General features: G+C 44.0%; 1 protein-coding gene and 1 long non-coding RNA gene across 2 annotated transcripts; one reads left to right on the forward strand and one right to left on the reverse strand.

The window, feature by feature from the left end:
- Positions 1-55,209: 55,209 nt before the first annotated feature.
- On the reverse strand, positions 55,210-204,692 carry LOC146353878 (uncharacterized). The gene is made up of 4 exons (XR_014788201.1): positions 204,178-204,692; positions 203,966-204,083; positions 91,725-91,881; positions 55,210-55,448 (listed from the first exon to the last, which is right to left on the reverse strand). It is a non-coding gene; the product is annotated as an uncharacterized LOC146353878 (long non-coding RNA).
- A 13,031-nt stretch (positions 204,693-217,723) lies between these two features.
- Positions 217,724-223,349, forward strand: SOX9 (SRY-box transcription factor 9). The gene is made up of 3 exons (XM_084837549.1): positions 217,724-218,663; positions 220,595-220,848; positions 221,754-223,349. Exons 1-3 carry the CDS (start codon positions 218,233-218,235, stop codon positions 222,566-222,568), a joined length of 1,500 nt encoding a protein of 499 aa, XP_084693675.1. The 5' UTR covers positions 217,724-218,232; the 3' UTR covers positions 222,569-223,349.
- Positions 223,350-288,358: the final 65,009 nt, after the last annotated feature.

Genomic DNA, 288,358 nt, shown 5'->3' on the forward strand with positions numbered 1-288,358 from the left:
TGAGGGATTCTTGTTCAACACTGTGGCCATTGGCCTGTGTTGTCCCTCAGGGTTCCAGCTTATCCCCCATGCTATTTAACTTATATGTGGAACTGCTGGGAGAGATTGTGTGGAGTACGGGATTCAGTGCCACTAGTATGCTGATGACACCCAGCTCTATCCTTTCCATCTAAATCCAAGAAAGCTGTTCGGGTTTTAAATCAGTGCCTGATAATGGTGATAGACTGGATGAGGACGAAGAAACTGAAGCTTAATCCAAACAAGCCAAAAGTGCTTTTGGTCTGTCAAAAAGCAGATTAAGAAACAGGAATTCAACCAGCGCTGGATGGGGTTACACTCCTCCTGATGACTCGGGCTCGCAGTTTGGGTGTACTGTTGGACTCAACCCTGATTCCCTGTACCTGGATGCCCAGGGTCTTGGTGGTGGCCAGGAGTGCACTTGCGCAGCTGAGGCTAGTGCTCCAACTGTGTCCATTCCTAGAGATGTCTGATCTGGGCATGGTCACGCATGCCTTAGTTACATCCCATTTGGACATTATGTGGGCCTGCCATCAAAAACTGTTCAGAAATTTCAGCTGGTCCAAAATGCTGAGGCCAGACTATTGACTGGGGCCAGTTACATAGAGTATGTTACCAGTAGCTTCACTGGCTACCAGCCTGTTTCTGGGTGAAATTCAAAGTGCTGGTTATAACCTGTAAAGCCCTATATGACTGGGGACCAGGCTACCTGAACTATTTCCTTCTCCCATATGAGCCTGCCTGGGTCCTAAGATGTTCTGAAGAGACACTTGTTTCAAGACCACCAACTTCAGAGGTGCATTTGTTAGTGACCCAAGAGAGGGCCTTTTCAGTGGTCGCTCCCAGGCTGTGGGACTCCCTCCCAAGGGAGGCTAGGTTTGCTTCCTCTCTGCTGTTCTTCCACGAACAGGTAAAGACCGCTTTATTTAAGAAGGCCTTGGGCCTGTAAGTAGGTCTGTTGGGTTGGGTGCTGTTTTTAATAATTGTTTTTCCTGTAATCGTTCCGTTTTTATTGTATTTTAATGTATTGTTTTATTGTTTGAATCAGTTTTAATTGTTTCTGTAAGCCACCTTGAGTGCTACTTTTTGGTAGAAAGGTGGTATACAAATAAAATAACGTAACGTAACATAACATAAAGAATAAAATACAGTGCCCTGCTATGGCTGGATCAGGCTGAGCATTAGGGCAAACTAAGGGGCAATCGAAAGGTAAGTCAATAAACAGTCAATGATCAAAGGCAATGATCAGTATTACCAGGCAAGAGGAAGAATTCAAAGAGAAAGGTCTGAGGAGCAGCCAAGGCCCAAACACAGATAAGCACTCAGATACAAAACACAGTCCAAGAAGCAGAGTCAAGCAGGAGTCCAAGGGCTAATAACATGCAGGTCCAGTCACAGAGCAATGCCAGAGGAGCAAGGTTGGAGGTGCAAGGCACTGGAGCTGGTAGAAAGACTTTGTTTCCAGCAGTTCCACTTGAGAGCTGATATAACCAGAGCTTCCAGAGTCCCACTCAAAGGCACCCTAGGATTGCACCCTAAATTTTCTGTGTGTGTGTGTGTGTGTGTGTGTGTTTGCACTCACACACACACCTTAGGTTAAATAAAAGAAATAAACCTGAGTTCAAAGCTGCTGTGATGGATTTAGTAGCTGGAATAGGACGGTCTTCCTCCTCAGTCTCAGTTCCCTAGCTGAAAAATGGGAATAATACCCATCTACTTCACTGAGTGATTGTAAAGCTGTATGATATAAGGAAATATTTTTATCCACCTTGAGACTTCAGGACAGAACACGCCAAATGTAAAAACAAATAAATGGTGCCGGTGCTTCCTTTCGCTCTTGGCTGAAGCCTTCGTTTTTCCATCTTTCAAGTTTCGTCTTACATTTTTATAACCATAATACATTAACTGCAATAAAATAGAACCTTGAGCCACTGGCAGTGTCTGATGTGGGTTCAGGATGCAGACTTGGCTTGCTAGAACATTGCACCCAGAAGACTTGACATTTAGGACATAGTTACCCAAGTGGAAGGCTGGAAATGATGTGTCTGATTTGTCTATAATGTTAGTCACTCTGCAACAGAGCTGTATCACTCTGTTAGCAGCTTTCTCCAATGTAGTATGTCTTTACTACCGCAGACTGTCGCTGAACGTACATTTCAGCAGAACGCTTTCAGGATGAATCACTGCAGCTCGGGTTGGTGGACATGCCTGGTTGGCAGCCCATTATAATTTTTATGAAGTCTTCTCTGAGATTTATGCTACGTTTTCCCCAACATACCTACCTCCTCCAGAAACATAAAAATCTTTCAGCAATAAGCAGCTTGGTTGTTTTGATTCTTCCCCCCCCACACACACACACACATGCATTTTGCTACAGAAAAGTCAGTCCTTTCCTCTTCTTGTAGGCAATTGCTTTCTTCTCTGTAGCACCCAGCCTCAAATATTCGTCTAAAGACACACCTACTCTTCTACATAGACTGACACTTTGGTGTTAGAAATGTGGCATGTCCGTAAAAGGCAGAGTAAGAGAGACGGGTGGGGAAGTGCTCATCCTAAGAGAAAACAAATGTTGTTTGTCATGAAATGCCACTTAACCATTAGACAGGGTGGGTCTATTTTTCCAACAGCCTTTCTAAGTTGGGCATGCCAGTGAGAAGGTCCTCATCATGCTTAAAGTGATATGTGCTCTCAATGTACACAGCATCAAGTCCACAGTCTTGTCCTGCCATTTCACTGCAGTAGACACTGCAAGGTCTTGTTCTATGCTGAAGCATCCAGTTATCCTGTCTCAGCTGTATATTCCTGTCGCGACCCGTGAGGAGGCCACTGGCCTTGATCCATCTGGACACATGCATAGCCCTGGTCAGATTATTGAGAGACCACTCATCATCCCATGGGAGTGGGGGGGAGGAGAGGGGCTGAATTCTCCTGCTCCTTCCTGAGCAGACAATCAGGGTGATTGACTTGTCAGAGGTGTGACTGGGGCTATATGAGAGCCAGTCTGGTGTAGTCATTAGAGTGTTAGACTAGGACTCAGGAGATCTGGGTTCTAGTCTCCACTCAGGCCATGAAGCTCACTGGGTGACTTTGGGCCAGTCACTGACTCTCAGCCTAACCTACCTCGCTCATAGAGTTGTTGTGAGGATAAAATGGAGAGGAGGAGGATCATGTAAGCCACCTTGGGTTCCTTGCAAGAAGAAAAAAGATGGGAAATAAATGCAACAACAACAACAATAATATATGCGTGCAGCCCACAACCAACCCAATGCTTAAGCAAACCGAGTCATTGAACTCAGGTGGCACTTTTCAGAAGCAGCAGATTTATTAAGTTTATTAGGCTGGGTTGTTGTTGCTTTTTTAAGAAACACAACAGGCTTGCTTGCTGCCACTGCTGCTGCCACTTATTCACACACACACACACACACACACACACGGTTTGCCTCCTCTTTCTCTCTGCTCCTCCTTTCTAATTTAAAGCAGAGTGTGGCCTGCCATTTCTCCATTCCGCCACCTGCCTCCTCTCTTTCCAGGCCAGTTGGAGATGGTGAGAAGAACTGAGAAGCAGAATGGAGCAGAAGCAAGACACACCGATTGGCTGCTGGCCTCAGAAGGTTGAAAGTTGCATTGGGTTGCCATGTGCTCTGGCCAGTTTGCTCATGCTCTTTCTCACCCTCATGTTGCGCAGGTTCAGCAGCAACAAGAATGGGAGGAAGGCGGTGCAGCACCCATCTGGGAAATGTGCAAAAGGATTGGATGGCACTGGAAATATGCAGGGTGGTGCTGGAGGAGGAGTATCTGAAAAAGGTGTGAGATTTGGAGTGGGAGGGGTCCCATGCCCTTGGGAGGACAGAAGAGGGGAGGAGGCTGTGTTTGAAAGGCAAACAGCTTTGTGGTTGCCTGGTGCTGTGTTTGCATTCATAGCTGGAGCGTTCTCATTCATACAGAAGACTGCATGCATTCACATTGCAATCAGAGAGCCCAGCAGGAAAGCTGGTAGTTATGTATACATGAAAAATCTTGGGTGTGCAGGGCAGAATAAATTATATTAGGTATAGGTGTGCGCATGTATGTATAGAGAGGAGAATTAGAGAATAACATTTCTATCAGCCTCTGCATTGGATCGAGTTTAGAAGCCTGGTTGTTGATGGGCAAATAATGGGTATCTAATTTGCTGGACAAATCTCTCTGTGCGTGGTTTTGGTCCACTTGGGGTCTACTCTGTGTATGTGACACTACATTCATTCTTCTTTGCTGTGCATCCAAACAGTTGGAATCATCACTTGTAGAAGAGAGTGTGGGCTTGTGTATCTGTAATATTTCCGGAATCTGTTTTGGTTGTTGCTGAACGCATGTAAGGTTTGTGTGTTGTGCTTCTGTAGTGTAGCATGTACTTTGCTTTCCATTTTCTTCATTAGTCTGTCCATTCATGCAGCCCACAGCCAACCTGACCATGAGGCAAACTGAGCCACTGAACCCAGATATGCCTCCACATATTATTTTTGGATTTCCCCTTCCATTATTCTGAATAATTTCTATCCATCCATTTGTCAAGCCATTTCTTTGCCCCCAACCAACTCAGATTTAATGGGGGAAGGAACACATCATCCCATGGTGGGCAAGAAAGTGAGTATGTGTGTGAGAAGGACAGAGTGGAAGGGGAAATGCAGATTAGTTCTATGCAAATATCTACTCAGAAGTAAGTCCCACTGAGTTCAATGGCACTTACTCCCAGGTTAGAGAGTGTAGGATTTCAGGTTGAGGGAGATAGGGAGGACAGATGACTACAGGAGCTGGTGTCTGAATGGTGCAGCAAAACTTCTTAAAGTATTGGCTCTAGCAGTAGGGAAGGCATTTGGGCGTCACCTTAGGCAGCAAAATGTCTTGTGTCAGCATTGACACAGTCCCAGCAGCTGGATTGGAGCGAAAAACAGTAAGCAGCACCCATTTGTGCAAACAGTTCTAAAGAAATGTTTGAAACTGCAGTGGTCTGTCTGGGTCTGCTACAGGGAGCAGTTCTGTGTCTTCCTCAGCCAGGTATTAGAGCAGCCTTCCCAATTTGCTGGAGTACAACTCCCACCATCCCCAGTCAATGTGGTTAGTGTCATGCTGGCTGGGGATGATGGGAGTTCAATGAATGTCTGTTAGTAGCCACGATTTGTGGCTGGAGGCAGTTGGTGAGAGGCAAACCCAAACCTCAGTTTTCCTTCCTCCTCCCCTACGTATTTGTTACCTTCTCAGCCGGTGATTTGCCCAGGTCCAGCACTGGTGTCAAAAGTGGATTTGGCCAGAGTGGGGACACATTGTCTTGACTATTCAGGAGGATTAGCAGAGGTTAAGAATTTATAAGTATACAAACTTGAAAACTGCCAGATTCTGATATAACTCTTATTTCTTTTAAATGCACCATGTGCTCTTCTTACTGATGTAGAAAGAAAACCCAAGATTTCATCACCTTACATTACTTAAGATTTACTTCATAGCAGCTGTTTGGGGAAATTGGTTTTATATCATGATTCTGTCTGTACCTTTAACATACTCAGTTGCTCCTGCTAAGTCAAGTTTTTCAGGCTTGGGTCTTTTGAGCAGCTGCACAGAGCATCTGCAAATTGATTTATCGTCCGACGATGGCTTTAAGCCGCTGCCCCAAAATTGTTAGAGGTGATTTGTTTTCTTTTAATTTACTCTTTGGACCAGATTTAACCAGCTTCTCTTTCCTACTTTAACATCTGTATATGTTTTGAACCTAATCTTCAAAGTTTTATATTTAGTTTATCTTATAAATATGCATTGCTACAGCTATCCTGGCTTCTGCTCATATATAAGTTTCACACAGCATAAAAAAAAGAGTAATACAAATCCTTATTTTCTGGAGAATTTGTTTTTAATTTGGAAAGATCCCCCCCCCTCCTCCCTGTCTGTGTATGTGTGAGAGAGAGAGGCAGAGGCAGGGAAATAGTGTTTTGGGACTTGAGCATGCTTCACAGGTGACATTATAACACCTCAAACCTAAACACATTCATGTATTTGGAAATAAGCCCATATATTTCAGTAGCACCTACCTGTTCATTTCCAGGCTCAATTCAAGGTCCTAGTTCTTACTTTTAAAGTTCTAAACAGTTTGGGACCTGGGTACCTTGAAGTACCACCTTTCTTTATCCATACCATACCATACCATCCATTCAACACCTGAGGTCCTGCTTCAGGTCCCCAGGCAACTAAGGTTTAGCAGGTGGGCTCAAGGAACAGGGCCATTTTGGTTGGAGTGCCAACACTCTAGGATGCTCTCCCTAGGAAGCCTGTATGACCCAGCCACAATATGCCTTCTGGCACCTGGTGACGACCTGGCTCCTTAAAGAGACCACTGGGGGAAGCTGAACTAGCCAATCTGTTCTGTTTGCTGATTCTTTTTTAATAATATTTGATCATGCTGTTTGGTATTGTTTTGATTGTTTGTATGTGAGCTACATTTGAGTTCTCCTAGTGCAGGTGTGCACAACGTTTTCTCCACTGAGGGATGCATATGATACTCAGAGGTTGGGGGCCATGTATACACATACTCACATACACGAACAGGTGCATACATACACAGGTGCATACATACCCACTCCAGCAATCCTGAAACAGATTACTCTTTCTTTGCTGCTAGTGATCCATAGGAGGATCTCTGAGAGAGGAAATGTAGAGTACAGGTGGTGGAGAAATTAAGGGATGAGTGTCAAGGCACCCATGGGGGGCCTACATGCAACCCCAGGACATGGTCTCCAGACCCTTGCCCTAATAGAAGAAAAATGGGATAGAGATTTCTAAAATACTTACATAAATATATGTAAATGGCTAGGATCACAGCTGCAATTCTGCATACAACTACCCTGGAGAAAGTTTCACTGAATTCAGTGGTACAGTACATCTAAGTAAACATGGATAGGCTCAGAATGCCTGGCTGCAATCTTATCTTTTATGGAAGTGCACAGTTACATGGAAATATTCCATTATAAACAACGGGGCTTATTTTCAAGTGAGTGCATTTATCTTCCCTCGTCCCCAGACTTGTGAGTGGATGTGGTACCTAAAAAGGTACATAATTCCCTTCCATCCCAGGGTAATACTAATAGCCCCATCCTGATAGAAAAGTCAGCAGGAAAGAAGGGGCTGAAATGGGGAAAACTTGTCATGTAAACACTTATAGTGGGGGCACATCTGAAGTCATCAACTGAGATGAGCGTAAATTGTGCTCTCAGTTTCCATGTAAAAAATGCCCTAGTCTTTCTTCCTGCACCTTTAGCTCTTGAATCCTATATCGTTTTTCCAACCTTGCTGCCCAACAACTGGCATTTCCACATCAGTATATTATTTAGCTTTACAGTCCCTTAGATTACATACCAAGATGTAATGATGTGTACTTTTATATGACTAATCTTACAACTATGTGTATCTCTCCTGCATCTGTGGATAACTCATTGGAGCTGTTTCAGACAGTATCTAATTTATTGCAAAACCCCCAAATGTCACTCTGGGTTTTTTTGTTTTTTTAAAAAAAGTTGTTTATTATTATAAACAAAACCCAGGGATTAAAATAAATCACAAAACTAGGGGAGCTGGGGAAGCATTTCTATCTAGGAGATTAAAAAAAAAAAAAAACACCTTCACATTTAAGTTGATTCTCTCCTTGATCCTCAGATAAGCCAGTATAGCACACTTAACACTGTTGGCTTGCATTGGACCAGTGACTTCATGAAGCACTGACCCCCATGTTCATTTCTCAGAAATGCTGGACACCACTGAATCTGACACTTTCCAGTCCATTGACGTCTCTCCTTTATCACCCACAAATGTATTTGCATTTCCAGTGGAAGAGTCTCCATTACTTCTCTGGCCTGGCATGTCTTTGCACGGCTGGCCCAATAGATTTTGCTGTCTGAGGTGAAGGACAAGTTGGCGCCACCATCCTTTCCACCTACAGAAGCTGATCAGACTGCTAGTTGAATCTTCGATACTGCTGATGACACAGCATCTTCCACCACATCTGGGGTGCAAGGTAGGCTGTGTGTCACACAGCTCTGACCTCCAACAGAAGAGAAAGGCAGGAGGAATGGCTTGGGGGACTGCCACAACTGCCCCCCCACACACAGCTGAGGATCAGCTCCTCATTCTGTTTGTGTCACCAGATTAGATATAGATATAGATATATATTTGTGCAAGGTACAGTTCAGACAATTAGTTTGCAAAGACCTTCCCCCATTACCATCTTAAAGACTAAAACAAACTGCAGACCAGGGTAGGGATGTACAGATTTTGTAAAAGCCGTACCGTCTGCATTTCATGGATTGTCAGGTGCCTTTTGTTCCATCATCCCCCCACCAACAGAATCAGATTTTTTTTTCAGTTTCCCAAACTTGCATTTGTGCACACTTGTGCAAATTTGCAATTGCGCAATTTACACTTGTGAAAATGCACAAATCCCCCCCATATGTGGAAATCACACCCCAAATGTGCATTTTCACACTCGATCCCTGTAAAATTCTGTGAATGAGGCAGAGTGATTGCACAGTAAAAGCCTCATCTGGAAGCACCTCAGGGTTAATATCATGCTTTCTGTCAGAAACACCTTTGCCTGTCAGAAATACATTTAAAACAAAAACAAAAAACTTCTAGCTTAAGGAACAGTTCTATGTTTGGGAGTACACATATTTTGACTGTTGCTGCTCTATATCATCAGTGTTTACCTTTTGTCATGCATATGCTACAACACTATGGCCTTTGCATTCCCATCAAACATTTTGTAATCACCATGACTGCTACTACCAGTAGTAGCACAAGCCCAGCAAAGGAATGGGTGGTGTGCAATGGAGGATATGAAGCAGTGTGAGGCCACAAAACATTTCTGGGGAATTGCCATGATGGAAATATTTTCTATAAACTGCCCAAGTAAGTCAACTCATGAGAAAGTGCATGCACTATTTTTACCAGGTGCTTGAACCCAAGGTATAGTTTATTTTCCTTCAATCCATATTTCTTTTCTTGGGGAGACATATGATGAAGACTCCCTTGAAAAGATGATTTGCCTTTTACAACTAAGGATGCAATCCTATACATGTTCAGACACAAAAAGGTCCTACAATCCCCAGCATCCAGGCTGGGGAATGCTGGGAGTTGTAGGACCTTTTTCTGTCTAAACACGCATAGGATTGTGCCCTTAATTTACTTCTTTAAAAATGGATGCTTTAATTTCCAAAACCAGCAGCATGAATCAGGTACTGAAAACTTCTAAAGGCACAGCTCAGTACACTCCTTTCACTTTATGTCAAAGCTCAACAAAAATAAGATGCAGCAGATGAACAAAACAGGGACAGTCCAGTGTAATGGTTAGACTGTATAACTTGGCCTGGGGTGACCTAGGATCAAATCTTCACTCAGCTATGAAGCTCACTGGGCAACCTAACTTTAGTCCAATCACTAACTACCTCACAGCATTGTTGTGAGGCTAAAATGGAGGGAGGGGGATATGAATGACACTCAGGGCTCCTTGGAGAGAGGATAGGATATAAATGTAATACATGAATAATATTTTTACATGTTGCCAGAAAGCGATTTCTTGTATAAACAAGAGATGTGCAAAAACACTTGGTATACTAGTGCTAGAGTTTATTACCACCATCCCTTATTCCCACACATGAACTTCCACAGAACATAACAATTGTCCTGTGTTTCAGCTCAAAAATGTACTTTATTTTTTTAAAAATTCCAACCAAGCCATTGTAACTAAAACTGACTGAAGCTGCTGATTTTTCAGCAAGCATTCAATTTGTTGGAAGTCAGCCTAGTGGCACAGAGCTTCAGCACTCCTCTAATAAAGTCGAGAACATAGTTTCATTCCCAGCACAAGAGGCACACACCCCTATCCCCCCCTCAGCTCGGGTCTGGTATCAGGAGCTCTGGCATTTCTTCTTTAGCAAAGAAGCAAGCCGGCATAACAATCAAGCTGTGATTGCGAATGGAGTGCAGTAGTTAATTAAGACTGTGTCTTTTATTCTCAGGAGGCAATTCAGCCTGGCTTGAATAAGCTGGAGTGCTGGGGCATGGTGGGAATGTCTCTTCAGGCAGCAAGAGAATTGGGTCTCCTGGGCTGCCTCGTTAGCATAACAATGTCCCCCAGGATGCACTTGGCATGATGTAATCCTCAGAATTAGTGAAGGGAGATGGGAAAAAAATGCTCCTTGCAGGGGCCTGCAACATTTGCAGCAGAATTTGTTATTTCAGTGCATGGAGTCTCTCAGGCTCCCTTTCTGCAAGAGATGTTTGCTAATTGAGAGAACTTAAGCAAACAACATGCCATTAGTCTTCTCCCCCGGCCCCCGCTGCCTCCCCCCTCCCAGCTTCTTTTCTCGAAGCAGCAGTAAGTAACATGGCTTGGGGATGCTCTCCATGCAAGAGATTAAAAAGGAGAAATCACAAAAATAGGAATAAACCTCAAATTTTGTTGATATTGTTCTTTCCTAACCCTTCCAAATGAACTCCACTTTCATGAAATATGTGATAATGCCCTGCCGTGTGTGTGCATGCATGTGTGTCTGAGAGAGAGAGAGAGAGAGAGAGAGAAACTACTCAGGCTCACAAATGTTTGTTCTAAAACACAATAGAACAAACCAATTCCATTTATGATTAGGAAAATATACAAGATTGAAAAGACAGTCTATTCAGTAATATGCATTTAACACAGCAGACCACGAATGGGAACCCTGTGGCCCTCCAGATGTTGTTGGACTACAACTCTTGTCATCCCAAACCTTTGGCCATGGTAGCTGAGACTGAAGGGAGGTGGAGGCTGGAGGGCCACATGTCCCCCACCACTGCAATGGACAAATTATGCTCTACCATCCTTGTGAGGAAGCCCCAAAGATGCAGCCATTTGCAGGATGTAAAATAGGAGCCAGTACTATCATGCTGCCAGCTGCCACTTCCCAGCTACTATTTGCATGAATGCCATGACACACATTTCAGCCATTACGGAATGGTGCCTATGGACATGGTTGCCCAAGCTCAAATGTCACCGCCTTCTGGTGGCTATACCCACAAGGCCACCCTGCACTGAGAATTTTAGAGCATATGAACTGGGCTACACAGAATAGGCAAAGGTCAGAGGGAAGAGTTAAGGGTAAGGAATGTGACAATACAATCACCTCAGGCTCAACTTTAGCTTTTATTAAAAAAAATGCTAAGCATTTTTATGGTGGCAGCAAAATCTCTGGCACCAGTTGGGCGAGCTCATGTCATTTCAACTAGAGCTGTGCACAGATGGTCTTTTGAATTTCTCCACTTTACTTGTGGGCAGAGAAATCTGGGAGACAATTTCACCAAATTTCTCCAGGGGGAGGAGAAATTCTCAACAGTTTCTCCCAGGTTAGGCTCCCCATTGGCTTTTAGCACTGCTTCTTTCTTTTTTGGTAAGGGTTTTGGTAAGGCTGCAACTCCCCTTCATGGATCACTGCCTTGTTGTGGCGAAGGGGCTTGCGTAACTCAGTGAAGCCATAAGCTGTGCCATGCAGGGCCACCCAAGATGGACAGGTCATGGCGGAGAGTTCTGACAAAATGTGGTCCACTGGAGAAGGAAATGGCAACCCACTCCAGTATTCTTGCCAAGAAAACCCCATGGAACGTATCACAAGGCTAAAAGATATGACGCCAGAAGATGAGCCCCTCAGGTCGGAAGGTGTCCAGTATACTACTGGGGAAGAGCGGAGGGAATTTCCAAGTAGCGCCAGAAAGAGTGAAGCGGCTGGGCCAAAGCTGAAAGGACACTCAGCTGTGGATGTGTCTGGTGGTGAAAAGAAAGTCCGATGTTGTAAAGAACAATATTGTTTAGGAACCTGGAATGTAAGATCAATGAATCAAGGTAAGCTGGAGGTGGCCAAACATGAGATGGCAAGACTGAACATCGACATCTTGGGAATCAGCAAACTAAAATGGACAAGCATGGGCAAATTTAATTCAGGTGACCATTATATCTACTACTGAGGGCAAGAATCCCTTAGAAGAAATGGAGTAGCACTCATAGTCAATAAAAGGGTGGGAAAAGCAGTACTGGGGTACAATCTCAAAAATGACAGAAATCTCAGTATGAATCCAAGGCAAACCATTCAACATCACAGTAATTCAAGTCTATGCCCCAACCACTGAGGCTGAAGAAGCTGAGGTTGATCGGTTCTATGAAGACCTACAACACCTTCTAGAACTAACACCAAAAAAAAAATGTCCTCTTCATCATAGGGGATTGGAATGCTAAAGCGGGAAGTCAAGAAATGACCGGGATAACAGGCAAGCATGGCCTTGGTGTACAAAATGAAGCAGGACAAAGGCTAATAGAGTTTTGCCAAGAGAACACGCTGATCATAGCAAACACTCTTTTCCAGCAGCACAAGAGGTGACTCTACACATGGACATCACCAGATGGTCAATATCGAAATCAGATTGATTATGTCCTTTGCAGCCAAAGATGGAGAAGCTCTATACAGTCAGTAAAAACAAGACCTGGAGCTGAATGTGGCTCAGATCATGAGCTGCTTCTTGCAAAATTTTGGCTTAAATTGAAGAACGTAGGGAAAACCACTAAACCATTCAGGTATGACCTAAATCATATCCCTTATGAATATACAGTGGAGGTGAGGAATAGATTTCAGGGATTAGACCTGATAGACAGAGTGCCTGAGGAACTATGGACGGAGGTCCGTAACATTGTTCAGGAGGCTGCAACTCAATCCATCCCAAAGAAAAAGAAATGCAAGAAAGCCAAGTGGCTGTCTGAGGAGGCTTTACAAGTAGCTGAGGAAAGAAGGGCAGCGAAAAGCAAGGGAGAAAGGGGAAGATATATCCAATTGAATGCAGAGTTCCAGAGAATAGCAAGGAGAGACTAGAAGGCCTTCATAAATGAACAATGCAAAGAATTCGAGGAAAACAATAGAATGGGAAAGACTAGAGATCTTTTCAAGAAAATCGGAGATATCAAGGGAACGTTTTGTGCAAAGACGGGCATGATAAAGGACAAAGAAGGCAGGGACCTAACAGAAGCAGATGAGATTAAGAAGAGATGGAAAGAATACACAGAAGAACTATACAGGTAAGATCTTAATGTCCCTGATAACCATGATAGTGCAGTCACTGAACTTGAGCCGGACATCCTAGAGAGTGAAATCAAGTGGGCCTTAGGAAGCATTATTTATTTATTTATTTATTGCATTTATACCCCGCCTTTCTCCCTCTCGCAAGGAACTCAAGGCGGCTTACATTATCCTCCTCCTCACCGTTGTATCCTCACAACAACAACCCTGTGAGGTAGGTTGGGCTGAGAGTCTGTGACTGGCCCAAAGTCACCCAGTGAGCTTCCATGGCCAAGTGGGGACTAGAACCCGGATCTCCCGGCTCCCAGTCCGTCAGTCTCACCACTACACTACACTGGCTCTCAGTGTACTAACAACAAAGCTAGTGGAGATGACAGTATTGCAGCTGAGCTATTTAAAATCCTAAAAGATGATGCTGTTAAAGTGCTGCACTCAATATGCCAACAAATTTGGAACACTCAACAGTGGCCACAAGACTGGAAAAGGTCAGTTTACATTCCAATTCCAAAGAAGGGCAACGCCAAAGAGTGTTCAAACTACCGTACAATTGCGCTCATTTCACATGCCAGCAAGGTTATGCTCAAAATCCTACAAGCTAGGCTTCAGCAGCATGCGAACCGAAAACTACCGGAAGTACAAGCTGGGTTTCGAAGAGGCAGAGGAACTAGAGATCAAATCGCCAACATTCACTGGATCATGGAGAAAGCAAGAGAATTCCAGAAAAACGGCTATTTCTGCTTCATTGACTACACTAAAGCCTTTGATTGTGTGGATCACAACAAACTCTGGCAAATTCTTAAAGGGATGGGGGTACCAGACCACCTTACCTGTCTCCTGAGAAACCTGTACAAGGGACAAGAAGCAACAGTAAGAATCGGACATGGAACAACCGATTGGTTCAAAATTGGGAAAGGAGTACAACAAGGCTGTATATTGTCATCCTGCTTATTTAATTTATATGCAGAGTACATCATGAGAAACGCTGGGTTGGATGAATCAGAGGTCGGAATTAAGATTGCCAGGAGAATTATTGACAACCTCCGATATGCAGGCGATACCACCCTAATGGCAGAAAGCGAAGAGGATCTCAAGAGCCTCTTGTTGAGGGTGAAAGTGGAGAGTGCAAAAGCTGGTTTGAAACTCAACATTAAAAAAACTAAGATCATGGCATCTGGCCCCATCACTTCCTGGCATATAGAAGGGGAAGAAATGGAAGCACTGACAGTTTTTATTTTCTTGGGCTCCAAGATCACCATAGACGGTGACTGTAGCCATGAAATTAAAAGACCCTTGCTCCTTGGGAGGAAAGCTATGGCAAACCTAGTCAGCATAGTAAGAAGCAGAGATATCACTTTGCCAACAAAGATTCATATAATCAAAGCTATGGTTTTCCCAATAGCAACGTATGGCTGTGAGAGCTGGACTATAAGGAAGGCTGAGCGCCGAAGAATTGATGCTTTCGAATTGTGGTGCTGGAGAAGACTCTTACGAGTCCCCTGGACTGCAAGGAGGTCAAATCAGTCCATCCTAAAGGAAATCAACCCTGAGTGCTCATTGGAAGGACAGATACTGAAGCTGAAGCTCAAATATTTTGGCCACCTAATGCGAAGAGAAAATTCCCTGGAAAAGACCTGATGCTGGGAAAGATTGAAGGCAAAAGGAGAAGGGGACGGCAGAGGATGAGATGGCTAGATAGCATCACCGATGCAATGAATATGAATTTGAGCGCACTCCGGGAAAAAGCGGAGGACAGGAAGGCCTGGCGTGCTATGGTCCATGGGGTCACAAAGAGTCGGACACGACTGAACGACTGAACAACAACAAGGCTGCAACTGTATCAACTGACTTGGCAGGCCGGCCCTCAATTTTCATCCACCCCAATGCAGGTGTGAGTGGGGAGGAGTGTTGTCTCTAGCTCCAGGGATAAGGTGGAGTTAGTGCTCTGCCAAAATCTGTCCTCTGATTTCCTGAAAGTTTACTCTCCCCCCGCCCCTCCATGACAGAGCCTTCCCTTTTCTGCCTCATTCACGATGTTTTATAATTTATGTTTGTGGTGTTTGAGCTTACCTAGCCTCCCGGGCTGCCTGCACTGCACATCCTGATCTGAAAAAGCCCTATCGGAGGAATTACTTCATGGTGCCTTAAACTGGACTTTATTGAAGTGTGGGAAGCTGAGGAGGATACAGGCAGCCAAAGAGATTATTGTACCTTGAAAAACAGGACACTTGTGCTCACTCCTCAGCCACCTCCTAAGTAAGGTAAACCCACGAAACCCAAACCCAACCCTTGATAATTTCTCTGAAATTTCTACACCATTTAATTTCTTTTTGAAAGCAATTTCTCCTCTATCAAATTGAATGAGAACGGTCAAAAAAAATGTGGGAGAAATTTCGGCACAACACTAATTTCAATCTACTGTTCAACATGGCACTGGGGACTGCCTTAGCTTTTCTGCTTTTACAATACAGTTAGTGTTACATCCTCAATGAAGTCAAACCTGTCTACCCTGTTTTGCTTGATTTTCTTTTCAGTATGGATCAAGTAGAAGGGTGGATGCCAAGGTCACAAAAAAGAGGTTAAATCTCCCCATTTGTGATTTTCAAAAATGGTCAGGAATCAAAAAGATCCACTGAAAGTCTTCTTGATTATAGAACCAAATTCAGCAGCTTGCTGTAGAGCCATGCTTGGAAAGGGGATGTAAGGACTTTCCCCTTAAAATCAGAAGCTTTTTTTTTTTTTTTTTTTAAGGAGGAGGCATTCCCCCATCTACACACAATCCCTTGTTCCTTGTTTTGCAATCTGGTTTAGGCTTGGTTTGTGCCAAACCAGGCTAACAGCAAATTATGTTGGAAACATATTTCACTAAAGTGAAATTGTACTCTAAAATAGCTAGCAGATTTACAGAGATTCTAAATTTTCAGTCAAAGTTGCAGCGTGTTCATTCTTCCAAAAAATGCTACAGTGTTTTTGGTGTGGTACCACAGCAATGAACGTTTTCTGTTGTCACAATATCTTTATCTTTGAGAAATTTCAACCCTTCTGTGCCAAACTACTGCCTATAATCCTGATCCTATGGTAATTTTTCCAGCAAGAATGATTCCATGCATGCTTATTCTTGAACAATTATATTATTAACCAAAGGGGCTTTCAGACAACCCCTCACCTCATGCATATACCCAACATGTGCATACGGAAGTGGGACACTCCCACCTCCCATTTGGTATCTGAGTGCAACTGCAACCTGGCTCTGCCCTTGAAACCACTGAATGTGTGGATGTTGTTAGCATGTCTGCAGAAATTAGACATAGAGCAGGTGATCCCACTGCAATGTGACTGTAAGAGAAGGGAATGTGAAACTACCAACTCCATGTTTCAAAATGACAGTTAAAAAAATTCAGGAAGTGCAAGACTTTGACTGGAAGCAAGCAATTAATTCCTTGAACCAACCTGCGGACAACGTCTGAGACCTGATTCTGTTCCGTCCACTGCCTGAAGTCACCAGGTGTGTCCTCTGCAGCTGCAGAGCCTGGACTCTGGAATTCTCTCTCATCACAGGCCCATTTGGCTTCTTCACTGCTTAGTTTTAAACACGATGATTTCAGAGGGCATAGCGATATCTTAAACTGTTCCCACTTTTTAAGATGCTCCTGGTTTTGCGGAGTACTGTGTTGATGTTTCTGCTATGTTCTGACTGCTGTTCATGTCTATTGGTTGACATTTTAAAATCTGATTATTATTTTTAACTGCTGTTGTCAGCCACTTTGGGGGTCCTGCTGGACAGAAATATGAGATATAGATATGAGATATAGATATCTATAGATATATGAGATATAGATATATGAGATATAGGCGTTCCCCACTTGCTTCTCCTTCATGAAGCAGGGACTGGGCCCCTTCTCTCCTCATAGAGCCCAGTGGAGGCTGGTAGCTCTGATTTTGGTGGTGCTGTGAATCCATTCTGGGTTTCAGTCAGAACCCGCCAGAACTCTAAAGGAGCTATCCAAGGTTCTGAACCTATTTTGGACCTAGGATTCAGCACCTTCTTTAGCTTCTTTAGCATTCTGGCTGGTTCTGACTGAAACCCAGAATGGATTCACAGCCCCACTGAAACTGGAGCCATCAGCCTCCACTGATATTAGAGGGCATTCCAACCAACTGTCCTGTGAGCAGGAGAGGAAGAAGTAAACTGTAACCATCTCTTCAAATAGCATTTATTTATTTATTTATAATTTTTAATTATAGATATCCTCCCTCACTCCCAATCCCTTATTCCTTATGTGTCGCCTCTTAATTTAGACTGTCAGCGGGTCAGTGAATCCACTCCAGATTTCAGTCAGAACCCTGAAGTTGCTACCCAAGGTGCTTCTGCACTTTGGATGGCTCATTCAGAGTTCTGGCTGGTTCGGACTGAAACCCAGAGCGGATACACTGCCCTGCTGACCTCGGAGCCACCAGCCTCCACCAAGCCTGAGTGCACAGACTGTCATGTCACGTGCACTCTGTAAGCTGCTCTGGGAGACCTTTCAGCTAAAGGGTGTAGGGTGGCCACATGAACTGCCAAAACACAGGGTGCATCACCCCCAAATGAATTGCGCCCTAGAGTAACAAAGGAACTGGTAGAAGAACTCTCAGAACCGCTGTCTATGAGGACAGGGGAAGTGCCAGATGACTGAAGGAGGGCTAATGTTGTCCCTATCTTCAAAAAGGGTAAAAAGGAGAAACCTGGGCACTACAGACCAGTCAGTCTGACATCAATCCCTGGGAAAATTCTGGAGCAGATGATAAAGTGATCCCTCTGTAAGCACCTTGAAAACAATGCAGTGATGACTCGAAGCCAACATGGATTTGCCAAGAACTAGGGATTGCCGGAACGCTTACCTGACGTTCCGGCGGGGGGGTCTGCAGAGGGGAAGGAGATCCGTTCCTCCCCCCCGGAATCCTCTTCGGCTGGCTCTACTCAGCAGCAATTCCGTGGAGCCATCGGCCGGCTCCGAAGCTGCAGCGATACGGCCACCATGGCCGTATCGCTAGGGTAGGCAGGGTGAGTCTCCAGACGCAAATGGAGTCCAGGACGCCATTTGCGGCTGTAAAAGCCTCAGTTTAAGGTAAATGCAGCCATAAATGGCTGCATTTGCCTTAAACTAAGGCCTTTATGGCCGCAAATGGTGTCCTGGACGCCATTTGCGGTTGTGCTTTTCATTAACGTGATAGGCTACGCAAATATTTGCATAACCTATCATGTAAAAACAGGGACATCCTGCTTTTAGCGTAGCCTATCACGTTAATATTTGCGTAGCCTATCATGTTAATGAAAACCACAGCCGCAAATGTCGTCCAGGATGCTAGTGGCTGCCTTTACTTTAAACTAAGGCCTTTACGGCCGCAAATGGCGTCCCGCACACCATTTGCGTCCGCAGTTTTGTAAGTATGTAAGTCCGCAGTAAGTCCGTATTGCTGGGGCTTCGAAGCCGGCGGCAGGGAGGATCCGCCGGTGAGGACTTCGACCTGCAGGACAAGGTAGGAGATCCAATCCTCCACGGACTCGGGGGGCTGGATTCAATAGAATCCAGCCTCATTAGGGTCTGTGGAGGATTTCTCCAACATCCCTATCAAGAACAAATCCTGCCAGACGAATCTGATCTCATGTTTTGATCAGGTAACCTCCCTTGTGGACTATGGGAATGCTGTGGACATAATATACCTCGACTTCAGCGAAGCTTTCGACAAAGTGCCCCTTTGATATCCTGATGAGCAAACTAGCTCAAAGTGGGCCAGATGAAACAACGATCGGGTGGATCCACCGTTGGCTACAGAATCGGACTCAAAGAGTGCTTATCAATGGGACCTTCTCAAACTGGGGAGAGGTAACGAGTGGGGTACCACAGGGCTCTGTCCTGGGCCCAGTGCTCTTCAACATTTTTATTAATGACTTGGAGGAGGAGGTGCAGGGATTGCTTATCAACTCTGCAGATGACGTAAATTGGGCAGGATAGCTAATACCCTGGAAGAGAGAAACAAAATTCAAAGTGATAAGCTGGAGTACTGGGCAGAAAACAACAGAATGACATTTAATAGGGATAAATGCTTCACAACTTCGAAGCTTCAAAGATCATGCCTGAATTAGAAAAAAAACATCGCGGAGAAGCCCCGATTCTGTAAGGATAATGCCTTAATTTAAAAAAAAACTTCCTGAGCAGGGGATAGGAGGGGGTAAAACTTAGTCTCATTTGAAGGGCTAGAACAACCCCCTGCTCAGTGCAGGAAGCCTGATTCCCAGGCGGTCGCCCATCCAACTACTGACCGGGGCCGACCCCGCTTACCATCCGAGATCAGACAAGCGCGCGCAGGAAAACAGCAGGAAAACAGCACAGCGCTCGAGTGTGAACCGAGCTTGCACATTCAATGAAGCACCGCAATGGGGAAAATGGGTGAGTGTGAATAATCACGTTTTAATGCGAGAGCGTTTAACCTGACGGGACACCGAATTCATTGCGATGGTGGGCGCAATGTAGATTGGCCCTTGGATTCCTTCACTGAGCAGGGGGTTGGACTCGATGGTCTTGTATGCCCCTTCCAACCCTACTATTCTATGATTCTATGAAAAAAGAAGACAAAGGCAGATACCGTTTTGCATAAAATTTGCATACACTAATTTATGTGTTGATGCAAACCTAAAAACAATTATTATACTTATTAATTCTGTAAATAAATAAAACATCTTTGAAACAAACACATTTTGAAGGAATAGCAGCATAAAGAGAATTTGTATGGGCGGATGGATGTTTTGTTTTGTTTTTGCAGAAATTCATTGCTTGAGGTTGGGGAAATGGATTGAATTCCTCTTGTGGGTTTCACACATCCTTAGTTTAGTCTTCATTGTCAGCCAAGCTTAGGACTGGCACAACTGCATAACTAAAAATATACTAAAGGGTTTGGATGATTCATTTGGTGCCTTTATGGTGCTGAAGCATTCTGCATGGTACTTTGCCCTTCAGCCAGCTGAAAGCCACTGGAAATTAGTAATGAGAAAAATAGAAAGAAAAACTCTAATAAACTGTGTAAGCTCTTCAAGACAATAAGGGGGGGTTTGCAGTATACGTCAGTCTTTTTAAATGGTTTTGCTATTACCACTTCAGAGGAGCTACATGCATTGGGGACCATTCATGGATAATAAATACGTGTTGATAGATGTGTAGGCAATGGAGCCTCCTGCAAAAAAAAAAAAAAATAGAATCAAAATGTTCAACTTTGCCAAAGGACACAAAAGGAGAATGACTGCCTGAGATATCAAGCATGAACAAAGTAGAGATGACAGGCATCCATGATAGTCTCCTTGTGTTTGTATATAAAATCCAGGAGTTCATATATTTTGAAAGAAATCCTCTAAAAAAATTTTTTTCAGACACTGAAATGGATTGAAGACTTCAGATGAAAACATTCAATAAAATGGCACCCACTGTGAGTCTGTCACTCTATTGTGTATGTCTGAGGGCTGTCTTGCATCACTGGCCATGAAACTAGAATGACTATTCAGTCCTGGTTTTCTGATTTGCTAAAACATTCTGTCTCACAGACTCTCCTTTTTCTATACAAATGTTTATTTATTCAATTTTTCTAAACTGTTACAGGGTGGAATATCCCATAAAATCATTAAACAGTAGATATGCAAGGTTGCATATAAACACAGTGGATATGAAATTATTCCCAGTAGCTTCCCTTGCAGAATCCCAAACATAGTGCTGAGGGAGAGAGAGAAAAACAGACTTCTTCATATAAATAATGATGATGATGATGATGATGATGATGATGATAATTTTAGAATCTCTCTCTCTCTTCTGATTTGGGAGTTGTTGAATACATAAACCAACAATTTAGTTAGGCTGCAATCCTATACATCGGGAGTGTACAACCCTTTTGGCTCCAAGGGCCACATGTGGTGTCAGTTGTGGTGTCATACTCTTCCTACACACACAAACGCATTTTACCTCAAAACTTGGAAACAGGCCCTCTGAGAGCTAGTTTCTGGATTGTCCTCCTAGAAGCAGGCCCTCTGAGTATTGATCCTAGTGCATCCTCTGAGAAGCAGGCCCTCTGAGTGCTGATTCCTAGAGCATCCTCTGAGAAGCAGGCCCTCTGAGTGCTGATTCCTAGAGCATCCTCTGAGAAGCAAGGTCTTTGAGCAATGGCAGCAACAAATTAGGTGGTGGTAATTTTAGCTGAGGGAATCATGGAGGGCTGCAAATAACACCTTCTATACACACTTACCTGGGTATAAGTCCCAATGAACTCAGTGGAACTTAATTCTGAGCAGACATGCATTAGATTGCAGTGTTACTATTTTTACAATAACAAGAAAATGATTCTTAAAAGATTTTCCATATATGAGCTACTTTTTCATATAACTAGATGCTGTATCGATGGTGGCTGGACATTTTCATCTCAATGGTTTCTGCTCACTTAAGGCCAAAGCACGTCTGAATAAAAAGTAGGTTTGTCATCCATATGTGAACAACTAGCTAGTAACAAGGATTTTCCTCTTTCTTAGGGACTACCTGTGGTGCAGGTGAGTGTTTTACAGTGGGGCAGAATAAAGAAAGGCAAAATAATCCATCTTGCTATAAAAGGACCTGATCAAAACCACATTGGTATGGTCTCAGCCTTTTACATCCATCATTTTCCACAAGATGTTGTAAATTCTGGCTCTTGATAATAACTGTAATTAAGGTGGAACATGTTCCTTATAAAATGTTTGTTTCCATTTTGTCGGTTGTTTCAGCAAATGTTGGGGTGTTATGTGTAAGTAATAACCCCAGTAAGAGTCTGAAGGGAGAAGGGATTGGATAAACCCCATATGGAAAGAGTTAGGTCAGACTTTATAGCTGCACGGGAGGTAGAGCCTGGCATTTAAGGAGGACAGAAAGGTGACATTTAGAATATGGTTTCTCCAAACTCAGGTACAAAGAAAGCATGTAACATTAAAGGACGCAGCATTGCTACCTTAAAATTTAGCAGTCAGAAGCTTTATAAATATTATTGTCTTGCAAAATGAACAAGAGGGGTGGTTTGGGCAGGGGGTGGGGGTAATGTATTTTGGCATTAAAATAATTTCTCCACTACCTCAATTAGTTCAAATGATCTGGAAAGGTTGTCTCTGGAGAAATCAAACTAATGTGCAGACTGCTGGAGGGGCTGATGCTTGCTTCTGAGGTGTTGATATGAGCATTAGTCAGCAATGTAGATTGCAATGAAGTAAGTGAATAATGCTGTCATTGCAGTCTTTCAGAGCCATAAATTAATTAATTATACCACAGTGGTAATTGAAACCATTTAGGATTCAGATTTGGAGAGTGACTGGCCCAATGCCGCTTAGTAGGTTTTGTGACTGACCCAGGCCTCCACAGTCCAAATCCAAGACTGTAGCCCCTACACCATATTAGCTCTCTCATATACAGCACTGGCCTTAGAAAGAACCATTGACTGTGTCAGGGGCTCTGGGATTTGAACTAAGAACCACACGTTCTGCCAGTGTGGTGTAGTGGCTAGTGTTGGACTGGGAGTCGGGAGACCTGGGTTCTAGTCCCCACTTGGCCATGGAAGCTCCCTGGGTGACTTTGGGCCAGTCACAGACTCCTTGCCCAGCCTACCTCACAGGGTTGTTGTTGTGAGGATAGGATAGAGAGAAGGAGAATTGTCTATGGCACCTTGGGTTCCTTAAGGAGGAAAAAAAGGTGGGATATAAATGTAATAAATAAATAAATGTTCTGGGGTGAGAACCCAAGCTAGCAAGCTACACTGGACTATGTGTGTTCAGGCTTACACTACAGTGTAGGCAGTGTAGGCACTACAGTGTAGCCACTTCGGGCCCATGTGTGTTCCGGCCTACTGCTACACTGGACAATGTGTGTTCAGGCCTCAGAGACTCAGGTATGGGAGAAAACAAAGGTGCACCACATTGACCCTTAAACTTGGCAGGCAGTATGATGACTCTAGTTTGGCCATGCCTGTTATATGAGGAGTTTGTCTCTCTGCCCCCCCCCCCACTTTTCCAGACTTACAGAATAGTCCCTTCTACTTGCTGCACCTCAGGGACCTGAGCTGGGAAGTCTAGCTTCAGGTTGGCCACCTACAGCCCCAGCCTGGCACTGGTGGGCTAAAGGACCTTTTGAAGGGACCTCTTTTTGTCAGCACACAGCAGCAGGACTATTCAAAAGGTTACATATGGCTATATTTGCAAGTATTTGGACATATGCGAAAACTATTCACAAGATCAACCACTATGTAATCATGCATATCACACTGACCAAGGTTGCTTCCAGACAAACTAGTGCTACCAATCAAAACCCTATTCCATCTATCCCTTCTTAACAGATTTTCTGTCGTAAGAAAAAAGATGGAAGAAACGGTGAGAAAATATGGGAAGGTTACAGATGATAGATAATGACATCTGGAAACCCCACAGACATTCCATGAATGACGCAGGGTGATTGCACAATAAAAGCCTCACCTGAAAGCACCCCAAATAAAGGATCTACCCAGCTGGAAATAACCATTCTCCAAATGGTTAGCTTTCAGTCTTTGACTCACAGCAAACTTTTCCTGCCCTTTCATTTTCATTTTTATATCTGGAGTGGTGATTCCTAACAGTGTTTGTGACTGTTGTTACAGAAGGTGGGATGGTGATTAATCTGGGTTAATTCATGTGGAATTAAAAGGTGGGGTTCATCTCTATGTATCATATGGCACTTATTCCCTGTCAAGAACACAGTGAGGAAACCTCAAAGGTGCCCAGAGGATGGTTTATTGGCCCATTTGGCCATTTCTTGTAAAAGCTTAAATCAGTTTCCCCTAAGGAACAGTCAGCAGATTCAAAAATCATTGGGCCAATAAGCCATCATCTGCACCCCTTTGTGGTCTCTGCTCTACATCCTTGCATTTGGTACCCTCCCATATTTTCTTCACATATTTCCTGCCAAACATAAATTCAGGCCCAGCTCACAGATGCAGTTCACAGTGCAGTTGCCACTTGGAACTACATCTCCATATGGCTATCACTGTGTTCTTGGGTGATTTATTTTTCGGTCATGCCGATACAAGCCCTTTTTTTTTCAGGGAGTTGCAATGGTTTCATTGAAATCATCACAAAAGTGTGGGGACCCACTTTACAAAAAATGTTTGCCCCATGGAGGTGTAACTCATGTGGTTGTGTTCCTAGTGAAAACCAAGTCAGGCCAGTAACATTACCCAGGAAGGTAATATTATCTACTGTACACAGTAATAATATACAGTATGTAATTATAATCTGATACTGTATTTTTGTACATCACTTAGAAATTTCTTTTAATGTAAGTGGTTCATAAATACAGTTAATTAAATAAATAATATGCAGTTGTATGGAATGAGCTGATCTGAGCTAAATCTTGCACATGCCATTGGCAGGCACCCGGCCACCTCAGTACAAGCTTCTTACTTCAGCGTTCATGGACTGAGAGGGCCATGAGAAGACACCCTTAAGGTGCGATCCCTATGTGTCTAGGCAGAAAAAAAGTCCTACAACTCCCAGCATTCCCTAGCCAGTACTGCTGGGTGGGGAATGCTGGGAGTTGTAGGACTTTTTTCTGACTAAACATGCATAAGAACATAAGAGCCATGCTGGATCAGACCAAGGATCCATTTAGTCCAGCATTCTGTTCACACAGTGGCCAACCAGCTGTCAGCCAGGAACCCACAAGCAGGACATGAGCAAAAGAGCACCCTCCCGCCCATGTTCCTGGTGCACACAGGCTTACTGCCTCTGGTACTGGAGGTAGCACAGAGCCATCAGGACTAGTAGCCATTGACAGCCTTCTTTTCCAGGAATTTGTCTAACCCTCTAAAGCCATCCAAGTTGGTGGCCATCACTACATCTCGTGGTAGCACATTCCTTAGTTTAACTATGTGCTGTGTGAAGAACGGTGCATAGGGTTGCACCCTTAGTGTTCTTCCACTCATTAACCCACCAGAGGCTTCCTGTATGGCTTGAATGTACAGAACCAAAACAGCCAGAACACCATGAGCAGCTTACACTCATCAAGGTCTCTATTTTAGTTTTGCCTCTTCAAAGTGTATATCATATATCCATATAATGACTGTATTGTCTTCACTGGACTGCACTGTCTTCAATGGTCTGATCTTGCCACAGAGGGAAAAGTTATAAATTTCCTTCTAATCCTGCTTCAGGAGTCTCTTGCCCATTAACCATCATCATGATTTTAATGAGCAGGCTAAATGAGTAATAATCACATGGCTGAGCCCAGCTGTGAAACCACAGGCGATAGAGAGCAGAGCACAGAGCATCCCATTGACTTCTTCCCTTTGAAGTCCCCAGGATCCCCACTCCTCTGTGGGAGGCTCCCTGGCTGCTGCCTGGGGGCATTTTCAAGGCATTGTGTTTACCTGGTGGGAGAATCAGGAGACAGAGCAGATACAAGGGGACCGTCTTCCTTCACTGCGTTAGAAATGCTCCCTCAGGTTATTAGGAGTCATGATGCTTCCATGCTGTACCAAAGTCTCAATTAAAAAATAATCGGCAGAGCGTGGCAACTTGAGAACCGGTGCTTACTTCCACTGATTCTATGGCCAAAGGCTACAAATGCTCAAGAAGCCAAATTAGTTATCTAATTGGGATTCTCCCTTCTGTCTTGTCCTGAGACCAGCTCACACGCCTAGGTTATGCTCTAAAGAAACTGCTGGTTTGGCAGCAAGAAATCAGCCTCTCTGTTTTCCCTTGTTCCTAACAGTCATCCTGATCTCTCGTCTATGTCTCCTTGTCTTTTGCTGTGCACATCAGTGTACAGCATGGTTATTTTAAACAATTTCAAAATGCTATGCAGGATTAACACTGGCCATTCCCTTCAGCTGCTCCAAGGTCTTCAAAGAGCTTGAAGTGGGCTTTGGCCCTGATCCCACTTCACTTGCTGCTACTCTGATCTCCTAGGGTCTGAGACCAGGCCAAGCCCTCAACATGGCTGGCATTCCAGGAGACTGGAGGGTTCTGGGTGGCTTGGCCAGGATCACAAATGGTCATTGTAGCCTTGGATTCCTTTGGAAATGGCAGGGGCAGTCTTCTGCTCTTATCAGTCCTTTTCCTGACCACCTTGGGTGTTATTAAGGCAGTGGAATGAGAGATGGGCAGATCTGACCCATAGGCTACAAGCCACCAGGAAGATCTCATCTGCAACCCCCATTGGAAACACATAGGAGCTCTTCAAGAGGACTTCAATTTCATTGCAGCATGTGCAAGAGCGCTTTCCAGAGCACAGTGTTCCATGCTAAACAGTGGAGAGGTGAATGTCATTTGCATTTTCTGTCATGGGCACCTAAATGTCTTGGGCCAGCCCAAGAGAACCAAATTCATGGAGGCCACTTCAATAACTGCTTTATATCCATTGCTGGTGGCTTTCACCTTCCCAGTTGATAATATTACCATTTGTTCAAGTCAAGTCCTCTCTCCCCATGCTAGCTCTTTCTTCCTGTGCAGTAACTGACAAGGGTCCTCCTTGACATAGGGATGGTGGAGAATTCCACCACGGACCCAACTGAGACCGGATGCTTTTGAATCCAGCCTCTGGAATCTGCAGTGGAACGGATCACTTACCTCTGCCTCCCGAGGATTCCCTCTGGAATGGTACTTGCAATATGGAAGTGGTACTCTGGACCACTTGCGATATGATAATGGCAGCCCCCACTATCATATCGCTGTGAGGAATACAGACGCAAATGGCGTAGTGGATGCCACTTGCAGCCATAAAGCCCTTAGCTTAACCTAATTGCAGCCATAATGGAGCTGCTCCGGAGGATTCCAGGGGGGAGGAATGGATCACACAAACCCCAACAGACAATGCCACGGAACGGACAGTAAGCAATCCGTCCATCCCTATAGTGACATCCTACATGAATTTGCTATTGGCCTTCCCTATTACAGTACCTACTGTAGTAATGAGCGTAGGCTTTGTGAAGGGGCTTTTTATTATTGTTATTTTGTGGTCAAAAGGTTGCGTGCACGTTTTTTCTTATGCAAAGGCTTAGAAAGGGTGGAAAGCAAAATATTTGGATAATTATTCAGGCCATCAGGTTACATAAAAGGTTCCATAGCCCTCTGCATTGAGTCTTAACAGTTAAAACCACAAAATCTGTTTTTGCAGTCATAAAACATTCAGAGCAAAATGTGTGTGTGTGTGTGTGTATACATAATAAAATAATAAAATTCATTTTTCCATTTGCTTGAAACTTGTAAAAGTTAATGTGATTTTTTTTTAAATGACAGTTTACTCCCAGAAGGAAACTGCTTAGAAAACTTTCTTTCAGCTACACAGTGGTTTAAACAAATGATATGTATTTGTGTCAAACTTTTTTTTTTTAAAGGAGTAATTAAATGCTGAAAGAGGATGTCCCGGCATCAAGTGTGAACAGCTAGTTTAATATTTTAAAGGAAAGCCTTTCCTCTCATATGATTGTTGAAACAGGGATACGTGAGCTTTGCAACATGTAGCTGCCAGCGCTATCATATAAAAGGGTGACTTCAGCACTGAGTGGGACAACAGCAAGGTTGGCACTGGGGAAGAATAAATGGACCATCACCACACTGGCACATCATCTTTCAAAAACCATTGACATGGTGGGGCAGACCAATGGTTTATCACCTTCATTATCCTTTCTATGGACAGTATCCAGATAGGCTCATAGTCTGGGAATGTGATGATATGTCACCCATGTTGCACTCAGAGCTATCAGGGCCGGCCCTACCATTAGGTAGAGTGAGGCTGTTGCCTCAGGCAGCAGATCCTGGAAGAGGGCAGCAAGGTGTTGTAGGAGAGAGCTGTGGGACATGCAGCCTGCTCTGTGCCCCATAAACTAGACTACTGCTTTCAAGTGGGTTGGAGGATGCTGTGCTGTCCCATTGCCAGTGTTGAAGAAACATTCAGCATCAACTACCAGTCCAGTCAGCTTCTGTATATGGAATAGGAGGGGTGACATCTTGTCCTTTGCCTCAGGCAACAAAATGTCTTCGGCTGGCCCTGAGAGCTATACTGTGGTTCCTGGGTAGGACATTGATTTCTGGCCATTGTGTCTAGCAGTGGTATAGTGGAGCCAGAGCTCACAGAACTGAAGTTCTGGGGCTTTTTTTTATTAGCAGGGACTGTGACATCATCTGCCATCACCCCAGGCGTCCTGCTCCCTCTGAGCTTAGCTGCAATACTAGCGGTAGCAGGGAGTAAAATATTTTTTTTTCCCAGCAACAATATATTATTGTGAGCTATCCCTGTTGTAATGCAAAGAATTCTGGGGTGGCTTGGCCTTGAGTGTTAGAACTGTTGATATGGATCCATACAGCCACCTGCAGTTTTGGACTGCCCTTGGGGGGCATAGCTGTGGGGCCTGTCATGATGAACACCTGTCCTTCAAAATGTAGCACTACACCACTGATGTCTACTTGGCCATGCTTCATCTCTAAAAATAGGTAAGCAAAGCCTCAGGTTTGCCTGAAATTAAAGTCTTTCTGTTATGGTTACTCCACGTCAAGGGAAAAGCGCCCTGCCTATGCTCAGGGGTGCTATCTTTATTATTACCTCATGGAACCAACACTGGAGTTTTGGCATTGAACACCAGTTCAAGGATTGAACTCATATTAAGGAACCGTTTTCCATCGGAGATCCATGACTGGAACTCCCAATGCACTTCTCTTCTTTGGGAATGTTATCCTTCTGTGAGAAGCAACACTTTGAGGGACCTTCAGGGTGGGGTGGGGGGTTAACCCTCCACACAGCATTAATTCCCTAACTTACATTGCCTCCTTGCAGATGGGGATAACCCTTCATCCTTGCACCAGTTCCTTAGTTTACATCACCTCTCTGAAGGCACCTCCAGGGGGATTTAGATCGGAGCTATGGCATGTGGGGAAGGGGTTAGGCCCCTACTGACCTGCACTCTAGGCCCAATCCAAACCCTCACACCATGGAAATGACTCCTACAGGTGCATAAAAAGATAAAGGTGTCCCCAACCAGTCGTGTCCGACTCTAGGGTGCGGTGCTCATCCCCGTTTCTAAGCCGAAGAGCCAGCGCTGTCCGAAGACGCTTCCGTGGTCATGTGGCCAGCATGACTGAACACCGAGGTGCACAGAACGCTGTTACTTTTCCCGCCGAGGCGGTACCTATTTATCTACTTGCAATTTCTTGCTTTCGAACTGCTAGGTTGGCAGAAGCTGGGACTGAAGACGGGAGCTCACTCCGTCATGCAGCACTCGGGTCTCGAACTGCTGTCCTGCCGACCTTCCAGTCTGCAGTTCAGCGTCTTAACCACTAAGCCAAAGCTGCACCCAGGTGCATAGGCGCAAATAAACATATTTTGCAAATAAGCATTTGCTTACATTTGTCTTCCAAGTTTCATAAAAGTGTCCATTGGTCTTCCCTTCCTGCTGCATGTAGATCAGAGAAGGGAATTGGGGAAGGGATATGGCTTGTGATAAAACTGCAGTTTCCCTATTGCAAAATTGGCTCAGCACATCTGAACTCATCTTGAATTGAACGGCTGTGGGCACTTTGCATATTTTAGTTCCACAAGTGGGACTTCAAACAAAAAGTTTATTGCATCCTCATCTCTAGGGTTCCAGTTGGGCAGGCAGCCATGTTCTCTTCCAAAATGCTGCATACAATGCCCACCCCCCCTGCCTGCAGTTTTTCATTTTTTTTCTTTTCCAACTGACATTCAAGGGCTTTTCTACTTGAGGCTTTTAACCCACCACTTTACCATGGCTTCTGCTTCCAGATTCTTTGTGAGATTAAAATAATCTCCTCTACACATGTCCCCCCCCCCGCCAGGAATTTTTCTTTTTCTGCTTTTCTATATGATCCATTACACAACCAGCAGATGGCACTGTGGTATAGCGGAATTGTGCAAATACATCAGGATTTCATGGGCCATTCACAGAAATACCAGACTTTCCTTGTTAGAACGACAAAAAAAAAAAAAAATACTATAATGGTTGCAAAGCACAGGAGAGGCCCTGGAGGATGATGACTTTGTGTAAAGCATGTGCAAGCTACTGTTAGTGAGGAATCATGAGTCCACAATAAATGCCTTGTGTAGAAAGGCTCCAATGTTCCTTGGCTGCTAAGCAGCCACAGAATATTGCAGGGAGGTTGCCCTCCTAGGCTGGCTTTTTAAAAAAGATTAGTTATGCATCAGCAACCCTCAGGATACCCCTGAGCATCCTGATACCTCACTTCTTTCTCAATGGCCATATTTTGGCTGCAGTCTTAATTGGCACTCACTTCCCATTTGGTATTAGAGGGAATGATGCACTCAGTGTGCAACCAATGTAAGCTTCATTAAAATTAAGGGAAATCTGTACAATAGTGAGGCTTGCTACATTGCTTTAACTTTGAACAAAGACAGGCTCTTTTCTGTGTTCTTGCTGCATACAGAGTACTAAAAAGTCATCCAATCTGCTTGAAAGTACAGGAAGATGAAATACGTTACAATTCCTAGTAGTCAGCCACAAAAACACATACTATTACCAGCTAAAAACTAACATTATTCTCCCTACATGTTAGAATTTGACACTTGTCAATGACACAAAAAAATTAACTGAGCTTAGTCTTTCCTTAGTAAAACAACTTGTTAGGAGTGTGTCAAGACCAGGAGGCAGCTGGGAACGCTATATAGGATATGGGCCCAAAATCTAAGGGATGAGTCTGTTTGGGTAGTAAACTAAGGGCAGGCTTGGGAATGCTGCGGGTTGTGGGACGTTTTTCTGTCTAAACATGCATAGGATTGTGCCCAAAATCTGTCCATGAAGCTTTGTACACTGTTTTGCAAGTGAGGAAGCATTCCCATTCCACTCCTTTCAGCTACCAGGAACTACTTTACTGATGTCTGGGCTCTGATAAAGCATTTGAGAGACAGGAGCAAGTACCCTATCCCTGTCTCAAAAAAACAAATTATCAACAACTATGAAAAGTGCCTCAGATGCGAGAGCTACTTTAAACACAGTTTAAGGACTGTGAAATTTCATGAGCGAGTTGGGGGAAGGGACTGTTTTGAGGGGGGAAAGGGTTGCAGCCCTCCCCCAAAATAGACTCTTCTCCTGGCCCTGGACCCACTCAGCAACCTCTATCCCCAATGATTTCCTTTCTCCGCTCAGATTCCCCATACCCACCTCTACTGCTGCTCTTCATTCAACCACACGTTCTACCCCCACCCCCCACCCCAGCCCCGTCATCTCTACAGCTTTCCCACCAAAGTTAGTTTTGCTTTTCACACAAGCCAAGAACTGGCTTTAGGAACTGGTGGGAATTTTCCCATTAGCATTGCATAGACTCCATATCCTCACTCCTGAAGCTAACTCCCCTGTTTGATGAGGTGAAACTTCATGCATCACTCCCACTCCTTCCCCTCCCCAGAACGAGCTGCCTTGTGTGTTTGTAGGGGAAGCAATGTAGTGTAAGGTCTTTATGGAAGCCGTGCATGAAGCCACCAGCCAGTTATGGCCTGCGTTGAGGCCTGCATTGGTTGCCCATCACTGTTGAGCAATGCCTGAGTGGGACGTGCATGTACTGAGCTACTACAGCTATATAAGGACCTATTATGGTCTGCAAAATAATAGTCTACCAGGAGCAGGCAGATCATTTGTTGCATTTTTATCCTGCTTTCCTCCAAGTTGATCAGGATAGCATACATGGTGCTCTACTCCTAGTTTGTTCTCATGCATACCCCCTGTGAAGGGTTGTGGCTGAGATGTTGGTGACTGACCCAAGGTCACCAAGTGAGCTTCTTGGCTGACTGGGGATTTGAACTCAGATCTTCCCAGTCCTAGTCCAACTTTCTAACCATTGCACCACATTAGCTTGTCACCAGAAACAGAGTAGATGACATACAGATGTCAGGCAGGGTTAGGGGGTTATCCTGGAAATGATTAGAAAGCATAAGAGTATTCAGAAAATGGCTGGGTTGGGAGAGTTATGCTGGATTGCAAGTGCAAGGAAGCTGTGAAAAATGAAAACAAGAATGAAGTCTTTTTATGTGGACAGTACAGTGCAATTCTTACAATTCATGCCCTCCTTCTGTCATTACCACTCTGCATGGAGGACTAATGCATGCAGGCTAAGCCAGAGCAGTATGCAGGGTAGGGGGGGCAGTCCAGCAGCAGGCCCCTGTTGCACCTTATGGCTATGAACAAGGCTTCAGTGAAAGATGGTTCTTGAAGGAACTGGGTATGTTTAGCCTTAGCCTTGAGAAGAGAAGACTTCTGAAGGGAGATATGATAGCACTTTTCAAGTACCTAAACGGTTGTCACACAGAAGAGAGCCACAACCTGTTCTCTATCATCCAAGACTGTAGGACATGAAATAATGGGCTTATGTTACAGGAAGGCAGCTTTCAGCTGAAGATCAGGAAAAACTTCCTAATGGTCAGAGCAGTCAGACGATAGAACCAACTGCCTAGGAACGTGGTGAGCTCTCTGTTTCTGGAGGTATTCAGGAAGAGGCTGAACAGCCATCTGTAAGGGATGCTTTAAACTGGATTCCTGCACTGACCTGGGGGTTGGACTTGTTGGCCTAAATGGCCCCTTCCAAGTCTATGATTCTATCATTCTGTGACTAAAGTGTTAAGAGATAAGGGTCAAACTACACATTCTGTCATTATGTAGTGTGCACCTCTTTCTCTCTCTCACTCACTTTTGCTTACTCTGCAGTAATTGCACAGGGCGCAGGATTGGATTCAGGCCACTGTGTGAGGGGAGGTCTAATCTTTCCCTCCCCAGCTGCTTCCTCCAAATCCACCCCTGCCCCAGCGCAGTAGTTAAATGTTGTTAAAAGCTTCCATTGGCACCAATAGAGGTTACTCTCACCCTTTTTAACTGCTGTAACAAGGGAGGGGATTTCAGGAAGGGAGAGCTTGAGGAGAGAATGACTAAACCTCCCCTCCCCATGCTCAGTGGTCACAGTCCACAGCAGGGACCGATATTCTGTCCTTAGAGTAAACAATAACAGGATAGGGATCTGCACAGTATGTAATTAATATAACATGTAGAATGACCCTTGGGGCATCTCTACACCAGCCTAAAATCCTGCGTTTAAAATGGGGCTTTCTGCTTCTGTTTTAAATGCAGGATCACAACTACTCCCTTTTTCACCCACTTTCCCCCTCCTACTCCCCGTATCTGGGTCTTCCATTATCTTTCATTGATCTCACTCCTCTTCTTGCCGCTTTTCCTCTTTTCATGGAGGGGACTCATGCAGAACACAACGGGGTAATTTGATAGCTCATTTTCTGCAACCTATTTAAAAACGGAACGAAGGGCATTTAGTGCAGGAGATGCCTTGGAGGGTCACAGCGTCATGTAAAGAGCCTGCTCCCCCTTCCGTAAGGAAGCAATCTCAATTGCAGGATAAAAGCTCTGTGCGAAGAAAGCCTTAAACAGACATAAGAAGCTATATCTACAACTTAGAAGGAAAGGGATCCAACCCTTCCCCCAAATATTGTCCTTCTCCTGCTTCCCACTTGCATTGCTTCATCCCCTCCTGTCCTGCTCCCCTACTTCCAAAGTTTACCTCAACAGTGAAACACATGTTTTGTTGTATGTCAAAAGGTTGTCTCAGTCACACAAAGTTAAAGATACTTAGGTAGTAAACCAGTGAAAGACCTCTATATGAGAAACTATAGAGAGCTTCTTCCAGCCAGCCAGAGTTTATAATACTAAGATAGGTGGATTGCTGGTCATATCCATTATGCCAGTTCTTTCTATCCAGCCAGATAACTGCTTTCAGTTTAAGCTTTGAAATAAGACTGTAGCAGGTCAAAAGGCAACTTTTAAATTAGACACTTTCATCCCTCACTAGTGCAGAATACTTCTCATTTCATCCACATCAGCCCCAGAATGCTTTGGACATTCTACAAGAAAAGAGTGAATATGAATATGGATGGGGAAGGTGATGTGATAGGTTGTTACTTCCTTCTCCCCACACTTGGTCCACGTCCAATAGAAAGAACATTACCACAGTGCCATCTCTGCAGTTGCCAGGTGATTTTCAGTTCCACCTGAAGATAAGAGAGCCGCTGATCTACAGAAAAGGAGTTACAACAGCAATTCTTTCCATGTCTGCAGAAAAATCACAGTGTGTGACCATCCATTACAATGAAAGAACATGGATTATGTTGCAAGACATCACTTTAGAGATGCTAATGATCATGGGGTAAAAGCACAAACAAGCCCCCTTCCTCTCCTTCTCTTGTTCTCCCACTGTTCTTTTCCCTTATTCCACTTCTACCTGGCAGATATTTGATCTCAAAGGCCATTGAATTCACAGGCCTTCTGAGGCCACTGGAGGCTGACTGATATGTGTGGGAAAGTGGTGGCCATTTTGGGTGCACCTGTTGTGTGGCTAACCCTTTCCCTTCTTTCCCTTCTACATCTTCTATTACTCTCTGGCTCACTTTGTTTCAGTAAGAGTGAAATAGAAATCTAGCACCTCACATTTGTACAAACAACCCTGCCTCCAAACCCACATAGACATAAAAAAACCACCCTTCCAATAAAAGAATAGAAGAAACTTTGGCTCTGAAGAGACAACTCAATGGTGGATTTAGCAACAGTATCACTTTCAGAGTCACTGAAAAGCCTGTACTGGTCCTTTCGGAGTGAATGCCCATTTAAATGTCCCTAAGAACAATAACAGTAGAAAGATGACTTTTTAAAAAAGAGAAAGTAAAAGAATAACAAAAGCAAAATCTCCTTGTATCTCCCATAACATCATATCCATTACTTTGAGACTAGAGTTCAAAGTCATCTAGGATTTCTTATTCCCAAGCAAATGGTGTACCAAGCAATTGACAACCTTATTGTAATAGTTCTATCTTCTTCCTGAATACCTGCATAATTATTCTGGGAAGAAAATAACAACAACAACAATAATAAATTTAAAGAGAAGCGACAGTTTGTAAAACCTAGCTTCACTTCTGCATAATAAAAGTATTTGTTTATTATTATACTTTTTTGTTTACTATATTTGTTTGCTTGGTAATTGCTAATTTACTGTGCTGTCATCCTGCCCTGCCTCCAAGGAGCTCAAGGCAGCAGTCTCTCCCTCCCCTGTTTTTTTCCCTTCCAACAAGCCTGTGAGTTAGTTTAGGCTGAGAGATAATGACTGGCCACTCAGTGACCTTCATGACTGAGTGGAGATCTGAACTTGGGTCTCTGCAACTAGTCCAACTCTAGTCCAACTCCAGATCCAGCAGAAGAACTGGATATAGTAATGGATAATACCCTGATCTTGAGGTTCAGAGACAATTATATGCTAAGGAGAAAAACAGCTATGGGATGAGGTGGTAATTGTTGGAAGCTGAGGAAAGGGATAGTGGATAAATTCCCAAGAATAGGCAGAATGAACTGGGGAAGAGACAGAGCAAGAATAGTATGCACACTGTCTCCACCCCACCCCACACCTAAAAAGGGCCAGAGCAACCCCAGCCCAGGTTAGCTGTTTTATACATGAAATCATTGGGAGAGGTTGTCCGGAGTTTGGGGGTTTGTATGCTGATGACACCCAACTCTACTTTTCCTTTCCATCTAATTCCAAGGAAGCTGTTGGGGTGCTAAACCGGTGTCTGTCGGCAGTAATGGACTGGATGAGGGCAAACAAATTGAAGTTTAATCCAGACAAGACAGAGGTGCTCCTGGTCAGTCGAAAGGTAGATCAGGGAATAGGGATACAGCTTGTGCTGGATAGGTTACACTATCCCTGAAGACACAGGTTCGCAGCTTGGGTGTACTTCTGGATTCAGCCCTGAGCCTGGATGCCCAGGCTTTGGTGGTGGCTAGGAGTGTATTTGCATAGTTAAAGCTAGCGAGCCAGCTGCACCCGTTCCTTGAGATGTCTGACTTGGCTGCAGTGACACACGCCTTAGTTACATCCCGTTTGGATTACTGTAACGTGCTCTACATGGGTCTGCCTCTGAAGAGTGCTTGGAAACTTCAGCTGGTTCAAAGAGCTGCTGCCAGACTGTTGACTGGGGCTGGCTACAGGGAGCATATAACTTCCCTGCTAAAACAGCTCCACTGGCTCCCAGTCTGTTTCCGGGCACAATTCAAAGTGCTGGTCATGACCTATAAAGCCCTATACAGCTTGGGTCCAGGTTGTCTAAAGACCATATTCTCCTCTATGAGCCTGCCCGTGACCTGAGATCTTCAGGGGAGGCCCTTCTCGCCGTCCTGCCATTCACAGGCATGTCTGGTGGGAACATGGGAAAGGGCCTTCTTGGTGTCTGCCCCAAGGCTCTGGAACTCCCTTCCCAGGGAGGTGAGAGCAGCACTCTTCTTGGTATGTTTTCACAGTATGTTTTCACAGGCAGGCAAAAACTTTTTGTTCCAGCAGGCCTTTGGGGATAGCTAGTCTGGACCTCTGAGAATATGACAGATGGATACTATGGTTATATTTCTTGTTGTCTTTCAACATTTTGATATTTTATACAATTTTAATATTATTGATGATTTAATTATATTTTTAACTTTTGTATACTTTTATTTATAGATTTTAACTGTACAAGTTTTAATGTTGTAAAGCTGCCTTGACATCCGGCCGCTGGGCAGCCTGCAGGGACGCAAATGGAGGCTGCTGTAGCCACTGCCATTTGCGTCCCTGTATTTTGCTGTGATAGGCTATGTAAATATTTATGTAGCCTATCATGGCAAAAAAACCAAACAAACAGTGGACGCAAATGGCGACGGCTACGGAGGCTGCCATTTGCGTTCCCTTTTTTTCGCCGTTTTAGCCTACGTAAATATTTATGTAGGCTATTACGGCGGGAAAAAAGGGAACGCAAATGGCGGCCGCCATAGCCGTCGCCATTTGCGTCCGCTGTTTTTTTGTGGGGTTTTTTGCTGTGAAGGGCTACATAAATACTTACGTAGCCTACCACAGCCTCTGCAGGGACGCAAATGGCGTCCCTGCGTTAGCCGTGATAGGCTACGTAATTATTTACATAGCCTATCACAGCTATAATGAGGAAGCGAATGGCGGCAGCAGACCCGGCTGCCATTCACATGTCAGCACGGACGGCAGCAGATAAGTGCTCCGTTTCGCGCGCCTTTCGTGAGGTGTGGGGGTGGGGGGCTTCTTTCCACCACAGGTTTCGGGCGGCTGAATGCACTGGCATTTGGCCTCACTGAGATCCATGGCGGAATTCTCTGACATCCCTAATCACCTGTTTTTGCTTGGACTGGAAGAGGAAAAAATCAGAAATTGGACAGGGAAGGTGGGGAAGAAACTTCCCCAGCTTGGAAATCCTCAGACATAGGAACATAAGAAGAACCATGCTGGATCAGACCAAGGGTCCATCTAGTCCAGCATTCTGTTCACATGGTGGCCAACCAGCTGTCAACCAGGAACCCAAAAGCAGGGCATGAGTGCAACAGCACCCTTCCCCTCCCATGTTCCCCAGCAACTGGTGTACATAGGCTCATTGCCTCTGGTACTGGAGGTAGCCATCAAGACTAGTAGCCACTGATAGTCTTTTCCTCCAGGAATTTGTCCAACCCCCTTTTAAAGCCATCTAAATTGGTGGCCATCACTACATGTTGTGGTAGCAAATTCCATAGTTTATGGGCTGTGTGAAGAAGTACTTCTTTTTATCTGTCTTGAATCTCCCGCAGATCAGCTTCATAGGATGACCCCAGGTTCAAGTGTCTTGAGAGAGGGAGAAAAATTTCTCCCTATCCATATCCTCCACACTATGCATAATTTTGTAGACCTCAATCATGTCTCCCCTTACCCTCCTTTCTTCCAAGCTAAACAATCCCAGCTATTGTAACCTTCTGTCATTGCCCTTTTCTGCACTTTTTCTAGCTCTACAATATATATATATATATATATATATATATATATATATATATATTTAGGTGTGGTGACCAGAACTGTACACATTATTCCAAGTGTGGTCACACCATAGATTTGTATAGGGGCAGCAGTATGATATTGATATTGATCTCAATTCCTTTTCTAATTATGCCTAACATGGAGTTTGCCTTTTTTACAGCAGCCACACACTGGGTTGACATCTTCATTGAGCTGTCCACCAGAACCCCAAGATCTCTTTCCCAGTTGGCCAACACTAGCCCAGATCCCATCAGGCTATACTTGAAGTTGGGATTTTTTGCCCCAACATGCATCACTTTACACTTACTTAACACTGAACCACTTTTGCCATTTAGAAGCCCATTCTCCCAAATTGGACAGATCCTTTTGGAGCTCTTCACAATCCCTTTTTGTTTTAACCATCCTAAATAATTTGGTGTCATCAGCAAACTTGGCCACTTCACTGCTCACTCGTAATTCCAGATCATTTATGAACAAGTTAAAAAGCATTGGTCCTAATACAGATCCCTGTGGGACCCCACTATTTACTTCCGTCCATTGAAAGAGTTTACCATTTATTCCAGCTCTCTGCTTTCTGTTATTTAACCAGTTACTGATCCATCAGAGAACCTGTCCTGTAATTCCATGACTGCTACGTTTGCTCAGGAGTCTTTGTTGAGGGACTTTGTCAAAAGCCTTTTGGAAGTCCAAGTAAACAATGTCTAGTGGATCACCCCTGTCTACAAGTTTACTGACCCTCTCATATTGAGTGGCCAACCTGGAGGAGTGTCTGAGCCCTGCCCTTAACTTTTTTCACTTTGCTCTGTGATGGACCCTAGCATCCCTCAAGTCACGCCTGTAGCTCTCCTCCTCCTTCTCCTCTGAAACCTGAGTTCTCATGGTGGAGGAATGGGGGAGCCATTCAGGCTGGGCCATTAGTGTGTCAGGGTCTCAGGAAGAAAGTCTTGCCATATCTGGGCTCATTAGGGAGGGTGCCTCTCTCTGTACTTGCTGTTCCCATTCTGATTCCAAATCTGAGCTGCCAGACAATTCCACACACTCAGATTCATTCCTGACAGTGGTAGATACAACAGATCAACAGCCTCCTGTAGAAAAGCTCATACACGTCAGGAAGAGGTTTTTTCTTATTATTATATTCTCCTGACTCATTGACCAGGGCAATGGGAAGGGCTATTGCTCTACTTTCAGGCTGCACCCATGCCATCAAGGTTTACCATTCCCTTCTTCTCTCTGATATGACCGTTGTGTATGTCTGTGAGTCTGTGGCACACTGACTGGGCAAGTGGGCAGACAGCTACAGAAGGCAGCTGAAAACAAGAGGTTGGGAACCCCACAACTACCTATGCTGATGGTTTTCCAGCTGGTTACCACCTCTACCTTAGGGTTACATAAAGAGAATACAATGAAATTCTATTTATCCATAGAGCTGGGAAGAGATCTAGAACATTACAATAATAAGGGGTATGGTTGAATAGCTAGACCTAGAACTACATCGCTGGGTATTCCAATGTTTTTGCTGCTTATATGGCATAGATAGATGTCATTGTGCCATACATCCACAATTCTCCTACCAAAAACCTGAACCATCCAACTGAACTGTGACTCAGATGGTGCAGTTCTAATAGTACTTTAATTATTCATAAAAAACCAAATACTTGAATCCAACCCATTTGTATATTTAACACTGCTTTCTACAGTCTTGTGCTCTTGAAACAGGCCTGTTCTTCTTACAGATGGATTAAAGAAAACACAACCAAATCTTTTGTCTCCATTGGCACCAAAAGCCTTTAGGCAAAGTAATGGTGGAAATATAATAACATGGGCTAAGATGGAATAACCCCCAGTCAACACAGATGTTGTCTGCAGACAGAAAAGCCTCTCAGTCTGGGGAGGAGAGCAAAGCAGACTCAATATGCCAGTTTTTATGACCTATAAGCAAATGAATAGCCAACAAAGGTTTATAGACCAATAAATAGCCTAGTTCTATATTTGTGTGTATATTTACTGCATTAACACAAACTTAATGTGACTGGTATTATGGAAATCACTTAACAGAAGATGTATGACTTCATTTGCAGGAGAAAACTTTTCACCAAAATCGTATTTTGAGATCTGGACATCTTCCCTGAAATTGTGTCCAGTTGATTATCCTCCACTCCTTCCTTCCTATTGCACAACACAGAGGAGCACAGAGGAGCAACTGGCAGAGAGGGCCTGACAGGGCCACAAGAAACACCAAGCCCTCTGCCTCATCTGCTGCTGTTACCTACTAGCAAGAGTGCCTTCTTACTTGCCTTTTTTCCTGGCTTGCTGGCTTTGCTGTACTGTTTTACTCTGAAGCTTGTTGCTGGTGGGGGTTTGCAGCTGGGGACTGTGTGGTGGCCAGAGTGGGCTGGAGCCTCACCTGTGAGTGCAGCAGCTCTGGGAAGAGGCTCACAAAGAACCAGCCCTGCTGTGGGTTGCCCCTTTGGGTTGCCATGTGAGCGACAGTGTCCTTCTATTGGTCTGGGAGTAGGAAGGTTGCCAGGCTCCTGTGTGGGAGACAGGCCTGTGACCCTCACCTAAGGTGAGAGCCTGAGTGGGGGAAGTTTACGGTGTGTGGCGGTCCTCCCTAAGTGAGAGTCAGGGGTGGAGAACGATCAGCTCCATCCAACTAGGGGTGGGATATAGCCACCTGTGTAGGCTTGTAACTTGGGTGAGCTACTCACGGGGAGCCACAAGGGAGCAGAGGGCCTGAGTTATAGTTTTTAAAAATTGTTGGTGGGTGGTGGGCTTATGGGGTTATGTTTGTGATTTTAGGGGTGGGTTGCCCACCTGATAGGCGGAAGCAAGGGAGGCATGTGTCCACCTGGTGGAGGCAGTGGGGGGTGTTCTGAGGCCAGAATATACCGAGGCTGGGCGGCAGATGCTGGCGGAGCACTAGGGGCAGGCCATGCCGGGTAAGGGGAACAGGGGAGAGATGTGTAATATCTGACCCCTGTTCCAGGCCTGTCCAGAGCTGAAGGATGGCCGGGGGATACGTGACTCCATCCTCTGGCCTATGTCTGTTGCTGTGCAATGCCCATTGCCCAGAAAACATCCCTCATCGATGACATGATTTTGGATGAGGGTGCGGACCTGGCATGTATTACGGAAACCTGACTAGATGACAATGCTGCTCCTACTCTTGCAACCATGTGCCCAGCCGGATTTTCATATGCACAGCAGCCAAGGGCTCGGGGTTGGGGAGGGGAAGTAATTGTTATTTACCGGGAGTGCTTGGTCCTTACCAGACTCCCTCTCCAGGAGACCAGGGTTGCTGATTGCATGTATTGGAGGTTGGGCCCAAAGGGCAGTCTGGGGATTCTGCTCGTGTACCATCCACCCCGCTGCACAACAGACTCCCTGGCCAAGGTGCTTGAGGTTATCTCTGATGTACGTGTGCAGCCCTAACTTGTTGGTGTTGGGGGACTTCCATTTGCATCCGGAGGCCATCCTGGTGGGGGCACCTCAGGACTTCATGGAGATCATGGCTTCCTGGGAGCTGCACCCTATTCCAACTGGATGGTACACGAGCCATGGTTCTGGCCTGGTCTATCTTAAGGAGCACCTTGAGCAACACCAGGGATGCCGCTCAACGAGATCGGTCTTGGAAGGCCTTCTGTCTGTCCCATCAGCCAGGGCAGCTAGGCTGGTGAGGACTAGGGAGAGGGCCTTTTCTGTGGTGGCCCCCACTCTGTGGAATTCCCCCTCTAGTGACCTCCACCATGCCCCCTCTTTGATGAGTTTCGGCCGGGCTTTGAAAACCTAGCTGTTCAGGCGGGCATTTGGGATGGGCTAGGGTTTTTTAGAGCAGTTCAGTTGATTATGTAAATTTGTTGTATTTTGCACTGTTATTTGCATTGTACACTGCCTAGAGTAGCTGGATAGCCAGCCAGATGGGCACCTAATAAATCCAAATAAATAAATAAAATTTTTGTCAGCTTCTCCTTATTTTAGCTGTCTCCTGGTTTTTTCTCATTAATTTATAGAAGTTCACAGTTTGCAAATATATAGGGGAAGTTGTAAATTACTGGGCAGAGAAATCCTATGGAGGTGGGGGGGGGCATTAATGAATGGCAGGGCTAATGCCAGTTCCTATGCCCTGCTGGCTCTAGGTGGTCAAGATGGGAGGTGGGGCCATGGCCTTTCTTGTTCCCTGCATAACCCCCCCCCCCATTTCTCTTCCAGTGATACTCATTGGGGACAGGGAAAAAGTTAACTACACCAGGTCCAGGGCTGATGTAGTTGTTGGCCCTTTGCAGGGTGGGGAAGATGTTTGGGAAATGGAGGGGGCTTTGGATGTGGAGATCCAAGTTTGCCCCTGACACGCCCCTTTGTACTGCTGGTGAAACATCACCAACGGTCCATGTATGCCTATGGATCTTTTCATGGGTGTGGGGGCTCTTCCAAGGGCATGGGTGTTGTCCTACCGGCAGATCTCCTGTCTGCCATCGGAGAGGCACTTATATACATTCCAAATATGCATTTCAAAGGTTCCTGAGCCTTCCTCTGGTCAGCTGTAGGTTTTTCCAGCCTTAGTGTTTTAAATGGGGAAAAAGTGATATGAAAGTGAATTGGGAGATTTCCCACTTTTTTTCTACTAGAACTGCATTCAAATGTGACAAATAATTAATATGCACTGGCATACAGTATGATCATTACTTTGCCATTCCAGAAACCAAATTTATTGGTCAGTGATCATAGCATGCTATCCTCCTGAAACAAATGGATGAACTAAAAGGGAAAGCAAAACTACAGGTGAATAAATTGGAAATTAAGAAAATACATTCACGATACACCCATTTTTGCTCTGGCCCACCCATTATTCTGCCGTGGCCCCACCCCCTTTTGGGTGTGGCTGCGGGCTTGTTTCCCAACATCAAAAGTGTCCCTTGGAAGTTACTCACCCCTGCACGAGAGTGATGGGATGTCTGGAAGGAAATGGTTTGTTAGCCAGCTCTCCAAGAAGCAAACCACAGATACTCTTGTTTGTATTGAAAAACTAGAGTGGAAGAACTCTTCTTAGTGTTTAAATATTACATACACAGATGTCTGTCATGAAACCCTGACACCTTTTTATATAGAGAGAGAAGATACTGTGGGATAGGGAAATGTGGAGCAGAGAAGTGGAGGGGTTGTTAACTTTCCACGTCTGCTTTCCTCTACTCCAAATCACCTTCTTTCTCCCTCTCTCCTGCAGTGGAATGCACTGAAAGGAAGAAGAAATCCTTCCTCTGGTTGCCTAGGTTCCTGACTCTCTGCTGATGTGAGGGACCTAACAGGTGTAAAATGGGGGGGGGGGTGGCAGAGGCACCTCAAACTGGCATGCCACAGTGTGTTTGAGGGCAAACATGAATTTGCAACTCAAGGGGAACCAGCTGAGGAGCAATTTGGAGTGGAGGAGCAGCAGTCAAGGAACAGATTAAGCATTCCTCCCTCACTCTTCACTCTAAATCTCCCCATCTCAAAGTCAAAGCACCTTTCTGCTAAAGAAAGAAAAGGCTACTAATAATTTGGGCTCCTTCACACTGAGCTTTTATTCTGTGATTGAGTTTGCTCCTTCATGGAAGTTTGCGGGCTCTTTACAGGATGCTGTGATCATTCAAGGCGTCTCCTGCACTAAATGCCCTTTGTCCCGTTTTTAAATATATCGCAGATACTGAGCCATCAAATTACCCCATTATGTCCGCTTGGCTTCAGTTTCCTCTGTGAGAAGAGTAAAAGTGGCAAGAAGAGGAGCGAGATCAATGAAAGATAATGGAAGACTCAGATACGGTTGGGGGGGGGGGAGTCGTGATCCTGCATTTAAAACAGAAGCAGAAAGCCCAATTTTAAATGCAGGATTTTAAGCTGGCATAAAGATGCCCTTTGTGTGAAATATTTCATTTGAACTTAAGCATCTTTTTGACTTATGGGAGGCTTGTGATACTGGATAGCATTCTGGCACTATGACTACAGATAGCGGAGGACTTGCCTGCTGATACCAGAATATCCAACATTGAAACCAAATTCAAATGATAGAGGTTTTATACAATTATGAATGGTATAGAAACAGTGGACAGATCTCTCTCTCCCTCGCTCTTAGAATGAGTTCATCTAATAAAGTTGTAACGCGGTAGGTTTGGGATAGTGGAAAAATACTTTTGCACACAGAATCTTCTACTGTAAGTAGGGATGTCCGCGGAATCTGCCAGACTCCAATGAGGCCAAATTCCAGTGAATTCGCCCCTCCGAACTCCGCAGCAGAACAAACGCACTTACCTATGCCTCTCCGGACCAAATATCCGCCCCCAGCCGGTTCCGTTCCACCATCTGTGCAGAACCCGGAAGTAAGTGATCGGACACAAATGGCGTCCGCTACGCCGTTTGTGTCCCAGTTTTTCCTCATGATAGGCTATGCGTCTCTATTTACGTAGATACTTACATAGCCTATTGCATGAAAAAAACAGGGACGCAAATGGCGTGGTGAACGCCATTTGTGTCCCTGGTTTTTCACACGATAGGCTATGTAAGCATCTATGTAAATAGAGACGCGTAGCCTATCGCAAGAAGAAACAGGGATGCAAATGGCGTAGCTGATGCCATTTGCATCTGGAGAACACTGTTCCACACAGATAGGAGCCAGGATGGAGCCGGCCAGCTCGGATTCCAGGGGGGATGAATGGATCACCTCCCCCCCAGCAGACCCCCCTGCGGAAGTGAGGTAAGGGGATCCATACAACCCTAACTGTAAGATGTGGTAGCATCATTTGCTTATATACCTTTTTTTTTTTAAAGAAAGAATTAGACAAATTCATGGCAAATTGGTCAGTCAAAATGGACCCTGCTATGCATGTTTGGGGCAGCATTCAGGCCTAAATCCTGATGCCAACTATTGCCACACAAGCCGTGTCTCATTATGTTTTGGTGAAGAAGGAGCAGTGGCTGGCAGGGAGGGCTTGCAGTAGGGTTTGGTGGCAGCCCATTTTACTCCCGATGATGCTACGGGCCTGATTCTGAATGGGACCAAATTCCAATGAATTATTTTTGAAAGTCCAGTGGACATTCTTCAGAATCATTCATTTCAATTATTATTTCATAATTATTTCATTATTCCAAACTAGGCTAGGGGGAGTTTGCCCATCCCTAGCTGCATCTATTCTTTTCATTCCAATTATTTTTTTTCCTGCTCTGCTTGTCAAATGATGCTATGTGCAAAAGCAGACTTTCAAAACAGCAGACCATAGCCTGAGGTCTTTCCTATAATCAAACTCTGTTGCCCACTCATGGCTAATTGGAAATTAGGGTGATGTCAACAGATTGATTTAGAACAGTCCTGCCTACCACCTACCAATGAAAGTAATGTAGCTCATTCAAAAAGACTTAGTAGCAATGGGTAGAAAGTAGTACCAAACGGATATAGCAATGGTATTCCCTTAAAGGACAGCAACTGCGAAATATTTCCAAAAAGACAGTATGTGAAGGCTTCCTTAATTAGATTTTTACTGACTTGCCCATACAATACACAATTATATTTCAGATGTTAATGTCACATAACCCGCAGTTCCAATTCAAGCATGATCATATGTACTAATATATTCGTTTACTCAGTTATAACACTCTTACAGCATCTGATATAATGATCAAAGATCACTTTCTTGAGTCACCACAGATTCCCTTTGGAATCCATTTGAAGTTTAGAGCTGAAATATCAGCAGTATCTCTACACTGGGATTATTAGATCAAGGCTCTGTACATTGCAAGCAGTCGAGGGATCTCCAACCCACAGGGTATCCCTATCTGGCCCATCACCTTCTTCCCCAGGCCACACCCCATTTCCCAGCAAGGAAAAGCTCTTATCCCTGATCAGCTGCTTGCTCACAGATAAAAGCATTTCCCTGCCAAAAACAGGGGGTGGGGCTTGGGGAGGAAGTTGCTGAGTGATTGACTCCTGCTTTCTTCTGAGGCTTGTCCTGCTGAGTAATACTTTCTACTACTGTTACTTGTATTGTCAGCTCTCTTGCATGCTCACATTTAACCCAATCAGCACTCCGTGCCAGTCAGCTTTTCATCCCTACTGGACATATTCTCTTCCAGCAATGTAGACAAGGAGCCAGTCTACATGAATAATTTAGTGGAGAGGGAGAGCAGGTTGAGGTCCTTTGCATCACATGATATTGTTGCCAATCCACAGCCAATCAGCAGCTTCCCCCCTGAAAAGCCGCATTTTCAGGAAGTCCTTTTACTCTGTATTTTTTTACTTAAAGCAGCTCCCAGGCAGTTCCCCTGCAGTATGCCCCATCCCCAGGATGAACATGTCTTGGATTCCTGAGTAGCATGTTGGATTTTGGTATAGCTTCCAGAATTTACAGGGCAGGATTTGGAACTGGAAGTATTGGAACCATAACGTTCAACTTGAATACTATTTTTAAATGTTGCTTGTTTGCTTGCTTGTTTGCAGACTTGGTGAAAAGTCTAGTGGCTGGCTTGTACTATGGCTGAAGGCAGAGAATATTTCTCATTGCATTACACTGATTGCACAGCACAGCCATCTCCCATCTGCAAGAGAGCTCAGAGCATTCCCAATACATTTGGCTACAATTTAGATACAATTTCTCAAAGCCTTCCTTTGCATTAATGATACCTTCCCTCCACCACTACCAACACCAACACCTCCTCCTCCTCCCTCTCAATTTATGGTCCAGAAACACACAAAATTGTCTTGATGGATTAAGCAGAGACAAGGCTGTATCAAGTAAATTAAAAATGAAATAGTTACAGCTGTTGGAATGGTTTTGAATCTATAGGAGGTAAAGTTCTTTCTGTTCTCTGGGGGATTGCAAGTAATCCATGAAGCACCACAAATATAGCAGGTTGAGATGAGGGCAGTAGCTGTCACTTAGAAGGAAAGCGGCTCGGTCTAAACCTTGACCTTGGTTTGAGTAACCGGAACGCGATGCTATGCATTATTGCCTTCCAATTCCTGCCATACTTCCTTTACCCCACAGTAAAATGAAAGTGGGTGATCGCTGGAAGACAATAATATGGACTTACCTGGAAAGGCAATTTAGGGACCTCATTTTTCTAACAGAACTTCCTTGTCTACATTGACCAACTTGGGTTACAGACTGTTGTCTATGAAGTTGTGCAAAGCTCACAGAAATACTGGAAAACATGGAAATATTTGTGCGCAGTTTAATGATGGAATTGGACACTATTCAGAGAACTCTGGGGTAGGAATGGCGGAGAATTTCTCCCCGAAACTTCGGGGGGCCGAGCGCCAACGTGTTCGGCCCCCCGAACAAGTTTCGGGGAGAAATTCTCCGCACCCCCCCTGCCCCCTGCACCCCCCCCCGGGACGGGACTTACCTTTGGCGAATGTCCCTCCCGGTGGCGGGTCCAGCCGGCGGTTCGTCGGGTCTTCGTCCGGGGCGGGAGCGGCAGCTGGTCTTTCGACCGGCTGCCACCGCCGCCATTCCAATAAAAGAAGGGAAAAAAAGCCCCCATGATAGGCTACATGACGATTAATGTAGCCTATCACAGCTAGATTTGCAAAGTCAGCCATGATAGGCTACGTAAATCGTCACGTAGCCTATCACGGGTGACTTAAAAAAAAAAAAAGCGCGTACGGATAATGGCGGCCCCCATAGGGAGCCGCCATTCCCATTCCTTATTTGGTCGCTGTAGTCTACGTAAATCTTTACGTAGACTACGGCGAAAATAAGGGCAACGCTATTATGGTCAGGCACCTTTCATTCCATCGTCTGCTTATCAACAGAATCAGATTTTTGTTTTGTTTTTTAGTTTCTGAATTCATGCAAATTCATGCTTGGCCAATTTGCACTTGCAAAAATGTGCAAATCCCCTTCCCCCCGTGCAGCCTAGGGCGAAAATGCATATTTTAGGCCGTTTTTTATGTTGCATATTTTTCTATTACTAAGTTTGTGCAGCATTCCAGAAAGTTAGAAAATGGTCCAGAAGTCCATGGAGTCCGCCCAACTGGGGAGAAGCTGGTCCACTACAGAATCCATGGGTTGGATTCATAAAAATCTGAACTTATTTGATTCCATTGCAGATTTCACCGATATCCCTGTGTGTGGGTTGATTATGCCTCTGCCCATGCTCAGATGTTTTTAAGCAGAGGATGGGTGGCCATCCAATCAGGCATGCTTTAGCAGTGGGTTTTCTGCATTGGCAAGCTGTTGGGCTCAATGATCTTTGAGATCCCTTCCACCTCTATGATTCCCTGATGTCCAGCTCCACAAGGTTTCTTCTGACCCTGGTAAATCCCTTCTGGCAATCAGGTAATTGTCCCCCATGCACAATGGTGTGTAGGGTTGCTTGGGAAGGGGAGCTGACTAATGACAGGGCCGGGAGACCTAACCCCCATTTCAAGCCAGACCAACATTGAAAGGGGACTGGGCCTGATTCCAAATGAAACATGCCACTTTCAAAGGAGGGGAGTTCACATTCCAGCCCTCCCCCTATTTCAGAATTTGCCACCCCCACTCCAGCTCTTTCTACTCCTCTCTCTCTCTCTCTCTCTCTCTCTCTCTCTCTGTGTGTGTGTGTGTGTCTCTCTCTGTCTCTCTCTCTCTCTCTCTCTTTCTGAACAGTTCTCTGTCCTTTTCCTCATGAACATATGAAGGCTGTCTTTGCATCCAGCACCTTGTCTAGACACCTTCTCCCCAATCCGCAGATCTATGAGAACAACATCACTTCTTGTGGATCTCATGGGTCACTTCACGTTATTCAGCAGATGCTCATTGGAGGGGATAAGGCCATTCAGCCACTGCACGTCCTCAAAGTTCTGGGGGAGGTGCTGAAAAGGGACGGGGGAAGTTCATCTGGTTTACAGGCCTTGTGAAGTCAAAGCTGTAAACCCTTGAAATATTTGTTGGGGAAAAATATTAGGGGGCAGCGAAAATTTAGGGGGGCAGCTCTCCCAGTCCACCCTCCCCTCTGGCTACAGGTCTGCCCTTCCCTACTAGAAAAGAGTATTACTCCCTGTTGCTTCAACATAAGAAGAGCCATGCTGGATCAAACCAAGGGTCCATCTAGTCCAACATTCTGTTCACAGTGGCCAACCAGCTTTCAGCAGAAAACTCACAAGTAGGACATAAGTGCAAAAGCAACCTCCTGCCCATGTTCCTTAGCAACTGGTGTACATAAGAATACTGCCTCTGATACTGGAGGTATAATAAAACTCTCAGGACTAGTTGTTATTAAAGCTTTCTCCTCCAGGAATTTGTCTAACCCCGTCTTAAAGCCATCCAAATTTGTGGCCTTCACGACATCTTGTGGTAGCAAATTCCATAGTTTAACTATGTGCTGTATGAAGAAGTACTTCCTTTTATTTGTCCTGAATTCCCACCAATCAGCTTCATAGGATGACCTCAGGTTCTAGTATGATGAGCGAGGGAGACAAGTGTCTCCCTGCCCACATTCTCCACATTATGCATAATTCACTTCAAGGAGTGGGAAACTGCAAGTGCAATTCACTGGATGAGGGAAAACACTCTCCCCTCCCTCCTTCCCTCCACAACAGTCTCTTTAATGGGGGGAAGGGGTGTAATCTAAGGGCAAAAAATCTGCTTTGTCCGTAGATCCCTTGTCACCACAGTGAGTGATGAAAATCCATGCATTTATTTATTTATTCTCTCAGTCCCAGCATTATTGGAGGCATGCTAAGTGGGGATGCAAGACAGGGCCTTCTTGGTGGCAGTTACCAGACTTTGGAGCTCCCTGCCAAGGAAGCTCTCTCTTTGTTGTCCTTCCGCCAGCAAGCAAATATGTTTTTATTCACATAGGTTTTGGGCATGGAAGCTGGCTTGTTGCTGAAGGGAATTTCCCATTGGTTGGGTGCTGTCTGTTCTTTTTTAGTTGTTGTGTTTCTGATGGTGCTTTCAGTTTATTTGTTTTTATGTTGTAATCAAAACTTTGTTTTCATCTGTATTTTCAGGGGCTCTCGGGGGCCGCATTCCACTGGTGGGCAAGGCCAAAGGCAAAAGAGGAGGGACCAAAACATAGAAAAGAAATCAGCATAATGTAGCTTAAAGCTCTTGCTGCCTGCCAGTAGCTAAGCCTTGGGGGAGGCATGTCAACCTTTAGAATGGGGGATAAACTGCACAAAAGCCAGGAAACCCCCAAACAATCAGTGGTTGCGGGGAAGGGATGAGGCCAGGGAAAGGAGGTGGGGCCATCTGGGGAGCCCCAGAAGGCCAGATTTGGCCCCCAGGCCTGATGCTCCCTACCCCTGGTCTAGACCCATTTCAATCTAGTTTCTGGGCTGCTTTGGCACAGAAACTGCCTTGGCCCCCTGAAGAGACATAGGTTAATTGGCCTGTTAATTCTCCTAGACCTTGAGCTTGAGGTGGTCTTCTGGACAGGACTTTGAGATGGGGATTGGGAGCACTATGTGCTGGTGGTTCCATTGCTACCTGGAAGGCCAGTGTCTGAAGGTAGAAATTCTTGCTTGGCCCATGACACTTGTGGAGGAGGATAATGTAAGCCGCCTTGAGTTCCTTGCGAGAGGGAGAAAGGCGGGGTATAAATGCAATAAATAAATAAATAAATTAGTCCCCATGCGATTCCACATCTACATGAAGCTGTTGAGTGAGGCCACCCAGAAACTTGGAGTGAACTGAAGTATCATCAGTATGCTGATGAACCCAGCTCTGTTTCCCTTTTACATCTCATTCTGGTAAGCCAGAAGTGCTGAAATGGTGTCTCGGTTTGGTAATCCACAGCAGGAGGGTCATAAAATGAAACTCAGTCCAGGCATGATGGAGGTAGTGCCATTGCTTGGAGAGGTTAAGCCTGTCCTAGACTCACAGTTTCTGACAATTTGGAGGTGCTCCTGAATCCAACTTTATCACTGTTGGTCCAAGTAAGGGAGATTTTCCCCACTTTATTTATTTATTTATTTATTTATAGTTTGGCCAATAGAAATGTGTCAAAATATGGTTTTGAAATAAAGATGTTTTCTCTTTTTTTTAAAGCTTAAAATACCAATATATTTTGTGGGGTGTAGTGTGTGTGTGTGTGTGTGTGTGTGTGTGGTGTGGGGAGGTATATATAATTGTTTTTCTGAGTTCTTAAAGAGATTGACAATGATCTCTCATAACAAAATTAAAAGGTAGTGTTTTAGTGACAGAATATGGTGATAACTCATAATAATTACTTCCTTGAAATTGTGGAGAATAAACTATAGCCAGAACTACACTTAATGTAGCAGAGAATGTTGAGAAGTTTGGGAATAAAGTTAAAACATTGAGGCCTTTATTGTGTGTCTTTCAGTCTACAAATAGAACCTAACAGGGTGGTATTTCAGCACAAAATGACAGACAAAGTTTCAGTGTAGATTTTTACTTTTTCTAAAATTCTCTTTCCTCTTCATCACACAGTCACACAGGGAGCCATAAAGCTCCTTATTAGAAAATATGTCTCATGTTTTTGTACGTCTACATATTTTTTTTCTGGAGGTGACGGACTCAACCTTGGGGGAGCTGGGGGTAGCGACGGCCGACAGGAAGCTCTGGCGTGGGCTGGTCCATGAAGTCACGAAGAGTCGGAAGCGACTGAACAAATAAACAACATAATTTTTTAGGTGGAACACGTCTGAGTGGTTGTAAAGTGTCACAGATACATGGTTGTGTATCAAAACATTGCCATTACTGCATCTTTAACTGATCTGAGACCAGGTGGGAATTACTGACCAACCATAGAAGGCTGGTAGACTGTATGCCCATAATGATATAACATGCACTCTGTCCCTCAGGCAAACTGTGATACTTCACCATTTCAGTTCCCATCTCAGGCACCATCTTAAATCTATGTTCCTGTGCTCCTGAAGAATGAAACAGTGTGGCCTATGGATCAGAGAACATGGGACATTCTTAGAATATGGTTTAGCACAGGGCTTCCTGTAATCCTTACCCTACACATCTTGTTTATGTTTGTGCACTTCTGACACATAAACCCCATCTTCACCATAGGCATTTGGTGCATCTCCCAAAATGCTTATACTATTAGGAGAAAAGCTTGCATTTTAACCTGAATTTGTCATTGGTGAATTTTGAACCTGCTGAGAACTGAAGTGGCAATGGCAGAGGCTTCATTTCTACATCAGCTAAATGATGCACCACCAACCATTATAAGGCTCGTATTCTGTCACTAGAACACAACCTTCCCCAACCTGGTGCCCTCCAGAGTTTTGGACTTCTACATTTGTTATTTGCAGTATTTTTGTCTGGCTCCTCAGCCAAAAAAAGGCTCCTGAAGCAGCTTACATATAATCAGCAACACAAGACAATCCCAACCGGCAGGCTTGCAGTGTAAGAAGGCATGACACACAAGAAAAAAGGAATGGGAAGGGAAGAGGGGAAAAGGAGGTCTTTCAGCAGGGCTGGTGGAATGGGCCTGCTTCCCCCTCTCATTTCTGTCGGTACAGCCTCCTGGAATTGCTGCTGTTTTAGAAGCAATATTCAGCCCATGCTTCAACTCCCATCAACCCCAGCGAGCATGGCCAATGGTCAGGAATGCAGGGAGTTTTAGTCTAAAACATCTGAAGGGCACCTGGTTCAGGAAGATTGCTGTAGCAAGTGGAGAGCACACCCTGTGACTATGTGTTCCACTCACACACCCGCTCTGTATGCTAGGGGTATTCCGTCGAGGGAAGTCGACTTTCCAGCTTTATTAGTCTGGCATGAAATTAACATCCACTTTAAACAAAATGTGAAACAAATGGTGACTCAATGTGCCAAAGAAAGCAAAAGCTCTTGGATTTTGCAAAGGGTAGATGAAGCCATAGAGCCGATCAACATACTCTTCTGTTGATTACCTTGCACCTTCACAATTAAATTTGCGGTGCCTCTCAGGCTGTTATGAGTGCTCTGGAATGAGTTCCCTGATTGCACCACACTCCAGCAACTCCCTGGAGTCACTGGTGGAGCAGACAATAGGATGCAGATTTTGCCTGGAGGGGTTGGCAACCTTCACAGGTGAATGGGAAAACCTTGCCAGCATGCACACATGCCAACATGGAAAATCACAGCATTAGCCTGGGATGTGACAGGGAGAGAGAAGGCCTTTTAGTAATGGGAGTCTCTCTGTAGTGATGAATTGTTCATGACTTCAGCCTCTCTGCAATATGAGGCGGACGGTCTGAAGAAAAAACATTGGGTCAAGGGCCCTTAGCTCTGGCACACCATGCAGGGTGTACTTTGGGTACAGCTTTGTCCTATTCCCACACTGTCTTTGGGCAGAAGAGCATTTACACTGTCAGTTTTCATTATTTAAGTGTTTTTGCTGTGCCTTTCAGGCTTCCACTGCAAATTCAAAGTCAATAAAATCTGTCAACAAAACAAAAGAAAGCCACCACAGTATCCAAAATACACTGCATGAACATCAGGCTTTGACCCCAAACATCATTCCCATTGGGTGGGAATGAAGGGAGATGCAATCCAACACATCCAGAGTGCACCAGTTTGGGGAAGGCTGCATTATATCATCCATTATCCTCAAACGGGTTGGCAAGGTTTGATATTTCACAGGCCCAGAATGCTTCAGTGTATACCTGGTGCATTCAAAGCCACTAGGCACCATGGGAACTGCAGTTTGTGTTGCACAGAGTACCCAAATGTGGAGCATTTGGGCCTGTTTAGAGCTGTCAGCCAGTCATACGCTATGATCTGTCTCCTTCTACCATCCTAGCCTGTCCCTTCAATGTCAAAGTTAAGACTTTCAGTTTATCATCAATGCTTCAGCAGCAGCAATGCCAGGGGAAAGGAGGGGAGTTCTGTCTCCTGTTCCCCTCTCTCTAATGACTTCCACACTGCTGTGGCTGTGTTCCAAACAGAAGCAGTGGTGCAGTGGTAAATACTGAAATGTACGCACTCATAATGACAGCCCTCATGACACTGCCAAGGAGAATCCAAAATGCAGGCAGCTGTGTTGAACCATCTCTCTCTCACCCCCCCACCTCTGTATTATAGGGAGAGGAGACCTTTTTGCCTACTAAGAGCCTTTCTACATGAGGCTCGTGATTGTTCACTCACAGTAGTTTGCTGGTCCTTTACATGATGTCATCATCCTCCAGGGCTGCTCCCGTGCTTTGCAACCATTATCGTGGTTTTTTTCTTAATGTGGAAAGTGTGGTATTTTTTTCTGAATGGCCCATTTAACACCATAGAAATCTCGTGCAATTACACAATTCTGCTATACCACAGTTTCACCTAGTAGCTGTATAATGGAATGTATAAAAAGGCAGAGAAAGACAAATCCAGGGGGTGGGGGAACATGTAAAGGATCTTAATCCCACAAAGAATCCAGAAGCAGAAGCCTTGGTAAAGGTACGATTTAAAAGCTTCAGGCAAAAAAGCCTTAAATTGGTCTCAGTTCTTTGGGGATAAGGCTATAATCTACCCTGAGCCCATGGTTTTAGGTGGGCTATAAATATAAACTATTAATAGACACCGAAATATGGCTTCCTAAAAGGGCATGATCTATCTGTGTTGACATGTTCTGTTGTACTCCAACTTCTATGGCAACCATGAGATTTTAGATAGAAAGAGACCACTAGCCAGAGAAATGCATGCCTATTTCAATGAATCAGAGCATGAGTAATACACTTCTCCAACATGATAGTTCATAAGGCTGAGAGATTCTCTTGTTCCTGTATTAATGTATGTCACAAACATGAAAATGCAAGACGAAGTGTACTGGAGGGGGGGGGGAATGATGGGACATCATTGTGTCATGACAAAGGTGATATAATCATATAATTCCTTTCTCTCTCTCTCTCACGCACACATGCACATCTGTAGTGCAGATAGAGGCAAGCACAGCCTGGACATGAAAGACATGAGTGACTTGACTTGCCAGGATAAAACACAATGCAACAGCGCATCCAACAGCCAAATCATTGCCTAGACATACGCACCCTGTTCAGTTTCTAGGAGATCAGGAGTTCTATGATCCTCATTCTGAGTTCTAATGCGTGATTCAACCTGGAAAACCTGTATACCCCATCCAGCCACATCCCTAAAGACTCCCACCTGCACACAGATGCTCCCCACCCACACCCCCATGGGCAGCTAAGCACTTTTCCATACATTCAGTTCTTTTGTATTCTTAGAAGCATAAATCATTATGACTTACAACAGCATCCCCAATTTACTGTATTTGTTTTATTTGTGACTTTATGACTTATTCCACATTTTCTGTATTTTCCATGTGCTTCAAGTCACTTTCATCCATTCAGAACTCTTTTACATGGAAACCTGGGCTCCTCTCCACCAGCTAATGTGTTGAAGGCTTTATAAACAGTCTTGTTTCATTGTTTTCTCTTCATTTTTCAATCCCAAGGGTGTGTGACTCAAGTTATGTTTGGTCCGAGTCCGAATGTTCTGTAAGGCAGAAAAGAGGGAAAAGGGGAAGGGGGTGAGGAGGTGGGAGAAAAGGAGCTATGAATGTGATAAGCGATGGAAAATAAGAATTGTAAAATTTAGTCAACCCATCTGCCAATAAGGAAAATATAAAGGAGGAAGATTTCAACACAGGGAATTGCTAGATAAATAAATCATGTTAACTAAAATAAGACTAGACTTTCTGCCTAGACCTTCCTTCGGTTCCTTTGAATGAAAAGGAGGTAACTCCTAGTTATAATTGAAATGGTTGAAATGGCTTGGAACCTGGTATCTTAAGAAGCGTCTTCTCCTGTATGTATGTCTCTTCCTTCCCTCCCTCCCACCGCCGCCGCCAAATTCCCCAACCAACAGCCAAGGTCCAGCCTTGTGTTCCTTGTCTTGGTGAAGCTCAGCAGGTAGCCACAAGACAGAGGAGCTTTTCAGTCAAGGAACAAGTGTGTTTGAATGCCCTCCCCAGGGAGACCTGCTGGGTGTCATCATGGTTCGTTTTTGTCCACTGTTTTTTGGTTAAGGTGGTTATTTAGAGAAGCATGTGGTACTGTGTATGGCTGGTCCTCATTTTGATTATTGGTGCTGGTTTGCTTTTCCCCCTGTTCTTTTTATTATGTATAATTCTTCGTTATCCAAATTATTATCACCTTTGGTTTCTTAGGTGTGATTAATTTAAAAAAAAAAATCATAAGCAACCTTCTGCCACTAAGCAACTACTCCTTTAACTGTTACAGTTATCTAGCTTTTATAAGCAGAACACGTTTTGATCTGCTCAGGTTTAACTACTAGAGAATCCACTTATTTTATTTATTTAAACGTATGTGCCACCATTCAATATCAATACTCTCAGGGCAGCTTGCACAATGAAAAGCAACATATATGGTGCCTTGTAGTTGGAGAGCTCTGTACTGGTGCCATTTTGCGTGCCCAGATGCTGCTATTGTTCAAAGAAGGTAAGGGTTGTATTTCTGTCCCACTCGTCATGGTGCTATGGCACTGGAATACCAAGTGTGTTTTGAGTTTTGCCGTTTCAGACAGTGATAAACTAACATGTGAGGAAAGTGAGAGTTTGAATTGCCAAGCCTTTCAAGAAATATTGTGGGAACTAGGGATGATTAGCTTGGAATTCATGAGATAAGCATGATAAGTAATTTCTGCTATGCAAAGGAACCTGTGGTTAGAAGTGCCAACCAGTTGTTTTTGCTTAAACATACAGTGTTTAAGCGAAAGGCTTTTATCATGCAATGGCCCTGCCTTGTGTAATGAATTTTACAATGAGTCCAGTTGGCATTGTCTTCAGTTTGTAGTGCTCCCATATTTTCCCGCCACTTCTTCCATCTTTTTTCTTACCATGGAAAATTAGTTAAGGAAGAAAAGATGAAACAGCTGCACAATGCCTTTTGACTGGTAGCGCTAGGAGCCCTCTGTCTGGAAGCACCTCTAGTCTGGCACAAGGCACAGGTCAAGGGTTAAAGCCGGAAAATCTTCCACACAGCAAATAAGCCAGAGGAGGCGGAGAGTGGGTGTGTGATGGTCAGGAGCCAAACAGCATCAGGTATTGCGGAGAGATGAGAACTGCCAAAGGTGGGGTCAAACATTGATGGTCACAGAGGAATGTGTGGGTGTTGTAACATGGGAGGAGGCATTCATTTGGAGACCAGTCGAAAATTCAGCTAGAGTGCTGGTTCACTAAAAGGCTTCATGACAAATCTAATTACTGAACACAGAACATTGGTAGCTTGGCTGTGTGAAATTCCTCACCCTATTTTATTGGAAAACAAGGGAGGAGAGATAACAATATGCTGTGACTGAAAATGACACCTCATGTTGTGTGTGTGTGTGTGTGTGTATGTGTGTATGTGCGCGCACGCACACACACGAGCCCTTCAAAGTAGCTATGATAGTGACTTGTGCCGGATGGTCTGATAACATGTTTTAAAACATAATTTCCTGTGTCTTCAATTGCAGGGTCATTAATTATTTTATGTTTACATTACTTGTGATTGAAAATAAGTATACACTGTTTGATACATACACAAAAACCAACCCACAAGAACTTTCACTGCTTGGTGAAAAGATATTAGGGGAGTGTTTCCACCAGCAATTTAGTCCATGCCGGCTGTGTGTTGAGGTCGTTAAGGATAGATGATGCCGTGGCCATCCAGCAGCCACCCCAGAGCTTATCAGGAAAAAACCAGATTTCCTGAGACTGCTTAAAGTCTAATTCTTTTTCTTAAGTTGGGTTCTCCCCGCTAAGGTTGTTGTATGTTCCAACCCCTGCATTTAGCTCAGGTATGCTAGCCCTGCCGAGGGCAGGGTGTCTTTCACCCTGACCCTGGTCAATGAGTGTTTCCTCCCATTGTGCTTGATGAGGCTTTCCCTCTGAATGAATTTATTTATTTATTTATTTATTAAATTTATTAATCGCCCATCTGGCTGGTCACCCAGCCACTCTGGGCGATGTACAAGCATATAATAAAACAATTTAAAACACTAAAATTCTACAATAAAAACATTTTCTAAAATACCCTAACCCACCCCAAATGCCTGCCTGAACAACCACATTTTTAATGCACGACGGAAGCTCATTAAAGAGGGGGCATGGCGGAGTTCCCTAGGGAAGGAGTTCCACAGAGTGGGGGGCACCACAGAGAAGGCCCTCTCCCTTGTCCCCACCAGTCTAGCTGTCCTGGCTGATGGGACAGAGAGAAGGCCATCCGAGGCTGATCTTGTTAAGCAGCCTGTCTGGTGTTGCTGGAGGCACTCCTTAAGATAGGCTGGGCTGGAACCATGTAGGGTTTTAAAGGTCAAAACCAACACCTTGAATTTGGCCCGGAAAACAACTGGTAACTAGTGCAACTCCTTCAGCACTGGAGTGATGTGATCTTGCCGGCGGCTGCCTTTAATCAGGCGAGCTGCCGCATTCTGTACCAGCTGCAGCTTCCGAACCATCTTCAAGGGTAACCCCATGTAAAGCGCATTACAGTAGTCTAAACAAGAGGAGACTAGGGCATGTACTACCGATGGGAGCAGATGGTTGGGAAAGAAGAGGCGCAGACGCCGTATCAGATGGAGTTGATACAGCGCTGTCCGGCTCACAGCTGACACCTGAGCCTCCATGGACAGCTGGGAGTCCAAAATGACCCCCAGGCTGTGGACCTGGTCTTTCAAGGGTAGCCGTACCCCATTCAACACCAGGTCAACATCCCCCAGCCTCCTCTTGTCTCCCACCAAAAGTACCTTGGTCTTGTCAGGGTTCAGCTTCAGCTTATTCCTCCCCATCCAGCCACTCACCGTCTCCAGACATTTGGACAGGGATTCTACGGCCAACCTTGGTGAAGATTTGAATGAGAGGTAGAGCTGCGTGTCATCCACATATTGATGACTCCGCACCCCAAACCTCCTGATGATAGCCCCCAGTGGCTTCACATAGATGTTAAATAGCATTGGGGAGAGGATGGAACCCTGTGGCACCCCACAAGTGAGTGGCCACGAGTCCGAAACCTCCTCTCCCAGTGCTACCCTCTGGTACCTGCAGGAGAGGAAGGACTGGAACCACCGCAATACGGTGTCTCCAATGCCCAACCTCTCCAGGCGGTCCAGGAGGATACCATGGTCAATGGTATCAAAGCTGCTGAGAGGTCGAGGAGAACAAGGAAGGAGCATTCACCCCTATCCAGAGCCTTCCTCATATCACCCACCGAGGCGACCAAGGCCATTTCTGTCCCATGCCCAAGCCTGAAGCCCGACTGAAATGGGTCTAGATAATCGGTTTCTTCCAAATGTGCCTTCAACTGCATTGCCACCACCCGCTCAATCACCTTGCCCAAAAACAGCAGATTCGAGACTGGGCGAAAGTTGTTCAGAACTTGGGGATCTAAGGAGGGCTTCTTTAAGAGTGGTCTTATCTCTGCCTCCTTAAGGGCTGATGGCATCACTCCTTCCTCAAGGGAAGCGTTCACCACTGCCCTGATCCCCTCACCCAGTCTCTCTCTGCAGCCCATAATGAGCCAAGATCGGCAAGGATCAATGACCACAGAAATACTGAGAAGCCCCTCAATTGACATGGCACATTTTAAAGCCCAATTCCTTAAGTGCCTTAGGAAGTAACTACTTCATAGTTTCCTTATAGAGATCCTGTGCATTAAAATGGGTACTGGTTTCCATCTCTTTCCCACAACAAACCCATTACTGTCTCCTCAGAAGTAACTCCATTGTGGTCAATGAGGTCCTGTGGGTTAAAATGGGGGCTGTTTTCATCTTTGTGTCCCCTCCCTCCCCCAGCACAAGCATATGTGGGTCTACTCGGAAGTAACTCCCATTCTGCTCAATGAGGCTTGCTTCTGAAATTTATTTATTTTTTTATTTCATTTCTATACCGCCCAATAGCCGAAGCTCTCTGGGCGGTTCACAAAAACTACAACCAAACAACACACAATAAAACAATTTAAAATATATAGAACATTAAAACCACAATGCAGGTGCATCTGGACTTTCAGGGTAAAGGAGAAAGGGGGGAACCCTCTCTTACTGGTTGAGCAGCCCCTGCAGTCAGGAAGTATGTCCTGTGAAGTGATTTTTACTGGTCTGGAGAATCTGCTCATGGAATCCTGCTCACAGCAAAGCTGATTCCTTTTCAAAAATCTGGCACTCCTCCATTAGCTTCTCCTTCCATTGTCATGGAAACATGGCCTAGGTGTCTCCGAAAGCTTGAGCTTTAAAACATTGCTCAGGTAATATGTGCATTGAGTTTTTCAATTAAGTAAAAGATCCCACTGCAACATAACCCATTTACATACTGGCACTTCAAACATCTGTGGATGTATTTTAGTAGCACTGAAAGTTTCCTCTAATGTCACTTGTCCCATTCTACAATTGTTTCATACAGGAGAGAGAACCTCTAATATAACAGGGCTCAACTGCTCTCACCCAGACCAAGTTGTAAGTAAACCTGTATGTTTACCATGATCTGACTAGACCAAGGTCCAGGCCTTAATAAGTTCTCCAGATAAGTAGGCTGAGGGGAGGAGCAGTCATGTGAGCCCCTGAAATCCGAAATGGTACAGCCCAGACAGAGCTCAGAGTTACATCCTCACTGAAAACTAGATCTACAGGTGAGGTAGCGAAATCATTTAACCAACAACTAAAAATGTAGATGTACTGGTGCACATAAATCACTACTTGTCAGGAGCTGGTACCCAGACAACTACCTCAAGTGACAGAAATAGTCAGTCCTGGCTCTAGGTTTTGGAGGGCCCTGGGACAAGACACTCTCAATATCCCCCTCCCTCAGCGAGTCCAGCTTCTCACCACCATTGTCACCAGCTGCTCCCGCTCCTCATCCTCTTTCTCATCATTGCTACCACTTGCTTGCTTGACAGGCAAGAGCCAGCAAGCAGGCAGGCAGGCGCATCTACTGTTCCTCCTTCTCACCACCACTGTTGCTTGGGCCACAGCAAACGGCCAGTGAAAAAGCAGGTTGCAATGGTGAAGAGGAGGAGCAAATCCAGGAGGCTCTTATTAGTGGGTCCCTACTGGGCTGTGGGCCCTCAGCAGGTGATCAACCATGTCTACCCTTGATGGTGGACCTAGAACTAATGGAGGCACCTTTCAGCCACACTGATGATCAAGAATGGAAACATCTACATTTTTCCTCTGCACCATTATCTGCTCCCTTGGCCCAAAGGCAGCAATATCAGCTAGCAATTTTGGACAGGCTGTTCTTCCGACTTTGCAACCTGTCGCAATCTGCTCCCTGGATCTCAACCTAATTTTTTGGTGGGAAGTGGGAAGTGGGGTGGATGGTCACATCTTGGTGTCAGGGCATGGAGTCAGTTCAAGCCATATAATAACATTTGCTGGATTCCCATTATGTTCCTTTTTGGTGAGGTCTCTTGACTCTCCTCAGATTTTTCCCTGACCTTTGTATGTTCTGCTGTTGCTGCAATGTTCACTTTATCTTTAGATGGGCTTTCCACATGCTTTGCAAGAAAAATCAAATTGTTATTGTCTTGTAAATGCCAAGTGAAACCTGGCAAATCTTAGCATAATTCTTTTGACATTCCTTCACATGTTCCTACACATGTTTCACCTGAGCAAAATATCAACGTTCACCTGGAGTTTTGATTTGGGTGAGATTTGGTGGCAAATATAGCTCCATTCTGTTATTCATCTTCCTGCAAGTTTCATGCTGTAGAACAAGGGGAGAAACTGGATTTTAGGGCACAGGAGGAGTGTGACGGAGGGAGGGAAAAGTCCTAAATTAAAACATCTGGCTAGGTAATTACATGCACTAAAAAGTTTACAGTCTAAACTACCCATACGTAATTGATCAAACTATAGTGATGTGTCACTTTCACTTACCCATATTAAGCAGTGGGGTTCACCTAGCCATACCCCATGCTAACCTCCACTGCTGACCTGCTACAGTACACTTATTAAAGCTGCAATTATGAGGTGATCCTTAATAGCTAGGGTCTTGGTTCAGAGGGGGATTTTTTTTTCTCTGCAGCTCACATGCGACAATTAAAGATAATTTAAAGTGTAAGTAATTGAGCTCAGTTTCTAGAAACTACTGTAGAGGTCTTGTCCCAAACATCTGACAGACGAAGTGCTGTATTTTGACAAGTTTTCTGCAGACTTCCATTAAATACCAACCAGGAGTTCTATTTTCTTTGGAGTCACTGGTCAGGAAATGGCGCTCGCAAAAGGTTAAGCCTCGCGAGGGTTGAGGGTGTTGTTCTCGTTCTGTACCCGGGGATCCAATTCCAATATAAATCTTAATTTTCAGTCACAGGGGGTATTGCCTCCTGAGTCCTGTGTCATTTTTGAGCCCCAGAAAAAGTGAGTGCTTGGTCCTTCCAGTGCTAACGGGGATTTTAAATTTGGATCCATTTGTCTTCCACGGAATCCTCACCTCTTGTGGAGGATCTGGAGGATCTTTTGAAGATGCAAATTCAGTCCTGTGTGAAACTCTGGCCTCTTGGGCCTCATTGTTGCCCTCTGTGAACCATGTACACACCCAACACAGAACAGACCCAACACAGCAGGCTCTTTGAATGCACAATCTGTGCAAGTGAACTGTGTTCTCCTTTTCATTCTTGTGGCTATTTGACTGATCTGGTATCAGAGGTCTGTTCTGTTTGGGCAGGGCGGCGGCGGGGGGGCGGGATGGGCTCTGGGAGATGCCTAATGATGTTGACACTTGATCCAGGATCTGCCTCATTTCTCCAGAAGTCCCAATGATTTGAAAGACCCCACAATTCCACCAATGCCACCCCAACGCAAATGAGCTGTAGCCCTGCAATGGCTTGTCCTGGTGTAATTCCTATAGATGTTCTCTCTCCCCCCCCCCCCGCCCTCTCTCTCTGTGTGTATTGCTTTTTAAAAAAAAATTAAAGTTACTGATGGCACTTATAAGACGTAGCCTATGTGGTGTGATGGATAGAGAGTTGTCATTGGACCAGGGCAACCTGGTTCAAATCCCTGCTCAGCGATGACATTCACTGGACAGGCCTGGCAATTCATCCTAACCCAGCTTTCCCTCAATCTGGTGCCCTCCAGATGCTTGCTGGGGGATGCTGAGTGTTGTACTCCACCACATCTGGAGGGCACCGGGTTGGAGGAGGCTGCCCTAACCTATCTTACAAGGTTGTTATGACAATAACATAGGATAACCCCCTTTGCACACGCACTACCTGAACACCTTAGAAGCAGACAGACCTTACTGCCTGAGTTATTTGTGAGCAAGGTATTATACACTTTGTGTGAACACCATGCCTTTTACAAGCACATTCTTGGAGGACTAACCATTCCAATGTGCAAAAAGGCCAGGCAGGTAATATCACAAGAATATGAGAAACAGCCGGAGTGGTAGGCTTTTCTTTGGGCATACTCTGGCAACTTGCAGAAGGGTGGGCTTCCCCCCCTCCCCTTAGAAGAGAGATAGGCCAAATGTGAATGATGTGAATTTAAATACTGTACCGTTTTAGAGTGCTATTATACCTCTAACCTCAAATTCTTTATCTAAAATGAGGATGATCACTTAAACTACACTCATAATAATTTCAATACTCTGAAATCCTTCCAGCACGGTACAGAGCATTAAAGTTCAGAGAAATGCCATCCTTTAATTGGGCTTGTCAACTCTTGAATTAAAAACATTCTTGTAAAGAAATACACAGCTGAGAACAGGCCAACAGATATTATGCAATCTGGAGTCCAACTATGCCATAAGCACAAAGCAAGAACTCTGCTTGCAGAGCAGATAATTCCAGCAGGTAAGCACAGCCGTGGACTGCAACCCAAATCACATTTCTGATAGTGCTGTGCCGAATTCTGCCCCCTATTTTGGGGAACTTTTTCTCACCCTTTCTATCTTGTTTTTTCTGCCTCTTTTGCAGGGAGGGGGAGACTTTCCAAGAATTTTCTCCTCTGGGAGGGGGACAGGGTTTCCATATAGCTTTTAAAGTGTAGGCAATTATTGAGGGGGTCTTCTGTTTTTTTTTAATAAAAAAAAACACCCCCTGCACTTGGAGGAGCCCAGGACTTTTCTCCAGCTGGGAGTTCTTCCTGAATGCCTATTGGAGAGGGTGGGGTCACATGGTCTCCTGGGAGTTCAGAAAGAACTGCCAGGCTGGTGAAGAGTCGTAGGCTCCTTTTATAAAAAAAAAATAGGAAGAAGACCCCTCAAGAATCACCTACACTTAAGGTATGTGGAAACCCTGTGCCCCTCCCCAAGGAGAAAATTATCTGAAAATCTCACCTCTCCCAGCCTCTTTCGCCAGAGTTTTCATTTTGTCTTTCCTCCTCCAATGCTGAAAATGGAAGAATTGAAATTTTGGCACAGCACTAAAATACTGAAATACATCAGTTGCAATGGGTAAAGCAGACAGGTGGGAAAACTGGCTTTCTCCTCTCTTTTCCAGCAACAGGGGCCCTGATGGCCCCAAACCATCCTGGCCACCCCCCTCCCCCAGTTAGTTGGCAACCTTATTCTTAATTGTCCCTGATACTTGAAAATTTGTCTGACAGTATCAGATGTCTCAAAGAGGTTTCTTCAAATAGGCACCTAATTGCTGTCCAAGACATCATGCCTCCTGAAGTTCCGAAGCATCACGAGTTGCTAGTAAACAATTAAGTGTTATGATTTGGACAGCAAACGCCATTGCCTGAGGCTGTCTTGATGACGTTAGAATTCACGTTTCTTAATTAAGGATCTAGCATTTGACCTTTGTGATAGGAAACATATGGTCAACGGCTTATTTGTGTACATCCTGCTGTTAGTGCTTCCTCCTCTTTTCTCTGTCTTCTTTTTTCTCACATCAGTCTCTTATTTCTATAAGCCTGGCCTGCAGATCTGATAAAAACTATCATCTTCTGGCCAGGCCTGCATGGCTGGGGCAGCATGGCATGGAACTACATTTGCACTGTGGTGTAACTACAGAGTTCCTACATTATGCCAGTACAAAACTCTTGAGCCCAGTGTCAGTGTCAGGTTTGTTTGTTTTGCCCTGGAGAGGGGGGGTCCTTTGGGCAGGATGCCCTCAAGGTATCCCTGAATAGCCCCACATCCTCCTCATTACCATTGGGGGGCCATGTGTCCTCTTTTACACAGGACAGTCCTCTATTTTGAGGGTGTCCTGTATTTGAAGGGCTGTCCAGTCCAAGTCTGGTTTTAAAGATAAAGAACCATCGGAAAGAGGAGCTGGGCCTTGAAGTTGCTCATTAGGAGCACTTGAACAGCAGACTGAACAGGCAAACAAGTCACTTGGGCCCCATCTACATGGGGCTTTTACTCCAAGTCTACTCCATCCCCAAGTTGATAGTATCAGACAACGTACGCTGCCCTCCATAGCTAGCCTGGCATTTCTTGCCCTAAAGCCGTTTTGTTTTTCAAACTCATTTCGTGTCAGATTTTCCTCTCACAGTGGCTTCAGTGCTGTTTGGGAGGCCGTGTGACCTCAGCTGGCTTCGATGCGGGCCGGCAGAAGTGGGGCTGACTGGTGGAAGGGAAAGTAGTGTGAGGCGGGGACATCGGGAGAGCAGAGGGGTAAACATGTCTACCCGGAAGTAACTCATTGCCTGCAGTTCCACTTTGCCAACCCTGCTGTTTTAAAACTGTGCAGCTATGAAGGAGAACAGTGGATGCCAGTGGTTTCGAAGCTGCGCAGCTAAGAAGGGGCGACTGCCAGGGTGGATGATTTTCATGAACATGTACTCAGAAGCACTTACCTGAGCCTGTGTTAGTGGAGGGGGGGGGAAGCCCATTGATTGGGCAGTTAAGGACAGTCGAAGATAACGTGCTAGTCACTCCCCCTCCTCGCTGGCTCCGCACTCTCTGCTCTCAGTGCATCTTGCACTCCCGTTCATTCTGCCAAGTCTCCGGGCAGTGGCAGCCACCTACTTGCCTGCCTGCCTCATAAATGTGTGTGTGTATGTGGGGTTGTCATGAGTGTCCACTTGTACGCAAGTCCTCCATTGCACTTCGTTGAACATGCAAAGGAGGGGGAGCGAGCCTCTGCTCATTGGCTGCCCTGCACCTACACAATTGCCGACGTTCCTTTGTACTTGTGGCAGGACTCGCCCACCCCAACTAATGCAGCTTCAGTTCCCGTGTACACCGCAAAAGTGGAGAAATACAGTACCGCATGTACTGTATAAAGAGCTAATTTGATTCTGTGAAAATGCAGATTTTGCCCAAATCGCTTCACAAAGCATTTCCATTTAGATTGGCCCTTGGTCACATCTTTCCACACTATGGTGAGTTGTACTGTGTTTCCATTAGCAATGTCAGAGAAGTCCATTTGGGGGGCTGGAGTCTGATAAGTTTTCCTAGGCTCGGTCCCCTGGACTTCATTTTGGTTACCGCTGTGGTGCCTGACTCGCTCAGGCCATTTCATGGATTTTGCATGAATTTTGAGCATCGGGGGGGGGGAGCTTCTGCAATTTGAGCAAATTATATTTGAATTTGTGCAGATTATGGTCAAATTTGCACAAATTCGGCTGTAATTTGCACAAGTTGCTTAGACATTTGTGCAAACTGCAGAACCTCCCCCCCACACACATGCATTAAAAACTTCCCAGAGTTTGGGGAACAGCTAGCTCGGCAAGCAGACACAACGTGAGTCAAACACGCTACAGAACTCTGTCAAGCCAAAAAAGAACTGGATTTCCCTGCTACGGTCATCTCTAATTTCTATAATTTTATTTCTACATTTGCATCTACACATTTAAATTAGCATATGCACACTTTATGCAAATTGGTGTCCTTTTTTGTCCTCCTGTTTGGGGATGTATTTCCTCTTTTCTGATGATTCATAAGGGGCCACCCTATTGCCGTTGCTGCTGCCCTTTTGCTCACCCTGTCCCTCTGGTCCCAATCCGTTGCACTGTCCAGCAGGAGAAGGCAAGGTGAGTAAAGGCTGCTTCTCCTTCTCCTGGATCCTGTCACTGCTCACTTCCTTGGTAGTCAGGATAGGCATGGAAAAAAACATGTTAGACAACAAATGGTTGTTTCTAAGTGAGCATAAAATAATTATATTGTATTGTCTTTTGTGGTTGGCTAATTTGGCAAAGAAATCTGTGGAAAACAGTGAAGTGGAATTAGGTTCCCCACCACTCTCTTTGTGACCTGACATGGTTCTTATAAGCAATAACTGAATTACAGCAAAAATACTAATATAGATGCAGCTTCAGGGATATATCCCAGAAAAGCATATTTGATTATGCAGTGTATTTGACATTAACTTTATTTCTGAAGCAAGAACAGATGATGTAATCCTACCACAATTTATGATTTTTTAAAATTTACTTTAAAGCATGTTGTAGAATGGAACATTACTGGTGATGATGACATTTCCCACTAGTCACATTTATAATTGAGCGTTCGATATTTTCCTCTTAACTGTCTGAAAATGGAGGACATGATCCAGCCAGAAGTGAAGTACGTTGAAAGCTCATTGATTTCAAGGGAGAGAGTTAAGTATGTGTTTACTAGTGGAATTACTAATTAAGGGCGCAATCCTATGCATGTTTACAGAGAAAAGGCCTACAATTCCCAGCATGCCCCAGCCAGCTGGGAATTGGCTGGGGCATGCTGGGAATTGTAGGCCTTTTCTCTGTCTAAACATGCATAGGATTGTGCCCTAAGTTTGGCTGGCACATATCTGTAGAGTTCTCCCCTCCTACCCTCGTGGATATAGCATGTTACATTGTGACTGGTAAAAATGATGGTGAGGTGAAGTTAAACGAGTGAAGTTAAATGGTGAAGTGATGGTGAAGTTAAACGAGTACTGCTTGTGTGATGATCAAACAGGGATTGATACATTTGGGCTAGAGAACAGCAAAAGTTGTCTGTGAAGAGAATTTAAGTCTGATATAATATTCTTGGAACCATTATAGACCAAAGTATTTAGTATAATTCTATCATGGGGAATCTCAGTTTGGAACAATTGGGAATATAGTTATGTCCACCTGTCAAAGAGTTGTGGGTTTTTTGGTCCAGTTTCACTTTCCTTTCCTGCTGTTATTAGTTTTAGTCAGTTTAGTCAAGGCAGGAAGTAGGACTGGCCCTGCCCTGGTTCAAGAAAAGTTGGTCTAGCTCTATCTGACTTGTTCGCCTAGGGCTGGGCTTGGGAATACATGGCCAACAAGCCACATGTGGCCTGCAGCATTTTTCTCAGTGGCAGCAACGGTGCACCATTGGGGCTGTCACCAGCCGTGGGGAGGAGGAACGGAAAAGGCAGACCATACAGAGATGACCATAGAGCAGGGGAGGGTAACTTGTGGCTTTCTGGATGTTTTGGCTTACAACTCCCATCATGCTTAGTCAGCATAGCCAATGGTGAGGAATGATGGGAGTTGTAGGCCCAACTATCTGGAGGGCCACAAGTTGCCCATCCCTGCCATAGAAAGACCATACAAAGAGAAAGTCAGGTGACCATAAAGAGAGAAAGAAAACAACTTTCTAAGATGAGCCATCCCACTAGCTGAATTTCAAGCACTGCTCTCAGCACTGCAGGCTCCAGTGTTGGCAGAGAGGGAGAGAGGTGGGGGCACTGGTCTCACCTACATTTGGTTCTAGGTCCATCTACTGGTGGCTCAGGCCCTGACAGATTTCTTTCCATGGGTCGGGAGCCCTCCATATGAATAGGGTTCCCCACCCCTGGCCTTGGGTATGATGATCACTTAGGGTATGAGAGGTCCTGGGTCCAAATCATGCACAAACTCTACCTAGGGGGAGAGCTTGTACCTTTGCCTGACCACAGGGAAGAGCCCAAACTCAGTAGAAGAGATATATTCCTTTTCCTGAAGAATATACCCAATTTCAATTCTCGGCAAGCCCAGTCAGGTAGCAAGTCCTTGGAATGACCTCTGCTTAAGGCATTGGAAAGCTGATGCCAGTCTAAGGCAGCTTCATGGGTTCTAAATTCTTACCTTCTTATACCACATGAATACAAATATCATTAATGAAGCTGAATTTATTTGTAGGGGCATGGTGTGGGCACTTTAATTAAATCATTGTCACAGTAGTAGCCTGTTAGATTCAAGAAGGTTGAATTTCCTTTCCTTTCTCCTGATTTCTTAGTATATCCTACTTGTAAATACTAAGCAGTTTTCCCTTCAGTTTCATCTGGATGATTAGGTGACTACTTTGTTGAAACTTAAATTTGTAGTGCAAGATGGAAGTTCCTTGTTTTAGCCTGAGTTTGGCTTCCTCAAAATGTATTCCTCTTCTTACAGACACTTATGCCATTTTCCCTTTTGATTTTCCTTGTTCTCCATTGGTTGTTGGGAAATAAATGGTCATATACTGTATAATTAGGGTAATAAATAATCTTCCAGTCCATTCCAGCTGTGCAGTTCTCTTTAAATATAGCCAATTAGTATTTAAATAGAGCTGAAAGGAATATTGAAAATGTGTCCATTTCCCCAATTTTGCTCTTTAAATCTTTGAATTTGAAATCTGAAGAGATTAAGATTTTTAATTCAAAATTCAGTGCTTTAGATCAAGGCTCAGCAGAAGGTAGATCTGCAGATGCTTTGGCCTTGAAGCCCTTGCCAGCATGGCCAATGGTCAGGAATTCTGGGAGTTGATGTCCAAAACATCTGGAGAGCTACTCTCTGCCCATCCTTGCTTGTTTGCATCTTTTGACTGTTTTGATTTTGTCAGATTTCATATATGAAATCTCATCAGGTGTGGTGTAAACTATGGCATGGCATCTATCAAATACTGTAAAAAAGTATAATGCCATTAGGAACATAAGAGCTAAAGAATAACCATATTAAGATTCCAAATCCTCAATGAGAAGAGCAGCTGAAAGACAGGTTACCCTACCGAACTTCTGCAATGACAGATCCAGGGGAACGTCTGCTGCATTCAAAGACAAACTCTCAATTCATGGTGAGGCCTGCCCTTGGGTCTGCAAGGTTCCATTTTAATTTCCCCAATAACTTGGAGTGACACTACATTGGGTGCGCCAGGGTATTGTGGGAAATTTAAATGGCAGCTCTGTGCCACCCCTGGAATGCTGCTGCCACTGCCAGGTAAGCCTGAAGGATCCATCAAGGTAAGAAAGAACCCACCCAGGGCTCCTCATACCTGGAACTGGCCCTGTCCTAGTATATGTCTCAGAATCCTCTTCAGAATGGCAGCCATGCAGTAGTTCTTGTCAGCCATTGATATGAAATGTTTTCTCTGAAAGTAGAACCACTGTGATATACCACTGCCTATGAGCTACTACATCCTGTTCCATGTGGACCATCAAATACTGCAAATTATCAGGTGTCAATTTGGATGTTTCCCAGCCTGCTGCACCAGCTCCTATATGGCTGTCCAACTTGTCACCCAGATTATACAGGCAGTTACCTACCTCAAGCTGCACCTGCAGCTACATCCTACTACAAGTAAGGTGAGTAAACATTCCACCATTGTAAACATTGTAGCTGCCCCAACAGGCATCATCAAAAGTGGAGCCCCCCCTTTTCACAGCCAGTGAATAGGGCTGTGAAGCTGGGGTGCCCGTTGGTTGTGAGAAGGATTTCCCATGAAATTCCCCATTCCCCAACCAGCTGGGGATATGCACATGGAAGCCCACATCCATGCTTGGAGTGCCCCCAACCTGGATTGAGGTTTTAAACAGAGACCTGTACTTACTTACATAGTGTCCTTGCATGTGTACAGAGCGAGCTCAAGACACATCCTTCATTTCAGAGTTGAAATTAACTGATTCTCTAAACATAAGTAACCCCTGTAATGCCATGCAGAAGGCATATGGGCCACGACAGACTTTGGATCACACTCCCAGGAAGAGTAAGGCTCTATTTCAAGGATGTTGAACATGTTTTAGCCTCAATTTCAGAGAAGCTCTTGAGGGATGCATTGCAGTTGTGGGTGGGGCCAACGGCAAAATAGGGCAGAGCCAAAATGCCCCAGATACCAGCCTCTTTTAGCTTAAAGCTGTTACTGCCAGTAACTAAAGAAATTCAGCTTTTTAGAATTGGATGGGGTGGGGGGAGGGTTGCACAAAAGCCAGGACAGCACCGAACAAACAGTGATCAGGGGAAAAGGTATGGGGGGAGGGGCCATAGTGATCTAGGAAACCCAGGTGTGCTGGATTTGGCCTGGGGGGCTGAGATTCTGCACTCCGGTTCTAGTTGATTGTGAACCAACATGCTTTAATTGTTATAGCAACCAATTAATACATGCACTTGTCCAGGAAACATGAATGACAAAATCAGACGCTTGATTTAAATCAATGATTTCAATAGTTTTCTTTTTGACCATTTTCTTGACTCTTAAGGAGTGGTTTCTACTTCTTGCAACAATATGTTGTAAGAATGGCTTCTCTCTACTCGGAAAGAGAGTGGGGATAGTGTGTGTGTGTTTGTGTGTGTGTGTAAGAGAGAGAGAGAGATTTGGCAAGTACTTTAAGAACGGGAAGCTGGCTAGGGAATAGCAGGCTAGGAATATTGGCATCCCCAGGACCCAAAACTCAATGCAAGGGGGCTGCCTGCCTCTTTTCTGGCACTTTCTCCAGGTGGCAACCATTATTTATGTTGGCTCAAAACCATTGCAACATGTTTCTGCCGATTTCCCCCACCACTACCCCTGGCATCTCAGGTGAACTGTTGATTAAGAACAAGTTCTCTTTTGACCGAAGTTGCAGTTAACATCCTTGGCATACTTTTTGCTTTTGTCTTGACTGGTGTCTTGGCTCTTCCAGATGAAGGATAGAATTACAATAATAAACAACATATTGTTTCAGCTAAATTCATTTTGGGCAGCGGGTGGGGAAGAGCATTTAGTATCAGATTGGAAGTGATGCATCATCAGTATGGCTACTTTTACAAGCTTGCCCCAATTATGATGTCCTGTTCCATAGAACTTCACACCTTAAATAGGGGGTGTTTTTCTGTATTCCTGAGCCATTTAACATTTTGGTATTAACATTTAAGGAATTCAAAGATAGCTGGATGGCTCTTTGTGTAATTAAGTAAATAAAATATTGCAGTGGTTTGGGGCTCTACATAATTTAGTGGCTAACTCTTTCCTAAGTCCTGTCGCTCAGGTCTGGCTCTATAGAGTAGTATGGTTGGACAGTAAGGTTGGGCATTTTCCAGGCATCCAAGGTAGTCAAAAGTCAGCCCACCCCACCAAACTTGCTATTTGCACTTTGCACAGAAGGTCAGAGAAAGCATGAGAGAATTCACAGTATGTATACCGTTCCTCTTCCAGGTTAATGGGGTCACTGAAGGTGCCTTGTCTGAAGACACACACACACCCCAATCCTAAACTTCTCACTATCTCTACAGCCTGCTAAGAATGGCCTCTAGATGGTAAACCTGAAAAGATGTGTGCATAGAGAGAGTCATTTTCAATTAGCAATGCCCAACTCTGACACTTCATACTTCTAGATGTCCAGGAAAACCCATGTCCAAAGTATCTCCCAGAAGCTTTTAAAGCCCTAAAGGTGCCAGACGTTCAGGACACAAGTGCTAGAAGGTCAGGGCAGGTGGCTATAAGGGGCCTTTCTAAAGAATTCTTTGCCAAGAGACATTTCTAGGCTATTTTTTGGAGAGTGGTTACTATTCACCTCCAGTGCACCACCACCACCCCACCAGCCATTGTTGCTAGGAGGTGGCTGTTATGGCTTGATATATTGACAGTCAATGAATTTTTAGTGTTTTGGGGTACAATCCTATGTTTGCTTAGACAGAAAAAAACCCTACAATTCTCAGCATGCCTCAGCCATCATGCTGGCTAGGAAATGCTGGGAGTTGTAGGACTTTTTTCTGTCTAAACATGCATAGGATTGCACCCTTACTTAGTTGGACACCACCCTTCAGCCTTAGTTTTTCAGGGTGCTTTGCCAAATTGCAAATAAAAATAAAGCACAATGATAGAAAATTATTATCATCATCATCATCTCTATACCGCCCCATAGCTAAAGCTCTCTGAGCAGTTTTTACAACAATTTATAAAAATACACAAGCATTACCAAAACACATAATAAAAAAATCTAAAGTTTTTAACAGAAAAATTAAAACAATGTAAACAGCTAAAAGCAATTTAAGTTTAAAAATATTAACATCATAAAACAATAAAGCAGTAATTACAGGCAGCATAAAAACCAATGCAACTCAAACAATTTTTAAAGCCTGGGATAATAATAAAAAGGTATTTGACTGGCACTGAAGTGATAACAGCATGGGCACCAGGTGAGCCTCTCTGGGAGGCAGATGGCAGAGAGAAGATGCCTTCTCCCTTCCTGCCAGCCCCTTCGCTCAGATGCAGTTGGAAGAGAGTATCAGCAGATGATCTCAGTGCAAGGAGGCCAATGCAGGAGCAGGCATTCCTTCAGATATCTGGGTCTCCAGCCACATCAGGCTTTGCAGACAAGCTCCAGCACCTTGAATTGAGCTCAGAAATGGACCATGAGCCAGTGGAGATCTTTCGACACTGTTGGGATCTGTTCCCAATGACCAGCCACGATTAGTATTCTAGCAGTCACATTTTGTCTTATGTGTAGTTTCCAGGCAGTTTCAGGGGCAGTCCAACATATAGCACATTAATAGTCCAAACAGGAGTTTACCAGAGCATGTATAAGTATGGCAAGACTATATCCAGGAGAGGCCCGCAGCTGGCACACCAACTGAAGCTGGTGGAAGGAGCTCTGGGACACTGAGCTTACTTGGGCATTTCATGCCAGCACCGGCTCTAAGAGCATTTCTACTGTTTTTATATAATTTAAGGGGTTTGTGTTCATTTTATTAGCAGCTATTTGCAGGCTGAAATGAGAAATATGCATTTTTAAATAAATAACAACTAAGCTTACACTGGGAAGCCATTGTGCAGGTGTGATCAACTGTATGGCCATTGAGGGCTCCACTGTGGACTGAAATCCCCCCAGCAGCATGTGGACAGTAGAGATCAGATGAGCTGTGCAACTGCATGCGATTCTATGGAAAAAAGTTTTGCAGGTATACCCAGGCAGTCAGTGATGATGGCTGTGGCTGCATCCTACACGCACTTTCCCAGCAGTAAGCCCCACTGAATCCAGTGGGATAGATTTCTGAGTAAATACGCATAGGTTTGTATTTTGAATGTGCCATTGGCACCATTTATTTATTTATTTAGTGGCATTTCTATACTGCTGAATATAATAAAAATCACTCAGTGGTTCACAATATTAAAATACAGTATTTAAAACACAACATTAAAACTCAGCATTAAAAACTCTTCCAACTACAGTAAAAATCAAGGAGAAGTAAAACGGAGCAGGATGATTGATTTATTTACAGCCCAGGGAAAGCTTGGGTGAACCAGTGTGTTTTCAGGAGGCGTTTGAAAGATGTCACGTTTTCTCCTTCCTGAACTACAAGAGGAAGGGTTTTCCACATGGTGGGTGCCACTACAGAAAAGGCTTTAGTACATCTTAGGTTATAAAAACCATAGGTTTACACACATGCATGCACAATGACCCACATAGTTTGGGGTGCTTTTATTATGTGGCTGTGCTTATGTGGGGAGGAGAGCATGTGGCCCTCGAGATGGTTGTTGGACTGCAACTCCCATCGGCCCTAGCCAGCATAGCCACTGGTGAGGGTTGATGGGAGTTGCAGTCCAACAGCGCCTGGTGGGCCACACGTTCCCCATCCCTGGCTTATAGGCTAGGGCAATCAGCATGAGAAGTAAGACTAAAAACAAAGGTCTGAAGTTGGGAATGTAAAAGGGGAAGAGAAATCAGCTCTTGTATTTATAACCTACCCAAAGATTCTGTGCCCAGGGAGGCAATGACGGTTGCTACAACTTGAGTGTAATACTTGTTGCCTCATAGGTGTATAAATGCTAGGTTAGTTCATGCCTACTTTGCCACACCCACATTCTGACCCTGGTTATATGTCTAACAAGGAAATGTAAACTCCTTTCAAAGAGCTAAGAAACAGCCAGTCTGGTTTTCCAGACTGTTATGGGCAAACCCACAGGCAGGCATCTCCAAACTATGGTTCTGGCACGGGGCAGGATACCACAAACCGATTTGAGCACCAGCCCTCTGGGCAGGCGACAGACTGTTTACTCGTGTCACCGAGAAAGGTTTGCAGCACCGCAAGCCATGTCAAGCCTGACATGTGGAAAGGCAGGTGAGGTGATTTCTAATTATACCTCTGGGAAAGGACTTACGTCGTGAGCTAACACACCTAGCCCATGAGAAAGAAATCCATTCTGAGTAGTTTATCCACCGTTCTTTCCTGGCATAACTGGTTATATACCTTAAGGAGACTCCAGGAAAGGGCTGAGTGGAACGTAACATGATGATGAGTAACCACTTACTCTGAAGCACCAACACCATTTGTGTGGCTAAATAAGCATGCAATAACTTGATTGTTTACATATGCATTGGAGAAATAAGTTTTCATGACACCAGTGGTGAGAGGTGGAAGAGAATTTTATTGGCATGGCCCCTGGGGCAATATTTCATTGATCCTGTTGTAACATACCAAGATGAAGGTATTTAATTTTACAGTTGCAAGAAAACAATACATCCCACAAAGCCTCACTTTGCTTGACTGATAAACATTTCTATGTTTATTAGCCAAGTGACATGAGGCTTTGGTTGAACTGATAAGTTCATCCTTTTCAGTTTGTGTATTTGTTTAGAACTGACACCTCCCTTGGATAGTATGAGTAATAAAAATCGGTGTGTGTATGCAGGACATAATTCAACACTTCAAATTCAAAAAGCGGTCAGTCCCCACAACCATTTTCAAGAAATACAAGAAAGAGGTAAAACATGTGCCCAGAGTTGACTTGAACTGTGCAACTTGTAGAAAAGCGTTCAAAGATGGATAATTAAAATAGAGGGAGGAAGGAGACCTGAGCCCTGTTTTAGAGGGAAATTCTCATGGATCTTTGTGTTAAAATTAAATTTTAAATTGAAGTTACAGATAACTCAACTAAGGCGTCTCTCACTTTATGCTGGTTGTTACAGGGAGGGACACAAGCAGTTATTGGGGTTAAATTTAGAGTCACCACTGGCAACCATCTTTGTGAATCCTGGCACACATATCTTTATGAGAAATTCACAGTTAGTGGATGATAGGATTTATTTTGTTGAATCATTTTGGTTCAATCATACTATAGTGAAGCAACTGTTGCTGCTGAGAGAGAGAGAGAGAGAGAGAGAGAGAGAGAGAAAGAGAGAGAGAGATTTCAGTGTATGGACCATGTTTAGTAACATTCAGTGCAAGTTTTCACTCAAAGTTCAACCATACAGCTCTAATGACAAGAACTGGGTATACTGTTCTTGTGCATCTGATCCCTACAGTCCATATGTAAGGAATGCCAGGGCCATCTTTAGTCCATATGATTTAAAGCAGTTAACAGTGATAAGTCTCGTCTCAGATCTGCCTTCCCATAGGAGTTTCCTACACACCTAATAGCCTTATTCACACCTTCTCCATGCATGGGATAGCAGTATAGTCTCATTTCCCCCCTTCTCCTTGTATTTCTCCGATGCTTCCCTCTTCTCCATGCATGTGGCCTATACACGGAAAAGGTGTGACTACGTGCGGGACATCACCACCGCTACTGCTGGCCCTGCCCTCTCAGCATCTGTGCATTCAATGCAACTTCTGCAAATGGGTGCCTACAAATGCGCAGTTGTCCACACACAGACACTCCATGTGATAGGGACCCCTGTATGGTTGGGGTCTTGATTCTGAGGAGCCCCTACAGGCATTCAGCTGCTCACACAGAAGTGTCCCCTTGCAGAACACGCAAACATCAGTGGGATGGGGCAAGAGGCACATGGGTTGTCAGGAGTGGGGCCAGTGGCACAGAGCCACAGAGCCACTCCCCACTACTCCACACATTTGCCCTACGTGTGGAAAAGGTGTGAACAGGGCTAGTGTGACATTGTTATCTGGAGAGCCAATGTGGCGTAGTGGCGAGAGTGTTGGACTGGGAGCCCAGAGATCTGGGTTCTAGTCCCCACTCGGCCATGGAAGCTCACTGGGTGACTTTGGGCCAGTCACAGACTCTCAGCCCAACCTACCTCACAGGGTTGTTGTTGTGAGGATAAAACGGAGAGGAGGAGGATCATGTAAGCCGCCTTGGGTTCCTTGCAAGAGGAAAAAAGGCGGGATATAAATGCAATAAATAAATAAAATAATAAACTTTCCATTATGCCTCTAATCCTCAACATTCTCCCAGTGATTCCTAAATGCAAGCTAACTATGTGGAACTGTGGAAGAGACATAAAAGTTTTATTGTGTGCTCTTTGGTTTTAATTTTTGTGAACCGCCCAGGGAGCTTTGGCTATTGGGTGGTATAGAAAGAAAGAAAGAAAGAAAAAAAGAAAGAAAGAAAGAAAGAAAGAAAGAAAGAAAGAGGCTCTCAGCAAAGTCACATTCTCTTAGGGTGGCCAGGTGTTCTACTTTACCGAGGACAATCCTCTATTTTGGAGCACTGGCAGAGGACAGCCCTCCATCTGAAGGTGTCTCCTGTTTGTTTTTTTATTATTAGATTTATTAATTGCCCATCTGGCTGGTCACCCAGCCACTGTGTTTATCAGAATATCAAGTTTATAGTTTAAAAAAAACGTAAGAAGGAAGAGCAAGTTGCCCATCAACAGTTAGCCCATCAACCTGGACAGAAGATTGAGAAGGCACAGAGGTCTGCTGGTCACAGTCTTCCCACCTATTGTTAGATGTATTATATTTCTATTTAAATTATAGTTATATTATTTGCACCTATACATATACATTTGCATATGCAAATGTTATGCAATTTGTGTTCCTTTGTGTGATATAATCCCTCTTTTTTGGTAATGCTTAAGTGGCTACCCTAAATCTGTCGGTGGGTATATCTCTAAAAATGTTTAGGAGACTCTGTCAGCATTATCAAGAAATCTGTTCCACAAGCAGATGGAAAATGAATGGCAGCCTACAGGCAGTTCTTCTGTTCGAAGATTATTGACTCATCAGGATGGCTGAGGGTGTGTAACCTTGTCATCCTCTTAGCAAAAACTATTTCTGTCTCTCAAACAAACACAGGGTGAAAAGCAGATGAAAAATTACCTTGCGGCTTCCCCTAAGGAAAGCCTCACAGGTCCCATGTGAGGAGGCCATCAACAGGGCCTCTCCCTTTTGATCTGCTGAATCGTAAAGCCAGCTTTTTCCAAAACCTCCTCACAAATACCGGTGTACTAACCTCAGGAAAACAAACTAAGAATGGTTGGCTGAGATCCTAGTGGGGCTGAAAGCTTTTGAGTCCAAGCCAGGCCGAATGGAGCATTCTGTTGTTGTTTTTTAAGAGCCCTCAATTCATTAAGACCAGGAGTTGGGTAACGTTTCCCAGATTGGCCATCAAGCCCCTGTACTTTTCTGCTATTGCTACTTATCCAAGGCAGGGGAAAAAGAGGAAACCTTTTTTTTAAGGTTGGAAAAACTGTATTTGGCATTGCTACTCAGACTAATTTGCATTTCATTAAGGGAGACTGTATTTGCCCAAATATTATTTGGCTTTGATCTTTTCCAACCACATCGGGGTTGCTTTAAAAAAAAAAGTTTAAGTGCACCCCTTTTGGTGCAAGCATTTATAATGATAATTGTACCTTACTATTATATGGAGTAACAGATTCAAAAGTGTTTTGATTGTCAATAAGATATGAGGGAGAAAAATCTAATTAAAACAAATATACAGCATGATCCAACCAAAGCTGAATATTTTCTAGTTCATTTCATTGCAATGGGAGAAGTAGACATTTGCTTAAGTCTTTCTCATTGGAATGAATGGATCATAAAAGGGCTAAGCTTTGCTGGTGCTTAGGTGTGAGCTGAAACATTTCAGTTTTGCAGTAAACAGGGCACTTTTCACAAATACTTTTCCATGTTTCAGCAACTTTTTGAGAAGGGGCTCAAAAGTGGCTGAAAGTGTTTGTGCATCTCTCCTCCCTGACTCCCATTCAGGTAATACTCACACTCTGTCCCCCTAATAACCATTCAGTAAGCAATAGAACTCCAACAGCATAAGAGGCGACTCTACACATGGACATCACCAGATGGTCAATATCGAAATCAGATTGATTATATACTTTGCAGCCAAAGAAAGAGAAGCTCTATACAGTCAGTGAAAACAAGACCTGGAGCTGACTGTGGCTCAGGTCATGAGCTTCTTGTTGCAAAATTTCGGCTTAAAGTGAAGAACGTAGGGAAAACCACTAAACCTTTCAGGTATGACCTAAATCATATCCCTTATGAATATACAGTGGAGGTGAGGAATAGATTTCAGGGATTAGACCTGATAGACAGAGTGCCTGAGGAACTATGGACGGAGGTCCGTAACATTGTTCAGGAGGCAGCAACGAAATCCATCCCAAAGAAAAAGAAATGCAAGAAAGCAAAGTGGCTGTCTGATGAGGCTTTACAAGTAGCTGAAGAAAGAAGGGAAGCGAAAAGCAAGGGAGAAAGGGGAAGATATATGCAACTGAATGCAGATTTCCAGAGAATAGCAAGGAGAGACAAGAAGGCCTTCTTAAATGAACAATGCAAAGAAATCAAGGAAAACAACAGAATGGGAAAGACTAGAGATCTCTTCAAGAAAATCGGAGACCTCAAGAGAACGTTTTGTGCAAAGACGGGCATGATAAAGGACAAAGAAGTCAGAGACCTAACAGAAGCAGATGAGATTAAGAAGAGGTGGAAAGAATACACAGAAGAACTATACAGGAAAGATCTTAATGTCCCTGATAGCCATGAGAGTGCGGTCACTGAACTTGAGCCGGACATCCTCGAGAGTGAAGTCAAGTGGGCCTTAGGAAGCATTAGTAACAACAAAGCTAGTGGAGATGACAGTATTCCAACTGAGCTATTTAAGATCCTAAAAGATGATGCTATTAAAGTGCTGCACTCAATATGCCAACAAATTTGGAACACTCAACCATGGCCACAAGACTGGAAAAGGTCAGTTTACATTCCAATTCCAAAGAAGGGCAATGCCAAATAGTGTTCGAACTACTGTACAATTGCGCTCATTTCACATGCCAGCAAGGTGATGCTCAAAATCCTACAAGCTAGGCTTCAGCAGTATGTGAACCGAGAACTACCGGAAGTACAAGCTGGGTTTAGAAGAGGCAGAGGAACTAGAGATCAAATTGCCAATATTCACTGGATCATGGAGAAAGCAAGAGAATTCCAGAAAAAACATCTATTTCTGCTTCACTGACTACGCTAAAGCCTTTGATTGTGTGGATCACAACAAACTGTGGCAAATTCTTAAAGAGATGGGAGTACCAGACCACCTTACCTGTCTCCTGAGAAACCTGTACGAGGGTCAAGAAGCAACAGTAAGAACCGGACATGGAACAACTAATTGGTTCAAAATTGGGAAAGGAGTATGACAAGGCTGTATATTGTTGCCCTGCTTATTTAATTTATATGCAGAGTACATCATGAGAAACGCCGGGTTGGATGAATCAGAGGTCGGAATTAAGATTGCTGGGAGAATTATCAACAACCTCCGATATGCAGACGATACCACCCTAATGGCAGAAAGCGAAGAGGATCTCAAGAGCCTCTTGTTGAGGGTGAAAGTGGAGAGTGCAAAAGCTGGTTTGAAACTCAACATTAAAAAAACTAAGATCATGGCATCTGGCCCCATCACTTCCTGGCATATAGAAGGGGAAGAAATGGAAGCACTGACAGATTTTATTTTCTTGGGCTCCAAGATCACCGCAGACGGTGACTGTAGCCATGAAATTAAAAGACGCTTGCTCCTTGGGAGGAAAGCTATGGCAAACCTAGACAGCATAGTAAGAAGTAGAGACATCACCTTGCCGACAAGGTTCGTATAATCAAAGCTATGGTTTTCCCAGTAGCAACGTATGGCTGTGAGAGAGCTGGACTATAAGGAAGGCTGAGTGCCGAAGAATTGATGCTTTCGAACTGTGGTGCTGGAGAAGACTCTTACGAGTCCCCTGGACTGCAAGGAGGTCAAATCAGTCAATCCTAAAGGAAATCAACCCTGAGTGCTCATTGGAAGGACAGATACTGAAGCTGAAGCTCAAATATTTTGGCCAGCTAATGTGAAGAGAAAACTCCCTGGAAAAGACCCTGATGCTGGGAAAGATTGAAGGCAAAAGGAGAAGGGGGCAGCAGAGGATGAGATGACTAGATAGTATCACTGATGCAATGAATATGAACTTGAGCACACTCCGGGAGAGAGCGGAGGAACAACAACAACAAGCAATAGAACTCCACACCCTTGCCCTGACGTCTCTTCAAAATGAGGACCATTTGATAAAGGAAGCATTGCTCTTCCTCTGAATTGGCTTCATTTGCCCTCTGTAACAATGCCACACTGCCAAATCTAATTGGCTGTGTCACACCATTACATCATCCTTGATTCAATGCAATCACCTGGGAAAGATGCTCTAGCAAAATGGAAACAAAACTGGTGTTGAAGCAGAGGAAATGGTGAAGGATGAACAGTAGCAAACAGGCATTAAAAAGGTGAGCAACACTCCAACCACTACGCCACACTGCCTCTCTTATGGGCAAAGCAAACAGGTGCTCAGTGAACCATTTAAGGTGCTCCAAAAGCCACCTCCCCTTTTACATCAAAAGTGCTCACTTGAACAATTTGGTGCTGTTCTCATTTTGAACTGATTATAGCTGCTCATTTTAAAAAGTTGCCTCAGTCTTTCTATATCCTTCACCCACCATCTTTATTCCATATTTCTTATGCTTCCTTTGCCAAAGTGGCAGCAGCTTCCTTTACGAACTGCCTGCTGCTTATTGCCTTGGGGCCAACACATGATATGACAGCTATCCAACCTAATTACTCAACTGATGAAGATGAGGGCCCCCTCTACTATAAGGGTGGAGAACCTTTGGCCCGCAGAGGTTCCCCATCCAGTCTGTGGGGGCTTGGGCTCCCTCCATGGGCCCCATCCACTCCCCTCTCCAAGTTTTCTACATTATGGTGTAAGCACCTCATAATGCTTAATGCTCTTGCCCTAGCACTAAAATATTCAGACCTGGAATACCAGTGTATCCTCACATGGTTAATTTCCACAGTGTTTTTTTCTCTCTTCCCCCCCATCCCATGCTCACATCCAAAAGGTGTGAGCTTTGCTTGGGTATGCATACTGCGGCAAAGTATCTGGGTTTCCCAAAGGTGGTAGCAGGAAATATAATGCACAAGGAAATTGTTTAAAGATCCCAAAATCAAATAAATCCATCCTCAAGGAATTTTGAGTAGTAGCAATTTTAAAATATTTCCCATTCCTTGCGGGGGGGGGGGGACGGGTAGGAGACAGACTCCCCCCCCCCTTCATTTAGTGAAGAGCAAAAAATCTGTGAGAAATTAAATCCAAGGAGGACAAGGCCAGATGATGTTACTGGAAAGCAGCTCTGTTCACCTCTCCTAGCCCTCAACCATGGGCAGCGTGGGCGGTAACAGGAAATATAATATGCTGGGAATATTAAATTAATACTATTATGTCTAGGCCAAGATGAAGTATGTTCCATGGGAGTAAATAATCCTCAACTACCAGTTCAGGTAGAGGATTTTTAATCAGTAGGTTAATATCAGGACAGGTTTCCAGCTCCAGGAATGCAGCCCCAGGGAAAGAGCCAGAGGCATGCAAGCAAGGGTAATTCATTGCAATGAGCAACCATGTCTGTAACATTTTGCATTTCCCATTAGGGCTTTTGGTAAGTTATATAGGGGCTTGTGTCTGCAGGAGGCAGTCATTAAGTCATTCCCCTGGGGGAGGGCTACACCTTGTCTTCCAAGCTACAGATAGCCAGCAATAGGTTTATCACAGGAGCCAGGTGAGCAGCACCTGCTTGCTCAGCCCTTAAGAGAGGAAGCATGGTGTAGGGGTTAGAATGATGCACAAAGACTCAGGTTCAAATCTCCACTCAGCCATGAACCTCACTGAGTGATTTTGGGCCAGTCACAGTCTCTCTCAGCCTTAGAGGGTTGTTGTGAGGATGAAATGGGAGCGGGACAAAAGAACCAGGTACACCATCTTGATCTCCTTGGAGGAAAAGAAGGACATAAATGTAATAAGTAAATAAACTGGGCTGCTTGGCTGTCCAAGTCTAATGATATGTTTGACACGTTGATCTAAATGATTTCTCTTCCAATTCCTTCAAGTCTTCCTTGCCAGCCACCTCCCCACCACATCTCCATGGAAAAAATATGTTTCCCTACCTTGGGTAAGATGGATGGGGTGCAGGAGAGTACAGGAGAGAGGACTGCCTCAGTAGCGAATGGCAAACTCAAAATGGAGGCAATCCAATAGAGTAGGGGGGGCTTGTATTTTCTAGTTATTTGCCTCATCTCTGTTTATGAAACTGCTTTCATCAGTACTGTAACATCAAAAATCTACAGTGTTATGCCTGTATGACAGAGCTATTATAGGTAGATACAGCAGCTCAAACATTATGATCAAATTACTGAAAGAATTTTCTAAAGAGGGTTGCAACAAATATTACCGAATTCAGATTCTGGGGAGAGAGTAGCAACTTCAGTGAGGTGCACTCCCCAAATCTCACTCAAGTTGTGTAAATATCCACCTCCTTGCTCCATCCTGTTCAGCATCCTTGTTTCTCCTGGCTGCTGGTTCTTTCTTCTTCCTGAATTAATCGTATGAGTGGTCTCACCCTATCAGAGATCACATAGTGAATAAGACTACTACACAGCCAGTCAGATTTGGCTTCATGATGAACAGGGGGTGAATCCCTCACCTCAGGCAGTAGCTCTGGAAAGGCTCCCTGTCACTGGGGTGGTCATGGGCCCTGCCGCAGCTGCCTATGCCTCTCGAAGTGAACCATAGGGTGGGTGGCCACTCCAGAGAGCCTCGCTGGCTGCTTTCCTGCGGCAGCAAGTGCTGGAGCAGGAAAGCGGCCATTGCAGCTTCCTGGAATGGCCGTGGCCACCCACCCTATGCAGTGAAGCATAGGCAGGCGGTCCTGATGTGGCAAATTCTGCAACAGGTTAGCACATGGCAACAGCTCTCTGGAGACACCTCTCAGTAGATCCGAATCTAAGTTTTCAGTATTGCGCTTACAGGCTTTCACGTGTGGTTAATGCATTTGCGTCTGCTTGTCACACGTGTTGATGTGAATGTGGTTTTCCTATACAGAATCTATATGGCCTTTAGAGAAAAGAACTGTGAGCAGGAGACTGGATTCCTGCTCACCCTTGTCAGAGATCTTCCCTACAAACTTTGTGCAAGTTTTGCATCCTGCTGTGGAGTTTATGTCCAGTGCTATGTGGAATAAAATGTCATATCAAGATTTAGCATAAACTTAAAAGTGATTTTGGATTTATTGCTGGAATTGTCAGAAAAGCCATTTGTAAAAAAAACCACACACACATGAAACTGACCCAATGATCTGAAGAGAAAGTTTCATGAAATGCCCTCTGCAACTTCGTTAATTTTGTAAATTAATCAGTACATTGGTTTGAGAATAAATCTCATTGAACTCAATGGGGCTTGGTTCTGATTAGACATGCATAGGAATGCACTATTAATGTCTGATTTCCTCTTCCACACAAGAACAAAGTTACATGGGATGCCTTTTTAATATTTGGGTTTGCTTTCAAATAAAACATCCTTGAGTTTTGGCAAGGCATTCTTATTCATTTTGCTGAAAAATCAACAAATTGAAACAACCCATTTTGAAGTGAATGAAACAGCTTCAAAATGAGCATTGCCATTTTGAGTTGGCCTTACTTACCTGTAGTAGTTTTTCCCCTCACTAGTTTGGGATTATACCATGCTACATTTTCCATGCAGGAAGGGAGATGAAAGACTGAATTCCTCATCACTTCTGAATCAAATGTTCTTGCTTATGTTTGAAAACATGAAACCAATTGTCTGTTTTGTATTTTTCTGCTCATTCCAAAGAAAATATTGTTTGCTTTCAGAAGGTAGGCTGCATTTTATGTTATGAGATCCACTGTCCTCTGCTCCTTACCAGTTGTCCTTTGGTTTACCGCTGAGATCCACACCATGATCAACTCTCGTTGCCCCTTCACCAGATGAAAATAAGAAGCATGACAGCTGCATACTGACAAGCCTCCTGAGAAGGAACCGCTGAAGCCACAAGAAATAATCAAAGCGGGTGTCCAGAGTTCTGGCTGGTTAATGACAGACATATGGAGCCCAGAGGGAAAGAGAAGGCCGCAGGTAGAGAGATGCAGGAAGGGAGGGGAAGAGTATAAAGACGGTTAGAAAGCAAAATCATATTTCAACTTGCTGTAGGTCCCTTGGAATTTGCCTATAGATCATGGAATAGGCCTAACACGTGGCTCTAATTCCAGGCCTTGCTACACCTCTACTAAATCTCGACAGCCTTGGAGTTCAAGCTCTTCTTGATTTACATGTGGTTTCTGGAAGGAAGACTTGCAGAGAGGCAACCAGTAGACTCTGACCCCCCCCCTCCTTTTTGTGGCCTTTATCCTTTTTAATGTCTAACCTTCATGGCTCAGTTCATAACATGTGTGTCTTATTTGCTGTTCCCTTTGCATCTGAGGTACATGGCTGATAGGGCAAGCAGTGCTGAACTGCTAAAACATGTTTGTGATTGCTAGCAATTTTAATAAAGGCTTTTGACATATACAAAATGCAATCTTCCACAGAACTCCTTCTCTAACTATCCTGCCAGTTTCAAGGGTGAGAGATTCGTCTTCCTTTTTGTTTTAAGACATATGCAATAAGAACATAATCTGGAACAACAGAACCTGGTTTCGGTGTTCCAAAAAGAACAACATTCATTTTTTAAGAGCAGGTCCAGGATGCATCCATATCTGCTATGTATGATATAGTTCTTTTATTGCATGGTTGAATAACTGGTCTCTTATAAATTATTTAGAGCACAAACCTATATATTTCTATTCAGAAGTAAATCCCATCGTATTCAACAGGGCTTATTCCTAGGGAAGTGGGTATAGAATTGTAACTTTAATCTGTCAATTTTGAAAGCTAGATGGTCTTCCATTTGTCTGAGTGGGAGGAAAGGAGATTCGCTTGCTCCCATGCACTAGCTCTCAGTATGTTTCTGGGCTCAATTTAAGGTGCTACTTGTTACCTGTGTAATCTGCAGGTTTATTACCTAACATATATTTTTCAGGAATGTCTGTCTCTATATGACCCTCTTCTCTTTATGGCAACTTCTGAAGGGACCTTGTTCAGAGTTCCTTCCTACACCACCAATGAGAGGAACATTTGCCTAGCAACTAAACTGTCAGTTGGGATATGTTATGCCTGCGGTATCTGGCTTAGAGTCTAGACCAACAGAAATGTTCAAAATCAAATGTTCAATGTACCCTGACATTTCAGCTCAAAATGAAGTGTGGGGCTATTTATTTATTTATTTAAAAGGTGTATAGGCCACCTTTTAGGCGAAATCCTCCTAAGTTGGCTATGAAGGGACCTTGTGTTTCCCAGGTATCGGGGGAAATCTGAAATCAGCAATCAGGTGTCACATATGCATGACTGTCTTTAAAATTACACAAGTATTTACAATTATATTCTCTGCACATGTATTTGCACTCTTTTCTGTGGGCAGGCAGTGTGTTTTGTTTTTCAGCCCTGGAGACTTGATATTTGCTTGCTTAGTGTCTCTGTCGATGTTTAAAAATATATGATTTCTGAGATGACATGCTCTCAATTTTTGATCTTTAAAGGCAGATTCTAGATGACACAAAGGTCACAAAAATATCAGACAAGACTCCTTGGTTCCCATCAGCTGATGACACCTCTAGAGTTCCAGGCTGAACAAGATTCTGAAATGATTAGGACTCTGTGCTGATGTACTAAGGTGCAAAGATTGGAAACAGGCTGCTTTTTGTCCTATGCCATGAGCATCCCAGTTTCCTATTGGGGCTCATTTTACCTTCCTTCACTTCTGACTCCTCCATTTCCCCTTGAATGGGCATGCTTATATTATACCTTGAAGGGTAGCTTTTGCTAAATGTGTTATGGTTTGGAATGAGCCTATAACTTGGATGGAAAAACGTTCATTAATTGAATTAGGGATGGGGTCTCAGTCTTTGAAGCAACCACAGACTCGATTTTATGAGATGATGAAAAGATAATTATTTGTCCAGTTGGAGTAAAACTTGGTGATGGTTGTTTTTATTCTATATTTTTTTAAAAAATCTGTTTTGAAAGGAGTTTCCACTGCAGCTTCCTATTTCAACCCATGAGGCTCAACTAAGGTCAGTAGAAGGCACCATGTTGTTGTTGTTGTTGTTCAGTCGTTCAGTCGTGTCCGACTCTTCGTGACCCCATGGACCATAGCACGCCAGGCCTTCCTGTCCTGCGCTCTCTCCCGGAGCGGGCTCAAGTTCATATTCATTGCATCAGTGATGCTATCTAGCCATCTCATCCTCTGCCGTCCCCTTCTCCTTTTGCCTTCAGTCTTTCCCAGCATCAGGGTCTTTTCCAGGGAGTTTTCTCTTCGCATTAGGTGGCCAAAATATTGGAGCTTCAGCTTCAGTATCTGTCCTTCCAATGAGCTCTCAGGGTTGATTTCCTTTAGGATGGACTGATCTGACCTCCTTGCAGTCCAGGGGACTCGTAAGAGTCTTCTCCAGCACCACAGTTCGAAAGCATCAATTCTTTGGCGCTCAGCCTTCCTTATAGTCCAGCTCTCACAGCCATACCTTACTACTGGGAAAACCATAGCTTTGATTAGACGTACCTTTGTCGGCAAGGTGATGTCTCTGCTTCTTACTATGCTGTCTAGGTTTGCCATAGCTTTCCTCCCAAGGAGCAAGCGTCTTTTAATTTCATGGCTACAGTCACCGTCTGCGGTGATCTTGGAGCCCAAGAAAGTAAAATCTGTCAGTGCTTCCATTTCTTCCCCTTCTATATGCCAGGAAGTGATAGGGCCAGATGCCATGATCTTAGTTTTTTTAATGTTGAGTTTCAAACCAGCTTTTGCACTCTCCACTTTCACCCTCAACAAGAGGCTCTTGAGATCCTCTTCGCTTTCTGCCATTAGGGTGGTATCGTCTGCATATCGGAGGTTGTTGATAATTCTCCCAGCAATCTTAATTCCGACCTCTGATTCATCCAACCCGGCATTTCTCATGATGTACTCTGCATATAAGTTAAATAAGCAGGGTGACAATATGCAGCCTTGTCGTACTCCTTTCCCAATTTTGAACCAATCAGTTGCTCCATCTCTGGTTCTTACTGTTGCTTCTTGACCCTCGTACAGGTTTCTCAGGAGACAGGTAAGGTGGTCTGGTACTCCCATCACTTTCAGAATTTGCCACAGTTTGTTGTGATCCACACAATCAAAGGCTTTAGCGTTGTCAATGAAGCAGAAATAGACGTTTTTCTGGAATTCTCTTGCTTTCTCCATGATGCAGCGAATGTTGGCGATTTGATCTCTAGTTCCTCTGCCTCTTCGAAACCCAGCTTGTACTTCTGGTAGTTCTCAGTTCGCATACTGCTGAAGCCTAGCTTGTAGGATTTTGAGCATCACCTTGCTGGCATGTGAAATGAGCGCAATTGTGCGGTAGTTTGAACACTCTTTGGCGTTGCCCTTCTTTGGAATTGGAATGTAAACTGACCTTTTCCAGTCTTGTGGCCACTGTTGAGTGTTCCAGATTTGTTGGCATATTGAATGCAGCACTTTAACAGCATCATCTTTTAGGATTTTAAATAGCTCAGCTGGAATACTGTCATCTCCGCTAGCTTTGTTGTTACTAATGCTTCCTAAGGCCCACTTGACTTCACTCTCGAGGATGTGCGGCTCAAGTTCAGTGACCGCACTATCATGGCTATCAGGGACATTCAGATCTTTCCTGTATAGTTCTTCTGTGTATTCTTGCCACCTCTTCTTAATCTCATCTGCTTCTGTTAGGTCCCTGCCTTCTTTGTCCTTCATCATGCCCGTCTTTGCACAAAACGTTCCCTTGAGATCTCCAATTTTCTTGAAGAGATCTCTAGTCTTTCCCATTCTGTTGTTTTCTTCGATTTCTTTGCATTGTTCATTTAAGAAGGCCTTCTTGTCTCTCCTTGCTATTCTCTGGAACTCTGCATTCAGTTGGGTATATTTTCCCCTTTCTCCCTTGCTTTTCGCTGCCCTTCTTTCATGAGCCACTTGTAAAGCCTCATCAGACAGCCACTTTGCTTTCTTGCATTTCTTTTTCTTTGCGATGGATTTCGTTGCTGCCTCCTGAACAATGTTACGGACCTCCGTCCATAGTTCCTCAGGCACTCTGTCTATCAGGTCTAATCCCTGAAATCTATTCCTCACCTCCACTGTATATTCATCAGGGATATGATTTAGGTCATACCTGAACGGTTTAGTGGTTTTCCCGACGTTCTTCAATTTAAGCTGAAATTTTGCAAGAAGCAGCTCATGATCTGAGCCACAGTCAGCTCCAGGTCTTTTTTTTTTTTTTTTACTGATTGTATGGAGCTTCTCCATCTTTGGCTGCAAAGGACATAATCAATCTGATTTCGATATTGACCATCTGGTGATGTCCATGTGTAGAGTCGCCTCTTGTGCTGTTGGAAAAGAGTGTTTGCTATGATCAGCATGTTCTCTTGGCAAAACCCTATTAGCTTTTGTCCTGCTTCGTTTTGTACACCAAGGCCATGCCTGCCTGTTATCCCGGTGATTTCTTGACTTCCTACTTTAGCATTCCAATCCCCTATGATGCAGAAGACATCTTTTTTTGGTGTTAGTTCTAGAAGGTGTTGTAGGTCTTCATAGAACCGATCAACCTCAGCTTCTTCGGCATCAGTGGTTGGGGCATAGACTTGAATTACTGTGATGTTGAATGGTTTGCCTTGGATTCGTACTGAGATCATTCTATCATTTTTAAGATTGTACCCCAGTACTGCTTTTCCCACCCTTTTGTTGACTATGAGTGCTACACCATTTCTTCTAAGGGATTCTTGGCCACAATAGTAGATATGATGGTACCCTGAATTAAATTCGCCCATGCCTGTCCATTTTAGTTCGCTGATTCCCAAGATGTCGATGTTCAATCTTGCCATCTCATGTTTGACCACCTCCAGCTTACCTTGATTCATTGATCTGACATTCCAGGTTCCTAAACAATATTGTTCTTTACAGCATCGGATTTTCTTTTCACCACCAGACACATCCACAGCTGAGTGTCCTTTCGGCTTTGGCCCAGCCACTTCACTCTTTCTGGCGCTACTTGGAAATACCCTCTGCTCTTCCCCAGTAGCATATTGGACACCTTCCGACCTGAGGGGCTCATCTTCCGGCATCATATCTTTTAGCCTTGTGATACGTTCCATGGGGTTTTCTTGGCAAGGATACTGGAGTGGGTTTCCATTTCCTTCTCCAGTGGACCACATTTTGTCAGAACTCTCTGCCATGACCTGTCCGTCTTGGGTGGCCCTGCACGGCATAGCTTATGGCTTCACTGAGTTACGCAAGCCCCTTCGCCACAACAAGGCAGTGATTCATGAAGGGGAGAAGGCACCATAGAACCAAACAAAATGTCTACCCCTCTTCCTATAATCCAGCTGGATAGTTTGCTGTATTTCTTCCCTGATGCTCTTCAAAGTAACGGCGTTTATTCACAGATAATATAATCACCGACTGCTGTAATTAGAATGCTTGAGTACCAGGATCTTTGTTTTAGCATGTCACTGAGACTTAGGGATACTGGAGAAATCCACAGCAGATTCAAATTAGTTCAGATTTCTATGAAACTAACCTGCAGATTCTGTAGCAGACTAGCTTTTTCAAAGTCACATGGATTCTGTGGACTTGCAGACTGTTTTTTTAAATTTTGGGGAGGATGTGAGCTAATACATACTTACACTGATGCACACTTGTGCAAGTGACACAATATTCTTGTATATCCCTAAAAAATCTGATTCTGTCATTAAGCAGACAATGGAATGAAATACACTTGACAATCCATGATTTACCAAACTCCGTACATCCCTACATTTTGTTTATACATTATGTTAGACTAAAGCAATAGTTCTCAACCTCAACCTAAGGAGGGAACATTAAAACATTTGGGGCTTTTTAGAAAAAAAATGTAACTAAAGGGTGGGGGTGGACATTATAGAAGTATATGGAAATTATGCATATTGTGGAGATGATGAATAGAGGAATGTCTCTCTCTGTCTCTCTCTCCTATAATACTAGAACCTTGGGGTCATCCCATGAAGCTGAATGGTGGGACATTCAGGATAAAAGGAAGTGCTTTTACAGAGAGCTTCGGCTATTGGGCGGTATAGAAATGAAATAAATAAATAATAAAAAGTACTTCTTCACACAGTGTATAGTTAAACTATGGAATTTGCAACAAGATGTAGTGATGGCCACCAATTCGTTCAGCTTTAAAAGGGGGTTATTAGACAGATTCTTGGAGGATAAGGCAGTTGATAGCTACTAGTCATGATAGCTATAAATCACCTCCCATATCAGAGGCAATATGTCTCTGTACACCAGCTGTTGGGGAACATGAGCAGGATGGTGCTATTGTGCTCATGTTCTGCTTTTGGGCTTCCCACTGGTGTCTCATTTGCCATTTTAAGGAAGAGAATGCTGGACTAAATAGGCCTTTGGTCTGATCTAGTTTGGCTTTTCTTAACGTTCTTATGTACGCAAACGGTTAACCATGGTCTCCCTTTTGACAAAAGACTTACCTTTCAGGAGAGCTTTTAGAAAATACCGCTTTAGAAATATACACATGGAGAAAATCGTACATGTGAACTGGTTACTTACTGTGGCAATCCTGTAGTTCTGGCAGGGTACCAATCTCACGGGATAATCCAAATGGTCTGCCCACCAATGTGGTTGCGTCATTCACATATATGCCTCCCTATGGCAAGGGATCATACCACTCCATAGTAGCTGGCTTTTATAGGTGCCTAAGTAATACCTATATAAAAAAATAGGATAAAGAATGACAATGTCGAATGAAAATCCAGAACATGGAATGTGAAAGGGGAGAAAGTGAATGGAAACTAGATTTGTTCAAATGTAAAGAAATATTTGGTAGGGATAAAGAGAATGGACTCAGCAGCAATGTGGTGAAAGTGAAGGCCATAATCTTAGTTCACTATGCTGAGCCTTTGAAATCAATGGACTTAATAGTGCAATCCTAAGCATATTTACTCAGAAGTAGGTCTTACTGAGTTCAGTGGGGCTTTCTCCCTAACTTGTGCTTAGAATTGCAGTGTGTGCCTTTGTGCTGAATTTTGACCATTCACAGAAAAGGGACACAACAGGAACAAAGATACTGCTAGAGAAATAAGGAGAGCCAGAAAAACAAAGGGGGGGGATGTTGCTGATTTTATTTAACATTAATTGCAGATTAATGTTATTTTATTTAACATTATTTATTACAGATTTATTTAACATTAATTGCAGATTATAGGGAAAGCCTATAAATTGTGGTAGAAACTGTTAAGTACTGCCAGATTTGTGCCAGCTAGCCATCTGAAACAGGTGTATTATTTCTAGTTCATTTGGTTCAAATAAATGCCTTTTCCATGTCTATATATGGGGCATAGGATTTCACTGTTTATCTGCTTCCATATTGCAAAAGGGTTTGATTTCATTGGAATGAATGTAAAGTCTGTGTATGAGTGTGTGTGCATGGAAGCACAGATGTCTATGCATAGATGCTTCAATGAGGGCCTAGTACTCTCATTGGTTTCAATAGAAAGGGCCATGACCTTGCAGTGCTGCCACTGTAATGATCCCATTATAGCCCATTGCAGTAAACAGCTCCCTCTGTGTTTGATGTTCTCCTGCCATTGCTAGCCCTGGAAGCCCTGGGAGGGGTCTTCTTTATGCCCCATTTTGTTCTCAAGTACACGTAGTGAGTAAAAACGCATAAGGATTTAACATTGCATTAAATAAGAATAGCATATTCTTGTATTATTTTCCACTTGTCTCTTGGAGAAGGCATTACATGTTGCCTAGTGGTTGTCCCTAAACCCATGTGTGTTTTCATAGTCAGCTCTTCCTTTTGCCCGCAGTTTTCTTAGTCCCCAAAAGCATGGGCCAACCTTCCATTATAATAGCAAGCAATTTGTTTTATCCCACTACAGAAAAGCCTGTGGATTTTCACAGTGTTGATTTAGTGAAAGGATATTTCCAGTGCTTCCTTCCTGGCCATACCAAGAGGTCCCCTAGCATTTCACAACGGCTAGATGCTACCAGGGTTGGGGAACTTCTTTCAGCCAGAGGGCCAATGCCCATTTTGGAGAAGCTCTCAGGGACTACACACCAGTGGTGGGCAGGGCCAAAGGCAAAATGGGTGGGGCCAAAAATACAAAATAATTACAGCATATTGTAGTTTAAAGCTCTTACTGCTAGTCACTCACATTTAGGAGAGGCATGTCAACCTTTTCAAATGGAGGGAAACAACATAATAGCTGGAAAACCACCAAACTATTGGTGGTTGAAGGAAAGGGGCAGGGCTAGGGCAAGGGGTGGAGCCAACTGGAGAACCCCAGAGGGCCAGGGTTGGCCCTTGGGCCTGAAATTCCCCACCCTTGCTCTAGATGGCTGGATAGATACCGTCCTACTGTAGAGGATTATCATCCCAACTTTGAATCTTACTGTTTTATTTTAACCAAGAAAAGAGGACAAACAGACAGAGACAGAGTGAGGCAAAAAGTTTCTTTTACATTAAGGATTAGAAACCAAGCATGTCTCATTTCTAGATTACCTAAGCTTCCAGGGATGGTTGAAGTTTATAGCTGCTGTTGCCGTGGTCTCACACTTGTAACATCTGTATCCATTCATGGTGCCAAGTCGTTCTTTTTCTCATGCTTGTTATTCCCCCCTCCTTTCACTCCTCATTCCCACCCCCTCAGCGTGCATGTAAATCTCCAGAGGGAAACATATGTCATAACTTTTGGCCCAAACACGAATCCAGAGCAATATGTTATAGCAACACCTGCACTGCTGCAGTCTTTTCAAGCCAAGACTACTGTTAATATAGTGCAGATCTTCCACCATCTCAGCACAGGGGACCAATGGAGAAACTTAAGGTTATTAGCTTCAGGGTAGACCATGAACATTACTGCCCTCAATGCAGGCTGGTTGTCCTGCATTGGCTGCAGTAGACTCTGAGCTGGAGCAAATTATGGGGCAATCCAAAAGGCAAGGCAACAAAGCAGGCAAATGGTCATGCACAAAAGTTCCAGTCCAGTATTGGATATTGCAGAGGCAGGAGTGGTCCAGATACAAGCAAAGGTCAAAGCAAACTTAAGCAGTAAGTTACTGTACACAGTCCAGAAGCAGAGTCAAACAGGACTCCAGGGATCAGTAGCATGGAAGGTCAATTACAAGGCAAGGTCCAGAAAGCAAGACACAGAAGCTGATGAACAATGTTGTTCCAACACTTACTAGGTCTACAGTGAAGGTTTTTAACACCAAAGCCTGCCAAGCCCCACCCAGAGCTCAGCTGCAGTAATCAGAGTGCACTGTTCAGCACCCTACTCCTGAGGAGTCCTTCTTTGCAAGCAAGCACTCCTTCTTACTGGAGCCCTACTGGCCTGTCACTTGAGGCGATGATGCTCCTGGAGGCCAGGGGCTGCTCAGTCTCAGAGGCAGAGTCCCCTCCCCTGATTGGGATGGACCTGCAGCCATTTCCCCTGTGGGCCCAGGCTCCTCCTGGTCTGGTGACAGTGACTGCCCTGGGGTACCTTCAGTTTCTGGGAAGTCCAGCTCTTCCTCTGAGGAGGATTCCTCCAGTGGGGGCATGACACTGGTTTTGTTCTCTCCTTGGACAATGAGAAGCAATCATGTGACTAATGACTTGTGCCCACTGTGTCAAGCAAAATGGCAAACCTTGAATTTGTTATCATCCTTGCTCAGGATACGTATCTTCTGGAACACAAAAGACTAATTTAGCTCAAATGTGCCGGGAGGACTGTTTTCCACGATAATCCTATCTTTTTTTCTGCCAGTGGAATCTAGGGGGTGGTGAGAGTTCCATCTTTCCTTCCTTATGCTCCATCCAAAGCACAGGGAGGGAAAGCAAGGATACAAACCAAAAAGAAGGTAAAAAAGAAGAGATTTTCTTCTGCCGTGGCAAGTCTTTACTGGAAGTGGGAGTATGCAAAAAGAATGCTCAAAGCCAGAAGTCCACAGCCAGTCATGATGAGTTTATCTCATTAAGACCTGATCTGGGATCACCTAGAGTTTAGGGATTTGGAGGTTCAATAGAGGGCACTAAGATGGAAGCTCTACAAACTTAGGGTGCAGTCCTATGGGGATAGTTGGCCACTTCCAAACTTGGCGGCCGCATCCAATCCTCCCCTCCCACCCACTGGAACAGCCCCTTAGAGACCTCTCCTTTGCCACCTCGGAAAGCAGCCATCATGGTTCTTTCCACAGTTCGGGCAGGAGGGGGAGGATCAAATTCCAGAATTCCTCTTCTGAGGTTGTAGCAGTGTCTATGTCCTCAGAAGCGGGACTCCAAGGAATCCTATCCTGCCTGGGACACTCTCCTGGTACCACAGGATTACTCTCCCAATAAATAAAAAAATAAATTGTTTGTTTGTTTGTTTGTTTGTTTACAATATTTATATACCACTCCACATCTAGAGATGATTTCATAGTGGTGAACACAAAATATAATAATAATAATAATAACAACAACAACAACAATAATAATTTATGTAGTGCTTTGTCATAAAGTGCTGTACATAAAAGAAATAACTCGACAATTTAAAATACATAATTCTAATAAAACTTAACTCAAAATTACAATATTAATACAACAGTCTTAATAACCCCAATAAGCATAAAATCAGCACACTTTACCTTAAAAACAACCAACCACTCCCCCTCCTTCTCAAAAAGATACGTTTTCAAACCTTTCTTAAACACCTCCAAACTCTCAGTTAACTGTAATGGTAGGAGAAGGGAGTTGCACAGCTCTGGGACAAGGTTCTGGAATGCACGATAACGAGACACCACAATCTGTGAAGTAGAGCGGGTCAGAAGAGCCTGGCCCATGTATCTAGTAGCCCAACTTGGGACATACCAGGACAAAAGAGAGGATGGACAGGCTGGGTAATGCAACCTTAGGGCCTTAAAGGCCAGGACCAAAATCTTGTAAAGGGCCCTGGCCTTCAATGGAAGCTAGTGCAAGGCCTTACAATAACCAGTAATATGAACAAAACAGGGAAGGTCCAGAACAATCCTGACAGCATTGTTCTGAACCAGGATTAAAGGACAGAGGGAAGAAAGAAGGGGGCTTGCTAAAAGACTATTACAAAAGTCTAGACATGAAACAACTAAGGCCCGAACCAAAATGTCTGCAGTCACCTAAGACAGGAACCTGCAGATCCGGCAGATATTTATTAAGTAGAAATTATAAGTCCTCACTATGCTCTCAATAAAGGAGCACAGCGAGAGACAATCATCCACCAGGACCCCCAGGACCCTGGCAATGGGGACTGGGACAAGCTGAGTACCTTGAAGGCGGGGGGGGGGGGGTAAGGAAGGAAAAGGAGAAGGACTATCAGGGCAGAAAATCAAAATTTCAGTTTTGTCCATGTTCAACTTGAGGCGGTGGGCAGAAATCCACGAAGAAATCACTAGTAAACCATCTCCTGCCGATGCCCACTCTCTCCCCCAAAGCTGGTCAAAAGTCTGATAAACCTGGGTATCATGATGCTGAAAACAACAATCAAAAATAAGGGAACCCAAGGGAAGGGTATAGAGAGAAAAAAGGAGAGGTTCAAGGACAGACCCTTGAGGCATCCCAACTGTGAACAAAATGGGGTCTGAGACAATACCAGAAAAAAAAACTGAAAAAGAACGATTTGACAAAAAAGAAGTAAACGAGGAAAGAGCAACACCCCCAATGTCCAGAGATGCCAATCGAGCCAAAAGTATCCCATGGTCCAACATAAAACATACATACATACATTTAAACAAAGCTATGCTAAGTCCGGAGGTTTTACAATATTGTCCTGTGAATCTTCTTTTCAGTTTTGTGTGGTGAATTCTAAGAGGCTTGGGCACATTAAAATGAGCAGGATGACAACACTTATATTTTATTTATGCATTTTATTTTTATTCTTTATTTCCTATTTAAGTTAACTACTTACATATCCATTTTTTTGCTTAGTGATTTTATTTATTTATTTATTTTTATTTATTGCATTTATACCCCGCCTTTTTTCCTCTTGCAAGGAACCCAAGGCGGCTTGGAAAATGAAAAAAAAATCAAATAAACAGTTAACAACAAAAATGGGCAGCTAATAGCGGCTTCAGTCCTAACTGTATGCCCCCTTTTCCATGTAATCAAAATATGTCAACTCTTAAACGCCATTGTGGAATGGACAATGCATAGGAAGGAAGGGACAACCCTGCTAACAGTGATCCTATATACACATATACAATCCAGGCATAGTCCTGTGTAAAATGCACACCAATCCCAAGTGCAGATGAAAATCACACCCTTTATTTACATTTTGTAGTGGAAATGGGGGCTACACTGGAGGAGGAGGAGGGGGATTATCACTATGCATTGCAGTTTATATGCACTATTGGAAAATAACTTCAAGTTCATTAATGATGCAGATATTCTGGAGTATTTTTTTTCTTTCTTATTTTGAAAAGTGAGTTAAATGTGAGCAAAAAGATGTCAGTTATTGTTGCCCCTGGAAAAATGACCCTTGCTGATCAACAGGCTTGGCATCTTTCTCCTGTGTCTTATGTTTTCTTTCATCTCATATCCTTCGGTAGGAGGGATGATTGAAATGTTCTGGAGCTCCCATTTCTAACTCTGGAACAGGGCTCATATTACAGGGGAGCCAGAGGGAGCCTGCACCACTACCTTTTGTGATTCCCCTTTAGCTAGTCTTTTCAGAAGGATGGAGAGGGGCATGACTTGGTTAAAATTAGGGGAAGTCGGGATTCAGCTTGTGGATTTCATTAAGGGCCCCCTTGCCTTGCCACCCATAATTTGAGCACTGGCATGCAGAGACTCTAGCAATGTGGCTTCCGCCCTAGCTTGCTGTTCACCTTTCTAGGCTACCCTCAGTATTCAGTCAAAAAGACGTGCAGTAAACCTTTGTCAGTAGAGCCATGTTTTCAGGACCCACAATTCAGCGGACTCTGTGTCACATTTCCTCTGCCTGCACCCCTAGAAGCCCAAAGAGGTAGACATACACCCCCTTTCCTGCTAAACAAGCATGGTATTTGACTCCCAAATAAGTTCGCTTCCTCCATTTGGGGTTTTCCTCCCTCTCCGTCTACATTGCAGTCTTTGATTCCTCCATTTATGGACAGCTCTCAGTTCTGCCCATGGGAAAATTTTACAGTAACTTCTCAGTGTGTCTCCCACTCCCCTGTCACTATTCCATGCCATTGAGTTATCATTGGGCTCCTTTTTGGAGTGGGTTCTCTCCCTTTAAAAAAAATTTTTCAGAATTTTCATACCACAAAAAACTTGGGGTTACACCAACTCTGCTGATACCTCCCTCGGGGCGGGGGGGATGTGTGGTTTTGGCTACATTTGCGTGAGCACAGGAAAACCAGAATGTTGGAAACCAAATCCTCTAACAGTCTACATTCAGAACAAATTATTCATACTGTTTGTGTATATATTTGCTTGCTCTATTGCATTGTTTATTATGCTCCAATAAGTTGTTTGTTTTGCAAAGAGAGGAACAGATGCTAATTGGAGAGAAATGAATGGGAATGAGTGGCGGGGGAGTCTTGAAATTTGTGGCTTGAAAGTAAGGATTGTCAGGATCCCACTTTCTACACCAATTGCTATACAAGTTGTCTTTGTACTTGCTTAGAAAAATTGAAAATGTGTGGAACTTGCTGCCTCAGGCCTCCTCTTTCACAAAGAAGTACACTAACACCCTGATCCTAAATTTAACGGAAGTCCTATTGATTTCAGTCAAATCTGCTTCAAGGTGATTAAGACTGCCACTCTAAGATAATTACACTATAGCAGTACTGGAATTCCTGCTCTATAATATATTTAGCTTAATGCTTAATCGAGCTCTGGCTAACTAATGACATAATTCAGTCTTCATCAGTGTTAAGCTTCAGAACCCCCTGCTGTTTGGCCACACACCGTCAAGTCATAGCACCTCATTTTGACCTCCCACAACCATCTGTGTATAGAAGATGCGGTCAAAGTAGTAACCATCACAGAAGAGACACTTTTTTCCTCAAGAGATTGGGGTCAAATGCTTCCATTCTGCTGTTTGTTTGTTTTAATTGACTTGGTATAGTAAGATGAACATATTTCTGATATGTCTCACTCTGCTGTAAAAAAAGAAAACGTTTCCAGCAAATTTTCTGAGGCAGTCTGGGGAACAAGAGTGGGCATAAAAGATTCCTGAAAGTCTTTTGAATCACAGAGAGATAAATGTGGACAGTATAGATGCTATTATTGTGTATTAGAGAGAGGGAGGGGGAGAGAGAGAAAGAGAGACAGAGACAGAAAGAGAAAGAGAAGAAAAGGTATTTGATGTATGTTTGCCATAAAATATTCTGGGATATTAGGGTCTGTGGTTTATTTTACTAGTGGTGACTAGTTCAAGCCACATTTAGCCAATAAATATGAGATATGAGGTCACTCCACCATTTAGTTGTTACCCTGTCTACGCATTGCACAGCTGGGGTAGTAATCTTTTAACTAGTGTCTGCCTCAGTGGGGAGTCCATTAAAATAAGAGCCAAAGCCCATTGGTCTTGGTGGGGATTGAGAATGGAACAGGCTTTTGACGCTTCTGAAGAGCATGAATGACGTAAACGAGCATTTTGGATCAGGTTCTTCTTCAGTGGACCTTAAAAATGTATTCTGCATAAAGTACATAATTAACGTTACTAATTTGTGGAGTGTGCCTCTGAATTTGTCACTATATTTGGTGAGTGGGAAAATCTAAATTCACAAATGGGCTGTCAAGCATCTTCTGACACAATTTGTTATTTAAGTTTTGAATACCTAGAGTTTCCTGGCAAGTGCCTAATATCGATAAACTTGCTTTAGCATTCACTTGCATTCACCCCCTTGCAAGCAGTCTGGGGCAAGTGTGCAAAATGGGCTTCCTTCCCTCTTCTTTCTACTATCTCATTTGTACAATGGGCAACCACGAGCTGTGCTGCTCACGAATTCCTTTTGCATATTCACAGAGGTCCAGGCCTAAGTACTTCAAAAGTAAGATCCATCAATTGGGCTGGACTTTGGGGCTCAGTTTAACTCAGAAAGAATGGGAGATTTTCAGTGACAAAATCGTATTCTGCTTTCCTGGGCCACATCTATATGGCACTGCTTTGACCCCCCACCCCACTGCAACTGTGCAGCAATGCAGCTTCGAGTCAGCATGCCCTGCAATACACTCGCAATGTACTGCATGCTTCCCTAAGAGACTCGCCGTGCCCTTTATTATGGCCATTATATTGAAATGCGCAGCTGTGCAGTCCTGTGAGTGTGGGGGTGCAACACTTCAGTGGCTCTTCTATATTTGAGGGGCTCTGTGGTGTCTTTCTGACCCTGTTTTAGGTAAAAATTGGGTGTTTTGTGCTCCTTCATATCCACACCATCAGTTTGTCAGTTCCCCAGCCTGAGACTCTTGCGATGGTTCGCACTCACAAGCGTGAGCACTAGGTGCCTAGCCATGGCTCTGAAATGGTGCCCAGAGCAATGTTGTTCCTCCACAAGACCCTCTGCAGCCCTTGGATACTGAGGCCAAAAGCGACCATTGTGAAGATACGAAGCTGCTAAAATGTGCGAAAGTGCGTTTAAATAAATGAAAACGCTCCTCTGTGCCTCTGTAACTGTGCAGCTGTGAAGGGATGGGGGAGCAAAGGGCACTAGGCATGCCTACAACACGCCCACTGTAAGATGCGAAGTCAGGTTGGGGAAGGAACAGACGACCCGCAACCACGGGGGGAACCCACAGCAAACCCCAAAAATGGCAGTAAAATCCTTGGATTTTACTCCTTGGAACTCCACTTTTTCTGGGCGAAAACCACGGATGGCTGTGAAGTCGCAACTGCATCATCTATCACTAGGGACCTCGCCTCACACCTGCCCCAAAGTAAAAGCCCGGTGTAGATGGGGCCCTAGTGGAGATTTTCTCTCTAAAATGTCAGGTGATTAATTTGAAAACTCAAAAATTGCAAATAGCTATTTGAATGAATTTTTTTTGCCAAAATTCGTCAATGGAGCCCATTTTTCAATTTTTAGTATTTATTGCAGGAAAAATATTGAGCACAATTCAACCAAAATTAAGTACTTTAAAATCCAGTCACTCCATCTAATAGCAAATTCAGTTGGTGAGTGCCAACAGCTTTGTAGCCAAATGCGGCCACTAAGAAACAATAGGGAATTATGCATACTGAGGGGCAACCCCAAGGTTTCCTCAAATACAAAAAACCTCATGAGGTGTTTTTTGCTCATATGCCACAGAATGCTGTTGGGGAGAAACAAAACTGGGGAGAAGGAAGATATAATCAGAGTAGGGGTGTGCACTGAAGACAAGATTCACTTAAACCTGCTTTCGCACTTCAGATAGCAGGCCACTTCACCTTGGACCACCTCAGGCATGACCTGCTTCACCTCAGGTCCAAACTAGAGCCTCACTTCAGACAATCCAAAGCACCATTTGGGCCACTGACTGTCATGGGGAAATGAACAAATGGCTATAAATGGGATTATGCCAGGGGAGTCTTTAAAGTTTGGGGGCTATAAGGAATTAGCCCCTCCCCTTTTTTGTGGGCAATTTGTATGAAGATGGCATGCATCATAGAGGTGTCCCTAGGTAAGCAAGTTGCAGCATTTCAAAAGGACTAGTGAGGTATGATGAAGAGTTTTAGGAGGGGTGTGTGTGTTTTGGTTTGGTTTCTGCTCAAAGTGGGCACATAAGGGGGATCCTTTTTGTTTTTCATTTTGAAGATCTGAGAAGCCCAACTCATCATGGTGGCTTTACATTAAAGCAAGTGTGCAACTCTGATCTAAAACCCTCCCTGCTTGTAAAGCCTTCAGAGCACCCCTTCCCCCTATATACTTTCAGGCAGGTTGTCATTCCCACTCTTTGTTTCTGAGCGAGATGCCCAGATCATCACTGGCTTTACATGAAGCAGCGGGAGAGGGGGTGGCAAGACCAGTGTGTCCCCCCCACACTGCTACTCTTGTGGCCCTCTATTACAAGTTGCAGGCAGGCCTCACCTTTAGCAGGAAGGTGGGGCTCTGCCCTTTCTGTACCAGCAGCCAGAGGGGAAAGGCTGAGGGCGACTGAGTCTAGTTTGAGGAACTTGGTGGAATTCCACATACCTGGTTGGGGAGCTGGTGTCAGCAGTGGGTACAGGTATCTCCCAGTTGGTGTTGTTCTCTAGCCATTCCTAGAAGCCCTTAGTGTTGCTGCTGTCTCTGCTGACACAGAAACACGCAGTCACAAAATACAGTGAAAACACAGGAACAGCCTCTGGCAAGTTCCTTCTAACAACCCTTCCTAAAATACTGTTATGGGAAGTAAAAAGGAGAACCCTCATAAAGTTATTCCTTAGTTGGAAGCTAGAGCTATCAGTCACAGAACTACACCTGTCCCTCCTCCCTGCTGCCTGGCATTTTTCTTTTATGGAGGGCTTGGAAGCGAGGAAATCTATCAAGTTTTAACTGACTGCAGACTATGCAGTTCTATTCTCCAAAGTAGGTCCAAAGCTTCAAGAACGGAGCAGTCCATTTCACTTCAGAGGACTTTAAAGAAGATCCATTTTGCTTTGGACTAGGTCCAAGTCTCTCTGAAACAGGTTGTGTTGGTTCTGAATTCAGGCTTTGTCCAAAGTGAATAAACACCCTTGTAATGAAGTATCTTGGAAATGGGCATGATTGACCAGTTGGAATTCTGAAGAGGAGCATTCTACACTGTAACATTTCATTGTTGATCCAACTTGTTTATTGTAGGGATGTCGGAGGAATCTATTGGGTGGTGGGGTGAAGCTCGGCACGTTTTCACCAGCTCAGCCCCCCAGATTCCAGCTCAATCATCCACTAGGTGTCCTGACATGGGGTGTGCCAAGTCAGACCAACTCAAGGATGGGGGGGGGGTGTTTAAATCGTAATTTGTGCAAAATCTCTGACATAAATAGTGCAATTTGTGCAAAATATGGCTGTAAATGTTCTAATTTGTGCAAATTAGACCATTTATGTCTGTGATTTTGTAAAAATGTATGCTGTGATTTTGCGCAAATTGGCCCGTGATTTTGTACAGCCCCCCCAGTATAGTTCCCAGGTTTCAGGAACTGTCACACAGCTCAGCTTGCAAATGCAAGTTGAGCTGGGTCCATCGCGGGGATCCGTCAGGCCCAAAAAGGGCCAGATTTCCCTGCAATTGACAAGGCTAGTTTATTGCAATGGGGGAGGGAGGAATTAAGTACATGCTGAACTGAGCCACTGAAATCAATGGGATTGAAGAGCTTAGCTTTGGCTAGATCATATATAATTCACAAATCTGAAATTTTGGCAATTCTGTTACACTGATAGTACAGAATTTCCTGCCATTATCCACACCTTGTCAAAACAATGGACCTAATTTCTGACTGTCTATAACCACTTATGCATAAAAGATGTGCTCAAATATCAACCACAGATATCTTTTGCACCAGCTGTACACTTCCATCCAGCAGTGGATTTTGGTCTTCACTTCCACCTGCAAGGAGGTCAAATTGGCCCATCTTTCCCTAGGCCACAAAGATAGTTCTGTTTAGCCTGGCTTTTGGTGGATTTTATATAGTTTTATTATGCTCTCTGGGGTTTGGATCCAGGTTCCTTATTCTGCCAGAGGAAGGCTTGCAGAACAGAGGAGATTTGGAGAGTGCATGGGGGGTGGATGCAGGAGGGACGACAGGATGCAGAAGTCCCATTCTGCAAGCAGTAGCCTTCTGTTGGCAGAACAACAAGGACTCTGGATTCTGGATCCAACCCTGAATGTTTTAAAGTTGGTTTGTGCTGTTCTTAATTTGATTGTTTGGTTATGACGTTGTTTTTAAAGTTGTATATCGCCTTGGGGGCTCTTTTGGATGGAAAGGTAATTCATAAATGTTTTAATTAATTAATAAAATAGCAAACAGCTGTGTGATGTGCACTTGAAATCCAAAACCCACAGAGGCTACTCCATGTGGCCTGTTTTTTGTAGCTTTTGCACAACTTTGGAAGGAAATAACCCATACTTGTGGGGCTATTTTATTTTCCAATCAAATTAGAGAGTGCTGGATGGAAAACCACAACAGAATGATGAAGATCGATAAGGTATGGTGTTTGTTTTCTTGTTTTTAAACAAGGTTATTAATTTCTTGGACAAATATGTACTGTCTAATTTAATTTCCTTACAGTGCACAAGGCAACCTGAGAGTTTAGAATACGAATGAAAGTATTGTCCTGTATCTTCTGAAGACATTTCTTGGTGGTTCGGCTTAAGGACTTGTCTTTTTTTCTTCTTCTAGAATTTTGTGTGTGACACTTAAGTTGAAGTCTTCCAATTTCCAGCCATTACCCTACTACGAGTAGGATTCCAACCCTGTCAAATGAGACTCTTTGTTGTGCCATAGCTATTGCTTTTGAGCAATACATGGTCCTTCCAACTACATATCCTTTGCAGCGTATGGTATACCTCAAAGAATTACTTCCAAATTCAGTTTATGACTGAGAAGCCAATGAACCAATACTCCTGGTATTCAGTAGCTGGCTTCCAGAATGGTAGTTTCCAGGCTTCTAAAATAGGGGAATCCATCATCATCCAAACTTTTCTTTGTGTGTGATCCACATATCATCCTTCTCCAGTGGTGTGGTGGTAAATTTAAGTGCAGGTGCTCATCATGGCAGGTCCCACAGCCATGTCCTCAAGGAGAGTCCAACAGTTCAGGCAGCTGTGTTGATTCATATCAACGAACCAGTTCTAGCAGTTCTCATCTCCACCAGGGAAGATAAAAGGTCTTAGTTGCCCATTCAATACCACCAACACCCACCCAGATACTTTGCATTACAACAGAGATAGCTCACAATTATATATTGTTACTGGGAAAATTCATTCCCACCCACCCACCCATCCAGCTACTATGAGGATTGCACCTAACCTCAGAAGGAACAGGAATTCTGAGTGGGTTGGCAGATAACATCAGCATCACTGGTAATCAAAGCATGCCAGTGCTGGCTGCATCCCTGTGATCCCTGGCTCCACTACACTACTGTCCTTCTCTGAGCATAGAAATTACTATGGTCATTAGCCTTATGAGCAATATTATGCCCAATTATCATGACAAGCAAACTAAAGGACCTTCAGGCTCTTGTTCACTGTGGTATAGGCATATCCCATATGTCATGCAAATATCCATATCTAATAGTAGTAGGAAGAATTACATGGGAATTATTCTGCTTGCGTTTGATTATTTGGCTCCTACTCAATGTTGAGGCTGCAATACTATGCACACTAATGTGGGAGTAATTCCCACTGAACTGAATGGGCCTTACTTCTGAGTAAATATGCAAAATAGGATTGTGCTGCATGTCCCATTGATTCCAAGCAGGTGCTTGACTCTGGCAATGGCTCCTTAAAGTATTCAAACATGACTGGATTGTCCCATCTTAATGAGACTCCTGGATATTGGCAGAGATCTACACATCTAAGGTCAATTCAACAAGCCTGACTGCAGTGCCCCGCATTTTGTATCAGCTTTATTCCCAGAAGTTCATTTTCCCCTGCAATTTTGGCTTGAGGAAATAGACTTATGAATCCGCTGATGTGGTAAGACCATAGGGCAAAATGACCCAGTTTGCATAACACAGGGTAATCATGGGTTGGGCTGTGTTTGGGTTATTTGAGGGTTAAACAATCCTTGCATAACCTTGGATTAGTAGTAGGGTTGTACAGGGGTTATTTAACCCTTGAATAGTCTGCTGCCTAGATTTGCATGACACAGCCCAACCCCCAATCGCCCTGATTGGGGATTTCATATTCAAAATGGTGGCTGCACACACCCAGCATGTGTCACAGCTCGTCAGGGGTTAAATAACCCATGCTGCCCTGGCTGTGTCATGCGAACCAGCCCAGTGCATCAAACAATGTTTGAAAAAACAGGGTTGAGCCAGAAGTAATGATTCTTGATCCCACGACATGCTGGGAAAATTCACAAGATCCTCTGCTGAGGGCAAAATTACAGGGAAACATCTTCACCATATCCAAAAATGGCCATGCGAACCAGCCTTTGGGCTTGGAAATGGGATCAAATGAGGATGTAAATGCTTTGAAAATATTCCATAGAATGGAGGATCTTACCCTCATTAAGGCAGTACAAGAGCAAGGAATTCCTGAGGGATAACAGGACTGACCTTAATGGCATGCCAAGACAGAGGTGAATACCCTGAGTATGGACATTTGAGAAGTACTAATTCATACCAGTGCAGCCAAAAGCCATTTTAATACTGCCAAATTAGGAGGAGTCATCAAATTCAGGTTGGTGCCTGGAAAACCTTTGTGGAACAGGCGCCTCTTGCCTACTTTACCCTGGCAGTCAAAATACCTAGGGGAGGACTTGAGCCAGATCATAAAGTTACCTTTAAACACATTGGCTAAGCATCTGGCACAGTTGCCAAGGGCAAGGGGTTGTTTATTGCCATAAAACAAAATCCATGAGGAGGACATGTAGGCTGAACAAATACCTGGGGCTCTAAAAACATCTGTAGCCATCTGCATCTATCCCGTGCCAATGTTCTCCCAGTTGTTAATAGGACCAAAGTGAAACTAAAAGCCAAGGTAGGCCAAAGGATAATAGGGAGGGGTCTTGTTCGAGCAAAGGCAGGCAAGTAAGTTGATGGAGAGTCCTGTCCAAGTATTGCACAAAGTCTCCGAACAGGGACGCCAAGAAAGCTTTTAGGGTTTCTGGCAAATCTAGCCCTGGTGGCTTGGACAAAGACTGTTGCTCCCTCCCTCTGGCACTCTGGGAATCCCAACCTGTTTCTTTTTGACGTCATGGGCTTGAACGTCGGCACCAGGGACGAGGTACCAGCTTCAGGAGACTGAGCCAGCCCCGCCCGCTTGAACTTGCTAAAATGGGACTCTGCGGTAAGCTGCCTTTTATAGAACTATAAAACCAAAAGTTCATGTTCAAGGACTCGAGCCAGTTAAGTTGGAAAGGGGGCCAGGCTTTCCATCCTGACACTACCATCACCATCGACGCTACCGCCTGACTGTGTGGGTCTCGGCATATTTACAGATGGCTGATTTCTTCTTCCAACTTCCCCTAAAGGAACATTAAGGAAAAGGAAAAGTTGCTTCTTTCAGACCATGTATATGCTTTGCATTTAAACCAGATTCATTCCTCTTTAGCTGCTATGGCTCCCAAGCTCTGTTTCTTTCGACTTCTCGTACAAGGTATTGTCAACACTCTGATCAAAATTACCAATATTGTTTTCCAATGATTCCTCAGAAGACTTAAAACTAGGGATGTCAGAGAATTCCGCCACGGATCTCAGTGAGGCCGAATGCCAGTGCATTTGCTCCCCCGAAATCCATGGTGGAATGAAGCACCCCCACCCCGTGAAAGGCACGTGAAACGGGACACCTGCCTGCTGCCTTTTGCACTGCTTTGCAAATGGTGGCCACGGCCACCATTCACTTCTTCACTATAGCCGTGATAGGCTACATAAATACTTATGTAGCCTATCACGGCTAACACAGGGACGCCATTTGCATCCCTGCGGAAGCCGTGATAGGCTGCGTAAGTATTTACATAGCCTATCACGGCAAAAAAAAGGGAACACAAATGGCGACGGCTACGGCGGCCGCCATTTGTGTTCCCTTTTGGGGTGGGCCGTGATAGTCTATGTAAATATTTACATAGGCTATTACGGCAAAAGAGAAGAGCGCAAATGGCGTAGTGGCTGCCATTTGCTCCCATCTCTTTTGCCTTAATAGGCTACGTAAATATTTACGTAGCCTATCACGGCCAAAAAAAAAAAGGGAATGCAAATGGCGGCCGCTGTAGCCGCCGCCATTTGCGTTCGCTGTTTTTTTGGGGGGGTTGCCATGATAAGCTACGTAAATATTTACTTAGCCCATCACAGCAAAATACAGGGATGCAAATGGCGCCGGCTACGGCTTGTGTCCCTGCAGGCTGCCCAGCAGCCGGATGTCTGGCTGTGGCGGCCCCGGCCGGGGGCTCCGCGGAATCGCTGCGGAGTGGAGCCAGCTGGAGAGAATTTTGGGAGGAGGGACAGAGCACCTCCCCCCCCCACCGTGAATGTCACCCTTCGAAAAGGTAAGTGACTTTCATACATCCCTACTTAAAACCACTTTCCATGTCTAATATGGATGTGCCCAAATAGAGTTTTGTGAGCTTAGAATGAAGAAGCTCACCACAATTAGATTCATGTCTTTAAGGGTGCCTCAAGCTGGCAAATAGAAGTGTAGACAATAATGTGGATCCATTTCCTAGATCTCTCCTAGGATGCTTGTCACTCTTAGTCAGCCTTGGTTGGGCCAGCTGATAGAATTTCTGCAGAATTTCTTCATTTATTTATTTTTGCATAAAAAGACATTTGCACAAATTACAGCTGTAAATTGTGTAATTTGAGCAAATTACAGCCAGAAATTGCATACTTTACACACATTATGCAATTTTGTGCAAATTGCACCTGTAATTTGCACAAATCTCTATTTGCACAAATTATGGCTGGGGCAAAAAAATGCATTAAGTCCTTGAAACTTGGGGAAGTCATGCAGCTCAGCTTACAAAAGCAAGCCAAGTCGGGCGCCTGCAGAAGTCCAGCAATCGCCAAAAGGGCCAAATTTCCTGGAGACGGACATCCCTAAAAAGAAAGCAGCAGGCTAGTAATGGTTGAAAAACCCACTTCTCAGGCAGAAGGACAGCTTCCCTCTGTTTTCCCTGAAGGTGAACAAGAATTGGCCAAAAATTTTGGGCCTTTTTATAGAAGGTTTTTTTTTGCCACCACAAATAGCACAGTCTCTCAATTTAAATGGTAGGCCAATAACTACAAATGGCCTGGCATTTAGTGACACATGGAACAATTTAAAGTGGCCTCCATGTGATGTCCACAACATCTACACCACCCCAATGATCATCCCTAGAAAAATGATGCTGAACAGAAGGGGGCAGCTGTCCCTCTGAAAATATGACACCTACAAAAGGCCTGAGCCAAGGGGGTGGGCATGTTGAAAATGTGTACCTCAGGGCATTTGGAGGCAACAAAGTTTCATAGCTCACATACTGGGAGGAGGGGAAAGTTTGTGTGTGTGCCCTGTTGGTTTTCCAGCCTGCCACTCAAGCTGATACCACCTTTTGCTGTTTGCTCTCAGATATTTAGGGTGTAGCAGCCACAGGCAGTGCCTCTGCACATGCCTCACCATTGCACAAACACTTGGAGATGCACGCAGGAATGCACTGTGGATGCCCCCCACCATTTTCCTCAGCAGATTCCTCTCTTGGAATAGAGCCAACCTATGAATGAGCGGCTGGTGTCTAAACTGACTCCACAGTATTTCTCCCCTCCACAAAAGATTATTGGTTTGTTTGTTCTACCACTGTAGGATTGTGTTAGCTAAAGTAGTCGTGGAGGGGAGACTCGGTGGCTGGTTCAATTTAAATAGGACCACTGTTGTAACGTGTTTTTGCTTCTGTTTTAGGATTTTTATCTTTATTTTTAATGTTTTATGGAGTACTGGTTGCATATGGTATTGTTCGTGGTATGCCTGGGTGTGCTCTGAAATTGTTTGTCTCTGGCTAGTTTGGCAATGCAGTAGTGGCTATCTGAGGGGTATTGTGCCTCCTATGTGAACAAGCCCTAAATGTCTTTTATGTCTTGTGGGGCAAACTAAGACAATGCCAGTAGCTTTTGGTTGTTTTGTCAAAGTGCTCACTAGTGCAAGCAGAGGATCTAGGTGGTACAATTTTAAAAAATAAGAATCTGTTGATGGAAATGATTATCAATTGGAATAAAACTGTGAATTCACTCATACACTAGCCAAATTGTCCAACCTCAAACATTAGGTGGACAACGTTCACAACTGCTCTCAACACACACACACACACACACACACACACATTGTATGGAATTCTATGCTATTTCTGGGAACAGACTGTCCTGATACTTATGATTATCAGGCTCCATTAATAATGTGCGCACTTGTAATGTTGGGCTCCATGACAAGAACAACATGAAATAACACTGCACCCACCCACTAAGAACACCAAATGTGTCACAATCAGTTGTGTCATGCTTTTAAAAATATCTCCACTGACGGGGCCCTTTAAAACAAAATTGAGGGAGAGGGGAAAGGGAGGAATAATTATTTATAATGTTTTGTAAATATCTGACTCTGCCAGGTGGAAAATCTTTGCATCAGAGGAAAGGACACCGGTGAAAGCTTGTTCCTTTTGTGCCAAATTGGAGTGGGGAGTAGACTTTGCAGTTGCATGATCCTTACTGAGAGGTGTGGTCCATAGCAAAGAGAGAGGGAGAGGTCCCACCCTTAAAACCACAGGGACAGAATCTAAGGGAGGTGACTTTCTTGGCTGGTGAAAATCTACAAACAGGGGCAGCCTGGAGCAGAGATTTTATGGGAGTGAAGGGATTAGAGACTAATTGAAAGGTTGGGGAAGGATTTGGTCCCTCCAAAGGTTTCCGCTTTTTGTTCTTCATTTTTGCCCAGAGGTGTGCAGCACATTTGGCAGCACAACCTGAAATTTAATGCAGGGATTTAGAGCCCAATCTAAATCTGGATCCAAATTTCTCAGAGTGGTGTACAGGAAGTGGGTGGTTTCTTTTTTTCACAGAGACTGTAAGTGATGCTTACTGTGCCTGTGACTGAAGACTTGGATAGAATGCCTGCTAGAACAGACACCGTGCCTAATTGCTCCATCTGCCTCTGGGCTTTTCCTTTTCTCCTTTCCGATGAACACAGGGTGTGTTCGCACTACCACTGCACTGCTGGCTGGTTGCTGGAATTATCACTGAAAAATGCCACACTGCTGTAGAGCCTGTGACTTCTCCAGTGGCAGTTTGGTGCTAAATCAGATTTACAGCTAGGCCATGTGGTGGGCAAAATAGGGCTTCAATGCCAGGGTGGCAATAGCTTCAAACCTATCTACTCAATCTCCTTTGAGGGATCAGCTAAACAGGCACAGCAGGGTAGGAGAAGGCCTCTGCTGACATTAGAGACACCCTACCCTTGCAGGAAGATTTTGGGGGTATCAAAATTGCCCCCTCCCCCTTAAAACTAGCTTTGGCCATGGGTGGTGCATGCACTCTACCATCAGAGAATATCCCTGGCCGCACAGGTGTTTATGGTGTTGACGGATGGAAGCAAACATAGTTTGCGTTCTTCGGCCAACACAAGGGTGCACATAAGCTTTCCTGCAATGGTTCAGGAGGGGAGGGAGGTGGAGTCCAATACTCACCCCAAAAGTAACTACAGGGAAGGTAAGTTTGAACTCCAAGAAAAGAACGTCCTTGGTGTGCTGTCTCAGAGCTCAAATCCCTCCTCCCATCTGTTGCCTCCCAGGCACACAGAGGCTGAGCTCTCCCCTAACGTTGTTGTGTATGTGGGCGGGGGGGGGGGGAGATTTAACCATGCACATAAAATTCACCACCCTACGAATTTCTCAGGTTTCCCACTACTTGCTATTAGGTTGTTAGTTTATTCTTAACACAGTGTTTTAGAATCCTTCCCTCATTTCTTCTGTAAAATGGGTTAGGCTTGGAGGCAGTGATTTTAGGGGTGTCACAAGCATTGCAGTAGGGACACTCACAAAAGCAAGCATCCCTGCTCAAAGGCACTCAAAAAGGATCAAGATGGACACAGCCCTGCTCATAACCTCAGAGGGGCTTGTCCCCTGCAGAGGTGACACACAGAATGTGGGTTTCCCACTGGAGATTCTGGGACTGGTCCTGGTGGATGTGGAGATTCTGTTGACTCCACCACAGCCTCCATGTCCACTACCTCCTCCACCTTGCCCCACCTGCCACTTGCGGGGAGGGGGGGCAGCAGCAGGCCATTCAAGCAAGTGCTTGCAAAAAGGTTGAAGCTTTGTAAGTGTTAAACTGGAATGCTTGTACAGGTTCAAGCAGTGGGATGCTTGTGCATCCCTAAGTGAGTTGCTGCAGACCATGCAGTGAGCTTTGTGTTTGAGTAAGAAACTGAACATGGTTTCTCACACAGAGAGCAAACACTCTGCTCACCATGCCACACTTTATTTTAACACCCCCCTTTTTTTTAGCAGTCAAAGTGGACAAAACTCAAGACTTTAATCAGATTTAGAGTGGTAGCACTAGGGATGTAAGAATTCACCCCAGTTCACTTCTCTGTGCACTCACCGAAGCCGCGCCCCAGCTCGCTTCCCCCTCGAACCTGTGCTCGAGCCACCCACTATTTCGGTGAATTCCCAGCACTCACTGCGAACCTGTTTGGCGAGCACCACCATTTTCGTGCCTTTGTTTTCTAGGAAAAAAAGGAAAGTTTAAAAATTCGCATGTTCAGATATGTGCAGTTTGGAGCTGGGAAAGCTAAGTAAGCACAATATTAGAGGGATTATACCTCTAATATTGTGCTTATTTAGCTTTCCCAGCTCCAAACTGCACATATTTTAATATGCACATTTTAAAAACTTCCTGTTTTTCCTAGAAAGAAAAGACAAAAATGGCAGCGCTCGCCGAACAGGTTCACGGTGAGTACCTTGGAGCGCGAGTGGGCACAAGCAGGGGGTGAACAAGGACAGCATCTCGGCGGGCACAGTTTGGGGGTCACGGGTGGGGGTTGCTCAATGAATTCCTGAACCCCAAACTGCGCTTGCGACATCCCTAGGTAGCATCCACAGAAGGCTGCAGTGTGATAAATAAATATGTGTTGCACTGAGTGTCAAGGAAGGAAGAACTTAATCCATGCCCGCATGGATACTACGTGCCCTGGAAATTAAAAATGGACATGCCCACTGTAACTTGCCTGCAGCCACATGTGTCTAACTTCTGTTGATGCCAAACACATGGAGGGTGTGTAATTCTGTTTTTTCCTAGCAATGTGGGATTGTGAAGGCCTACCACAGTCTCAGAGTTTAAGCTGTCCCAACTGTGTGATTGCTGTTTTATAGCCTTTTCATTATTAACCTCTCTTTTACAGTTTAAAGTGAGTTTGGCACCAGTGGAAATGGTTGAGATGTGAATCCTGGATAAATGAAGTCCTTAATGTAGAAGTAAAGGCAAAAAAGAGAGCAAGATTACCGCACACCATAGCCCAAAGGCATTTTAATGCATCTGGAAATTCGCAGGCCACTTTTAAAGGCAAGACGGTCAACCAGGTCCATTCCATCAGTGGGTCAATTTTCTTTCTTCGAATCCTCCCCCCCTCCCCCTTTTGCTAAACCAAGTCTGAGTCCACATTGCCACTTCAGTGCTGTTGAACAGCTGTCAAATTGTATCTCTAGGCTTTCCCCAGAAATGAGCATAATTTTGAGTTTTAAAATATATGTCCACCTAACAGGCATAGTTCCACCCCAGATAGCCTGAGAAATGTTACCTGGTCTGTAGAGCTCTAATGAAATTTTACAAATTGCTGCTCGATGGAGTCAAGATCACTCTGCAAAGCATCGCAATCTTAGCTTAATCACAGCCCACAGCATGCACTCCAGGATGATTTGCCATCAGCAACAATCTTTGTTTTGGTTTATATCTTAATTGGGTTTCTCTATGTTTTTTCCCCTCCCGCCTTAAGATCCTGTTGGCACACCTGGGTTTTGGCTGGCACTCACTGTAATTAGATTAGAGGTTACTGGGAAGGTCATCAAAATGGAGATGATCCTCAACTTTAAAAAAAGAATCCTTTGAGAAGCTGATAATACTGTTTGGCATTAAAACATGCCATTTAAAGTTCTGCTCATATAAAACAAAGTTCTGTCACTGAGAAGAAATGTCACTGAACATCTCTATTTTACACCCTGATCCTAAATGAATTTATCCCTATCTAGCTGTTCCTTCTAGACATGGGGGCTTTCCTGGGGGGTGTCTCCACGACAATGGTGGCTTATCCGGGTTTTTCAAGCTGGCTTTGGTCCACCAGCTTTGATCTGGGTAAGCCAGCTTTGGTCCACACAGGGTTCCACGAACTAGTGCACCGCACCATTCTAAATTGTTTCGCGGGAACATACTTCTGGGTGGGGTGGGGGGTGAAGTGAACGTCATCAGACTGGCAGGGGCTGCTCAACCAATAAGAGAGGCTCCCCCCTCCAGGCTCTACCCCCTGCCTCTTTCCCCTGAAGCTCCTGTAATGCGAAGGTTCAAAGCTTCTCATTAATTACTTCCTTACTGCAACAAAGCAAGTAGTAAAGAAACGCAGCATCGATATTTAGGGAATGAGCCTCATTGACCACAATGGGAGCTACTTCTGAGGAGACACCTGTTTCCCCAACCTATGCCCAATTCCACCTTTTTTTATTTCTTTCCCTTTAAAACTGCATTAGTAAGTGCTACCCATTATCTCACTATCTCGTATTTGCCAGCAATTCTTATACCCCCTAACTCACTATCTCAGTATCTCACTATTGTATTATAGTGAGATAGTGAAATAGTGAGTTAGGGGATATAGGAATTGCTGGCAAATGCGCAGTAGTGAGATAGGAGGTGTAGGTACTGCTGAGAAAAGCACTATTTCGCTTTAATGCTTTACTTTTAAAAAGAAGTTAGAGGCTGCCCGGACCACACCTATACTCTTCATGGATGGCCACCAGAGTTTAGTGGTAGGCAAGGTGGCTTAGTGGTTAAGATGCTGAATTGCAGACCGGAAGGTCAGCAGGACAGCAGTTCGAGACCCGAGTGCTGCGTGATGGAGTGAGCTCCCGTCTTCAGTCCCAGCTCCTGCCAACCTAGCAATTCGAAAGCAAGAAATTGCAAGTAGATAAATAGGTACCGCCTTGGCGGGAAAGGTAACAGCGTTCCGTGCACCTCGGTGTTCAGTCATGCCAGCCACATGACCACGGAAGCGTCTTCGGACAGTGCTGGCTCTTCGGCTTAGAAATGGAGATGAGCACCACCCCCTAGAGTCGGACATGACTGGCTGGGGACACCTTTACCTTTTTTTACCTTAAGGTGAAGTAAATGCCATGAGGTAGCTCAGAACGCTGATGGCCAGCCATGAAATGGCGGAACCATTGGGGAAACATCCCTTGACCAGGTCAGTGAGTTCATGGCCAGGTGAAAGACATCCCCCGCCCCCCCAGGCAGGGAAATCATGCTGGAGTAAATGCAAAGGGTGGTGCACACCACAACAGAAGCGCAGACAAGCCAAATTAAGGAAAACAATCGGACTAAAAGTTAGTCTCAGAAGAACCGGGGGTTTTGGCACAAAACTCCAGGATGGCTGCAGGATGCAGCCATCATGCGCCCTGAACAACCTCCAAAGGCAGCAACCTCACAGTAAATTGCTTGTGGAGACACCCCCCTACGCACTTCTCCATTGACTTTAACTCTATGTGCACGTGGAAGTTGCAACCGAAGTGAATGGGAAAGCTGCATTTATAGGAGCTCCATGTCCACATCATCAGGACTCTAGTCTTATGGTATATATTTTGTGGCATATCATAGCAGGAGCAGTTTCAGTGGAACATACCATACAGTGGAACATTTTAGAAAGTTTTGTCTGCCATATGTAGGTAACAAAACTTGATGGAAACCAAGGCCAAGGGCTGTGCCACAGATGAAGCTGTAAACCTTTTTCTAGGCTTGGCTATACAGCTTCAGACTGCAGGTGGGGGATCCAATGCTTTAATGCTTCTCAACATGTAAAAAAAATGGGCTCTACACAAAGACAATTAGATGTCAGAGATAAGGGTTCTAGCCTAGCCTTCCCTCTAAGACATTAACTTTTTTGTGTATAGGAATGTTTAATGAGGAGCATTCAGCCATATGAGTCCAGGGCTGGCCCAAAACATTTTGCTGCCTGAGGCAAAGGTCAAGTTAGCACCTCTCCTCATTCCATGTATAGAGGCTGAACAGACTAACAACTGGATCTTATTCAATGATTTATTTATTTTTTTACAAAAACTACTGGTGTAAGACCAGAGTTAAGGCTATCTCATATTGGCTCAAGTACCACAAAGCCAGGAAATTGGAAGCTAAGTCTGATGCCTTAACTGACATGCACAATATCATTACTGATAACAGTGCAATGTCACAAATAGTGCTTGTTTATGACTTAACCTCCATGCACCCACATTTTTTCTTGGTCTTTCAGGCCCAAATCCAGATAGGGAGGTGGAATGCCTGGCACCAGCAAAAATGACCCACTGTTCCTTTTATTGCCTTATAAAGCATCTGAGCCTTACTGTGTTGTAGCCCAGCATATCTGGAGGGTGCCAGGTTTGGGAAGTCTGGTTTAACCCATCCTGCCAGTGACTGATGTAAGCAACAAACAGGCATGGGTTACTCTAGCAACAGAGTAGGGCTCAGATTTTTCATAAGGCAAGAAGAGACTAGACAACACAGGTCATTTTTGCTGGTCCTGGGCTCCCTGCCACTCTGTTTTTGTTTTGCTTTTGCTTTTTAGTTTTTGTTTTACTTTAAAAAAAAATTAGCTTGGAGACTGTCAGTGAAGCACCAGCCTTCAGCACCACACAGGCCTAAGAGCCATTCTTACAAAATAAAAATGGTGGCTGGCTGAACCACATTGAACCACATCCAGCCACCAAGAGAAGAGAAGGGAAGGGAAGGGAAGGGAAGGGAAGGGAAGGGAAGGGAAGGGAAGGGAAGGGAAGAGAAGAGAAGAGAAGAGAAGAGAAGAGAAGAGAAGAGAAGAGAAGAGAAATCTAGGAGTGGGATAGAGCATCCTTGAGGGCTAGAGGGGGTGGCAGGGAGCAAGGGGGGCATTTTGCCTGCTGTGTGTGTATGTGTGTTCTCCTTGTTTGGGGTGGAGGGGGTAGCTGGTTTGTTTGCTTTGGTGTAGTGTGTGTTTTGCCTGCATGTGTGGTGAGGTGTCTTCTGCCTGTTTGTGCGTGGGGGGCGGGGGGAGTTCACCTGGGGCTTTTTGTGTGTGGTCTGTGTGTATTTTGCCTGTGGTTTTGTTTTTGGGTGTGGGTGTATGGTGTAGGTGGAGTTTTCTTTCCCATCTATGTGTAAATTTCTCTGAGCATCACCAATTTGCCTTCTGCGAAATAGGTATTTTGTTGTGCTATCTGGAGTGAAATAGGTGAATTGGAATTTGGGTTTCAGACCCCAGCTCTGCCTTGTAATCAGTCTCACTCATCAGTTTGCCTTCTGTGAAATGCGTGTTGGAGTAGAAAACTGTGGGCTCAAAAGAGTGGTTTTGTGTTTTGGAGCTTAGACCTCACCTTTGCCTTGTACTTAGGTTCTTGGACAAATTATTTTACATTTAGCCCAGCGGTAAGTTTTCCTTCTGGAAAATGGGTGTTTTCTGACTTTTCCACATCCACCACGGCAGCCATTTTGTGAATGGGCAAGCTCCCCCAGTGGTAGACATTTTTTTAGAGCACTTACTACATCCTCTCGAAATATGTGCCCATTGGTACAAAAAGGTTGTGGACCCTGCTTTAGCCAGTCACTCAATCTGGATCAGGATTAGTCCTTTTGGTTAATCAGTAGCTGACGTCCAGTGAATTATACTAGAATTTTATGGCCTGAGGGAACCTGAAGGTCGTGCTTGTTTGTGTGTGTAGTCTCCTGCAATGATACATAATCAAACATTCCTGAGAGATTAACCTGAATCTTTCCAGTTGTAGTATATCACACATAGGAAGTCGAGTGTAGAAAGTGTGCCTGCCTAGGACATGAAATAGGTTCAGAAAAACTCCACCAGGTAGTGCCATCAGGGTACGTCATGCTAACTAGCTAGACTCATCCAGCCATGTTCTGGATGAAAAGAACCAGGGTGGACCTTTGTTTTTTCTTCCACAAGGGATGCCAGTTCCACCTCTCTTGTTTTGGGATAAACCCAACATATTGCTCATAACTACTGAGAAGAGAGTTAAAAACTACATCAAGATATGCTGTGCTCGGTGAATTCAGACAGAATTAGAATGACAAACATCAGCAAGAGAGTGTGAAAAGTTCTGCACTGAAGGAAAAAAAGTTCTCATGGAACAAGAACTGATATTTCCTAAGCAGAATTTTGTTTGGACACATGCACATGAAATGCTTTTATCTGAATTATCTGACTATATATAAGGCTTCTAAAATTAATCCATGTTGCTAAAACTAATGGAATAATCACAGCTATATTCACTGCTGAGTGAAAAGACATGGAGGAGGCCATACAATTACTCATTCTGGGGCCGAGTCTTCACCATGGTTTAGCTCCAGAACCTGTCTGCTGTGCCAGAGCTCAGCCCTTGAACTTATTAAGTAACAATAAAGTGAGTATCTTTCAGCAGGTTCAAAGTGCCCTTTCTTTCCCACTGGAATGAGTAAAAAGCCCCAGCTTTCGGCATGTTAGAAATGAAACACTGTACTTAACCTAGGAGCTTAGGATCAATTTGCACAGTACACTTTTTCAAATGCTAGTGTGAGTTTTTGAACATACATGATGAACATGCCAACAGCCCCAATTCCCAGTTCTGGATTTCATACACATTACACATATTCATGTCTGCAAACATGAGAATAATTCCCAAATCTTCAAATGCATAAAGTGTCTTTTCTTTTTTTAACATAAAGTTACAGTCAAACTAACAAACAAAACACACTGCTTTCTCAGTAAAACACAGAAGAAAAACAACCCACTAGGGATTTATCCTGTAGACCCATTTGTTTACATGGAATTTCTAAAGGAGACATCACATGCTCTGTGAATTATACTCATAGACATGTATAGCTCTTTTGTACACCTGTATTCTTTGATTCCTTGTGCCGGGGTCTTTTAGGGATGGAGAAGATATGAAATGGGCATTCAGAAATTAAAACATCCAGTCTGGCAATTATAAACCAAGCTTGCACGCACGCACGCACACACACACACACCGTTTTACTTTGGCTCATAATGGCTGAGCTCCAGCACTCTTATCAATCGGCTGGGGGGGATTTTTTCTCAGTGGAAACAACGCATGCAGTGTCACTTTCACATCATGGATGCTGGGACTAGTACCAGTTCCTGACAGGAAAAGATACTCTGCCACCCACTTTCCTCTACCCCTTCACCTGGCTGAAGATAATATTGGGGGGGGGGGGCCTTCAGGGAAATGGCTGTTTACAGGCTGCAACAAGGAATATGTTCACCCTGAGACTGTTCATGAGCATTCAAGGAGGTGTATTCACCTTTGCAAGCACTTCGGGTATGCCAAAGGCCATTTTTCAGTTTTGCTACTAAATGAACGCTTGCCAAAGAGCTGCCACCAATTGCTGCTCTCTGACAAGTGCACCTGTATGACACCCATGTTTGTTGCATTCCCATGTCACATTGCTAAATGTACATCTTAGTCATACACCTATACACTGTAATGTGTGAAGCAGCTGGGCATGGGGTAGGAAAACATTGCTTTCAGACGTACAAACAAAACCTTCTTCTGTGTTAAGACCTGGCAAGTGCCATTTTGTTCCTCTAGTTAGGCTTAATTTAATTGTACTGAGATGTGATGTGCTTCAAGATGATCCTTGTACTGTGCCTCCTTCACAGAGTGTCATGCAGGTGGCGGGGAGGTCCAGACTATGTCTTCTTCCACTTGTAACCTTCTTGAGTTTTCCCACTACTTCTTCCATCAATTTTCTTATGACAGAAAATCCACAAATGAAGAAAAGATGGAATAGCCACACAATGCCTTTTGATTGGCAGAGCAAGGAGCCATCTGTCTGGAAGCACCCATTAAATTGCATCCAGAATCATGGAAGTGCCCTGCTCAGTTTTCAGTTCTCCCTTCTCCCCACACTGCAGGCTACCCCCTTCAGCAGGGTCCCCCAACACTCTGTATAGCATTGGGTGGGGGAATGGAAAAGCTGCCAAGGGGAGGACAGGGAGGGAAATTGCTTCAGCCAGCCCAGTTGCACACACTTAACTCTGGATCCAACCTATGGTGTTTTCTAACATTATGATGAATATTTATTTATTTATTAATGGGGCACGATGACCATAAATGTTGGCAATTCCCCATTTCCTTCCTGCCTCTTCACTTTTTCTTCTGCAAGCCATCCAGCGTGTGGCCTTTGAGTTGCTGCTTTAGGACAGGAAGACACAGAAAAGTGAGCAGGGCCCAGAATGCTGCGTGAGAAGCTCTGCTGCAGTCACCTAATCCGGTTTAACTTCCTGTTTTCTTTTGTAACTGTGGATGAGGAGAAACATAGAAGCAACTAATCTGAGCTTCTGATTTGCTGTTCTTGGCATTTGGCCTTCCTGACAAACCCAATTCAACAGTGGTCAGAGTACGTTCTCAATTCCAGCCTCAACCGCTAGACCTGGTCAACATCAAACTTTAATGTATTTTGTTTATTACAAGGAAGCTGTTACAAAGTGTACTATTTGGCTTTCCCCAGTGAAATCACAGCTCTGGGACATCCAAAGTGGCCAACTTCAAGTGTGTGTTTTTTTTAAAAAATACACAGACAAGTTTGTTCCTGTAAAATAATGAGAACAGCTTAAAAATCATGAGATATGCAGGAGGGAATTGGGTTCTTCTATTTAATTTTCTCTTGGTTTCTAATCCCTTCCCTCGGATTTTGCTGCAGTAAAACAATATCTTTCCAATCAGATAGTAATTATTTGTGGTAAAGGAGGATGGCAGCTTTTGCAGTGCATGAACATTGTCTGATGAAGCTTTCTGTGTAATTTGAAAGCTTGCATCTAATCCTGCACAATCCTACAACAGATACTATCTGACCTGTTGGCATCTTTTATTTTCTGGGAATAGCATAGCCAGCAATTTTTGTGTCATGAAATGATCTGGCCATTGTTTCATAGCCATAGAGGTTATATTAGTGCTGTGCCAAAAATTTCTCCCACATTTTTTTTCAACCATTCTCATTCAATTTGACAGAAAAGAAATTGCTTTCGAAAAGGAAGTCAAAGGAGAAATTTCGGAGAAATTCTCATGGGCTAGTTTGGGGGTTCTTGTGCTTACCTTACTTAGGAGGTGACTGAGGAGTGTGCATGAGTGTCCTGTGTGTCATACAATAATCTCTTTGGCAGCCTGTAGCCTCCTCGGCTTCCCGCATTTCAGTTAAAGCCATCTTGAGGAAGAAGTTGAGGCAGTTTCTCCCATGGGGCCTTTTCAGTTCAGAAAGTGCAGGTGAAATGCGGTGAAATTGTTCCCCCAATTTCTCTGCCTGCAAATAGGCTGGAGAATTTTGAGAGGCCATTTGCACACAGCTCTAGGTTATATATACAAGTATTCTCAGGATTCCAGCCACTGGAGATATAACATGTTTTTTGTCATGACTGGTCTACTAAGCACTCAAAAGGCTCTGATGATTTGATAATCCCAAACTATTGCAAGTCCCAGAAAAAAAGGTTAGCCCAGAATATGCTAAGGCATGAGCTGGATATTTGAGAACAAATTGCATCATCCTTCCCTCCCCCTCTAAATCCACACCACCACCCTTCAAGTACAATGATGACATTTCTTAATTAATTCCTCCAGGCTTCTCCCAATTTGTACTAAAATAAATAAGGAAATGTGGCATACAGCTGAAACGAATTGGCCATATTGTGCTTGCATGTAAAATTTGGTTATTTGTACAAGTGAATGCATAACTGAATTTGACATTCTCATTTCTTTAAAAGCTCAAGAATGTATTTCCTTCACATTCATTGGTACTTTTATTGCTGCCTTACAGCACAATCCATTCAAAGATAAGTACTCTGAAGTCCTCTTGACTGTAATGTTTAGATCTCTCCCATTGAAATGAATGGGACTGTAAAGGGCTCAACTTTGGTTGGATTGTGCCCGATTATTTTAGTCTGTTAATTCCATGCTTATATCTCTCACAGTAAATTCAGTGGGACATAAACATGTTTATCTTTGATATCATATTGTATGACACAACCAAAACCCACAAACACATGAAACTAGGGATATATGAGAAATTCACTTCAGTTCATTTTTTGATCAGGATTTTACCCAGTTCACACTTTCTGGACCAAACATGGACTCGGATGCAATCTGTGATTGAAGTCAGTACATTTCTGAGCTTGCAATTTGATTCATGGACCCCCAAAAATGTGTTCAACAGAATGCATGCAGTTGAAAAATATGCATGAAAACAACCGTGCTTTTGAAAAATGTGCACAAATACACTTTAATCAATGGAAGGAGAATGCATACAGTTCAAAGATGTGCACAATTGATGTGTACATTTGAAAAAAATATGCACAAAAATACATGTGGATTTTCATGTGAAAAGAAAAAAAAAAGCTCACAATCTGATATGGACTTGAGTTAGAAGGAGCTTTGAGAAGGAATGTGGAGAACTTCGGTGAGCTTGAGTTATGCTGATTCACGCAGCCCTACATAAAACTGGGGGTAAAATAATCCAACTGAATTATTAAATGGGAAATTAATCTCAAACAAGAAATAGCATTATCCATACAACAAAAACCAGAAAATGATAGATTCTGAAAACTACGTTTATATGTCAGCTGCAAGAACTCTGGGCAGGAAATATATCCTTTCTACTTTCTCTATAGAACGATCCGTTTTTTAAAAGCTGTAGTTGTAAACTGAAAAATTACAATTATAGCTGATTGATTAATGTAAATTTGCTTCAGATTTTCATATCTACTGCTCCCGAGAAGTATAGTAAAGGACAGCAGATCACTGCCGAGGGATGTACTTGTACTTTGCTACCCTGTATCAGCAAAGTCGTTTACTGCTGCCTGGCAGCCAGTTCCATCAACGACACAACGTCCACAACTTAATACTGTATGACGCTGTGGTTAAGGACTTCAAAGAAGATGGGATTATTGTCTAATTGGATTTCTGTTCCCAATTAGGAAAAAGGGGAAAGCCAAATCCAAGGCTGACATGGAAAGCTTTAAACATCTGCTGGATAATTTATGAAGTACCCATCACATAATTTGTAACCTGAATTCAGATGTTTGCCTAGAGGTACATTGTGCCTACCTTTTCTTAGCACGTATGCATTTGGAGGGTCAAACCAGTTCACAAACAATCTCAGAAAATACCCCACAATGCTTCCTTCCCTCTGCCAGTAGAAACAGTGCAATTAAGAGGATTTCAAGACTCCTCTCTGCTCTCTTCCTATTTTCAGAATGCAAACTGGACTTGGCACCACATGTTTGATTTTAAGGGGCATATGACTGGATGAGGGACCCCCGTCCCCTCTGCCAGTTTGTATTTTGGTTGAGAAGCCATAGGAAAGCCTGAACAGTTTAAAACTGAAATCAAACCAAGATTTGAAACTAACAAGCGGTTTAAAGCAAGGATTTGGGTGTCAGCCACATGTTGCAAATCAGAGGGGCCACGTGAGGCTAATCATTTCGGCCCAAGGGTCTGAATGGCTGCTGAAGCATTTCCACATGGCATTCAGTGAGGCGCCTCACCTTGGAAGCAACCAGGGAGAGAGACAGATGGAGTGTGTGTTTGGGGCAGAGGTGGATTAGGCACACAGGAATACCGAATACAACTACATCAGCGACTTAGGAGTTTTTTCACATAGAAGTGTACAGAACCTGGCATGCCTGGACATTGAGGGAAGTGACTGTGTCAGACAGGTAAAAGCAGAAACCATCTCAAAATTATGTGGCAGTCAGATTTAAGTGATGGGCTGGCACTCTGCACGCTTGTCATCAGGTAACCTGACGAAGTAGCCTGAGGTGATCTTTTTGCTACCGTAGCAAATAGAAAGGACTTTCCCATCCAAGTGTGGCCTTGGTTCACGTGCCTCGGGAGCTAACTACACAACACGTGCAAATCAAAAGTTATACACAACCATCTAACAGACTCTAGATCAGGGGTGGGCAGACTTTTTGCCCCCGAGGGCTGCATGAGAGGCTGTAAGCCAGTTTAGGGGGCTGTAAGCCAGCCAGGTTAGGTGAGGTTGAAGGGAGTGGTGAGTTGGTCCGGAGCTGACAATGGATGTGGCCATGAATGGCATGCTCCTTGGCCCTCAATCCTACTCTCTCTTACTCTCACACACAGCTTCCCCCCATTCACTCTGACACTAGGGATATCAGAAGAATCCAGTTGAGGGGTGGAGCTCGACGAGCTTTTGTTGGCTCGGCCTCTAAACTCCTTTCCAACTTTGGCCAGCTGGCCCAACTCAGTCTGAACCTAGTCAGACCAGCTGGCAGATTTTTTATATCTACAGAAATAGACATTTGTTCAAATTTTGGCTGCAATGTGCACAGATTATGGCTGAAATTTGCACAAATTACACAAATTGCAGTTGCAATTTGCACAAATTTCTATTTATGTAATTTAAAAAAAACTGAAGAAGTTCCCAGATTTCTGAGAAAGCCCACCATTCAGCTTGCAAATGCAAGCCAAATTGGGGGCACTATGGAAATTCAGTGAGCCCAAAAACGGTCAGATTTCCCAGAAACAAACATCCCTATCTGACACACATGCTCACACACACACACACTTCTCCCTCCCCCCCCCCATCTCAGCACATGGGAAGGTTTAATTTTCTCCTCCGTGCACACCGAGATCACATTATGCCTTCACTGCCCAGCACCAATCTTCTAGACAGAGGGAAGGTCCACAGAAAAAATGGTGAAGACAGTGCACAGGGATGACTCTCCCCCCATGCTATCTTCCCCCTTGAAATTATGCCCTGTCAAACAACTGGAGAGGAAGCTGCATGGGGAGAGACATTGTAATGTGCCACCTTCCCCATTTCAATCACCCTCTCCCCAGCCCACCCACAGTTGTCATGTGAGCTGGTAGGAGCATGATTCTGCTAGAGAAGACAGCACATGGAGATGACTCTCCCTGCACCCTGTCCTCCCCAACACAAACATAGCAAAAGGGGAAGAGGACCAGAGTGGCAAAGACAGTGACCATTTCTTTACAGTGTCAGCCATTTTGTTTTTTCCAGAAAGCCCTATTCTGAGGTGCTTTTGAATGCTGGGAAATTCAAAATGGCTGTCACCATAAAGAAATGGTCACCGTCTTTGCCACTCACTTGAGGCTGCCGTTATTGTGGACAGCCATTGAATATCTACATAAAAATCCACATTTTACAGATTGGCAGGATCTTTCTTCTGCGAACTCATTTTCTTCGAGACGTGAAGTATTAAGTGGTATCACCAATGTACTTAAATGTCCTCAGAGTTCCTTCCTACTGAAATTGCTCCATGCAGACAACCATAGTCCCCAAACAAAGTGGGAAGGGGAGCGGTCAGCCGACTGCTTCCTGCTCCCCCCTTCCCAGCTTAACATATCTCAGCCAATCCAATCATCCCATGTATCCTAACCTACCGAGAGAGTAGCAGCTTGAGGCTAGCATTCAAGACCTAACGATGGGATTGTCTTCACACAACTGAAAATATTTGACAAGGCTAGAGGTCTTTCAGGCATATAGGGTTAGCAACATGGTGGGTAGGGATTCATAAATTAAAAGCAGTCATAACAAATCAGAACAGTGATCCATTAAGCCCAGGGTTGTCTGTTTATCGAGCCCAAAGCTGCTGATTAGCAGAGGGTCTCTGAGGTAGAAGGCAAGAGGTCCTGCTGTCTGAAGTCTTCTGAAGGGGGAGTCAAAGTTAGGTATGGAACTTGGGACAAATGTCTACTCTGCTGCTGAGCTCTGACCACTCCTTAATAGGAAATGGAGAATAAGACATTGTCAGACAACGATATCATTCTGAATCTGGAAAAAAGCACAAAGGATCTTCATGCCCCCCATAGTCCCACCCACTCAACCGCACTATTTTGTGACAGTACTACAAGGTTGCCATTCTCAAGGGTGGTAGCCATGGAAGAAGAACTGAACCACAGGTTCTGAATTCCTAGTATACTTTCTCTGTGAGCAAGAACGCTAGATTAGGTTTGTGCAGCATTCACATTTACCTTAAGGGCTACAGGCGGCATTGTTTAAATACTTGATTTAAAAACTAATGTTTACACACACTTACAAGCCATAGCACATATTTACATTGACTGTTTATGTACCTTGGGGCTAAACTATCATTTTAATCAGTTGCCTTAAGAAGCCAAGAGATGTTACTTTCATGGAGTTATGCCCTGTTTACTTTGGTGTTTAACTTGCTAGGTACATACATGACAAATTCAAAAGTAGAATACCAACGTTGAGCTAAACTCAGCATTTTATACTGACAACTGTTGCACTGGAATTTATTCATTTATTTATTTTGCCTCTGCAAATAAAAATTCCCGATTCAAAAATCCAAAGTCTTAATTTTTGTCAAAAATGTGATTGTAAGTGAAATACTAAGCCAGTAACAGAGCTTGTCAGGAATGCTTTTCACACTTTTGAATCGTCGGTTTTCAATCGCAACAGAGTAGCGGTGGGGAACTTGCAGCCATCCCAATGTTATTGGACTCCAAATCCTATCAGCCCCATGGCCAATTGTCAGGGATAATGGAAGTTGTAGTCCAACAACATCTAGAAGGCCACAGGCCCTCCATCCCCTGGTACAGAGCTACATCCGCACATCTGAACGTATGAAACTGCCTTCTATGAACAAACCACTAGTCCACCTAGTCCAGTCAGAGGTCATCCAAGGTCTCAGGCATGAGTCTTTTTAACTGAGACCCTTTTAACTGGAGATGTCTTAACCTAAGCCCTTCTGCAAATAAAACAACACATGTTCTACTGCTGAGATCTGTCCCCTCCCTGTGAGCTATAGCCCCTAAGTGGTCCCGGTATTTGGGGGTCTGCTCTTAGAATGTGCCCCTCTGTTGCTCTCCCCCTCTGCAATTTCTACTGGTCTATCCCCATCAGCCATTTCAGAGTCTCCACACCCCACTGCACCAATGCGCCCTCCAAAATCCATATTTATGGCAGCAAAATTATTTTATTGCAGGAATCAAAGAGAAAGACCCCAGTCCAGGCATAGATGGACTCGGCAATGCACATACAGCCTGAGACAGACTAGGGATGATGCATGTTTCCAACAGTATTGTCATCTGTGGGTGTGGAAACTGACACTACCCTAAATATCATTTAGCATGAATGCAGGCCACATTGGATGCCTCTTGTGCAAGTGCACGTCCCATTGAAGATGCACATCCACATCCAGTGTACCATGTGTGTTTCTCAGTCCAGCAGAAATGATGGACGAAGCTGCTTCCATATGAGTATCTCCCTTGCTGGATCTGGGTGAATCTCTCTTTTATTCCTGCTCGTTATATATCTGCAATACAGAGAATACTGGACCCCTGCTACCAGTCCATTTCTGAATAACTAGCAAACCTAGTCCCCTGGCAAAGCAGTCTGCCACCCCAGCCCAAAATATGCTTAGTTGGAAGATACCTGTATTGGTTCTAATGGAATTTACTTTCAAGTGAGCATACTTAGGGCAGCCTTCCTCAACTTGGTGCCCTCCAGATGTTTTGGACTGTAATCTCCAGCATTCCTGATCACTGGGCATGCTGACTGGGGTTGAGTGGAGTTGAAGTCCAAAACATCTGGAGGGCATCCGGTTCAGGAAAGCTGCTTTAGGGTCTGTCCATAAATTACATCAGGGGAAGGGACATAGCTGTGGCAAAGAATGGACTGAGTCATGGCAAAGGGGGAGCAAAGTTCAACAAGGAATTGGGGGAGGTTAAAAAAACAAACCTTTTAAAAGTTTGGCGTATTTTATTAATAGTCCTTAGGAATGAGATTGCATTTCAAGCCTTCCCAAAGTGAGTGTTAGCGACGAATTCATTCCACCGCCATTGCTTTGTCACTCAACATGCCTGGCAAGGTAGAGTCTGCGAGCCACATCCTTCCAAAAGGCTACAGATCCGATTATGCTGGCATAATTTCCATTCCTTGGCATGTCTCCTGAAACCTCTTTCAGGGATCTCCTGTTGTGGTGACAAACACATGCACACACCCTGGTGCAGTCTGGGACTTCAAAAATCCGTCTGCTTCTTAGATCAATTTTGGTTAGCTTCAATTTGTATGCAAAACACTCTGGAATGGTTGCCCTGACTGCTGATGTCACAGGGTGTCTGGCACGGTGTGGGGCAACCACATGTTTATGGCATGGGTTGTGATGATTAGCTGCAACAAGTGAGGGACTCCCAATGTTTTCCATACCCAGTACCAAAGCATGTTCAGTGGCGGCTATTTATAGTACCCACAAGAAACTCCCATTCAGCTGGATGAGAGATCAAATCCTCAGCACTCTAACTATGACCAATTTGCACAGTAGACAGATTACGCAGGCTTTACAGTGGCTACTTCCAGACACCATCATCAACAACAACAAGAAGCAGCAGAAGCAGAAGCAGAAGCAGCACGTTATGGGATTTAAAGATCTTACTTTAAAGAAAACTATACTTTGTTTCTTATGACATGTCTTTTGGCTTCTGAGCCTTTTGGATTCTTTGAAGGTATACTTTTAAACCCTTCCTTGCCATCCAGTTCAGAGGCGGGGTGCAGGGTGAAGGTTTAGGACATTTCTCTTCCCAAAAAATAATAAGCTGGAACATTTATAGGTTACAGCAAGTTTCTCCATCTGAGGCTTTATGAAATTCCACAATTGCAAGTCATAAGATGAATCAGAATGAAAGGACAAGAACCTTGTGATTAAAACCTGCTGGGAATATCTGATGGGATTTGTGAGGAGCCTCTCTAGTGCAAACTCCATTGAAATGAATGGGACTTGCAGAGGTGCAAGTCTACACTAGAAGTACATAACATGCTCTTATGCATTTTTAATAGGGCTTGCAAAGGAAACATTCCTTGGGAATTGTGCCAATACAATCATGATGTGTTTGTGTTTTTTAATTGTTCCACTCTGCTGCCTGATTTTGTACATTGCTGTTTGTTTCACTAAAATCACAATATAGATTCCATATCAGTTTGACAAGGTTGCACCCATCCTCCTCTTCTGTGCAAAGAAGAGGGAACAGAGAAAACAAGAGTAGAGGCCAAACTAGATGTGATGATAAATGCATTTTTGCATTTAACATGCATCTTTTTAAAAAAGCAAAGAGCTTCTTCTGGGAGGCTGGTAATTATCATGATTGTAGCAGGCTGGGAGAGGAAAGTTAACCCTTTCATTCCCTGCTTGCTCTTAAAACAAATCCCTCATCTTCAGCTGCTATTTGCATTGGGAGGAAATCCCACATTGCCTCCCAATGCAAAATGAGTTTCATGAGTTAATTGCATGGGAGGAAAAGGTTAAAGTCTCCTTCCAAGCCTGCTGCCATCCCTATAATTATTATTTCTTCCCTAGTTGATGCTATTTGCATTAAAACAATGATGGCAGCAACCTGCATCTTAAATGCAAAAACACATTTAGCACCAGGTCTGGCTTGGCCCTAAGGTGTTCTTTAAACATTCCTCTAGCACCTGGTACCCTCCAGACATGTTTGCTGGGCATGATGGAAGTTGTAGACCAATCTATCTGGAGGATGCCAGGTTGAGATAGGCTGCTCTAGTACTATGGGGCATACTTTTCCATGGCATTTGTTTAACTTACAAGGGCTCTCATTAACAAGCGCTGGGCTGATCTTGGACCTCCCATGGAATCAGCACTCCAAGGTGCCCTAGGGTTCCCCCAAAGCACCTGCAATGTTTAAACTTTAAGGGGTGGCTTACTGTGGCTTGAATTAGACACAGATTACTATCCCTGAGAGTAGTGTTTGGTCTGCACCTTGTTAGAATCTCACAGGGAAGTGTGTGTTTGGTGCTTTTCAGGTCTACACAAATAGCAGAGAAGGCAGTGTGGCCTCAGCTGCATTTTCGTAGGGTTTGTTTTTCACAGTGAAAGATAACTTTTTGGAGAGCACAACACCTTCTCTGAAAGAGCAGTGCTCCCTTACATCCTCTTTTGCTGCAAAACTGGCATTCCTCTCCTGACAAAGCACTCATCAAGAGAGCAAAAGGACTCCACTGGGCTATATGGTGGAGCGCAATTCTTCCTTTCTTGCCTATCAAGAGAGAGGGGAAGGTGGTCTCCTGGCATTTCATTAAGGATACTAACTTTTCCGCCTCTGTTTGGTTGACACCTTCCATGAAAGTTCACTGAAATTGGCCAGCTTGGGAGAGCTTTTCACAGGGTTAAAATATGTCCTGAGTGGTAAAACTGTTACTGGACTTCATACTACAGATAGGAGAGGAGTGGGGTTGCATGTTTGGACATTTTCCATAAAATAAAATAAAATAAAATAAAATAAAATAAAATAAAATAAAATAAAATATGACTACACACAGAGATATTACCACACACATCTTGTTAGGCAAGAACCCAGTTCTCCCTGACATCTAGTTTTCAGTGTGGAGCTACGATGATGACGATGATGTATAAGGAGAAGCATTTGGTCATGTGATTTCCATACCTGCAGTCTGAAGTGGTATAATCCTTGGACAACTTTACCACTTCATGTAGCCTAGACCTGTCATATTAACTCTGAGCATGTTACTGGGAGAGAGACCATAGCCCAGTCGTAGAGCACTTGCTTTGCATGCAAAAGGTCCCAGGTCTGATGCCCGGCATCTCCAGGTAGGGAAGGGAAAACTCCTGCTTGAAACCCTGGAGAGCCGCTGCCAGACAGTGTCGACAATACCGCGCTAGAGGGACCGATGGTCTGACTCGGTATAAGGCAGCTTCTGATGCTCCCGAGTTCCTGTGCTTAATTTCTCTAAGTGAAGTCAATGGAGCTTACTCTTTGGCAGGAAAGCTGTACAGCAGCCAACAAGGAGCCAGACCTGGAATCTAGTAACACAAGTGAACAGCCCCCAGAGGCTGCAAAGGTGGAGAAGATCGTGGGAAGCCTGACTGAATTCGAGACAGAATTGAAATCTGCCAAAGGAAACCTTGTAGTCTCTGACTCTGTATAAGACAGCTTCCAATGTTCCCATGAAGAAAGGAACAGCCTTTCCACATTGTTTGTGCCATGCATCCGTTATTAACAGGCTACACTGCCTTTGACCCCTTCATGGATCACTGCCTTGTTGTGGCGAAGGGGGTGGCGTAGCTCAGTGAAGCCATAAGCTGTGCCATGCAGGGCCACCCAGGACGGACAGGTCATGGCAGAGAGTTCTGACAAAATGTGGTCCACTGGAGAAGGAAATGGCAACCCACTCCAGTATCCTTGCCAAGAAAACCCCATGGAACGTATCGCAAGGCTAAAAGATATGACGCCGGAAGATGAGCCCCTCAGGTCGGAAGGGGTCCAATATGCTACTGGGGAAGAGCAGAGGGTATTTCCAAGTAGCGCCAGAAAGAGTGAAGCGGCTGGGCCAAAGCCGAAAGGACACTCAGCTGTGGATGTGTCTGGTGGTGAAAAGAAAATCCGATGCTGTAAAGAACAATATTGTTTAGGAACCTGGAATGTCAGATCAATGAATCAAGGTAAGCTGGAGGTGGTCAAACATGAGATGGCAAGATTGAACATCGACATCTTGGGAATCAGCGAACTAAAATGGACAGGCATGGGCGAATTTAATTCAGGTGACCATCATATCTACTATTGTGGGCAAGAATCCCTTAGAAGAAATGGAGTAGCACTCATAGTCAACAAAAGGGTGGGAAAAGCAGTACTGGGGTACAATCTTAAAAATGATAGAATGATCTCAGTACGAATCCAAGGCAAACCATTCAACATCACAGTAATTCAAGTCTATGCCCCAACCACTGATGCCGAAGAAGTTGAGGTTGATCGTTTCTATGAAGACCTACAACCCCTTCTAGAACTAACACCAAAAAAAGATGTCCTCTTCATCATAGGGGATTGGAATGCTAAAGTAGGAAGTCAAGAAATCACCGGGATAACAGGCAGGCATGGCCTTGGTGTACAAAACGAAGCAGGACAAAAGCTAATAGAGTTTTGCCAAGAGAACATGCTGATCATAGCAAACACTCTTTTCCAACAGCACAAGAGGCGACTCTACACATGGACATCACCAGATGGTCAATATCGAAATCAGATTGATTATGTCCTTTGCAGCCAAAGATGGAGAAGCTCCATACAGTCAGTAAAAAAAAACAAGACCTGGATCTGACTGTGGCTCAGATCATGAGCTGCTTCTTGCAAAATTTCGGCTTAAATTGAAGAATGTCGGGAAAACCACTAAACCATTCAGGTATGACCTAAATCATATCCCTGATGAATATACAGTGGAGGTGAGGAATAGATTTCAGGGATTAGACCTGATAGACAGAGTGCCTGAGGAACTATGGACGGAGGTCCGTAACGTTGTTCAGGAGGCAGCAATGAAATCCATCCCAAAGAAAAAGAAATGCAAGAAAGCAAAGTGGCTGTCTGATGAGGCTTTACAAGTAGCTCATGAAAGAAGGGCAGCGAAAAGCAAGGGAGAAAGGGGAAAATATACCCAACTGAATGCAGAGTTCCAGAGAATAGCAAGGATAGACAAGAAGGCCTTCTTAAATGAACAATGCAAAGAAATCGAGGAAAACAACAGAATGGGAAAGATTAGAGATCTCTTCAAGAAAATTGGAGATCTCAAGGGAACGTTTTGTGCAAAGACGGGCATGATAAAGGACAAAGAAGGCAGGGACCTAACAGAAGCAGATGAGATTAAGAAGAGGTGGCAAGAATACACAGAAGAACTATACAGGAAAGATCTGAATGTCCCTGATAGCCATGATAGTGCGGTCACTGAACTTGAGCCGGACATCCTCGAGAGTGAAGTCAAGTGGGCCTTAGGAAGCATTAGTAACAACAAAGCTAGTGGAGATGACAGTATTCCAGCCGAACTATTTAAAATCCTAAAAGATGATGCTGTTAAAGTGCTGCATTCAATATGCCAACAAATCTGGAACACTCAACAGTGGCCACACGACTGGAAAACGTCAGTTTACATTCCAATTCCAAAGAAGGGCAACGCGAAAGAGTGTTCAAACTACCGCACAATTGCGCTCATTTCACATGCCAGCAAGGTGATACTCAAAATCCTACAAGCTAGGCTTCAGCAGTATGTGAACCGAGAACCACCGGAAGTACAAGCTGGGTTTCAAAGAGGCAGAGGAACTAGAGATCAGATCGCCAACATTCACTGTATCATGGAGAAAGCAAGAGAATTCCAGAAAAACGTCTATTTCTGCTTCATTGACTACGCTAAAGCCTTTGATTGTGTGGATCACAACAAACTCTGGCAAATTCTGAAAGAGATGGGAGTACCAGACCACCTTACCTGTCTCCTGAGAAACCTGTACGAGGGTCAAGAAGCAACAGTAAGAACCAGAGATGGAACAACCGATTGGTTCAAAATTGGGAAAGGAGTACGACAAGGCTGCATATTGTCACCCTGCTTATTTAACTTATATGCAGAGTACATCATGAGAAATGCTGGGTTGGATGAATCAGAGGTCGGAATTAAGATTGCTGGGAGAATTATCAACAACCTCCGATATGCAGACGATACCACCCTAATGGCAGAAAGCGAAGAGGATCTCAAGAGCCTCTTGTTGAGGGTGAAAGAGGAGAGTGCAAAAGCTGGTTTGAAACTCAACATTAAAAAAACTAAGATCATGGCATCTGGCCCTATCACTTCCTGGCATATAGAAGGGGAAGAAATGGAAGCAATGACAGATTTTACTTTCTTGGGCTCCAAGATCACCGCAGACGGTGACTGTAGCCATGAAATTAAAAGACGCTTGCTCCTTGGGAGGAAAGCTATGGCAAACCTAGACAGCATAGTAAGAAGCAGAGACATCACCTTGCCGACAAAGGTACGTCTAATCAAAGCTATGGTTTTCCCAGTAGTAATGTATGGCTGTGAGAGCTGGACTATAAGGAAGGCTGAGCGCCGAAGAATTGATGCTTTCGAACTGTGGTGCTGGAGAAGACTCTTACGAGTCCCCTGGACTGCAAGGAGGTCAAATCAGTCCATCCTAAAGGAAATCAACCCTGAGTGCTCATTGGAAGGACAGATACTGAAGCTGAAGCTCCAATATTTTGGCCACCTAATGTGAAGAGAAAACTCCCTGGAAAAGACCCTGATGCTGGGAAAGACTGAAGACAAAAGGAGAAGGGGATGGCAGTGGATGAGATGGCTAGATAGCATCACGGATGCAATGAATATGAACTTGAGCACGCTCCGGGAGAGAGCGCAGGACAGGAAGGCCTGGCATGCTATGGTCCATGGGGTCACGAAGAGTCGGACACGACTGAACAACAAACAACAACTGCCTTTGAACGTGGAGGTTCGATTTATTAGGGAAGGGCTGTAGCTCAGTGGTAAAGCACATGCAGTGGGTCCCAGCGTCAATCCCTGGTAGCTCCAGGTGGGATAAGGAGAGAATCCTGCCTGAAACTCTGGAGAGCCACTGCCAGTCAGTGTTGACAGTGCTGGGCTTGATGGACCAACAATCTGACTCAGTAAAAGGCAGCTTCCTATGTTCCTACTGAAGTGACCAGAAACACATGCGTTGCATATACTTCTCAAGTATATGAAAATATATGAAGCTTTCGACTGGTTTGGTAAATGCAATTTAAAACCACCATTAAAGAGTTTAAACACAGCTAAATATTTATGGCTGCCTTTTCTCTCTGTTGGTACGAACGTGTTTCTATGGGGAGGAGGGAATCCTTAGTGACGATATAATGAACAATGGCAATTTGGTGGAGAGAAAGTACATAAACTCTAAATACTGTGAGAATTTACAGAGTATTTTTATTAGGTTTCCTCTGTGCTATTGCCTCCAATTTAAATCATCCTCTAAGAAATGCAAGAAAAAAGGTGATGAAAGGACCCGAACACCATTCTCCACTTAGTTACACATAGCCCACTTGTGCCCTGTGGTCAATTTTTGCATTTTGGCTAGACATCTCATGCAGAGGCCAGTTGAAGCTTTTGCTTGTTCGGAGAAGTTGGAATCCCCAGTTGTTCCACTGACAGAATCTCGGGCATAGAAGAAGCATCTTTCGTATTAATGGAGAAATATCCACCAGCATGAGGACACAAACTGCTTCCATTAGCACAAATGACTGGACACAAATGTTGAGTCTCCCCAACCAATTATTATGTCTTTTTTTTTTCCACTTCTTTTTTGCATTTTCATTCCCTTAAATAAAGAGGCTTGTCTATACTTCCACTTGGAAAATATTTCCAAAAGAACATTATATAAATAAATACGCCTATGGTGAATATGAAATGTATTCAGTCAGCTACTATGCCTAGAATGTGGGTGAATCATTAACAGATTACTACTGCCTGGCTAGTGAACTCAAGCTGTCAAGACCCATATGTTAGTCAACAGAAGTGTTCACTAACCTCCCGATTCAACCTAGAACCCAATTCTGGCCTTCAGAAAATGGGCCGATTTGTTTCAGACTGATTTGGAGGCTGCCTCCTTTGAGTCAGGTGCTGAACCTGAGTCTAGATTTGGAAATCTGAGCCTTCATGCCTCCCATTGACTATCATGGGAGATCAAAAAAACGGCTATAACATTTTTTCTGTGTTAAAACTGGATTATATGTTCAGGCCTAGTACCTTCTTAAGAAGGGATTAAGCCTGCCAAATGTCAAAAAGATAGGTGCAGGGGTGCTTGTGTTATACACCCTTATATTTTGATTTTCCTTTAAAAGGATCTTCTGATATTTATTTGCAGAATTAGATGGCACTTGCAGGGATATATGCCCCATTGGAGGGGATCAAGCCTGCCAAATGTCAAAATGATAGCCACAGGGGTGTTTGAAAGAGCTCCCTTGACATGTTGAGGGTATCCCAAAGAGGATGCACTCATCCCCCTGTGTTCCTTGTGGGTCAATGTTCTAAAAATGACAGACAACCTAGAAGCGGCCCAAATTTAAAAAACCTGCTGAGTTTCAAAAGGATAGGTGCAGAGGCTAGGGAGTTATGATTATTGAAAACTAGTTTAAGGTGTTTGTCTTTAACGAAGCATGGTGGTGTTGGAAGAATGGCCATCTTGTGGTCCCATTCCTGCCTTCCCCCACTGACAGTGACTGGAGCCCCCAATAAAAATGTACCCTAGAATTAGACAGTAGACCTGTCAGACACTCAACTGTACTCGCCCTGCTCATCAGCATTTTAGAGAAATGAAATCAAAGGATGCTATTTGAGAGGAGACAGAATGTCTGCATCTCCAAGCAGAAATCAGTAATGAAGCCTCATTCCAGCCTGGCTTCATTTCTGGAGGCTTCAGAGAGAAGCCTGCTTTACCTTGAGAAGTACCAGAAATGATCCGAAGGGGGCCAATTCTGGTTGGGCTTCAGGCTTTGTTCAAATCTGATGCACATTTCTATTTTGAAGGCCATTGATTGACCCCAGAAAACAATGTAATCTGTACCTTTGGGTGTTCTGTTCAGAGCATCTACCCTTCTTTAAAATAGCCTGTTCTGTACCCCTTATTATTATGCATTAATTAAGAGGATGCTGAATTTCCATGGAACTTCTACACCACCACTGAAAAACATCTGCAGTCATGTAAAGAAAAAAAAATCCTCCTTTTCCTGCATTTCTCCTAAACTTCATCTCCTGCTGCCATTGTGTCAGCATTAATAATGAAAAACAAAACTGGATGGCCCCATTTCTTGCAGTGTTTCCTTGACCTAATGATGAAATCTCTTTTTACCTTGTAGATAAGCATATGAAAGACATCCTCTCCTGATTCTGAACTTTAACATTTCTTCTCCTTTTGGGGGACAAGTGTTTGTGATTGTATTGAAAGACATGTTTTAACAATTGTGTTATTTCTTCTTTTTTAACCCCCCTCCCCCCCCCCTCGCCCGGGTGCTTATTCAGTGAGTTACTAATATCCTGATTGGAACCAGACTTGCTAAAATTATGAGTCGAAATTGGAACAGCAACTGCTACGCAAAGGATGTAAAGGGAATAAAATGAATGGTGCATTAACCTCCAACCACTGAATATTAATCAGCATTTCACAAAAAAGAAAATACAGAAGCTGCCACACTAAATATTTTTAGTGCTTATTGACAGGCTTGATTTCCCCCAGTGTGCTCTCCCTCTCTCTCTCTCTCTCTCTCTCTCTCTCTCTCTCTCTCTCTCTCTCATACACACACACACACACACACACACACAGTTGTTTTGGTTTCCAATCTAAATTCTAAAGAAAGTAAATATGAAAAGCTATTTTTTCATGGGAGGGGTATTCTTTTTAAAAATAATCCACAATGTTGGGGACTTGTATCATGCAAAATGTTTTGTACCAATCAAAACTAACCAGAGACATTCCAGGCCCCAAGGTAAATAGAAATCTAAACTGGACTATGGAAAAGCACTCAGAAATAAATGAGTGCACATAGTGACTTGTTCAAAAATAAACTTCCCAAGTACTTAAAAAGTAAAAATGCACTCAGCATTTTGAAAACGTTAGTTAGATGTAGTTACGACACACCCTGCTTTTAATGGGGGTCCCTTTAAAATATCTGGAACAAACATAGACTGCTAAAAACACCACCTGATCACCAACCTACCCCAGATTAATTGCATCTACATGCAATCAAACTCGCTTCCCCTGCAAAATTCTGGTTGCGTCAATGAAATGATAAGATTGGCACTCTTTCCTACACCATACGTACTGCTAGAATTCTTGTCCTGTCATCTCTGCTTGTCAAGAATGGCACAGACTAAATTTCTGTACTGTAACAGTTTCCCTTGCCCCTTCAGTCCATGTCACATTAACAACTAGTGCAAATGAAGAAAATATAACTGTAACCTGGTGTATCATATCCCAGGGCTCCAAACCTTGTCCTTCAGTTGTAGGCTCCTATGAGAACATAAGACACAGTCTAGCCAACTATTACGTTCCATTGACTTCAGCTGGAGAAATTAAACATAGGAACATCGGCAAGCAGCTGCCTTATACCGAGTCCGACCCTTGTCCACCTAGCTGAGTATTGTCAACACTGACTGGCAGCGGCTAGCCAGGGTTTCAGGCAGGAGTGTTTCCAGCCCTACCTGGAGATGCCGGGGATTGAACCTGGGACCTTCTGCGTGCAAAGCAGGTGCCCTGCCACTGAACTATGGTCCTTCCATTAAAATTGAGGGCAAGTAATAAAAGGACTTAACACAGCTGGACCATAACCATAGCTATTCAGTTTACTTTAATTTGAGAATGCGCTCGCTCTCTCTTTCTCTCTCAGTCTCTTTCTCTTTCTCTCTCTCTCTCTCTCTCTCTCTCTCTCTCTATATATATATATATGGAATCATGCCCCTCATCAAAGTTCTCTTCCTCCAAGAGGATGGAGTTCAACTAGCCCTATTGACTCTTTATTATATCTGAACTGATCTATCCATTTTGTGAAACATGGGGATACAAGAGAAATTTAGAGAAACCAGAAATTTGGGGAATAGATGTTATTGAAGAAAAGATGGCATAGCAAATTTCAATGGTAAACGTATTCTAATGAGCAAGCTAAACTATTTCCTTAATTATACAGAAATGGGAATGGTCTTGCTGGGTCTGACTAAGGAGTCCAGCATTCTGCTTCTACGAGCACCAGCAGCAACCTAAATTCCTCTGGCCACTCATAAGTAGGAATGGGTGAGTATTTTGTTTCTGTTTGCTCTTGATAAGAATTCTCCGGAAAAAATGCAAATTTCTTCATATTTGAGATGGAAAGAACCTGAGATTTAAAAAATAGGAGAAACCCAAACTGGCAGATTTGTCCAGCCAAGCTCAAGGCTTTGAGTGCTTCACTCTTAAAAGTCTGAGTTTGGATCCCTGTGCACTCAACCATGTTAGTGCTGAACTGGGGTTGCCACCTCTTCATTTTCTGACCAGCTCCTCATCTTTAACAGCTATATGGTAGAGAGGCACAACATCATCCTCACCATGCTGGGATTAGATGTATCTATTGAATTTGATCTAGGTGAGAATTTCAGTTTAGTTTGGTTTTGATAAGAATTTACCAAAGTTCACACATTTCTTCATATTCAGGATGGAAAAAACTTGAGATTTTAAAAACTGGAATGCAGGAGAAAGTGAAACTAATAGATTCATCCATCCCTACTCAGAAGCAGGGTATGAAGGGGATAGCCTTCCCCTGCTGCTGGCTCCAAACAACTGGTATTCTGAGATTTACTCCAAACATCTGGCATTCTGAGAGCCAGTGTAGTATAGTGGTGAGAGTGTTGGACTGGGAGCTGGGAAATCTGGGTTCTAGTCCCCACTAGGCCATGGAAATTCATTGGGTGACTTTGGGCCAGTCACAGACTCTCAGCCCAACCTACCTCACAGGGTTGTTGTTGTGAGGATAAAATGGAGAGGAGGAGGATAATGTAAGCTGCCTTGGGTTCCTTGCAAGAGGAAAAAAGGCAGGCTATAAATGGAATAAATACATACATACATACATACCACCTCTGAACATGGTGGTTCCATATAGTTATCATGGTTAACTGGTGTTGACAGGCCTATCCTGCATTAATTTGTCTAATTGTTTAAAAAAAAAAAAGCAATCTATAGGGACATACGGCTTATTTATTTACAATATTTAAATATGTCCAATGTTCTCTCGGTAGATTACAGGAACAGTTAAAAGAGTAAACTCTACAAAGCATCAACATAAAACAGAATAAAGACAGCAGCAGAATAAAATCAAAGTTAAACCAGCAACAGATAATAGCAATCACGCAAAAGACTGGAAAAGCGCTAAACGTTTGTTAAGGCTGAAAGGCCTGGGGAAATCAAAAGATCTTCACCTGGTGCTGAATAGACCACAGCTAGGCCTCAGACCTCTCTGAGAACTGCATTCTACAACTAGGGTGCCAACACCGGAAAGGCCATCTAGCAGCCACCTGCCTCACCTCATTTGGCCGGAACATTTGGAGAAGGGTCTGACAATGTTCTTCAGGTCTGGGCAGATATGTATGTGGGAGGAGACAATCCTTCCGGCAACCTGCCCCCAAACCATTAAGGGCTTTAAAGGTTAATACCAGCAAGTTTAATTGGGCCTGGAAATGCACTGGAAGCCGGTACTGATCACAAAGCACTGATGTCATATGATTGTATCACCAGTCCCAATCAACAATCTTGCTGCCCTGTTTTGGACTAGCTGAAGCATCTAGACCATTATCAAATGGAGCCTCATGTACAATGTTCTGCAATAATCCAAATGCAAGGTTACCAGATTCCAAATAGCAGGATGGATCCAGCATTGTCCTTCTACTGCTGGCAGAATATAACACTCCCTCAACCCTCTGCAGCAGGTTTATAGGGCATGCAGTGTGTGGGGTGGGGGCTGTAAAGGGGAGAAGAGGACACAGAAGTCCCATTCTACCAGTGGTATCCTTCCACTGACAGAACAATGATGCTGGATCCAAGCCAACAAAAGGAAAGCAGGTAGGAAAGTTAGCTAATCTATAATAACACACACACCCCGGTAACCCCCCCACCAAGCAAATGTTTTAAGGCACAACTGCTAAGTATGGATTAAATTTGCTCTAGGTGCTGCGCATCTCCAATGTCAGTCAATAATGCATTTATTTATTTATTATTACATTTATATCACACGTTTTTTCCTCTTGCAAGGAACCCAAGGCAGCTTCCATAGTCCTCTTCCTCTCCAATTTATGCTCTCAGCAACCCTATACTGTCTGTCCCATCTCAGCTGATGAATCATTGAGTCATCCCTAAATGTTCCTCTAATTCAGGGAAAGATCTGCCTTCATTTTACCTACTGTCTATGAAGAGGACATTTTCAGTTTTTCTGATCACAGAAGAGGAGTCACAATCTCACACAGTCTGCTCCCACATTGCATTGCTCATGCGAGTAGGCCACTTGCATAGTTGACCATTTTAAAAAATATTAACATGTGAACAGTATGAGGGCAAGTATGAATAAGAGTAAAGCAAGCAGCAGGCAAGGTAGGTTCCATTTGATTCCAGTTAACTACTGAGTTTTGCCAGCAGTTCCCCATGTTTTCACTCTTTGTGACAACTCTGAGTATCTAAGAAAAAGAGTATTTATAAGAAAAGGGATGCATGAGGAACTTTTAAGCAAACATGGGGTCATTTTAGACTACTTTGCCAGTGCCCAAAGAAGCTGATCATGGGGTATTTATTTATTTTGCCACCAGTGGTCTCCAATTGTTAAATGGCTATGTTAAGATTATACCCTTCAATCTTTAATTTAAGACTACAAAAGGGATATTTGTACTTATGGCATCATGTGTTAATTTCAGGGATCACTTTCTGTCATATATCCCTTGCATCTTCATACAATCAATTATTGCCTTTTATTCCTCAATAAAAATGTTGGAAGTATTAATAAAAAGTAGGGATGTCCTGGAGTCTTCAAAATTTAGATCCCATTGGAAGCCCCACCAACATTCTATGAGAAAAACACATCTCTGAAAGTGCAGTCCTAGGAATGTTGTCTCAGAAGAAAGCCCTACGGAGTTCAGTGAGATTTATTCCAATGGAAGTGTGCATAGGATTGCAGCCTAACAGTGCAGTCCTGTGCATGTATACTCACAAGTAAGTTCCATTGATTTCAGTGGGCCTTACTCCCAGGTAACTGGGTGTAGGACTGCAGCCTGAACCTCTCTGACCTCAGTTTCTATTTTTTGCTTTGTTAAGTGAGAATAATAGCATTAGGAAAGAGGTTTAAAATTTCACTAGGGCATGGAAAAGTCTAGCCAGATCTCAGTCTTTTGTCTTCACAAGAAAACAAAATCCTGCAGTGAAACCATTGTTCAAATAATCTCATCACATCCATCATTTAAAATCATTCTTTTACAGTAATGATATTTACAAAATTGGAAATACACAGAGAGTTTTCTATTCATACTTTCTGGCACTCACAGAGACCAGAGTTTAAAACTATATAACTGAATGTCTAAACTTCTGAGGATTTTTGTAGTCAAGACAGCAAAATTCCCTCCCTTGCCAGCACAACTGTCATTCTCTCAGTGTGCCGGAATTCATTTGTTTTCATTCATTCCTTATCAAGTTACCTGCATTTGAGTCAATACTCAAAATATATTTAGAGAAGAAAAAAGTGGTAGGTTTTCAGGAAATAGCAAGTTCTTTTTTAACCAAGATAGAAATCATTTGGCAAGAGATGACAAAACACTCTTAGTTTTCTTTCAGTAGTTATAAAACCAAGACTCAAAGAAAGAAAGCTAGCTGGGAAAGACAGTAATGAAGAAGCAAAACTTTTCAAAGAGAAAGGAATACATTTTCCTTTGCAAATCTGACACAGTTTGCAACTGATATTTAATAATGACAGATCTGACAGTCTCTTTCATATATTCTCGCACTGTTATATACAATGAAGTCAAAGCCAGCAACCTGAATGCAGAAAACTAGCATTGTCAGAGGGAGGGTTGGCCTTCTTCCTGATATGCTAGCTTGCTATGTACAGGATTTTTTTCCCCTTCCTTTGCCAGAGCTACCTCTCATGATCCCACTAATTATGTAACTTGGTTCTTATTTCATTCAGTCATACAACCAATCAGGAAACATCCCCTCACATAAAGGGATGTTTCCTGATTGGTTGTATGAATGAAATTTGTAAACACACATACACAAACACAAACAGAGGTAGAGGGAGAGAGAGAGAGAATAAATTTACTAAATTGCATTGCATATCAGCTGTCAGATACTAGCCCCATGCAAGTGTTCAAAAGCACTGAGGGGCTGTGATTCATATGATTTGCCTACTCACTTTCATACACATGTGCTTTATTCCTTGCAGCAATGCATCCTTAACTACTATTGTTGACACTAGTGATGGGCAAGCTTGCCCTGAATGAATTAATAATTTACCCAGAAAGTAACAAATTTGTCTATATGAGCTCAGACAAGAGTTCTCCTTTAATAGTATTCTGATTCTATTAATCTATGTATACAAGTTTTTTGTACATGTACAATATCAAGGTGCATTTTGGAAGCTGCCTGTAGTTTAAAATCAGGTAGCGTGGCACAACATCATGTCTCGCCATGTTATGCCCCTTTTCTGATCAATTGTTTTCACATGGCCTGCCTGCATGGTGATGTCATTGGATGTTTACTTGCTGTCGTCGATCGCCAGTATGAATCAGTATCCTCTTCCTCCTTGAAGAGCCAGAGCAGTGGCAATTATGAGGGAACCAGCTAAGGAGGCGGCTTAAAGTAAGTTGGGGGGGGGGAGTGTCTAGATAGTAGGACAAGTGGACATTGGGTGGAGGGGGAATCTGTGTACACCTTTACTGCATATGTTCCAAAGCTCACAAGTAATTCAGAATTTAAAAGTGAATTTGTATCAGTCCAAATGTGGTCACTCCAAAGGTGAGCATTACAAACAGATGAGTTTTGACCAATAGCTGACTAATTACGAAATTCGGCAGCATCACTAGTTGACCCCCTACAGATCATAAGCAGTATTATTCAGTGGACAGGTTCTCTTCTTATACCCCACAGTTCCTGGGATCACATGCCAGAAGAATTAAAAGGGCAAACAAAAACTAAGAGCTGGTTAACAAATATTACTGCTAAAAGGACCAAATTTTCATTTTCAGAGAGGTGGTGGCACTAGGTTCCCTTCTTGGGAGTTCCTTGTCTGCCCTGCTCAGTTGGTTTCACAGTTGGTTGGCCTTTGATAAATTATACAAGCTAGATTTTTTCCAGGCTGTATTGTGCTGGTATGCAGAACCCGTTCATCTGCTGGGAAGAGGACACAATTGTCCCAGGGACATGAAAAGTGGGTGAGGAGGGGGTACCAAATAGTCTGCTGCTGAGACAGTAAGACTCAGTGGTAACATTCTCAGAGAAATAAGAAGGCAGGCAACCTGGTACTTGAACTGGCTAGGGGAGGCTGCATGAATAGGAAAGTGTCATTGCTCCCAAATGCTAAAGGGAGAGAAGGAAACACAGAGCCTAGGTAGGAAATGCAGGCCTGGTATGTGGAGTTTGCTCATCACTGACTTTTTAAGCAAGTCTTATATGTTATTTCAATATAACCACTTACACTCTATTTTTTAAACCATGCATGCATGTATCATCTTAGAAATCTATATTCATAGTGATAAATATGCCTTGCACTTTAAAATACATATTTGCTTCCAAGCTTTCCCAGTGGATAAAAGGTCATGCTAATTAATATAGTAACTAATTCAAATCATTTTATTAACTTGGGGGAGGAAAAGAAAACATAAGGGAGATTCATACAGCCATATTTCATACAGCCATATTTCTGGGGTAGAGTTGTGGTGAAACAGCAGGTTAGCTGGGCATTTTCCAATGTTCTTTTTCAGTGGGGGCTTAATTGCAGTGCCAGGACTCACCAGAGCATAGGGGACTTATTTAAGCCTGGAACATATGAAGAAAGAATAGATGTAGACACCCCTGAACAGGTTCAGACTTGAGTACATCTTTGAGTAACCAGAATGCCTACATATATGGAAATAGAGGGTGGCCTTACAGCTCAGAGGATGTTGTTTCTAGACAGGCTGGAACCCTGGTGTTCATTTGTTGTCCTAGCCCTGCCTTTCAACCTGGACAATTAGAAATTTGCCCCACTTGTATTAAATACAAATAAAAATAAGGAAGCCAAATTCTGCATCAGCTCAGAATACAACCTCCTCTTGAAAACATTTATTAAACTATCTCTCAGCAAATAACTTTACATTCATCAGGAAATAATCTGTAATGTAACAAGATAAACTCTCAAAAGGCCTCTAGGTTGAACTTGGAACACTTCAGATTTCAGCTCTCCATCTGTTTCCCTTGCTGTGGTAACAGAAAAGTGCCAGCTGGCTTTCTTAATTTTTTTATTGATGTGTTTGTGTGTTTGTTTTTAACAGAAGGCAATGCGTTTTATCCATTATTCCATGGATGTGTTCCAGCATTTAACAGAAACAAACTATGTACTCATATACACAATAATCTTTAGGTGTGAGGCGATTGAAGTTTTAGATCTGAACATTTTCAAATAAGAAACATATGTTTAAGATAAATTCTGCCTGTGGTGAGCTGCTGTTTGTAAAATCTAGTAGGCTGCTGCACTTAAGCATCCATCGTTAATAGGAGAGGCACATTGGTATTGATTTCAATTGCGCCTTTTCTACCACCCTGCAATGGGCCCGGCGAAATTATGAACATAACTTGTTCATGTTGTCGTGGGACAAACAATTCCCACCAACCACCCAGGGGCACCATTTAAGGAAGGCAAGGGGAAGTTGCCTTCCCTAAATTGTTTAACCCCCACCCACCCCCACCTCAGCAATGTTTCCGACCACATGTGATTTCTGCTCAGGAGCATCCATATCTCTGGTTATATTGTTTTGAAGTAACCACAAACAAATGTTCTTAAAATATACTTCTTCTTGAATCTGTGCAAGAACACCCCCTTGAATCTTGCTGTGAATCTTGAGCAGAGCCCTCAAAATGTTTTTGCCTCCTGCACTGACAATGGGGGTGCCCCGGTGTCCTCCCAATTCAGAATGCGCCACATATAAAAAATAATCCCCATTTTTCCCCTTGTGAAGGTTTGAGGCCTACAGAGGCAAGGTAAAAAGAGCAGATGTATAAGCCTGGTTTTTTTATGTTGGGAGGGGTTAACCTTGAGTGGAGTAGTTACATTTTTCTGACTTAGGTTACATTTCTTCAGGTCTGAAACAGTACTTTCGGTTTGGGGAAAGGAGGGGATAAAGAGAGAGGTGGGGGAGAGGGAGAGACCAGAGAGTCAGAGCATGAAGAAGCAGACTGAAGAAGTCTAAGTGCAGCTAGGGTAGAGGTACTTGCATGTTTGCAACTTTTATTTCCTCTTAAGGCCTTTTGTATCACTCTGCTGTATTCTGTAAATAGCTTTAGTTGTAATTTGTTTGCTTTAATTTACCAGTAAACTGTTGTGGTTAACACCCTGGTGTCTGCGGTGCCAATCACCCCACATCTACAGCATAAACTCCACATTATTGGGAAGGGGAAGTTTAAAAGAAGGAAGTGGGACTCTTAAGGAGGCAAGAGATCCTTAAGGAGTTCCTCAGGGGGTCCAGGTCATAAGGGGAACCCCGACACCCCTCCTATTCCACAGCCATATAAATTCATACCCTGCTGTCCTTGAGGAGGCAGTAGTGAGACCACTCCTGAAGAACCCCACTCTGGACCCAACGGTATTAGACAACTACCGCCCAGTTGCAAATACCCCTTTCTTAAGGGAGGTACTTGAGAGGGTTGTGGCAGAGCAACTGCAGGTGCTCTTGGAGGATACTGATTATTGTTGTTTAGATATCTCCCTGTGACATCTGAATCAGGAGAGGCTGTGCAAGTCCTAGATCAGTGCGTAGACTCAGTAATGGGCTGGATGAGGGCCAGTAAACTGAAGCTGCATCCTGACAAGACAGAAGCCCTGTGGGTGAGTGATTCCTGAGTATGGGAGATAGGTTCTGGATGGGGTTGCACTCCCTCTGAAAGATCAGATCCGTAGTCTGGGGGTACTCCTAGATCCATCATTGCTGCTGCAGTCCCAAGTGGCTGCGGTGGCTTGGGGTGCCTTTTACTAGCTTCAGCTGCTTCACCAACTACAGCCTCTCCTGGACAGGGATAGACTGGTCAGGGTGGTACAGGCATACTTAGTAACCTCAAGACTGGATTACTGCAATGTGCTCTATGTGTGTCAGGAGTGCCCTGGCAGCCTCTTTCAGTCTACTCCAATAGCTAACTCAAGACACAGACAAAAGGATTCTTTTCAACTTAATGACTTTTTCAGATGCTAATCACCAGTGACTAAGCAAGGAACAGCAGAGTAGCCTATGCTCCAGGTTAGGCAGTTGGTCCCTGTTTGAAGGGGAATCATGGGAAGACCCTGAACTTATGGGCTAGGAAGAGTTCCTCCCTCTTTCCCTTGGGTCCTCAGGACATGACTGTTGTTTGCGCGCCAAACGAGCGCTACACCTCCTTTCCGCACCTTCCATCTGTTGTCGCTCCCGGCGTCAGCGTCGAGCGTCCAGCAAGCCCCCCTCCCGCGCGCTCTCACTGCCAGGGTCACTATCTATCTCAGGAATGCTGGCAGGAGGAATCTCTGCCAGCTGCTATGCCTATGAGAGATGAGTGCGCTCCTCTCCCACAGATTGCTGTTCCTCCTCAGAATCAGGACTGCTCTGGGGTTCTATCGGCTCATTTTCCACCCTGACAATGTGGGGCTGCCCTTGAGGATGGTCTAGAAGCTGGAGCTAGTACAGAACGCAGCAGCTCAGCTCTTGTCGGGAGCTGCCCCTTTTCAGCATGAAACTCCTTTGCTGAGGGAACTGCACTGGCTGCCTATTCGCTACTGGATCAGGTTTAAGGTATTAGTACTAGTAAAGCCCTAAACAACTTGGGATCAGGATACCTGAGAGAGCACCTTCTTCTTTACAACCTGCCGAGTCACTGAAGTCATCAGGGGGCATGTCCCCAGTGTTCCAAATGGACCAATGGACCAACTGGAGACCACCAGGAAAACAGCCTTCAATGTGGTAGCCCCCTTCCTGTGGAACTACCTGCCTTCGGAGATCAGGCAGGCACCAACATTGTGTTGCTTTCAGTGCTTTCTAAAGACATTGTTATTTTGAGAGACCTCCATTGAGTGACCAGCCGTGCTTTATTAAATTCTGAATGTGTTTCTTTTAAAATGTTTTAATTGTTTTTCATGGTGTTTTATTATTTTACCTTTGTTGTTCACCACTCTGAAATCTTTTGATGTGGAGTAGTATATAAATATTGTAAATAAATAAATATCCAGAAATACAGAAGCAGGTCTGTTTGTCCTCTGACATGTTATGGACATGAAATCCAACCTTACAGCGCAATCCTGAACATGTACTGTGGTGCAGGTAGGGCTGCACATTGGGGCCAAAGACCAGGGCCCTGCAGCCCAGGGGACCCCCAAATGCATACCCAGAGAGTGGCAGCTGATGAGAATATCAGGGTAGCAGAATCAAACTCCATTTTATTCCTGATGGTGCTATGATTTAGGGGAGTTTAAATCCAAAGCTGCAGGTGCTTAGAATATTTTTATTATTATTACTATTATTATTTGTTGTTCTAACATGTCAGGAATGTAGAAGCAGTTGTAAAGCATGAAATGATGGCTAGGGGGTGGTGGGAAATGTTAGTTATGTGTTTCCCAACTAAAATAATTTGCATGGCCATTTAAAGGGGCCCCACTAAGACCATTAAGTCCAAGGTCTAAAAGTAACTGCACCACTGCATGTCTACTCAAAAGAAAGTCACTGAATTCAAAAGGCCTTCCTCGCAGGAAATGAGGTATAGGTTTGCAACTTCAGATCTCTCTCCATCCTGTGGGGTGTATGTGCCGCCACCCAGGAACTTGCCTGTAGTCTTCTGAGTCCCCAGAGGAAGGACCAGACAGAGGCCAAGCCAGATGAAGAGAATCACTTGGACTGTTTTGTTTTACAAGCCATTTCTTCAATAAAGTTACTCACACGGATCCAGCAAATTTGCTCAGAGTGCCGTGCTTCCCATGAGCACTGAGATTTCCTTAGCTATTACCTTATATGCACCCATCTGCTCCCTCCAATGAAAGGAATGGGATATGAATGGGATATTGAGTTCAGCAGCTTTGCATATACATCAGAATGCACGGAAAGCTCTGAAATGTCTACAGCTTTGCTTTCTAATAAAAATGATGTCTGACAAATTATTAAAAGGCAACCAGTTTAGAAAGGCTGGCATGGAGATTCACCACTTGAGGAAAGCCTAAGGAGCATTTGATTGGGTGTTCCTCTGGAAATAGAAGCTGTACTGTATTGGTGCCATTACAGAAAGTATTCAGAGATAAGGATTCTTGTTTGTGACTGGAAGTTAGAGACAGTCTCAACAATTATTGCAATACTCACTGGGCTACCCCAGTCAGCTAACTAGGACACTGGATATTGTAAACGCATTTTAATTGGCGGGGGGGGAGAAGCATCAGTAATCTGGGTTTAGGATCCTGGTAGGCTGCTAATGAACTAATTATATGGTGATGATGAATAGACCCTACTTTACAAAGAATAATATCCTAAATAGTGCACATTTACAGTATTCTTCACTCTTCCCCATTTTTTTAGTGGGTATTGGGAGACTGGGTAGGGGAGCAGTGGGGTTGGAATCTATTTTTTATTAGGGGAAAAAAAGATCTGAGTGTATTAGGCAGAGTGCCAGTAGCCATAGAAACTTAAGATTTTTCCATCTCCATTACAAGTTGAAGTAAAACCTTCATAAAAAATTGAAATGAAAGGGCACATTATTATCCTATTTTGTAACATTTGCCTGGAAGTCAAACTTGGGAATACATCCTTTAATTATTTTTTTTTCCTTTTGCAAAACATTCTGATACACTGAGCACTATAGACATATTTTTTGCCTTTAGCTGCTTCTGTAACTGATATTACCATACCACAGTTAATTATTTTCTATGGCCTACATGGAGATTTCTCCGAATAGTGCATGATCTGAGATATACAGCAGAGTTTTCAGTGTGGACTGTGGACACATCAGGAATGGAGGCCTATAATAATGCCAACTTTGAAATTTCTGTCTACAAACCTCCCTGAAATCCATTTGTTTTTCTTACATAGCTCAGAACACTCCTTACTGAGCTCAATTATCCTTCCACCAACTTTCCATGTTGCACTTACTGCCTGCTCCCTGCAACATCCTCCCAAATGCAACATCAGAACTTCTCTGTGCCCTTTACAACAGTTGGATGGCTAGTTGTTGGAATGCTGTTCAGGTAATCAGAGAAAGAGGACTGCTTCATACATGCATGTCCATCAAGTAGTGGGCTGCATGTGTGAATATACCGGCATACAGTAAACACTACCAATAGAATTTGGCCATCTGGGCTCTTAGGGTAAGCAGTGTTTGGTAATTTGGGCTGCTAAGCCAAGTTCCCCACTTACCGGGGAGCCTTAGTTTGTGGGTGTGCCAGGGTCCCAGGGTGAGGGAAGAAACTAGGCTGGTGGAAGGTGTCAGCTGTGCAGCAGCATCAGCACCTTCCAACTGGGAGGCCACTGAACCAGTCAGAACCATGATTGCCTTGACACATTTGGGGTCAAAAGGGCAGACCAGAGTGAGAACTTACCTTTTCAGTTCTCCCTCTGATCCACCTAAAGCCCATAAAAGTGCTTTAGGGGACTCCAGCACTCCCTAGACTTTGCAATGCCAAGTTCCCCACCCACCCAAATAGAATATGCAATGGACAAAAGTTATTTGCAATCTATCGGGGCTGGGAAAGAATTTTACCTACTTTCCAATTGGCAGATAGGGGGCAGGGTTTTCGCCTTCCTCATTGCAAGATTATTTCCACTGTAAATAAATTGATCTGTATAGTCAGGAGATTATTCATGGATGTTTTATTCTATTTTGCTTTATGTCACAATTATGTGGGTGTGATAGGCATTGGGATGGATCAATTTGGGATGTGGAGCAGGACTGGGCTCCCTACTCCCCCATGGTGGAGATCCCTTTAAGGGATCTTGGAGATGTGGAATCAAGGCCAGACCAGCACAGTGGCTGCAAGCTTACCACATCCAGGATGGAGAGAAAGCGGTTCACATTAGCAGTCTGCACTATGGTGGGCCCCTGACCCTGCCATCTACCACCAACACTCTGGTAGGATCCATGCCCTCTGTCTCCACCATTCCTATTCAAGCAAAACAATAAAGTTGTGGCCAATTGAATAACCCACTGAAGTCTGTGTATCTGGTTTGATCCTTTCCATTTGTCACCTGGACACAATTAAGTGCTGTGCCACACAAATGATTTCAGTTTTCTCCACCAGAAAGGAAAGTTTTATGCTTCATTTTACTATTTTCTTTAAAATTTTAATTATTATTCTGTATTTTAATATTGTGTGTGTGTGTTTGTTTACTTTATAAGTTCCCCAGGTAACATGTATTAACATTAACAACAACAGCAACAACAACAACATGTAGGAACTACTTGCAAAGACTTCATGGAAGCATTTTTTACAGATGAGTTTAACATTTCAGGTATTAGTCTAGAAATGGAGCACAGGAAAAGATTAACAGATTAAAGATACAGAAATTAAGACATGGATTAGTGTGATGTCGTTAGGTTTGGTTATGGAAACCCAGGCTCAAATCTCTATGTACTGGGGGGGGCAGGTAGACTCACCGTGGAGCCTTGAGTTATCTCTATTCCTCAGCTTGCAGTGCAATCTTAGGTGGGAAGGGAGCAAAGTGGCAAATCCACCACCACTTCCAAAACCCTGCTGGTTCATGACAGGACAGGTGGTGAGGGTGACTTCACTGGGCTCTTTAACCTGGCAGATCCTGTTTCTTCAGAAATTCCCCCAGATTGAAAACAATGGGGGGGATTAGTCATGTCAGCTTCAAGTATATCAAGAACGTCCCCCAGAATGCCCTCTTTCAGGGCCTACCACCAGCAGTAGATTTATACCTGTGCGCTTTGCATAGTCATATCAGGGACTTCAAGGGCAGATGTGCCCTCCCCTACCACATTCTGACTCCCCTTGGATGACTGTTGCTCTGTTAACCTACAACATAGGGCTGTTGTAAGGATAAAATACCGAACTCTAGGAATTTTGTATCCTGAGATGTGCAACTGAAATGTTAAAAAAGGGAAAATAGCTAGATAAAACTATAACTGCAATATTAATTTCCCATTTGCTTTTCTGAACAACTTTGGAGCATGAGTACAAATCTTATTTGAAAAATGCTGCATATGTGAATTAATAGCAACTCATTATTATATGGACTGCAATCATCATATAAACTATAGAAAATACTCCAAATATTATAGGAGACAGTACTCAAATTAGAGCTTTAATATCTAAACAATTAGTTGCATCTAACGTTAGTCCTACTTAGAGTAGACTCATTGACTAACTTAAATCCCATTCGTTTGATGAGTGTTCTCTAAGAAGGACTAACATTGGATAAACCTTAACATACTGGTTTCACTCATGAGGCTAGAATTTTCTTGATAATGTTCAACTTTTGCCTTGAAAATTCACATTTGGGCAGTAAATCTCAATTTTTAGTGGCAAGAATGTGTCTTAGCACAAGGAGCTTCTTGAAGAAAGAAAAAGGAGTTTCTTTTTTAAAAAAATCCAAGTTATGCTGCCAAAATGCTGAGATGTTATCATTCAACATGATCTTTTCAAAATATATGTTTTTAGAATTTTTCTCTAGTCCAAGGCCACCTGTAAGAAATATACTGCTACCAGTAATGTGTGTATTTAGAAAAGCAACCTATTGTATTTACTATTTTCAACTATCTTCTGTACATCTCTGAGCAAATCAACTGGTTTTCTTTGTCTCTCTATTTACAAAAAACAGATGGCAAAAGAATTAGTTCTAGATAATATATATGAATGTTCTTCTGTAGAACAAATAATCATTCTGTTGGTTGTCCGTTCTTTGAGTTAGCTTTTCTTTCCAGTAAAAAAATAAGATAAAAAACCAGGCGATCAGACTTTCAAAGAGCATTCCCATCAATGGATAGTATGCATTCACTTGTAGCCACAATGGCTTCACAAATTCAGCCTATATGCTTTTTTAAATGTCTGAACTTGGTGCTTCAAGAAATTCTATTCTATTTTATTCTAATGATTGGGCCTAGGGGGTACTGAAATTGCTAGCATACTTTCCAGTGGGCTAGCATCCAGAAATGTAGAATATGTGTTATCACCCTATCTGTGTCAAGCATAAAAAACATCAGGGAAGACTGGATACCAGAGGATGGTTGGGTGGGTGGACAGAGCTCTAATGTTTAGGCTGCAATTCTCTGCCTACTTACCTGGGAGTAAGCCCCATTGAATTCAATGGCACTTACGTCTGATTAGATATGTATAGGATTGCACTGTTTATTGAATAATCAAATAGATTAATCTGTTGAACAACTTTTAATTGGTGAAAAAGGTGACCCAAGAAGATTTTAAATATTACTACTACGATGACGATGACGACGACTTTTACAAGTGCTTATAAGAACTGCAGGGGGAAAGCATCATCTTAAAAAAGGCATTCTCCTTCTGTCATACACAGGAGGAACACCTCTCCTGAAATGATGCCCGCTAAAATACATGTGTGCCACGTGCACTATCAAAACAAGTATGCTTCTTGCTTCAGAAATATTTTTACCCAGATGCAAATGTATGTGAATTTAATCAATTAATCTACTAAAACTCGTATAGTTAATTTATTATAATTACTTTAATCGGAATATTTCCTTGGCTCTAAGTAGAGATTCTGACTACTTGAATATTTTGATAATATTATTTCCTATTGCATTGTTTTAAAGTAAAAGTGAAATTCTTCATTTATTTGCGTATGTTAAATAAGTTTTTAAAAAGAAATTTGGCACACTTGTAGCCCAAGACTCACTGATTATTAGAAATTGATTGATTGACTGATTGTATTTCTATACCGCCTTTCTAGGACCAACCAGGCTGGTTTACAAACAGTTCAAAACATAAAAACCATAGTCAAATAAAAACATAGTAAAACGTTCTTTTAAAAAACACTAAAAACCATCACAATAATTTTAAAAGCCAAATTTAAAATATAAAAATTGAACTCTTTCTGAAATGCAGAGATAGTAGGGAGTAGGGACCAGCTGCAACTCCACAGGGAGTATGTTCCAGAACTTGGAACCAACACAGGAGAAAGCCTTTTGCCAGGTCCCAACAAAACCTGTAAAGGGAAATATTTCTTACACTTAATTGTCAGAACTTGGGTTATGAAGTTTACCTCATAAGAGAGGCCAGCATTCCAGTAAGGAGCAAACCAATCTGCACGTGGGATGTAACGTTGGACTCTGGGCATTCCAGAGCCTTTTTGGGCTATCTTTTGGGGAGAGGCGGTTCCAGATGCAGCAATAGTTTATATATATATGTGTATGTATGTATGTGTGTGTGTGTCTGTATATGTGTGTGTGTGTGTGTGTGTGTGTGTATATATATATATATATATACACACATATACATATACACACACACACACATAAAGATACTCAGACCTCACTCATTAAGGTATCAAAATTGTGATGGCTGGAGCCCTGAAATGTGGTGCATGTGTAGTCCAAGACACCCCAGTTACTAGAAACATCTGAACACTGGAATGTTTAGATTTATCCCCTAAAAGAAGAAACTCAATTATACCTCAGTTCTCCTAGACTAGGTAGGAGCTGAAATTTCCTTTACACAATGTACAACTACAACCACCATTTCCTTGTATTATTAGACAAGCAAGCCATATTTGGCCAGTCGATGCTATCAAACCTGTTTGTGAGCGTTTGTATCTCTGAGGTTTGTTTTGCTAAGAACTTACTTTGTTCTTGCTGTAAAATTCACATTTCTTTTTAATAGTAAAGGGAAAAACTGTCTTTCAACTTTGCCATTAGAATGAAAGGAAACCCCTGTTCCCGTTGGATTTGATTTCCCCTCTGCCCTATTACAGGTAAAGTTACAGCTTACTAATATCATACATTTCAGGAGGAGAAGGGAAAAAATTGCAGGGGTCTCATTTTCTCTCTCTCTTTTTTTGGATACATCCTTCCTTCCGCCCCTCTCAATCAATTAGTAGGCAAAGACTTCCGAAAAGCTTTTTCCTTCCTAACCTTTCACAGGCTTTTGCTGTAATGACCCTAGAGAGATCAACCTGGACCTTTGTATGGGGTTTGTTACCCTCCCGGGGCACTGTAAAGTGACCTTCCCTGATTCCCCCTCTTCCTTTTCTGCCTCCTCCTGCAGTTCTTGCATTCTCAGGAAGGAGGGAGAAAGGGAGAGCTAATGTTCTCAAAATGGCTAGATCCCACTAGATAATGTTTCCTCTCTGGTGTCGTTTGAAACTGAGGATACGTGCAGAGAGAGCACAGGCTCACTGCTTTAATAAATAGCAGCTAGTGTACTTCAAGTCATGATGGGAAAACACTTTCTGTTTCTAATTTCTATCCTCTGTATTGCAACCCCTGGCCTACTGTTCACAGTGCTTCTGAATCCTGAAGTTGTTGTTTGGAAGTCACTGTTTGCAGCTGCCTTTTTGGCCTCTCTTTAGCAAGCTCCAGCAGATACAGATGCTGAGTTTTGTCACATATTCATCATTGCCATGCACTGCATTTAGTTGAAGAGGGTAATATGATGTTTTAATCTTGAATTTTTCTCTCTTTTTTTCTTTTTTTTAGAATAACTGTTGAGTAAGTTGGCCATTGAGAGAGACAGAAATGGAATGAATGAATGAATAAATAAATAAATAAATAAATCTACAATGGGCAGGTGCCATATAAGTCATGTTACTGACAAACTAAGAACGAAACACTTTTATCTTTATAAAAAACATGTGCTTAAATTGTAATTACAGAATATTTGCTTCCAGACCACCCTTCAGACAATGATACACAGGTAATATGAAACCAATAGAATAGAGGGGAAAGAGGGAAAGGTTCAGGGAAGATTTAAATGAATATTCATGCAGTCATGGACAGAGGCACATGGCTTTAGCAAGTCACAGTGTCCCTAACCTAGCAAAAGTTAGTTGTCACTAAGTTTTGTGACAAGCCCGGGTCCCCTACTCACCAGAGATCCTGGTTTGTGCCACAGCGTGGGTGCTAAGCCAGGAAGGCTCTGAGGGAGGGGGTCCGAGGCTGCAGCCAGCTGCTTATGTCCGTGCCTCCAGCAGCCCAATCAGTGGCACTGGATGGGTTTGCGGGGGGTGGGGCTGAAGGAGCGACCTGGAGAGATTAGTCTTCCCTCCAGTCCGCTCCTCAGACATTTCAAGGGGTTGCGGCCCGGGCCTCCTCCTCACTCTGCTGCCTTCCTGAGGCAGCCAGCCAATAAGAGCTCCAGACGCCATGGGGCTTGAGTTGTGACTAACTTCTTCCATTTGGTTTCAGTGGGACAGTCACAAGAAAGTCAGATTGGCAACATCAGATCCACTAAATATGCTATAAACACAGTGAGATATTTGAGTGAGAGGGAAGTTCTTCAGTGAGGCTAGGATAGCCATGTACAGAAGAGAAAATAGTACTAAGATCTTTTGTACTGTGTGCAGTTTTAGACTGGGTTTGGAACTGTATCCACTTTGGTAGCCCTATTAGATTATCTGTATCTGTAGATAGATGAGGCTAGTGCATCTTTCTCTAGGACTCCTGAACCTTCCAGTGGCTTTTGATACAGTGGTGAAGCCTAGTGCAAATACAAGGGATGGCCCCAGAATAGATTAAATCTTTTCAGAAGCACTACAGACAACAAGCAGGAATGAGTATTTCACCTCTGAAGAACTGTCCAATAGAATCTTGCAGGGTCTGTTTTATCTCAGCTATGATTCCTCATTTGTACGAAGCTACTGGGAGAAATCTGGAGGTCAGGAGAGCAGTATAATCAGTATGGAGATGGAAGCCAGCCTTATTTTTCTTTCACAGCAATAACAGTGGCCTTTTCCCTTAGCCTTTTTCCTCAAAAGGTCTGGGTAAGACTGGATGAGACTGAACAAGTTGTGACTGAATCCTAATAAGTTAGAAGTGATGGTGATCTGTAGTCCCAGTAATCTAGAGGTGCATGTGTTACCCATGGGCACCTTGCAAACCAAAGATACAGATTGGGACTGCTTTTGGATCTATCATTACTCAAGGTGGCAGCTGTAGCAAGGAGCACATTTCATTCACAGGCTCTGATCTCCCTACAGGCAGAGAACTTGAAAGCACCACAGATCTTTTAGCAATACACTCTACATTAAAATTCCCATGCAAATGGTTCAGAAACTTCTACCGCTTCAGAAATCAGCTGTTTACCTCCCAATAGAAATAGAGAGATGAGAATATATTCGATTGATTCTCCATTAACTGTGCTTGCAGCCAGTTAATTTAATTTTGGGGCCCAAAATTCTATATGGTATGGGACCAACATACATCAGAGCTCGGAACCCAAATGTCTGGAGGAACACTTCTCCCTATACCAGCCTACCTGTGTCTTCAGATCTGCAGGGGAGGCTCTTCTCAAAGTCTACTCATTGTATGACAAGTGCGGAAAGAGCCTTCTCTCTTGTGGTAGCCTCTTTGTGGAACACCCTCTCCATGGAGGGGTGACTGGTGCCAACCTTGCAATCATTTAGGTGCCAGGTCAAAATGTTCCTGTTTACCAAGGCCTTTTAAGCTGGTTGGGGTGCAATTTTATGGAGATAGACTTCAGCCTCTGAACTTGAAGGCCGATGCCTATCCAATGCAGGGCAGCTGGAGCACCGAGGCAATCCTCGCCACCATGCTCTGGCCACTGTGCATTTTGCCAGGGACTTTGGAGCGGGGAGCGGGGGAGGCTACACAGCACATAGGAAGCCTTGCAAAGCAGCTTCCATGGTCTCCTCCCCATCCCTGGGACCGTCCCCTTTTTGCCTTCTCCATGCTCCCTTTCCAAGCACACAGAATAAGTGGCACAGAAAGAACCACGCCAGCTATGAGGGGAAGGGGAGGGAGTGCAGTTTCTGGGAACTAGGTTTGCAGCCCTGGCTCCAATCTCGATTCCCAGAAACTGAAAAATCCTGTGGCCCTCAAGCAGTGTCTAGTGGCCATAGGATGGCTCCCTCAGTCTGTTATATATGTTTATTGCCTTTATTTTTGTTTTATGATAGTTTTTATTACATATTTATTGTTCACCACCCAGGTATCTTTTGACGAAGGGTAGTGTATAAATGTTCAAATAAAGAAATATAAGGTCTTGAGTTCTTTGAGATCATCAGAAATCTTTGCAATGGTACTTCCTACCCTTTGGAGTATGATGTCACTCAAGGAGAGGGGAACCATCTCAGCCTGAGCCTTCATATGTTGAGAAAATATTGGAAGTCCTTTTTGTCTAGGAAGATCATCTGAGCATCTCCATGAGTTGCTCAGATGAAGTTCTGTGTTCGGCTTATCTGAGATCTTTGTTGCTGATATACTGTACATTGTGATTCTGATATATGTTTTTATGATTACTTCTGTACTGCATCTTCAGTGTACTCTATTCAGATAGCTGTAAACTGCCTTCAGCATTCACAGTAAGGCAGGGCATAAAATTCCTTTTCACTGCTTGGAATAAATGTACTACTGAGGCAACTCAGATAGACAGATCACAACCTGCCACTCAAGATAGCAGCGATAGTGGCAAAGGACACATTGGAAATATGGCGTTTCCAACTGTGTATCCCTCATAATGCTAATACAAGAGCAGGGGGATTTGCAGGGGCAACTGATGCAGGGGACATAACCCTTACTCCACCCACAAATTTTCCCTGCAAATACCCCCGCTGGCTGGTTTTGTATTGTATTTTTCCCACAGCCAGGCTCCAGGACTGGAAGACACAACTTCAATGGAAAAATAGCCTACAGGGATATTTGCAGGAGAGAATCAGAGGGAATGTGAAAGGTTAAGCCCTGCCCTTTCTACTCATCACTCCTACCCTGCAAATGCCGGCCCGCCCACCCCTGCTTTCATATTAAGTGGCAGACACATGGTTGCCGGTATAATATGTAATTCCGTCCTTATGGATAGCATCTCCTGACAGGAAATACATTCCCCACCACAGAGACAATAAGACTGCAATCCTATATACACTTACCTGGGACTAAGTCCCATTAAACTCAGTAGAGCTTAGTTCTGAGTAGACTTGCATAGGATTGTGCTGTAATTCTTCTTTATGTCATTGCATCTTCACAGCGCATTTTACAAAGCTGTTTTGTTGTTGTTTTTAATTCTTCCTATTCACTGTAATTATTTTGTGGGGGGGAGGCTTCAGGGCTTTTAAATGCCATGTAGGTGTATAGTAGTTTCACTGTATTTCCATTTCTGAGATAGGAAATTTTGTCATGGATCCTATTAATTTTTTTCACTCCAGTTTCAATACATCAAAATAATACTGGGCGAAAGTGATAACTAAGTGGGCAAATGTTTCAAGGAAACAAAGCCACTTTTAAGAGTAATGTCACACTTGAAGCCAATAACACCTATTAATCTGAAATGGGTTGTTTCTGAAGGTGTTTTCACATATGACACCAAACATGCCTTTAGCCATCAAGCCTAGTAGACCAATGGCTACTAGGCTTGATGGCTATGTGATACCAGAGGTGGTAAGTTTATGTACACCAGTTGCTGGGGAGCATGGACAGGAGGGTGCTGTTGGGCTCATGCCCTTCTTGTGGGTTCCTGGTCAACAGCTGGTTGGCCACTGTGGGGACAGAATGCTGGACCAGATGGACCCTTGGTCTGATCCAGCATGGCTTTTCTTATGTTCTTATGACCTCTCTTGCACTACATGGTTTCATTTTGTTTTCGTTTCCTTATTAATTCACTTATTTTTATCCACAATGGCAATCTTCAATCAAGTTACATGTAAAGTACAATCTACTTAAACAGAAATAGAAGTGTTGAGTATAGGATGCACCGTATCTCCCTTATACTGTATGTATGCACCTGTGAATCTTGTTAATGTTGACAGAAGGCAAAATAGAGTCATATTAAACAGAACACACAAAATGTGCTTTTAGAGTCATATGAAGCTACCCAGAATGTTACTCATACAATACAGAAAACAGAAGGAACAGCCATTTTAAAGTTAAATAAATACACTCTTCAATAAGCTTTTTAAATTGCTGGGAATTCAAATGCAGTGTTTATCAACATGTATAAAAACACCGTGATCACATCTGGAACTCTTTCTTTAAAATGGTTCCCAAGACCCTAGGATAATGATCTAATTGTGCACAAAATGGTGAAGAAAGCCAAAAAATGATCCCAGCCATCTTGTGTTTTGGGAAGCCTCAAAGATAATGATCCATTGTCTCTGAAATCAGCAGGTTAGTATTCTGGAAAATGGCTTTTAAAATGTTCCATCCATCCAGGCCAGTCTATGGAGTGTTCCATGTCCAGTTTTTATCTGTCTCACCCTTCTCCAGTGATCTGCTCACAAATGTGGGCTGCTGAGATTGGCATGTCACACAGTCAAAGGGCCAAACATTCAAATCACAGCTGGGCATTAATAAATACATGATGTATGTATCCATTCCAGAAGCCACATTTGGGCCAAGCCCAAAACACACCAAAAAAAGGAATACACAAGAGGTACACACTGAAATCATATTGAAGTGTCTGCTTTCTACACAGGTATCATTTAGCTTCCTAGGCCTGTTTCCTTATCAAAGTAGCTATCAAGCATCCTTTAGGGCTACTAGAAAAGTCAGTGCACAAGTAGCGTACCAGCCCAATGTGCCCTCTTCTTTACCTAGGCTCTAATACAGATGATTAAATTACATGTCTTTTCCTCCCATTGAAATCACAGCTCACTGCTCTGATATTAGAGCTCAGGAAATAAGGCATGACAACTTCCCTCATGAAATTTTAGAAGGCAGAGCAGGGGTCCGAAGGACAGGCCTGAAGCTGCAGGGCTGGGCTGCTCTAATTAAGAATTCACCCTGCTGAGTAAAATCTAATCTAAGTAGAACAGAAAAAGAAACTTGGTTGGTTCAAGCTGTCTCCTACCTGCTCTCTCCAGCTCTACTTCAGCCCCATGCAAGCTCCATCTCAGGCATGCTGAATTGTCCGCCCGCCCGCCCGCCCGCCTGCCCTCTCTCTCTCTCTCTCTCTCTCTGCTGGAGTAGGGGAAGTTCACCTCACAAAGAGTTCCATATGTGCTTATGAACATAAGAACTACTACCCTCCTGAGTTAGGCCAACCATTGACCTCCTAGTATAATATCCTCTCTCTAACAGGATCAGGACTTTTCATCAGAAATATAGAGAAGATCAAGGGTGCCATAAAGCAATTCATCTGTTCACTGTCATTCATACAAGTCCCCACTGATCAGATTTTAAGGAAACAGATTAGGATGAGATTGCTTTTTGTGGCCCCCTTGGTTATCGATGTGATTAAGCTTCTCAGTTACAGCAATAACATGTAATTCAATACATGTCCCTCATTGATAGCCAATCTGCTGCCCACGTGCCCACAAGTGGCATGGGCAAGAGGGTTTTGAGGACCTGGACAGAAGCAGCAGGGCATATGGCTATAATGTAAAGCCTTCCTACATTCCTGCCTTTTTCTCCAGCTATATCCTGCCAGCAATCTAGACAACTACAAGTTGTCAGCCCTTGTTGGGTGAAGGACCGTGGAGTTGTAGGCCAAAACGTCTGGAGGGCCACAAGTTGCCCACCCCGGTCTACACATTACACTCGATACAGAGTATTACAGTAGACACTAAAAATGGTGGCCCTGCATCATGTCCCCCCCCCCCGCCAACCTCTCCATAATGTTTAGACATGCCCATGTCATGACTTCATTACATCATGATTTTTCCTCACCATCATTGGCTCCAGTGGTGGGAAATGACATGTTTGCATGTGCCCCAATGGTATGGGGAGAGGAGGGAGAAATCAACAGGCAGCTGCGATTTACAGTATAAAGTCAAATATAACCACCATGCAGAGCATGGTGGTTGTGATGGGGAGGCTGCGTTTTTACTGTAGTGCATATAGTAAAGTAATACTGTGTCCTGTGTCACATCTGATTTGTGATATACTTAAAAAGGCTAGCCATCTCTCAAGTAATTGGTTTATTCATAGGCTCAGTTCACATGTCATGATAATCCAGATTTTTCTCTCTTTTTTTTTTTGAAATTGAGTTGTTATAAACAACAGTGTGTAATCATGCACACTGCCCAATCCTTTCCACTGCAAGCAGGAGTGACTAAACCTTCTGTCCGTTGTTTGGTTAGTGTTACATGCAAACCAGGATCTCTGTCTTGTCTCTCCCCTCCAACCCTGGAACTTGGGGAAATTTCTCTAGTTTGTCAGGGGAGAGAGAAGCCAAAGTTCCTGGTTCACTATCCAAACTACATACAGAAGGTCTGTGGTTTGTTAGGCAGCGTATACCAGTAACCCAGAATTCACGATAATGCAGAATTCAAAAAAATGCTGGGTTGTCATGACATGCAAACTAGTCCACAATCTGCTTAGGATACTTTGTCCATGGTACTGTTCTGACTTATAAGTAGTGCTTACATAGCTGTGTTTACATATCACATTCCTAGTTCTATACGAGGAGAGCAAAGCTGAGATTAAAGTGAGTAAGTGCCAAACTGCATGTTATGCTAATTGTGTAGCATGTAGCTGAGCCTTATCTTGTTTTTACTCTGGTGTAAATGTGAATGGCCCTGATTTGTAATGGAACCAGTGCACCCTGGGAGAGGAGGATTAAGCCTCTCCCCCTAACTGTTTTTCCCTGAAATTCCTACCCGGGGTGGGGGGGGTGTTTAGAAGAACTCGACTGACCCCAATGGAGATTATGGGATTTCAGAGGAAAAATGGATCAGAGAAGGTTTAGTCCTTCTCTCCCAGAGTGCAGTGGTCCCAATCTGAATTGGGGCCATGCTTACACTAGAGCAAAAGAGAGAGAGAGAGATGTCTCAGCTACATCCTACATGATTAGTGTAATGTGTAGTTTGGGTCTCAGAGATGTATAATGTAGATAAACAATGTTTCTCCTTCCCACCCACACTTTGCACAAAACCACCTACAGTAATACAGAATATTGCCAAGTTTGTTTCAATTATCTGTGTGCTAGGCTGAGCCCAAGGGGACCCTCTTTAAGCCTGTTGTCCTTTTCATGCCATCATTATTACTGTAATTCAGTTGTCAGTCACACAAAAATATCTGGAGAAGATTCACACACATAAAGGTGGATGCAGGTGGGATGTCATCACAAGCTTGCTATTCCATCTGAAACACAGATTACCGGAACTTAAGAAATACATCTCTGGCTATTCACAGGGGTTGCAACAGAGCCAGGACAGATGAAAGGTCAAGAGCATTGGAGAAAGGGTGGAACATCCACATAAAAAGCACCAGCAGATCCCATAACATTGCAACCAAACACTCAGGACCTTAGAGCTATCAATCCAGGCTTGCTGAATCACTCAGACTAATGTAAGTTGAGGTGCAGTTGGACCATTATGCTATTTTTTCTCTAAGATAAATTCTCATGACTATTTTGTACACACTGAATGTAAAGCAAATAGATTTTGCACCCATATCATGATCCTTAGCCATTTAAGCATATACAGTCTTTCCATATATGTGTCAATCACAGACAGAACATAATAGATAAGTTCAAAGCAGACAGAATGATTAACATTTTTAGAGGGGTAAGTTCGGTTTGCCCTAGGCTGCAAAATGGCAAAAGATTCTTCCCCTATTCCGCTGAGGTGTAGTTAAGATAAAGCTTATCCTGTATCTATTTACTATATTTTAAGTCACCTTAATATGAAGTCCATGAGCAAGCAACATGAAAATCAGGGACTCATGGACTGCAAATGCAACAAGGATGTTTTGGAAAGACTTACATGATTTCTATTATGTACTACTTTTATATCCTGCCTTTCCTCCAAGGAGATCAAGATGGTGTACATGGTTCTCTCCCCACCCCTGCCCCATTTTATCTGCACAACATGTAGGTTTTAACCTCACAACAACCAGGTAGGTTAGGCTGTGAGAGAGTATCCTCATTTGCACTTAGCGTTAGACCATGGTTTAGCAGGATGTGGACGAGCATGCATATGGGAGGAGGACTTCAGAAGCATATCGTTTTGGTTTTAGTTAACCATGACTTTTATTTTATTAGACACAAACACAACAATGTAAACAATATTCTTTTTTCTTTACATATTTAGATTATATTAACCCATGTTTGTCCAGAAGTCTTTTTCAAGACAATCACTTCCTGTGTTAAGGAAACTTCAAGCCTTATGGCTGGTATTAACCACAATTCAAGGTCCGGCCAATGGGGTGAACTGTGGTTAGTTAAATGCAAAAATGAAAGCTCCCAAAGTCCTCTACATGAGAGTACAAAAGGAAGGGAGGGATGAGCGTGTGAGCCCAAGGCTCACTGTGGCTCATACACATTGTGCTAAATCAGCCTTCTTCAACTTGGGTCCCGCCAAATGTTTTGTACTACAGCTCCCATCAGACCCAGCCATCATGGGCAATGGTCAGGGTGAATGGGAGTTCTAGGCCATCTAGACAGACCCAGGCTGGGGAAGACTGCCCTACACTATGGTTTAGCATGATATGCAAATGTAGCCAGTTGCTGGCTCAAGGTTACCCAGTGAGCTTCATGGCTGAGCAGGGATTTGAATCCCTGTCCTGATACTGTAACCACTGTACCACACTGGCTCTGTTGCTATTACTTAGGGAGGCCCCAAAACGCTGCTTTACAGCTGCTTGCTTGCTCTCACCATCCGCAGACAGCAGCACAGTGCATTGTTCATTTACTCCCAGACTTACTACCATTCCAATTGCTATCAACGGTCAAACTGCTTTGCTATAACTTGGCCAAAGCATGAAACACTTTGGTTTCAGCTCCTTTTATTGTAGCCTAGGGTGTCTGCCAATTAAGCCCTACTAGCCACCCGACAACACTCCCCTCCAAACACACAGTCCCCCTATTATCACGTGGGGAAAAAATAAACACACCATAGAAAACATTATTAGGACTATTTGCCAACAGTCTATGGCAACAATCCAATCTGCTTTCCAATACCACCACCACTCAAGTCGTCACACCCCCAAGCAAACCCAGCTGCCATATAAGCCAAATACACACCGCTCTGTGTTGCTAATGAAACCTTTGCTGATGCAGTCAAGAATTTTGACCCATTCTTGATTCCTTCAGACTCTGGCTTTTCAAAAATAGGTTGCAATTAGCAATTGTAGATTGATTAAATGAATGGTGCATTGTTTCTTATTCATAATTTGTTTCATGTGTTTTCTGCAAACTATGGCATGTTACAATAAGAAAGAAAGCAATTTGGGTGCGTTACTGTGTTGCTCTTATGAAGAGCTTCAATAATGTAACTACTATCTAGGAAGCTTAAGAGTGAGGATATGTCACTCCTTAAATCCAGTTATAATTCAAATGTGAAGAGAGACATTGCTTACCATTCTTTCTAATTTTATTGTACCAGACTGTAGTAGTATACTAGACACCCACATCCACCCCACACAATTAATATAAATAAAGGGGAGGGGGCTGTTTCCCCTCATATTTGTTGGTTGGCCTGGGTGTACAAAGTCTCTCTTCAAGACCTGAAAATAGCAAAACTGTGATCCTCATCTCTACTGAATGATAATTTCATATATGTGATTAAATGATCATTGGAAATTATTATTTAATGAAGCTCTTTTGCTGATATTATCTCCTTTAGTCACATGGTAAAAATGTGCCAGACTATCACAGTTTGAAAGTATCAAATATAGTTAAGAATAGCACCAGTAAATTTTGCTCTTTCTAAACAAGACAAGATCCTTATACGAAGACATAATTTCTCCCATATGGGATAAAAAGCTGACCAAAAAAATTTGACTATTCACTACCGGCATTAGTGGCTTTTGCTGAGCTCCACCCCTGCTGCTAACGCTACTGTATGACTCGCACTCCTGAGCTCTCTCCTGAACAGCCAAACCCCTCGAGACTTCAGTGGTGCTGCCCTGGAATAAACTTCGTTACGCTGACAAAACTCAAACACTTCAAATAAGTCGGAAAGGAAGTTCCAGCTTATAGCAGAGGAAATCATAGGATTATGGACCTAGACTAAAGGTTAAAAAAAATAATAGCAAATCATCAAGCTATCTAAGATATCAGTTGCCACAGATTTGGGAATAAATTGTTGTAAAATCCTGTCCCTACATTTGGGAGGAGCGAGAATCCATTTAACCCAGACAACAGCTTTGGAACAAAAGAAGAATATTTAGATACCATTACATTCTATTTGGCCATTTCACAAGTTCATTGCATGATATCGAAATGTTAGTCCACATTTGATGGAATTGAGCGGAAATGATTATCTGTTTTTAAATTGCCATGAAACATTTTACACACTATTTCTTAGTGTACACATATAGACATGCATGGGGTGTGAGCATGAGTGTGGACTATATTCTGTGTCCCTTCAGTCTCTATGATTCCACATACACAGAGATACATTATATATATTCAGTGTACATAATAAACACCCAACAGCATACCCACAAGTTACGCATTCACCAGAGGGTATTCCTTGAGGATATATGTGAGGTTTTCGTCAGTGTTCAAGGAAATGAGTCAAAGGAGTTGGAAGAAAGATGGCAGGACTGTTACAAACCTCAAGATATGCACAATTAATAACCTCTGTACTATTCATTCAGTAAGTATCCAACAATTATTTCCCTAGGTAAAGGCCTATTTTAGAAGCTGGACTCAACATCTTGTTTTCAGCAAAGTTTTCCGGTCATGAAGACAAAGAGTGCCCACTTCTGTTCACTGCTAAGCTATTAAATTATTTCTCCTTACCTTCTGGTTCATAAACATCTGTGTAAATTCTGATTCAGTTCTGAAGAAAAGACAAGAGATGCAGTTCAGATGTCCAGGCCAAGTAAACAGTACATTGCTTTGTCTCAACCATACTGACTCCTTCGAAATAGATCCTGGTGTTTTACTCACAGACTCTCCTGTATACCGAAACATGGCACATTGGACTCAGTTCCCCACAGGTAAGGATCTTGTCCAGTTTTGGGACAGGATGATGCCATTGCAATTGCTTTCTTCTTCTTCTTTCAGACTTTCAGACAAAAGCCAGACTTTTCCTAAGCCACACTGCAGGTGGTGGAGTCTCCAGCTTATGCTCCAAGAAGCCAAGCAGGCCTTCACTGCAGCTAGCTTTACGAGTAGATCAGCAAAGATTTCTCGGTGGCCAGGGATCAGATTGCCAGCTTTGAAAAACAGATGCTCAAATGATAACATGAAAAAAACAAAACAAAAATAAAAACAAAACCCTGTTCAGAACAGAGAAATGGCATCATCCCTACTGAATTGCTCTGCCATTGTGATAAACTTGTTTGCTAACCTAGAAAAAGATTCAGGCTTAACAAAGCTGAGTGTGCCAATCCTGCAAATAGAGAGGCCTGGGGGGCAAACTCAACCAGGTAGGGGTGATGCAAGCAGCACATGCAGTCAGCAGGCTGTTGCTGCAGTCCTTCTAGCAGCGGGGAAGTGAGGCTGGAGAGTACCACCATCTGATCTTTTATAGTGCTTTGTTTATTAGCTGTGTGCCCCTATTTCATAAGGCAGTATTTGCTAGAGAGCACATGAAGGAAGGAATGATGAAGATGACTATTAGCACTAGTTCAAGGACACCTTTTCTTAAGCCTCTTTCATAGCAGCAGGCATGGAGAAACAGCCCAGCAATTGTTCTCTCAAATGTCACCTTTCTGTGTAGGCCACTGTGCCGGCAAAACCATGCTCTTGTTAGAAGGAGCTTTTTTTTCCCCATTAAAAAAAATAACTTTGCTATTCTCCACATATCTCCAAAGAACCTCAACTGACAAGGGATGCTTTTCTTCTTCTCCCAGCTGCCCCCTTCATCCTCCCTCCTCCTCTTTTCTTTTTCCTTCTTCACACAGTTTGAACAATTTGTCTCTGTTCTAGCACATTCCTGCAGCCCATTCTTTGGGTGCCCTGCATAAGATTTACACTTGGTGGAAAAACGGTGAGCAGGGAGGGAGGGGGAGTGGAAGGTAATACAAGGCCTACATTTAGATAGAGCAGGAAAGCGAACCTAATGTATTCCAAGATTGTTGTGCCATCAATTTAATACCTGAGCAAGGAAAACAAAGAGCCTTCAGAGAACGTGTGGCCCTTCCCCCATCCTAAAGGGAGCTGAAGAGAAGATAAAAAGGGTCGAAAGAAAAGGCACAAACATAATTAAAGCTATCCATGTAATTTCTGGAGGGTACAATATATGATGATAGAGAACCACACAGGTTAATTGTGCTGCTGGTATTATTAAAATCTTTCGGCATGAAAGATTTTGAAACTGCACAAGCATTTCAAAACTCTGCTATACTACTGCTTCTGTTGAGCATGGTTAGGATGGATATTAGGAGTAAGTGTTGTCACAAATAGAATCTGAAGGCACTTAGAGAGGTTTTATGGGGTATATATTATGGCTTGCTTTAAATTATAAGCTACTATGGGTGCCATTTGACAGCAGACATTGTGGTTTATAAATTCTCAGATTAATAAATGTGAATGTTCTCATGTGGTTGAGATAGCATCTCAGCACCTCTTGGCTGAACTCGCATTTTAAAAGTTTTTTTGAAGTTGGTGAGCCATGATCTTCAGAAACCAACTCTCTAAGTGCCTTCAGAATCATGATAAAACATTCCATAGGACATATGCTTGTGGTTAATTTGCAGTTAGGGGATAGTGTCAGTCAACATCATAGGTCAAATGTATATGTCCCGCTAAGTCCAAGCCATTCACACAAGGCATTTATTCTAATATGATAAATCAATCTCCAGTCCAGATTTCAAATTACCTTGAGGAACATCTCACTTCCTCATATCATAGCTGTGTTTGCTTGTTTTTTACGACATTCTTGAGGTTGCATTCCAAACCCTGTCATTTCTTCCTGGATTTCATGATATGGAGATTGGAAAGTGGTCAGGAAGTTAAATTTTGGCCTAACAATTTGAAGAAACAAGTTCATTTGCATCATTTCCTAAGTGATCTTTGGAAAGTAAGTTTCCTTGCTTCTGATCTTCATGTGCTCATCCAAAAGTTTCAGTAGAGTCTATGCACATAAAGGTTGCATGCACGTAAGCTCCTTGCATAATCAGGAACCCTGAAAAAAGCAGGGTCTCCAAACATACTTTCAGTGTCTGCACACATACAGTTGTGTATGCATCTGTTCAGGCCTTTGGCTGAATGCCCGGAGGTTAGGGGCAAGGCCAGCAGTTACAAAACCATCCCTCCTCCACACATTCAGTCTATGTGGATATATCACATGAATAGGGCTATAGTCTTTCAGAGTATCAGTTCCTTATCTGTAAAATCGGCACAAAAGTAATTATATTCATCACAAAGGTGTAGTGAAAAGAAACTATTTCAAGCAAGTCTGCACTGTGGTAATGACCTAAATATTTGACCTAAATAGTAGGAAATAAAGTAACATCACCAATGTGTAAACCTGTTCGGATATGAGCATGCTTTCGAAAACATGCAGCAATGGGAAGCAGGGTGGATAAAATTTGGTTTTTAAAAATCCAGAACAGATTGTTTTATTTACATTGATTGTTTAAAAAAAAAAAATAGATTGCATTACATTTCTCTTTAAAATAATCTGGTTTGAAATCCAATCAAAATTGAATAAAAAATAAATATGTTAAGGTTATATACTCATACTCTCTTAAAAATTAATTCATAACCCTAAATCAAACACAATGGGTGCATTCGCACAACACACTAGCCCATCATGGGTGACAAGCTACACACTGTGGGTTGTTCCACGAAGAACTCACAGTGTCTGGTTTGTGCCGAAAAGGCAGTCGGGCTTGTTGCAGCTTGTTTTCTCCCTCCTTCCATCTGGGTCCTCCATCCAGTATCCCAGGGCCCTGCATGGCAGAACCCATCTTCTCTGCCTGTCCCGACTCCCTCCCTGCACCAATCACTACCCCTTTTCGGTCACCAGAGCTTTTTTTCTTTATTTATTTTCTTTATTATTATTTTTTGTCAGTCTTTCAGCAAGATAGTGCTATAGCACCATGAATATTTTTTTTTAAAGGGTGGAGGAGCAACCCAGGAGAGGAGGGATGAAACTGACCAAGACAGTGATAGAATGGGGAAAATAGTGAAAACATCACCTATGAGTAGGACAGTTGGGAGGAATCGAATAGGAACACGATGTCCCCGGTAGCTGTCAGACACTCCATCGGAATAGTGCTATAGCACCATGAAGAATCCTTTTTTTAAAGAGGGGAAAGTGCTTCGCATTACCAACTTCGCAAGGGGATGCCCAGAATTTAAAAGGAGGACCTGACCCGGGGAGGGTCTCCTTGTAGTCCACACCTCCCCGAGATGCGTCACCATCCCCTCTTTTTCACAGAAAAGTGTCCCTCCCTTTTTTTTTCCACAGACGTCGGAGCTGGGAATGCAAAGTATCCTATGGCCCCTCAGATGCTGTGAAGGGACCATAGGATTGTTCTCTAAGATGCTATTGTTAAAAAAAAGTTGCTGCCTTCCCAGTTGCGTAATTATGAGCAGTAAGATAGGCGGATGTTATTATGCAATCACCGTTTGAGCACGTTATGTTCTGTTCTCATACTTTCCCCATCAGTTCTTTTTCTGTATTAGAGTTCATGCTATTTGCATTGCTCACTGGTCTTGTTTAACCTCATTTAAATCAAAAGCATAAAATCTAGGTGCTATGTTTATTCCAGGCAATAAAGCCAGGATATTATTCCCTTGTATGACAAACGTGGGTTAATTTCCAGTGAAGTCCCTTTGGCAAACTTTTAATAGAGTGAATAGCTCTGCTATCAGATGTCAGATAAAAGGACCGTCGTATCTAAAGTTCATTTTAATTTTTGATCTACTATAACACCAGCTTTCAAAGTGTTGCAGTTATGTTCCATTGCCTTTTTTATTGTTACTGGTCTATAAAATTCAATTAGTTCAACACTCTTTGGTGTGAGCTTATAGCAGAAAAAAATACATTGATGCTGTGTCTATATTGTATATCATCTACTAAATTAACACATAAGCCACTAAGTTGGTTTGATGCCATCCTGGGAACTTAAAGTCTTTATGTTAAGGCTTTACTCCACCAACAATCTTGTGTGGTGGCTCTCTGCATGTTATCTACCCCAGTTCACAAGCATTTAAGCCAGAGTATTTGTATTTAAGCAGATTTCATCCCATTGACTTCAGCCAACTTAAAGCCAAATACATCTTAAATATTGGCTTGGGATCAGATCCTAGCAGCCCTTTTCTTTCCTGCTGCAGCAGCATTTTCAATGCAAGGAGGTGCCTTGAAAGGGAGATCAAGCCATCTTGCCATGCAGATAAAGGGACAAGCCTCCTCATGTAGGCGTAAGCTTGAGTCTGCATGGAAGTTCTAAGGAAAGAAAGAAATGGACTCAATCAGCAAGGCAGGTGTGGAGGGGCTAAACCTGCCCTCTGCCTTTCATTCATAGGAACCCCATGTGGGTCTCTCTGCCATTTGTATTTATTTATTTTTATTTACTTAGAAGATGTGTAGGCCATCTTTAAGGGGGGAAACTAGGGATGTCAGAGGAATCTGTCTGGGGGGTAAAACTTGCTGAGCTTTAATCAGCTCAGCCCCCCTGGACTTCAGCCCATTGTCCTGCAAGCTGGCCCAACTTGATCTGCATTGAGTCCGGCCACCTCATGGATTTCCGGGTTTGTTGTTATTATTTGTGTAAAGCAATTTGTGCAGATCATGTAAATTGGAGCTGTAATTTGTGCAAATTGCAGTAGCAATTTGTGCAGATTGTTTTTTATGCCAAAAAAAAAGTTCCCAGATTTTGGGAACAAACCCCTGGCTCAGCTCACAAATGCAAGCTGAGTCAGGAGTGCCACAGGAATCTGTTGAGCCCCAAAAGGGCTGGATTTCCCAGTGACATCCCTAGGGGAAACCTTCTCTAGGCTGCCTCCAAAATAAAATACAAACAATCAATTTAGAGCATTATTAAGAACCAGCAGTTAAAACAACAACATCCAGCCCAGGAAGATACTAAAAACCAATAATTAAGTAAGTACAGCTAAAACCAACAGCAGCCCAATAAAACCCATGTTATTAACAAAAAGAATGCCACAGAAAACAAATGTGTCTGTAAGGCTTTCCTGAAAGTCTATGACAATGAGACCTAGTAGGCAGTGCATTCCACAAACATGGGGCCACTGCCAAGAAAGCCCTCTTCCTCATGGCCACCAACCTAGTTGCTCTGACTGGCAGGCACCTGAGAAGGACCTCAATTGCTGATCTTAAGATGGCGGCAGGCTGGTATGAGTGAAGGCAACCCTTCAAGTAACTTAGTCCCAAACGGTTTATGGCTTTAAAGATTAAAGCCAGCATGTTAAATTGGGCTTGGAAATGAACTGGCAACTGGTGCAGCATAGATGGCATATAATAAGACCCATTCACCCCCACCAGTACTAGGGCAGTCACATTCTGTACCAGTTGAAGTTTCTGAGCTGTCTTTAAAGCACCCCCACATAGAGTGCATTACAGTAGTTCTGGAAGACACTAGTCCATAGGCAAGACCTATCCTCTCAGGATTAGGGATGTACGAATCTCCCACTGTCCAGCCCGGATGGGGGGGGTCCGTTGTAGGGCCATGCGGGCTGCTTGGGGCAGAGTTCTGAGGAGCCTTACTGCATTCGCCAGAGTTGGCGGAGCAGCTCTCTGGCTTCCTATAAAACGTGATACACTAATGGCAGCTACCAGTAGCCTATTGTGGGAAAATTACAGTATAAATGTCATATTTTATGCCATTTGTGGCCATGAAGCACTTATCTTACCCAAATTACAGCTTTTTACGGCTGTATTTAGGTAAAAGTAAGTGCTTTACAGCCACAAATGGTGTACAATACACCATTTACGACTGTAACTTTCCTGTGTTTTATGGGATGCCGGAGAGCCGCCTCTCAGGGTAACTCCTCCAGACCCGGAGGTGAGTGCAGCCAGTCCAGCGCAGACTCCAGGGGTCGGATTCTTTGGAATCCAGCATCACTTGAGTCCACAGCAGATTTCTCCAGCATCCCTACTCAAGATAGGCTGCAGCCTAAGCTGGTAAAAAACATTTCTGGCCACTGCCTCCACTGAAGCTTTCCAGGTAGGACAGAGTCCAGGAGAATCCCAAGCTGTACACTTTGTCCTTCAGAGGGAGTGCAACCCCATCTGAAACCAGACGTACACCTCCATCCAGAGTAGTTGGTTTTCCTGCCCACATTACCTCTGTCTTATCTAGTTTAAGCCTTGGATCTAAATTTAGACTATTGGATCTAAATGTGTTATTTTCAACAAAGGCCTCACCACTGCTTCCTTTGAAACATCAAGGACCACACCTTCCTTCAGCGGACGACCTCATTGACCGCCTCTGACATCCATATATGCAGCCCAGCCATGGACAATTTCACCAGCCAGGTTTCAATCCTCCAAGTAGTTTGTCCAAATCCTGAGGCTGCACAAGCTGAAAAGCCTAATAACATGACTAGATGGTGCACTAGCCCCATCCATCTCTGCGTCTGTCATAACAATGGCATCTAAGTCAGCGTAGATGCAGCCAACTTTATGCACAAATGTGCAGCAAATGTGTGACAAGTGGGCCTTCAAAGGATAAAGCTGTTGCATCCCAGAACCTACAAAAAGAAGGCCCTTCTCACCACCTGGAAGAATTTCACTGGACAACTTTGAATGGACAAGATGGTGGAGAAGTAAGATTTCTTTGCTGCCATTACTGCAGAGTAAGACTGAAAATATACACCCTTGTAGGGCTGTGCTTTGGATTCAGCCAAATCTCAAACTGAAGGTGTCATCCATCGCTGTCCTATTGTGACTGTGGTGCCAATTCAGTAGAGAACAAAAATGGGTTGAATGATTTTCATTCATCATAGCTCCGTAGCCCCTGCACCTCTGGCTTCAGCTCGCAGCGGCAATGAGGAGGCACTGGGGGTGGGGTCTGGTTTTATAGTCTTATCTCAGCACTCAGTGTTCTGGTGCTAGTGCTCACTCCTGCACTTCCCACTAATAACTGCAGCCAGCACGTGCTGAAATAGCCACTCCCAAAGTCACAGTTCAAAGGGGAAGGTTCTCTGCCCTACTCCAGCCACTGGTCTCCACTGTGGTCTCTACTCACAGGCTGCCAACCTCAGGCTAAGAGCCAAAGGACAAGAGCTCTTTGGCTTATGCCAAAGGCATGTGTCTGGGGTGAAGCAAGAGATTTACACACCTACAGAGAGGGGGAAGGCACTGAACAATGAACATACTCTCAGAAACTGGCCTGTAGCAGCAGACTCCCCAGCCTGCCACCCAGCCCCAATACAGCATCTCTATTCCCCCTACTCCTCTCAAGAGCTAGAGGAACAGAAACAAAACTCAAAGCAGGAGGTGGCATGAAACAAAACTATTAAATGAATGTGGCCTTCCAGAGGTGTCAGAATTGTGATAAGTGCTGTTTAAACTTTACCCAGAGCTAAACATCAAGTGTCAACAGCAGCTCATGCCCAAACTCTCCATGCCAGAGCAGGCAAACATCTAATCAAGAAACTACATCAGAGCAGTGATGCAGGGGAGGTGGGAATGTTTTAACTTTCCATTTCCCATCCCATTGCAATAATTTATCTCTAGCTAGCTAAGACAAGGTATTCTATGGGGATTTCTACACCAGCCTAAAATCCTGCATTTAAAACAGGGTTTTCCACTTCTGTTTTAAATGCAGGATCACAACTGACTCCCTGTACACGCGCTTCCTTCTCTGTAGATGGCCGTTCCCATAGCATTATGTTTCTGTGAAGAGGCATTACACACGCTCCACATTCAGTGATACTTGCTCCTGGGTTCCTGCCCCTTTCCCTCCCCTTGCACATTACTGGTGGATGGGGACTGGCACGCAGACAGCCCCCTCCCACCAATCTCCCTGCCTCCCTCTTCCATGCTTTTGGCCAGTCCCTGCCGCTCCGCCCCTCTGCTGTTGCTCTGCCGCCTCCCCTTGCTGCCGCTCTGCCACTCTGCTGCTGCACCACTCTGTTTTGAAAAGGCAGGCTGAAAATGGGGAGTTGCCAAAATGGCACAGGAGTGGGAAGGCTGAATGCCCATCAGATCTTCGTCGCCACCTTGGACATCATGACCACGCCCCCAACAACCACACTCAGTGCTTCATTCACGCTAGGGGAGAAATACACAGAGAGGACATGGCACTCCATTTGCACATATCTGGAAAAATACTCCATTTTTTTCCGTTTGAGGAAAACACAGGATAGGTGGGAGGAAATAGTGGAATAATGACTGGACAACGACAACATCATGTAATGGGCCCGCACAATTCAGTGAGTGAGCAACCATGAATGCGCAATAAACTTGAGGTGTAGAGATCCCCTGTATCTAAAGCATAACCATATGACAGTTTCTAGAGCCTTTACCACCTTTCTACCCCTCCTACAAATCCCTTCAAACTTGCCAATACTTCTGCAAGGTCTGTGTTTTTTCCAGGCAGAAACATGCAGCAGATGATTGTTTCCGAATGTACATGATATACTGTAGCTGCACTATTTCCCAACAAACATATCTCCACTGTGGTGTGAATGCAGCGCACTTCTGTTTGTCTTCTGCAACTCCTGGAGCATATGGGGGTGTGGGGCTCTGATCCACTGCATGAAGTCATCCAATTCCAAAATAACTGCCGTGCAGCTGCGTCCTAAATATCTAAGATGGAGAAGTTCACGTCTGTTTCCAGGCTTCTGATGCACAATGTTTGTTTTTAAGCACAACTCATATTTTGCGTTGATATTAAGAACGATGCCCACTCAGAGCCTGTTCTCACAACCTGCCACTTCACCATCCAGTGGCCCCTTGAAAAGGCTACCCATGTTGACCACCAGCCACTCCCAGTCAACTAGCTTGTGCCCACCACCGCCAAATGCAGGATTTGTCTCCCTACACACTGGAAAGTAAAAGAAAAAACATATAAAGTGGAATCTTGTACCCAGATGGTGTGGTTGCGTAACTCCCTTCAGCCTGAGAGTGTCTGTGCACCAACATGGGCATTACACACTGAAGTGGTTGTAAGAACTGGCCATATTTTGGTTTTGAACTTTAGGAAATGCTTAGTAGGTTTTGTCTGTTATAAACAGCTGTCCAAAATGATTTTCAATGAGAGTCCTTCAATTAATGCAAGTGTCCCTTGGATCCAATCCTTCATCCTGGAGTTTCTTGAACATAAAAAGCATATATCAGCATACTAACCAAGATGATTTTAGACCATGGATGGGAAACCTATGGTCCTCCAGATGTTTTTGGACTCCAATTCCCATCAACCCCAGACAATACAGCCAGCGGTTGGGTGATGGGGGTTGTAGTCCAACATCTGGAAGACCACAGGTTGCCCACCCTTGATTTAGATTGGTCTAAAAAAAGGTTGAAAAACAACATCTGCCAGAGGGTTTTTTTAAAAAAAAAAATCCCCCCCACAGTATAAATACATGCAATTTGAAGCCTGCAACATGTTTTATTAATTGATACCAAATAATCCCAAGATAAAGTGTGTAATAAACTTTCTAATGAGAACATATGCCAGGAAAGATTGATAGAGCTCAGCCTTTGAAGTGCAAAGGTTATTTATGAACATGGTTGCAAAAAAGGGGGAGGGGTAAAAAAGAATCTAGCAAATGGAGCAATCTTTATATGTCAGAATAGGAAAGACAGCCCTTGGTACCTTCATCTTTGGCTTAAGAGCAAGTGGTAGCCCAGTTCTGTCATGTCCAGCTGGATTTTGGACTGGCATAGCCTTCAGGAATTAAGATTGCACCAAATATTCTGTCATTACAATATTTGCTTTAGAAGTAGAATACTTGACATTGCCCAACAAATTATGGTAAAAACAAACAAACAACCATTTGCTAACCCTTTGCATTGTTTTGATGCTTTCCAGACCCTTTTGTTCCCTTGGCTACTGCTTTTTGTTGGTGCCATTTTTCTTCTTTTCCCTCAGTGTCCTCAACCTCATTTGCCCTCAACCTCAGTACCATTTAAACTGGTTGGTGGTGGTGGCAACATGTGGTTTTGTTTACAGGTGTCCATGATGTCATCAGATGTGAAGTTGTGATATCATCCACAAAAAATCAGTTGTTCCATCCAATCAGGGCAAACATGGCTGAAAGTGAAGAAAAAGAAGGGAAATGGTGCCAAGATGGAGCAGCAGCCAGGCGAGCAAAGGATGCAGAACAGCATAGGATGATGTGATTAGCTTCACAATTAATATCACTAAACATTGAAAATAGGAGTTGCTATTCAACTTCCAAGAAAACCAAACTGGATAATTTCAGCTCAGCCATATTTAATCCAATTAGTTTTATACTACTGGAATAACCAGTCTGTTTTACTAGTAATTAGTGAATGTACCCAGCTTCACATGGGTTGGAATAGCCCTAGGCATGATAGAGCAAAGTCTTCAAGCAAAGTTATGCAGTTGTCAAAGTTGGACACATCATGTCCTCCCTGTCTGAGTGACACTTACGCAGAGCCTCAGGCCATGCTGCATCCCTATAGCCCCTTGAGAGGGCTATAGGGCAGTTGGGGGCAGCCATATAATTGGGGGTTGGACTCAATGGCCTTGTAGGCCCCTTCCAACCCTATTATTCTACTATTCTACTATTCTACTATTCTACTATTCTATAACTCTGTCCCTTGGACTCCCCCCGCCCCCAGCTTCAAACTGTATTGACTGCAAAATTATGCACTGGTTACTGACCGAAGATGGTACTGCATGGTTCAAACACATGGACAAGTTTCAATTTATTCATGCACTTTAAAAAAAAATAATAATCCAACAATACTGATGTGCACACCCCTAGGTTCTCCTTAGTATGCATGCCAAGTTTCAGGTGTCTAGGTTTCATGGTCTTGGAGCTATGATGCTGACAGACAGCAAGACAGACACATAACCTCCTTTATTATTATAGACAGACAGTTTTACACTAGTAACAAGTTTCTCAAAACATGAGCTTTAAGTTTCTCTGTCTCGCTAATGCACGCACACACTGTGCTTGGGTCAGTAGGCTGACTATGGGCCTGTTCTCTTCCTACCATCATTGGAACATGGGCATCTGTGTGCTTATATAGTATGGTGCTGAAGGGAACAATTCTCTGTTTTATACAACACTATTTTATGTGCTCTGTCCCTGGAGTTTCTCTCTTGGTAATATTTAAAGTATGCCGGAGAACCACATGTTCCTGCTCCTTCAGCTTTCCTTTGACCTTCCTAGTTCCATGGCCAGAAGAAGAGTCTGCCAGCTCATTTGGTCATGGAAATAAGCCCTGAAAGAAGTGATAGCTGACTAGCGTCTGCCACAAAGAAAATGGCTCCTCGGCAATTTTTAAAATTACAGTTAAAGATACTAATAAAATTAGTATCTTTTAAGAACAATTTAAAAATTGTTTTTAAAAGATAGGACTTGGGCTGGAGCTTGCTGAGGTCAGGAGAGGCTGAGAGGAGCATTTTCAAATCAGAAAGTAGATTTGGCAGACAGGCAGTGGAGTCTTCTTGCTAGCTTGCGTTTATATCTGTCTTTGAGGAAAATGTAAGAGAAACCACATTCCTCAGTATCCTTACTATTACTGTCCTCCCATCTGTGAGAGACCACTGTAATCAATATGGAGTTAAAAAATAATTAGTGGCATTTTGTGAGGAGATCATTGCTTTCTTAATATGCCTACACACAAGTTGCACACCTAGTCACTGTGTGTTGACATTGCTCCAAAATCCAAAGGTCCTCCTCAGGCTTTCTGGTCAGGTGTCTGAGGTGGCAGTTTGCCTAGTGATCTATTAACAGGAGTCAGGAAGGCTGAGGCAGTTTTTTAAAAGTTTCTGTGAGGAGAAGAAATGTATTTATTATTTATGTATTTATTAGATGTGTAACTTTTGTGACTGGCATTCCCAAGGTGACTCACAACGTTCATTAAGTATAAACGTTTTATTTAAAACTTTGCATTTTAAAAATTAAAACCATGAAAGAAGTAGATCCATGAGGAAAGGTATGAGGGGTGAGAGAGAAGGAGAAGAGAAGAATGGGTTGGGAAATAGAATGTTAAAATACTGAACTCAACTTTTTTTTTAAAAAAAAAGAAACAAACAAACAAACTTTCCACACATAAAAAAAGCATATAGTTCTTATGAACATTGAGGAGAAGATCTCCGGAAAGAGCAACTCTGTGCTGATCCAGGAGCAGCCAAGTTTTAGTGGCTTTAGTGGCTCCCTCCACTGATTCCCTCTCATGGGGCAATTGTTCTTACTGTATAGCAGGCGTGTTGAACCTCTTTCAGCTTGAGAGCCAAATTCAATTTCAGAGAAGCTCTCAGGGGGCCCACATTCCAGTGGTTGGTGGGGCCAAAGACAAAAGTGGTGAGCCAAACGTACCCAAAATACCAGCCTATTTGACCTTAAAGCTCTGACTGCCAGTAGCTACGCCTTAGGAAAAGTGTTTCAACCTTTCAGAATGGGGGCAGGGGGAGGGGCAACACACAAAAAGCCAGAAAATAACAAAATAATCAGTGGCTGGGGGAAAGGGGGTGGGGTCAGGGGAAGCCCAGAGGACCAGATTGGGGCCCCAAGTGGGCTGAATTTGGCCCACAGGCCTGAGTGTCAACAGCCCTGCTGTATTAGCCGCTGTGTCTGGCTGCAAGGGGACTATCCAGCTGAAGTAGGAGGACAACCCTTCAGCAGTATTGTCTGATGGCCAGCTGAAACATTCACATCATAGACAGGGAATCTGCTCTCTAAGATCCAAGATCCATCCATCTTGCAAGATCCATCTTTTGAGCAAGGTTCTGGCATTCAAAATTGTTGCTATTCCATTTCCTTGGCCTTGAAATCTCCTCTCCTTTTTTCATATCTACACGGCAAACAGGCGTTGGTGAAAAGGTCTAGTTCCTCCAATCACTAGAACACATTCACAGTAACCATGGCTGTAACTGCTTCGAATGGAGACTCAGGGAGTGTGGAGTGGAAGGAGGGCACTCACAAGGCTCACTTCAATACTTAAATCCCTGGGGAGCGCCTTGCTAATTGAGCAATCTTGTTCCCTTTTCTCGACCTGGCACTGTCAACAGCTGTCAAATTAGCCTATATGCAGTCTCATCTTGTCAATTTTCTTGTATGTTTCACACTGTACCTGGTACCCCTTGACAGCTGAAACTTACAAGACCATTGACAAGGCAAGGCTATGTATATTTGACAGCTATACTTGCACAACTGTGAAAGACCAACCAATAGGGATGTCAGAGAATTCCGCGATGGATCTCAGTGAGGCCGAATGCCAGTGCATTCGGACCCCCGAAATCCATCGCGGAACGAAGCCCCCGCCCCCCCGCCCCACAAAAGGCATGCGAAACGGAGCACTTACCTGCTCCCGTCCGTGCTGCTTTGCGAATGGCGGCCGTCCTGCGGCCGCCATTCACTTCCTCCTCTTCCTAGCCATGATAGACTATGTAAATACTTACGTAGCCTATCACGGCTAACACAGGGACGCCATTTGCATCCCTGCGGAGGCCATGATAGGCTACGTAAGTATTTACGTAGCCTATCACGGCGGGGGGGGGGGGGACCCAGCGTACACAAATGGCAGTAGCCACCACCACTTGCGTATGCTGGGGTTTTTCCCCCTGCTGTGATAGGCTATGTAAATATTTACGTAGCCTATCAAGGCTCAATACAGGGATGCAAATGGCAGTGGCTACGACAGCCACCATTTGCGTCCCTGCAGGGCTGCCCAGCAGCCGGATTTCCAGCTGCGGGCGGCTGGAGTTGGCCGGTGACTTCGCAGCTTGGCCGCGGAGCGGAGCCAGCTGGGCAGGATTCCGGGGGGAGGGATGGAGCGCCTCCCCCCCCACCGCGGATGCCTCTCAGCGGAGCAAGGTAAGGGATTCTTACATCCCTACCAACCAAATAATAATGAAATTATGAACATATTTGCGCAAATTCCTGGGGCTGAATATAGATAGATAGATAGATAGATAGATAGATAGATAGATAGATAGATGGATGGATGCGCGTATGCATGCACACATGGCCCCATTTGCGGAAATTTGGAGGGGGGCATTTTTTTAAAAAAAGCTGGGGAATGAAAATGGGGTTGCAATCAGAGTGGGGAAGGGAGGGGATGGCAGACAAGACAGGTTCTGCTGTACAGGACCCTGGGATACTGGACTGAGGGGGGAGGAGCGAGAGAACAACCCATGGTAACTCGATCATCTGTCAGGTGCACCATGGGTTGCTCTGAAAATAACCCACAGCCATGAAGCTCATTTGCAGGGTGGGTTGTCATGTCATGAGAAATCACCCAGTGAAAACATATTAGCCAAACTCCTCCTTTAATGGCAGAGGAGCTCCCTAAGTCAGACAAGTACCTCTCTCTGGCCGCTATTTCCATGTTCTTCTTGACCCTCATTGTCACAACATTCCCTGCCCCCAAAGTTTCACATTCTTTCAAAATCTGGATTTTGTAACCAGATATGGACATAGGCACATTATTTAATGAATATTAGCATAACTACTGGCTTGATTACTCTGATCACAGAATCTGGGTTTCCTTACTCCAGAATTTAGGAACATGTACTACAGAGTTCATGGAACTATTCATATGGTTTCCAGGAACAGAAAATAATGTGAGAATTAATCATCTATTTATTACCCCTGTGATCATTGTTAGGGTTAATAACAAACTGAAACTGAACAGAACAGAACAGAATATCACACTAGAAACATGAAAAATAATTTAACCCCATACCAAAGGATAGCCCACTGCATATACCTGAGATTGATTGATTGATTGATTGATTGATTATTTGATTTATGCCCCACCTTTCTAGCAAAAAAAAATGGCACTCAAGGTTTCTCTTCAACTTCCTTTGTTCAGTAGCCAAGTTGAGCTAGATGAAATTATCAAATAGAAGTACAGCCATCTTGTCAACCTTTATTCACCTTAAACCTCTCTCTCTCACACACACACACACACACAGAGCGAGAGAGAGAGAGAGAGAGAGAGCGCTTTCATTTATCACTTCTGTGAGAGCCCTGTGGAATGCCACTCATTCTTCACAAGGACTTTAACCACTCAGTGCAAACAACAGAGCAGCATTCCTGGGTGACCATGTGTAGGGAGGTAGGGAAAGAAGGCCAGGCCTAATCAATCTGGCAGACTTTCCCACACTTTCTGGGATCAGTTTTTATCAGTGTTGTAACACAAAATGTCAAGGACTTTCTAATGGTGCCAAAGGTGGCTTTCTGACCCAATATGCTTCAACGCTGACAATTTCACAGCCCCCCCCCCGCAACATAAACATGGAGTGGGTGTGATTCTGTTGCCTGTAGAACCACATATCCACAGCTAAGAGAACAGATAGGCCACTGGAAGAGCTTTGGATTATTCTGCAGGGCAAGCAAGTGAAGAGGTCTGGCCATGCAATCAGTCCTATACACCTGCTCGAGAGACCGGTCTGCCTGCCCGTAATATGTAGAGCCAAAACCAATAGCAATCAGGCAAGTTTGGATAGGAAGGAAGTGAGCTCAGCCTGAGGAGACAGCTCATCAGAAGTAAGAGTTGAGAGATGAGCCATCTCTGAAGGGTGAGCTGCATAAAGTGTGTTTAAAGGAACTTCCTGATGATGGATCTCATCTCATAACTAAGAAATGTGTGAGAGCATTCTCTGGAAAGGGCCGAGGGACTGAAATGCTGAGATTGTTTTTGAGCTGACATCTGCAAACTGTATACACAAAGCAAAGCTAAGACCGGTGATGGAGAGAGAGACTGAAGGGCAAGGAAGATTGGTACACCAAACATGCTTTGGAGTGAATGGCTGAGTCACATGTCCATTTCTGAGATGGAAAAGTTACGTGAGGAGACAGTTCCCATATGTTTTCATAGGACAAAAAAAAGGCTCATGAAAGCTCCCGCACATTGAGGCAAAAATATAAGCTTTACTGGGTCCATTGTCAGGTCACAGGTTGCTTACTTCAGTCTGTGGGAGGGTTGGTAATTACATAGTCCTGCCGGCTGCCTTACAGCAGGGAGGTTGATTGGTCTTAGAACTTGTATGCCTCAGAAACCTATGATGCTATGATAAAAAAAAAAAGATTGATGCAGCAATTAAGGGCCTAACTAAATGTTCTGCACAAAGACAATACTCTGATGGCCTTTGGTGGTGGCAGTTGTTTTCAAAGGAAAACAGGTTCAGGAGAGTGTGATTTGGAGTAGAAAAGTGATGGAGGGGGGCGCTATCTTTCCAAGCAGGTTACCCAATACAGCTTTTCTCAAACAAACACTTAGCCACCTAATTTTCTTATATGCACTTGGATATTTAGCAATGGATGAGCTGGTATAGTGTAGTGGCTAAGAGACTGAGCTACAAATCAAGAAATCCCTGGTTCAACTATCATCTCTGCCATGAATTTACTAGGTGGCCTTAGGCAAGTTACCCCCCACCCCACCTGCCCTCTCTCAGCCTCAGGCCCTTCATCTGTGGGGATATTATTGACTTACCTTGCAGGGCTGTTGTACTGGATAATGCATATGAAGTACTTTACAAGCACTATACAAATGTTAACTATTGTTCTTAAGTATTAGGCAACAGCCACTGTATTACTTTACCATCAGAGGGGCCCTTAAGAGTTTACTGCAGTTGTGATGCTTGTTACCCCTTTTCTATTAAAAGGTTGGTGGGGGCTAAAAATGTTCTTTACTTAGAAAACATGCCCTTTGCCACATCAAGACCAAATGTAACAGCTCTGAAAAGCAAACAACAATCTCCAGGTTTGACACACTACAGAGGAATCTGATCTTGATAAGAGAAAATGACCTGTTACATCCTCTTTACTGAGAAGGAAAGTGATGTTTTCCTTTCTCATCTGAAACTATGTTTTTAAAATTGCTTTATCAAACATTCTTCATTATTCAATACACCATGCATGAGTTTGGAAAAACTGGCCACCCAACCACCCTCCAACCTCCTAAAAGTGAATTGTCTTCACCAACGTTCTAAAGGTGAATGGGTCACTTCATATGAAAGCCCACCAACAAGGGGCATTTTCCCGAAGATGGCATGTGCTGCAGGAATACTACCCATCTCTGCAATCCATATGTGTCTTGAGCTCATTCTGTTTGCACAATCCAATGCAATATGACTTCTGCAGCAGATCAGTTTTCCAGTATTTCCAAAGCCATGCAAGAATGCCAAGGGGGCAAGCCAGGATGTGGGCAGCATAACTGGCTCAGGAGGCTGAAGAAGATGTTTAAGCAAGATTTGAACTAAGGGCAAATAGGCTAGGAATGGATGAACAGGCCAGGCAGGGTTCTGGGCAAGAGTGCCAGGGGGAATCAAAACAGAATAAGCCAAAGTTAAGAGAAGGATGAACAAGTGCTCCACAATTAGGTATCTTCAAGAACTTCAAACAGGCCTGTCAAAAAGTATCTCCTGATTCTTTTATAGGTGCTCCTGGAAACCTGAAGAGCAAGGGGGAAAGCAGGGAAGTTCTAATAATCTCAGCTGAGCTTGCATTCCAGCAGTTCCAAAGTCCTAAACTTCAGATGCTCAAGTGGCATCTGTGCTGTATAGCACCTTTTTTACCAGCTAAGTTTGGTGCCCCACTGCAGCTCCTCCTGCACAGAGATTACCCAACAACTGTTATTTCTTTCTTTACTTAAGGAACTTATACCCTAGCCAATGGAGAGGGATGATGAGAGTTGTGCATCAAAACATCTAGAGGGCCACAATTTGCCCACCCCTACCTTAAGGCCATATAGGGCTTGATACCTGGGTACCTAAAAGACCCCCTCCTCTCACATGATCCTGCCTAAAGGTTCAGGTCATTTCCTGAGGCCCTTCTTCAACTGTCCCTGCCTTCTGAGCTTAGGTGGATGATAACTGGGGAAAGGGCCTTTTCAACAGTGGCACCCCATCTGTGGAATGCTAGGTTTGCCTGTCTCTGAATCTTATATTTTTCTGGCACTAGGCAAATATTTATTTCATTTGCCCAGGCTTTTCACAATTTTCTTTTAGATAGTTCTAATGCTGCTGATGGGTTTATTCTCCCTCATTTGTTCTAACATTCTTAGTAATATTTCATTGGTACTGTTCTTATATTCTTGATTGTTTTAACTGTGAATTGTAAACCACCGTAGAAGTTGTGAAACTGAAGGGCAGGCTATCTGATGTTTTAAATAAATCAATAAATAAGGTAGTGTGGAAGTTCAGGAGCCATTCCTGACATACAGCAGGAGAAGTCTCCACGCAGATATCCCTGATGAGCTTCTAGCTGAAGTAGGATTTGATCGCAGGAGGTCAAACTTGAACAAATTATCCACTGGAACACAGAGTCCCTAGTAGTGCCTTTTAAGAAGACATCCTTCCCCTTTCCTTATTTTACAACTCACTACACAGGAAGTTCATGCCTGAACAGCTTTCCTACTTATGGATACAGGAGCTCAAGGCCAGCAGCATCTCAGAAGAGGCGATGAAGCCCCAACAGTATCAAGACTTAAGAACCTGATTCCTTGGGGCAGAAATACTGCTCAGAGTATTCTGTATCTTTTGGCAGATATTTCACAGCTCCTTTAACTGGGGGCTAAGGATAATACATATCCTCCTTGCTAGCTGGAATGTGAAAGAAAATGCATAAATCTTACAGAATTGTAAGGATTTTTTTTCTCTGCAAGGAATGGGAACAAGCAAGCATGTCGCATCTTATTACCATCATGGTTGATAACCTGCCTTGAATGCAGTGTGCTGAGAAACAACAAGTCCTGACCCACCTGAATTCGTACCCCTAGACCTCAAGGAAGTCAGCAGAACTGGCTGCCTTTTCCCCTCAAGACTGCTGGAAGCTTGAGTCCCTTCTTTCCCAGCAAGAGCCAAAAGCAATCCACAGGGCCACAAAAGGGCATGGGCTATTGGGGGGGGGGTGTCTTTTTGGAATGTTTTGTGAGAAATTGTGTGTCTGTTATTTCCCTTAGTCCTTCAAAAAACTACGATTTTGAATATGTATGTGAGCCCGCTCTCTAGGGTGGCATACTTGTGAATTACAAAAAAAGGGGGGCATATACCTTCAAAAAAGAGGACAAAAGAGGATACCTATTTGCAAAAAAAATTGCTTAAGTGAATGCAAATTTATATAGTTGCAAATTTATAAATTATTATATTTTAAATACAAATACAGTACATCTCACCACAGTGCGGAAGACTGTGACCAGGTGACCTGTGTGCCTTGCTCAGTCTGCTGTCCAGGTGCTGTTATTGGGCAACTTCAAGGCCCAGCTCTCCCTCCTGATGGCTTTTTATCTTTAAAACCAAACTTGGACTGGACAGCCCTTCAAACAGAGGACACTTACAAGACAGAGGACAGTCCTCTGGTAGCTCCTCAAATAGGGGCCTATCCTCTGTAAAAGAGACCTGGCCATCCTACACCCCGCTGTCAAGACATTTCCCATTAAAACTGCTTTATCTGGGCTTCCATGGTGCCTGCCATCTGTCTGGCAAGAACAAAATTTCAAGGTACTTTGAGAAATAATCAACAACTATTAGATAAGACTGTCCATTAAGGTAAAAAAAAATCAGTCATTAGCTTCAACCAAGGCAGGTCTGGGGTCTCATGTGAGATCATGGGCTCTGTAGGATTGCTGGGCAGAAGCTCCTGACATGATGCACAATTTTCAACCAGGACAGGTTTTATCACCATAAAATATTTCCCCTTTGCCTGTTGGTCCCAGGGATGGTGTATTTATTCAGGCTTCCATGCCCAAGAGGTTCTGCTCTCAGGTCACTACTCAGCAGAGACATGTAGGTTTATAAACAAATTCCTTTTTTATTGGGAACAACACATAGCTGAGCAGAGTAGCTCATGCAGCTTTACACTCACTCCAGCATACAGGGACATGGAGAGAGAGAGAACAAAGGAGAGCCACACCCAGGGGCAATAAATCACAGTAGGCAAGTATCAGAGAAGAAACTGGGCTATTCCACTGCAGACTCCTTAAAAGTACATTCAGAATAGCACAGGAAGTAACAATAGATAAAGATAATGAAGAATTATTTATGAAGATGAAAGCAGAAGAGGCCTGCACAATTTGTGACTTGCCAAGCTGAAGGCAGCTCACCAGCCAAAGCAAGCCAATTTTGCAGTCCCAGGCAAGCAAAAACAAACAAACAAACAGGCCCCTAATGGGCTACAATACATGACTGGTGGCCTGCATTTTGTTTCATGGGTCTCACGTTGTGCAGTCATAACATAATAAAGCCCATGCTCCTGGTCCAGCAGAAACTCAATATTCAGCTCAAAGAAAAAGTTCTTACAATATACATGAAAAATGCTTAGCCTTTGTAAAGCCTCCAAGGGAAATTCTAGAATGGATGGGCCCTGTAAAACCTCCTTACTACATGTCTCCCACTTCATGTACCATCAGAAACATGTTTTCCAATTTTAGGCTATGACCTGGTTAAACAACCCATGAGCCATGCAGAAGCGACCACGCTGCCTCCTGCCTACTCACCATTTCTGCTTTCATCCACTTTCCAAAAAAAACTAGGAATGTCCATTCCTGGGTTGTTAGTCATGACGTCCAAACCCAGCACTTTGGGTTGTTGAAGATTAAACAACCAGGGTTTGAACCCAACCAAAAAACATGGGTTCACTTGTCGGGCTTGGCCCCAACAACCCATGACTTAAAGAACCCATGGGTTGTCGTTACATTTGAACCTGGCAGCCTACAGGTACTTCCAGATTAACAGCTCCTAGCGCTGCCAATCAAAATACATTGTGCAACCATTCTATATTTATTTTATTATTTTATTTTTAATCCATCCAATAACATACATTATCTGGGCAGATAACACAAGCTAAAAGAATAAAATACAATGAAAAACCACAAAAGTGAAAAAAAAATACAATACAAAATCATTAATGGGTTTTTTGTGGAAAGAAGAAAAAAAAGACAGAAAAAGCAGTGGGAAAAAACAGGGGCATTACAAATGACTCACAACAACATTTGGACCTCCCCCACGCCCCGCCCCATAAAAGTCCATGTTGCAATACAATAAAAACCTCATCTAGAATCACCGTAGAAGCTGAACTCATCTTATGCTAATCATGTAATCTGTAGCTGGGGATTCAGTTTTTATTTATTCTAGTGTAAGCACACATGGTCCCAGTTTGACTCAGGCCCACTGTGCAATGGGAGGGGAGGATTAAACCTTCCCCTGCTATTATTTCCCCCAAATCCCCATGCACAGGGCAGGGTGGCGGGGAGAGTCTCCAATTGGTGTCTGTGTGAGGCAGAGTGGTAGTTGCTCAGAGTTTTACTTCAACATATATTTTTATGATTTCATATTGAAATGGCTACATAAAATTTGGAGAATACACCCCTTGTTACTAAAACTTTAAAAATACCAATAAGTAGACTCTTAGCTCATTCAGGCTGAATGATTTTCAGTGCAGTTTGTTTATTTCTCTATTGGACTCCTTCAGAATTATTAGGATGCTGTTTATACACTGGGCCAAGACATGGAAGCAAATGAGGGGAATGAAGGAACCAGAACTGGGCCTTTTCCAACCCCAGTAAACCTATTTCTTTCCCATAGAGGGAAATGGTTCCTGCACACAAGTTAGCTCACATAGCTAGTCTCTGTACTGTCAGCACCCTCTGAGGCCAGGCCCCTTCACTTAGAGCATATTTGTCAGTAACAATGATTCTTTCCTTCTATGGCTGACAATACTGAATATGCAAAGGCAAGGACTGGTGAAACAGATTGAAGTTCTTTGCATCCACTCTCTAGATGTCCTGCTCGAGCAGCTGCAAATGGAATCTGTGCTCCAGCGCATGGGATTTAAAAGACATGGTTTTGGCAGTTTACCGCCAATGTTTGTCCCAAATTTTTAAGGAGCAGTTAGAAATCAAGTTGAGAAGTCTCCCATGCCCTTGTCTGAACTCAGAGGTCTGTCACGCAAATGCCAACCCTGGTGTCTTCTAAGTTTCCTGGAGCTTCACCATATTTAGACATTTTTCAGAGCTTCCTTATCTTCCCTCCCTGTGCTTCCTGGGCAACGCATCCAAGTGTTATCAGCTCACCTTGCCTGCAAAGCGCCAAGGTGAATATACAGATCAAAATGAATGGGGCTGCTCAACTAGATGTTATAGCAAGAAAACCTCAGGGGCGGGGGGAGTCCACTGACTGCAGATCACTGGAAAACACAGCCAGAACATAGGCTGTTTCTGAAGATCTTTGTGTATCATAGCTATTGCCAATGCTCATATTAAATTCCTCCTTGGGCAAAATGTTATGGGGCAAAAGAGAACAGTTTCAAAATTTTCTAGGCAAGATCCCCAAGTGGCAGCACCGCAATGCAGTTCCCTCGTAAGCCAAGTGAACACTGATGGCACAGACATATCGGTGCAATTTTCTGTTCGTTTGGAACTCACTTCTTGATCACACATCCTAATTGCACTCTAGGGAGTGAACACAGAATGTTAAGGCTGCAATCCCCACTTACTTACACCACATATAGGTGTTTCTATGCTAGTGCTAGGGATGGGAGAGTTGGTGTGCCTGGTTTTAAAGGAGAACTTAGATATCATATAGCAGGTATATTGGAAACCTGGTGGAATTGAGAGAATCAGTGGGATACAGTCATCCCTGGATACGTATCCCTGGATCCCTGAGCGTACTGGAGGTGGTGTCACCCTGTTCATTAAAGAGGGCATAGTGTCGAGAAGACTAGAAAACCTAGAAGGGACAGGTTCCTCCACAGAAGCACTGTGGGTGACAATACCAGGCTCCAAACTAATTTAGTACTAGGAATATACTATAATCTCCTAGACAGGAATGCTCAGGGTGATCTTGAGATGGAATCAGGGAGGCCTCCAAATAAGAAAGTGTTGTAATAATTAATTCAATTCCCCCACCCCCATTGACTGGATAAAGGCATGTTCCAGTCACAACAAAGAAGTTAAATTTCTCAATGCCCTAAATGATTGTTCCCAAAGTCAGATCTATACCTCATGTCATATTGATACGACACCATCATTGTGATGCTATATCCCTCTTGCTCATTTGTACTTTGTAGCACGCACAATGACATCTGTTGCGGTATTTTGGATAATATGGAATAAAAAGCAGGAAATAATGCTAGAAAAATGGTATATGGAATGTGTAATGTCCCCCAATAGTTATCAGTGCACTTCAATACCGATAAAAAGCACTAGTGTAGATCTAGCCCAAGAATAGTTAGTCATGGAACTGACTGAGGGGAGGTGACCCTGAATTTAATCCTAAATGGTGCCCAGGACCTAGTGTGAGATGGGAGTATTGTCAAACCAATTGAAATCAGTGACTACAGTGTTACCAGATTTTATATATATTTAAATGGAAAATTACCAAATAAGTCCCTGTAGGCGGTGTGGATCATCCCTGGGCTCCGTGCGTATAAGAGCAGCATGGAGCAAGGCAAAAGGGGGTGTTCCCGGGGGTGGAGAGGGGCAGGGTGGGGAGTGCATAAGTGCCAGTATGATGCTTCCTATGCGTCATCCGGCCTCCCCACCCACACTCCAATGTCCTGCAGCTAGACAGCCAAAATCACATTTAACTTCAAAAGACAAAACTTCTCTAAAATAAGGAAGCTTGTAAAAGGAAATTGAAAGGGGGAGACAAGGGGGTTAAATCTCTTCAAACCTCTTGGAGATTGCTCAAAACCATCATTACAGAAGCTCAACTAACATATATACCACCGGTTAGGAAAGGTAGTACCTAAGAAGTCACTGGTATGGTTAACTAGCAATGTTAAGGAAGCTATCTGGGAAAAGAAGACCTTCAGAAAATGGAAGTCTTGCTCAAATGAAGAAAGAAAAGGAACACAAACTTGCCCAAAGGAAATGGAACCAGACAATAAGATATGCAAAAAAAAGCATTTTTAGGAGCATACTGCTAACAATATCAAGGCCAACAATAAAGTATTTTTAAAATATATCAGAAGAAGGAAACCAGCTAGGGAGGCAGTTGGACAGTTGGATGACAACAGAGTGAAGGAGTAGAAATGGGGGATAAGGACATTGCAGAGAAGCTGAATGAATTATTTTCACCTGTCCTCACTGCAGAAGATGTAGCAGAGATACCTATGCCTGAAGTGATGTTTTCAGGAAGGGAGTCTGAGGAACTGAGGAAAATAGTGGTGACAAAAGATGAAGTTCTCAACCTTATTGACAAATTGAAAACTAATAAATCACCAGGCCCAGATGGTATCTATCCTAGAGTTCTTAAGTGTGGAATCATATGGCCACTAGTCAGCAGCTAGATGACCATAGGGTTGGTCGGTTTCCAGGAACTGACCTCGGAACCTGCACTCTGAGGTTGGTTCCTGGGTAACCACCTCCCCGCCCCCTCCCCTGCCCTGTCTCCCACCGCCTTGTAGGTGGTGCGGATCGTCCCTGGGCTCCGTGCTTATAGGAGCAGCATGGAGCGAGGCAATAGGGGGTGTTCCCAGGGGTGGGGAGGGGCAGGGTGGGGAGTACATAAGTGCCAGTACAATGCTTCCTATGCATCATCCAGCCTCCCCACCCCATGCTCCAGTGTTCTGCAGCTAGACAGCCAAAATCAGCCATCTAGCCATGAATGCAGGGTGGCTGGAGAGCGGAAGAGACAATCGCCTCCGTGCTTCTCCCACCGTGCATTGGATAGGATTGCACCCTAAAGAATTCAATTGTGAAATTTCTGATCTTCTAACCAAAATATGCAACATGTCCCTAAGATCAGCCTCTGTACCAGGGGACTGAAAGATGGCCAATGTAACACCAGTTTTTTAAAAGGGATACAGGAGGAATCTGGGACATTACAGGCCAGTTAGCTTAACATCTGTTCCGGGTAAATTGGTTGACAGCATTAATAGAGATAAAATTACTAAGCATAGAGAAGGACAGGTCCTGCTCACAAAGGATCAGTGTGGCTTCCACAAAGGTCAGTCCTGTCTCACTAACCTTTTAGAGTTCTTTGAGAGTGTCAATAAACATGTGGACAGGGATGATCCCGTACTTTACTTCCAAAAGGCTTTTGACAAAGTCCCTCATCAAAGTCTCTGGAGCAAACTTAGCAGTCATGGAATAAGACGACAGGTCCTCTTATGGACCAGTAACTGGTTAAAGAACAGAATGTGGAGAGTAGGAATAAATGGTAAATTCTTCCATTGGAGGGATGTAAATAGTGGGGTCCAGAGATCTGTATTGGGACCAATGCTTTTCAATTTGTTCCTAAATGATCTGGGAATAGAAGTGAACAGTGAAGTGGCCATGTTTGCTGATGACCCCAAATTATTTAGGGTGGTTAAAACAAAAAGGAATTGTGAGAAGCTCCAAAAGGATCCCTCCAAACTGGGAGAATGGACATCAAAATGGCAAATGTGATTTAATGTAAGCAAGTGATTCAGTGATGCATGTGCACATTGGGGCAAAAAAATCCCAACTTCAAGTATAACCTGATGGGATCTGAGCTAGCAGTGACTGACCAAGAAAAGATCTTGGGGTTGTGGTGGACAGCTTGATGAAAATGTCAACCCAGTGTGTGGCTGCTGTTATAAAAGGAAATGCTTCTTCACACAGTGCATAGCTGAACTATGGAATTCACCACCACAAAACGCAGTGACAGCCACCAATTTGGATGGCTTTAAAAGCGGGTTAGAAAAATTCCTGGGGGAGAAGGTTATCAATGGCTACTAGTCCAGTTGGCTATATGCTACCTCCAGTATCAGAGGCAGTATGCCTATGTACACCAGTTGCTGGGGAACATGAGTAGGTGGGTGCTGTTGCACTCATGTCTTACTTGTGGGTTTCTCATGGGCAGCCGTTTGGCCACTGTGTGAACAGAATGCTGGACTAGATGGACCCTTGGTCTGATCGAGCAGGGCTCCTGTTACATTCTTATGTAGATCTCATCCACTGATCTCAATGCGGCTTACTTCTGAGTGGACATGCATATGTTTATTCTGTAACAATCCCACCTATCTGTATGGAGAGCTCCAACATGAGAGTCTCCGTGTATCCAAAAGAGAGGAAGGAGCTGCATTTTTTCCAGTTTTCTACTTTGTTCTTGCTCAAACTGTTTCCCTCCCATTGGCATCAATGAGAGGGAAATCAACTACGCCAACTCTAGGGCTGGCATATTTCTCCCATCCTCTCTTCATTCTGGGGGCATATCTGGGCTCTGAGATGGCTTTGGAGCTCCGATGACAGAGATAAGGGCCGCTGAGGTTTCTGCAAGGGCTGGAGGAGGGATTCCAAAGTGGGACCTCCCCCTTTGAGTCAGACCTCTCTCTCTCCGCCCTTGGAGGGGGAGACCTGATCTACCCTACGGCTCATGGTATGTCCTCCCAGGGATCAAGATTGCACAATACGTTTCTTCTAGCCCTTCTAATGCCAAAGGTTAAGTGTTTTAACTCTGAACAATAAAGTATGTTATTTCATGAAACTTCTAACACAGTAGATCTGTGGTGCCAATTTAAAGCCCATTAAATCCATGTTTGTATTTTGAAGATAATAGCAAGTTGAATTGTTCCTCTTTAAAAGACAATACCATGGCATATGGCAATCCTTTCCCTGACCATTCCTGGCAACTGTGACTAAGTCTGGCTGCAGCCCATGTGGATCTGGGATGGTTATGTTTAGCACAATGCAAATGCATTTGGGTACAATTTTGATATCAGGCCAAAAAAAGAATAGTGGAAAACCACAAAATATGCAGAAGTCCTCCTTATTCTATACACCAGAGCTGGGGAACACCACCGTTGAGGACAGCAAGGTAGTTTAGGGGGTGCAGGGCAGGATGAATAGCATCCATAGCTCTCTCCTCCGACATCTTGCTGCGGCTTCTCCAGCATCTGCCACCTGATGGACCATCTCACTTTGCCTAATGGTAGGGCTGGCCCTGGGGGAGTTCAGATTTACAAACATGTGCTGCTATATATTGTCTTTCTATACTGAAGTGGCACCCTGTTTAGAAGGATAATTTCAGAATCTGAAGATATTATAGGGGATTCTATTATTTCAGCCTCTCCTAAAGATATTCATGCTTCCTGTAACTGCAATGGCAGTGGGTCAGAAATGGGTTTCAGGATATTAAAGAATGTGTGGTTCAAAAGTGGAGTAACTGGTGAAACAACAGGTATAAACATATTTTCTCCCAGTTTCCAAACCCTTAGTGTAGCTGCAGCAAATGAGTTTTAAATGCTATTTGGTATATGATAACATACAGTGCAATCCTATACACATCTACTCAGAAGTAAGTCCCATTGAGTTTAATGGGCCTTACTCACAAGTAAGTGGGTATAGGATTGCAGCCTTGAAAGATCAAAGCAGGTTGAGAAGGAATATCAATCAGCCAAGAGTTCTCCCTGAACTACCCAATGTTTCTGGTCTGGCTTGGTATAGTAGGGAAGCACATTACAAATATGTGTAGCGTGATAGCACATTTACTCTTGCAGAGGCAGTATGCAATATCAGAAGCAGTATGCCTCTGAACCCTCGCTGTTGGGAATTACAGTGGGAGGCTATTGCCCTCATACCCTACTTGTGGGCATCTGTTTGGCCAATGTGAGAATAGAATGCTGGACTAGATAAGCTTTGGCCTGATCCTGCACATATAGGATTGTTCTATTATTAGAGTAGGATTTGCCACCCCCTTTTGCTAATATGCCTATAAAGTACAAAGTTTTTAATTCTAACTCAACTTGAATGTTTAATAACGTTTCAACCCAGATGTTGGCTCTTGGTCATATTTAAGAGCCTCTGGACATATTTTAATTGAGTTCTTCTGCATATCATTGTGGATTGTAGGTACATGTTCTGTTCCCTTGTACTGATTTCCGTTTTCCACCATTAGAGGTCAGATTCTAAAATGGTGCAGAATGGCACAGACCTGAGCTGGATTTGGACTGTCTAAGGAGGACTGTGTCCAGAAACATTTACAAAAGCTACTGTGCCATATCTTCTGCTGTATTTCATATACCAAGTAATGTTATTGGACTGGTTACCCACAGGCTATATGTACTGGAGATTCTGATTGGGTTCTCCAATCACATTTGCAAATGAGCTCTCATTTCCTGCTCGCCAGGTTATTTTGTCCCTTTAAATCATTGTCTTAGACTGATGATGCAAAACACTGAGCAGTCCTTGCCGCCAATGCTCAATGTCATCAGACTCAAGGAATGGATAATTAATATTGAAAGGTGTGATTGCAGTCAAGTGGGATGGCTAATCAGCTACTGATTTCTCTCTAATGTCCTAGATTATTTAGAAATCTAATCTCTATGGGGAGGCAGAGAAAGGGTCTGGGATGGTGGAACTGTAGTAGAAACATGCTATCCCATTTCAAATATAAACATGGAGCAATTTTGCCAGCAAGCTGGTCTCCTCGTTATTCATTAGGCCACATTCTTAAACTAGGACAAGTTTTTCCTTGAAAGCTGGTTTGACACTGCCAAGAACAGAGGCAAATGTGGCATTTCCACTCCTAACATACCTTGAAAGCCAAAGAGGCTCAGAGACCAGCACCATGTCACAAACTATGAAGCTACTCCAGTGTTCAAACCGCAGTGGTAATGCAGACATATGAAACAACATCGCTGTTTAAGATGGGGAAGGAACAAAGATACACTTCACCAAGCAGAGCACCTATGAAGCATATTCAGACAAGCCCCATTCATTTCAACATGGGGGCTGTAATCCTATACTTACTGATATAGGAGAAAGCCCCATTGAAATCAATGGCACTTCTGTAAGACTGTGGACTGTGTTAGTGGACTGTGTCTACACGGCAATATCTAACCCACCAGGTAGGTATGTTAGAGTACTGCAACGTCAGTGACTTCTGCTCTGTGTTTTAGTTGATATCAGTGGTCCTGTTCTGAAGCAGGTGGAAGATTGTGGCTTAATTAGGTGCAGAGGACAACGGCCCTTGTGCTTTTTCCATCAATGCTGATTTATGAGATCCAAGGGAATGAGGGTTGTAAACTTAACAGTCTTCTTTAAAGAAAATATTCAAGCTGAAGCCACTAGGAAGAAATTAAAATGATTTCTAAGGAAGTAAATCTAAAAACTACAGCAGTGATGTTTAGTCCATTAATTGATCAGATTCATGAATTAAAAGCCTTTTTAACTTAAATTTTATTATTTTTAAGGAATTACATATAATACAAACTCATCAGATTATAGAGCAATCCTATGTGTGCCAAGTAAATAGGGCTCTTCTGTGGCTGCACCCCAGTTATGGACCTCCCTCAAAAGGACGTGAGCTGGCCCCCTCCTTAATAGCATTTAGGCAGGCAGTGAAAACATTTCTGTTCTGCGTGGCTTTTAATGGTTTGAAATATTTATTGATTGATTTACATTTCTATGCCGCCCAATAGCCAAACCTCTCTGGGCAGTTCACAAAAATTAAAAGCACAAAGCACAGCATAAAACAATATTAAAAAATGAAAGCCTGAAACTACAGTATAAAAGTACTACCAGAATAAAACCTAGCAGCAATGCAGAGATTTAAAATACAGATTGAAAACACCAGAGCTAAAAGACTAGGAAGCTAAAATGCTAAAATACTGAGAGAATAAAAAGGTCTTCACCTGGTGCCAGAAGGAGTACAACATAGGCGCCAGGTGAACCTCTCTAGGGACCTCATCCCACAGCCGGGGTGCCACAGCTGAAAAGGCCCTCTTCCTGGTAGCCACCTGACCTGCCTCACTTTCTTTGGCAGGGGCTCCCGGAGAAGGACAAGGATATATATATGGCTAAACTCTGCTCCTTTGTTTTAAGATTTTAGTTTTAATTTGTGTTAGTTTATGGTGTTTTGTTTTTTAATACTTGTTAGAGCCAAAAAGTGTATAAAAATTACTGCAGACATAAAATAAATAAGTCCCATTTAGTTAAATGAGACTTACTCCCTGGTAAGTGGGCATAAGATTGCAGCTGTAATGACTAAAAAGTTGCCCCAAATAATGGGCAGCAGACTTTTTTTAAGTGTTATTTTTCATTAAAGGACTAAACTGTAATAGTAGGAATTGTCTTTGAAGTTAGTTAATCCATTATTGCTTATATCCATTGATTATGACAATGTGATTTTTAAAGCGAACAACTTACAAATAAGATATGAACCAGCTTGTATTAAAATTAATAAAAATATATAATGCTGGCTCTGCCCCACCATTACCATGCGCCCCACCACCAACAGATTACCCACAAGGGAATGTGGCCCTCGAGTTTACCTTGAGCGTCATGTGTAAGCTGCTTTGGTGCAGCTGTTGCCTACACTGCTGCAGCAACATCTGGAGGAGACAATCATATGGGCCAGGCAACTTCCCAATCATTGAGCAAGATGGCCCAACATCATTTGGTGGCTCAAAGGGGCAGGATGCTGTTGGTGTGGGAAGCAGCAGTATCATTTGCCTGATCCACATGACTGCTCCCTATCGATAATGCTAGGGCAGTGGGAAGCAGACAGAATTGAAAAAGGTCCCATAACTAATGTAGAGAATGCATAGAGATGGCCACGTTGCTTATGGTGCTTACAGAGTGCAAGTATGGAAGGTTAGGCCATGGTTTTGGATTGATTGATTTGGAATAAAACAGTATGATGGAACCTGAGCATTGTTCATTGGCAACGAGACCGTTGGGTAAGCCCTGCTATGCAAGGAAATAAATGCTTAAGTCAAACCAACTGCTGGGCTATGGCGACATGCTGGAAAAAGAAAATATGGCATTGCTCTAAGTGCTGCAAGGACCTTATAGTGGCCCTTGTACTGCAATTTCTAATACCTTTGGTGGGGACTGCACTCTGATGGTCACATCCCTACACCAGAGTGGGCATCTTTTGGACATCTGGGGACCATTCCACCCCCAGGTTGCACTCTATAGGCTGTAGTGTAGTCCATGGGACACCCCACACCAAAAAAAAAACCCAGTTCAAGCTAAATGTGTCCCTTTTAGCGCTCCATAGTGCTAAAAGCACCAAATGGGGGATGGGCAGGCCAGGTATTGTCCACCTCTACCCTACACCCATTGAAGTCTCATTATGTCACTGATGTGCAAAACAGCCCAGGTGCTTTCAAGATTAAGTGTGCATTCAGTGGATCAAAACCAATATTCAAGTACCAGCACAGCCAAGAAGTCTCCGGATTGCCTCAGCCTCAGTCTTCCACCTTTAAAATGGAATGAACAGTGAACTACCTCAGGTAATGATATGTTAACCAATGAGATAAGGAATGCTCATGTGTCTTGTCTTGTCCAAAATTATGACTGAATTCCTCCGATACCTGCTCTGGAACACATCCTTTCTCCCTACAAGGCAGGTCATGACTCAGACATGGCATTTCCACTTAGGCAGACACCTGCATTCCCTTTGTCTGCACAAACATAAAATGATAGTCATGCTATAAAAGCCCTGGGAATTGCCCTTTTCTACAGATCTGTTTGTGCTGCCTCCCACCTGCTCTGTTGGGATGGCCAACATTCCTTCAGACGTGCAGGAGGTGGGTGTTGGCCCATATTGCTCAATGACAATTAAAAGCCAACGTCTTTTGCCCCAAACAAAGATGCTTTATTTGCCTTGGATCTCTGAAGGATTCCTCTGTTTTTTTTTCTTAATTAACAACGAAAAAAATCCTTTTGCCATATCCTTGTAATTTTCTGTTCAGCCCTGTCTTCCGTTTCCCACCTTGATCTAGCTCCACCTCATTTCCACCCAATGGCCACCATCACCACCATCTGCTTCCCAGAGAAGTCATCCAAGATGGATCACTTCATTTGTCTTCATGATGGCAGCGTGCTCAAGAAATCATATAATATCCTCTTGCTCATTTGTGTTCTCCCTCCCTCCCTCCAATTCTGCCTCTTTCTCTCTTGCAACACAGGGATCATATTCTGGGAAGTTGCATCCTTTGCAACGTCTGTTTGTTTTGGCTGTGCGGCCTAATGCCTCTGGGCTGGATGTTAGTCAAACTGGCCTTTCCTGTTTTCTGAGTCAATGGTCTTAGATCACTAAGTCAGGCACAAGATGTTGGAAATTAACCAGCATCTGGGGAATGACAGTGAAAGATCTGGTGGGGGACTAGATAAGACTAACTCTTCTTGCTGGAAACAAGGCTTCGTGCTATTACTCCTGCTTGTGTGTCTCTGTCTTAAAATGCTAAGAGTGTTTTCTTTTTCAGACGTCACGTTGACCTAATGTGCTGCAGTTAACACAAGATCAACAATACAATGCAGAGTTAACCATATTAAGCCTGTGGAAATCAACAGGCTTGCACACTCAACACTATATTGGATTGGAGCCAAAATCTATACAGGAATATTACTATACTTCCCCCAGTAAGTCATGATATGTGCACTGCAAAATATCTCTGGGTGTTAAGCATATTTCCTTCTACCTAATGGGGACCACCTGTACGATACACATGTCTGCATTGGTTTTACTACGGCTTCCAATTCCAGGCTTCCACTTATCATAGAGAAGTCACTAACTTACCAAAATATATAGCTGCTTTGGTTAGGGTGCAATCCTATGGCTGCTAGTCAGCAGCTAGATGGCCATAAGGTAGGTCAGTTTCTGGGAACCAACCTCGGAGCCCACACTCCGAGGTCAGTTCCTGGAGAACTGACCCCACCCCCTCCTTTGCCACCTCATAGGCAGCACGGATCAGCCCCATGCACTGTGCTCGTAAGAGCAGTGCAGAGTGCGGAAAAGGCGCCTTCCCGGGGGCAGGGCAGGGCAGGGAGGTCAGAAATGCCAGTACGACACATCCTATGTGCCACCCAGCTGCCACTTCCCGTGCTCCAAGGTCCCTCAGCTAGACAGCTGAAATCGATTATCTAGCCATGAAAGCTGGGTGGGGGGAGCGAAGAAGAGTTCTACTCCTCACCACTCCTCCTGCCCTGCACTGGATAGGTGGTCACCCCTGGGCTCAGAGGTAGCCACCAATCCAGAGAGGATTGCTCCCTCTGTCTCTATGTTGCCCCTTGTTTCTAGAACATTGTCTGAAACTCTTGTGGGTCAGAGACTCTTAGGAGGCTCACTCCTGGCTGTTTTTTTTTTTTCTTTTTCTGAGGGGCCTTAGAGGATACAGTCCTGACTTTGGTGTTAGCCTGCTAGGCTTCCTAAGTTTTTGCCTGCCCTACAGACAAAAGGATTCACCTCATTGTTGGCTGGATGATTTGGAGTTTCAGTCATCCTGAAGATGGGTATCCCCTGCATGTTTCCTGCCCAAATGGTATCCTCCTATCTTCTCACTATTCCTTCCTTACTCCTGTCCTCCACTACCAAACAACTGAGGCAAAGCCAAACGCCTGCCACACAGACACCTGTGGATTTCTACATGTGGAAAAAATAGAGAGATATAATCAGTAGTAAACTAATGCCATATTACCAGCAGATTAAAAGAAGTCTAAGAGCTATCATGGAGGGGAATTAACAATACCCCTGTTAGTTAACACCCTAGAGAGATTTGCAGTGTGATATTTAGAAGCAGCCTATGGTCTGACATGGGGGTGGGTAGACCTCGGGGCGGGGGGGTTGCTAGAACCTGGAAGTCCATTAATTAGAGCCAACTGGAAATTGGGGAAGGAAGGGGGTCCTGTGGAGTCAGTTACCTACTACACCTTTCAATTATTATTTTGGTACATTTTAAACTACAGTGCACCTCCTTTTATCTAAATCTTTGGGAGAGTCTGAGAAATATTTCAATATTTCAAAAAAAGCTAATTAATAGGAGTACTGGTTAGGAAAGGGTGAGTTGCCATAGTTAGATGTTTCAGCTATCAGAGAACAGATCAAGATGATATGAGTGACACAGTAACCCCCTTCACCTATGCACTGCATAAAGGGATCCCACGTGTAGAATGGGGCAGCAGGGCCATGCCTCTGACCCCACTCCCAAAGTCACATGGCATCAGACGATCAGGGTTCCAGGACACATGGAAAGCCTATGTCCACAGAGATCTACCTAGGCCAGGGGTGGGCAACCAGGTCTAGGTAGGGGGCCAAATTTCCCCCACTGGGCCCTCTGTGGGCTAGGTGACAGCAGTGGCCCTGGCCACTTTTCTTTTCATTGTGCCTCTCTCAGCACAGAGAAAGGGACTGGGCCAAGTCCTTGACTTAGGGTAGTGGTAGTGCGCACCACACGCATGAATTCAGCCTGCACTGGGAAGAGCAGCTGCTTACGGTGCCAGCCAAGTCCCTGGCACCACAGACCGTGCAAACAGGCTTGGCCAGGGCTAGGAAGCAAGGCCACTCCTCCTGATGGCTGCTGAGCCATCAGCTATGGCTGGCACCAGTACAGCTTTGCCAGTACTGAGAAGAGCAGCCTCTACTCCCAGCACCAGCTGAGTCCCCTGCTGCCCACATCCCCACTGTCTCAGACTGGGGGTAACAGCAGGGATTCCTCCAGGGCAGGGGGTAGGGGTCTTGAAGGCCTAGAGGAATCCAAGGAGGCTCCACAGGTTGAACAGGGAAACTCCACAGGGCGGATTAGAGATTCCTCTCCCATGACCTAGCCTTTACTTTGCAGACCTCCATGCCTAATTCATGGATGTTGGGGGCAGGGCCAGTAGCACTACACGTCCTCAGAGGCATGGGCAGAGGTGGGGCCCTGCGGCACCATTCCACACATGATGCCCTTTAACATGGGGCACATGTTGAAGGGACCGTGGATACCACTGAAAGCAACGGTCATGTATTTCTCACTCAGAATGAGTAGAGGTGCAACATGTCACATGCGCCTGCAAACATGAGCTAATGAACTAGACCAGGGGCAATGAGGGCACACTGAAACTCAGTGAGGGCAATGAGGACACACAGTATGGGACAAACATTCCCCATGTGTTGAGGTATGCATACCAATACATGCACATAAAGCTCTTCCACCCAAAGGGGGATGCTGAGCCAATCATGCTGTGCTTGTCAGTATTGGGGGGGGGGGTCCTGCGGGGCTAACACATGTGGGGTTCTCAGACTGTGCTTGGTTTCTCTACACTTCACCAGGAAGAAAGGAGGACGGGGCGGCAGGGATTAATGTTTTTTGTGGCAGCCCACATCTCTTGTACATCTCTTGCATTATTTCGATCCAGCCTGTGGTAAATGTACATGTAGACACCAGAGGATGGGGAGGCACATGATATCATGGGTAGGGTCAGCAACACAGCTCTGCTTCCCCTTCTACTTATGGAGGCCTCAGCACACGTATAACATGTGATAGGGGCTTCAGTGAGCCAATTATCTTTGTTCCTGACCCCTTACGAATGACCGCAAAAGATACACCAGTGCTCACCCTGGACTAGCTTCATCATCCACTAGCTTTACCACACAATGCAGATGTGTGATAAAATATGTAGTAGAATACAGGGGGAGAGGTTTCTCCACAGATGATACAATGCTCAGTATGGTTGCTGCTGGTGCTGTTTTGGGGTCCCCTGGTGTGCTTTCTCTTGAGTGACATGTCTTCATTTAGCAAAATATAGCAGGGCAGGAGGAGCAGATATGAGCAAAGACACATGCACTCATATGCCGTCCACACACACACACGGACATGGACACAAATACATGGCATATTTATGCAGCTGCTTCTATTAGACACACACCTCTCTGTGGCCATGATGGCTAAACCTGAACCCCATCTCTGATATTGAACTGATGAGGATTCCAGAAGTCACATAATGTGCCTCCCAGAACTCTCTGCACTATCCACTCACACACCACACACACCCCGCAACATAACGATGAGCAGTTTGTTCATTATATAGAACTATCAGCCACTGAAACCATCATCAAAGACCCTGTTCTCACTCAGGCCCAGCCAGAGCAATGTTTGACACTGCCAGGCATTTTCAGAGGACAAAATAATAAGCCATTCTCAAGGAATGTCATCATGAACCTGTCATAAGGAGAAAGGATCCAAATTCTTCCTTTGTTTCTAACCTGTGCTCTAGGCTTTTTCCCCCCTTCTCTTCTACAAAATAAAGGTAACACAATAGGTCCTTTCAGGCTCTGCCAAGCTCCTTCTCAAGCCCTCTCAGATAAGCACTGGCAGGAAAGGTGACTGCCATCAATATTTTGGTGAATGTTAACTACCTGGGGACAGCTTTGTGAGGGGATAATTGCAGCTAGTTTTTGAAGCATGTTTTAAACACTGCATTTAAGAACTCTTCCACCCGAGCCTTCCTGTCAAAGAAGTGTTCACCCAAAAAGAAAAAAGAAAAAGGCAGCCCAGCTTCCTAATTACAAGAGCAAAGCCGATAGCCCTCCTCGTCAAGGTACGGTTTCATTTTTCTGGGTACATTTGCTGATGATCCCACTTGGTTCATTTGTTCGGTGACATGCTTAATCTAAAAATGTCTTTAGGGTGCGGGTGCTGGATTTTTCTCCCCTTGGTATATTCCTATAGGGAAATTTGAAAGGGTATTCAGCATGTGGTTGGGAAAATGGAATAGACCTACCAACAGAGGGTTCTTCCAGATGGGGCTTTTATTGTGCACTCCATCTGCCTCATTCACAGAATTTTACAAGAGATCCAAACATTGCTGTCTTCCACTGTAACCCTCCCATGTTTCCCCACTGCTTCTTCTCCTGTCTTTTTTCTTACCAGAAAAAAATCCATTAAGGATGAAAAGACGGAATCATTCCAAGGTGTCTTTTGATTGATGGCTCTAGGAGCCCTCTCTCTGGAAGCACCAAGAAACTCTCGGGCTAGAGAAAATTTACAAAGAATGTGAGGTGGTATTGTGTAGGGGATAACAGCTTGAGCTGTGAACCATGACTTCCTGATTCAAATCTAACATGCCCACAAACTCACTAGATGACCCTGCGTAAACCACTTTTCTATCTGTGATTTTGGGATGATAATAATAGTAACTTACTGGACAAAGCTCTTGTTCAGATTGCTGAGGTCATGTGTGTGTGAAGCATTTTGAGTGCTCTTCGTCTGCAATACATGCACACATTCACCTCATCGAACACAGTGGGACTTACTTCTGTGTAAATATTCATAGAATTGCACTGGACAGCACTACAGAAATGCTTAGCAGCAGCAGCATTATGATGCATCTGATACTGGAGCAAGCTGCAACTCCCTTTTAACTACATCAAAAACACTCCCATATTATACTGCTATGGGAAATTATTTTTAGGGGAAGTGTGATTGATACTCATACACAATAAGACTCCCTGTGCAGCAGGATCCTCCATGATCTAAATCCCATTCTTGCCAAACTATTGTTTATCTGAACTTGACTATGTAGACTCTAGTTAATATAATTCCATGCTGCAAATGCCTGCTTATCCTGGTATTTTGGATGTCTCCCAAGCCATTTGGATAGATGTGTACTTTTCTGCAAAGCATTTGTAACAAACAAACCTCTTTCAATAGAAGGTGCAATGATATCCTCTGATGGAATGCTCAGTTTGGTAGATGCTGCTGCTGCTGCTTTCCTGTGGACGACTTCGGTGCTTTTCTTTGAATGAAATTTCTCCACCTAGCAAAATACGGGAAGGCAAGAAGGGCAGGCATAAGAAAACACATATGCACTCAGATGCTTTCCATTCACACACACTCATGAACAAACATACCTGTATTCATGCTTCTACTTCTACCAGACATAAGTATCTCTGTGGATGACAGGGACCTCTGCAGCAGTCATTGTAAATGCTGCCAAATTGTGAAGAAGAAGAAGAAGAAGAAGAAGAAGAAGAAGAAGAAGAAGAAGAAGAAGAAGAAGAAGAAGAAGAAGAAGAAGAAGAGAAAATGCTGTGGTTCAGGTTTAGATCATGTTTGATTGTGGATTAGAATGGTATTTCCAAGGGATAGTTTAGTCCAAGTTTACTCCTCAGCAGGATTTGTGCACCTTCTAAAACACTGAGGGTGTGATCCAGTCCTACTGTGAGCACAGCCTAGGGTAGAATAGAGCCCTTGCCTTCCTTAAACAGCATGTTCCTGGGCATGCCAGTAGGCACCACATGCCTGACCATTATGGGGCCCATGGGCACCTCCCCACAACAGCCTAGTAGTACACTGAGTGACTGTGTGCATATTCCACAGAGAGAGGGAAAATAGATCTCCCTGTATATGTGGACGCTGCACACACAATGGGACCAGATCAAGCCCTGGCTGTTGGCCTGTCACAGAATACACACAAACAAATGTATTTATACACTCTTAAGTAAGTACTAGTACTTGTATTCTGCACATATAGATACGTTTCAGATTGCCAGTGAAAATCTCCATGTCCCTAATCCAAGGACTGCTAGTGCAGAGCAGTGGTTAGGGTGTCAGACTAGGAGGGCAGGGGTCAAATCCTCACTCGGTCACAAGGCTTGGGAGGTGACCTTGGGTCAGTCGCTCTCTTTCAGCCTAACCTACCCCAACGGTTTGTTGTGCAAATAAATGGGTAGAGGAGGAGAACCATGTATGCTGTCCTGAACTCCTTGGACAAAGAGTAGAATTAAAATGTAATATATAAATAATTGTTGAAATTTGTGAAAGAAAAGTCTCACTCCCGTGCGCTCTTATCAGGCTGTGGACTAGCTTGTTGGACTACATTTGCTTGTTGGAGTATTGGACTACAATTCTATTATTATTATTATTATTATTATAGTTTTGGATAAGAGGCCTAAACGTATCACATTTTCAGACATTTCAGTATCGTGGACTACATAGGTACTACTTTCATCCAACTACTATCTGTGGTAGACATTCCCTTACAATTTTGACACCCCCATGTGTCTATTTGTTCAGGAAAACCCAAGCATCTTTATACATGAGTGCTCATGCACGCACACACACAACCCCCTAATCTATATGTGTGGGGGGAGTAAACCAATGGGAATATCAATAGTTATCACACATACTTTTTTAAAAATTGTGTGTGCCCATATATGTGTGCAACTGTACCTAAGCACAGAAGCTTGTCTGTGTGTACACACACGCGTGCGCGCACACACATATAGCCACATACTTGAGAATCCTTGTTTATTATGCAGTGGGGCAAAACTGAGATTTTTAAATAAATTCCCCCAGTGTAAATAAACTCCCCACCTTGAGCAAACTTCAAGTGATCCCAGAGCAGATTTCTCTATTTTTCAAATAAATCATTGCTCCAAATGAGCATGGTCCTGGCAGTTAGAATTTCCAAATGATTCAATATTTGATGCAGTGTTGGAAACAACTCAAACAAACAATTTTACAAGTTCCAGAAGTGAATACTTCCCTGCTCCCCCTTCTCTCTCTCCCTCTCTCTTTTAATTTGAAGACTTGGAAGGGGAGGGAAGGGGGGGGCTGTGCTCTTTGGCCCATAGGAAATCAATGACCCAGGGACATCTGCAAACTATTAGGACACAGACTTCAGGTAGCTCATAGGAACACGTGCTGTCCACATTACACCCTGCAAGTATATTTCCACAACTTTACTTCTCCAAATAAACAGTCTGGCTTGTCCTGCATTAGCAAGGAGCTACACAAACAGGTAGAGAGAATGGCTGTTCTATTCTCTCTTCCAGTTCTGATGGATTTCTTGTAAGCCTTCGCTTGGCCATGTAATTTGAACTATTCCTTGGCAGTAATTTAAAACTAGCCAGGTTCCTAAACAGAATACAGCCAGTTTTAACTTACTGTCATTTATTTATCTGTATGTTCTATGAAACATCATGCATAATTTTCACAGCATGTTGTCTTTGACGTACATGTCATAATTAAACAGCTGCTTGCAAGAATATGGCATTTTTTCTTTAAAAGAAACGCTACCAGGAGCAGCAATAGTAATAATAAAACTAATAAAAAATAATAATGAACAATGATGAAGATGATGATGATGGATGTAAATGTAAAACAGAATGGTTTACACCATCCTGACAAAAGAAGGTTAGCAATTCCTTGTTTCATATTGATGGATTGTATAAAATTCCTTGTACTGAGAAACTCAAATCACATTGTGTAAAGCTGCAATCATGCAGACACTTATCTGACAGCAAGTCCCATTGAATTCAGTTGGACTTACTTCTGAGTAGACATGCATAGGATTGCACTGAATGTTTTCATGTATGAATTGCCACTGAAAATACTTCAATCTGTGTAATATCTTCACATGGAACAAATGCTGAAAGCAAATAAATGGACTTAACCTAAAGCTGGAAAGTGAATTGAGCGCATAAATAAGGAAAAGTTAATGCAACAGAAGAGTTAAAAATTAGGGAACAGAAATTATAACTTCAACGATACCATTATATTCTTTTTGTATGTGACTGATTTACTAAAAATACTAACATCTTTTACTGGCTAAAATATTAATAGTGTAGGCTGCAATCCTGCACACTGTTAGAATGATTAAATACCACAAAAGTCAATGACCCCAAACCAGAGAAAGTCAGTTGTAGCTACATTGCCTTGAAATCAATGGGATTTAAGACAATTATAATGAACTAGTTTGCCACCACTGACTTCAACAGGACTTAAGCATAATTAACTTCCTTTGGATGAATAGGAGCCAGCAAGATTTAACAGTGCAGCTTTAGAATATACATTCAGAATAAAATAATCAGCTAATATTAAGTGGATTCTTGTCTCTGTGAGGAGGCATTCTTACTGATAGCCTAGTTTTAAGTAATTTATAACCTTTCATTCAGACAGGGAATCTCCTGGGCATTTCTCCTCCACAAGCCCCACTGAAATGAATGAGACTTGGAAAAGAACCTAAAAGAGAACATCCAGAAGTAACCCCAATACTCTCAAAACCAGAGTCCTTCAGATCCTCCAAAGCAGGATCTGAAAGAAAATTTCCAGATGTTTTGGTCTTCAACTCTCAGCATTCCCGACTATTGGCCATGCAGGCAGGGACTTCTGGGAGTTGAAATCTAAAATATCTGGAGATCTACCTTCTGTTCTGCCCATCCCTGCTCCAAAGTACTCAGGATGCTTCCATGGAAGCAAGAAATGTGTCATTCACTGCAGTAGTAAATAAGTAGTAAATAACCTCTGTGCTTATTGCTCCTTGTAAATGAGGATGCCCTTGCACAATTGAGATCTCTGTGTGTGCATTGGATCTCCTATGCACACAAGAATCATTGGATCAGACAAATGTTTAGCAGATCATCGCTACTAATAATTGTAATAATAGGCACAATCCAGCCACAGTTGGGCACTTTTACAACCCAAACATTTCATTTAAATAAATGGGGGGGGGGTGCTTAATGTTGGCTGGATGATACCTATTAAAAACAATGGAATGATAGCCTACATAAAGTACAGCCATTGAAATTAATGAGACAGACAAACATTGGATACAACTCAACAACGTTAATTTTTGTTTAGTGAAAAGCATCTGCTGTCTTTGTTAGCTGTCATCTTGATTGTGATGAATCCACAAATAATCACCAGAATAATTTCAACATTGCCTGTATTTAGATATTGTGATAAGTGTTTTGATTAATTGCATGATTAAAAGCAAAACAGTTAATATTTTAAATGATCTACAGCCCTCCCTTTTAGGCATCATTTCCAGAATTTTCATGGTACATTACCTTTTCATATATGAGAGAGAGAGAGAGAGAGAGAGAGAGAGATTTAAAAGAGTCAAGGCACACTGGTGCATTTTAGCAAGTGATTTCAGCCCATTATTTCTTCTCAAGCAAAGATCTGTTCCAATTATATCAGTGCCTTTTCAGGCACTGATATAATTATATCAGGAAATTATATCAATGCTTTTTCAGAATCCCTTTAAGGATTTGTTGTTAATTCAGAGCAGAAGGCAGTGTGTGTGTATGTATATATGTGTGTGTGTGTGTGTGTGTGTGTGTATGTGTGTGTATATATATATATATATATATATATATATCTCCTGGGATTATGAATCTTAGAATACTGGCCAAGCTATCCTCTATGGGGATTGCAAAAGAAGAAGGATACAACTGTCCACATCAGCAGAATCAAGTCCCAGCCAAGGATGGGGCTTGAAAGTAGGGAGATATATAGACATTCAAGCAGGGGTTTGAAGGAATGGTGGGAGGGGTGGGAGAGAAACTTTAAAGGAGAATATTGCAAAAGAAGAAGGATACAACTGTCCACATCAGCATAATCAAGTCCCAGCCAAGGATGGGGCTTGAAAGTAGGGAAATATATAGACATTCAAGCAGGGGTTTGAAGGAATGGTGGGAGGGGTGGGAGAGAAACTTTAAAGGAGAATACTGCAAAACTATAGTTGTACTTTCTCATTAGGTGAAGTCTTACAATTTGGCACCTTAGGTTTTATCAAGCAACCTTAGCTGCATGATTATACTTAGCCTGAAGACGACGTTTAAAAAACAGGCATTCTCAGGAAGTGTCATAAAGTACAGCTGAGAGGGTTAACTAATGCAGTTACCTGTGAATCTATTATGATATACAATGATTCTTGATTCAAGAAATGATGGGCCCAATAGTTCTGCATAGTAACAATTATGTCCCTTAGAAATGAGTCTTACTAACTTTGCACATCATACTGCAGTTTTGCTAGATGGTGCCCAATGTGTTTTAAAGTATTTATTGAAGAACCAATTTTGCCTGATTTCTGCCATTTAAGTTTTTTATGGCACATGTTCAGCTAGGTCATAATGTGAAAGAAATTATCTGCATTAACCCTCCCCATAATTTTTTTTTAATCCACACCGATTATAAATATTTGGCAGCTTTATTATTTGTAAGAATAAAAAATCAGAAAATAATATATACTGATAGAGTAATCATTAAACTTCCATGAGCTTCATCTTAGTTATTCAAAATTCGTAGATTCAGTGTGTGCCTCTCCTCCACATGTACAAACAAAACCAGGAAAAACACACTCTGACTTATCTAAACTTCTGATTATTTTGCTGTTCTAGATATCCTCTAAGCCATATAGATAACTGAAACCTCCTCTAGACTCAGTAAGGGACAAGAACTATTTAAAAGTTCTAAACTTTTGTGGAATCAAGTCATAGATTAGAATCAATCTGATGTTAAGACTTTGGGTTAACATTTCAATGTTGTGAGATTCCCGATCTGCTTAGAAGCAGTGATTTAAAAATCCCTCACTAGCCTCCCTTTACCATTCTGCAGAACATGCATGCATAAGCTAAACCTCCTGCCCAATAAAGAACACAATTGAATCTACCAACATATACCACTTTACATGCAATAGTTTATTTTGCTTATTAATAAATGGTATATTTAAAAAAAAAATCACCATATAGCTGTGTTATATTTTTGCTTCTGAATATCTGAACATAATCCTTTTTCAGAGTAGGAATACCCTTAAACAGTTACGATGACGTTATGGATGAGGGATGGGGGATATTGTTCAGAAATATTGCTTTAAAATGTAACTTCTACTCTTTTATAAAAGTTGGGCCTTAATTTCAAGGGTTTGTTACATTTTTTTTCATCCTCTACTTCATCAATATATTACAGTATCCCTTTTTCTGGATATAACAAGTACAAAAAGTAATGCACTTCCAGGAAGTTATGTTGTGCATATAAGGGCACCCTTTAAGCAATAAAGCCAGAATTGTGTCACTTTTGTTTTAATATTTAAGCACAAGATCAAGAGACACAAGTGGTCTGGCTCTCATTTCCACATCACTAGATTTCACATAAGAGCAGCTACAACCTCATTTATATCTCTAGGGAAATGTACCCCAAAACACTGGATAATCAGAGCGCCAGACTCATGGAAGTGCAATTCACACGGGTTGAACCAGAACACCCTGGTGGTGAACTGTCATTCAGAGTTAGCCAAAGGTAAGCACTTTTACAGCCAGCTGGTTCCAGTAGAAGAGAGTGAAGCACATGCTTGATTCTCCCATTGAAATCAGCAGGATGCCTTCATTTTGGCTGGATTGCATTCTTAGTTGCAGAAATTATCATGAAAATCCCACATAAGGAATAACTTGGACAGATGGCTTTTAAAAGTTTGCTTTTGACAAATAATATATATTGTGGAATGGTGCAATTCAGAAGGACCTTTCTCCTTTCCAGGTCCTTCTTTTTTTCTTATTGGTATATTATATTTATACCCTGCCAGCTCAGAGAACTTTCAAGGTGGCTTATATACATAATTTTAAAAACTTTTTTAAAAAATCAAAATCAAACCATAATCATTGTACCAAAAATGTAAACTAGCCCTGATCCCTCATCCACAGATGCATTGCTTGGGGGAGCAGTTAGAACTTAGAAAGAGATACAGATATTTTAAGCACTTGCAGAATAGTCACAGTGGGAAGAAAATAAAGGATGTTGCAAGCTTCAGTCCACAAGTCATTTAAACCAGGGGTGGGCAGACTTTGGGCTGGTGGGATGGACTTTGTTTTTTACTAGAATCCCAATGTTCACTAATCAGAGCCAGGTGCAAAATAGTTGAGTGGGGGCAGAGGCAATTACCTACTGCACCCCATGAGTAGATTTACAATAACAAATCTACATCTGAATTACTATAGATCAGGGATTCTAACACAAAACTCAAAGTGGTCAGTGGAGCTGCACAAAGACCTGCTGAAAGACAAGCCATCAATATACATCCTTTACAGGTGAGTAAACCTGAGACTAAGAGATAAGTGATTATCACAAGGCCAGCCATGACAGAGATTTTGTTTTTACTTTCAATTTTATTTGCTGTTGTTAAACTGTTGGGAGTCAAGAAAGAAGAAACCCTTGCCAATCCAGTGCAAATTACTCAGGAATCTGCTAGAAGATCTTGATCTACCTTCTCTCCATCCCTGATTTAAACCATAGGGTTAGAATTTAGAACTATTGACTGGCTAGAGCTTAGCTAGGGGATTCCAGCATAAATGGTAGTGATTGGTTTGCTCAAGAAATGATCAGTGTCTCATAAGGAGAAGCAGTTCTACTGGAGATAATTACTACATCTACAGAACCATTTTTGCCATCCAAACATGCCATACTATAATAAAGCATTAATGTCCATTTCTCCTATCATTGGAACCCCACTCTGATCTTCTTCCTACTATTTTCTCCCATACTGGTAAGACTGGTGTCAGCCTTAACAGGCATAAATGTGTCGGAAATTTCAAAGAAGGTTCTAGCCCCTGCCTGCCTTTAAGATCATATGAGCAGATGGATATCTGTCACTTTTATTTGTACTAAGATGTTGTTTCTTTAGGGGATGGAGGGAAGTGAGTTAGGAATGTACAACATCCCACACTCCTGTGATCTCTCTGAATTTAGAACAATCAAAAGAATCAGATAGAAATATTACATCCCCCTTCTTCAGTTGAGCAAAACTAAATCAAGGCCTTTGGGATTTATATCTAACATATTTCCAGCTCCTCCCCTGGGGTGAGTAGGTAGGATAAATAAAACATTATGAAGAGATATGAGATGACTAAAATTACCTTTCTTAAAAGCAATTGAAAAGATTAAAGGTGAGCTTTAAAAAAAAATCCCCATGATATATTTTATTTAAAATTGGATTTGCATGCCTAGGAAATACTGGGGGGAATAAAATGGTATAATCTTATCCGTGATCTGCTTTCGTGGAATGCATTAGTTAGGTGGGATTTGCATAAAGCCGAATTCAGGGGTCCTTTTCCCATTACCTTCTGGCTCGGGGTGTGCATGTGTTTAAAAGCTGCTTGTAGTGTGCCTCCAAAATAGATGGGGATGTGTGTTGGCACACCATCTCGAATTATTCTCTTACATTTTATTCCTCTTGAAAAGTGGTCATTAGGCGGCAGTTAGAAATCGTGTTTCATACCGCAGTAGGGTAGAAATCCCCCTCGCCGCCGCCTCCCACCCTCCCTCCCTCCTGCAGACACAAAACAGCCACCATCTTTCCCCAATTGGCTAACATCCCCCCCCCCTTCCCGGTCCCTGCTTTTTCGTTTGATTAAAGCTCTCTAAAGCGTCGTCACCAGCATCCGTGGGTGACATCACTCGTTGCAAACTCCAGCTCTGGTGACCTACAGTTTCAGCGTGTTGCATGATCATACAGGGCTGAACGGGGTGGGAAAGAAGGAGCCGTGACAAAGGGGCTTTAGAAATCACTAAACTTTGCAGGAAACGAAAACAAATTAAAAAGAAAAAGAGAAGGAACTGGCGGCGGCGGGAGGAGATCTTTGTATGCGTTTAGTTCGCTCTGTTGCCTTAGGCTTCTCCTAGAGATGCTGCTGCCCCGAGCGCTACGGTTCGACGACTGGGGAGTCTGAAGCAGATCCATAGGAACAGAACCGTTCGCCGTCCCTGGGATTCATTTCCCTGCTCCGGGGCTTGGGAGATCGAACTCCCGCTTCGCCCCCGGATCCCCCCTGACTGACCTGAATTAGCACAACGGGGAAGCCCTCCGAATTAACGCTATAAACGCCGTCAGGGCAACCCCCGCCCCCTTTCGGATGAAACAGCTCGGTCGTTTAGCTACCCTCTTAAAACGCTTCCTATTATTCATACAGGATTTTTTAAGGGGTATTTGTGTGGGCGCGCGCGCGTTAAAAAAAGAGGGTTTAAAAAACAAAACCCCAAAACATTAATCGAGGGAGGCTGTTGAGGTTGTTCTCCGCATGGATAATAGGAGGACACTGTGAAGAATTGAGATCAACAAATTTAAGACGACACTGTTATTGGGTGGCTGTTCTTATATTACACAGTCTTGTGAAACGATTTCCCTTTAGTTATTTTTTAAAAAAATGTCCAGGAATGACTCCCCCCTCCCTCCCTTGTACAAATGATCTTTCAGAACGAAAACATGCTTAAATAGCCAGTCATGTTTCATTAATTTTACCCAACAAAACTATTGTTGGTGGTTTTTTGTTTGTGTCTGCCAGTCACCCACAAAGCCATAACGACCATGGATCTATTGTGTCTCCGACCGATCTACTCAGTTTTGAACAAAGTCCGTTCGTTGCAGTTGGGTTTTGGTTTTTTTTTCTGGTGGGAAATATTAATTCCCCCCCCCCGCCCTTCAGTGTAAATGAACGTTGTGCCTGAGGTTTAGCACAGAAACAAACCATCTTCTCGACTAAAGAAAAATGCTTTGTCCGAAAGTCATTTTTACAGAAGAATGTTAGGCTTGCCATTTCCTACTCAAAATTTGGATCTAGATTTAAAAACAAACAAAAAACCTACTGGTACATATTGTGCAAAACAAATCATTTGTTTCGCTCTAAGGGAGTGAAATGTACTGTTAAGTGTTGCAAAGGATACGATTATATTATCATCTATAAAACATTCGTGTTTTAAGTAATTTCTGATAAAGTACCCCCTCCTTCCCCCCCTCTAAATGTCTCGCTTATCTCTTAACGTTTTCCAATGTTAACTATTTCGAAAGAGTTTAGAGGAGAAGCTCTGCTGTTGGGAAGACAGCAAGGGAAAACGGGTCTCTCAGATGTATCCTGGACCTCATTCCTTGAATATATATTGCATGTATAATTTCTAATCTAATATTGAAAGTATACATTCCTTTAAAAGATAAAGGCTCGTATTCTCACAGGAAACGGGAGTCCTCTGAAAACTGCTTAGCAGCACAACAGGGGGAGGAAAAAGAAGAAACAAGGTTTCGAGCAGTGTAACTGGGATGTAGAATCGGGAAGACTAAGTGTGTGGGTTCATCACGAAGGCCGCGATTACAAATGGGTTGTGTGGAAGGAAAGAGGATTTGGTCCCCCACATGTCTACTCAGAAGTAAGCGCCATTGAGTTCAATGGGACGTACCCCCAGGTAGGTGGGTATACGATTCAGGCTGGAGCAGCCCAGTTCTTCTGGGAAACCAGTGGCTGATCTTGGAAGCTTTTACCCGGAGCCTAAACTCTCTCCCCATCGGACATTAATTGACGAGTAGGAAACAAATCAAAATGCAGCCGAGACCAAAAAAGAAGTCTGGTTTAAAATTATTATTATTATTATTATTATTATTATTAATAATTTCTTTCCCGCTTCTTTCAAAAATATCTCGAAAGTCACTTCATTTAAAAACTGCGCCCTTTGAGTTGAGTCTTCCTGCCGAGGTGATCTGACAAACGGTTTCAGAAAGAGCCGGGCCCGGCCATCTCAGCCTGACCACCGCAATGACAATCCTTTCGAAAACGGAACATCCCGGAAATCTCCTGCGGGAAGCAAGCAAAGCCCCTTGACAACCTCTGTGCCTTGTTTGGTTCAGGCTAGGAGAATTTGCAGAACGCGGAGTGAAACTAAGTGCAAACACATGCTGCTCCCTTGCCTAAAGGCAGCAATGCAATAGCCTCGATCAAGTCCTATCGGGATTCTTGGGGGGAAGCATGTAGATATTCCTTTCACCCCGAACCTCGAAACACATGTGCAGCCCGACCCTATTCACGTGTACTGGGAAGCAAGGGTGGCATCGGGAGGGGGGAAATGGGGGCAGGGCACAGAAGGGGCAAAATGTATTGTGGATGTGAAAAGTGCCTTTCCTTCAAGTAATCGCAAGGGATCCAGTAAGGGTGCGGGAGGGGGCAGCTACTTGCCCGGGGTACACTTGCCACCCTGCCCCTTCTCTGGCGCCACCTAGGCTGGGAGGTAAGTCCATGGGACTTGATTCCAAAATCCAGGCGAGGGTTGCAGCCTAACCGTGCAACCCTAAGCATGTTTATTCTGAATCAAGTACCATTGTACGCATGGTTAACTATGCATAGGGTTGCAAGCCTTGGCCATTCAGCACTAAAGAGCAAATCTTATATATACATGTTTCCTTAGACGTATGTGCCACTGTGCGCAATGGAGACCTGCACAGCACTGCAGCCTTGATTTTCTTTCCCCTTCTTTAACTTTTAAACTGGAGAGGGGGGAACACATGCAACCGGCAAAGAAAGCAATTGTTACTCCAGTGATACGAGCAAAAATTCCGGGAGGGAGACAGGGAGAGATACATGGAAGCAGCAAGATGAAAATCTCCTCCCCCCCGGGGGGGGGGCGGGATTTAAAAACAGAAATTGAGCTGTCTCTCAGAAACTCATTGATATCTTGATCGGTTTTATTGACTGGGAAGCGATTTCATCTGGGGGGCTGGCTAAACTTTACCGTAAGATCGTGAAGAATGGGAGAGGTACGCGTGTGGGGGGGTGGGAGTGGGGGTCATATAATGACTGCAAGTCTGATCAATCCAATCGACAGAGACTAATCCGTGAGTGGGTGTCTGTACTGGGGCGGGGGGGGGGCAGTTGTGCGTGTTTGTGTGCGTGCGTGAGCCCGCGTGTGTTTTAACTAACTTGAAGAAACTTCTAACAGTCCTGAACACTTCGGGGTTAGTTTCTGAGCCTATGGCGCCCCCTCTGGATAAAAGTGAGAATTACACGTTATCTGCAGTAAAGGTGATTTGTTTATATAGAAGTAACTGTAAAAGTGCCAAGAAAAGAAACGAGACTGAGAGTGGAAAAAACTCACGGAAAGCCAAGCCATGGAAAGGCGTCTGTCCTTCTCTGCAAGACAACATGACAGCTAATAATTTAAAGAGTATACAATGCCGGAAGCGCCCACCGCTGACCGGCTTCCAAATTGGTAAGAGAGACAGTGGGCGTGCGTTGCACGTATTATGTCTCTAGTCTAGAACGTGCGATTATCAAAAGACGAATCAATCACAAGATATGCCTAATTTCTTTATTCTGGCATTTGTATTGCTCAGTCAACTCGTGCAGTTCTGCCAGCAAGCATCGCCGTGGGAATGTATTTATATCTAACATTATATTCATTGGCGCATTTTTTTCCCCCTTCTCCGACTCACCTACTTTTAAAGGCGTGGGATGGGGAGAAAGATATTGGAAACGCTGCCCAGGCAATACTTCTTTTAAAAGACCTGAGGTTAGTAGAATTAACATCTGATTTAAAACAAAAACAAATTGACAGCTTTCCTAAAAAAAAATCTGACCACTCACAATAGACATTCTCTTCCCCCTCCCCTTAATAATAAAGAAGAAAACGTGCTGTTTTTCTTCTTGATCTAAGTGAGAGGGGTGTGGGGAAGACTGGTTTATATTGCATTCCTTGCTCGTGATACTAGCCTTGGAATAGTTCGACAGTAAACCCAACACATAAATTCAGGTCTTGTCATTAAAGCCCCAGGCTTCGAGAAGAGAAACCTGTTAGTCCAAATCATTTTACATAGGGGCTTAATCGTATAACTATCCTTCCTACGGATTCTTCCTTTGAAAGATGCGCAGCCCGAGTCCTGCGCTGGTTTCCTGGGAAGGTAAAACCCACGGTTTTCAATGGACCTTACTCAGTGTGGAGAGAATTCTAGCCTCAACATAATCTGTTGACTTTTATTGTGGAAATTCTAAGTCGATACTACCTGAAAGGGAAATTTGGCCATATATGTTCCTATAACAGAATACTCTCAGTATACTATTTCGGGGAGAGTGTTGCTGACATTAATATTAATATATATATATATATATATATATATACCACTAACCTTATTTGTACAATGTACCAACAGAGAGGGGGTTAAACGATAAAGCTTTTTTAAAAAGGAGTTGTCCCAAGTATACAGCCTAGAAGAATGCCATGTTACTTAAAACAAACCAGGGCACTAAGGAGCCAACCCCGCCTTCCCCCTCCCGTGAATCTCAGCCCAGCTCTGAAAAGTCAACGTTGCCTTCTTCCTGAAACTTTTAAGCATGGATAAAGCATTAGGACGAGGAAAATCAAAACAAAACCCTCCCATAGTAGAGGTGAGTCACAAAATCACTGACTTGAAAGCGGGGGGGGGGCGGGGGTGAGACACAGAGAAGCGCTAAGTTCTTTTTGAGACGGGGGGGGGCAGCCTTTGCTGTACAGTTTTACCCGAGATGACGTATCTGTTGAAGAAAGGGCACGAAATCTTCTCTATTCGGAAAGTAACAACAGAAATCTGCCTAGATCAACAAGTAGAAAAAGAAGGGACAAATTTTCTCGGAGGTATATATCACAAGAGTTTTGAAGTACAAAGACGTATCTCCAGTGCGCGACGAACTTTCTCTTTTTTCCCCTCTCCCCCCCCCCTTTCACTTTGCGCTCATTTCTCCCCTCCTTTCCAAGAGGGAGGGGGGAAGCACTTTCAGCCAATCAACTGTGTGCCAGCCCTCTAGAGGCAGGGCTGCCATTGGCTGAAAGTTTCTAAGGTGAAATAGCAGAGGAGAGTATTTATTAAAGAGACCCTGAGAGAGAGTTAGGAGAGCTGAGCTTGAAATTGACTAGGTGATTTTGGGAGCCTTAAAAACAAACTATTTCCCCCCTTTTCTTCTCCGCCCCTCTCCGAACGCCGAGGAACTTTTTCTTCTTCTTTCGAAAGGGGTGAAAAATAGACCCCCATTGAGCTTCGATTGCCGTCCGGCCAGCTCCTCCTTGGCCGTCCACGAACAGACCAGCTGCCCACATGTCCGATTCTTGAGAGCAAGTACCCGCAGCGGCGACTTTGCAGCGCGCCCGCCATCCAAGTTCGCCTTCTCCTCCTCCCAAGTTCCTGCAAACTAGACAAAACACGTATCTTCTTTTTTCCCTTTAGCCTTCGCAAACTTTTTGTTGCTGCTGCTGCTGCCTTACTTGCCTCCTTTCATGCTGCGTTAAGCGACGTTGCTTCTTTCGATTGTTAACCCCTCCCCGTTTCTCCTCCTCCCCCACCCCTCCCCCCCTCCCGATTTTCATTTTCCCCCAATATTTTTGCTCCGCCGCTTCCTCGCATGAATCTCCTCGACCCCTTCATGAAGATGACAGAAGAGCAGGAGAAGTGTCTGTCCGGCGCTCCCAGCCCCACCATGTCGGACGACTCCGCTGGGTCCCCTTGCCCTTCTGGCTCCGGATCGGACACGGAGAACACCAGACCCCAAGAGAACACCTTCCCCAAGAGCGACCAGGACCTGAAGAAGGAGAGCGACGAGGACAAGTTCCCGGTTTGCATCCGAGAGGCCGTCAGCCAGGTCCTGAAGGGTTATGACTGGACCCTGGTTCCCATGCCGGTGCGGGTGAACGGGTCCAGCAAAAACAAGCCCCACGTCAAGCGACCCATGAACGCCTTCATGGTGTGGGCTCAGGCCGCCCGGAGGAAGCTGGCGGACCAGTATCCCCACCTGCACAACGCGGAGCTGAGCAAGACGCTGGGGAAACTCTGGAGGTAGGCCAAAAACCGAAAGACAAAAGGCGCGCGTGGGGCGCAGCCCGGGGAGCCATCCGGACGAGGAAGCCAGCCCGCGTCCCCCGGGCGGTGGGTGGGCTGACTCCCCGGGGGAGAGCGGGCGGAGGATTGCAGCCCCCGGGCGGGGGGGAGGGGGAGAGCCGCGGTGCTTTGCGCGGCCTGCCCAGTCTTCGTTCTCCGGGGAAGGCAGCAGGAGATCTTTTAGAGACGAAAATCTCCGCGCGTCGCTTGCGCGCGGGAGTGTAAGCGTGGCGAGGCTTGCAGCCCGGTGCTGGCGGAAGGGGCTCTGGCTGGCTTCAGAATCGAGGGCCTGTTCCTGGTAGCCGGGAGAGCGAGCGAAAGCCCGGCTCCTGCAGGGCGTGGGGGCGAGGGACCTATCGCCGCAATCCGATGCGCAAGTCTGTGGGGAGGAAGTGCCATTGCACTCGCGGGCCGAGCTCCCGAGTGCCTAGAGAGGGCTGGGCTGGAAGAAGGGGCTCCGGATCGAAACCTGGCCGGCTCGGGCGGGACGTCTGTCCGTATTTTCTCTTCCACTTTTAGCTCAGCGGAAGAGGCGGCAGACGCTGCTCTGGATTTGCAGAATGACGTTCTGCGTAAGATGAGAATCCAAGAAGGGACATTAGAGCCCCTAAAAGACGAGGCCGCTTCTAAGGAGGGGACGTGTGAAATCTCATTTTAAAAAAAGAAAAGAAGAAAAGAGGGATTGACATCAGGTCTGCTAGGAAGCGATCATACCATATGGCCTGAAAGAAGTGCTTTTTATCTCTCTAAAGCTGCAATCCTGTACCCACTTACCTGGGAGTAAGCCCCATTGAACTCAATGGGCCTTACTTCTGAGTAGACATGTATAGGATTCCACTGTAATTGTGTACAGAGACCTTGTGGTTATTCTAAAAGGCACTCTGCTCATACCCAAAGGTCATATCTCTTTATTATTTACCTCATGCATCCCAGGATTATTGAGCCCTGACACAAATCAAGACCTGTTCTGGGGCCGAACATGAATGGCGCATGTTGGGTGTGATGATTATTGGCATAAGTTGGCAAGCATGGACCCATAGGAGGTTGGGTTGGACGGATGACTTGCAACAGAAGCGGCGGCGGGGGGGGGGGGAGCAGTTTAAGAGAAAGTGAGTCACCTGGCTGAAGCATAAGCTTGTGACTTGTGAAAGAAAAGAGCGGGTGGAAAAACATACTACATTTGCAAATGAAGAAAGCTTTTGTCGAGCTTAGACAGCTTGTGTGGATGCCTGGAAGCAGCCCAGGTGTCAGTTACCTAATCTGTTACTGAATCTGTGCTCCTGTGCATATGTCTTGGGCACATGGGAAGGGGGGGGTCAGCTCTAACCAAATTCTGGTTCAGGGGAACAGAAGAGAGCCCATGCATCTGCTCATTTTTTTGTTTTGTCTTGTTGGGCCACTGAAACCATCTGCTAGTTCCTTAGGGGATGAGAGAAGATCTAGAAGAGGCCCTAAACTGATTAGGATGGACCAATCCAGAAAAGGGCGCAGAGCAGGGCACCTGAGGGGATTGGACGGCAAGTCCTTTTTCCTGACAATGCCCAAATGGTCCCTGGGGAAGTTTCCAAAAGCCTGTAGAAGGGAGGGTGATGCTGGGATGGAGGGGTGTTTGAAGACTGCATTGCCACTAGTGCTGGCCAGGTTCAGTATGGCTCTCTGACATTTTGGCATAATGTCATACTTGCGCATTTGTCTGGATCTTGACCTTTCTATAACCAGCAGCTCATTTTGCACAAATGCCTCCAAAAACTGCCTGGGAAAGTGCTGGCTACAAACAACCCAACTTTTTAATGAAAAACTGTCCTGAGAGTCATATTCTGGAAATCTCAGCTTTAGGTAATAAGTAATCACAAGGCCCTGTCTGTTTTGCCCTTGTCTTGCTCATTCAGGTTATTGAATGAGAGTGAGAAACGCCCATTTGTGGAGGAGGCTGAACGGCTGAGGGTACAGCATAAAAAAGACCATCCAGACTATAAGTACCAGCCACGGCGGAGAAAGTCGGTCAAGAATGGGCAGGCTGAGCAAGAGGAAGGATCTGAGCAAACCCACATCTCTCCTAACGCGATCTTCAAGGCCCTGCAGGCAGATTCTCCCCAGTCTTCATCCAGCATGAGTGAAGTGCATTCCCCCGGAGAGCATTCTGGTAAGTGTGCCATGTGCCGTCTTCCACCATTCCACTCGCAAAAGGAAGCAAAGATGCTCTCACACAAGCAAACATGTAGAAAGAGCTGCATAGTACAGCACAATCGGCGACCTGCTGGTTGGCTGATCTATAAGGTGCATCCTGGAACACCATACAGAGCAGGGCTGCAGAAGACGGGCAGCTAAAGCAGCCATCCCCAACCTGGTGATCTTTAGATGTATTGGAATGCAACTCCCACCATTCCCAGCCAGCATAGACAATGCTGGCTGGGAATGAGGGCTGGGAATTAGGGAGTTGCTATGCAGTACAACTCGAGGGCACCAAGTTGGGGAATGCTGCCCTACGGGTACGAAGTTGGTTCATGTGCACGATGCGTCTCCAAAAATCATTGTCCGTTGCGGCCACATATTTAATGGGAAATAGATATGCACAGACAATGGCCCATGGTGTTGTTTATGCACAGCACACTAAGAAAATCTTTCTCTTGGTCAACACCTCAAAATCTATTCTGCTGCTTTGCAAACCAATCCTATAAGCAGCACTGTTCTCTTTTTGATGGATCACCACCTCCTGTAGATCACATACACACTTTGGCTCTACGAAACAACTGATTTATGCAGCGATCTTCAACGGCAATTCATTCTTCTTGGTCAGCCCTCCATCCTCTCCTTTCACTCACCTCCAGCCAGAGTTAACCATTAATGGAATTATCACTGTGATACAACACCTCCAGCTTATTAAAAATGGCCATCATTAGATTTCCAGAGCTTTATGGCACTCTGTCTGTGCCCGTATCAGTTGGGAGAGATAGACCCGGGTGCGGCTGGCCTGCAGGTTGACTTCAAAGGCATAAAATGTAGCGCCCTTTCTTGTAACAGGTGCTGTTTCCTTTGTCTTCCCTACAGGGCAATCTCAAGGGCCACCTACCCCTCCCACTACCCCAAAAACAGATGTGCAGCCTGGTAAGCAGGATCTCAAGCGAGAAGGCCGCCCCCTGCAAGAAGGAGGGAGGCAGCCACCCCATATTGACTTCCGAGACGTGGACATCGGCGAGCTCAGCAGCGATGTCATCTCCAACATCGAGACTTTTGACGTCAATGAGTTTGACCAGTATCTCCCACCCAATGGCCATCCAGGGGTTCCGGCCACCCATGGCCAGCCTGGCCAAGTCACCTATACCGGCAGCTATGGAATCAGCAGTACAACCGCTGCTCCAGCTGGCACCGGGCACATCTGGATGTCCAAGCAGCAGCAGCCGCCACAGCCGCCACAGCCATCCCAACAGCCGCCATCCCAAGCGCCACCGCCGCCGCCAGCCCAGCAGCATACCCTTACCACCCTGAGTAGTGAGCCAGGGCAGGCCCAGCAGAGGACACACATCAAGACGGAGCAGCTCAGTCCCAGCCATTACAGCGAGCAGCAGCAGCATTCGCCTCAGCAGATCAGCTACAGCTCCTTCAACCTCCAGCACTACAGCTCCTCCTACCCAACCATCACTCGCTCGCAGTATGACTACACAGACCACCAGAGCTCCAACTCCTACTACAGCCACGCTGCCAGCCAGAGCGCCGGCCTCTATTCCACATTCACGTACATGAACCCCACCCAGAGGCCAATGTACACGCCCATTGCAGACACTACAGGGGTGCCTTCCATTCCTCAGACCCACAGCCCACAGCACTGGGAACAGCCCGTCTACACACAGCTCACTAGACCGTAAGGCTTTGAGTCGAACGGTCAGATTTTCGCAGACTTACGCAAGAATTTTTTTTAAAGCTAAAAGTGAATAAATGAGGACAAAAATAAAAATAAAAATCCCAGAATGCCTTGTGCAGTACAGCATCCTTTTGAAATCAGCCAGACCATTCTGCTCAGTAAACAAACATTCCATGATGGACTTTAAAAAAACCTTGATTTGAAGGCGATTAAAAAAAAAAAAATTCTTCTTCATACAGCCAACTTAGTTTGCCTAGGTATGGACTTGGTGATTATTTTTTAACTAACTAAAAATGAAAAAATGAAAAAAAAAAACATATTACAAAACTCAAAGTATTCCTCTGTGAGGAATATTCTCTATTTTAAATATTTTTAGTATGTACTGTGTATGTATGATTCTTTACCAATTTGAGGGGATTTATGTGTAATGTTATTTGTTTTTTAGAGAAACTTTTTTTAAAGCTCCTTCTTTTGACAGTTAAACAACACTTAGCAAAACAGTATGCCTTAGCCTTTTCCCTTGCTGTCAGAGGTATTTTTGTATAGTTAATTGCCTTTCGCTTGTAGAAAGCAAAAATGAGTGCATAAAGTCAAAGAAAAGAGAGAAGAAGAAGAAGAAGAAGACAGCTCCTCATTAACCAGTGGTCAGTTGGTCAACGTGATGATGGGGTTCTGAAAAGAGACTTTATTTTTCTAGCTTGGAAGTAAGACTTGGAAGTCTTTGGGGGGAAATTTAAAGAAAAAACTACACCATGAGCCTTAAAGCAACACTAACACAAAGCCTTAAAGAACAACCCTGTGATATCTTCCAAGAGACTTGCACAATTATTTCCCTTACTGCCAAGGGAAAGGATGAGGTTCTAAAAGAAGACAGCTCAGTTTTTAAGGTCAGAAGCTTTTAAAAATACATATGCTTTGCATCCACCAGCACCAGGCTATAAAGCCACAAACCAGGATTCCCTTCCCTGACTCCCTTTCTTCAATGTCCGACACTGGGCCCCCATGTGTAAGGCAGATGCTAACCATCTCAAAACCGCCTCCCTTGCAAATGTGATTAGGAACAGAATTCTATACTCCATGAAATCCATTTGCAGGGGGAAGAGGGGGTGGCAGTGGGAAATATCAACTTTAGCAAGTTTAATTGATGACAGCATTGGTGTTCTTTTTTAAAAAAATTATATATATATATATATTTATTTTGTGAAAAAGAGGTTTTTAATCAAGATATTTTCTTCCATTTCCCCCTTCCACATTAGAAGTTCTTGTAATGTAAACAAAAGTGCCAGAGTCTTACTCAGAGGGTATATGGTGCCTAATCGTTAAATTATGATCTAAATCAATAACCCCTTATTTTATTTATCTCTCTCATTGGGGGGGGGGGTATTTTTTAATTATTATTATTCCTTCAGAATGTGTCTTAGGTTTGTACAAATCCATCAGCTTCTAGTTGTTTTTCTTTGTTTTTATTTTGTTTAAGAATAAACTGGAATGCTCTTCTTTTTTTCTCGTTTTCTCTTTGTACAAGCAAAAGATTGCAAATGTAGTGTATCACTGAGTCATTTGCCTTGTTTTCTGCCTCAGCTCTTCTGGACTCACAACTTGGACTTGGGTCTACACATGCAGCAGGATAGGGAGATAATGAAGAGGTAGAATGGACTGTACCACTAAAGAATGGGGCTATTTTACATGCTCCCCAGGTTAAAAAATAAAAAGTAAAAATAACCTTCCTTTGTTCTTTTTAAAAAATTAATTGCACGGGGTTCTTTTACATGGGGGAACTTTCAAAAAATGACACCCCTGACTTGCAAATCAAAGTGGTACGATCTGCTGTGCTGTCTCAAGGTTCTGCTGCCTCATTCTGCTATGTATGTAGGCCAGGGCTTGGCCAGTCCAAGAGAACAGTGGGAGCATCCATCCAACATTGCTGCACTCCAAGCCCTCTTCTTTTTCCCAGGGCTTGCACATTTCCATAGGGCTTTTATTAGTCCCATGAAAGCCCCATAGAAATGAACGGACGCTGCAGAGCAGCAGAACTTGATGGATAGCTCCCAATGTGCCCTGCTACCCTTCCACTTTTTTACTACTTGATTTGAGGGGAAGGTTAGGGGAGGAAACTGACATTGGTGAAGCTATGGCTGAACAGTTAAGGATTGCTTTTTTAAAAAGATAGCCAACTTTTTTATTTAAAAAAAAAGATATATTTGTTAACAGTTTTGTAGGGAATTCAGTAGAAGAAAATCTTAAAGCACTCTTATAACATGGTATCTTTTCTATTTCTATATTAAAAAAAGCAGATCTTTTAAAAGTATTTCTGTAACTTAAAAGACCTGTCCTTTTAAAAATCAGTTTTAGGTAAGGTATTTGTTTGTTTTTTGGTCATTTTGTTTGCAAATCCCTTTTGTTCTCTGTAAAATTTACCTTTTTTGTATATTATTGTTTGCAATAAATATACATTGTATTAAACTTTAAATGAAACTGAGCTCATTTAACTGCGGTATCCACTAAACCAAGCCAATGTTACCTCAAATTTTTATTTTTATTAGTAAGGCTGCACCAATTATTTTTTTGTCTTTGATCAACCACACCTATTGGTGACCCAACACATTTCCCAGTTCCCAAACTGTATCCAGTTCTGACAAAGCAGCCTTGTAAACTGCTCGTAAGGCTCTTAAAATAGATGGATTAATCCCTCCTTCCCCACCACCCATATCAGCATAATTATACTATAGGAACTCCCTGCAGAGTAGATTAAGGGAGACGGGACTCACTTCAGGTCTTTCTAGGACCTTTCATGTCTCTACATGTACAGAGTTAATCTCCATTGAGGTGTCACCTGGTCTGCTCCTGTGAGCTCATTTCAGGGTCTGGCAACTCTAGTGGCAGTGTTGCCAGACCCTGAAATGAGCACCAAGTTTTCAAATCATAGAAATAACAGCTAGTCATATCCTCCTCCTGCTTCCTGTATGGGACCAACACCCAGCCCAAGCCTGGCAAGTTAAATTACTGCCTGACCAAGATAGGGAGAAAAGACTACTGGACACCAGAGCATTTGTTATTGTAATGACCAAGGAGAAAATACTCCAGGTTTTTATTTTGCTTGTTCAACATTCCAGTTCTCTCCCTCCCTCCCTCCCTCCCTCCCTCCCTCCCTCTCTCTCTCTCTCTCACACACACACACACACACACACACACCTTCCTTAACAATTCTCCATTTCTATTTCCCTTCTAAGTGGCTTTATTTTTAAAAGCTGTCAGGGCACTGTTACGCACGCTAGTGTTTCACTTGGAGCTAGCCTTTTCACAGAAAGACATAATCTTCCCATGCCATCAAATTAAGAAGAAAAACAGTAGACCCTTCAGCTGTTTGTCATCTGCAAAAAGGAAGGGGGACCAAGACACCAAGGTTATAGCAAGAATATAAAGCCAAGAGGTGGACATTATGATGGACACCACAGTAGCTCCATGGACAGGTTTGGGCCTTGGAGCCTGATATCACTTGAAGGTCTGTGAAGAAACCATGTAGTGGTCTTGGGCACATCATGCCTGGCAGCCTTTATTCCCATCTGTAAAAAGTAGACTTCATAAGGCCAATGTGGGGAGGAACTAGATCAAGAACGGAAGTGCTTCTGAACACAGTGGGATCAGTTCATCCCACTGATTTTGGTGGGCTTGTAGACACCCAACTTTATCCTAGATTGTGGCCTGAAAAAAAGAAAATTGAATAAGTCACGTGCAAACGTGGCATGGGTGGTTCAAGCATGCCGGAGGAAGGATGCAAGTTAGACTGTTTGCTTTGGCATGAATCACCTGGGGAGTTTTCAAGATCATATTGACTCTTAGGTCCTCTCCGGCAAAACAAACAGATGAAATCATTCCCTGAACCTCTACATTATAAAGACCTAGCTTTGCTGTTCTCCCTCACATCCTCTCTGTCTCTCTGTCTCTCTGTCTCTCTCTGTCTCTGTCTGTCTCTCTGTCTCTCTGTCTGTCTCTCTGTCTCTCTCTCTCTCTCTCTCTCTCACACACACACACACACACACACACACACTGCTATTGGCAGTATTTCTGCTCACACACATTTTTATTGTGTGTTATGTTCCAACAGAGATATTTGTGTCACTCTTACAAACCAGAATATGGTCCATGCTATGGAGTCTACCCATTCACTGTAGTAGAACCATCAGGGCTCAGGGCCCTTTTCAGCCAGATAGCAGCATTAGCAGCGTGGGAACAAGAGCAACAACAAAGATTTATTTTCCTTCTTATTCAGCCGCCAGTCGATGACTTAGATTTGATGCCATGTTTTTAGTATCTTCGTATTCTACTTAATTTTGGTTTTGCTGTTACTGGCTATGTTTTCTGTGCCTTTCAGGTTTGGTTGTGAGTGGCCTTGATTTCATTTTAAAGAAATATAGGAGAGATGAGTTTCAAATACATACATACATACATACATACATACATACATATTCAGTGAAGTACTACATGAAGCTACACAGACTGGCAATGAAAGGAGGCAAAAGCCTCCCTAGGAATATGACTTGTGTCCCATGCAGAAATGCCCACCTCCAGGAATTGTCTTTGCCTCCTCTCCTCTCACAGGATCTGCTATTCCATCTGTTTCCTTTCTCTCTTGCTACCTTTTAGGGGCAGTCCACATGACCACCAGGATTGCACATGTTGGCTCTGCTGGTGGTAAGGTGGTCATGTGCATCGGGCTATCTGTGAGTCATGGTATTTTGGGATAGGCACCCTTAGCTCTGTTCCCCATTAGGTTCAGTTCCACATGACAGACAGACATCAGGAATAGATTTTTAAATAACATTTTACGGAATATCCTAAGATGGTAGAAGACGCAATACATAAAAAAACTCCCAAGTTTCCAATGGTAATATATTTTTGAATAACTAATAGAAATACAAATATACTGAGAATAGATCATACAGGGACATAAAAATACTATACGTGGATGAATCAATAAGTAAATAAAGAAGAGAATATGTGCATCTTTGGATGTGCCAAAAGAATCACACTAGTGAGTGCACAGCCATTTCTCCTTGAAGTGGCCAATGCTTGTTTATCTTATCCAGAGGGGACCCAGCCTCTCTATACCCTATCCCATTCTGATGAGATGAATAAGCATCAAAATTCCACTGCAGGAATGACCACACATGAGTAGCTGGCTGTGCTTCTCTGAGACATGACATCCAAAGCCCTTCTCGTGCAGGTAGAACTTAAGATACTCTGCAGCTAACCAAGAAAGCCAACTCAGTTCAATTTGGCTAGCCAAGCTGAAGTGAAAATAAGAACAGACTTTCACCATTTGAATTTTTTGCCACAGGCACTCTAGCTCAGGAGCCCATGGGCACATTTGGCAATTTGAGAAACTGTCCTGGGCATCACCATAATGTGGGTGCACTGCAGATGAAAGCATTGGCCAGCAGCCATCTGTCATCTTCATTTCCTAAGGCTGTCTCTGAGTCCCATGTGTGGCCCAGAGGCATTCATGGGAAAAGTTGATAGGTGAAGCTAGAGGCCCGCCCAGCGAGATCTTTGGTGAGATTTTTTTAAATAACTTAGGTTCCAAACTTATACCTGTTTATCTGGGAGTAAGTCCTGTTGAACACACTGGGACTTACTTCTGAGCAGACATGTATAGAATTGTGCTGAAGGCTGCAATCCTATGCACATTTGCCTGGCCACCAAATGCGAAGAGAAAAGTCACTGGAAAAGACCCTGATGCTGGGAAAGACTGAAGGCAAAAGGAGAAGGGGACAGCAGAGGATGAGATGGCTAGATAGCATCACCGATGCAATGAATATGAACTTGAGCATGCTCTGGGAGAGAGCGGAGGACAGGAAGGCCTGGCGTGCTATGGTCCATGAGGTCACAAAGAGTCGGACATGACTGAACGACTGAACAACAACAAAAAGTCTCACTGACTACACTCATAGGATTGCACTGTAAGTTATCTAAAAATAAAACTTTACTAAAAGTTAAGTTCAATTAGCTTGGCAAAATCTACCATTTATTATTGTACCAATAACAATTGTCTGTCCTTTAACCTTTGTACCATCTATGGCTCTATTTCAACCACATGCTCCATCTGACTTTCCAGCTCTAATAAATAAATGGACAGGTGGAATGTTGTAAAAATAAAATGGACATTTCTCATCCAACTTGACCACCTTATCTTTCTTAGTCCCTCAGTTTGGTTCCATACTCACAATCATTGACATTTATTGCAACCCCCAGTTCATCCATGAAAGGGTTGAAAATGTGCCATATTTCACAACCCAGACTGTCAGTACAATAGAATGGTTAATGGTGATAAGGGATGATTAATCTCTGACTTGATGTTCATAAGAAGGAAGCTGCCTTATACGAAGTCAAACCATTGGTCCATCTAGCCCAGTAATGTCTACACCAGGGGTAGGCAACATGAAATCCAAAACAGCTGGAGGGCACCAACTCCCATAATCCCTGCCAATTGGTCACTGCTGCCACAGTGGTGGCAGCAAAAATCAGAGAAGTTTTGCAAGGAAACAAGGCAGATGGGGAGTGTGCACCTTGTTTCCTTGCAAAATCACCACGACTTTTTCCACCGTGGCAAATTCAGCAGCATATTTGGTGGCAGCCATTTTTTGGGGGGTAGGGTGTGGCCCCTGGTGGGTTGGGGCAGGCAATGTGGCCCCTCGCCTCCTGGAGGTTGTCCATGCCTGGTTTACATTGACAGGCAATGGTTTTCCAGGCTTTTAGACAAGAGTCTTCCAGCCCTACCTGGGGATGCTGGGGATTGAACCTGAGGCCTTCTGCATGCAAAGCAGGTGCTCTACCACTGAACTACAGCCCTTCCTTATATGAAATCAAAGAGGGTTACTTCCATAGGACTCCCCACACAGCCCACAACACAGAGCCTAATTCTGTAGCCCCAGAAAGATTTCTCAAATCTTCCAGTCCAAAAAATGTAGCAGTAATTTGAGCTACAATTTGTACTCTGGAATGAGCGACCCCATGTTGATTTTGTGAACAACGCTCTAGTCCTTAACCTGAAACACCTGCTGCTTTTCTCATCCCAGGCATGGGCTGAGCCAAGACTTTTCAAACTGCCTCTCTCTGAGGGTTTGTGACACTGACAGATGCGTTCCTGAGAAATGTACATTCAGGATTGGATCCACATTTCAACACAAAGGTTAAAGGCTTTCGCATTAACTCCACTCCTTTTGAAATGACATTTTGAACTGACATTTAATCATGAGCGAAGACACACGTGCACAGGTGCACAGTAACCTTCCCAGTTTCAAGAGAGTGGGAGAACACACAAAAGACTCTCCAGGCCGTAAATGGACTCATGTGCTCCTCACATTTGACACAAACACCTGCTGTGCAGGGTGCTTCAGCTACATCTATGCCTGGCAGTGCAGTGATACCTGTGCCTGCTGTCTGTTACGTGGGGGCCAACAGTTCTACTGTAGGTGCATGGAAAAATAGTGACCATGTATACGGTCTGCCCCTGATGCTGGGAAAGACTGAAGGCAAAAGGAGAAGGGGACGGCAGAGGATGAGATGGCTAGATAGCATCACTGATGCAATGAATATGGACTTGAGCATGCTCCGGGAGAGAGCGCAGGACAGGAAGGCCTGGTGTGCTGTGGTCCATGGGGTCACGAGGAGTCGAGCACGACTGAATGACTGAACAACAACAATACGGTCTGCACAAGCATTTGGTGAAGATCAGTCAAGATATTAAGGATGGGAAATGGAGGCTGAGAAGAGGCAGCAGTCCAGACCGCCAGTCCATGAACAAGGTCAGCCCACGACATTTTGCTGCCTCAGATGAATCAGCACATGGTATCAGCCCCACCCATCCACCCAAGTCTAGGTGCATACCTTGAGGCAGAAAATCCCACAAACACCTGTCCCTGTGATTAAAGCATATACAATACAATGTAAATTGAATAACTAACCATTTGCTGCCCTTTCATGACGCCCCAAATCTGCTGCCTCAGGCAGCTGCCACACTCTGCCTAAAAGTATTGCTGGTCCTGTCCATGAAAGCCTGTGTCACTGCAAATCTGTCAGTCTTCAAGGTGCCAGGACCAGGAGACTCTTGTTTCATGGGTACGCTAGCAGACTAACAATGGCTCCACCTCAGGAATGGTATTTCTGAATATAGTAGACAGGTGGTGTGAGCTGAACTGACCAGAGAATGGGTACCTGAGAGAGGTGGGATATCTTGAATACTGTAGGAGCCATCTTGCCGTGATGGGATCTGATGCACCCACATGGGTAGAACCAGTGGTGCAAATCACCTGCCCAAATGCATGTGCCATTTCCCTGCAGCTGCCATCCATATGAGATTAGGGATGTACGAACTGTGTAAAATCCGCCCCATCTGTGTTTCATGGGTTGTCAGGTGCCTTTTGTTCTATCGTCCACTCACAGACAGACAGAGGCAATTTTTTTGTCGTGCAGAAAAATACGCAAATAATCACGTAAGAGGTTTCATTACAGTTTATATAATTTACCTCAGTTGGTAACATTAAGCGTATCACCCCCCATTCCATTCAGCTTTCCATCAGCAGAAACCTGCATATTTTCCTACAAAGAAATATGTGTAAATTTCAGGAAAGTAAAAAAAAAAAAAAAAACCACCCAAAACTCCACGGGCCTGAGGGGGTTGCTCCGCAGCGGATTCCGCAGGTCGGATTCTTAGAAATCCGAGCTCATTTTAGTCCGTCTCGAATTTCTCCGGCATCCCTATATGAGATTACTTCTTCCCGCATGTCTGCATCTGAATGGCCCCAAATTACACCTGCAATAAGAAGAGCCCAGCTGGATCAGACTAAAGATCTAAGCAGTCCACCATTCTGTTCAGTGGCCAACCAGCTGCCCATGGCAAGCAAGCAAGCAAGCAGGACACAAGCACCACAAGGACACCCCCGCCCACTTGCGCTCCTTAGCAGTTGGCACTGAGAGGCCTACTGCCTCGGATACTGGAAGTAATATATAGTGGCGTGCCGAAAATCTATCTCACATTTTTCCCCAACCATTCTCATTCAATACAATAGAAAAGAAATTCAAAGGAGAATAAAATTTCAGAGAAATTCTCATGGGCTGGGTTCAGGTTTCTTGGGCTTACTTAGGAGGTGGCCAAGGGGTGTGCGCAAGTATCCTGTCTTTCATTGTACAATCACTCTCTGGCAGCCTGTAGCATCCTCAGCTTTCTACAGTTCAATTAAGGCCCAGGGGGAGACATCGTGAGGTAATTCCTCTTGTGGGGCTTTTCAGATAAGGGAGTGCAGGCAGCATGGGAGGCTGCACAGTAATTGGGAAATGTGTAATAGAAAGAAAACACACACACAGCACCATTGGCTGCCTTGCAGTAATCGGGTAAGCTCTAAAACACCACAAAAGTAAATTATAAAATTCCCTGAATATGAGGCAGAACAATGGAAGTCTCTTTCTTGTGGGGGGGGGGCAAGGGGGGAGAAATCTTTCAGGAAATTGGAGGACAGATTTTGGCACAGCACTAGCTCCACCTCTTCCATAGAGCTAGGCACAGCACTGCCTCCCTCGCACCTGCATTGTGGTGGATGCGAAATGGGGGCCAGCCTGCCAGCCCAGTTGATGCTGTTGCTACTTGTAGTTGCAGCATGGAAAAACCAGAAAACCTTATGAAAAAAGAAAGAAGTTGTGCTACAACCCTTGCCACTGGTGAGCCCTACCAGTGAGAAACTGTTGCAGAATTATCTGTGTAAACAGAAGCAGCCTTTTATCTGTGCAGATAAAAGGATAAAAGGAAGTACTTCTTCACACAGCACATAGTAAAACTATGGAACTCCCTACCACAGAGTGTAGTGATGGCCACCAATTTGGATGGCTTTTAAAGGGGGTGGGACAAATTCCTGGAGGAAAAGGCTATCAATGGCTACTAGTCTTGATGGCTATGTGCTATCTCCAGTACCAGAGGCAGTGAGCCTATGTACACCAGTTGCTGGAGAACATGGGTGGGAGGGTGCTATTGTTCTCATGCCCTGCTTGTGGGTTCCTGGCTGACAGCTGGTTGGCCACTGTGTGAACAGAATGCTGGACTAGATGGACCCTTGGTCTGATCCAGCAGGGCTCTTCTTATGTTCTTAATTTCTCCTCCCCCTGGAGAAATTTGGTAAAATTTCTCTGCCCACAAATAGGATGGAGAATTTCAAGACGCCATTTGCACACAGCTCGAGTGATATATAGCCATCACGATGACTAGTAGCCATTAATAGCCTTCTCCTCCATGAATTTGCCTAATCCCCTTTTAAATTGGTGGTCATCTCTACATCTTCTCATCGCAAATTCCATAGTCTAACAATGCCGCAACCACCCAATGATGCACTACTCCGCAGCCCAGATTCTTTTTCTCTGATCTTCCTTCATTCTCCATTCTCTTTCCCATCTACAGCAGCACCCAAAATAACCTTCAGCCCTTGGCTGCATTTCAGCAAAATCCTACTCGGCACCATTGTGCTCGCTGACAAAAATGATGATGAAGCTCTCTCGTTTTGCACAATGGGCACTTTCAGCTAACCACGTTACGTTCATGGGGCACAATTCAGGGGAGGGGGGGGACGGCAGCTAGTTACAAAGCAGCCGCCAGCTAGCCAGGTGTAAAATGCCGCCTAGTGCATTTGCCCTAGTTAGCTGCCATTTCGTTTCTCTCGCTGCAGCCTCCCGTGGCTGCTTTTCAGTTAAAAAATAGAATCACAGAATCGTAGGGTCGGAAGGGGCCTACAAGACCATCGAGCCCAACCCCCTGCTCAGTGCAGGAAGCCTGATTCCCAGGCAGTCTCCCATCCAAGCAGGCTGACCCTGCTTAGCTTCCGAGAACAGACGAGATCAGGCACATCCAGCCCTTTGCTTGGCACTAAATGTAAGGAGATGGTCGCACGTGTCTTCCATGTCACCTCTAGTTTGGTCCAGGACAGAAATGTGAACTCTGGTCTCCCCAGCACAAGCCTAGCACTCAGAAGTGGCTCTATATTTGGGGTGAGTAGGGAGGCGGCCCCCTGCCTCTCCCCCACCCACTTGTGGCAGAGAAATCCCCCCACAACCAGGTACATTTGCTCCAATGCACAGCATGCAGTAGCCAACGGCCACACATGATCTTCTCCTGCTCTGCCCTCCTTCTCACCAGCCCCAATGAGCAAAAGCCGCCACTGCTCGCACTCTATCCATTACACCACACAATTAATTCCCCTTGAGATTTCCCAACAGGCCTAGAGCCATGTGCATCTTGGGCACAGCAGAGTGTGCTTTGAAATGGATGCAGTAAGTGTCAAATTGGGTTTTCTTCCCTCAGTGGGAGGACTAATTACTCCGGGTTTCTTGACCATCAAACTGCTATCACCAAGTAGAGTCTCACTCCATAAATTTTAAGCTGCTCATAATAAGGCTGGACAGGAGTTTTAAAGCTTCAGTGAGCGGTGTAAAATTAACTTACTCCTTTCAGCTGGAAAATCAATGAATGTGATTCCAGGTTTGCCTCTTAAAACACTCTGAGTCCAGTGTCCAGTTGAAATGGAGTAAAGTACATATCCAAACACAGAGCAGAACCATGAGCACACTTGGAAAGCTCAGAGATAATGAGTGGAAGACCCTAAGGCAGCCTTCCTCAACCTGGTGGCCGCAAGACATGTTGGACTCCAATTCCCATCCTCTCCAGCCAATTGCCATGCTGGCTGTGGAGAATGGGAGTTGAAGTCCAACACATCTGGAGAGCAGCAGACTGAGGAAGACTGCCCTAAGTTGAAGGACCAAACTGTGTGTTTGCTGGGAGGTCCATGACTGGTCTCTCAATGCAGCCATGGAAGCAGGGACCACTAAGCTGATCAGAAAGACAATGTAAGAATTTCCAGAATTTAGCCTTCCCTCAGTGCTATTTTCTTGCTCCCAGCTATTATTTGCTCCCAGCTATTATTTGCTAAACAGGAGGAAAGTACAGGTGCTTGTATCATGCCTCTCTTTTTTTCCTGCCTGGAACAAACAGCAGCTTGTGGGGGGCGGGGAGGGAATGATGATTTAGAATAGGGTTAAGCACCAGCAGCTCCTATGCTCCTTCCCTAATTAGCAAAAGCACACCCACGCGCGTGTGCACACACACATACACACACACACACACACACACTGTGGCTGCATTTAGTAAAACTAAAAATGGGAGGCCAGTCAGAGATCTTCCAGTGTTTTGTGTAGTCTGGCCCAAAGACTTCCCGCTTTCCATTTAAAGGCTGCTGAAGGGTAGGCATCCTGCATTCTGCTGGAGGTCTGGCTTCGTTTGCTGTTTACTGGACATGCTTATGAGGCAGATTTATGTCTCATGCTTTGAAAGGGGAAGATATGCCATTACAGTAATCAGTGCATCTTAGATGATATGTCCACCAAATTTAAGCATTTTAGTCAGTGCGTAGTCCTTTGGGAGTATCCTTTGAGCCCCCTGTTTCAAGGGAGAGATTTTCAACTGCCCTGTTTTCAGACTTTTCCTAGTAATCAGAGGGGTGTCCACGATGTCCTACAACATCCTTTTCCTTTCTTCACCTCATCTGTGTGTGTGTGTGTATGTATGTATATGTGTGTATGTGTGTGTGTATGTGTATGTATGTGTGTGTGTGTATGCGTATGTGTGTGTATGTGTATGTATGTGTATGTGTATGTGTGTGTATGTGTGTGTGTGTGTGTGTGTGTGTGTGTATATATATATATATATATATATATATATATAATCCAGCCTGAAGATAACTTCAAATGCTAGTAGTAGGCCTCTTCATTACTATAATAAAGTCCTAATAAATACACTGGTGCTGCAAAGCCTGCACATGCACAGATGAGCCTCATGAATGATGCAGAAATACCAGCAATAACTGCAGAAGAACTTGCTCCCCAGTTTCACCTTGCTTCCCCCCACCCCACCACCAATAGCTTCTCCTTTTCATATATAGGTGATCATTCAACACTGGATTTGTTGTTTGCTGGCTTGCTTGTTTTCTCATCAGTTGGAAATGAACGCATGTACTGATGTTTTGGCACTGTAGGAAGCCCCTTGAACAATCCCAAAAGCCACAAGGCTGCAGGGGCTAGGGGACTGGATGGGATGGGAGCAACGCCCCTGAAAAACCCCAGAACCCCAGCCCAGCCGTTTTCTGTGATGAGAAGGGAAATTTCATTCTTCTAGATACTTGGAACGAAATGTGGTGTTGCCATGGTTTCACACTCACTGGCTGGAAATGACAATATTAGCGGGAGTGACCTGGCAATTAGAAACTGTGCCCCCAGGTCAGACTATGGGGGAAATAAAGAGTGATTACTGAGCCTCGAGAAGGCAGCATAATGCCATGGGCTCCTGAGCTCCCTACCTTTTATAACTGGCCCATTTAAATGCAGATTATGATGACTTTCCACCTGGGGCCTCTAATCTGTCTCACAGCCCAATCAAACAATAAGCATCTCGGAGAACAGTGTGTGTGTGTGTGAGGGGGGGTGCTTGCTGACTTGGACTGTCCTCAGGGGGAGCAAAGTTGTTGTTTTTCTCAAAGAAAAGCCCAGAGTCACCACATTCAAATATGATGGTTTCCCAAATTCCAGCTCTCACTCTTCTCTTTCCTCCCCCACCCCCATTCCTGTTTTCAAGTTCCAGTCCCATGACAGTCTTTGTCCCAGATTCCAGAGGCTTCCAAGTACTAACAAAACTAATAACATTATTGAGCACTCAAAAGACTGTGAAATATTTTCACTGCTCCAAAGAACCTGAAAGGTGTGATGCAACTGGGACTGTCAGGTTTCAATCGATGGAGGAATCAGATAATGATTTACTTAATAGATTGGTTAATCAGCTGGGCTGGGCTGAAAGAGCATTTTTCAAAGCATGTACATTTTGAAGAACAGATGGCTCTGTCATATAACTGTAAGGGACTGAGAAGCAAATCTGAAAGATGGAACGGTAATAAGGATGGGTCTATCCAGTGTGGGTGCATTAGAGAACATCGGGACTAGGGCTATGCATAGAATCCCCAATCTGACTCAGGGGCTGCTTCAGGGCTTCCGAGGCAGGCCTGATTCAGCTCAGGCTGATGGGGGGTGGTGACTTGCTTTGGCCTACAAAGCCGAAGCGGGATTTGGACATCCGAATCCTGCTCCCCCCTCCCCGCAACACTCCTCCCAGCTCCTTACTTGGGCCCTTGTTCCATGCGGGGGACCACCATCGGGGGGGACCACCATCAGGGGAGCCACCACTGGCACTGCCGTGGGGAGCCACTGCCACCGCCAGCTCCTATACCCTCTGGATACACGCCAGCAGCTGCTTTGTTGTTCTGGAGCCATTTTAAAAATGGCTCCCCCCTCTACAGAATAACAAGGTTGCTGCTGGCGTGCATCCATAGGACCCAGGTAAGGAGCTGGAGGCTGGGTGGCAGCAGTGGTGGCAGCATGGCAGCTAGGCTTCCGGATCACGCCAGAGCGCCTCAGAGTGACCTGTTTCGCTTTGGGCCTCTTCAGGCCCCCTCCGTCTCACCTCTGGGGCAGCCCAAAGCACCCCACTTCAACTCAGAGCTTGGGCTTTGGGCCAAAGCAGTGCACAGCCCTAATCAGGGTTTACATGTGTTCCTTGTGCTCTTCTCTCTGGATGGAACAAGACATTAAGAAGGTTGAAAAGTTGCCACCAAAAGTTGTTGCCCCTCATCTCTGCTCTTCCTGGCAATGACTAGTAGTAATTTTAAAAATGAAATCCTTATGCTTTCATTTTCCCCAACCCAGTTCCACCAATGGCTGTCACTTGCAGGGGAAACCCAGAGCACTATGGCTTTCCCCTGCAACTTTTGGATTAAAAGACTTTACAGGGGAGAGAGGGAGGGGAAACTCAGTGCTGCTGTTTGTGATAGCAGCCATGTATTCTCCATTATACATAGTTCTGCCCTCTCTTTCTTCCTTTCCTCCCGGACCATCTCTTCTCTCCCACACTGTCTACGTTTATACTGAAATCTCCTTGAAGCAGTAATCTGTCTTCTGCTTAGGTGACTGTGTATAGAACCATATACTTTGACTGTACCATAGAAATAATAGCAATAATAATTTTGAGTTGTTACATTTATACCACACAACACTCCTGTCTCCTTCCAACCCCCACTCTACCATGTGGTTTTGTCTCAATGGGTAGATTTCTTTCTTTCTTTCTTTCTTTCTTTCTTTCTTCCTTTCTTTCTCCCAGAGAGATACTTTTCCCAGGGCAATACAACATGCCCAGGGCCCATTAGCATCCCTTGTGCATAATTAGAGCTTGGCGTATTGTTATGCAAAGCAGCCTCAGATGACAAAACTGCATCCTGGACAACACAGAAATGCCGGGAGACACTTTCTCACACAGTTTTCGCCAATGCAAACTGGCTCTCTGCATAGTTTCAAAATTAATTAATTGGGGACGGTTGGGGATGCTTGCACCCACTCGTGGCATGCTTCCGATCCCAGCTGCCTAAAAGGGGTCTCTTTAAAGATCAATGTGTTTGTAGGGGAGAGAAAGAAACTTCTTTAAAGATCAGTCCTTTAAATTTTATTGTATCTTCTAACTAAAATGAGAACAGAAGCATTTGTGGGGGGCGGGGGAATAGTTCCCTGCCACTCAAAACAGAAAGCGTAAGAAGCTGCCTTATACCAGCCAGACTGCTTGTCCATTTAACCCAGCATGTAGAGATGCAGAAGCATCCCAAAGTTCAACCCGAAAAGAGTGCTCGAGTTGAGAACTCACAACGTTCAAGCCTTTTGCAAGCCCCCCATTTGAGTGCTGGCAAAAGGCTCAAGAGGGCTTACATGAAGCCCACTTCTACCACCTCTGCAGCCCCCTGACCCTTCCCAGGGTCTGCAACTTACCTCCGTTGGCAGGAAGGCACCAAAGGCAGGAGCACTGGTGCAGTTAGGGCTGGACCTTGGGGCCAAAGTCCAGGGCCCAGCAGTCCCCCTTCCATCCCTGAAATGACCACCCAGAGAGCAGCAGGGAATCAGGGCAGCAGAAGTAAACTCCATTTTATTCTTGCAGTCATCACAATGGTGCTCTGATTTAAGTGAGTTTAAATTGCAAGCCCTCCCATTTTCAGAGTATTTTGTTTTTAAATCGGGGTTGGCAAACAGTTTTGTTTTTTTATTATTCAAACATCAGGAATGTAGAAGCCATTGTAAAGCATAGAACTGTGGCCAGGGGTGAGCGGGGAAGAGAAATGTCCATTGCGTGCTTCACAACTGAAGTAAGGCCATATAAAGGGGTCCTCCATAAGACCATGAAGTCCAGGGTTTAACATTACCGAGCTGCACCACTGGGCAGGAGAGGTGAGAGCAGGTGCTCCAGCTCCCTGGTAGAGCATCCATTCCTGCCACAGATGGGTCTGAGACTACGATCCCCAGCACCGCTAGCAAGAAAATGATGCTCTTCATGTCAATTTCCACTATGGAGAAGGCCTTGTAATTCATCAATAAAGACAGAGTAAGTGACCATTCTTATGAAAGAGCTGTAAGCCAGTATCTATCAACCTTTAAAAGGTTTAAACGAATTCATGGAGGAGAAGGCTATCAGTCACTACTAGTCATGATCACTGTATGCTACCTCTAGCAGCAGAGGCAGCGCTTCTCTGAATACCAGTTGCTGGGTGACAACAGTGGGAGAGGGGTATTGCACTCCTGTCCTTTTTGTGATGGGCTTCCCAGAGGGATCTGGCTGGCCCCTTTGGGAAATGGGATGCTGGACTAAATTGGATAAGACTTCCGTCTGATTCAGCAGGGCTTTTCTTACATATGTAAGCATGTGACTCCCTTGTTACAGCAGCTTCACTGCCTATTGGTCTGTTGCCGGGCAGAATTCAAAGTGCTGGTTATAAAGCCCTATACGGCTTGGGACCAGGCTACCTGAAAGACCACCTTCCCCCATACAAGCCTGCCCAGTCCTTAAAAACTTCTAGAGAGGCCCTTCTTTTGAGACCGCCACCTCCAGAGGAGTGTTTGGTGATGACCTGAGAGAGGGCCTTTTTGGTGGCTGCTCCCAGGCTGTGGAACTCCCTCCCAAGGGAGACTCGGTTTGCTCTCTCTCTGCTGTCCTTTAGCCAGCAGGCAAAGACCACTTTATTCAAGAAGGTCTTTTACCTGTAAGTGAGTCTGCTAGTTTGGGTGCTATTATTATTATTATTATTATTATTATTATTATTATTATTGTTTGTTTGTTTGTTTTGTGTTCTAATTTATTGCTTTATTTTTTTAATCCATTGTAATTGTGCCTGTAAACCACCTTGAGTGCCATTTTTTGGTAGAAAGGTGGGGTACAAAACAAACAAATAAATAAGTTTTTAAGCTCAGGCCCCATCCTGAAATGTGGAGATGTTAATAAAGGTAACCACCACCAATCTGTAATATGAGGATATTTAACAATGGACTATATTCCAGGCTTGTCATGCACCACTTTTTCAGCTTTGCCACCACCCCACCCCTTTCCCTGCAATATGGGCATATATGGTTTAACCTCACCCACCACCTCCATCTGCAATTGTGGGGAAAATACATACCTAGACTGAAATACTCCATGGTCTCCTGTGGGATATAATCCTTAAATGTATCAAAGCGCTCATCTCTCCTCCCACACCACCAATGTCATGCTCTGTACCTGGAAAAACCACAGCAAAGTGCCACGAGTATTCAGTGAGTATCCAATACAGTTTTGGCATAGCTGTAGCTGGGCAAATGTTACTGTAATTTAGCAGTACAATGCCAGAAACCAAACATTTCCTCATACCCATGAGTTTTTAGAGGCTATCCCAGAATATCACAGACAGGGGCATGAACAGAAACAGCTTCATGAGCCCTATTCAGAGGTTCACCCCCATGCAACTGAAATCATGTGAGAGCAGTGGCGTATTGGAGCAAGGGCTCACAGGGTCACAGCCCTGGCACTTTTTCTTTTAGGAGGGACACTGACATCACCTGCCACCCCCCTCAGACTTCCCTGTTCCTTCTGAGCTTAGCTGCAGTTCTCACATGAATGAATGCTCCCAACAGCAATGTATTGTTCCCTGTTTTAATGTAAAATATTCTGCTGTGGCTTGGTCTTGAAAGGACAATTAAGACCCATTCGCTTTGCAAAAGACCTGCTCCTGGTGGAGATTAAAGCTGCTAGAAGTGATTTGTTGATATATGAACCAACAAAGCTGCCTGAATGTTTGGACTCCCCTTGGGGATGTGGCTGTAGGGATGGTCATGATGAGCGCCTGCCCTTCAGAATTTACCGCGACACCACTGGGGATGAGCCCAGTGACCCCACTTTCTTAGATCCTTTGTTGCTTGTCCCCACAGCTCTCCATGTGTTGAAGGGGTCACTTCTGCTGCAGGGAGACAGCCTTACTTATGTAGGCCCACTGTGCAATTTAGAATCCTGATCTTCCAGAGTTCTTATCAATTGCACAGGGAGACCCCTCACTGCTGCAAACTGTTATGAGCAGCCAATTCTTCCAACGTACCTTCCACAAGGTGGTTAGAAAGAGCAAGAAACATAGTAAAAGGCTGAGAGAGGTGTTTTCTGCTAAACATATTGTGACGTAAACATATGACGGAACTGTTGCCATACTGACGATCTATCAGGATTTCCCTGTGCTGCGGCTTGCCAAAACCATAGGGGTGAGAGAGAAGTGCTTCACAAACCTACTGGCAAGTTCTTCTCAATGATGAATCATGAGAAGAATTCTAGGATTTCCCTCGGTTCCAGCACAGGGCAAATAACTGTGATTCTAAGATGGAGCTAAGCTGAGCTGAATGACATCTGGCTGAAACTCAGTTCCTACTGACCTTCGTGCTAGACTGAGCTGCTTGGCAGGCACCGAGTCCCCCATCTCAAATTTCAATTTTGCGCTTAGAGGAAGGGCAAACACTCAAGAGTGTCTAAATCATGAGACAGCAGTTCCTCAGCTTTGATAATCCCTTTACTCTCTGAAGCACTCAAATCCATGGTCAAATACGTTGGTGGCCCTTCAAAAGGCATGGCAACAAGAGCGGAGCCTCTGGACCGAGGCAGACGGCAATGGTATGGCTGCAAGTTTTTAAAATTTATTTACTTGCTTAGTCCATTTCTAGACTGATTGGCTACATCTAAAAGACACCCTGAAGTGGTTTACAACATAAAAATGTAAAATACAAAATATCCACAGCGGAAACATTTCAAAACAGACAAAAACATATCAGTTTAACACACTTAAAATCAAAAAATAAAATCCTCCATTGAAACACTGAAAATCAGAGAACTAACAATCCACAAAGAAGGCAGTACTCTCAGTCAAGGAAGATCTGGGTGAAAAAAAGTGTGTCTTTAACTGGTGCCTAAAGCATGCCATAGTTGGTGCTCCCCACATACCAAGGGTAACCCACCAGGTACCAGCGGGATAAGAGAAGGGTCAGCTGGGGAGTCCAAGTCAGCTGGATCATGACCAGGAAGCTTCTGGCCCTGATTCAGCCCTACTCCCATGCAACAGCTTATGGGTGTGCTCCCAGCATGCAGTTCACATACTAAAATACCACAATTCCCCTCCACATCAAAAGATGGATGCACCATTCAATCAGTTCAACAGAGGTTGGATGAGCACTGTGACACACACATTAATGCATTTCTATATTATGCAGAAGAGCCTCGTGTGGTGCAGAGTGGGGCTGCAGTGGCTTAGTGGTTTAAGACGCTGAACTGCAGACTGGAAGGTCGACAGGTCAGCAGTTCGAGACCCGAGTGCCGCATGACGGAGTGAGCTCCTGTCTTCAGTCCCAGCTTCTGCCAACCTAGCAGTTCGAAAGCAAGAAATTGCAAGTAGATAAATAGGTACCACCTCGGCGGGAAAGGTAACAGCATTCTGTGCACCTCGGTGTTCAGTCATGCCGGCCACATGACCACGGAAGCGTCTTCGGACAGCGCTGGCTCTTCGGCTTAGAAACGGGGATGAGCACCGCACCCTAGAGTCGGACACGACTGGTTGGGGACACCTTTACCTTTTTTTTTTATATTCTGCAGATGTGAATGCTTAGACGTCTGCTGCCACACACGGATCATTCCAGCATGAATAAGTTGATTATTACAGTTTCATCTCCATCGTATAAATAAATAATAATCTTGAAGAATGTATCTTCCCGTTTCCGTCGTTCATTTCCCCACCCCCAAGGAGCTACAAAGGCGAGAGTGCCTTTTCTCAACTTAGGCTGACTCACCAGCTGCAACCCTATCTAGAGACACTGGGCCTTGCCACAGTTAGACATGCCCTGACCACATCGAGGCTGGATTACCATGATGTGCTCTATGTGGGGCTGCTTTTAAAGATGAGTTGGAAGCTTTGGTTTGTACAGAACACAGTGGCTGAGACGCTAGTGGGGGCCAAGCGGTCAGAGCACATGACACCTATACTGTCCCAGTTATATTGGCTACCTGTTCAATTCTGGACCGCATTTAAAGTGCTGATGGTTACTTTTAAAGCTCCAAAGCTATTTGAAGGACCAACTGCACCTGTACAAATGTACCTGTCCCTTACCATCAGTCTCTGTTAGTAGAGTTTTAAATTGTATAATGATCTGTTTTTCTCCTGTAACTGTGTATAATGGCAATTTTCTAAGATGCAGTAGATTCTTTGTTGTTGTTATAATCAGTCTCTGAAGCACTACCCATGGAGTATTAGACCGGTGGGTAATAGAAACAGGAGCTTTGGGGTGGCTGGCCCATGTTTATGCAAGTCCCTCCCAAGATGTATGGCTTGCCCTGAGAGATGGCATATGAATGCTTAAACAAACAATGTTCTCAAATCACGGAGTTTTAGAACCCTAGAGAAGCTAGTCCTCAAGAGAGCAATGAGAAATGCCATCCCTATAAAGAGCAATGCAGAATCCAATGACTTGTATTGGGGGCTTCTTCACTGTCCAACACTGAGAATCATGGAAGCCAAGCTTTCACAAGACAGTGCAGTCCAGTGGCCACAGCATCTGTTTATCTGTGCATGCATGCACATGCAATTTGACCAGGGAAATTACTTTGGATTTTTAAAATGTTTTTCTGAGGGAGGATTTGTAGTATAGAGGCACACTTTATATGTCTTTATGAATGTTAAGTCAAGGGGTCTGCTTCCTCAGCCCATCCATCAGTCAGTTGACCACTAAAGCATTGAGAGTTGCCCACCGGTGCCAAAGACCTTTGAGGAATATGGGCCACCAAGTATGAAATGAGTCCATAAACAGGTGAATTCAACTAATGCTGCACACCAGGAAGACAGCACAACGTGAAATCTGCTTTCTTCCTCTCTCCAGTAATCCATCCTGCTGAACAACAGAAAAAGGACATCAGTGGCTAGTGTAGAGAGGAAAGAAGGCTTTGATGGTGACCCTGAGGAGCATCCATGCCTTTGATTCTTCCCCAGGGCACATTCTGTATTGCAACACTTGCCAATCAGCCCAGCATGGGACAACATAATGTTAGAGCCAATGGACTCTGGTACTCCCACTCAGCCTTCTCGGGGCTGCATTAGGAGATCACAAGTACCACTCCGATCACACACCCAGCTGTATGTCACTGTGTTAAGTGAAGAAACAGGCAATGTCTGCTTCCCCTAAGCCTCTTTGTATCAGGTAACAGATGTATACACTTCCTTTGCATGACTTCAGCAGATACACCACAGAGTCATCTGTTGTCTTACACATGTGCGTTAAAAAATCAAGGGGGACAGGGAGATCAGCTGACGGCTGTTTAGGACATGAGTATATGGCCCCAACCTAGAAAAAGGAACCATGCATGCAGCCAGGGGTGCTGGATGCAGGGGGTTTGCCCCCATGCGTCACCTTTGGGCCTGTTCCGGAAGGGGAGGCCACACAGAGAAGTCTGTTTTGATATGCTAATGATTGTCCTTCTTGGACTAGAGAAATGTTGATATACTAGTATCCTACCATTGGGAACACAGCCTTAGACCAAGTCAGACACAGCTTCATGTAGTTCAGTATCAGCTACGCTGACGGGCTGCAGCCTTCAAAGGGAAGTCTTTCCAAGCCTCCTATGGACATACCAGGGATTGAACCCGGGATCTTCAATACGCAAAGCAGGTGCCGTACCACTGAGCGATGCTTCTTCCCCTTTAGTTCTGCTACAGCAAGGGTGGAGAACTTTTTGTTTATAAACTTTCAAAATCTCTCCACATCTGCTCTGAGTTTCTCCTAAGATTTGGGGATTCCAACTCCTTTTTGCAGTGTGGTGCTAACGAGTTAGAATCCCACCATTTCTTGACTTTGTTCAGACCACTATGCATGCTTTATTGCCACAGTTTTCCATCGACTTTATCAACAAACAAGGTTCCCAGAGAAAACCACCATCATGTCATGGACAAATATGGAGAGATACATTCCTATGATTACAACTGGCTCTTAAACCCCTGAAGAACTTCCGTGAATGTTATTAATACATTGAAACGCCTGTGATCCCAGCTGACTGTAATTGAATTTCCTATGTAATGTTTGTGTTTTGTTAGAATATGTTTATGTGCTCACTGATTACATTGAAAATACGTGATTAAAACTCAATAAAAATAATTTTAAAAGACAAAATAAGCATTTTTTAAAAAACTTACAGATTATCGATGTACATCAGCGTGTACATGCATTGATTAACAGTGTGACCCATTCTATACACGTCTAAAGAGAAGTAAGCCCCATTTAGTTCTGTGGATCTTTCTCCCTGGGAAGTATGTACAGGATTGCAACCTTAAGCAAGGGGCAAAGAGAAATCTTGATGTAATCACATGATTGCATCAAGATTCCTCTTTTTTGTCCCATGATATTGTTAGTGCACGGCAAAAAGGAAACTTGATCAGCACTAGGAATGATCAGTCACCAGATGTGCTCAATGCAAATTGGCTGAATCTGCAGATTGCTGTGAAATGATAACGGGTTCAGCTCTAACTAAAAGGATCTCAGAATATGGCATGGGATAATGGTTTCTTGAAATATTACTCTGTGGTTTTTTTGATCCGGGTAAGGGAGGAAGCTCTTTTGCTGCAATGAGGCACTCTGGAAGCTCCATTTGGAGTGCCTGAACTCAAGAGGATTCTATTAAAATCTCTTATGTCACCCAGAAGGTTGCAATCAGGAGCTTCGATGGCCCAGTTATGGGTCACCAGAAGGGTCAGTCCCTGACTTGCTTTCTGTCAGGAGGTCCATGGGGCATGCAAAGCAAACACACTGGAAAACTCCAATCAGAACGAGTTTTTGACCTTTTCTGGCCTTGAATGTCCATGGAGATCACAACTTCCTGTGTTGCGCCTAGGGAGGTGGCTGTGGAAAGCGGGTGGGAGGGGCAGAGGGGACATGGGAAGAAGTAGGTTTCTGTATGAACTGGGGGTGGGGGAAGCTTGTGAGTCAACAGTGGCTGGTGGAATTAAGCCACTTTACTTCAAAGCAGCCCTTCATTTTTCACTGTTTAGCTACTGTGCGGCTGTTTTTAGTAACTGTAAGGAATACCTAAACTGACAGATCTGTTTCCTCTGTCAGCCAACCCATTGGCCAATCAATCAGCATTAAAGCACTAGGGTCTCTTTAAGGACAATCCATTCAAATGACCACTCTGTTCATAAAAGGTGCCCCCTCACAGTCAGCTTCTAGTTAGGTGACCAAAACCACTGTTTTCATACCTGCCTCTGCCTCTGTGCTCTGATCTTAGTCAAGGACACACCTCAGTTTTCTTTACATTCTCTAGGGAGGTATAAGAATGGCCAGACATGTGATGACAGCGTCAGGGGGGCGTGCATCATAAAAACAAAAACAACACAACCAATGATGAAAGCCAATAATAATATAAAAAAGTATTATTTTAAATAATACTTTATCTTGTGTTATTATCTTGTGCTGCTGCTATATGGTTATACAGTATATATAGTGCTGCCATACAGTATTAACTTGTGCTGCTGCTATACAGCTTAGTTATTTGTAGCTCATTGTGCAACTGACAATTGCACCTGGTATTATAGAGCAAGCATAATCTACCAGTTGATAGGGGGAGATACCTGCTCAGTTCGTCTGCTTCCAGCTGTAGAGTGCAGGAAGGAATACCTGCAAATAGGCAGCTCCTTTTATTTCACAGAAAATGTCCTTTGATTAATCTCTTGGCTTTGCGCTTTCTGCTCTACAGTGACATAGTCAGTCTAAACCATTCTTCCCCAATCTGGTGCCCTCCAGATGTTTTCGCCTAGAACTCCCAGCATTCCTGACCATTGGCCATGCTGGCTGGAGATGATGGGAGTTGAAGTCCAAAACATCTATACGTTATCAGGTTGGGGAAGGCTAGTCTAAGTTTTACCAAGGAGGTATTTATTTTATTTATTATTGCATTTATATCCTGCCTTTTTTCCTCTTGCAAGGAACCCAAGGCAGCTTACATTATCCTCCTCCTCTCCATTTTATCCTCACAACAACAACCCAGTGAGGTAGGTTGGGCTGAGAGTGTGTGACTGGCCCAAAGTCACCCAGTGAGCTTCCATGGCTGAGTGGGGACTAGAACCCGGATCTCCCAGCTCCCAGTCCAACACTCTTGCCACTACACCACAGAGAAGATGCCTCCAGTCTTTTTGTTTCATACAGAATCAAAGTACACAACTATGTTACTACCTATTGAGAAGTTTCTATGTGTGTGTGTGTGTGTGTGTGTGTGAGAGAGAGAGAGGGAGAGAGGGAGAGAGAGGAAGAGAGAGAGAGCATTGTGTTTTGTAGAGCAATTAGATCAGGAGTCCACAGACCTATGGGATTGACTTTGTTTTTCTTCCTAGAGCCCCGAAATCACCAAACGTGCAAAAGCTGTACACTGTGAGCATCTCTACTAGAGATGTACGAAAGGTACTTACCTTTCGTGGATTATGTTTATGGTTCGGGGGAAGGCGTTCCGTCCCTCCCCCCGGAATCCTCGCCGGGGGGGGAGGCGCTCCGTTCCTCCCCCCACCCCGGAATCCTGGCCGGCCGGTTGTGCTCCGCAGGGATTCTGCGGAGCCGCCAGCCGGTTCCGCCAGCAGCCGGACATCTGGCCGCTGGCTAGCAGGGAACCAAATGGCGGCGGCCGTAGCCGCCGCCGTTTGCGTCCCTGCAGTCAGCCGTGATAGGCTATGTAAATGTTTACGTAGCCTATCACGGCTGACTTTAAAAAAAAAACAACACGCACGTACGCAAATGGTGGCAGCCACGGCTGCCGCCATTTGCGTTCCTTATTTTGGCACGTCTTAGTCTACGTAAACATTTACGTAGACTAAGACGGCGAAAATAAGGGGAACGCAAATAGCGTAGACGCTACGCTATTTGCGTTCCCCTTATTTTCGTCATCTTAGTCTATGTAAATGTTTACGTAGACTAAGACGTGCCAAAATAAGGAATGCAAATGGCGGCGGCCGTGGCCGCCGCCATTTGCGTACACGCGTTTTTGTTTTTTAAAAGTCAGCCATGATAGGCTACGTAAATCTTTACGTAGCCTATCACGTTGTTGTTGTTTTTAACTGGAATGGTGGAGGCGGCAGCTGCCGCCGCCGAACTGCCACCGCAGCCGCCACCAGAGCCACTGCTGCCAGGAAGATCCGCCCAAGGTAAGTCTCATCCCAGGGGGGCAGGCTGTTCCACCACCGATTTCGGGGGGCCGAATGCGCTGGCATTCGGCCTCCCCGAGATCCGTGGTGGAATTTTCATACATCCCTAATCTCTACACCAGCCTAAAATCCTACATTTCAAACTAGGCTTTCTGCTTTCGTTTTAAATGCAGGATCACAACAGACTACCATCCCCCCCTTTCCCCCTTAGCTGAGTCTTCCATATGTTTCATTATACAGCTGCTTGATGGCACTGTGGTCTAGCTTCTCTTATTGCTGGTTTTCCTCTTTTCATGGTGGGAGCTCAAGAGGAACTCCAGTGGGGTAATTTGATATATCATTATCTCCGATCTATTTAAAAATTGAATAAAGGTCACTTAGTGCAGGAGATGCCCTGGAAGTTCACGATGTCATCTAAAGTACCCGCAAACCTCTGTGAGTAACCAATCTCAGTAGCAGAATAAAAGCTCCCTGTGAAGAAGCCCTTTGCATTAAAGAATTCTGAACCTAGAAATCTGTTTTGAGTACCAGAACTGAACTGAGCTCACAGTCCTTCCACACAAAAATCGATCTTCATTTCAACAGTGTAATTTGGGGACAATCGATTTGTTGCCATGGTTAAACAGTTGGGGGTCAGAAAACCCTGCCAATCTACTTCAAATCACCCAGCAATCTCTCAGTACATCCTGATCTACCTTCTGCCCACCCTTGATTCACATTCCTATTCTTATGGTCATGGTTTGCATGTCACACCCATTATATGGCATATATGTCACATATATGTCACACCCATTGTGACATATATGACATGTTTGTTGGGGGCCAGTTTTGTTCCTTTCTCATTATCCCCTCACTCAGTTCTTCAGTCTACAACAAAGGCCTGCCTCCTCCTATCTGCTCTTGTATGTCCTCTGAGATCAACCAGGGAGACTTTCTGTGTGTGCCCTGCACCATCTGACTATCATCGGCAGGATCACATGACATGAAAGGGCCTTCTCTGTCATGGTGCCCACATTGTAGAACTTCTTGCCCCAGCAGATCTGTCTGGTCCTTTCCCTATCTGATAATATCCCAGCATTGTTTGATGACAATGTTCCAGCAGGCTTTTGACTTGACTGGAGTTTGATTATGGTGGCTGTCTCACTGCTGGCGCTTTCAACCTGCGGCTCCTGTCTGTTTTCAACTTGGTTTTGGTTTAGTTTTGTTTCAGTTGGAGTGTTTTAAAAGTATGCTTGTTAGCTGCCTCATTTTATTAAAACAGAAAGGCAGGATAGAAATGCTTTTATAAGTAAATATGCTGTAATTATCAACCAAATGGGGAAATCTCTTAAGGCTGGGCATAGTGTGTGAAGGAGCATCAGTTAAAATGAGACTATCTGCACTGTGGTATTATTGGACAGCAACTGCACACATTTCATTTTCAACATTTGACTTCACTCAACCAAAAGCAAGGGTCCAGAACCTCAGGCCTGGGGCAAAATCTGACCCACCTGTCCCAATCTGGCCAGAAGACCAAGCCCTCTTCCCCTGGCCCCATCCCCTTTCCTCTGGCTACTGACCACCATTTGGTGATTTCCCAGTTTTTGTGCAGTTTCCCCCCAATCTAAAAAGCTGAAATGCCTCTCCTAAGGCTTAGTCACTGGCAGGAAGTGCCATGTTCCTCCATCCTCTTCCTTTGCAATCAACACACAAACAAAGCTCTAGGCTAACACTAGGTATTGGTTAACGACTAGCTTCATTACAAATGCAAATTCTAGGAAACTCTCCCACCACAATGAAACAGCTAATCCACACATCTGTGAACATCAATAGAGGATATGAAGTGGAAGTTAGAGTAGTTTCCAGCAGTCTGGGCAAGAACTTCATGGCCAGACTTGCTTCGCAGGGATGTCCCTCCCTTAGGGTGGCTCCCTCCTACATTGGCTTTCACGCATGGCCACCCTGGTGGAGCGTCTGAGCCCTGCCCCTAACTTTTCCCACTTCACTCTGCAAGACATTTCCACATGCTCAGATTCATTCCTGACATCAAGAGCTGTAAGCTAAAATATGCTGATATTTTTTACCCCGCCCCTTTTGCCTTCAGCCCCGCCCACCACTGGAATGCGGCTCCCGGGAGCTTCTCCAAATGGAATTTGGCCCTCGGGCTGAAAGAAGTTCCGCACCTCTGTGTTAGGGGATTGCATACCCCTGACTAACCTGCTCTTTGTCCAATCGATAACATGTGTGCAATTGAAAATTCCACATGTGCCTAAGTGATTCACGACCACCGAAAGTCACAGTAGTAACAGTGAATTAGATGTCCTATTGCTATCGTGTAATTGTGCCTCTGCCTGTTCTTCAATCACATTTGGCCTGTTGCTATAAATGCGGCCACTTCAAAACATTCTTTAAGGAGAGGGTAAATCCACAGAGAGAAGCTGAAGAATAGAGTTTGTGATTAATGATTAAGCCAGAGCACCTTGCAAAGCTCCCTAGAATTATTTTCCCCATCCTTGTCTGTAAACAAACACTGGTGCGCTATCACACCTGTTGCTGCAGCAAGGGTGGTTGGAAGGGTTAGTATTTGCAGATTAATATGTTAAATTAAACCTTAAAAAAGCCACTCAAAAAGGCTATAATGTTTTCCCCAAGTCCTTCAGTGATGCTGTATCAGTAGAAAATAAAGGACGTTCAGTTCATTCTATGGAGCTTTGCTGCATCAACATCATCAGCATTATCTAAAAAGCAGTTCTTTAAAATAGGGGAATCCCCTGCCCCCCAAATTTCATAAAACGGCACAGGAGTCTGCACAAAACACTTTTTCTGGCATTACATTTGAGCCACTAGAAATCTGTGCATAGAATACATAAATAGTTTCATTTGCACGACTCTGTAGTTTGCTGAAAGACAGATGTGATTACACTGAGCAATCCAGTGTCATCAAATGGAAAACATGGGATGAGCTTCCCAAACCGTAGGTAGTATGTATTTCTTTCCTAGAAATGACGATGATGACAGAGATATTTCACAAGGACGCATCTTTCCAACCTCCGGAGTGCCAACATTCTCCCCTTGCTAAATATTAAGAGACTGAGTGTTTGAGAGAAGTTTATGTGGCAGGGTTGGATCCACTGTCGGAATACAACACGACAAAGGTGACCGTTAGTATACATACTTTTTAAAAAGCATATACTTTTAGTATACATCACTTACGGCATGCTACTGCATGCTAGTCTTAATTACTGGAGGGTGGGGGGAGATGGAGGAGAATGGCATTGAGGTGTAAGCAGTCAACATGGCCTGAACAAGCCAGGCCTTTGTGGAAACATCCGAACTGGTACCTGAGACAACAGTGAATACCACATATGTAGTCAACAAGGATATAATGCTGGTAAAGTCATTTCATAAGTAACAAGGATCCAAGGCAAGGGCACTATTATCAAGCTCCACTTAGATGGGTAAAGTGACATCATTTCATAGATATGGCATGGCATGTTGAAGAAACAACCACCACCACCATCAGCACAGCACGGCAGATTACAAGTGGGTACTAAGACATGACTAAGTAGGTAAGTCCAAAATATTGGAGAAATGGCAGATGCTCAGGCAAAGGGGTGTGGCCAGGAATAGCATTATTGTATCTGGAAGCCAATTGGAGGAACGCTACTACAATTTATCTATGGCAGCATGTTTTAGCAAGAGGCTAGGAGTAGCCACTGATGACGGTCACTTGATATAGCTTCTCAGAAGCCACTGGTACAGTTGAACCCTGGGAATGTGTTGGCCAGGTTTTGAAGCCTGCAGATCCTGATGAACTGCAACCATGTTACCAAGTCAGATTGCTCATTGTTGGTCCATCTAACTCGGCATTATCTACACTACCGGCAGCTGCTCTCCACGATTTTAGACAGATGTTCTTCCCAGCCCTACCTGGACTCCTGGAGACTGAACCTGGAGCCGTTTGCATGCAAAGCCCATACTCTGCCGGAGAGCTATGATTCTTCCCTGCTTATGCCCAAGAAAACTAGATGGGTTACTTTCCTTAGCCATAGTGCAAGAGCATCCTCAGTCCTTTAACAATTCAACAGAGATATGGTTTCAAACTTACTATAAGCTTTCAGTGATTCTGAAAGCACAAGTGCCTTAAATTGCGTAATCCTTATCTACAACTTTTTACAGGCCACTGACAATCTAAATTCAATGCATCCTAGCTGTATCTCCCCCCCTCCCTCCCTCCCTCCCTCTCTCTTTCTCTCTCTCCCTTAACCTGTTTAATCCTTTTAAGTTCAAGGATTTACAAAGCAAATATTATAAAAGATGAAAGGTAGGTCTGAGGAAATAAGCTTTGATAAGAAGCTTTTTATGGCTTGCGAACTCTGTTCTGGCCCTCTCAGCTTGAAAGGCGGTGCTAATTTTAAAAGCCTTATGCAAGCATCACATTGAACTAAAATGATAGCTGAATGCAAATGACAGGCAGTCTGGTAAGTATAACCTGCAAGGCTCACAGTAAAATTAGATTCAACTGATTGGGCAGGGGGGGGGAGGAAGAGATTCCCCAGTAAAGCTAAAATGCAGAACTTTGTGGAAATTCCACTACAGATCTGCACTCCACAAACAGATGGTATGATGGCTATTAGGGCTGAACTAGACAGTATCTCAGGAACGGTGAGTTCCAAAACCCATGGTTGCCAAGATAAAAGGAGTGCAGATCAGGACGAGCATCAGGGCCACCTGGTGGGTCCCATGCCCTGCCAGGCAGCCCACTCCTGGCTAGCTCAGCCTTCCCCAACTGGGTGCACTCCAGATGTTTTGGACTTCAACTCCCATCCACCCCAGCCAGCATGGCCAATGGTCAGTTATGTTGGGAGTTCCAGTCCAAAACATCTGGAGAGCACCAGGTCAGGGAAGGCTCAATCAGATAAGAGACCACAAATCAGATGACATCTAGAAGCCATCATTTGTGTGTATCTTTCAACATGCACATAAGGCTACACAACCTCTTGCTGTGGAAAGAATGTGTAGGCACACATGCACAGCAGGGGGCAGGGTACTTGTGGTGGCCAGGGCAGTCCTCTATTTGAAGAGCTCTCAGAGGACAGTTCCCTGTTTGAAAGCATCCTTGGTTTGAAGGGCACTCCAGTCCAAGTCCAGTTTAAGTATAAAGAACCATCCGAAGGGTGAGCAGGATCCTTCTAGTTGCCCAACAACAGTTCCCATCTGGACAGCAGACAGAACTAGTGCTGTGCCAAATCCTGCCCCCTACTTTCGGGAATGTTTTCTCTCCCTGCAAAAGAGGCATTGTTTTTTCTGCCTCTTTTGCAGGGAGGGGGAGAATTTCAGAGAATTTCTCCTTGGGGAGGGGGACAGAGTTTCCACCTATCTTTTTTTAAGTGTAGGTGATTCTTGAGGGGTCTTCTTTCTATTTTCTTTTCTTTTTTTTAAAACACCCTCTGCACTTGCAGGAGCCCAGGACTTTTCTCCAGCTGGGAGTTGTTCCTGAATACCTATTGGAGAGGGAGAGGTCACATGGACTTCTAGGAGTTCAGAAAGAACTTCCAGGCTTGAGAAGAGTGCCTGCCAATTCACTCCTAGAAATGTCCCACCTAGACTGTTTTTCCCTCAGCTGAGCTTGATTCCAGTTTGGATGCCCAGCTGTGGAAAAATCAGACAAAAAGAGCTCGGAAGGAGGCCTTTGCAGCAAAGAATCAGTGGGCAAGGATGGGATTAAGCGCACCTTTCCCGCACATGTATCCTCCCCAGCTAGGACTCCTTCCCCACATTAGTGGTATGAGAGAAAGATGAGGGTGGTGAAAATGGAACTGTGTCTAGGATCTATGTACCACTTACATCAGTGAACATGGAATTAAATGGATTGAGCATCCTGAAGGCAATGGCAATAAACAAGATGAAAGATAATAAGTTAAGTTTAACTGGTTTGTAAATGAGTTTATATATCACAGTCTCCAGGGCTTTTTGAGTGTCTTGTCATCGTCATCATCATTATTTTAAACTTTATTTATTTTATTCTTATTATAAAATGCAATATTATTATTTTATGGAATATTGCAAATTGAATAATGGAGAAACCAATGTGTTACAATCACTGTCCATGCATACATTGTGGAAAGAATAATTCAGTAGAAGTCCTATTTCCCCAAACAGCATTGCCCATAGGGATGTACCAATTGTGTGAAATCCATTCCATCTGTACTTTGAGGATTATCAGGTGCCTTTCATCCCATCGTCCTCCCATTGATGGAATTGGATTTTTAAATTTCCTAATTTGTGCAAATTTGCATTGCGCACATGTGAAAATGTGTAATTTCCCCCAAAATGCGCATTTTCATGCTTTAGCCCATGAGGGAAATGTGCATTTTTGGCAGGGTTTTTTTTATTTCACTTTTTTTTTCCTATGAAATTTATGCAAAATTCGGGAAAGTTAGAAAACCAGTCCACAAGTCCGTGGAATCCGCCCGACGGGGAAAGCTGGTCCACTGCAGAATCCAGAGTCAGATTCATGAAAATCCCAACTCATTTAGTTCCATTGCATATTCCTCCAATATCCCTAATTGCCCAGTACATTTTCTAGATGGAAAACCAGAGGATGAACCTCTTGTGGTTGCTTTAAACAAGCCATATAATGACTCTAGAGCAGGGATGTAGAACCTCTTTCAGTTCATGGGCAGAATTCCATTTCAGAAAAGCTTTTGGGGGGCACATTACAGTGGTGGGTGGGGCAAAAGGCAAAAAGGCGGGGCCACCCCACCCACCCCAAATACCAGCATATTTGAGCTTAAAGTTCTTACTGCCAGCAACTAAGCCTTAGGAGATGCATTTCAATCTTTCAGAATAGGGAAGAATACTGCATAAAATCTGGGAAACCACCAAATGATTCATAGTTGGGGAAAGGGGAGGGAGTGTGGCTAGCTGAGGAATCCTGGAGGGGCATCTGTAGACTCAGGCCATGGGCCTGAGCTACTGTGAGCCTGTTCTAGAGAGAGCTGGGCATCTGTAGACTCCAGCCACATCATTCACTAGGCTTAATTATGCTCCCACAACCACAGCGAAACAGAAAGTGTGGTAAGCTATGGCTCACCAAAGGTGACTATCTCCCAAGCAGTTGGTCCACTGTATGGGACACTTTTAAGCAGTAGCCATGTGGGAAGTGGCAACTTGTTTTTATTTAAATGAAGCTCATGCATGGTCAAGTTGTTGTGTTCCAGAGATGTTCATAAGCAGTGCATAATGTCCATATCCTTTTATTCCCAGATTCCTTTTTTTCCCTCATGAAGTTTTATTCTATTTTGAAATAAGGTTAACAAAATAAAGGCAACAAAAGGAAGAATGTACATAATAATAAATCAAAATCACTAAAGAAACAAAGGAATTCACTAATTATAAATCTTAGGCTATAACAGATATGCTTATGGATAGGGATGGATGGGTGACCCCCTGTCTGGGTGCCTGCCAAGCCCCTGCCCGCATGCCCCCAGACCTGTGCCCGACCCCTCATTTACACCTGTAACCTTGCGTATATTGGCCATTCACAGCGCCATTTTGTGGAAGAACAACTGTGTGCATATCTGTGCCTGCCATTTTTTCACAAAGAGATCACCAGATGGGGCCAGGTTGAGTGGAGGTGGCTCGGTAGTGGAGGAGGAGTTGGGCATGGGTCCTGGGGCTCGGTGGGCACAGCTCAGGGCAGCCAGCACATGTGATCAACTGGATTCCTGGACCCAATTAGTGCATGCGCTATCCCTACTTATGGAACATCTACAATAAAATTACCTAAGTAGGAGTTCAGTATCTAATGAAAGTAAAAATACAAGTCCTACAACATATAAAAGGAGTGTGCGTAAGTGTATGTCATTTTGTGTGTTTGTGCATATTAATTTAAAAAAATACAGGCAACTGTATTTCGTTGGAACTTTATCAAAATTTGAAGGGCCTCAGCATAGGAAATAAATGGAAACCATGGTGCCATGATATCATTCTTCAAGTTAGGATTACTTGCTCATGGCACTTGCTGAGTAAGTTTATACATACTCATAGTCTCCCAAATTTTATTAATCCACTGCTCTTTAGATGGTTGCTTTGGGGACTTCCAGTTACATGCTGTGCATAACTTTGCAGCTGTATACAATTGCTTAAGAAGATTTTTATGCAGGAATCCAGGATCACTGGCTTCAAAAAGGTAGAGCAGCATTGCTTTAGGAGTTACCGGGAGTCTAACACTGACTACCAGATTCTAATACTCAAGAATATGCTGCCTCTAACACAACACAGAGGTGTTACTTGGGGCCACCATAATGAACAGCCATCAGTCGAGGTATACTGCAGGCATTCATCCTCTACATTTTGTTATGTTTTGACATATATGTCATGGAAGATATGGGGCTGCCCATCTTCTGAAACAGCTGTGTTTTTCACAAGGTTTTATTTTTTTTAAAAAAAATCTCGACTAAAATATTTGTTTGCCAAAATTCATTATGGCAGCCAAGCAGGAAGAGAAATGTTTATTCTTCAGTGACAAAGTCAACTGCATAACTAAGGTCTGAATTCACATTGTGTGGGGGAAGAGCAGGCTTGCATTATTCAAGCTGTGAACTCAGGTTGGCTCAGTAATAAAAAGGCTTAAGGGGTTCACTGGGAAGCAGAGTTCTAAAATGAGCAGCTGCATTATACAGCATATTTTCTAAGTCATTAGCTATCATTGGGACTCCAGCTTTGTGCCACCTAAAGCAGAGTGAGAAGTTCTGAGAGACACAGAGTAGCCGCCACTCAGTATCTCTTACCCCCAGCTTCTACCTGAACATACAGTGATGTGAGTGACATAATTGCACACTGCAATCCAATAAAAAACTAGTGCTGTGCCAAAAATTTCTTCCACATTTTTTTTTTACCATTCTCATTCAGTCTGTTAGAAAAAGAAACTCCTTTCAAAAAGAAATTCAAAGGAGGAGAAATTTCAGAGAAATTCCCATGGGTTTGGTTCAGGATTCTTGCTTGTGAGGTGGCTGAGGAGTGTGCATGAGTGCCCTGTCTTTCACTGTGCAATCATCTGTCTGACAGCCGATAGCCTCCTTGGTTTCCTGCACCAATTAAAGCACATCATGAGGTGATTCCATTATAGGGCTTTTTCAGATCATGAAGTGCAGGCCTGGGAGAATGCAGAACAATGGAGAGATGTGTAATAGAAATAAAAACATACACACAGTACCCTCTGCCACCTCACAGTGTTCAAGTAAGCTTGAAACACCTCCAAAAGAAATTCAAAAGAAATTATAAAATGCCCTGAGAACGGGACAGAAAAAAATGGAACCTTCTTTCATGTGGGAAGAAAGTTTTCAGGAAGTTGAAGGTCAAATTTTGGCACAGAACTAGCTTCACCTCTTCCCTGGAACTGGACGCTACCCTGCCCCCCTCACACCTGCTACAGGGCTTTCAGGGAAGAAGCAGTGTTACCAGCACCTGTATCAGAGACAAAATGTATCCACAATCACCCCTCAAAAATGTGACATTTGAAAGATCCTGGGCAAGGTGCTGAACCCTGAAGAATGACAACTACAGCTGAGCCAAAATTTCTGAGAATACATTTTTCTCAGATCACTCCTGAGATTTGTCTTTCCTTATCCCCCTAGAAATAAAAGGCCACTTTGCAGGATTTTCTCCAAATGTTCTTCCCTATTTTTGCATGGAGTTCATCTTCCGTCTTCCCTGCCCTCCCTCCACAATGTTCTGAAATGATGCTATGTATGGGGCCAAGCTACCAACACAATTGTTGCTGCTGCCATTTGCAGCGGCAGTCCAAAAAGCCCAAAAGCTCTTACAAAAAAAGAAAGATGCTGTGCTACAACCCTTGCCACTGGTGAGCCCTGCCTGTGACAAACTGTTGAGAATTTCTCCTCCCACTGGAGAAATTCAGTGAAATTGCCCCATTCCCCCCAAAAAAATTTCCCTGCCCACAAATAGGGTGGAGAATTTCAAGAGGCCATTTGCATACAGCTCTATAAAACACACACAACAACAATGGTAAAAAGGTCAGTGGTAAAAGGAAAAACAGCCCCACTCTGAACAAACAAAAATAAAAAGAAACCCAGCAGCCTCAGCGTTCACCAAAACATTTTAATGGGGCTGCAAAACCAAAACAAAGCAAAACAAAAGTTGCAGCCAGGTGAGCTTCCCTAGAAAGAGCATTCTGTAATGTCAAGGTCAGAACTGAAAAGGCCCACGCCAAACTCACTCACAGACATGTGTTGAGCAATGAGGCTCAATGATTCAGGGGAAGGGAATTTGTATGTCTGCCCCTATCTTTGTGTAACTGTGGGCAGATCTAGGGCAGGGGACAAGATGGAATCCATCCACTATTCTCTTTGCTTATTTAAAAAAAAAATAGATCTGGCCCTTATAGCCACTTTATTGTGGTAGCTAAATACTTCAAATCCTGGTATATTGAGTTATCTCTTAAAACTATGCACCTGTGCACAGTAGTGTAATGGCAAATGCAGAAGTGCTGTGTCTCTTCATGACAGTCACAGCCACGCCCCCTCACAGCCATGCCCCTTCTTACAATTATACATCTTAGTACATTGTAAGATATACAGCCTTCAGATTGGACCCCAAAACAGTGCAGCTGTGAGTAAGGCACTGGTATTTCAATTGGACATCTGAGAAAAAACGCAGGGGTGTTAAAATCTTTTTCACTCACTCACTCACTCACTCAAAGACAAACATTTGGGTTTTCAAAATATGATACTGTATGGAAGCTTCACCCTCTCAACTCAGCCCTCATGGGCAAATCCCTTCTTATTTAAACAGCCCCCTTGCACACTCCCTTAGCACCCCAACATTATCCATTAGCCTTCCCTAAGCTTCTTCATTATATCTCCCCCCTCCCCCTCCAACAGAAACATCCACACACCCAGCTGGATTGAACTACACACACAACGGTGTAGTGGTAAATTTGGAAATGCAGGAGCTCATTGTGACAGTCTCCAAGGGTAGTCCAAAAATGTCAGGCAGCTGTGTTGGTCCATATCAACAAACCAGTTCTAGGAGTTTTCATCTCCTCCAGGAGCATGTCTTTGGTAAAGCGAATAGGTCTGAATTGCCCATTCCAGACCACGTCATCCCAAATACTTTGCATTCCAGCATGGAGCAATATATTGTTGCTTGGAAAATTCATTCCCCCCACAGCTACAGTGAGGATCGCAGCTAAGCTCAGAGGGAACAAGAAATTCTGAGGGGGGTGGCAGATAACATCAGAGTCCCTGCTAATGAAAAAGTGCCGGAGCTGCAAGCCCTGCCTCCACTAAACCACTGACTGTGAACCTATAACCTTTGGCAAAGCCATTGTCAAGACAAGAAATGAAGACCTAGAAGTACTAAGCCACATGTTATTCCTCTGGCTGGGGATGATTCTGAAATAGCATCGGGGAGGGGGGTGGCCCAAGCTCCTCCCCTACACCATACAGACAGCCTCATAGGGTGGCCAGGTGTCCTACTTTACAGAGGACAGACCACTATTTGGGAGAGCTAACAAGAGAATAGTCTTCTATTTGAAGGTGTCCTCTATTTGATGGGCCGTCCAGTCCAAGTTTGGTTTAAAGTAAAAGAACCAGAAGCAAGGAGAGCAGGAGCCTTGAAGTTGCCCATCAAGCCTGAGCATCTGGAGGGCAGACTGAGCAGGCACACAGGTTGCCAGGTCACAGTCTTTGCCACTATCGTGCGATATACAAAGTGGCCCAAAAGTAGGTATACAGTATAATTTATTTGCATTTTATTACATTGTTTATTATATTTACATTTGTTTAACACTGTTTAATCTCGTAAGTGCTCGTATTCCATCAACATTGCAACATTCCTCGAACCTGTCCAGAACACTGTGACACACAGTACGACACAAATTCCAGTCCGCATCAATGTCCATAAATGCTTCTGAGATGAACTCTTTTAATTCGTCCACTGTCTGGGGATTCCTCTCAAAAACCTTATTCTGTACTACACCCCCAAAATAGAAGTCTATTGGTGTTAAGTCAGGTGAACGTGGCGGCCATTCAATGCTGCCACATTGTCCAATCCAATGCTGTGGGAAGGTGTTGTCAAGATAGTCCCTTACTGCAAAAGCATAATGAGGAGGTGCCCCATCTTGTTGGAAGAGCAGTTCGGCAAAGTTAGCCCTGGTTCTGAGTTGTAGCACTACTACATCACGTAACATGGGCAATTGTTACTATCCACAGTTGTATCGAAGAAAACCAGTCCTACAATGCCTTCGCTGGACCGTGCACCCCACACTGTGATACCTGGCTGGTTCAGCTGAGATGTGATAGTCAAATGAGGATTTTCATCTGCCCAATACACACAGTTATGCCTGTTCACGTGGCCTGACAACTTGAAAGAAGCCTCATCTGACCACATGATCTTATCAAGAAGGTCTGGTTCGTTAGAGATTTGGTTACGCATCATCTCACGGAATTGCAACCGACGGTCTGGGCCATCCTCCAGAAGACCATCTAACAGTCTTGGACAGTACGGCTTCAATTTCAATTTATGCATTAAGCATTGCAAGGATGTTCTAGGTATGGATAGCTGCTTAGATGCACATCGTGTGGACTTTTTTAGACTGCTCACAAATGTCTCTGCTCACAGAATCTTTTTTAGACTCTGCTCACAGGGTGACTCTCATCTCATCTTCCTCTGTCGTAGACATCCTAGGACGTCCAGATTTCGGTGCATTAGCCACTGCACCTGTTGCTTCAAATTTATCTCTAAGACGATAAATTGTCAGAAGTGTTGGTGGAGGAGTGTCAGATGCTTCTTGCCATGTTGTGCGCACCTGCTCGGCATTTTCAGTCTTCCAGTACTGCTTTAGAATCCACTTTCTTTGTCCTTGACTCAAGTTCGCTCCCATCATTCACAATATCAGTAAAAAAAAAAAAAAAACCTAAACAACTAAACAACTGTATACCTACTTAAGGACCTCACTCCCCTCACTCTCTACCCTTAACTGATTTAACTGTCACTCCCTGTCACTCACTCTTCCCAACTGTCATTCTGACTCCACCCACACATCTTCTACTCACACATTCTCTCCCCCTCCCATCAACATTCTAAACAACTGTATACCTACTTTTGGGCCACCTGATATTGTATTTCTGTTTAAATTCTTATTATTTGTAAATACGTATACATATATATTTGCATATGCACATATTGTGCAACTTGTGGCCTCTTTTGTGGTGATGCAATTCATCTTTTTGGCAATGCCACCCTATCTCCTGAGATGATCTGGGCCCTCTGAGTGTAGAAGCCCAATTTCCCCTCCCTTTTTAAAGGATAGAAATCATATGAACTGGGACTCCCTATACAATGGCACTCACATGGAGGGCCCACTTCATAGTGGAGAGGGGTTCTACCTGCTGGAAAGGAGGGACATGAGCTGCTATGCCACCACGCTATTTCAGCACTGTGCCCAGCTGAACTTGTGAACTGGGGCAGAGTGGAGGGATGTGGTTGCTCCAAGGTGATAAGGCCAAGGCCCAAGTTTCAGATAATTCTGAAGGGAAGGACAGGAGCAAGTGATATCTTTTTGCCACCTCTTTGCTTGTGCTTAAACAATCCCTTCTGAATAAGATCTGTTTCTTCTCCGCTTCACACCTCCTTGTCCCCACTTCAGGAGCAGGCACCAAGCGCACATTGACTGTTTAACAAGTCCTGCCTGAGGAATCTCAGCCTGAAACCCATGTGCTCTAATCCTATTAAATATGCACCAGCTTCCAGAACTTTGCTTCCCTACCCCCACCCCCCACTCCTTCATCCGTCTTATTCTGAGGCCTTTTCCAGCTTGAAAAACCATTGCTCATTTTTGGCAGGGGGCCCTGCAGTTTTTTTGGTTTTTTTTTTAGAAGGGATTTGGGCAATGAATCAGCTACCTGCAGCTGTTCTTTAGCCTGCCACCCAAGTGCAGGAATTTCTAATATTAACATCGCAATGCAATGTACCTTTCCCAAGGACTTGTTTAAAACAATGTAAAGTCCTTTTTCCACCTCAAACTAATTTTCAGACTGACTTGAGCCTCAGTATAACTTTTTCCCCTCAAAAACTTAAGCAAAAGCTGAGGATTTAAAAAAGAGGGGGCGAGTGGGTAGAGAAAACTCTCACCACTGCCTCAGTACTAGATCCCTGGGTGACCTCTCTGGGTGGAGCATGTGAAAAGAAAGAAGGAAAAAACCCAACTTCAACTGGCTGCTTTTAAACTTAAGTGATGTGTCAAGCTCTGTCATTAACAAAGAAGTTCCTGTGGCTAATATCTACTTCCTACCCAGCCCCTTATTCTCAGGGCTGTTAACAGGTGACAGTTTTGTTCAAGCTCTTCTCCTATCATTTTCTCTGTGTCACCAGACTTCACAGCAGGCTCTGCCAAGTGGAGAGAGTGAGAAAGAGAGAACAGCTCTGTGAAATTCTGAGTCCCATAAACATGCAGACACATAGCCCTGGGAGGCTCAACATCCTTTGGGAAACTAATCTGTTAAATATCACCCTGGGCTTTGCCTGGTAAGTAGGAGGTGCACGTGTCTTTACAGGTTGGCTATAATGGTAAGACACACACGCGTGCGTGCGCTCACACTTTCCTGACAATACACACACAATTGCTGCTGCACTCCAGGCCCTGGAAATATCACACAAGAATGCTGTGGCACTGCTAAACTCAGCCATGTCATCAATCCCTCTCCCTTTGGGGCTGAGCAGGAGGTGTGGCGTAGGGTCGCAAGGGTTAGAGAGGACAGTCCTCTGTTTTGAAGAGCTGGTAGAGAACGGTCCTCAATTTGAAGGTGTCTTCTCTTTGAAGAGGTGTCCAGTCCAAGTCTGGTCTAAAGGTCAAGAACCCTAGGAAAGGAGAGTCCAGGGGCCTTGAAGTTGCCCATCAACAGCTTGCACCTGGACAGCATACTGAGCAAGCAGGCACACCAGATCAGAGAGCTTCGGCTGTGGGCGGTATAGAAATGAAATGAATGAATGAATGAATGAATGAATGAATCAGTCTCCCCACTGTGGTGAGATATCTTGTATTTCCGTTGAAATAATAGCTTTTTGTTCTAAATTTGCACCACTACATATACATCTGCACAGGCAAATGTTATGCAAATTGTGTCCTCTTTCTGGAAATGTGTAAGCAGCCACACTAGTGGCTAGCAATTGTAAGGCCCCAGGTTCAAACCAAACACAGTCCTTCTCCTTCCAATCACACTGGGTTTTCCTTTGCTCTACAGGACACCTTGATATGGCTCAGCAAACACTGGGAAAGGAACAGGGCTGTGTACCTGTTCCCCCTTATACATGCATACATTCTATGCATGGGTAATGGTGAAAAGGCCTTACGTTTATCTCATAAGAGTATCCAGAACTCCAGAAACTGCACATGGGGCAGAAGACTGGGCCATCAGAGTGCTGTTGCACCACTACACAACACACTTGGGAGCTTCTTCTGGTGTTAACCGACCACCCAATCAAGGAGAAGATGAGGATGAAACTTTTGAAAAGCAAATTGCCAATGTTTGAAGGAAACATGATGTAGTAATAATGGGGGACTTCAATTTCCCCACTATTTGTTGGGAGACAAATTCTGCAAAACATGGCCCCTCCAGGAAATTCCTGACTTGTGTTGCTGATAATTTCCTCCTACAGAAAGTGGAGGAAGGAACTAGAGGATCGGCTATCCTTGACTTGATCCTAACCAACAGAGATGACTTAGTGGGTAAAGTAGCAGTTACAGGAACTCTGGGGGAAGTGACCATGTTATACTTGAGTTCTTGGTTCTAAAGGAAGCAAAAGCCGAGTGTAGCCAAACACGTACCCTGGATTTTAGGAAAGCCAATTTTAATAAACTCAGAACAATGATAAGTAAGGTCCCATGGCAAGTGACTCTAATGAGAAAAGGAGTCCAAGATGGATGAGAGTGTTTAAAAAAAGAAATTCTAAAGGCACAATTTCAAACAATTCCAACAAGAAAAAAAGGTGGAAGACAACAGAAGAAGCCAATGTGGCTTCACAAAAAGCTTAGAGATGACCTGAAAACAAAAAAAGGACACATATAGGAAGTGGAAGGAAGGCCAAGATACAAAGGAAGCGTACAGGCAGGTAGCACAGAATTGCAGGGACAGCATCAGGAAGGATAAAGCCGAACTGAACGAACGAACTGAAGTTAGCGAGGGATGCTAAAAGCAACAAAAAGGCTTTCTTCAGGTACGTGCATAGTAAAAGACAGAGGAAAGAAATGGTGGTTCAACTATTAAATAAGGATGGCAAAATGATAGATGATAAAGAAAAGGCAGAAGTGCTCAATTCCTACTTTGGCTCAGTCTTGTCCCGAAAGAGGGTTTATGACCCCGCTGTCAAAAGCGAAGTACAGGCTGAAGGGGCAGGATTGCAGCTTGAGATTGATAGGCATATGGTCAAGGGACACCTAATTACTTTGAATGAGTTCAAATCTCCAGGGCCAGATGAACTGCATCCTAGAGTAACAAAGGAACTGGCAGAAGAACTCTCAGAACCACTGTCTATTATCTTTGAGAAATCATGGAGGGCAGGAAGTACCAGATGACTGGAGGAGGGCTAATGTTGTCCCTATCTTCAAAAAGGGCAAAAAGGAGAAACCTGGGAACTACAGACCTGTCAGTCTGACATCGATCTCTGGGAAAATTCTGGAGCAGATTATACAGCATCAGTCTCTAAGCACCTTGAAAACAATGCAGTGATTACTCAAAGCCAACATGGATTTGTCAAGAACAAATCCTGCCAGACTAATCTGATCTCATTTTTTGATCAAGTAACTTCACTTATGGACTGTGGGAATGCTGTGGACATAATATACCTTGACTTCAGCAAAGCTTTTGACAAAGTGCCCCATGATATCCTGATGAGCAAACTAGCTCAAAGTGGGCTAGATGAAACAACAATCAGGTAGATCCACAGTTGGCTACAGAATTGGACTCAAAGAGTGCTTATCAATGGGATCTTCTCAAAATGGGGAGAGGTAACGAGTGGGGTACCGCAGGGCTCAGTCCTGGGCCCAGTGCTCTTCAACATTTTTATTAATGACTTGGAGGAGGAGGTGCAGGGAATGCTGATCAAATTTGCAGATGACACAAAATTGAGTGGGATAGCTAATACTTTGGAAGACAGAAACAGAATTCAAAGTGATCTTGATAGGCTGGAGTGCTGGGCAGAAGACAACAGAAGGAAATTAACAGGGATAAATGCCAAGTTCTGCACCTAGGAAAAAGAAACCAAATGCACAGTTACAAGATGGGGGATACTTGGCTCAACAACACTACAAGCGAGAAGGATCTTGAAAGTGTTGTAGATCACAAGCTGAATATGAGCCAACAATGTGATGTGGCTGCAAAAAAGGCAAATGCTATTTTGGGCTGCATTAATAGAAGTATAGCTCCCAAATCCTGTGAAGTACTAGTTCCCCTCTACTCAACACTGGTTAGGCCTCATCTGGAGTACTGTGTCCAGTTCTGGGCACCACACCTTAAGAAGGATGCAAACTGGAAAAGGTTCAGAGGAGGCCAACTAAGATGATCAGGGGACTGGAAACAAAGCGCTATGAGGAGAGACCGAAAGAACTGGGCATGTTTAGCCTTGAGAAGAGAAGAATGAGGGGAGATATGATAGCGGTCTTCAAGTACTTGAAAGGCTGTCACAGAGAGGAAGGCCAGGATCTCTTTTTGATCACCCCAGAGTGCAGGACATGGAATAATGGTATCAAATTACAGGAAACCAGATTCCAGCTGAACATCAGGAAAAAATGTCCTGACTGTTATAGCAATGCGACAATGGAACCTATTACCTAGGGAGGTAGTGGGCTCTCCCACACTGGAGGCATTCAAGATGAGGCTGGACAGCCACTTGTCAGGGATGCTCTGACTTGGATTCCTGTATTGAGTGGGGGGTTGGACTCAATGGTCTTGTAGGCCCCTTCCAACCCTACTATTCTATGATTCTATAACCCTGTATCCCTTGGAGCCTCTCCAGTGGAGGTAACATGTGCTCCAGCACATGTGGGATGTCTCCATGGCATGTCTCCTTCCTGTGCCAGTATTGCTGGGAAGGGGGCACCATGACATGGACTCCATGGTCTTGAGTCTTTCATGTTACCTAAGCAGTGCAGTGATCCCCTTCATGGATCACTGCCTTGTTGTGGCGAAGGGGCTTGCGTAACTCAGTGAAGCCATAAGCTATGCCATGCAGGGCCACCCAAGACGGACAGGTCATGGCAGAGAGTTCTGACAAAATGTGGTCCACTGGAGAAGGAAATGGCAACCCACTCCAGTATTCTTGCCAAGAAAACCCCATGGAACGTATCACAAGGCTAAAAGAGATGACGCCGGAAGATGAGCCCCTCAGGTCGGAAGGTGTCCAATATGCTACTGGGGAAGAGCAGAGGGTATTTCCAAGTAGCGCCAGAAAGAGTGAAGCAGCTGGGCCAAAGCCGAAAGGACACTCAGCTGTGGATGTGTCTGGTGGTGAAAAGAAAATCCGATGCTGTAAAGAACAATATTGTTTAGGAACCTGGAATGTCAGATCAATGAATCAAGGTAAGCTGGAGGTGGTCAAACATGAGATGGCAAGATTGAACATCGACATCTTGGGAATCAGCGAACTAAAATGGACAGGCATGGGCGAATTTAATTCAGGTGACCATCATATCTACTATTGTGGGCAAGAATCCCTTAGAAGAAATGGAGTAGCACTCATAGTCAACAAAAGGGTGGGAAAAGCAGTACTGGGATACAATCTTAAAAATGATAGAATGATCTCAGTACGAATCCAAGGCAAACCATTCAACATCACAGTAATTCAAGTCTATGCGCCAACCACTGAGGCCGAAGAAGCTGAGGTTGATCGGTTCTATGAAGACCTACAACACCTTCTAGAACTAACACCAAAAAAAGATGTCCTCTTCATCATAGGGGATTGGAATGCTAAAGTAGGAAGTCAAGAAATCACCGGGATAACAGGCAGGCATGGCCTTGGTGTACAAAATGAAGCAGGACAAAAGCTAATAGAGTTTTGCCAAGAGAACACGCTGATCATAGCAAACACTCTTTTCCAACAGCACAAGAGGCGACTCTACACATGGACATCACCAGATGGTCAATATCGAAATCAGATTGATTATGTCCTTTGCAGCCAAAGATGGAGAAGCTCCATACAGTCAGTAAAAACAAGACCTGGAGCTGACTGTGGCTCAGATCATGAGCTGCTTCTTGCAAAATTTCGGCTGAAATTGAAGAACGTCGGGAAAACCACTAAACCGTTCAGGTATGACCTAAATCATATCCCCGATGAATATACAGTGGAGGTGAGGAATAGATTTCAGGGATTAGACCTGATAGACAGAGTGCCTGAGGAACTATGGACGGAGGTCCGTAACATTGTTCAGGAGGCAGCAACTCAATCCATCCCAAAGAAAAAGAAATGCAAGAAAGCAAAGTGGCTGTCTGATGAGGCTTTACAAGTAGCTCACGAAAGAAGGGAAGCGAAAAGCAAGGGAGAAAGGGGAAGATATACCCAACTGAATGCAGAGTTCCAGAGAATAGCAAGGAGAGACAAGAAGGCCTTCTTAAATGAACAATGCAAAGAAATCGAGGAAAACAACAGAATGGGAAAGACTAGAGATCTCTTCAAGAAAATTGGAGATCTCAAGGGAACGTTTTGTGCAAAGACAGGCATGATAAAGGACAAAGAAGGCAGGGACCTAACAGAAGCAGATGAGATTAAGAAGAGGTGGCAAGAATACACAGAAGAACTATACAGGAAAGATCTGAATGTCCCTGATAGCCATGATAGTGCGGTCACTGAACTTGAGCCGGACATCCTCGAGAGTGAAGTCAAGTGGGCCTTAGGAAGCATTAGTAACAACAAAGCTAGCGGAGATGACAGTATTCCAGCTGAGCTATTTAAAATCCTAAAAGATGATGCTGTTAAAGTGCTGCATTCAATATGCCAACAAATCTGGAACACTCAACAGTGGCCACAAGACTGGAAAAGGTCAGTTTACATTCCAATTCCAAAGAAGGGCAACGCCAAAGAGTGTTCAAACTACCGCACAATTGCGCTCATTTCACATGCCAGCAAGGTGATGCTCAAAATCCTACAAGCTAGGCTTCAGCAGTATGTGAACCGAGAACTACCGGAAGTACAAGCTGGGTTTCGAAGAGGCAGAGGAACTAGAGATCAAATTGCCAACATTCGCTGCATCATGGAGAAAGCAAGAGAATTCCAGAAAAACGTCTATTTCTGCTTCATTGACTACGCTAAAGCCTTTGATTGTGTGGATCACAACAAACTGTGGCAAATTCTTAAAGTGATGGGAGTACCAGACCACCTTACCTGTCTCCTGAGAAACCTGTACGAGGGTCAAGAAGCAACAGTAAGAACCAGACATGGAACAACCGATTGGTTCAAAATTGGGAAAGGAGTACGACAAGGCTGCATATTGTCACCCTGCTTATTTAACTTATATGCAGAGTACATCATGAGAAATGCCGGGTTGGATGAATCAGAGGTCGGAATTAAGATTGCTGGGAGAATTATCAACAACCTCCGATATGCAGACGATACCACCCTAATGGCAGAAAGCGAAGAGGATCTCAAGAGCCTCTTGTTGAGGGTGAAAGAGGAGAGTGCAAAAGCTGGTTTGAAACTCAACATTAAAAAAACTAAGATCATGGCATCTGGCCCCATCACTTCCTGGCATATAGAAGGGGAAGAAATGGAAGCAGTGACAGATTTTACTTTCTTGGGCTCCAAGATCACGGCAGACGGTGACTGTAGCCATGAAATTAAAAGACGCTTGCTCCTTGGGAGGAAAGCTATGGCCAACCTAGACAGCATAGTAAGAAGCAGAGACATCACCTTGCCGACAAAGGTCCGTCTAATCAAAGCTATGGTTTTCCCAGTAGTAATGTATGGCTGTGAGAGCTGGACTATAAGGAAGGCTGAGCGCCGAAGAATTGATGCTTTCGAACTGTGGTGCTGGAGAAGACTCTTACGAGTCCCCTGGACTGCAAGGAGGTCACATCAGTCCATCCTAAAGGAAATCAACCCTGAGTGCTCATTGGAAGGACAGATACTGAAGCTGAAGCTCCAATATTTTGGCCACCTAATGCGAAGAGAAAACTCCCTGGAAAAGACCCTGATGCTGGGAAAGACTGAAGGCAAAAGGAGAAGGGGACGGCAGAGGATGAGATGGCTAGATAGCATCACCGATGCAATGAATATGAACCTGAGCACGCTCCGGGAGAGAGCGCAGGACAGGAAGGCCTGGCGTGCTATGGTCCATGGGGTCACGAAGAGTCGGACACGACTGAACGACTGAACAACAACAACAAGCAGTGCAGGGAGGATTCAGGTAGCATCCAGGAATGCCTGTCAGTTTCTAGGCCCAATTCAAAGTGTTGGTGGTGTCCTTCAAATGGCTTAGGACCAGTCTACCTGAAGGAGCACCTTCCTCCATATGTTCCTGCCTGATAGCTAAGATCATCTTTGGAGGCTCTTTTCTGGTTGCCATCACCCACAATGGTACAACAGGTGACTAGCAGAGAAACAAACTTCTCTGTAGTACCCCCACCCCCATCTGTGGAATGCCCTTCCCAGGCAAATCTGCCTGGTGTCTCCATTCTATACATTTAGATGCCAGGCTAAGACTTCACTCTTCTGGAAGGCATTTAACTTTTAATTTGTTGATGTTATTATCAGTTTTACTGTGGGCTCTTTAAATTTTTAATGCTTGGAGGGAACAATCCTATGTCCACTAGACACTGTCTAGAGACCCATGGGATACTTCGGTTTCTGGGATCCAAGGTCAGAACCAGAGCTCTGACCTCAGAACCCAGAAACTGCACTCCCGCCCCCTCCCCTGCCCCCTCCCCTGCCCCCTTGTAGCCAGCGCGGTTCTCTCTGCCCTGGCTACATCTCCACTTTCAGAAACGGGGCACAGAGAAATCACCCATCTAGGCAAAAATGCAGGGCAGCCAAACTCTGGAGGAGAGGATCCTTCCATGCTCCAGCCTCCCTGCATAGGATAGTCAGCAGCCTCTGATTTCAGAGGCTGGCAACTATCCCAATAGCATTGCACCCTTAATATCTTAATTTTTGATAATTTCATTGGCTGCATTGGTGTGCTGGTTGTTATTTTACAGTTGTTTTGGGGTTTTACCGCTGTAAACAACTCCAAGGACATTTATCAGTTGAGTGGTATGTGTGTAGGGGTGTGTGTGTGTGTGTGTGTGTGTGCGCGCGCGTGTGTATATATGTATATGTATGTGTGTGTGCGCGCGTGTGTATATGTGTATATGTGTGTGTGTGTGTGTGTGTGTGTATATATATATATATATATATGAATGATGTATGAGTACTTCAGAATGTTATCTGTATTTATTAGTATTATACATGCATACAATACTCCATATAAACCCAAGACATATGGCATATGACCTCCTGTGATTGGGAGGGACTGGAGAGTACATTACAACCGTCTCTTGATTCACATCAAGGCACACACTAGGGAGAAATTGGTCTGCTCCTGCAACTGTCCATGTTTCCCTAAAAGGAGTCATGGCACAAGTGGTAGAGTGCACACTTTATATACTGAAGGTCCCAGGTTCAATCCCTGGTATCGCCAATGTGATGTGAAAGACCCTTGCCAAAGACTCTGGAGAACCGCTGCAAGTTGATGTAGTAGACAACACTGGGCTAAGTGGACAACGTAGCAGCTTCCTGTGTGAACTGCTGCATTCTTGGCAAACTACAGAAATTCAGCAATGTAAAAATCTAAGAAAGGTACTAGTCCACCAGCTGGTTCACCAAGCCCACACATAGCCCATCACACATAGCTGCTGAACTTTAGGAATGAGAGCAATTGTATATACAGATATAGATATATAGATACACACACACACATATGCAAAAAAAAAAAAAATTAAAACACACATGTATTACAAGAAAGAAACCCAAAATGTGCTTTCCATGGGCTTTCTTTACATTCAAAAGGTAAAACAAACCAGTGCCCTAGTGTTTGTACAATCCAACAAGCTAAAGTGAGTTCAAGGAGAGCTACTTGAGAACACACACACACCTCATCTCTAAAAAAGCAGTTTAGCAAATTGAGACCTTTTCAACTTTGCCCGCTGCCTATCAAGATGTCAGGATGGTTTTCCTCCAGCCAGTCCTTCCCCTCTCCTCCCCCACCCTTTCCAAACAAGAAAAAAACCCACCCCCACTCTCTGCTCTGTGTCTTTCCTGATACCGTATGTTAATAGGCGCATACAATCCCAGACAGCTGCGCTGAGTGTGTGCCAACCTGACCAGAATTCTAGGACAGGCACTTGATTAGCTCATTGCAGGTGGCACAAAGGGCGAAAAGGGACAAAGAAATGCAGCCCCCTCCCACACTCAATGTCTGGAATAATGCAAGCACAAATAACCAGGGTCTTTTTCCCCCTTGGGGGAAGAAGAGGGGAGGGGGGAGGGGAGGGGAGGGGAGGGGAATGCTTCAGTCATATAGTTGGCTTAATTACTGGGTGCCCGTTCATGTTCTTCCCCAAGAGGAAACACTTCAGCCAAGACAGGATTTGCGCTTATGAAATCCTGCCGCCATAAAGTTGTTGCTTCACACACTTGATATTTCCTCTCTGATAGGACAGCCGCTGTCACCTATCCAGCAGTGCCAACAAACTCAACTCACGCAGGCCAACATGTGCCTTCATTGCAAGCAGGAAAACTGGTTTGGGAGAAGAGATTTTGATCACTCGTTTGCCCTGAAGATCATTTTATCCCTTGAGCTTGGCATGCGTTTCACCAAAGCCTAGTTTCAGAGCCTGGCTTGCTTCAGCCCAGAATTTTGAAGTGAATTAGTTCATTATTTTTGCTTCCACAGCTGTCACACACACACACACACACACACACACTTTAGATTTTTCAAAATAATACCAAGTTCAAAATGGCAATTTAAGAGAGAAAAAGGGCAGGATTAACAAAACAAAACAACAACCCAGAGCCAAGAACTATTGCATAGAATCTCCATATGATATCAGTCTTTCCGAATGAAGAAAGAGGTCAATCATGTGCTAAACATCTTAACCCCTCAATGCACAATTACCCATTCCTTTTCTTTAATTATCTCCCTCTGCTCATATATTGGCAGAGCATGTAAAAGCACTGTTCAGATGTTTGTCTGAAATGTGTGTATGCAGGCAGCAAGATCATGCTCACTTGTAGCTTCTGGCCAGACCTCCATACAAAGTACATTTAGTGGAAAGTCCGAAGTAGCCTGTGTACATACAAACTGTATGTACTTCGCCTTTGTCTATATGATTATGGCCCTCACCAAGGGTTTGAAATCATAAAGACGGAGCCTATGCACATGCAGTTTGTCCTCACGCAGGAGCCCTATTCAGAAGCTCAAAAACAACAGTTAACATTACATGGAGGGGCAGAGAAGGGCCCTGCCCCTGCAACCCCTACTGACCATGTCCCACTGCTGTCCTTGAGTTGTGGGGAAGGTCTGAAAAGAGTACTCTATATGCAAGGGCTTCTCCCATGATTTGGAACCCTGATCACATAGGGTTCTAAATTACAGGGGAAACCTGCATCCACCATGGAGCAGTTTCCCTTCTTCAGATCTTCTCCTCAACATGTGGATGGGGGGTGGGCGGGGGAAGAGCTGGCAGGGGACACAATGGTGGAGGAAAGGCCAGTGGGTGCAGACTTGCTTTCCCACTTTATCCAAAATGGTTAGGTTTTCAACACATGAAAAGAGCTAGCCTTTCAGATTTTCCACCAAATGTGCATATGACCATGCAGTGTGTGGATGAGATATTGCTTCTCCCTGTGCATTCAGAAGAACATCTATTGTTTCATGCTTCCCATTTTCCCAAATAGTAGAAGGTTATGACAGTGTCTGTGTGTGAAGGTCTGAGGCCTACAGAGGCATAGGGGGAAAAACTCAGGCTTAGAGGCCTGAGTTTTTTTGTTGGGAGGGGGGTATTCCTGACAGGAGTAGTTTCATTTACCCAGTTAAGTTTCAGTTTCAGTTTCATTTCCCCAATTAAGTTTCATTTCTTCAGGGTTGAAAGAGTACTTTCAGTTTTGGGGGAGGAGGGTATAAAAAAAGAGTCAGAGAGACCAGAGCCTGAAGAGGGAGCAGGAAGAAGCAGCCTGAAAAAAGTCTAAATACAGCTAGGGTAAAAGAACTTGAGAAAACTTTTATTGTCTCTTAATGCCTTTTGTACCACTCAACTCTATTGTGTAAATACCTTTAGTTGTAATTTGCTTGCTTTAATTTACTAGGAAACTGTTGTGCTTAAACCCCATGTCTAGAGTGTCAGTCACCCCCTGCCTACAGCCTAAACCCCACATTATTGGGAAGAGGAAGGTAAAAGAAGGAAGGTGGGACTCTTAAGGAGGTAAGAGATCCTTAAGGAGTTACTCAGGGGGTCCAGGTCATAAAGGGAACCCTGACAACATGTCTTTGCAATTATACATGTATACTCCTTTTGTAATACCTGTTTATTTACAAATATACAAGCTGAGCATGAGAGCAGGCAAGAATCCTGGCGGAACAGCTAACCTTTCAAGCAGCATTACTTACCCAAAAGCAAACACACTTTTGGAACCTCCCAAGGCTCCATCTTGCCATCCAGACTTCGTCACTGTTGGCTGTATTTCAACTGCTCAACTGTTTCCTTCAGCCCCCACCCAAGAAGGTGTGTCTGTGTGCTCAGTAGGTAGTAACAGCCAGTCATCAAAGCCATTAACAAGTGCCTTTAGGTAGCAAATATACAAAAGACCTGAGATGGTAATATCTTCATTTGTCATATCACAATACTATTCCCGTTACATCATTCACTCTTGCTGGGCTAAACACTTCCAGTCCTTTTAGCCTTATCTCATAGGTGAGATTCTCCATTCCTAGCGTTGTTCGAGGTTCTCTTCTCTGCTTGTTTCATCTGAAATTCATTTGTTTTGGAATAAGATGTTTTGCCTTGTACAGGAATGTTGATAATTCCCCCATCCCTACTCAAAATGATTCATCTAGAACATTCAAGAAATACAAGACTTATAATGTTATCAGCCTAGGCTTCCTAGGACTTCCTGTTCCTGGACAGGCACTTATATAGGTGCATTATCTGTTCTTCCCTGCTGTTCTCTCTGACAGATACTAGGTAATACGATTGACATGAGCCTGATTTCAAACTCAGGTTATAGTGAGACTTGGAGCACCTCTATACCAGCCTAAAATCCCACATTTAAAAGGGGGTTTCTGCTCGCATTGTAAATGCAGGATCACAACGGACTCCCTTTACATGTGCTTCCTTCTCCCCCTTCCCTTTTCCTCTCCTTCTCCCCCTTATCTGAGTCCTCCATATGTTTCATTGATCTCGCTCCTCTTCTTGTAGCTTTTCCTTTTTCACAGAGGGAACTCAAGTGGGGTAATTTGATATCTCATTATCTCCGATCTATTTAAAAATGGAATAAAGGTCATTTAGTGCGGGAGATGCCCTGGAGGTTCATGGCATCATCTAAAGGGCCCACCAACTTCTGTGAGTTAGCAATCTCAACAGCAGGATAAAAGCTCCATGTGAAGAGGCCCTTTGTTTTGCATTATCTATTTCTTGCCCTTTAAAGAGCAACTCAAACAGAATGGGAGACACATACATAACTCATGTGCTATTATGTTATGAGTTTGGCTGTCTTGATTAGTATGAATAGGCATATATGGTTTCACTTCACAAACTTGGTGGGTAATCAGGGATGTAGCAAAAGGGTTTTAATGGTCCCTAATGGCCTGAGAATGTGACACCCATCACAATTTGGAGAAAGGATAGAGAGACAGCAGAAGCAATTTGGCAATTTTGAATGTGGACACAAACAGAGGCAGAGAGATCTGTGAGTTTTTACCTGGAGTTAGCTGGATTGGAAGCAGTCTGGGGACCTGCATAGGTCTAAGCTACTGCCTTAGGAATCTGAGACAGGTACAGTAGTTTTACTACCTGCCGTAGGATGCTTTCATCATTCTCTGCTTTTATATTTGCAACTAAAATATATCACAATGCTAATGTAAGTCTTCAGTGCTCTCTCTTTCCTAGCATGACTCCTGGATTTCTCCCTATTCAAGGGAGTGAGGAGTGTATATAGTATTTTCATTGCTGCATTGTTTCTTAAAAGGTTGGAACTAAGCTCGAAGCCATCTCCTTCTGGAGACGGTCAAATCATAATTTGCCCAAATGGCTCTTTTGCTCCTTTCAGAAGCCAAGCGAGCAGGAACACTCACGTATGAAACTGCAGCAAAAGATTATGGAGTTCAGGAGGGAGGGGGGAAATCACTCACATTTATCACTGGTCTTAACACACTAGTGGGAATCCTATTGAGTTCTACGATGGAAGAAAGCAGGATATAAATGTACTAAATAAATAGCATGTCTGTCACTTCTATTGGTTAACAGTTTTTTCATGCAGACCTCCAAGCTGCCTGCCTGTCTGCCTTCCTAGGGACTAAAGTACATATTGACACGGCTGGCTGACCTTTGTTTTACTCCTGCCCAATATCATATGGCAGCTCATACCATTCTGTCAGTTTTACAGGCAAAGTCCTATAAATGTTCAACCAAGGCTATCCGCCTGCCTTCAGCTGGAGTTAGCTAACTCTGGTCCCCGGGATCCACGCAGCATCTTCGGCCAGGAGGGCAGAGAGAGATGTCTGCTTCTTGATTCAGTTGATGGATCCTCTGCAGTGCAGGTAAATTATGATATTTCTGTCTATTGTACCAGCTCATGAAAGTCTTCAGTCTTAGAACTGACATTTTATCGATTTCTTTCATGGACTAAAATTATGTGTCCTTTGAGTTCTTTTTAATAAACTTTTTAAAACCATCTTGTGTACTGTGATGCAAGGGGATTCTGAATAATCTGCCTTATCTCACCCTAGATACTACCTCGATCCACTCAGCCAGACTTCTGCAAAGGTGTATTCCAGCCTCCCCCAGCCCAGTGCCCTCCAAATGTATTGGACTACAGCTCTCATCATCCCCAGCCAGAATGGCTATGCTACTCCAACCCTCTAGAGTTTGTTGGGCAAAGAGAGGAAGCTGGCAGAGTTGCAACTTAGTACCTAGTTAAGTATTATGTCGGGACAGGCCGAAGTATCCAGCTGGTCTGGTAACTCAGTTGGTAGTGACAGCTATTGCCTTTGTGGATATTCATAGAATTGGAAGGGACAATGGAGATCATCTAATCCATCTCCTTGCTCAATGCAGGATACAGCTATAACATCCCTAACTGATGGCCATCCATCCTCGGTTTAAATACCACCAATGAAAGAGAACCAACCACCTCCTAGGGCTGTCTGTTCCACTGCCAAACAGTCCCCACTGTTAGGACATTTCTCCTGATGGTTAGGCAAAATCTGCTCCCCTGCAACTTCCACACATTGGTTCTAGTCCTGTCCTTTGGAGCAACAGGTAACAACTCTGTGCCATGTTCTACATGGCAGCTCTTCAGATATTTGAAGACCACTATCATGTCTTCCCTTAATCTCCAACCCTGCTTTAACACAAAGGTGGGGGATGTGTAGCCCTCCAGATGTTGTTGGATTGCAACTCCCATCAGGCCTAGCCAGCATAGTCAAGGTGAGGGATGAATGGAAGATGCAGTCCAACAACGTCTGGAGGGCCACACATTCCCCATCCCTGCTTTGACATAACCCTGGTGTACCAGGTCAAAGACAGGGGGACACTCTGAAGAACTGCAGGGACATCACAGGGGGCATAAGAAGGGAAAATTCAAACAGGGAGTCATCTACAAGGAGTACTTTAATGCTTTTGTTCTACTCTGTTCTTACTGTGCTTTTTAATTTTTTTTGTAAGCTGCCCTGGAATTTTCTTGAAGGGCTGGGTGTAAATGTCTAAAATAAGTAAGAGATGATTAAGAGAAAGAAAACTAGGAGAGAAAATGGTCAGAGAAAAAGAGGACGAGCTGGTTGGAAGTTGCAATGGTGAAGAAGGCTGACATTCACTTATTGGAATGAAATAGCAAGCCAAATCATTGACTTCAGGCTTCTACTTTCCAGCGAAAGTTATGGAGTCACCTCCATCATTAAAAGTTTTAAAGAAATGGTAAACATCTCACAGGGATATGTTTGGCATCATTGATCCTATGGGCAGAACAGAAGAAATTCCTTCCAGACCATCATTCCAATTTTGTGATGGTCACACTGTTGGTAAACAAACAAAAATCTTCAAGTTAAAATGAGCATGTATTGTGTATGTTTAGATAAATGCCTTGTGATTCCTCTCTCTCTCTCTCTCTCTCTCTCTCTCTCTCTCTGTGTGTGTGTGTGTGTGTGTGTGTGTGTGAACCTGGAGGCATTTCTGTGCTCAGTTTTTGCATGGTGCAGGACCAGAACAAAGAAATCATGTCTGACTAGCATTGCCTTTAATATCAACGGGGACATTTTTGCTAATTCACAGTTTAGCCAAAGTGCAGGGATAAACAAGGGCAAAGCTAGTCCTCATCTTGTAGCAATCTTCTGGTCACAGCCATTAATTGTATCCTGCTGCTCTTGTAATCTGACCAAATATATGTAAAACACATTTCGCTCCTCTAAACACTTGCTGAAGGAACATTAACTCCTTCAGTTCCAAGCCTTCTGGCTTCTCTGGAGATCAGATATACAGCCAAAGGGACAAACATTCCAGGGGAGGATCATACGAAGGTCATTGCTTTCAACCTCCATTTCCCCCAGCTTCCTTCCTGCACCAAAGGCATGGGATCTGCTGCCACACACACTGGTGGGAAGCCACTCTGGCTTCTCAGTGGAGGGAGGATATGGTCCCAGTTGGAAGCCTCCTTATTTAAAAAGCATCTGACATTTTCCAGACTTATGCTCTTATTTTTATTTTGTTTGGGAAGGCCACATGTAGTTTCATGCTTTTAATGGTGTAAAAGGTGGGGGGGTCACTTTTTCCCCCATCATACAGAAAAATGTCATTGTAAACAAGGAACAAACATTTGCCTCCATCTCTTTTTTTTTTAAGTGTGTATGCCAAATATAAAATGGCAGAGAACGTCTAGAGGTAATAAACCAGTGATGGGGAACATGTGGCCCTCCAGATGTTGTAGAACTGCAACTCCCATCATTCTATTCCATTGGCCATGCTGGCTAATGGTGATGACAGTTGCAGTCCAACATCTGGAGGCCCACATGTTCCTCACCCCTGCCATAAACAATCCAAACTCCTTGGCAACTTCCATGGACAGGATGGTGTTGTGGTGTAAGTATCAATGGATGCACAGTGGTTGAGGGTTCATTCTCTTCCCATCTCTTCCAGTTGCCAACATGAGGAAGGTAGCCATCTCTGATGCCTCTCAGGGTACAGTTCTGGGTCATAACGGATCCATTCATGTCACACATCCAAGCTCCATAATCCTATCAGCTTCTGTGTTCCATGCAGGCACAGTGAATTAATTCTGCACTGTTGCCTTTAAGCAATCCAGGGTCTGCCGAACCTTGACTACTGAAAGCAGATTCTGCACAGCTGTTGGTAATGTAACAGGATTATTATTAAAATAGGCATATATGTAGCTCCTCAGCTGAGCTCTTAATGCAGACTAGCAGCAGGGCTTCTCAGACTAATAAAAGGAGGAGTCTGGGTTTTACTTAATGGGATAGTGCCCAGTTAATTCACTCTGCCAGCATAAAGCAGTGCACCAGCAGAGCCCCAATGGTCTGCACAGAAGATGTGGCCAATACATTTTCAACACATGAAAAGGCTCTATAGGTGTTAAATCTGAGGTCTCCATCGTGGCACCCACAGGCACCAATGTGCTTGCGGATGCCTCTCCTGGCACCCACCAGGCTCCCTGCCCCTCCCAATTTTAATTTTATTATTTTTAAAAAATATATTTAACTGGGAGGTGACCGGGCTGCAAAGCAAAGTGCTGCCCTCCAGCACTGCCTTGATTTGGGTTCAACAGAGTAGTTGTGTGACCTCAGACCTCACCTCCACCTTGTATGTAGGCTCTTCGGCAAGTTACTTTTCTTTAGATTCGCCAATCTGCTTTCTAAGAAATGAGTGTTTTGTGACTGGCCATGTCCACCATGGCAGCCATTTTATGAATGAGCAAGCCTCCTGCCATAGCAACCATTTTGTGAGAGTGCCCACAACACTCTCAACATTTCAAATGTGCCCACTGACCCAGAACTGTCAGCCAATGCCCCTCTTCTCCAGGAGAAACATGGTAAAAGTTTGGGGAAGGCTGCTTTAGCTGCAAGGAAACTCTGGGTGAAATAAATGTAAAGGGTCAGGGTAGTTCGTGTAGGAGACTCCTTGATATGATAGCACACCTTTTTAATTTAAGTTAAGATGTTATTATACTGGGAAAAAAGAATTTTATTTCAATTTTCAGTGTTTTATTTCACTGCAACTTTTGGTAGCAGAAATTTTATCCAGGAAGTCTATCTGAACTTCTTGTAGAAGTCAAGGCCAACTGTTAGTACAATAAAGTTGTTGTTGATGATACAAGAAAGTGCAATGGTGGTAGTGGGAACAACATATCATCCCCCCGCCCTTTCACCCCTTGAATACCATTCTATATTTCTGGTTGGAACTGCTGCATAGGCTTTCCCTACTCATACATGCCAACTGATGCCAACTTAAAGAGCAACTGATCAATTTTCCTTTGACTCAGCCTTGGCACAAAGAATGTGTCTGCACATCCTAAAGAATGTGTAGGTGCTGATGGCACAGGAAATGTAGATCCACATGCAAAGATGACTAAAGGGGAAAGCACTGTAAAGAGAAGGAATGACCCAGAAGTGCACTTAAAAAAAAAAGCAAAGTAAAATCTAAATTAAATTATATCATATCCCAAAGAAACAGGGACAGAAGTAGAGGAGCAAATGGCCTAGGAAAAATAAAGGATGATGGTTTTCAGGGAACAATGTCAAAAATGAAAAGGAAAACATTTATTTAAAAAAAAGAAACCAAGACAAGTTATTATTTTTACCATTTAATTCTCCTCCCAACTATATCTGTTTTTAAAATAATTTTAGAATGATACATTTTAATGGTTGTCAGAGTCCCATTTTTCAATGTTTAACATGTGGTACACCACATTATAAGAAGGTGATGGCCACCAATTTGGATGGCTTTAAAAGGGGGTTGGACAAATTCCTGGAGGAAAAGGCTATCAATGGCTACTAGGCTTGAGGGCTATGTGCTACTTCCAACACCAGAGGCAGTGAGCCTATGTACATCAGTTGCTGGGAACATAGGTAGGAGGGTGCTGTTATGCTCATGCCCTGCTTGTGGGTTCCTGGTCGACAGCTGGTTGGTCATTGTGTGAACAGAATGCTGGACTAGATGGACCCTTGCTCTGATCCAGCAGGGCTCTTCTTATGTTCTTAACGTTGTAGACATGTCTACAGGCTAGTCATGGAACATGCCCAGAGGGCGGCAATCAGGATGTTGAGGGGTCTGGGAACTGAGCCGTAAGAGCAATGGTTGAAGGAACTGGATATGTTTTGCCTGGAGAAGGCAAAATGTGGGGGAAACATGATAGCTGTCTTCAAATATCTGAAGTGTTCACAGAATCATAGAATAGTAGGGTTGGAAGGGGCCTATAAGACCATTGAGTCCAACCCCCTGCTCAATGCAGGAATCCAAGTCAAAGCATCCCTGACAAGTGGCTGTCCAGCTTCATCTTGAATGCCTCCAGTGTGGGAGAGCCCACCACCTCCCTAGGTAATTGGTTCCATTGTCATCTTGCTCTAACAGTCAGGACGTTTTTCCTGACTGCTGCTCCAGAGAGCAGGGCTAGAACCAATAAGTGGAAGTTGCAGGGAACTAGCTTCTGGCTAAAGATTAGGAGACACTTTCTATGGGTAAGAGCAGTTTGACAATGGAATGCACTACCTCCAGAGGTGGTGCTTTCTCCTTCACTTGCGATGTTCAAACAGAAGCTAGACGGCCACCTGAGGGAGATGCCATAGTTGCAAGGTTCCTGCACCAAACAGGGGATTGAATTAGATGCCTTCCAAGATCCCACCCAACTCTAAAGTACTGTGATGCTATACCCCACCTCTACTTTCAGAAAACTGCAGTTGTGCATTTTTTTTTAATTCACTCCAGCTGTGCCCACTGGTTAAACTGCTGCCTGATTGTCCTGGCAGCCATAAGCTTGGACATCCCCTTTAAGCAGCCTTCCCCAACTTAGTACCCTCCAGATGTTAGACTAAGCTCCCATAATCCCCAGCCAGCATGGCGACTGGCTGGCTTAAGCAATACCACATTTCATGTGGACACAGCAACTCTGCCCCCTCTCCCAGGGCTACTGCTTCAACCATGATAAACCTAGGTTTCTGAAACAGTCTCTTTTTCTAAAGAAGAACCAAACTCTGGCAATCACATCCAGTCAAATTGCTCTTCTTTTCCTGCTTCCCCCCATTTATACAGGCACAAAGCATTTCCCATTGATTTCCTAAACTAAGCCCCCCTGTCTGGCACAGGGGGTTACATAAATCCCCTCTTCCTAGGCTTTGCTCCTGCCCCTAACTACAGAACAGCTGTAGTAGAAGATACCTTAAGAGTTCATCTACTCCAACCATACCTTGAAATAGAATGGAACATCCCCCAACCCATCCCAGGCAGATCTTTCCCCAACCTAATGGAAATTACCCTTACCTAGTCCTGAAGCACTCTTTGCAAATGTCAGCTTAACTCTACATGCCCTTGCTAATGAACTAAATGCCTTCCTCCTGAGCCTCTCATAAAATTTCAATTACCAAAGCCCTTCATGCCTGCCATAATTTCCAGTCCTAAAAATTCAGCTGTGTTAACTATAAACTCCAAAGGCTGGTATCCCCTCAATACCTCAGCAACAGTTTTGTTGCACAAACCCTGAAGTTTGGTCACTGAGACCTGTTGCGGCTATATTTCATGGGTAAGGGAACCCTTGCTTTTGTTACTTTAAGAAGTCAGCTTACAAACTGTGTTTACTAGTCAGTTTGTTATTGTCAAATCACCTCAATCAGTTCTTAGCCACACATAATTAAGCTACTAGAGACCTCAAATCTCTGTGCTCAAAGGCATGCCTACCTAGAATGCCATGCCATGCCATGCCAGCCCAGCTCAGCTTTGGAAGAAGTGGAAAACAGCCATCTTATAAAGGGCAGCAAAACTCTAGGCCTGGAATAGCTGCACCCAAGAGGTATCTGAGTGCAGAAGGCCTTACACTGTTAGCCAGGCAAAGGCAGAAGGCCCAGCTCCTAGTTTTTACAACCACACCTGGTCAATCTCAGGGCTTCATATGGCCTGTCATTTCCAGGGACCTATTCCTTTCTTCACCTAAAGGAGGCTGTGGGGTTTGAGAAAGGATCTGCCTTTAGGATTAGCACATCCAGGTGCTCAATCACTCTGGTTCCTAGATATCTGAAAATTAATCTGAGATCAGATGGTCTTAGATCCAACAGCCTGTGCAGCTGAGGGCCGATGTAGTGTAGTTGTTGTTTTACTCCAGTGTAATTGCAGGGGCCATGATCTGGGCTGGGATCCTAGCAGTGGGTAGGGGGGCTTTAACTCTTTTCCCCTGCTGTGGTCCCAGTCCATATCAGGGATCCTGTACTTACACTAGAGTAAAAAAGAACAGTAATAATAATAAAAAAGAACAGGGCCAAAACAGAGAGAGCCAGAACAGAGCTAGATGGCACATAATACAGCACTCTGCCATTAATGGTTTAAGGCCAAAAGAAAATATGCAAAAGGAAAGTGTGCAGACTGTGGCTTTGGCAGGGCTTGTGTTTGAGCCTGCGCTTTTCAAAAATAGGATTATTCAGCCATCAGATCAGTAGAACCACAACAGAAGCTGAAGTTTGCTACATTAAGCCACCATCTCATTCCTTTATGCATATGGTGGAATGTAGCTAAGAGGCTGCTAAGCCATAAAGTCCCAAACTGTTCTAGCTATCTAGAGATATCAACATGTCCTGCATGGCTCCCCTGTAATTCCTGCTGTCATGATAACTATACTGAAACAATACTTCTCAGAGGCTGCTGCTCAGTCTACTGGGGAATCACAGGGATATTGTGATGCTTGTGAGGGCTGGATGCACTGAATCAGTGCAGCATCAGATCCCTGGGCAGACATGCCCATAGATTTCCCCACCACCTTTCAAATCAAAGGCAACACTGATATAATGTGAACAGGGGTTAGGCACCTATACTGCTACAAGAAATTCTAAAAATTCTAAGTTCTGAGTGGCTGATGGTAACCTCCGTGCATTGCATGATATTGTAAAATACATGCCAGGAAAGGTGAAGATGATTAGGGTATATTTTATCCATTGTTGAGAAAATGATCATCTTCATACATACTAAATTCCCTTTAAGCATTTAAATAGAAGTTATGTTTCCTCCTTTTTCACATCCAGTCACATACCCAAATACCGCATTAATCTCTTGTGACCACGTCTTCATTGGTGAATGGTCACTGTGCTTATATTGCATAGATTAAGGCCACAATCCCATACCCACTTGCCTGGGAATCAGCCCCATTGAACCTGGTGGGACTTGCTTTTAAGTACATGTAGGATTGCAATATTAAGTTTTAACATCCTTGTCACAGAGCATGTTTTTTCCCTTTCATTTCCACCTGACCTCACTGTTCTTTATTTATTTATTTATTTCATTTCTATACCGCCCAATAGCCGAAGCTCTCTGGGCGGTTCACAAAAATTAAAACCAAACAACACACAATAAAACCATTTAAAATATATAGAACATTAAAACCACAATATAACAATACAACCACAATAAAACCTAGCAGCAGTACAGGAGTTTAAAATACAGATTTAAAACAGCAAAGATAAAAATTTAGAAAGCTAAAATGTTTCCCCCCTGGGAAAACAAAAAGGTCTTCACCTGACGCCGAAAGGAGTACAATGTAGGCGCCAGGCGAACCTCACTAGGGAACTCATTCCAGAGCCGGGGTGCCACAACAGAAAAAGCCCTCCTCCTAGTAGCTACCCGCCTCACTTCCTTTGGCAGGGGCTCACGGAGAAGGGCCACTGATGATGATCTTAAGGTCCGGGCAGGCACATATGGGAGGAGGCGATCCTTCAGGTAACCTGGTCCCAAGCCGTTAAGGGCTTTGAATGTTAACACCAGCAGTTTGAATCGGGCCCGGAAATGGACTGGCAGCCAGTGCAGCTGGAAAAGTACTGGCATAATATGAGCTCACAGGCCAGTCCCTGTTAACAATCTTGCTGCCCTATTTTGGACCAGCTGAAGTTTCCGGACCATTTTCAAAGGCAGCCCCACGTATAACGCATTGCAGTAATCCAGACGAGAAGTTATCAGAGCATGGATAACTGTAGCTAGGCTATCTCTGTCCAGATAAGGACGTAGTTGGTATACCAGCCTAAGCTGATAAAAAGTGCTCCGTGCCACTGAGTTCACCTGTGCCTCAAGTGACAGTTCTGGATCCAGGAGCACCCCCAAACTACGAACCTGATCCTTTAGGGGGAGTGCAACCCCCTCCAGAACAGGTTGAATATCACCTAGCCGGGCAGACGAACCACCCACTAACAGTACCTCCATCTTGTCTGGATTGAGTTTCAGTTTATTAGCCCTCATCCAGTCCATTACCGTGTCCAGGCACTGATTCAGAACAGCCACTGCCTCACCTGGTTTTGATGAGAAAGAGAGGTAGAGCTGGGTGTCATCTGCATATTGATGGCACCTCAGCCCACACCTCCGGATAACCTCCCCCAGCGGTTTCATGTAGATGTTAAACAGCATGGGGGATAAAATAGAGCCCTGTGGAACCCCATGGCACAATTGCCATGGCACAAAGCAATAATCCCCCAGCACCACCTTCTGGAATCAGCCATCCAAGTAGGAGCAGAACCACTGTAGTGCAGTGCCTCCAACTCCTAACCCAGACAATCTATCCAGAAGGATACCATGGTCGATGGTATCGAAAGCCTCTGAAAGGTCCAGGAGAATCAACAGGGTCGCACTCCCCCTGTCCCTCTCCCGGCAGAGGTCATCCCACAGGGCAACCAAGGCAGTTTCCATTCCAAAACCAGGCCTGAAGCCCGATTGAAATGGATCTAGATAATCCGTTTCATTCAAGTGTGCCTGGAGCTGTCCTACAACCACCCGCTCAAGCACCTTGCCCAGGAAGGGGATGTTGGCCACTGGCCTATAATTGTTAACATCCTCTGGGTCCAGGTTAGGCTTTTTCAGGAGTGGTCTAATTACTGCCTCTTTTAAAGCGGCAGGCACCACTCCCTCTCTCAAGGAGGAATTTACAGCCTCCTGGACCCAGCCGGACAACCCCTCCTTGTTTGATTTAATAAGCCATGAAGGGCAAGGGTCAAGCACACAAGTGGTCGATCGGACTTGGCCAAGCACCTTGTCCGCATCCTCAGGCCTCAGTAACTGAAACTCATCCAATAAAATCTTCCCCCACCCCGCTTTCTACACCAGCTTTCCCCAACCTGGTGTCCTCCAGATGTTTTGGACTTCAATTCCCAACAGCCCCAGGCAGCATGGCCACTGGTCAAGAATTCTGGGAGGTGTCATTCAAAATATTTGGAGGGCACCAGGTTGGGGAAGGCTGCTCTACTCTGTGTGTTGGAGGGAGGAGAGAGAGAGGTTGGTGTAAAGTGGCACAACAGCAAAGCAACAAGGAGGCCCTGGATCCACTGTGGATGCAGTCAGTCTTAAGGTAAAATGGATAAGAAAGATAGAAAGACTAACAGCAGAGTGTTAAAAATGTATTTTAAGCTAAATGTTTCAGCTTCTGTCTTCATCAGTAGCTATGCTGTTCAAGTATATATATACTTGACAACTGAAAATAGCACTTCATGCATCTGAAATCCACAATAACCTGGTCCACCAGAGCTTAATTGCTATAATAAATTTGTGACATTTAAGTTGTCCCAAGACACTTTATTGCAGCCTTCTCCAACTGGGTGCCATCCATATGTGTCAGACTACAGCTCCCATCATTCCCAGCCAGCATGGTCAATAGTTGGGAATGATGGGAGATGTAGTCCAATATATATGGAGGGTGCCAGGTCAGGGAAGAATGCTTTATTGTTTTTCCTTCTTCAGTAACCCTCTTCCCTATTTATATTCCTAGCATAGCATGACTGTGATTCTTCCATGGGAAGAGAAATGAATCTATTCCAGAGCAGCCTATCTGCACCACAATATCCCTCTCTCTGTTGATCTTTAATGTAGACATATACAGTGTCGATCACATGTACAGTGGTGCAGCTAGGTAGTCTTAGACCCTGGACTTAATGGTCTTATAGGGGCCCAGCTTTAGATGGCCTGATGCTAAACACATTTACTTGGGACTAACCAAGTAGACAAGGATATATAGATATAGACATGTAACATCGCTACAGTAACATGGCTACAGATGCTCATTTTATTATTTCTTACTGAAGAAGGAAAAACAATATGTAAAAATAATAAAATGAGCATCTGTAGCCATGTTACTTGCCCATCCAGCTGCACCCTGCCTCTAAAATGTTTTTTTTTAATAAGAAAAGATGTTGCAGCAAGCAATGTCAGCTCTGATGAGCCCTAATGCTGCTTGCCAGCTGCTGCTGATGGGCCTGTTTGCCACTGCCACATCAGCTGCCCCCCTCTGGGTGGTCATTGAGGGAGGGCTGGGCTGTGGGCCCTGGACTTTAGTCCTGAGGTCCAGCACTAGCTGCACTACTGCACATGCTCTCCCACTGAAGGCAAGCAACATGCCCTTGCTAGCAACATTGCCCAACCCTTCCCACTTGCGCTGCTCCACAGAGTCATGTCTGCTGTGCTGTATGAAGACTTTGAAAGAGAGAGAATGCTTGTTCTGTGCCAGGGGTTCATGAACCCTGCCCCCCACACACACACACACATCAGTGTCTGGCAGCTCAAGGGTTAATATCCTGTGACTGAGCAAGAAAGACATTCCTCTGTCTCAGCCATCAGTAGCAGCTTTAGTCCTGGTGAGTGATGACGTGGAAGCTAAAGTCAGGAATCTAATCAGTCCTGCCTGCCCAAACCTTCTCCTGACCTCAGCTCCCAGCTGTTGACTGGTTCATTCAGGCTTGTCTTGAAGCACACCAGTCAAACACTGGACAAATGACCTGCAGGGCACCACCGCACCCATCTCATTCCCATCAGCATCTTCTCCCTCCTCCATCCCCGTTCTGTGCTTCTATCTTCCAGCTGTGTTGCCAGACTAGCAGAGATGCTGCTCAGCAAGAGAGGGCAATGATTCCTGCCTAGCTGGCCACTCCCACCTAAATACGCTTGCTACTCAAGTTTCCTTGAGGTGGGCCACCCTCCATCCTCCTGTAGCCCCTTGCTTCTTACCCAAGGAGAAGCTGTTTTCCACATGACAGAATTGATCTGTATGTGGAAAGCTAATCCTTCAGTCTTATTTTAGCAGAATATGATGACATTGGTACAAGCTCCATCAGAACTGCTGGCATTTGCAATTGATGTATAATGGATGCTCTGGACTTTGAGATGCTAAATTGTACAAACTGAGGGCCATTTCCTCCAATATGATTTTCATTTGGGTATAAACACCTAAGTATGACACACGCTTTACCACAGCATGTATGATTCACAGCTTTCCCATTCAAATGCATGCAAGGTCTGGGTTGCCCATGTGCAAACCCCACAAGTTATACAAATAAGTGCCCATTGTGATTGATGTGATGAGTGGTGTTCATATCTGTCAGTTTTACTTTCTCCAGCATTCAGATTGTTTAAATGTCAAGTTCTTTCTGTGTGAAGTATGAATTCCTGTCAAAACGTAACAAACAAAATTCCCACCCACCTTCACCAGCCGGATGCAGTAGCTATAGCTATTCCCAGCATGGAGAGGACTACGTTGTGCCTGCCTGCCATGGAGCTGTTAAAGATGGGGAGCATGTCAGAAAAAAAGAGGTGGCAACCATAACTTAGCACTGGCATGATTGAATAGACAGGGATTCAAATCAAGACTTTTATGTGCAAAGCACAGCACTCAAAACTCTAAGCCTGGATGGACAGATCTGTCAGTTCAGTTTCTCTCACATTTGGATATTTTTAAAATCGCAAGCTCTTTCC

The sequence above is a fragment of the Heloderma suspectum genome, chromosome 2, assembly GCF_057233095.1.
Source record: "Heloderma suspectum isolate Gila_16-S chromosome 2, 16-S_ref, whole genome shotgun sequence".
Classification (NCBI taxonomy): Eukaryota; Metazoa; Chordata; class Lepidosauria; order Squamata; family Helodermatidae; genus Heloderma; species Heloderma suspectum.

Coding starts and splice junctions, on each gene's coding strand:
- SOX9 (XM_084837549.1), top strand. CDS start 218,233: ATGAATCTCCTCGACCCCTTCATGAAGATGACAGAAGAGCAGGAGAAG. Junction 218,664..220,594: donor ACGCTGGGGAAACTCTGGAG/GTAGGCCAAAAA, acceptor TTGCTCATTCAG/GTTATTGAATGAGAGTGAGA. Junction 220,849..221,753: donor TTCCCCCGGAGAGCATTCTG/GTAAGTGTGCCA, acceptor TCTTCCCTACAG/GGCAATCTCAAGGGCCACCT.